A 238,473-nucleotide genomic window follows, 5' to 3' on the forward strand; every position below is an offset into this window, starting at 1 on the left:
ATAATAAAACAAAAAAGCATGCAACAGCAAGTAAGATTGGCGGAGAAGCAGCCAAAGTAAAAACACAGAGTGATCTTTTTATTGAGGTCTTAGGATACTAACAAATCTCACTGCTAGTAGATATGGCCATTAATATTTTTTGACTTCCAACTGATAAAATATTTAATAATGTGCAGTTTTTGACCATTGTGAAAGGACTATGACCAAATGTTATTGCTACTATAACGATAAAATCTAATTGCTTTGGGTTATTTTAAGTGAATTAGCTGGTTCCAGAGGTATTCTTTACCAGTGCATTTAAATGTAATGATAAGTGTCCTTAAATATAGAGACAAGGGAGTCTCTCAGATAATTAACAATACTATTAGGTTATGTCTTGGCTATCATATTATTCACATAGCTTCTGGGAAATAGTTGGGATGTTTAGCATGGTGCTCAACTCCAAAAACAACAACAAATTGGCAAATTCTTTGTCATTGCAGTTGGGACCAAAGCTTTGCACCACAGCTGCTGATTTCACCTAAAACTGACCCAGAACCTGAAAGCCAATTCATTTACAGTTGCCCTGTTAAGTTTTCTTGCAAACAAACAAAAGTTTACCTTCAAATTTTACCACCAAAACACATTGTGCATATCATTGGGATGCAACAAATGCATTGAAATATTTTCCTTCATTACAAACCATTTGCAAAGTAGATTTTAAATCCAGAAATGTTCAAATTTATCCTCTTCCTTGCTGCCCTGGTTGCTGCATTGTATTATCGCCACCTGCAAATAATCAGAATAGTGTTTATTATGTGTCACCTGCATGCATGTTAACATTCACATACACAACTCCACTGGGTGCCTTTATGTTTCAGTTCAGATCAGTTTTAGAAAAAGTGTATTCTTTATCTTCTGCTTGTTGTTAGCTTTTATTGAAGTCAAAGGTATAGGCCTGCATATTTTCTAACTCAGGTTGTCATCACTAGTTGATATAATCTAGAAGAGTTTTGAGTCCATCCAGTACTTCAACTGCCACCATACCTTGTCTAAGCAGACAACAAACATGGCATGTAGTTACTGAATTCTGGACGCCTGAAGTAACAAGTACTAACACCTTTTGTTACAGGAAGTACCAGTGATAATGCCAGTACTGACATAATTACAATTTAATTTACAATGACAGTGATGTTTACAGTGTTATGTAATGCACCTTTAAATCATTGGCCTTCATTCTGTTTTTTTTAAATTATGACTGTGGTTCAAAGCAGCAGTGATTTCATCAACAGTTACTGTCAATGCAGGATAGACAGTGATTCTCTATAAATAATTTTTGACATCTAAACTCTTTTTTTCAGTTGACTTTCTGGTAGCATCAGCATTTTCTAAGACTGCTTTTCTCTGAGAAGGGAAATATAAAAGTAACTGTTTTTCATTTTGCAAGAGGGAGTGCAGGACCTCTGTCAGGGGCCCTAGGGTACCTCTAGTCTTAAATGTAAGGGGCAGTGGATTACATGAACCAGAATTGAGTTGTAGCATTTGCTTAGTGGCTGAGAATATGCAGATAAAAGAAAAAAGGACAAACCATTCTATTGCTGAATTCCTGTTTCTTTGCCACTGACACACACATACACACACATACATATACACACATATCTACCACCCCATCCTCCACTCCACCCACCCTTCTCCTCTCTCTCTGGTGGTGCTGTATGGGTAATGTCGAGTGACACAGTTAAGCGGGAGCTGTCAACCCTGTGTATGTACCGCTGAATGGCACAGCCACTGAGCACTAGCGACAGGCACACACACACGCACACACACAATTCACATACATATCCTACCCTCCATTACTGTGTCACCCAAATACTGTAGAGGCCTCTGTTCAATTTGCACTCTGAAAGCATCACACACAAACACGCATCCATAAGAAGTAAGTACACACTGTCAAACACAGACATGGTCCTTGTTCGTGTGCTTGTATGCATTCAAGAAACATCATCCACCATCATTCCCCCATTCTTCCTTTTTCTTTCTATTAGTGCTCAGATCTTCTCTCCTCTCTCTGTCAGCCATGAAGCTGTCAGCAGTGTGTCCAGTGGGCCAAAAGTGGGGAGAAGCAGGAGAACAAATCTGGAACATGATGCTCAACGCCATCAGAAATCTCCTCTTCTTTGCTGACATTTGGATTTACACATCTCATTTTCCTGAGTGACAAAGTACATAAACACACGCTTCAAGTCGAGGAGCTTGGCAAGCTGCACTCTTCCAACACACACATACATACATACAGCCCTCGCTCTGGCTGTTTGGATGAATTTAAGGAAGGGGAGGGGGATATGACATCTAGTCTTTGATCCATGGAGCTCTCTCTTACTCTCCCTGTGCTGGTGATGAGCGATGAGTCAAGTCAGATGGGGGATTTTTTTCATTTAGAGCGTTACAGACAGCGGTAATAGGGGGAGTTAGCCGCAGGCTGCCTTTGTCCTACATAGGACTTCTCCAAGACTCCCTCTAAACTGCGAGCGCACAGGAAGTGGCTCGGGCTGAGTGACAGCCAACCAGCATCCTTCATCAGCGTCTCATCTCCTCCTGCCCGTCTGCAGCGCTGACAGCTTGAATGATGAGGTGACACACACCTGTCAGCACTGAGCCTGACACACCCTGACAGACACACAAACACAAGCATGTGGGTGAACAGTTCACACATACGTGTACAAACACAATCGGTTGCACAGACACAAACATAACTATATCTACACACACACATTATAACCAGACTTTCAACACTTAACTGTCCTGACCTGTACATGGTGTTATTCTGCAAGTGAGGGTACAATGGTGTGTGTGCATATGTGTGTTTACACTGGAAGCAATTGCAGTTGGAGTGTACCTGAGAGCACAGTTTCATCTTTATTTGCCTGATGGATTATTCAGGTTCAGTTTGACGTGCTGCCTATAAATCAGTCACAAATGTCTAGCGAGCACCCTGACAGCCACAAAATCACCTGTAAGTCTATTTACACATGCCAGAAATTTGACTCGCTGCTGAGGCTGTGTACAAAGTACATAATAAAGCTGTCAAAGTTATAAACAGGGTGGCAGAGATCTGAACAAGACTTGGCACAGTAAACTTTGTGAAGCGTCAGAAAAGTTGGACTGATATAATGGTTAGCTCAAATGTCAGGGCAATGTTGACGTTTTATGAAAACGGGACATCAGCCAGTCTGATATGATGAATGTTCCTATTCTTATTGCTCAACAGATCTGACAGTCTGTAAGACTTGCAGTGACATCTAGCTCACTCTACTTTTAAAAGCTGCTGGCCCAGTTTCATTAGTCTGGATTTAAAGGGTCAGTTCACCCAAAATACAAAGAATATGTTTTCACACTTTAGTTGTATGTTGCCATTCAAATTGTTATTTGTCCAAACATTCATTTGTAGTGCTAACAGCATTAAAACATTTTTTCCCAACCTAATCAAACTATCTGCATGGATAAACGCTAATTTGATCATTTGAGTGAACTGACCCTTTAAGTTTAGATTTTTAAAGGAAGGCTCCAGCAATTTTCATGAGAAGTACAAACTCAACCTGGGAAAACAATTGTACAGTGTCTCCGCTGTGGCTTGAAGTCTGAGAAAATAACCCAGATGATGTCATGGTGATGTCATCAGGGTAGAAAACACGTGGGAAAAGGTTCTTTAAGGATACTGGGCATATTGCCTTGGTACAGTCAAAATACATTTGATATCTGTGCAACAGCAAATGGACTACAACTATGCAATGTAAAAGCAATTACAGAATGTCATATCTAGTATACACTACATGAAAAAATACTCATATTAACCATAATGTTACCATTATGTATGTGAATATTAAATATCATACAGGCTTTCCTCAGCTCTCTGACCAATGCATCTGCCACACACACACACACATACACACACATTTTAATGCTCAACAGATGAAGATGGGCCCTTTCTATTTTTATGTAATCTCAGTTTTTAGTTTCTGATTAATGTAGCAGGAAATATTTGCCTGTTAATTCCACTTGCAAACTCATTGCGTCTGGTCAGAGATGAAGCTGATTCAGTTTTCTCTATTAAACTGGAACACATATGTTGTTTTTTTATTTTAGAATCATGTATTGGTTTATTTAAAGCTAGTAGCTCTTACTGCAGAAGTAAATCTTTAATATTTATACTGGATGTATTGTATAACACTTATAAATGTCCTTGGGGTGTGCTGAATAGATTGTGCTGCAATATTAAACAGGAACATAAATTCAGTAAAAACTAAACCAGGGCAGAGTTGCTGCATCTCATATCATCTACTGCAAAAACTTTTAACCCAGCCAATACTCGCAAAACCCATAAAATAAACAAATCAATGACAAAGCAGTTGAATTACATATTATTATCACCTCTATTTGGTCAGTATGATTACAAGCCATACATGGGTCACCTTTTAGCTTTGCTGAACACAGGACATGAATGCTGACATGAGGTAGATGTTTTCAGATGTAACTTTCAAAATTTTTATTTGTTAGTATTTATTTAAAAATGGAGTCACTGAGACATGGTCAGTGTTCACAGTTTACCATTCCCTGTGGAAGTCCAGGAAACTGTTTACTCAGCAGAGTAACTATATTACATTGCTGCACCAGCAGAGGCATAGAGGTGCTAGAATTCAGTCTGGGGACCTAAGCAGTAGAAAATGGGGCCAGAGAGACATAAGAAATTAAGTACAGGAAGAGGTTGCTTTTTTAAAACATCTGCAGTTTCCTCTCATCTGCCTCAGCTTACCCTACCCAGAAGACTTGCTGTAACTGGTTCTAAGTCTGTCCTGGATAAACTCCTTTTTCAGCCAATTCTCTTCCCTGAGCATCCAAGTGCAATTATGTTTTTTTTTATTCAAATATTCTTACAAAACAAAAAAGAAACTCCTTTTGACCACCTTTGATACAGGTAGAATCTGCAGTGAGGTGATATACTGCTCTTCAGAAAAACTGACTTCATCTATTCATCCAGTCTCATTCGTTCAACCACTATTGTCACATTTAGACAAAAACTACAATGATAGTTTTTATGTAAATAATAATTGCAGAATAATTCTAAATACTTCCTATAAAGTAAACCATTACTAAATTTTATGTGCACACCAGGAAACTTAAATTCTTAAGTTTAACTATGAACATCAGCTCCGTCTTGCTGGAGTAACCAGAACATTAGGCATACTGGATGTCATTGAGTTCAGTTATTTGCCCCTGCCTCATGACAGAAACTTCCATGGTTTTTCTCTCTGCTGTCAGTTTGTAATGCACAGGTTAGTGCCAATCAAGGCTGCAATAAAAAAGAAAGTAAATCAGAAGAAACACTGCTGTACCTTCTGCAAAGACAGTGGTTGTTTGCTGATTAAATTTCTATACTTTTAATTGCTTTGCTCAATGCCACACTAGTTACATGTAGACACGCATGTTATTACACACATGCTATTTTAGTGCCACAAGAGAAGCTTAAAAATTGTCAGTGAGCTTTTTGAAAAAAGTACTATCATGCAGTGTTACTTTTATGCTCTCATTGTAGTGCATATTGTATTGGCCTCGGCAGACATACACCAATCTCACCAACACACACACCATGTTCAGTATTGACTGAGTATGTGTGTGAGTGTGGTGTGACAGAATGCCTTAATTATGGATTAATTGTGTCATTAGCAGGTTTCTGCTGTTGGCACCACATTGGGCCTGTCAAGGTTAATTACTGGAACATGTTTATTTGCTGTCAGCCACTGCCGCAAGCTGTCACTTGCATGGAAACACAGACAAACACATACAGACGCTGTTCACTCAAACAATTCACAGGGCACCTTGTATCCCTCAAGCCCTCAACATTTTCCTCAGCTCCTTTGTTTTCTGCTTCAGCACACTTTGTATAGTACTCAATCAGCCACCTGAAATACAAATATTCGGTGATCCTGCAGTTTCCCACTATTGAAAAGAAACTGAAGTCACCAGAGATGGAAACATAGGCGGTGTTGTTGTACTGGGGCCCCTGGTCTGGCAGGGTCTGTCCTCTCTCCTGCAAAACTATGCAGCACTTATTAACTAAGGTGCTCACTGGTCCGGTTTTCTTTTATCATAGTTGGACCAAAGCAGTTTATACATCTTCAAACAGCTAATGTCTGCCATTGTTACTGTACATTTACAGTCTGTGAGTGTGCATAGGTCTACACTGAATGTGAGTAGGCTGTTTGAAGATTGCCAACTTGTTAAGTAAGGATAAGTACTATCATATAGTATAGTATAATTTACAGTGCTTTTTGATTTTTTTTTTTTTTTTTTTTTTTTTTTTTTAATCAGCAGTCCATATGGTTTTCAGGCACCTGCAACATTTTTATAATATTCCAATTGGCTAGTTTTACATTGTTGTCTGTGCCTCACAAACTGTCTGACTAATTAGAAGTTACAGCACTATTTACTTGAAGGTTGCTACCCATAGCCACCAGAGGCTACTGGTCATACCAGACCACGTTAAGCTGTGGGAGCAAATCTCTACTGAACTGAGCAATGATGTGGCTTATTGCTTGTGAATTTAACTTTTTATTTGTACAAGCAAAGAATGAGTCATTATGCTATGTTCTTTGGAAGTTACATAGTTTCACTTTGAAACACACCAAAAAGCTCATGTCTCACAGTGTAAGCCAGACCTGTTAAGTAAAGTTATGTATGCATGTGTGTGCAGAAGTCTCTGTGTGTCTCTATGTGTCATAAAAGCAAATATTACATAACTTTGTTTAAATTCTATCTCAAGTTTTTATAATCAACAAGAGTTGAAATGAATGAGCAAATTAAAAGTAACAAAGACATTATAAAGAGCATAAAGTGATAAAAAAAAAAAGTTCAATACAAACTAAATAAAGGAAAATTACAAACATGCAAAATGAATGATCAGCATACAATGATTAAAAGTTACATTTACCCAACCTACTTCTGTGAAATTGACCAAGCCATTCTGTCACAGAGGAGCATTTTGGGAATTATGCATTAATAAGGAGACATGAATGAAGGTATAACCTTTCCAAAATATCAAATTGAGTCTACATTATATTCTCTCTGGCCCACAAAGTAGCAAGGATGTGATTGAGAATAAAGACTGAACTCTTGTCATTTTCCCTTAAAGTACCACAAAAACCAGAAGTAGAAAAAGATGAGAGACAGGAAGCAGGACAGACAAAGGGCCAAAGTGAGTATGGCTGCTTTGATTGATTTCAGCTGTAATCTGCTCACTAACTCATCTCCTGACATCTCTCTCTCCCTCCCTCTCTCTCTCTCCATCTCTAACAGACTCTCCGTCCATTAAAGCCCAGTCGGGTCCTGGCTGAGCAGCTGTGAAGAGACAAACCATTTATCAGCCTGTCAGCTTTTGCTGCCTGTTATTCCAGCCAGCCAGACTGCATGGCTGCCCAAGACCCAATAAGTGACTGAGGAGAGCTGGCACACACTTACAGTACATCTATATATAGTGTTTAATATATAATCTGAAAAACTTAAGAGGGACACAGGCTTTAAAAAGTAGCAAACAAATAATATTTTACACTGATGAGGACACAAAAAGTAAAAGTTTTATGGTTATGAATTGACAACATCACACGTGCATAGTACTTCCTGCTCTCCCTCACACACACACACACACAGAATGTGACAGACAGTCATTTAACATGCTGACAGAATGACTGATGGTTTGACTGACACTGTGCTAAATAACAGCAAAGCCAGCCACCTGCGCCACAACACCAGACAGGAAACATGGACTGACAGCACCATCTAGTGACTGCATGAGACCCAGCATTTTATTATGAGGATGTTTGCATGTCAATCCAAAACTACCAGGAAATATCTCAGGTGTTGACTGAATGCACTGGACAAAGTTTATATTTAGGAAGTGGTCTGTTTGCATGATTTTACACAACATGTTCAGCATGGCAAAAATGGGTGCTTTGCATAGATCTCAATGTTGATATATAAAATAATGCACCCCAGTCCACTGTGACACTGTGGACTAAACTTCAGTTTAATTTTCAAAATGTATAAAGAAAATTAAAAAAAAAAAAAAAAAACATCATGATGACTGTGGTGATCCATTTCTCTGTGAAATGTTAGGAGTTAGGAGATGGTGGTGAACCTGCAGCTGATGTTCTACATGAGTCTGAGCCCCAAACCAAAGGTACCAGTTTCAGGTTGCCTGTCTCTAAAACCTGAGCCAGAGCTTTGTTTTTTTCCAGAATTTCAAGAGCCACGGTATGCAATGGCAATTACAACAATGACAAAGTTAAAAAATAACTGATTTTTAACTGATGTTACACTGCAAGTGTTTTATGCAATAATAATAAGCTTGTTTCTTCAGTTGTCATGCCTGATGAGTGTAATTATTAGTTATTACCTCTGTATTCCATTCAGGTGCCCCTGTTCCCTGGCCCTTTTATATCAGACATTTTGACTAGTCATATTAGGAAAGGTACAAGTGTCATTAATAACATGCATGCACAATACCAGGACCTCCCCTGAGTGGAAAGCAGCAATCTTTAATGTTGAAATGAAATACACCAGCTACAGCACGTCAAAAAAGAGCTGTCTTCCTCAGGTGGGCAGAAACAAAACAGAGTAAACAGTACAGGTGTAAGATGTAGGCAAAGGGAGGCAGTTAGGCCATGAACTGAGTGTTATCTTAACTAATTTGTCACTGTACAGTAGTGACAGTAGATGATTACTGACTTTAAAAAAAAAAAAAAGATATTTACTTCAGTGGACCATCAACCAACTAAAATTTCAGTTGTTTCCTAGACCTCACATAGAAACTTATGTTTCAGTAAACACTGGTACTGAGTTGGAAGGCTACTCCTGCAGTAAAGTGTAGTTTTATACAGTTTTATGATTACAGTTTGAGTAATAAACACAGTGGCCTCAAAACATACTCACCCTTTTTGCACAATCTGCAAAACATTTCTCACAACAAAATCTTCCAAAGCAGAAATAACACTCAGGCTAAAAAATATATTTCAGTTGGAAAAACTGTTGCTAAATTAAATCTCCATTAATGTTTCCCACAATAACAACCCATCCACAAGAAAAGAAAACTAACACATAGTGTGGTTTATGTGCATTAGCATTTTAATTGGACAAAGCAAGAAAACATTGATTACAGTAGCAGAGTCATCAGTTCTCAGGGCTAACACCTTTCTAAACAAAAGGGTCTGAAAATGTCTGTAGGCACTGCCTAATTAAAAAGAGGATCTTGTCAGCTAAAAGAAACCAGCTCTATAAGGCAACAGTTACAATGTAGGCCTCCCCATTTCTCTGGCAAAAAGAGCAAGTGTAAAGGTTGAATCCACTCAGATTTTTGATATAAAATACTGGCGTTTCAATAGATATTTAAAAAACATCAGAAGTGTCAAACATGTTCACCCTTTAACATTTGAATTGTGTTAAATTTTAAGTATGCACTGCATGGCAATGCTGTCTTATCCCTGCATGGAAGAATCACGTGTGTTGCACTGTGCCAGTGTCACATTTGATAGTGCCACTCTGCTACGTACAATGTTGGAGTTAACTGTCGAGTTATCAAAACAAAAGAGAAAGCAAGCACCCACAGTTAACAGTAGCATTTTACTTACATTGTTTCAAATGAATGGATGAATGGTTATTTACAAGTGGCGAAAAGGTTTGAGGCTGTCTGAGAGATATGAAGGAGAAATGGAATGCAAAAAGGAAATACTCTTGGTAGTCAAATTTGTCCATGTACAAGAGAGGAAAAAACTGTGCAATATTTATCTGCCCTTACAGAGAAACAGCAGTGGCAACAATCCCTGCAATTGATTTTAATCCAAGAGAAAATGAGAACAAATTAAACAGATTTCCATTCCTCAAATAATAACTAAGGTTCATAACTTAGCACGACTCAGACTTAAACGGTTATTTTTTTAAAAAATGACAAACCTCTCAGTGGCTGTCTGAGAGGAAAGATGTGAAAATGGAAGCAATTTGTAAAACCTGAAAAAAAAAAATCCAAAAGTTTCTCCTTTACAGTTTTATACTCATTTACAGTTAACTTAAAAATGGTAAGAGCCCTGGTTCATGGCCAGTCTTGCCTTCCACAAAGGGTGTAAATACCTGTGTGGGTCAAATCACTCCTCCCTGGCTCCCATTACCTCAATCCCCCCCCCCATGAAATCCCATTTACATCTCCTATAGACGTCAACCTTCCCATTAGGCTCCACATCCCAGTAAAAGTCTTAGTCCTGCCACAAATGGAGGCGGTGTTACACAGCCCCGCGGGGCACCGTACAGCCAATAAGAGGCTGATGGTTGACAAATTTCCCACCCTGCCCACTTATCAGTGTGTGGGGTATCCTGCGGCTCCCATACCAGGCTGGTTGGCTAGCATACTCCCATTCAATCCCTGTGTAGGCTCCATAACCCCACCGTTACTGATGGCGCTCATGCCAGTCCACCCAGCACTGGCCGGTAAGTGACTGCAAAAAAACGAAGTAAAGAGAGAGAGAGAGAGAGAGAGAGAGAGAGAGAGACAGAGAGAGACAGAAAGACAAAATGCCAGCAGGTTAGAAGAGACAAGGCGAAAGGGAGCCAAAGGGACTGTTTATATTAGAGCTACTAGAATCTGGACAGGCTAGAATGAGAACAAGAAGGCAAACAGAGTTATCAGAGGTTGTGAGGATGAGGCAGGCTGGGCAAAAATCAAGCTAGCAAAAAACAGGAAAAAAACAGAAAGTGGAGGGCTCTTTGGAGGGGCCAAAGGTAAGTGTCATTTGATTAAACATGGGTGGACAAGCAGACAAAGAGCAAACAGGCTAAGCGCAGCGAGCTAAATATTACTTTCTACCCCCCTCCCAACTGCTGATAACCATGAACATAAAACAGCTGTAACCAGCACACAGACAGATAAGCCACACTGTTTACAAGAATGTTATCTTCATTTTTCTTGCAACACTTCTACATTTGGCCACAAAGTAAACGTAAATTCTCACCTAATTCACATGATGCATTTTAAGGCTTTTATCATTCATGTAATATAACTAAATTCTAAGTTCAGTGTGGAGAATAGACAGCTTATACAGGATAAAGATTTATCTTCAAATTTCAAGTCAAGAGAGGCCTCGCCTCTGTCTTAGGAATTGTGCATTTACTGTACATTCGACAATCACACACACTGCTCAGTTACATCTACCTCACACCTTTGTACAGAGCCTATTTATACACCTGTTCACCAAGAATGTTAGACTGTCAACGACATATGGCCTCTCCTTTATTTATCATGGGTGCACAAAGCATGACTGCACATAGGCTATCTAAATAAAAACAAAATTTGATAACCTACAAATGATATTTAACATGTCCTACTGACATTCATATACAGATCAATTCCTCAGGTATATGTAAAAAATAAATCAATGAAATCAAAAGAGAAAAATATGTAAAAAGCTATGACATGAATGTAGACATACAAAACAAATGAAAAGCCTTAAAGAACACAGTTCTTACACACAGTGGGCAATCTTACAAAAGGGAAATGCATTCTTCATCAATTAACTCTCCCTGGTGTGGACAGTAAGTCAAATGTTTGTTCTTTTAGCATTTATCTGTTTCTGTCAATTACTTTTACATTAATGAATGAATAAATTATCCAGTTTAAGGGAGTCTTCTTACCATTGTTTTTGGGAAAGATGATAGTTTTGAACTATTAAGTGTCATAATTCAAGCAACAAGAACATTTTGTAATAAAACCCTTCAGTTATTAAGCTGTAATGACACACTGAAACATGATTAACAACAAAATTAAAGTTCAGATTGTTCTGTGTGTGTGGTGTGTGTTTATTTCTCAATCTTCTCAAGATGAGCAAGATGAGGGGCTGGTGAGGGGAGGAGGGAGGAAGGGGGTTGGGGGAGGGAGGCCATGGCTCCCTCCTGTGGCCAGAGTTGGCTCTCGCTGCCCCGGTCTTGAAGGGGAACTCTGGTGGTGCTGAAGTAGAAGGAGGCGGTGAAGGGGAGCCCTGTGCACACCGTGCTACTTACTTGAAGCCCTGCTGGTTCCAAGCCTGGCCGTAGACGCCGTAGGTGGGGACCTGCCACCCATTCGGGACGTACTGGCTAATCTGGGGCCCGTTGCCGTACCACTGGCCCCATTGGCCGTAGGGCTGGGCTGCAGCAAAGCCCATCTTGTTCTGCTGTAGAGTACAATACAAGTATGGCTTACGTATGGTTCATGGCAGCAGACCCCCAGCCCCCAAAACACTGCCAATTCATTCATTAATGTTTCAGACCCAAGTAGTTGCAGGTTTCCTACCAAAATGTTTTAGAAGCACCTTTGGTCCATGTTTTTCTCAGAAAAAAAATCCACAACTTAATGAATCAAAAATTTAAATTATAGAAACCTGTATAATAACTGAATGCCAATTGGGAATCTATCCTTACTTAACCAGGAAACGACATTTCCCTTGAACTTGAAAATCTTCTACCTGAAAAACTGACTACACAAACATTACATCACCATGTGATGCAATGAGGGGTTTTAAAACAGCACCAGAACAAAGGGGGGCATTTCTCTGAGTGTGTCAGAGGGAGGAGTAGGGCTTTAAAGCCACAGTGTAAGACTACTTCAACATGAAATATATAAAATGATGGGGGCAAAATGATTGTTTAATACATTTTCGTTGTGATGTTCAACACTTCCAGGGTTATGGTTTGAAACTGACTGACGCTGAACTTACGCAGACTCATGAGACACAGCAGCACTAACTGGCAGATGTCATCTTATGTTTATCTGCTCCAGTTAGTGGACAGTACGTTGATGCTGTTTATTTTATGCAGCATAAAGACTATGTAGCATCCTTACCTGGGGCATAGGCATCTGCTGAATCGGGTTCATCATGTCTGGGGTCTCTTTACCCCAGTAGCATTTGACTATGTGGCCCTCTATTGAAGTGCCATTCACTGACACAATGGCATGGGCTGCTGACTCATGGGAGTTAAACCTGGACAAAAACAGAGGGAGAGAGCGACTAAGGAAACACTGAAACTCGTTTCATAGATATTTACTCGGCAATGGTGACCATAAAACTGCTGGAGATCTGTTCTGCTAGCAAACTGTCAGAAAGGCACAAATACTTGAACTGGCTACCCGGTTAACAGAGACATGTACTGCAAGCATCTAACAGGCATTTTGGAGTGGAACTAACCAATGCTGGTCACATCACTAAAAACATACCAGTGGTTCAAAATCCAGAACCTCTGTGTCCACAGCAGGTAGACACATCTGGATCTGGATCATCTAAAATGAAGTCAGCGGGATCCAGAGAACCAGTGCATCATACCTTAACCTTGCTTTTAAGGGGAGGAAAAAGAAAGAAAAAAGGGAAGTTGAAACATTTACATACCTCACAAATGAATAGCCTTTGTCTGGGAAAACTCTGATTTCCATGATTTGTCCAAAGGGAGAGAAGGTCTGTCTCATCAGTTGCTCTGGAAGCCAAACAGAAACGGAACATCAGATATCAAACTACTGTATGTGGGCTGATGTGTCATGAAAAAACATTTGCTGCAGGAGAAACATGGCATACTGGCATCTTGGATATGGGCCTCTTAGTGGTTATAAGTTAAAATCATAGGCCAGGAAAATTTGCCGACAACTCCACTGGGCTTTAGAATGACCTCTCTGAGTAGAATACATTTAGCTAATTTGGCAGTGACTAATTTATAGATAATGCAGGCAATCACTTCAATGGAGCAATATGTCATCCATTACAATAATATGACTTATTATTGTTTTTAATAGTTTCTGAACAATAGCTCCTATGGTACAGAGGAATAAGCTGTAACTTCACAGATCATACTTAACAGGATAAATCTGTTGCTAGTTTTGGCTTCACTGAAAGAAACTGGCTTTCAGCAGCTTAGCTGATATTACCATGGTCCGTATCATTATCATTGTGATATATTATAATATATTTTAATAGTGCTCCTTACCTGTCAGTCCTGTGCTGACTCCACCACAATACACAGTGCAGTTACTGGGGCTGGACTGATTGACTACTTCATCAAAGGATAGGTGCTTGGAGTTATCTGGAGGACAATACAAAGACAATGCTGTTAACCATGAATTCAACATCCTAAGCAAGCAACATCTGCACATTTATGACAACGCACTTTCATAGGTGGTCTTTGGGGCGGGGGGCTTTCTTGTGGCCCAGTTAGTTCGAATCTGTCTGCCTCCTAACCACTGACCCCCCATCTGCTGAATGGCGTTCTCTGCATCCTGGAATGAAAAAAAAGAGTGGTTACTGCTTCAAGTCTTATAAAAACTAAAATGGACCTTTTTAGAAACATAAAATACAAACTAGAAACCAAAATATGTTAAACTGTGCTATTTTAAAATATAATAATGCAGGATGCTTCTGTTCTTTGAAGCACGTTTGATAGAAATAATTAGACTTTAAGAACCCTACCAACAGCAGTATTAACTCAGTGACATCTACTCACCCATTTGTTGAAGAAAGACACAAAGCCATAGCCTTTAGATTTTCCTGTAGCCATATCTTTCACAACTCGAGCATCTCTGTGGACAAACACACCAACAGGAAGACATCAGAAACATGCAGCACAACATACAGGCTCTACTATATTAAGTGTTAAAGGAGAAAGTTTCTTTTGAAAGCTTAAACTGGAATTAGGGCCACAACTACCAAGGCAAATTAATGTGTTGATCATTTTCCTCTATTCAGTGTTTGGTTGGTAGATTTTAAGAATACAATATTAAAAAAAATTCCTGCACAGTTTCCCAAAGGCCAAGTCTGCATGTTCAAATTGCCTGTTTTGCCCAAACCAAAGCCTATTGTCTATCCATTATTTAATTATTTTTGTAAGGCTATTTTTGCTATAAATTAACCTGCAGAATTTTTTTCACATTTTCCCAAAGTTATTAGTGAGGTCCTTAAAATATTGTGTTTTGACTAACAGACCAAACCGTTAAAAAGTTAAAATAAAATAAAACAGAGAGAAACTGCAAATCCCCACATTTGTGAAACTGGAACCTAAGAATGTTTGCCATTTTTTTCTTTAAACAATTACTTAAAAGATCGATTCCTTATTAAAATAGTTGCTGTCGATCAACTAACTTGACCAATAGTTGCAACTCTAAATCTCGGTCAGTAAATATTAGCTTTATACTTACGATATCCTGCCAAATGGGCCGAAGGCAGCTTTGACGTCATCTGTAGTTATTTCTGGGCTGAGGTCTCCAACGAAGACATGAAAGTGATCTAGATGAGGGGCAAGTTTAGAGATGGCATACGTTACAATGCACATTCTATTTCAGCCTCTTACATTTTTTTCCAAGACTGCGACGTCCTGCCTGGATTTGCTGATTTTTATCACTTAGTTAGTAAGGGAAGGACAAAAGGTCATTCTGGCAAAACCACATTTCAGACAAGAGAAGGAAGTAACTATCACTACATAAGAATATACTGTATGTAAGCATATATGCAGTTTAAATATTCATCTGTGATTTTCACTTATGAATCAGACTTATTTAAATGCCATAAAGTATACATTAAGTTAGCAGTTTATTATTCAATATATCTATCTGAAGAAGTCCCATAGTAAATCCCCTATAAATCCCCTTCATGTAGGTTATGATGTTCAGTTTCTGATTAAACCATTTTAGAGAGGATTTATTGCAGGACTGTTGTATTCAAGTTTTACCTAACTGTACCGAATGAACTGCCAGTCGAATGCATAACCCCACTGACCAGCATTTGTACTTACTACTTGTGTCTTTTTTCTGGCTGGTTGGCGTCGTGGCCCAGTTGACTTTGACCTCCTGCGGAGAGGGGCAGAGAAAGAACAGGCCAGGTGGGGTATGTTTACATCATTTACAATAAAACCTGGTATTTTCTACTATAATGATTTTATGATTATAATGATGATTTAAAGACTGACTTTTGAATATTTATTCTTGTATATAATGTGACTTAGTGTCTTATCTTTCACTTCTGTTCTGTGTACATCAAGCGATGTAAAAAATTAATTAAGGTAAATTTTATGATATTACATCTTAACAAGGAGCAAAAGCAAGGAGTTTTGCCATGGTATAATTCGAAGGGGAAATCAATGTTGAAACATTTTAATGGAAAAATAACAAATGCAGATATTACTGAAAGTTACAAACTCATCAGCAGTGGCTGCCAGTTTGAATGCACCTCACCTAAACAGAGTGGCTGCTCAGTCCAGCGTCACAGTTATTTGATTTTCCAGTTTATGTCCTAGCCTTGTCCAGAAGCTCAACTCATTACTCCACCATCCAGCACTGCTTTAATATTCTTTTATAAGGCCCTGTGGTCTCTTAAATGATGGAGATTCAAATGTTAATGGTTTGCTGTGATATTCTAGATAACCTGACTTGTATGTTTTGCTGTCTTTCCAGTGAAGCTTTCACTTTCATTCCACTTACTCATTGACAACATTCCTCCACACCTAATTTTACCAATTTTACCACTGGAGAGGTGACTTTCTGACAGTGTTCAACATGTTCAAAATCTGATTTGGATCCTGGGTCCAGCAGCTTCCTCTTGAAAGTTGAAAAACCCTGTCTATGTAATGTCATATGAACACTAGCAGTTCACTATGTACTTTAAAGAAGGCACATAATCTAAATTCCCACACCCAAAGCCCACCCATCCCCACTCACCCTGTAGATACGATAGCTTACCTTACCCATTATTTTCCTTCCATTCATGGCTGCCAGTGAGGCAGCAGCATGCCTGTGGTCATAGAACTCCACAAAACAGTACGGATCATTTCCAGCTGTCTGTCAACGGGAAAACAAGACTGATATTAAGTATACAGTACAGGTGATGATTTAATTACACATGATAACAGTCACCTACTGTATTCTGGTGTGTCAGGCCTGATACAACAGACTGGGAGAGGAAAATCAGTATCAAGCACATATGCAGATTGAGACTTTCATATGCAACCTTTCAGGCCACTGTTGAAGGCTATTTCCTTTTGTCAAACACTATATGCCAGACAAGGGAATAAGACTCACATCAACTATCATTTTACAGCTCTTGCAGGGTCCTATCTGTGTGAAGACCTGTAGGATGAGGGGCTCGGTGACATCCCTGGACAGATTCCCCACATACCTGCAAACAAGGAGAGAGATGAGAGAGTTGAGTCTTTGTCAAACAGGAAGTAGCATGCAAACAAAGGCTAGTTAAGAGGGCTAGCTACAACCCACAACAATTCCTTATTTTTTAACATAAAATCAACAATGATAGAGGGCTACATACTACTGGGGATAGTTCCAGTTTTACATAGGCAACTCGAGTATGGTTACCCCCTTGCTGGTGCTGTCCCGTGCCGTCTCTCCGAGCGTTGACGTGGCTTCTCTACCGGCTAGCTAAAGATAATGCTAGCCGGTTCATAAGGGCCTCATGCTAAGGGGCTGGCAGCTAACGGTACTAGGTAAAATTACAACCTTTTCGCGAGGGTCTAGTTCATGCCTGTCCATTAAGGAGAAAACACGACTTCTTTAGAGAATATAGCTATCATTCCACGAAAACGTATGCATTTTTAGAAGCAGTGGCTACTTAGCTGCGTTCGCATCTTTAGCTAATCATAGCTAGCATTAACTAGCCCTTCAGTTTCATTTTCAGGCGAGTTACGGTTCCGTCTATTTATACGGCTAAATCAAACAGCACTTATCGTTCATGTCGAAAATCCTCTTTGTCTTATTCTAACCACAAACGTCGCCGTTGTCGACATGAAACTGTAAGAGGAGTTAAATGCCCACGTGTGTCTGAATTACAAGGTTTTACAGTTTTTAATTGAAACAACAACGTGGAAACATTTCGGACGCGCTGTAGTTACACGGAGCCTTCCCATTCCAGGGCATAGACAGGGCCGCAGCTACTCACAAGGTTCTGGGTTGATCGTCCTCCATCATCAAGGTTTAGTGGTCGCGTCCTGAGAGGTCTTTAATCCAATGACATACAAATTGTTTGTGCTGAACTTGAGCGACCGTGAACGTAAAGGTTATATCAGCTATTTAATGACAGATCGGTGGCCGTTTCTTCTCTCTCACACACCGCAGACAGCCTCAGTCTGATGCAAACAATAGGAAGTTGAAGATGGCGGAGGAGCGGCGTCAGCAGCGTCAACCTGCGCGCTGAAATGAAGCCAAAATCAAGCGCTCTTTCTCCCACACACAAAGATGTGCCTCCACATCTGTAAGGCAGAAGCTACACATACAGCGTGTTACTGACAGCCTTGCATTACTGCAGAATAATATTCTATACGCCTTTTCCTCGTCATAGCTTAATAGACCAAAGCGCAAAAACGTTAGAGGAAATAACAGCTGGACACTTCTGTGAAGTGCTTGCGACAAAGCCAGTTACAATGTACAATGTTTATAATTAGAAAATCTGCTTTATTTGTTATGGTTCAACAACTGTCGGTGCTACTTTTTAACATTTTAACATCCGCTCATGGTCACTGGAGTAAAACACGTGCGCCGCCCGGGAATCGAACCCGGGTCGCAAGAATGGGAATCTTGCATGATACCACTACACCAGCGGCGCTGTCAGGAAATGAGGAGCAAGCAAGACTTATCAGGATGGTCAAATGCAATTTAGGCCTAAGGAAGATAGCAGAAATTACGAAATAAAAAGAGGGTAGAAACACAGCAGAAAACGTCTGTTACTAAAGTTTTTCAAACGGCAACGAGAATCATTATTTAACGCAGTCATTCTGTTGCAATACTCTGTAGTCTGTGATTTTGAGTTCAACCTATAATACAGGTTCACCTGAAAATTATTGGATTTGATAGTCCCAAAAATTAAACAGGGAGAATGAAGGAATGGACCTATTCATATTCTGCATATTCCCTTGCACGACGCGGCATTTTTTTTTAAACATAACCAATACAAAGTAATTTGGTCTCAAATGGAGGAGGGCAGTATTTCTGAGTCTACGCTAACAAAAATATAGAAGAAGAAGAAGGAGGAGAAGAGCGGGCAGGCTCTCAGCGTCCGCGAAGAAGAGACAACATTTGGAAGAAACATGGCTTCCCCTGCCGGTTGTGAGCATTATGTCCGCAGCTGCTTACTGAAAGTGAGTTAACTTTTTAAAATGCAACCGATTTACTTGCTGTACATGTACGGAGGAGATATACCGCTGTTGAATATGTTTTAACACTAACTCTGATATGACGAGTTTTGTTACTATACAACTCTAGTAGCAACCACTCACAGCTAGCTAACGATAGTTAGTTACTTAATCGCCACCCGGTAACAACAACTGTATCGTTATGACATATGAGTTAATGTCTATGTCATATGGTTCTTACATGTAAACTATATAATATGGGAAAATGGCGAGGGATTTAGAGTTTAGTCAGTCGTAAATTATCTATTAAATTAGCTTATTACTCCCCATCTGAGTCATACGTGCCGGTTATTTGTTACATTAATGTATTTGAAAAGTCACTGAAACTTTAATTTGACTTTTCTATAAACGTCATGTGTTGTAACAGTCAGAAATTAATTAGTAGTTGCAGCCAGCCTATGGTATCATCTTTGCTTCTGAGTGTGACTGACACAACCAACATTAACCTGCCCATGTCCCATGTAATCACATCTCTATGCTCTGCAGGCACCTTGCTGTGATAAACTGTATGTGTGTCGGCTGTGCCATGATGCAGAGGAAAACCACCAGATGGATCGATTCAAAGTCAGAGAAGTGCAGTGCTCCAAGTGTCAAACAGTGCAGCAGGTAACAAAGAAAAACAACTGATACGTTTCCACTCAGCGATGTCACTTCTGGTGTTTATGTTGTAATTTAGCTGTGCATGTGGTGGTTAGCTCACGTCGAGATAAATCAATGGTACAAATGTAACATGTCACTCTTTCAGGCACAGCAGACTTGCCAGCAGTGTCATGTGCAGTTTGGGGAGTATTACTGTGAGATTTGCCATTTGTTTGACAAGGATAAAAAGCAGTACCACTGTCAGCCCTGTGGAATATGCAGGTGAGCAACATTAGATTTCAGAGAATACTTGTTATATAGCTTTTAACAAATCTTTGTCTAATTACAGCCTCAGCAGAGGATATTAACAATGATAATGGATATTTGGGGAACAAATGTAAAAATATGTCAAGGTTGAATGCAGGATTCTTTCTACACAGCTAATTCAAAGACTGAAAATCTGATTTGCTACTCCATACATTAATATTTAAAGTTGTCAGTGAAAAATAATAATAATAATAATAAAAATATGTGGTCAGTGATGTCACTATATTCCTGTATGATTCTACCAATGCCATTTCCTGAAAACACACAGAATACAAAAAAAATACTTTGCCACTGATGGTTTTGTTATTGCTTTGATGCTTTGAAGTAACTTGAAATAACTCAGTGTTAGTGTGTCATTCTGTAGCTTCCATTCACATGTTATTCATGCATAAGTTGATTGACACCTGTGTCAGTGTCACTTTGTATTGACCCCCACAGGATTGGGCCCAAGGAGAAGTATTTCCATTGCGAGAAGTGCAACTTATGTTTAGCCCAGGATCTACGGGGAAACCACAAGGTGATTATTACCCTTCACCTTGTTCTGATGAACGCACATCATATTTTTCTGTAGTATACTTGCAGCTTTTATTTAAACTAAATCTTTTTTGTTTCAGTGTGTTGAAAATGTGTCAAGGCAGAACTGCCCAGTGTGTATGGAGGTAATAAAACACATAATACATTAGGGGATTAGGTACAGAGAGAGATGTTGGATTTCTGTTCAGTCTTTTGCATTCTCTATAATGTGACACAATTGTCCTTTTTTAGGATATTCACACATCCAGAATTGGAGCTCATGTTCTTCCATGCGGCCATCTTTTACACAAGTATGACTCACTGTCCCATAAATACAAGTAGCTCAGAGTTGTGAAATTGAATTATATTATATTATATATTTTGTTGTTACGCTGCAATAAAAATACATGGACTTTGGCTTGACAGATTTCAATACAGATTGATTATACTATATGCATTTTTTTAAAGAGTCTAACATTATAGTAACAGTATCTGTAAATAATAGAACAAATTAGATTTATTACAGAGATGAAGAGCATTGAAAAGACATTGGTTTATCCTCATTTAGTAAAAATATTTGTAGTGACATAAAGGTAACAATTACCATGTTTTTTCATTCCCTCCAGGACCTGCTTTCATGACATGGTCAGAAAGGGGTATGTCCATTAAGTCCTTTTTCCTGATAATTTTTTGGTTGAGTAAATTGCATTATTTGTCTGTTTGTTTGACATAAACATTTCTGGAACAGCTGAGTCCTGCATCACTCAGTGTGTCACAACCAGGTTACAGCTGGTTTTCTCCAGTGAGCTGATTTCTTTAACATCAAGTAAATAAGAAACCGGGCTTCTGCAACTGGTTATGAGGGAAAGCTCCACTCTGTCTGTCTTTCTGTTGTCCTCCTCTCTCACTGCTCTGTCAGTCTGCTCCAGCACACACACACACACACACACACACACATGCAGACACATGCACAAAAGTCTGGATGTCCTCCATCACCACAGTTTAAATAAGTGAGCCACGGTTCCAAAATAAGGTCTGGTGTAGGTGATGAACCTGATTACTGATGTGCTGCATGTAAATGCAGATTTACATAGCGCTGAATACTAACATGTATGTAAAGGCACTCAGTGACAGGGTCCACTAAATGTTTTTTTCCTTGTTTGTTTTAGAGCGTATCGCTGCCCTCTGTGTATGCACTCTGCCTGGAATATGGAGGACCATTGGGATCAGATAGACATAGAGATTGCTCAGTCACCAATGCCCACTGAATACCAGGGTGCCACTGTCAAAGTAAGATCTCAGTAAATACAATAAAATACCCTAGTAATATTTTCCTTTAGTTAAAAGTGGGGTTGAATTAATAATGGGTCAGATTCTCTTTTTTTGATGTGACTTTCGTTCAGTCCGCTTTGTATAATTCAATAAAAATAGTGACTGTTATGAGTAATCATCCAACTGGTTATTTTTACATGTAATCCATTACCTTTTCCTCTCTGTAGATTATATGTAATGACTGCCAAGCCCACTGCACAGTGCCTTTCCATGTGCTGGGTATGAAGTGCAGTGGCTGTGGCTCCTACAACACAGCACAAGATGGCGGACTGATCCAGCAGCCTCAAAGTCTACAGTCAGAGCAGGACACTGAGAATGAGGCAGAAACCGACACAGAGCCCGAGCAGCAAGATCAACCTGAGTCACCCACGCAACATTAGCATTATAGCCAGCCACAATGAGTGACATTTTACTGGTGCACTTAACTGTTGTAACTTGCATTGATTGTAACAGTAGACTGAGCCAGTATTCCTTGATTGTACATACTTTAAAAAATCGATCTATTTTCTGTACCATCTTATTGTCCTCAGGGTAGGAGCCTATCCCAGTATGCACCGGGTGAGATGAAGGGTACACCCTGGACAGGTTGCCAGTCTATGACAAGACTAACACATACATACACACATTCACACCTACTTACAGTTTAGAGTTATAATTCATCTGATCTGCATGTCTTAAGACTGTGAGAGGAAACCCACAAAAACATGACGAGAGCATAGAAACTCCTCACAGAAAGGTCCCAAGTGGTAGACTGATTCTAACCCAGGACGGTCTTGCTGGGGGCTGACTATGATGGCACCATGATGAAGAAATGAACAGATTAACTAACAAGTGAGGAGGTGCTGGTGCTTTAAAGGCTGTACAGCATCTGACCAGTCATGATTGTTTTCTGTTAAGTTCAGGGACTGTTGTCCTGTTTAAATGCTCTCAGTAAAACATTGTTTGAACAAAGGTGTGTTTTAATTAAAACTAGCTTCAGCAAGAAGTCAACATAATTGTAGTAAGTCTGCACACTAACTAACTTAACTGACAAGCTGATAGCACAACACAAGGCAGTGGCTATAAAAGATCAGTAAAAGTGGGATCCACACACAGGAATTAGAAATAGACTGAGTGAAAGAGAAAAGGTTACAGAGCATTTGTGCAGAAATAAACTCCAAAAGGTACACATGTTTCAGTCCATTTGTGGACTATCCTCAGTGTACCCCTTGTCCTGGTCAATTTTTGCTGTTCTGCATGTGAGCCACACGTTAAACAGATAACATTTTTCTACATTTGATTTAATTTATGGGTGTAGATTTCATTGACATCTGTGATCAGTAATTGATGCTTTAAGTGTTGAAATCTCTAAAAGTTTCAGCCAAATGGCCAGAACTTCTAGGTCTGGTCATGTACTTGTACAGGTTTATAAAAACTGAAATAAAATAGGCTAGTATTTAGAGTTATGATAAGCTGAGAAGTATTAAAAATGATACAAACATTTTTAACTGGCAAGTTAAACAATTCATTTATGTCTGTAAATGTCCTTTTAATTGAAATGGTTGAATGATTACTGATTGGGACTTTAATGCTAATTTTCTAAAGTCAGCCAAGCAGATGACATATTATCTGAAATAGCATTGGAAACATGTTCTAATAGTACTGTCATTTTTGTTACGGTGTTGTGACAAATAATCTTTGTGTTTTTTTGTCTGCTGGTATTAAGTTTGGTTACCTAATGACAGCAACTGGAGAGGAGATAACTTCTGTTGTGAATTGGCGCTATATAAATAAAATTTGACTTGACTTAAATCAAACTCCTAATAAAAAACATAACTTGAAACAATCACTGAGTAAGAGATAAGAACATTTCATTGCATGATGTTGTTAGCTAAGGTATAGATTCTACAAATCGACTACAATACATTTCCATTGTGTTTATGTGGCAGTCATTATGCTAGCACCATTAAAACAAAATTTCCACTGATAAAGGAAATGTAAAGTAACAGCCAAGTGTAGTAGGATGTTTAGACTTGGTATTACAGTGATAGAGTAACAAGACAAATACAAATATTTTCAACAAACATGGGCCAAACCAGAAATGAATCAGTTTCTAGGATCAAATGCTATCTCCTCTGGGTGGATCCGGCTCAGGAGTCTCAAACTGGAAAGTGAAACAAACAGGAACACCAGTCAGGGCGGTGCTGATGGGGATTGGCAGGGGAGGGGTTGTGGAGACTGGTGGATATGTTGGAGGAAAGGGTGGAGTAGCACCCTGGGGGAATCCTTGGTATGCAGTGGTGACTTGCAGTTGAGTTGTTCCACCAACACCTATGATTAAATCAGTTTCTGTTGTCCCTGGGTGTCGTGAGACCTCCATATCAGGTACAATATGCACAGTGTTAGCATTGATTGAGTCCTGTGCAGGATCAGGCATATCCTGAGAAATGTCTACGCCCAGGGCAGTTTGTGAAGGATCATCTGGCATGAGTTGTAAAGCGTCAGTGGAGGATTGTGGGTCCTCGGGGTCTGGAAGGGCTGAAGTATTGAGGGTGACTGATTGTGCAGAGGGAGGTAGGGCAGCAGTGTCCGGGGGGTCAGTTTCCTCTATAGCATTAGGCATGCCTGTCTCTGTCAGTGCTGGTTGCAGGGGATCCTGTGAAGGCTCAACATGACCGGCAGTCTCTTCTGATGAATTGGATTCACTGGACTCTGATGACTTGGATGAATACTCTCCCTCACGTAGACAAACCTGTTTTATAATAAGCAATGTGACAGTTCCTCTTACATCACTTTACAGTAGTAGTATAAATGTAGTAACAGATCAGTAGAGTTACTCACTGGTTTACACATGGCTGCAGTTACCATGAAGACAGCACAAAGTGTAGTCCATAGAGTTGCCATTGCTGTGTTTCCTCTATTTACTGAAACAAATAAACTATAATGGTTAGTGTCAGTTGAGTCAGTGACCAGGTGCACTTACTCAAGCACTTCACCAAGTATAGATTTGAGGTACTTGTATTTTATTTGAGTATTTTCTATTTTATGATTCTGTATATTTATCCGCCACTAGATGACAGAGGTAAATATTGTACTTTTTACCATCGTACATTTACCTGACAGCTTTTTCAGATTATTCTTCATACAGAGCATAAGATCAGCATCTAAAACATGATGCAATGTCCAATAATGCTCCTTTTCCCCCAAGTCATTTTAATATTCAACTAATTCCTTAATTTTTTCCCTATAGAAAGTGAAACATTTTTAACAAGTTGATTTACATTAAAACAGGTGAAATATTCCAATAACTTGTTTTTAGGACTGAATTATAGACAGAAATGAATGTGTAAGTTTCAGGGTTTTCCATATTAACTGCCTAATACTTTATAAAGCCCCACCTCAAGCAACTGCTCACACATCAAAGCATCTGCTTTAAATATCTGTATCTGTAACACTGTTCTGCATAATGAATACTTTAAATTCTATTACATGACATCCATTTTGCTGACAATACTTATTTTTTTATCTTAGTATCATTTTGAATTCGGGAGTCCTATGTGTAATAGAGATGTACTTTTGGGTAGGGCTTTGAATTCCACCATTCAGTTCAATAAAAATGCTTTATTCCAAAATAAAGCATGAAACATCTCTGAAATGTTGGCATGAAAATTAGCTACAAAAACATATAAATAAAACAGATCTATTAGATAGCAGCGCATGTAAGCGGTATTATTTTGAATAATACAGCTATTCTGCTTTGAGGACCTACCTTGATAGACTGAGTATCCTCTTATCCCTGCATACCATAAGGATAGAGCAGATTACTTCTAAAATGTACCAGCTCTACCAAAAGCAATACAATGAATGCTCATTTCTGCTTAGCCTCGCATTTATATAACTGTTGATATGTGTGGGTAGAATGAACCAGTAATTCATCATCTAGTGCGTGGCATTTATTCCAGCTCCAACTCACAAACAATTAAAGCTAAATCATTTAACACCCCAGATACACTGCAATTAAAGAGTGCTATAAACTCTTTGAGGATAATAACGGAAAAGAACACCAGAAGTGCCTATTCATACGCAAAGTAAACATGTGTTTTGTGGTGCTGGAGTAAACAATGGGAAGAATCTGGTTTAGACTTTAAATACACATCATCACAATTTCTTGGTAATGTCTCATCATGTGTACTTATCACAGACAAAAAAAGCAGCCTTATTTGAAAAAAAAAGTTTTTTATATATGTAATTGTTGGCTTTCACTAAAATAACACTCCTCCTCCTCCTGAATTCACACCAGTTATACATACTGTATTCATATTTATTCTCATAATTTACAGGGCAGAAACAGTAAATTAAAAAGAAATTTCCTTACTAATGTTACAGTCAGGAATGTGAATACCAAATCAGTGGTTGAGGAAGTACTGTTATTAAGTAGAGGTACCAATATTAGGATGTAGAAATTCCAGATTTCCCAAGTAGAAGTTCTGCATTAAAATTTTTACTGAAGTTAAAGTTGGTCAGGGTTAACCCTAACCTTAACCCTTAACAAAAGAACTGCCAGTAACATATACTTATTTATTGAGGCTTTAACCTGTGAGCAGAAATTTTATATTGTAGCTAGTTGAAGTGGAGTTAATTGACCAACTGACTGTTGGATTGTTAAATATAGTGCATCATATTATATACACATATTACATGTTTTACATTAATTGGCAAAGCTGTCAAAAAAAAATGTAGTGGAGATAAAAGTACAATGGAATAAAAGTATGAACTTTAATAGAAGCATATGGCCTTTTCTGCAGTTGAGGGTTCTCCTCCCTGGTCAGAGTGATTCCTATGCCACATCTTTATTGTCCTTGCTTATCCTCAACCCTGAGGATCTTGACAATTTTGGGATGATTTAAAAAAGGAGGTTACACCTGGTGGTCACTGACCCATTTCTGATGTTACCTCAGTTATGACTAAGTCAGCATCATAACTCAGGCAACACTATTATATTCCATGTCAAGAAATCATTGGCAATCTGACAGTAAACAATACTGAAATAACCTCACAGGAAACAGTGGAAAATGCACTCTGTTTATTTAAAATGTTGTTTGCCCATATATCAGCCTCAGTCCACAGATGACACCGCCTCCTACAGTGAAAGAAAGAAAAGTCAGACTCAGACCACAAGCACAGTAAGACAAATTGGGAACCTGCTAGTTTATGAACTGGGAGGTCCACCTCTGGCTTGTCTGTATCTACTGGGGCAGTTTGTGCACTGGGAGTTGTCTCAGCTTTGTTCTCCAGGTCTGTCATACTTGTTTCCTTCACAGCTGCTGGGCTAGCTCGCCTGCAGGAAGGAAATACAAAAATGTAGTCCTGTATTACCCCACAGACATCAAATGTAGAAATGCACTGAATTGTTCAGATCTGTCCCTGTAACTGGTTGTTGACAGTCCATCTTGACATTAGGTAGTTCATAAAAAAGGACATGAGATGCCATCTATTCAATCAGTTTTTAGCCATGCTAATAGCTTAGTCCCATTGATGTCAATGTCAGTCAGTCCACTTTGTTCCAGACTGAAATAACTCCACATCTGTTGGATGAGTTGCTATTAAATTTTGTAATGACATTCATGGTGCACAGAGGATGAATCTTCAGGACTCAACTTTCCATCTAGCATCATCATCGGGTCAAACTTTTACAAAAATAATCTTCATTAGTCTCAGCTGTACTTTGTGATTAGCACTAATTAGCAAAGGTTAGCGTGCCAACTAATATGTCAAACATGGAAAACACTCCTGCTAAATGTCAGCATATTAGCATTGATGAACATGTCAACATGCTGTTAGCATTTATCTTAAAATGTCATGTCTAATTCCGCATTCATGTAATTTAGAGTTACTGTCAGAGTCAAAATTATGACTGGAAAAACAATTTTTGAAAACTGATATTCATCTTGGCAATTACTGATAAGTGTCTGAAAAACAAATATGGCCACCTCTCATCAGCCAAAGATCAATGTTCAGTGTAGCAAAAAAATTAATGGATATGGTGTTGTAATGTCAGTATTCAACTAATACATCCATCTTAATGACAAAGTTGTTTAAGTGGAAATCATTCCCATCTCTACCTTCCATCCCATATGACATGAATGTCATTGTCACTGTGAGCATGCTAGCATGCTGATGTCAGTATTCAGCATGGCTGTGCCTCACAGAGCTCAGTTTCATTTTTGATTTTAAAAAATTGATGTCATATGGAAAATGTCAAACTCTGATGTGATAGGAGGTTTTCAAATTAATAAAAACAGGAAAAACCTCATGTTGGAACTCTTCTTCCTCTTGACCACCACTGCCATCACAGCAATGATGACCACTCCTGCACAGAGCCCTGCGGCGCCATAGACAATAGGACCCTGCATGGTCTTCAGGAGATGATCCTGACAGGAATCCCCACTGTAGGCCAGTGAACACACACACACAGTGTCCCCATTGATCTCCACACAGCGTCCATTGCCACTGCAACGTCTCTGGCTGCACTGCTGGGCGTCCAGGTTCATGAGCTGGCTGCTGACATTCAGGGTGGTGTTCAGGTCAGTTGTTTCAAGTAGAGGAAGAGATGAGGGTGGAGAAGATGAGCCGAGAGGCTGGGTGGGAGCAAGGACCTTAACTTCTGACCACTGCTTCAGACTGACACCTTAAAAAGATAACAGTATATCATTTCAGCCAAAATACCATGCCTTTTTCTAAGTTGTTATAGATAATTACACCTCTGTGACTGTATTATATCTTATACTTCTTATTTCCTTTTAAAAAAAAAAAATAATAATAAAAAAAAAAAAGGAGATATAAATACTCACAGTTTTCGTCCGAGTGATCGGAGCAGTCTACATGCCCATTGCAGAACTTCTCAACAGGTAGGCATGAGAGTTGATCCAGACATAGCCTACTGCCAGTTGGGCAGCCCTGCTCCGGGCTGCAGTGGGTGGTGTTCACAAGGATGTGATTATGGCCACACTTGCATGTCCGACCTCCTGGCGTGGCGAGGCACAGGTGCTGGCAATTGCCGTTGTTTTCTGTGCACTGGTTAGAACCTGTTAAAACGAGCGGACTATCAGTCCGCTGGAGTTTATGATGTTTTTTGGCATCAGATGGCACATTAATGCCAAGCTATATTAACCCCAACAAGAAATTCCCACTTTGTCTTAAGCATCCTGATATGTGGTTCTTACCAGTCTGACTGGACTTGCTAAACGCCTTCAAGCTGACCACTTGTGTGCCAACTTCAAACCACACCTTGCTCTGCTGCTGCTGCTCATCTCTGTACCAGAGCCTGGTCTTGTCTGTGGGAAAAGGCAAACACAAAGCAGTGTGAAGAATATGAAGAATATACAGAAAAGATCATGTGCTACAAATTCCAATGGCACTCGGCTTGACCTCCCTTGCAATGTACTGCATTTCAGATTCAGATGTTACGTAATTATTTTCCTATCTAGGCAACTTCTTCTTTGAACTACTGATACAATTATGAATTATACTGACTGAGTAGAGAAATAATTCAAGGTCCAGTTATGCTGTTGAACAGCATAACCTCCTAGTTGGTGCCCTTAATATGGCATTAAGTCTTATTTCATTCAGTGCATACTATAACACTTTACCATTGACAGTCATCCAGAGCAGTGTATCATCACTCAGAGCCACAGCAGCCACACCATCACCAGCCTTCAACTCTCTGTATCCAGACCTACCAAGCTGGACAGAGCCAATGGTCCCTAAAGCTGAGATAGAATCCATCATGTGTTACTGCTTTTCTTAACTAATTACAGATTTATTATTCCAAACCATTTTCAACTTTCAGTGCATGAGGATGCATCTTAAATAAAACTTCCCATTACCACACCAAAAATTAAAACTGCTTACCAGAGTCAGCCCAGTAAACTGTGTCCCCATTACTGGAGAAGACCAGAGATGTGGGCTGTACAGCATCCTTCCACACCACCCTCCGCTCAGCACCATCCATGTTGGCACACTCTACAGTAGCCACAGTACCTGTATCCTGCAGAGCCAAGTTGGTGAAACAAACTCTCCCACTGGGAGGATGGAGAGCAATGGACTCCAGTCTACCAATACCCTCCTTTATGAGAACAGCAGTGTGTGTGCCTGTGATGTAGGTGACCTGCAGGCGAGGCTGTTTGCTACTGCTCCAGTAAATGTTAAGAGTCACCCAGTCCAGGGCCATAGCAGTGATGGTGTCACCCAGGAGTTTGAGAAGCTGGCCTTGGGAGACCAAGTCTGAGTCCTTCACCTTGAAGGAGCTGAGTGAAGTTGTGCCGTCATCAGTCAAGAATAGGGTGTGGTCTCGTAGGTTGTAGTCCATGATGGCAGCTTTATTGAGACTGGGCACCTGCAGGGCCAGGTGTTCAGGCCAGCCCTTCAGCTCTGCTGCTGTGTGTCGAGACTGCAGGTAGATCTACAGACATTACTGGGATTCAATATACATGTTAAAATGAGAAGTATATATAATAATGTGTACAAAATTAGTTTACCTTCATACACAGATGTCTAATTGTAAGTTATGGCCAACAGAATTACAGCTGGTATCATATTACAATCATTTTATGCAGCAAATGGTGGGTGGTGATGACTTTTAGAAAATACACATTACATTATGAGGCAGCCTTTGGCATTTGTGATTTCAGGTCTATTGTATTTTAGATTTCCCAGAATACTTCAGCTTTCTTGGAAATAACACTTAAATATATACCTAGCAACCATCAGTTAGACACAGGGTTATGACTATTTCATGGCCAGTATCTGTATTAGCAACTGCTCCTGGCCAGGAAATAGTCTGGCATATACCCTGGGAATTTGTATATGTTTTTGTGGAGACTACACAAATTACACAACTTTGGAGCTTTAGGTTCAGGGAAGTGGATCCATTTCCTTGAACACAGCAAACTAGCCATTCAGTCCGTTTCCAGTCTTTGAGCTAAGTTAACCTACATATACACATTATATCATCTAACTAACTTTCAGCAATAATAATAATAATAATAATAAATTTCCCAAAATGTCCTTGAAAGTGTATGCTACTAAAGCAGATTAGACCTAGTGTGAATATGCATTGTAGCAAAACCTGTGTGACAGTGGAAGGAGACAGCATCAGTAGGAATGCCGATTTGACCAGGCTGGAGCAGGTCAGGCCATCCTCAGCCAGTAAAAGACCAAACGGACACTTGCACACAGCCTTGGGTCCTGGGGCCAACACACACATATGGGAACAGTCCATCTTCTCACAGGGGCTGTAGTTTCCCATCTGGAGCAATGGGTGAATAATCTGCAAACCAAGCAGGAACACATAAGTGTTTTAATTACGGTTTTTTTGCACATTATAATTTTTGCTGATAAAACTCTGAAGGAAATCATCAATCTCCTAAGTGTTAGATGTTTCAAACACCAGCTGCAATTTTTGCATGCGCAACCCCTGGATTTTAATAATAATTTCCCAAAACTGTGCCAGAATGGCTTAAAATCTTCACAAGTGGAAGGCTTCAAACATACAATGTCATAGCTGTGCGTGGGCAGTTTAGCAAGCTGCTGTGAGCACTTCACACATGTAGGTGATCCAAATTTAGTTACAGTGTCTCTATTATATAATACCTGCCCCATTTCCACTTGTGCCTAAACATCCTTAATTCTAAACATTTTACTCACCTTCACACCAAAAGGCTGTCTGGGTCTTTTCAGGAGAACTTGACACTTTTTTCCAGAGATTTTATGAGCACCCTGCACCACTCGCCTCTTGGCATCAGACCAGTAGAGCATGTCACTGAACACTGCCAGTGAGAATGGGTTGGTGGTCTCTTTCATCTGTAGGATCTGAAATGACAGTCATACATAGCACATTTATTATTCAGGCATCTGACCCAATTTGGTTTTAGTGTGAAGTTTAAAAAAAAATTTAAGTTTGGAAAGAGGTCTGTGGCAAGATTTGGAATGGATGCATCCAACAATCGCAAAGAAAAAAAAAATATTTCAAAGCTTAAAAACAAAAACAAAGACAGCATCCCCCTCTCAAAATAGTTCACCTGAATGTCATCTCCATCCAGTGTTGCGGATCCAATTGCCCTGAGTCTTTCATCTGTCCAGTAGACTCGGTCAGAGATTGTGTCCACAGCCACACCACCAGGCCAGCCCAAACTGGAGTTCACCACTGCTGTCCTCTCTGACCCGTCCATCCCGGCCCTCTCAATCTTCACTACATTACCAGTCTCTGTCCAAAACATCAGCCTGGTAGAAAAATGTAAGATTAATGGTCTTAAGGTTTATATAAACATTGTTGGGATATTTAAGAGTAAAATAAATTCATACAGACCCTTTTTGTGGCAGCAGGGCCAAAGAGCGGGGCTGATCCAAGTCTTCATCAAGGATGACGCTGTGGTTCAGTGACTTCACGGCTGTGGCCAGTCTGATGGCAACAATCTGACTGTTCACCCCATCAATCCAATACAGGTTCCTGCCGAGCCAGTCCACAGCTACAGAATCAGCCCGGACTCCTGTGGAAACAAAGAGTCTCGAGGAGGTATCCTTATGTATGACTGAATACTTATTCCTCTGATATCTACGTTAATTTTGATGCAGTCACCTAAAATACTTCAACCACATTTGTGTTACACCAACCTTTAATCAGAGTTCCTGTGGTTTTCTGATCCAGCGAGGACCACCTAATGCTCTCAGTGTCCAGACTGACCCAGAAGACCCTCTGCTCTTTCCAGTCATAGTCCAGAGACAGGATGGCCTTCTTGGCAGAGGAGGACAACACATCTAGGCTGCCACTGCGCAGTCCAAGCAAGAAGAGGTCTGTCTGGACTGATGCCAACAGGAAGGGTTCACCTGAGAGAAAAGAAAAGATCAGGTAATTTGTAGCAATATGTAGTAAGTATGAATCTAAGTAGAGCATATTCATTGAAAAACTGTGACAAAATGTTATTCAAATGACATTAGATCTATATCCAATAAATCTTAGTAAGTATTCTGTGTTGTCATGCAAATTATGGACAAAAGTCCTTACGAAACACTGAAATAAATGTCTGACATTTTTGAAAATCACTACTACTGTCTGTACACTTTCACACTTTACTCTTCTTTTTAGCACAAACATGAAAAGATAATTTTGTAGGTTTCAGAGGTGCAGGTAGGAGAGTTGTCTCCTCTTAAGACTGAGCCAGGCTAGCTGAGCTCCTGGCTACAGCTTCTATTTAACAGACAGACATGAGTAGTATCAATCTTCCTAGCTCTCAGCAAGAAAGTGAGCTGTATGAAAGTGTATTCCTTCCTAAACTATTCCTTTAAGTTGCAGTATTCTTCACTTTGTGTCTATTATACTTCCCCTCCAATTACTGTTCATTAGCCTACTGAGAGGACTTTACCAGTGATCTTGCAGTGGTGTCCATCTGCCTCCATTATGTAGCCTGGATGACAGTCACATCGATAGGAGCCAGGAGTGTTGATGCACAGCTGGCTGCACACACCTGGGCTCTGACCTTCACACTCATCAATATCAATACAGGTCAGCCCATCCTCCATGAGCCTGAACCCTGCTGTACAGTGACAACGCTACACAGCAAGAACCAAGTATTAGACAACCTTCAACATTTTTATTATGCATGTGTATAAAAAAATTATGTTTAAAAAAAAAAAAAAAAAGATGTTATCTAGAACGGTCTTTCAGAATCTTTATTTACTTCTACATTCACAGTTCTGTTTCTGCTGCATTTATGTCTTATTTTGCCATTTTCAACCACTGATTTGCAGGACAGAGAAGTTGAAAAATGAAGTTGGAGAAACAGGGTCCTCACCATTCCCTGTGGTGTGCTGTAGCAGCTCTGAGAGCAGCGGGTGTGATCTGCTTCTGCGCAGTTTATCTGACAGCTGCCTCCCTCATCTGAGCCATCTGCGCAGTTGGTAATGCCGTTACACACCAGGACTGGATCCAGGCACTCCTGACTGCCACACTGGAACTGGTGAGGGAGGCATGTCACCACCCCACCTGATACGCACACACACTCAACATTTTCATGCTTAATATAGAGATTTACAGAAATACAGGTACAACTGACAAAGGAAAATCCATTACTGAAAGTTACAATTTTTCAGCTCTAACGGCTTTAAAGTCTGGCTTCAAGTTTCAATTAAGTAAAACAACTCCACCTCTTTCTGTATTTTATAATGTATAACTACTCACATTCAGTCTCATCGCTGCCCTCATCACAGTCCTTCATGCCATCACACCTCCAGGCTGTAGGGATACACTTGGTTTTGGATTTACATGACCACTGGAACTCACCACAGCTCAGTGGAGCTGCAGGACAATCCTAAAGAGGAGCCAGTGGATTATTTTACTGATTATTTTATTTGGACCTTGCTTTAGAACTCCACGCCTTCAAGCATCTGCTTTGCTTAAGTACTGTAGAGCAGTGTCCCAAATCTATAATACTAAACAATTCTAAACAGATTTTAAGTCTACAAGTCTCAAAACAGTATGCATAACTAAAAATGAAATGCCTCATTTGACTGTATTGTGGAGCTGCTCACAGCTGTAAAATAAGTAAAACTGGATCAAAGTCAAACAGCTGCAGGAACACCTCAGAAAACTCACATAAAATACCTATGAAATTATGTATAAAAGTATGTTAATTTCTTGCATACGAACAGAAAAAACATTACACATGTTAATATAATAAAAGCATATAATACAAAATGTACATAGTTATGTACTGCAGCGTGGGATAGAGTATAAGCACTGCTCAGTACAGCTCAATGACTGCTGTTCTGACACTGACCTTTGTCCATGTGTCAGAGGGGTATGAGAAATTCTTCAACAAATATACAGGATACTACAGTTAGGTTTGCTCACTGTCCATTTTCAGTTCTGTCTTACAATTTTTCTACAGATACTTGGACACTCAGCTGTTGTTTCACTCAATTTTCCACAAACATTTAGATGAAATTAGCAAATGATCCTATAAAATCAGGTCATACCTAGAAAACTCAGACATTTTAGGATTGCATTTGAAGCATAGTCCTTCATACAAAGGTGATTTTTTTAAATGTGGTGTTGCCTTCAACATGCACCTTCTCATCAGTGCCATCTTTGCAGTCCTGATCTCCATCACAGATCCACTCCTGCACCAGACACTCCTTGCTCTGGGGGCAGCGGTGTTTGGTGGTGCAGACTGGTGACTTGGTGCAGCTCTCCTCATCAGAACGGTCCTGGCAGTCTGGGTGGCCATCACAACGCATTGTGGTGGATACACACTGGCCACTAGTGCACTTAAACTCAGTGGCACTGCAGCTTTCATCAGCTACAGGAAGGAGAAAACAAAAATACCATCACACAGGTGTCTGCTGCTGTAACAGCAAAGTTGACTAGTCCTGACTAGTTACCAATTTCCTAGTTCAGTGACAACCTACCACAGTTTGCCTCGTCACTGCCATCCCAACAATCCCTCTCTCCGTCACAGAGGAAGCTGTTAGGAATGCAGCGGCTCTTGTCATCACATTGGTGAGCGCAGCCCTCCATGCGCTTGGCACATCCCAGTTCATCTGAGCGGTCTTGACACTGAGGCACACCATCACACACCTGGCTCTGCTCAATGCACTTCTTTCCATGGGCACACTGGAACTGGTCTACAGAGGACACAAGGCATGTTTTGAAGTGCATACTGTGACACCAAATGGCTGGCTGTCTCTGCACCAACACTGAAGCAATATCCTATACATTTAATGTACTTAGAAAAAAGCAGGGGTGTCACTTGGCATAAAGCTCAACTGGGGCTCGGGCGCCCGCCCCCCCCCACTAATACATTAACGTTCTCAACATGTTCTATGGCAGAAAAACCACACACTTACATTGAAATCACACACACACACACACACACACACACCTACAGAAGTCATATGATCATGTTTCAATAACTATAAGGTCATTTGGTTTCATAAATTTTTTTATTTATTTTTAAATGGACTGTTGCTGTGTCACGTTACCAGACCTCAAACTGTGCTCAGTATCGCGCACTGACATACAGAATATGTGCGTAGGCTACAGCTTTACACTCTTGCTACATGTTTGAGTAGAAATGCATCTATTCATTTCCCGTCAGTATGTCACAATTATCTGAATTATCTAAATATTTATTGCTGTTGAAAATTAATCGTGGCATTTACACAGGGGCATTTGCCAATGGAAGAAAGGTATTTGAATCTCATGTGCTAAAGCATTATAGAATTAATGCTAACACTAGAGGGCAGTAAAGTAATTCTTAACCCATGTATGGGGGATCAAACCCACACAGACCAACTGCCAGATTACCAGTTTCACATGCTGATGAGCATTCCTCCTCATCTGAGCCATCTCTGCAGTCCACTTCTCCATCACAGACATGGTTGTAAAGGACACACTCTGCATTGTTCTTGCAGGGTTTGGAGCCCAAAGGACACTTGATGGTAGATGGTCCGTCAGATATAGGAGGCTCAGGGGTTGTACTGATGTTTTCTTCCCTCTCATACCCATCTTCCTCTTGGTCCTCTGATTCAGATGCCAATATGATGAACAAACATAATGATTGAAGGCTGCATTCTGTACAGGTACTAAATATAGATGTGATCATCATAAAGAAATTCATATTTTCAAATCATTTCAACCTACCACAGTTGGCCTCGTCTGTGCCATCTGAACAGTCCCTCTCTCCATCACAGAGGGAGTTTGCAGGCAAGCAGCGACTCTTGTTGTCACATTGGTGAACACAGCCGTCCGTTAGCTTCACACACTGCAGTTCATCAGAGCGGTCCTGACACTGAGGTACACCATCACAAACCTGGCCCTTGTCAATACACTTCTTTCCATGGGCACACAGGAACTGATCTGTTTGGACACAAGCATTTGACATTTTAGAACATGTAATGGCTTTAATTTTATTACAGGCCATTTGTGCTTGCATTTAAATCACCGGTATGCCTGATTGGATGCCAAATAGAATACTGAAACCTACAGTGACTTAAAAATGACACAGTATGATAACATACACTCAGTTGTTTGTTTATTAGGTTAACTTAGCTTATGCTTAGTCTTATGCAACAGTTCCACAATAGATCGTCCTTAATGAAGGTAAACTCTTCACAGTGATAGTGTGTGTGTGTGTGTGTGTGTGTATATATATATATATATACACACACACACACACACACACACACACTTATTTATTTTCCATCTGGATAAGTCAAAACAAAACTCAAACAGTAATGGCAACAACTAGCACTTGACTTCACTTCTTCACTCGTACCTTCATTGCATCTAGATGCACAGCCCTCTTCATCTGAACCATCCTTGCAGTCAGCCTCTCCATCACACACATGGCTGTAGAAAACACACTCTGAGCCATCCTTGCACAGTTTCGAGCCCAGGCCACACTTTGAAGGATTGCTTCCAGCTGAAACATTTGGATCAAGTTAACAGAAAAAGATAAATGTATTTACTACACTAGTTTTTAAAAATACACCCCTCATTCTGTGACTCAACTGAGAAACATCACACTGATTAAGTTATAATGTGCAAAGTCTGATCAGGCGGTTTTTGCCAAAGGTGTTGAAGCAATTTTGGTACAGCTGGCTCACCTTGCAAATACCCTGACAACTGCAATATGACTGCACAAAGAAACAAACGTCCACCCATCGCCACAGATAAAATAAAACAGACCAAACGGTGCAAATGCGACAGTGTAGCGTTTTATAATGGTACCAGGTGAGGCCAATACAACTTAATTGAACACCTGAATGAGGGAGGAGCCGTTGCTCCTTGTCATATATATATATATTAAGCTGAGCAGTTGTAGCTGTTTTTATATTATACATAAACGGGAGTAAAGACATTAAAACTCATACTGGACCTTCTAAAATAAGAAATAAAAAGTAATCGATTGACTTTTTAATCTACCAATACATTTTGAGGGAAAACTGAAATAATGATAGTTAATGTGAAGATGCAGTAGAGAGCCTGAAAATTACCTTAGCCTCCAAACCTCTCTGAATGACAGATATAAAGCCATGCTGTCAAATAAACAAAAAGGATTGTCAATTACACGGGCCAGTATTCAGAGGTCTTTTTATAATTCTCCAATCAGGTTACAGTAGGCGGGACTAAGCGGTTGAACGTAGCCATCATGTTTGTTGTGTTGTTCCGGTCTATCTAACCTAGCTAACTAGCTTCAGTAGCACTGGTAGCAACTTGAGGGGAGCCTACAAGCCTTGTCAAAATTAGTTGCTGTACAACAGAGTTCAGGCATTTTTATGTCAGCAAGGCGTTTAGAGAGCTGTGCGCATATTTTTCTCAAAAGGGGAGATTTGGACTTTGAAACTGGGGTAACTGTTTTCATGCTTTTAGCTCCTTTCTCGACTTTGAAGCATGTTGATTTGTGTGAGAGATGTACGTTAGCTCCGTTAGCCAGCGGGAGCCAGGGCTCAATTTAGAAGAGTTCGTCCAAGATGCTAACTCATTTTGGTGCCTATATTTAAGTAAAAGTCGCAAAGATACAACAGTTACGTTGAAATAAAACACTGCAGTACATAAATTCATAAGTGACATTTTGTGCGATTAGATTAATTATTGCTTGAATTTATTTGACAAGCTGGCGTTAGGTAGCAAAGTAGCGCGACTTGACTGTTGCGCACAGGAGGTTTTTTCGTGGATCACAACAAAAGGATTTTTGATAACAAGCTGGCAGCTAGCTTGTTAAGCTAACGTTAGCCGACCTAGCTAGACGAGGACTTATCCATGAATTCTCTCCAATCTACTTAGTTATGTTAACAGTATTTTATGCTTTTCGTGTTTAGCTAAGACTATTTCAGCATTTTGCTCTTTAACACCCAGAAAGCTAATGCTAGTGAACTTATTGTTGTGATTTCAGTCAAGCAGGCCCCCCCACCAGGCAGTTAGCTGCCGGCCTTCCCAAGCCAGTTGGTGTTAGCACTAGGGGAGCTGTCACAAAATACTCTCTTTGCTCACATTAATTTGATAGCGCTCACTGTGCTGTTCATTATCTTATTCAATAGCTGGTCGTGATTGCACGTATGCAGGGATGCGACAGTATGAGACACATCCCATGTTTTAACTTCACAAGTTTCCAAGCTAGTTTAGATATCGAGCAGTGTTTGTGACAGGCTAACGTCAAGTGGACATTTCTGCTTGTTCAACTTGTTCAACAAATGCTTAACTTCATACAAGAGGCATTAATATAATGTTTGCTATGCCACTGCCAAAGCAGTCTTGTTATTTCACTTGTTATTTCGAAGTTGCACTGATCAAAACTTCTATTGTTGTGATCAGCTAGATTTGGTTATTTTACTGCACCATACTTTGTTTGTAATGATGTACATTGTGTGTGACTTTCTCCAAAGGTGTCCATCTCTTTTGAGTATATCCTGCTAGCACTGGCTTCCACGCTGTGACCCACTGGTCTCTAGAGGGGCCCCATCAGATCAAGGGCCCAAACTGTAGCTCCAGGTCCCCTCTGTCTGTGTGTGCGAGAGCTTGTGTTGAGTCCTCTGGAGACTCCCAGCTTGTCCAGCTTAAGATGTCCTCCATCTTGCCATTCACCCCTCCTGTGGTGAAGAGGCTGCTGGGCTGGAAGAAGTCAACCAGTGGCCAGGGCGGAGCGGGTGGTGGAGAGCAGAATGGGCAAGAGGAGAAATGGTGCGAGAAGGCTGTGAAGAGCTTAGTGAAGAAGTTAAAGAGGACAGGCCAGTTAGATGAGCTGGAGAAAGCTATCACCACACAGAACTGCAACACCAAGTGTGTCACCATCCCCAGGTATACTGCCCAACATTTGATTATGCTTCAAATTAGGGTCAGAGAAAATGCTGCTGCTGTTATACATGTGCATTCTGCAAGTGTGCTTAGTTGAGATCTCTGCCTAATATAAAACCATGACTACATGGGCTGTTAGCAGATGATAATCATGCAAGTTTGAAAAGGCTTTTTTTTATCATTTGATTAGGGAAATATTATAGGCAAAATAGCAGAAGAGAAATAGCTCATTAAAAGGAGCTGAAAATTAATCCAATAACTGTTCATTTACAAGTGTACTTATTGTTAGACAGTTTTTTATTGCTCTCATCGGGAGAGAGACATTAGAAGGGTGAGAGAAGATGTTGTCTTTATCAGCCAGCCAGCCTTGACGGCCTAGACTCAAGTTCAGTGGGAACACTGTGTTAACAGATTCATTCCTCACTGATGTGCTGCCAAGTACCACGTCACATGTTTTATGTCTATAGATTGTGGGCCGCTTGTTATCGCCTGAGAATTGTTCCAGGCTGCACTGTTACATTTGTAGAGATACAGTGGCTCGCTCAATGTAAATGAAGTTTTTTTCTTTTATACTTGTAGAGGATATCTACATGAGAGAGGGTGGGTTACAAACTAAAACTAATGCCACATTGGAGCATTGTCACCAGCCATATTAACACTGGTACATTTTGATTGTGGTTGGGCAGCTTGTCTATCCTGCTTGCCTCTTTGGCAGGTACACATTCAACAGTTGGATACTCCAAACACCTAGTTTCCCACAGTAAAAATAGCCACTGGATTGTAGGATTTACAAGCTGCTATGGCTGGTGGACAGAAGTTGGTTTCCTGCCCTGTCATGAACCAGACAATTGTGATTTTGAATGGTAGTTGAGATCCCACTAAAATAATTAAGTCTAGTACATGTTGTTATGTATTTGTAGCATTTAACATGTAGAATGTGTTATTGTCCTGTTATTCAGAAGCAACTTCTCTCATTTGTCCACATTCCATGTTATGAACTTTTTATTTTTTGGCCATTTTCTTGTGAATGTTTCGATAATGTCTGAAATGGACACTTTTTTTCTTTTTCTTTTTTCTTTCTTTTTTTTTTGGGTCAAGGTTGGCTTCTTCTGTTTTTCCTCTTTTGTGCCATTGTGTGTCTTCAGTGTTTGTTTTAATGTCTTCAGATAAATTCTGACATAAATGACTAGTGAAAATGCCACACTGTTGAAGAATGCTCTTTGTCTCATTCATTGTGTGTGTTAGCAGATTCCATGTTCTGTTTTTTCCTTAATTCTGTCAAAAAGGCTTCTCTTATTTGAAGTTCCCATCTTCCATGTCCACAGCTGAAAATTAATTTGATGTCTTTATTTTGCCATAAGACTCCAATAAAAGAGGCCTTTTAATGTTCACATTACCCATACTGATATTCTGAATGAGCCATGTCCCATGTTTATCATTTGTTTTTTGTTTTTGTTTTGTTGTTTTCTCTGTGCACAGCAATTGCTCTGAAATATGGGGACTGAGTACACCAAATACGATAGAACAGTGGGATACATCAGGCCTATACAGCTACCCTGACCAAACCAGGTGACTATCCTCAACTATTGTGTAGTGTTGCATACAACTTTGATGTGGGAGAGTTGTCATTACAATGTTAGAGGTGACAAACATTGAGAACATCTTTGTTCTTCGTTTCCTTCTCCGCTCAATCTAACCCATCCCCATTTCCCTCTTCTACCCGGCCATATTATGTCACCCACCTCCCCTGTGTTATCTTTTACCTCTCTCACCCAATGTCTTGTTTGCTGTTCAATCAGATCCCTGGATGGCCGTTTGCAGGTCTCCCACAGGAAGGGGCTTCCTCATGTTATCTACTGCCGCTTGTGGCGATGGCCAGACCTTCACAGCCACCATGAGTTGCGCGCTATCGAGGCCTGTGAGTATGCCTTCCACCTCAAGAAGGACGAGGTCTGCATCAACCCCTACCACTATCAGAGGGTGGAAACCCCAGGTGAGAGGACTGTCTAGTGGACATTTGTTACAGAAAACATGCACATCAGTTTGTATTCAGTTTCTAATGCATAATTGTAACACTTGAAAAGTTAATCTGAATGCTAAGCAGCAACATTTAAAACCCATTTTTTCATTTCATTTTGTTTACTCACAGGGACAGGGCCTCAGAAATATGAAAATAGGCTAGTGTGTGGTGTTCAACTCTGTTTTATGAAACTTCCTCTACTTGAATGAATAGTTCAACATTTTAGGAAATACATTTGTTGACTTTCCTGTTGAGAGTTAGATGCGAAGGTCACAAACATTCTCATCTCTGCCCTCTAAGTATGAAGCTAGAACCAGCAGCTGCTTATCCTAGCTTAGCACAATGACTGGAAATGGGGATGGAGATGGAGGGGTTGTTAGGCAACTGAAAGATACAGAAAGCCACAGCTGCCTTCCAAGAAATAGTCCCACACATAACCCCCATAAAACCACATATGACCACATATTGCCATGTTTACCCTTTGGTTTTTGTACAAATTAAATTAACCAGATAGAATGTGTTAATTAGCAGCTTTAGTGGTGTGGATACTTTTTACCTTTGGACAGAACCAGGCTAGCTGTTTCCCACTGTTTCTAGCCTCTATGCTAAGCTAGCTAACTGTTTGCTATACCCTTATACAGCATTTGGCAGGGAATTATGGCACCAATCATTGCGTCTGTGTCTCAGCAAGAAAGCAAAAAAGTGCATCATTCCAAATGTACAACCTGCTTCACTCTGCCATTATTCAGTTAAAGATTTCAGTTTCACGACAAGTTTCACTTGGGACTTGCCGTGTTTCATCATTGTCTTATTGCTGTTGCAAAGCTATTCCCACAATAATGAAACTTATTTCAAAGGACTTGTTCCCTTTTTTGCATTTAAGAAAAAAACACTGACACCCATTTTGGAAAAACTCATAACTGATAGGAGTCTCTTCTGATACTTTTACCCAACATTGTAGTGCTGCCTCCTGTTCTTGTGCCAAGACACTCAGAAATCCTGCCAGAGCTGCCACCTCTGGATGACTACACTCATTCCATACCTGAGAACACAAACTTTCCTGCAGGAATTGAACCTCCAAACAACTATATACCAGGTGAGTTTACCTCTGCATGGGATGGGAGTGACTGTATTTAATGTAATTCACTAATGGGTTAAATAACGCACTAACTGAAAACTGAAAGTGAAGAAATAGTTATTCTTGGTTTCTATATGCACTATATTACATGGAAACTAGTCTGAATATGTGAAGGGTTTTTTCCCCTCATACTTGTTTTATTGAACATAGAGAAACTTGTGATTCTCTCTATTCTGTTATATACTTCAGTTGTACTTTAATTGTTTGCATCACCTCAGGAAAGAAAATGGGATGTTATTAAAAAATATGCTTCCTTAATTTTTAGAAAGTCAAACAGCCGTATAATATTTGATAACATAACGGCTAATTTTTTTTCCCCCAAATCATTTGAACAGAGACACCTCCACCAGGCTACATCAGTGAGGATGGAGAGGCCAGTGATCAACAGATGAATCAAAGTATGGACACAGGTATCCTAGACTAGCGCCTTCTTTTATTTCCCTTGTCTGTTTGACCCACCTCCCAAACCAGGTCAAAGTTAAATATATTTTTTCAGGGAATACATTTGACAATTGACATTGAGAGAATTAGCCTATCGTAAAGTAAAATCATAATAAAGCTTTATGCTTAATGTTTAATTTGCTTACTTATGATGATTTTTACCTGGAGCTTATGTATGATGTGTTTGTTTTTCAAGCAAATTACAACTGACCTGACCTACCTTTCACTAGATGCTAGTTCTGGATTAAAGGTTCATGACAATACCAGATAGTAAGAATGCTGCCTGGAGAAGTTGCAGTTCTGTGAATTACCTAGTTTTTGACTCATTCATTTTATATCCAACGCCAAACATACATTTCTGTATCATTGCTCTTTCCTTTGGAAAAATGTAGGAAAGATGGTACATCCTTCATCTACAGGGCACAGAGTACACTTTGCTATGTATATATCCTGTCTTTCCTGTAACACCCCTGACCGGTTATGTTATGGTCTCCTATGAGCACATTCAAATCAATGACTCCCTGTTTTCTTTGTCAGGTTCTCCAGCAGAGCTCTCCCCCAGCACTCTATCTCCTGTCAATCACAGCATGGGTAAGATGCAAATCCTTCCCATCTCCCATCTGAAACAGTACGAAGACTGAAACAGTGTAGAACACACATGCATACTGTACATTTAGTGGGGCACAGTTTGGCACTGAGATAGATTAATAATATATACATAGACATTTATAGTGCTTATGTCTCTTCACCAATATATGTTGTATCAAAAAGACTACTGGGATAACCTTTACTGATGCGATCTTCTGCTGTAGACCTGCAGCCGGTGACTTACTCAGAGCCAGCCTTCTGGTGTTCTATAGCCTACTACGAGCTGAACCAGCGTGTCGGAGAGACGTTCCACGCCTCTCAGCCATCGCTGACAGTGGATGGATTCACAGATCCATCAAATTCTGAGCGTTTCTGTTTGGGCCTGCTGTCTAACGTCAACAGGAATGCCACTGTGGAGATGACCCGGAGGCACATCGGTATGGCACAGAATCACTTAGCTTCATGGTAACAATGTCTTAGCCTCTCATAGTTTGTCTTGTTTTTCTAAATGTGGTTTACATTGTACCATGTGTTGGTCAACTCAGATCTGGTGTTTATTGTCCTTGGTGAGTAAATATGTTCTGTCTTATGTTTACAGGAAGGGGAGTTAGACTGTACTACATTGGAGGGGAGGTATTTGCTGAGTGCCTGAGTGATAGCGCCATCTTTGTCCAGAGTCCTAACTGCAACCAGCGGTATGGCTGGCACCCAGCCACAGTTTGTAAAATTCCACCAGGTAAGATGTTGAAGATGCCTCTTGTGTAGCAATCAGAGAAATTAGCCAAAATTGGCAATGAGGCACCCATTGAACAAAAATAATTAGAAATTTGATGACTCCTCAGGTGAACAACCAGTCAGAGCTCATGTTCTCACCTACTGGTTCTGATGCTGATTTACTATCCTCATGCAACCCAATTGCCACAAATTAAGTACAAGCGGACCCAAGGACACCAAACATAACACAAAAACTCTGGGTTATGATTGGCCACAGACACACAATGACAGATCAGAGCCAGCCAAAAGCCAGATGTCTACTTGGTGTGTCCAGGCACAGGGAAAACCTATATTAACTGCTGCTATGTTTCTCGCTATGTTCTTTCAGGTTGTAATCTAAAAATCTTCAACAACCAGGAATTTGCAGCCCTGCTGGCTCAGTCAGTCAACCAGGGCTTTGAGGCTGTCTACCAGCTCACCAGGATGTGCACTATCCGCATGAGCTTTGTCAAAGGCTGGGGAGCCGAGTACAGGTGGGCAATGCCAACACATATATATATTAATAGTTTTTATTCCAACATGGTCCATATCTGCTCAGGTTTGAATTAATCTAATTTTAAATATGAATAAAACTTGCCACTAGTTATGCTTGTTTTTACCAATGATAGACAGATAGATAGCCTTTATTTTCATTATAATTTCTCATCTGTCACAGCTTAAGACATGGAAATTGATGTGAAACTATTGGTTAAGGAATTGATTCTGATGCGTCACAAACTCAACTTAAACAGACTTGGTAAAACATTATGGTCATTATTAAAGGCAACATGAAGCATTGTCATGTGAAGCAAATAGTTAAATCTAGGAATGCTTTTTGTTTGTTAGTGGGAGTCATTATTGCAGATTTGTTTTCACAAACCTTTCCTTCGCAATAAATTTGAGTATTACAATGAAGTAGAGCCTAACAAACCATAACATCCTCTTCCTGGCCACATACTGCTTATGCTAAAGCGCAGCGTAAAGCATTTTTAGTCGTGCGTGGTTCAAAGTGAAAGCACAGTCGAGACATTAAAATGTATGTCTTTTGTTTCCCAGACGGCAGACTGTCACAAGCACTCCTTGCTGGATAGAGCTGCATTTGAACGGTCCCCTGCAGTGGCTGGACAAGGTTCTAACCCAGATGGGTTCTCCGTCTGCACGTTGCTCCAGTATGTCCTAAACAGCTAAGGAAATACCCAAAAAACGCAGCCCATTACAAAGATCATTAAATTCTAAACTTGTGAGTCCTCTCATGAAAAAAATGGAAACCCCACAGAATGAATTTTCTGTAACATACGTCATAGTATTTGTGGCCCAGTTCCACATCCCTCTCTAAACTTTACACACACACGCACACACATACACACACCAATACACTGAAGAACAAATGCAACTACACTGTCACACACTCACACACATACACATACAGAATTTTCAGTAAAAAATTTGGCACTTTGTTACCCATCTATGTCATGCACCTTGTTAAATTGCTTTTCCCCAAATCCTTAATATTAGATCTATTTGTGGTACAAATAAAATGTATATTGGTTTTTAGTCCAGGAAGTAGGGGAAATACCAAAAATCTCTGTGAATAGTTTCTCAGTATTGAAGATTGCTTGTATGAGTAACACAAGCTTGAATGCTAAAATGATTTTTTTTCCAGCCCACCCCAACCATTGTTCTGAACCTAAGTTTACTTTTCTCTGGGAAACTTGGCCCCATCTTTTGTCAAAGGGGGCAGGGGGGTGGGGGGTTTGGTTGGTGAAGAAACGATGGCCTTGGTGGCCGTTCTCCTCTGACGGAAACGCCACAATGTGTTTTGTGAAATTTGATTGAATTGACTTTGCCAGTATGGCCCTTTTTGTAACTCTTGACGTGTGTCTTTATAAGACATACCTCTTAATGGACAAATAGGAATGTTAGTTTAAGAAGAAAATCAAAAACCCAAAACAAACTGCAGACTGAGTCTGGCTGTAGTTTATTTCTTTATAATTACACAGCACTACATGTGCTTGGTTTAGTTGACTTGCATCCCCACTGAACGGCCTGGTTTGGAAGCTAAAGAGATATTGACCAGGCTTTGCAGGGTGCACTGGGCAGGGACCAGAGAATATCAGCTGTTATGTAAAAGCTTTTTTTTCTCTTTTTGACACGACACTGGGAGTCCTGGGGCTCTCCAAGGTGAAGCATTACACATCTCACCAGGAGAAATTGAAGGTATCAATAAATTCATTCTGTTTTTAGCCTATATCCCCATTGTTTTGCTACTTTTTTGTATTCTCATGTATTTTTATATATAAATATACTTAAATTTTTCTGTCGTTCACTTTTTATTGAAGTAATATTTTCAAGACCACAGTTGTTTCTAAAGTGACATGGAGGGTATGGATCATTCCTTCATTTTACCCAAAAGGTTCAGTTTAAATTCATTTCCAATAGCAGCTCTTTGTCTTGGTATTAAAAAAAACACTGCCCCACATGATGTGTAGCCTGTTTGTATCCTTAGTTTTTGCAAAAAAATCTGGTGCATTTAAAGTACACAAAACCTGAAACCCAAAATCTACTTTCCTGTATCGGTTTTAATGATTCCAGAGGTATGTAAAACTCTGTAATGGCCATTTATTCATTCATCTCTTCACTTTTTTTGAAAAACACACGTGACCTCTTACAGCCTTTTGGTGCTCAGTCAAGCGGGTTAAGGTCAACCAGATATAATTGGCTTTCAAAATGTTACAGAAACATGGGAGGAAAGCAGTTTTCTTCCATGAGAAGAGAAGAGCAAATGTGCCTGCACACTGGGACATTCTGTGTTAATGTGTGTGTTGTATTTGTTCTGTCTATAAAATACAGTATGTACAACAAGACTTATTAGCTTAAACTCTGCCATTATTGTCATTATGTGGCTGTTGCGAGTTTAACATGTTTTCCCTCCTCCCTTCTTTTTGATGTAAATGTGTTTACCTTATGGCACTAGTGATTGTACTTTAAGTGCACCTAGTGAAGTTTGGATTTGGGGAACTGAACCATGTGTTAGGGTCCAGTGTTACATTGTTTTTATCTTTGGCCTACAACATATGAATGTGAAAAAATACATTACAAAAACTGACGTGGACCAGACGTACATATACATAACAGTAGTACAGTATGTGTGTATTTAACAGTAATCTTTTTGCAAAGCAGTCAGTACAGTAGATGTCGCAGTTGTTTTACCAGTAGAGGGCGGTATTGATAGAGCAGTTCTTCTTTTCTGACCATAAGCTTCTCAGGCGTGTGGCATATTATGCAGACTTCATAAAACACTAATAAAGATTTTTATTCTCATGATTCATGAGTCTTTGTGTGTGTGTGTGTGTGTGTGTGTGTGTGTTTAGTTATATTACTGAAAATATAAAGACTGGTGGCCCATACAATATAGAACAGAATAGGCTTTTAATTGTGGGTGCTCCACGAAGACAAACAGTGAACAGGGACACAGATTAAGTCCACACAACACAACTGTTAAACTGTCATTATTTAACCGACAAATGTGGTGTTTCTGTAACACAGTTTCATCTTGGTTTAATTTGTTGCACCTGCCCTTCAGTCCTTTTGTAAACGGATGTCTTAATATTTGTGGAGTAGCACGGGTACTAATGCTGGCTGATAGTATCTAGACTTTGTTTCGGCAGTGATGGAAAGTGCAACACTGCCACAATGACAGTATCATAAGTGCTGTATTTCCCACTTAACATGACTTTTAATCAGTAATGATAAACCAGCGATAGAGCTGGACATTACTTGAAGTCCGTATGGGTTTGACAAGCGTGACGTTTGTCCTTCCTCAGCCACCGTAGGCTACGTCAGAAAAGAATACTGTCAGCTATCTCAGCTACCCACTTGCAGAGACAACATGGCATTTACTTTGTATTCCCTCATTCAGGCAGCAATTCTGTGCGTCAATGCTGTTGCTGTGTTGCACGAAGAAAGATTTCTCAGTAAAAGTAAGTGGCTGTTGTTAAAACTATTTGGGCCCTTAGGTGTCATTTAAAATTAAAAATCGCTAATAGCTAATGCTAACTACCATGTAACTTAAAAGCTAGTGCAAATATAAACATTTTAGATTTAACAGTGAAGATTGATGTTGTTTAGAGTTGCTGTACCAGCCTATAATGAACGGCTGAACCGAGAAGTTGCTGTTAACTCTAATCTAAACCTAATCAAGATTTGTTACAGTTTCCTACTTTTAAAAGCTTTTTAAACAATCAGACACAACAGGGTTAGCTGAGAGTAGGAAATTTAATTACTGGTATAAAATAGAACGAAAATACAATCAAATTATTTAGCTTCTTCTGATGATGAAGCTATTATCTGTTGATCTATTTGTGTATGTGTGTGATCCATCTTCAGTTGGCTGGGGAGTGGACCAAAGTGTCGGAGGATTTGGAGATGAACCAGGCATCAAAGTGCAGCTAATGAACCTTGTCCGCTCTGTAAGGACGGTGATGAGAGGTGGGTGTCCACTGCATGTATACACAAACTGGTTGGTTTAATAGGGAGTGATGAGTGACACTTTCTCATACCAAACTGTCTGTCTCGCCCTACAGTGCCGCTAATCGCAGTCAATTCAGTCTGCATCGTGCTGCTGCTTCTGTTTGGATGAAGTGAAGTGACAGAAGTTGTCAGGAGAACATCTCCATCATCTCAGGAACCCTTCTAAAGAACCACTTTATTTCTCTGACACACAGAATGTCTCCTGTCAGCCTGCGTACAAATGTTGTCATTTGATATTCCACATCAGTACATGGGACATTAGGGCCTGTGATTCAAAATAAGTAAATGCAGAACTGTAAACTTGCCTCTTTTTTGAATAGTATAATAACATAGTAATACAATTTCACTGTTTGGGTTTTCTGGAAAAACATTTATAAGCCAAATGTGATTTTACACTTAAATTGTATCAATGAAGATCTGGATACCAGCTGTAACTACTGAGATGCAGTGGACTGACTGTAAAATGTTTGTGAATATGTGGTATGTGGTTTTTTTTGTAGAAATATTCATGAGTAAAGAGTTTTAAAAGTTTCACCTGGAGTCTCATGTCGCAGGTGTTGTTTATCATGTTCACATTGTTAAGATAAAACAGCCTAAAATATAATGGGGGTAACACCAGCTAAAACAATCTAAAATTATATGAAATACAAGAGGGAGATGCAGGCATCAAAAATACATTTTAGAGAATTAATTTATTGATGTGTTAACATATGAACAGTATTGAGGGAGGTCTGTGAATTAGTCCAAGCAAAGTCAGAAGTCTTAATATTTATATCTATATCTTTGAGCTAATCACAACACACAGTGCTTGTCATTCAGTTGTCTGAATTCTGGACACTACCCAAACATTTTACATTTAGAGCTCTATCAGTTGTGTTGTGTTCCATTTTTTCATAACATAGAAGAAGTCCCTTCAATGCACAAATCTAACAAATTAATATATCATGTGTGTGGCCATGTCCTTATCCTATTTATTATTGTTGTCCTGGAAAGGTCAGTATTTGAGACTTGAATGTTTTTGCTTTTAGTCTTTAGTCAAGTCTCAAGTAGTTCAGGCCAAGACTGAGGTCCTCATTTCACTTCCCTTGTATCAGAGTTTTAGCTTTTTTAATTTTTGTAATTTGCAATTTGGGTGAAGTGATCCTTTAATGCTTGGTTAAACGGTAGTACAACATAATATTTTGTAAGTTTATCAACTTCTTTGTCAAAATTGATTTGACAGTTAATTCCAGCACTAAGATAAATGCAGCATAACTATAATGGAATTGAAACACTTAAGTAAACTTAAGTTTCAGATCAGACACTTGCAAAATAACCGTACACACATTCATACATGGGTCCTCCATATCTTATCATAGGAGCAGAGAGAAACTACAATTATTTTTTTGATTTTTCAGCACCAGAAAATGACTAAAGTTGTACATTTTATTGGTTCCGCCCGCACGGACGATTTACAGGTAACACCCGAGAGGGTCGACTGTTACAGCGACTTCCGACGCCGTACGTCAACTCTGTGGTGTTATGTTTTCACAGATGAACAGTGGAAATAACCATGGAGGTCCCCGAAGAAGAGTTTTGTGACTCCTCGGTGTGGAGTGATAATGCCTTTGTTAAACTCGCTGTGTTTCATAGTAAAAAATTATCTTAAGCAAAAATGGGAAACGCGCAGAGTTGCGGTGTTGCATCACTTGCCGTATGTTCACTCTATTTTGTTTATGTTCACATCTACTGTTCTCACAAGTTGCTGAAAACAAATGTACTCACCAACGACAAACTTCCAAGTTTCGGGTATCTCTACATTAAATATTTAATCAGAGCTCTAACTCGGAGATCAGGCTACCTGCACACAACAAGAGCAAAGAAGAAATGTGAAGCTGTTTACACTGTCCTCAAGTGCAGGTGAGCATCGCCCACCTCAATTTAAATATTAAGGAGAAAGCTTTTTAACCCGTGTGAAAGTTGGGTCTTGGTTGTCCACACTCTGAGTCAGTGTATGTGTCTTTGTAAGGCTGGAGACTCCCATGTTGAGGAGGTTCTGCGGTGCAGGAGGTTATGGCTGGGACTATCCAGACACTGAATACAGAGACATTCCACTGTGCTTCCCTGAGTTTCTGTGTAGCAGGCTGCTGCTGATGGTGCTCACTGATGAAAACTTCAGACTCAACCCAGCAGGTAACACTTAGCCTAAGCAATACTGTTTTAGTATTTGGTGTAACCACCCTTTAATCTTCAAAGGTACTTGGCAGGTAGGTTGTTCCATGCTGCAGAATTTTTTTGGGACTGATCAGATCCTCCCCTGATGGTACTGATTGATAGATAAGAATCTAAACCTCTAAGGTCCTAAAACCTTTTTCAACCCAGAAACATCAAGCAAAGCAAATGACATGAGAATATTACAAAAGCCAAGTTCGATTACCAGCTCCAGTCTTGGAGTGGTCCACATGGGTATGCAATTTTTTCAGGGAATTGGCTCTGGTGAACCTCAGTTTCTCTGCCTGTATGATTAAAAACCATGTCTGCCATCTGCTATTGGAAACATAGGGACTGAGGAAGATTTCCAGTCTGTAAGAATGAGTCACCTGGCTGTGATCAGTGTCAAAGATTCTTGAATGGCTGCAGTGCAACTTCAGGATTAATGTTTTTGCCATTCACCTTGGAATACAAGGCAAAAATGTCCGACAAATATATATCAGCCATTTTGGATCTGTCAAACTGGGTTGACACAAAGTGAAATATTGTACTGTATATAATCTGGACTGCTGGTGAACAGCTTTGACCTGAATCAGCTGGTGTCAGTTAAACACAGATACAAGTATAGGAACTCATCACCTGGAGTCAGGGTGTGTTATTACTTCAAAAAATGAATGTAGCCCTGGAATGGTCTCAAAGTTTCCAGCCTTGAATCTGAATATGTATTGGATGTCTCATACACCCAGAACAAACACATGATTACATTATATTTAGTTTATTCCCAGTGCCCTGATTCCCATGTTTCATTTGTGTGCTTATAATAAAAGTCTAGAAAATCATGGTGTTATATAGTAACTGTGAATAACATTTGCAGGTCTGGTTCGCGTGTGCCAGAGTTTGAAAACCCTTCAGCCAATCGATGAGCTGAAGAAAGGTCCATTCATGCTGCAGGTTCGAGTCCTGGTGTACCGGCAGACTGATGCAGGGGTGGAGGTGGACATCTGTCTGTCTGCCACTTCTCGTTCCAGGTGCCCAGTGTGGGAGAGCGTCCTGACACTGCTGTCCAAAAACAAGCTCAGAGCCAGCAGAGGCTTAACAAGGAATGAAAATGACAGTGAGCAGTGTTGATTTCTGCAAAAAATGTTTTCAGGTTTTTTACACTAAGGACATAAATGAATGTCTCTCTTACTGTGGTAGTTTAGCATTTAATGTTTACTAACACACATATATGGATGCAGACTCAGACCATTTCTGGTTGTGTGTCCTTGTTCTGACAGCCCAACTAGATGAACCTGTGCCAGAGAACATGAGGCAGGTAGAGCTCAGAGTTCCCTGGAGTACCAACCTGCAGTGTGTATGGTCTTTCTCTGACTCCTCCCTCTGTAGGCTCCTCTCTCTACCAGCCAAGCTCTTTGGCTGCAGATCACAGACCACACCAAGTCTCTGGATGCTGTCGGTCTGCTTGGCTGAAATAGAAAAACACAAAGGTACCCACATTTATGGGTTTCGCGAAGAAAAAAAAAGGATGTTATTCACTGTTGTGCTTGTCAGACCTTCTTACAGCTCTGTTTTGTCGTCAGGGGTTGAAGTCATCACAGCTCCTACCAGCGTCATCGCCCAGTTCAAGGAGCCTTTGTTGTTACCAGGCAAAGTGACAATCAGGTTTTGGGAGACAACCAAAAATCTCCTTTCGTCTTCTACCCAAGGCCTCAGCTTCCACATGCAGCAAAGTGGAAGCAACATTTCACATTTGGAGGGACTGATTTCTAAGTCTTGATTAACATGGAGTGTTGATATTTGTGGTGCAATAAAATGTTAATGTTTGACTTTTTCCATTGATGTCTGTTTCAATTTTGGCAACACAGTGCAGTTCTAATTAACTGAAGCATGGTTGACACTGTTCACCATTCAGCATTTGCTCATGTGATAATAACATAAAACACTGTAGAGTTCATTTCCTTTTTTCAAAAACTTATTTTTTATAATATGTATGAATAGATGTATCTGCCTCTGAGCCTCCTCTTTGATTTGTTAACATTTTTCAGGACTGCAATACCTGTTAATGTTAGAGCGTTATTCTACAGACAAGGCTGATTTAAAAAAAAAAACAATCAGTAGGTTTGAAAATATTAAAAGAGCCATGTTATCAAATAAAACAGACTTCACTGTAAAATATAATGCACCATGTTCAGATGTATATGAGGGCCTAATTTAAATACAATCTGAATCTGTTTACTTTTCTGCGTGTGTGTTACTAATAACATCAACAATGGCTCGTTCTATTTAAGTGTAAAAGTAAACTATGACAGTGTGACAGTGAACATGAGCATTTGTGTCATCCACCCATCCATCATCTATACCATTTATTCTCAAGGGTCGTGGGGGGGGACTGGAGTCAATTCCAGCTGACACTGGCTGAGAGGTGGAGTACACCCTGGACAGAGCATTTGTATCATTCATTCATGGTCTGCAGCACAGGGGCCCCACAGAGAACGGTCCTGGCTCCTTTCCTTTTCACCCTCTACACTGCAGACTTCCAATACAACTCACCTCACTGCCACCTGCAAAACTCTGCAGTCATCAGCCTCATCAGAAATGAGGATGACAGGGAGTACAGAGAACTGGCGCAGGACTTTGTGGACTGGTGCCTGCAGAACTGTCTCCAGATAAATGCAGGGAGGACCAAAGAACTGGTGGTGGATTTCCACAGGAGCAGACACTCTCCCCCCAACACCAGTGAACATCCAGGGAAGAGACATTGAGATGGTGACATCTTATAAGTACCTGGGTGTTCAGCTGAACAATAGACTGGACTGGACAGACAACACCACTGCACTTTACAAGAAGACTCAGAGCAGACTCTACCTGCTGAGGAGACTCGGGTCCTTTGGAGTGAAGGGGGCACTCCTCTATGACACTGTTATGGCATCAGCCATCTTCTATGGAGTGGTCTGCTGGGGCAGCAGCATCTCGACAGTGGACAGGAAGAGACTGGACAAGTTGATCAAGAAAGCCAGCTCTGTGCTGGGGTGCCCCCTTGACCCCATGGAGGTGATGGGTGAGAGGAGGATGATAGCAAAGCTATCATCCCTGATGGACAATGAGCTCCACCCCCTGCAGGACAGTGTGACAGCACTGAGCAGCTCCTTCAGCGATAGGCTGCTTCACCTAAAGTGTGTGAAGGAGAGGTATCGCAGGTCCTCCCTTCCTGCTGCTGTCAGACTCTACAACCAGCACTGCTCCTAATACACCACATACCATTTCCACCAGGTTTCTGCACTTTAATTAATCCAAAACAGCTGCTATCAGTCATTCATTGTGTGCAATTCCATTTTCAAATGTGCAATATCTGTATTTAGTTCATTTTCTGTCTCTATGTATAAAGTCCTGTGTATATTGCTCTTCTGTTAATATTTTTATTACATTGTCATGTTTATGCTGTTGTGTATATTTTTTAATAGCCTTATCTTGTTTTTATCTTTCCTTTACTCGTATTTATGTCTTTTCCTTTCATTCACTTATGCTGCAGCAACAATGTAAATTTCCCCATTGTGGGACTAATAAAGGATGATCTTATCTTATCTTATCTTATTATACAAATGCATATTATTATAGTGTAACCTCAGTTACTGTACCTATTTCTGTATAATTTGGTGTAGCTTCAGTTACATGGGTTTACAGTAGTACAGCACACCATAATTTAGTATAGGGGAATGATATGGAACAGGAAGAGAGGGGAGTTTGGGTGTGTTATACTGTCATTGATGCTGAAAACAGACATTTGTTACAGTACAAATTGTGACATGTACAGAACATCACCCACAGCATAGACTAACTGGAGCATGTTAGACTTAATAAATTTTGGGGTTAAACACATACCAGTATCTACAGTAAATGGCTGTTTTCTGGTTATATATACACCCAACATCGTTTTTCATGACAGACACATGTCGTAACAGGAAATGCACAGATTCAATAGTTCAACATTTTGGAAAACATACTTTTGCACTCTCTTGTTGAGAGGTTCAGTAGATGAGACATTCAATTACCACTTTACAGTCCGTGTAAGTACTGAGCTGCAGCCAGGAGGCACTTAGCTTAGCTTAGCATAAAGACTGGTAGCACAGGGAAACAGGCCAGCTCCATCCAAAGTTAAATAAAAATAAAATGTCCACCAACACCTGCACGTGGTCGCTGCTCTTTATGTTTACAATAAGCAAATTAGGAATTTTAGACTTCTCTGTATATTTATTTTTGAACTTTTAACAGGGCTAGGCTAGCTGTTTCCATCTACTTTGATTCCTTTGATTCCTTAAGGTAAGCTAATTTCCTTCTGCAGGCCATAATTACTGTACAGACATGAGAATGGTATTGATTTTCACATCTGACTCAGCAAGAAAGCAAACAAGTGTATTTCTCACAATGTCAAACTATTCCTCTAATGATGACTTAATTACATTCAGTTTATTCTAACACAATCATTTTAAGGACATTAATGTGTTCTTGTCAGATACTCAATTGTTTTTGGATTGAGTTTCCTGATTAGTTTTATCAACAGGACCTTGTGCTGTAGGTTTCATAGATCTACTGTACATGAGCACTTTGTCAGATGCCATGTCTACCCATTGACTATGCTAGGCTAATGTAGACATCATCCCTACAGGGCATGAAGACTTTCCAATATTTGATCCCTTTGATAATGCTATTTGCAGCTTTCATGTATGTGAAGGTCTGTCCTCCTGTATTATTTATTGGAACACATTCAGTGCATGGGACTGAGAGAAGTGGCTTTTCATGCATCCCTGCACCACCACAACATTTCAAAATGGAATCAGGGAGATGATGGTTTCTGGAACAATTTCTTGCACACAAGAGGAGAAGAAAAGACTGAAGGTTTAATCTGTGGTTTTCTGAGATGATTTAAAGAGATTAACAACATACTGAGGAAAGAATTTGACATTTTGGGAAATATACTCACTCACTTTCTTGCTGAGAGTTAGAGGAAGAGTAATAAAACTGGTATATGGAACTAAGTTTCTTAGTATGTTACTTTTTTCTTATACTGCTTTTTGATTTAATGAAAGCAGTTCTCCGAAAAGGGAATGTCTTCCTTGATTTCTGGTTTCCAGGTGTTAATATGTGCCACTGTATAAATGTGGACATCATTCTATGGTAATCACATGGTATAAAAGAAAAGCTTAAGTAACAAAAGATTTTAAAAAAATAAACAGTTTTGCCAGAGTGATTAGAAATCTGTGGAACATCCCGTGACTGCCTCGCTGCACACGCACTGTGTACAGTTATAGTAGGCCATTAGATGAGGGGAGGGTGTGTGTGAAGAATCTATGTTTGGCAGAGGAGAAATCAGTTTCAGCAGCTGCACGGGAGATCAACGGGACGCACGCAGGGTCATCCCACCTCTGCCATGTGATTCTCATTACAGAGACTTCAGGGGAGCAGGGTTCGGCTGTGGCTTGAGGTAAAAGCATTTTTCAAATATTTGAATTTAAGTGGATTTCAATGAAAAACTTCTGCATGTATGATCCTGCATCTGTTATTGTTACATCATTTCTATGATTGATATAATCACATATATAATCACTAATAGTCTGGATAGTGTACAGGACAGTGCTAAGTATGTTGTGTAACTCCTGTATGGTGTGTCTGTTAGCAGTGACACTCATCTAACAGTATTCATTGCCAAAAGAAGATTAAGAAGAAAGGATAAATTGTGCTACAGAAATTTTCTATCATTCTACAAAAGGAACTTTTGAATAAAATGCTTCAGATTGTGGTTGGCTGTGATTGTTTATACTAAGGGGAATCATGGGTGTTTAACACAGCGTTAATTTAAGACATTAGGGTTGGATGACAGATATGTTGAGGAAAATAAACACTGTTTTGAGGGTATAAATGTCAACTATAAATACTTGACATACCCTTACTGTCTAATTTCTCTTTGTCCTGCTAGTATAAGTTTCCTCTGCCAGAATAAGCTGTTGTCAGCATGCCTGTAGTCACCAGTGATACAAAAGAGGCACCAACCAAGTGCAAACTAAAGCAGTAATGGAATGAGTGTGTTTAATCTTATCTATTTTTCATCTATTGTTGTTCAGTCCCCACCACAAGCTGGAGTGGAGCACGCTGTCAGTTGCTTGAACATGTACATTGCCGTTATTATTCATTTATAGAGTCCTGATTCTGTCATGCATATGAGTCAGTCAAGTGTAAGAGGGTCAGTCTGTGGAGCTTCTATAGCAGTACATTTATCATGTAGCGCCATAAAAGAATAAAGCAGTCTTTTAATGGTGCTTACTGTAAACATCTCATTTGGCATGAGATGATATATTTATATATGTCAAATGTGCTCTTCTTTCAAAAACGTATCATGAAACTAAATGTACACATTGAGATGTGACAGAAATATAACTTTCTAGTTCCAAAGCTCTGGCTGATAGCTTAATTTTGAACCTTTAAAGCATCTGACATTCAACCTAAACTATGTTCTGAAGAGTGATGCATTTTTCACTTCATCTGAAATGCTGTCTCTGTGTGGAGATGGCAAGGGTGTGTGTGTGTGTGCGTGTTAAACACACACTCCCTCCTTGGTTAGAGCACTTTAGAGGAGTTCGTCTGTCTCCTTCTTCAAAGAGCTGATCCTCAGGGAATTTAAGTTATTTTTTGCTTCTTTTAAAAGTACCAGCTTCTTTTATTTATTCAGAGAGGCCAATACTAAATGACAGCTTGTTCCCTCATACCGGTCCACTGTTGTTCATAAAACAACTTCATTGCACGTACTATTACCTGTCCTAGTTGCTGTGCAAGTTAGAGATGTGAACAACATTAATACTGCACTTTAATTACATGTAAATTATATGGAAGGTCTACTGGCCACCTTTCCTGGAGCCTCTGTCTGAAGCATTATTTCTTGTTGGAAGGTAAACCAATCAACCACAAAGAGAGACTAATTTACCCCAATAAGATGCAAAATGACCACATATCTGTGCCCAGAGGCCCATTATCTCATAATCCGTCCCTGGTATACTATGGATGGGTCATATGGATCAAATCGTCTATCACACTGTATGTAATCTGTAATGGCACAATAATGATGGACAGGTGAAAGTTAAAGAAAAAATACAGAATAGAAAAGAAAAACAGAATAAATGAGCAGAAAAGCACAACAAATGTAGATGTGTCCATACGTAGCTCACTGACTGGTTTGATGACTATGAAAATCAAAAGATTTTAAACCAGCTGAACATCTAGGTGACATTTTGGAGCAACATGTTCATGTCATTATGTTGCTCTCCAACTCCTCAAAATGCCAGATGAGGAAATATGTCCATCCCTCCAGTAGATGTCCAGAAACTATGAGAATATGTGACAAGGAGCACTGAGGCTCATGCTGAGGCCTGTCATTAGTCACTAGTAGAACGTCGTTAGTTTTTCAGGTCTTTGGTCATAAGGCAACATTAGTAAACTTGATGATGGTTCTTCATTATAGGTTAAGGGATCATCAAAGTCATCAAAATGTCATGGCAACTTTGCAGTAGTTATCAAATCATTTTACTCAAAACCCCTAATGTCAAGGTTGTGGTGGGTCTGGAGGAAGAGTTAGGTGGTGGCTAAAGGCATTGCAATTCATCCTCTGGGCACCATGAATGTCTGTACCAAAATTTGTGCCAAACACAGACATTTTCTATTTTGGTATGTTTTAACATACAGTTTTAACATTTACTCTCATTCACAGGCTGTCAGATAATGACAATGTTTATAACAGTGTCTCTAGTTACATCAGCTAACAGGTTTCCCGCTTAGTTTGTTAGTCTCAAATTGATAGCAGCATGAATCAGCAGATGAAGCAGGTTAACTAAATAGTATCTATTGAGAATCATAATAATTTTCAATATACGGTCTATTTTCCATTCTTACATGCTTTAGACTTGAGGATTGATATCAGGTCCAAAACTTGATCCTAGTGTCCCATAGGAGAGACAATAAGGCTGCAAAAGAAGGTCCATTTACCCACTCACATAAAATTTTCTGTTTTGTTTCAATGCAGCAACAGAAAATACATGAAGAAGCAAGGAAAGGGCGACACTGCCAGCATCCCTCTCACTTCTCCAACAGGGAGCAGTAGTGTGCAGGTTTACCATGACTGCCAGAAGGTAGCCTTTAAGATGTGTCCTGGGAATGGCCATGCCACAGAGAATGGTTCCCACAATAGGAGAGACCAGGTCACCAACCATGATGACACAGGCAAGATGCCAGACATCACCTCTAAAAGTCAAGACCAGAGGTACAGCCTTAAAGACGAGAGTATGAACAGGAACTCCACATGGACAATGGATTCGAGCAGCCAGGCCTACTCGGGGCCAGAAGACAACTCTACAGACCCACATGAGACCCTGACAGAGACCTCAACTCTGACGTTTGTGGACGCCCACATCATGGAGGAATCAGCAGAGAGTCACAGTCTCCACGGGGTGGGGATGGTTTACCTGAAGGAGTTTGTGCTGATAGATGATGATGATGATGGAGACATGTCACTAAGAGAAAAAACTGTGACAGATTTGTCTGTGATGGATGGAAAAGCTGCTGACCTGGTTTGTGGAAGGCTGTTGTCAACATCCAGCGGTTCAGTGTCAGAGTGTAAGGGGGAATCTCCAGCTCCTGAAGCACCTCCTCATGAGGAAGTTAAGACTCCACATGAAAAGAGACGCTGCTGTTTCTGCACCCTTTTATGACCATGCAGGAGGTCACAGGTTTGAAATCTTCAGAGTCCAAGATCAGGACTGTGAGCCATCCAAGAGGTCTCTGTGCTCTGAGCTTTTACATATGTTCCTGTTGAGGCACAGGGCACATGTGCAGTTATGATGAGATACAGTGGGAAAAGTGTAAGAACGTTTCTTTTATTAAAAATTTCTTGCAGTGATTTTACAGAGCCATCATGGGACATCATAAACAATCAACCAGCAAAAATATTTTTAACCACAGATTCATTTGAATATGAAATTTACAGTTTGTATGTTGAGAGGTTTAGTGCTTCCTTAATGTGACTGTGTGATTTAACATAGTAATTTTAAGTTTAAAAAACATATCACTGAAAATTTTGATACTAAAATGCATGTTCCTCTAATATTTGATCTAAATGACAGACTGTGATACATAGAAGGTCTTGAAAGATCAGGTGCTAATATCAAATAAAAGAAACCTCAATAAGTAACATTGTGTGTGTAGTTAGATTATTTATGTACCCACTTGGTTCAGCCATGGGCTATAGAATAACACTGCTAATATTGCAAAATATAAGAATGTACAATAACTGCATCATGAAGCTGAAGTATTGTGCAATGAGTAAATCCAGCAATCTTGGTTCAGTTTGCACTGGGTTCTGCACTAGAAGAGTTTTTGACCTCTAGTAGCAGCATGGAGTGTTTTTATGGGTGGGTCCCCATTTTGCACATAGGAGGACACTCATGCCCTGGTACAAGCATGCAATGCAGTTTCAAAACACAGTCTCGTCAGTGGTTCCATGCTGTTCCACTGACTGATAGATGGTGGTGGTAGCAATGTGTCAACACCAGCCAACAGGAGATGGCGTGCCTCTCACCAGTCAACTTTATCCTCAGGCCAGTTCATACTTTAGGTTACATAAGGTGTAAGGTTTTTACAAAGACAAAATCCTGTGTTGCATCTTTGGTCTATGAAGTACAGCGATAATTCAGGCAGAGTACTGAAATGAGTCAGACTTACATAAGCTAATTGAAATCAGTTGTTTCATTCATGCTTCACAATCATTTCACACTATTCACAGATGTGTGGCTGCAAGGTGACTTTGCACCACTGGTACAGTTGATAATAAAAACAATTTTCATATATGATTTTACTAAGGGGTGTTCCAACAGAATTTGTGTTAATGTGCCAAAATCTAACTCAACAGTAATTTGCTATAAATAAGCCAGTTTATTGACATAAGTGTTGCTGACTATACTACTGGTTTTTCAGTTTCCTATTGAACTGGTTAATTAGCAATGGCAACATACACCAAGTGACAAAGAAAATTCAGGAGAAAAGATGGATTCTACTGCCACGTTGTTTCACTAATCAGGGATCTCTTGGACATTCAGTGCAGGATGATTAACCTTAGCTCCCTGCTGACTTTGACTCTTTACACTGTATCCTGTCCAAATCTAGTCAAATGTGAGTCTGCACAAACAGACAGATCTGCCACGCTGGTCTTGGATTCAGACAGAGAGGTTTTGGAGGCTGGCTGCTCTGAGGAACAGACCAGGGTTACTCCATCAGATCCAGCAGGCACTGATATGAAGTGGTATACTGTAGCTTACTCATTTGAGTGACAGTGAGACCCTAGTTAGGACCCTGCTGGGCAGAGAGATAGCAGCTCACCAGACTTATCTCTCACTCCCACAACACACCAACTGACGTCCCCCCAGCAACCACTACAGACCCTGTGGTAGGACGAAGAAGGACTTACTTCTTTAAGGTATATGTTTGTGGATTATAATAAAAGATTAATTGAGCCACCTTTAATTTAATAAGTATTTTAAGGTTCCGGTGCACCATGATAATCATTAATTTTTGTCTATAATAGTAGTATAGTAGTGTTATTATTTAATATTTAGTTGTTCTCAGTAGTAATTGTTTGTACATCATGTCAGTACCTTCCTGTCAGTTTTTTTACATACATAGTAAATGTGTGGTTAGTGTGTTACAAATTGACACACGTTTGTTAAAGGGGATCCAGCACTTTTGTTAGACTAAATATAGCCTTTATCAGCCCAGCAACATGAGTGTGCAGTTCACCAGAGTGAGCACTGAGTGTGTCATCAGCACATGTGTAGTGTAACTGAATGTGTCAGAGAATGACAGATGAAAGCCACAAAAACCACCAGCTAAAAGAAGACCATTGAGAAAAGAAGTTATTTCTCTTGCTGACCTCAGCTCACCCACTCACAGAGTCCTCTCAATCCTGGTTATCAAATGCATTCAGCGTCATCATGGTCCACAAGACGGAAGTAAAAATTGAAAAAAAGAAGATGGGAATGAGGATTTTAAGTGAAGTACAGAGAACAGCAGAACTACTCTCTCAGAGGACTCACAAGACGAACAGAACAATGATTGTGGTTTTTCTGCTCTGTGTTGTTGCAGGTGAGAATACTGATGATAATTTTTCTTCATCATTACCATTTGGTTATTATTTATTAACTGGAGAATGATACAAAAATCTTTGAGGATAGTGACTGATGGATGCTCTCTCTATCCTGTCAGGTATTCCAGCAGTAGGCCAAACTCTAGATGTGTGTGCCACCTGCCACGCTAACGCCACATGTGACAACAAATCAGACAGCTCTGGCAAAGTTTGTAACTGCAAGTACGGGTTTGTTGGAAATGGCAGAACCTTCTGTCAAGGTAGGAAGAAACTTTTGTTGTCCATTAATCCAGCCGTTATCTATACCGCTTATATGTTAAGGGTCGCAGAGGGGCTGGAGCCTATCTCAGATGACGTTGGGTGAGAGGCGGGGTACACCCTGGACAGATCGTCAGTCCATCGCAGAGCCAACACATATAGACAAACAACCAATCACTCTCACATTCACACCTACAGGTAATTTAGAGTCACCAGTTAACCTAAACTACATTTCTTTGGCCTGTGGGAGGAAGCCAGAGTACCGGGAGAGAACCCACACAGACACAGGGAGAACATACAAACTCCACACAGAGGGCTCGAACCCGCAACCTTCTTGCTGTGAAGTGACAGTACTAACCGCTGTAACACCATGCCACCCTAACTTTTGTTGTTTTTTCTAACATTATATTAAATTCTATTAAAACTGCTCTAACTAATATATATGAACTAACAATGGATCAAGTAACTATGTGTAATGTGGAAGGTGCCCACCATAGTGACATACCAAAGAGAGTTATCACCTGACACTGCAGTTCCTCTCTGTTCTACAGAGCTGTTTAGTGTCTCTCATCTCATTATTTTGGTTTCAATAACTACACAGCTTTCCTCTTTTGGTTCAGTCTACTCAGGGCCAGAGGACCCATTGTAGATTTGTGATATACTAGTTACTTTTGGCACCTATCAGGCATTTGACTTCTTGGGGATCATCTTCTCAAATTTGGAAATTATTCCTGACTCTTGACTTTAACTTGCTAACATGATTACATGTTAGTCTGTCACCATCCCAGTGTCAGTGCTGATAACGTGACACACAAAACTATCACTGCGATTACATGTCTTTGTCTGGAATAACTAATAGTAATTAATGTTGAAGCATGGTAAGTAATGTTGGATTACCATTTCTTATTTCACAGGCCATTTGGAAATTTTGTGGTTAGATATATATAATAATTTCAATTAACAACGGGTGAAGTTTTGATGCTTGGAATCATTGGGTCAGCCCAGCAACACAACTCCAAATACATGTAAATGTTGCACTGTGTCTGCTTGATATGTGAGTAGGCCACAGTTTTCTGATATGCTCACCATATCAACTTTTTAGGGTGATATCAATGTTTACAGCTTGTTCCCCAAGTGGTCAAAACATGTATTTTCTGTTGCTGCATTGAAACAAAACAGAAAATTTTATGTGAGTGGGTAAATGGACCTTCTTTTTGCAGCCTTATTGTCTCTCCTATGGGACATTAGGATCAAGTTTTGGACCTGATATCAATCCTCAAGTCTAAAGCATGTAAGAATGGAAAATAGACCGTATATTGAAAACTATTATGATTCTCAGTAGATACTATTTAGTTAACCTGCTTTATCTGCTGCTTCATGCTGCTATCAATTTGAGTAAGAGTCTATGAACCATGAATGTCTGTAAAAAAAAAAAAAAAAAAAAAAAGTTTCATGGCAGTCCATCTCATTGTTGTTGTTTTGTTGATTTTTGTTGTTAGATAGTTCAGTCTGGACCAAAGTAGCAGATCTACCAACTGACAGAAAAACCAACATTGCCATCCTTAGAGCCATATTAGTAGCATGGCTAAAAATCAATGAATACAGCTTAAGGAGAATAAGAAAATGTATTTCAACTCCCTCTCTTCTAGGTTTAAATACAATAAATGTTTTTATTTTTGTCTTTCAGATAAAGATGAGTGCCAGATAGGAGCCAGTAAGATCTGTGGGCAGCACACCACATGCCACAACACATATGGCAGCTACTACTGTACCTGCCTGTCTGGCTACAGTCCTTCTAACAACATGGCCATCTTTATCCCAAATGATGGAACCCATTGCCAGGGTGAGTGTTTTACACTGTCTTTTATAGGGCTGTCAAAGGCATACATCTACAGAAAAGGGAATAAGCCAAAAACTGTATCATGAAATCCAATACAGTATATACAATAGGTGAAATATAAATACATTCTCTCACAGCAGGGATTAAAAAATGTTGACTGAAAATGTGTCAACATAAATCTAGTAGTCATGTGTATTAATGTAATCATAGAATTCTACACGTAAGGTGATGCATTTTGTCACCATTTTGCCTCAGTCTTTTAAAAGATTACGAGTGAATCTAAATTATTTAAAGGCTAAAGTTAGTACACACACAGACGTTTTGTTTTAAAAGATACATTATTTATTTCAGAGAGGTAATCTTTTAAATAAATCATTGTAGAGTGGTGACTCTCTTCCTGAAATTAGTGTTTGGACCTTTACCAAATGGATGCCATGAGTGTTATTAATTCACATACACTGTTTCCCATTCTCACTGGCTCTGCAGACATTGACGAGTGCAGGATCACAAACCTGTGTGGAGAGGGAGGTCAGTGCAGGAACCTTGACGGCAGTTTTGAGTGCAGCTGTCAGCTGGGATACCAAGTCCACAATGGAGTTGAGCCTTTTCATCCTCAAAGAGACAAAGCTTTCTGCAAAGGTGAAAATGCATTGATGACATTTGTAAAATACTATACTATGTACTGTACTATAACAAGATGGACTACAACAAGATGGACTATACACTTTATACAGTGACAAAGTATGTGAACTGCCAATTAGAATCTTTCGTGTTTTTGTTGAATACCATTGAACATTCACATGGTGGAAAGAAATGAGTGAATTCTTGGATTTAATAGCTGCTTGAACCTCCTTTGGTCACAATGACCTCATTCAAGCTCTTCTGTCAGCTACAGCTCAGACCTGCCCAATGGTCCAAGAAGAACTTTGGACCATTATTCCACACAGAACTGATTCAGCTCAGACATTTTCTAAAGGTGTCTGGTGTGAACAGACTGGGCTCAGACTGGGCCACTCCAAAAAGTGGATTTTCATTGTCTGAGGTCAGTCTGTTGTAGACTTACTTCAGTCTTTAGGGCCATTGTGGCATCACATAACTACTACTGAACTCATGAACTCACTTCCCCAGGTCTCCAGGTTTGCTAAGTCCTCCAGTTAGCTTTTGTTGGTGTCATTAGTGGAGGGGTTCACATATCTACACTGTGAATGTTTGAATCATTTATTCAGTATGAACAAGACACTGTCTTTGTTTATGATTGTAACTGAGATGAAGATCTGACCATATTTTCAGACAACTTTATATATGAACGCAGGTAATTCCAAAGCACTCACTTACTGCAGAAGTATTATCTGGCTGGTGTATTAGTCCCTCCTGAATGAGGAATCAATGGAGATGACCAGATGGAGAGAAGCTGGATCTAAAATATAGTGTTTTATGTTTTTGCTCCACTCAGTGGTTGACTGTGGCCCACCTGCCTCAGTGGAGGACACAGTGCTGTTGTCAGTCACAGGGACCACATATGGCAATGTAGCCACATTTGCCTGTGATGAAGGCTTCATTTGGGCGAGAGGCGACAACACCTCTGTGTGTGGAGTTAATGGACTGTGGAGAGGACTAACGATGGTCTGTGAAGGTAACAAAATACTAATCATTCATGATCTAGAGAGGAGTGTTACTGATTGTTAGGCTTTTCTGGATTTCTAATGAGTCATTGAAATGCATTATGGGGCTTGATGATTTAATGTCAGCTACGTACTTTTATAAACTGCCAAATTTATCACATTGTAACTGTTAATAATTTGCAATACTGATTGTATCTTTCTAAGGATGACAGTTTCAGTCTGCACATCACTTTGTTCCAGACAAGCAATGGATGGACTGCCATGAAATTTGGTTTACACCTCGGGATGAACTGTAATATCTTAAAATGATCTTTTCATTTAGCATCATTATCAGGTCATGATTTTACTTTGGTTCCTGACCAAATTATATTTCCATCAGCTTTAGATGAACACTGTTTTAGGCACTAATAAGCAAATATTAGCACACTAACATGCTAAACTAAGATGGTGAACCTGGTAAGTATTATATCTGATAAACATCAGCATTGTCACTGTGAGTATGTTAGCATGCTAATGTTAGCATTTTGTGCGAGTACAGCCTCTCTGATCTGCCAGCATGGCTGTAGAGTCTTCATCCCATGATTTTCTTTAAATAAGTTTCATGCAGCATGTCATTACTGTGGTTCTCAGAGGTTGACTGTGGCTCTCCCCCTGCCATCCCTCACTCTCATATGCTGTGGAATAACAGCTCAAGGATGGGCACTGAGGTGGTTTATCAGTGTAACTCTGGCTATCATAATGTTGGAAAGGGAAATGTCTCCATTTGTATTGCTATGGGACAGTGGGAAGAGCCGTCTGTGCTCTGCCAAGGTACAGTAACTGTTTTATCAGATCATTTTAGTGGTTTTCTGCTTTTGAGGGCTAATTATAGATCCACTCATACTTCCAAAAAACCCTCATCTTTCCCATTTATCGTTCTGCTGTTCACATAGATAAATAAGTAAACTTGAAGTGAGTGAATCCAAATCCCGGTGTTCATATTTCATGGTTGTGGTGTGTTTTATTCCACATAGAGACTTTGTGTGGAAGTCCTCCTATAAGTGAATCCACTGAGCAGGTGTGGGACGGTAACACAGCTCCTGGCAGCACTGTGCTCTATTTCTGTAAACAGGGCTTTTTGAACAAAGGAGGACATAATGTATCAGTCTGTAATGAAAACGGTCAGTGGACACCTCCATCTCTGTCATGCCAAGGTAATTCAAACAATACATGAGACAGCTGAAATTGTTTTCCTTCCTATTGTTAAAAGGTTGGAAACCTTTTGTTGTGTTTTCTATTCTGTGTATCTATTATGTATAATCAGTTTTAGGAAAAAAATATGCCTTAATTAACAGTATTTTACAATACACACCCACACAGGTGTTTTCATTTATCCTGTCTGATTAGTGTGTGCATGCCCACACAGTCACACAGTCCACAGTCAGCATAGGTGAAATCAACTGTGTGAGAGTTGCATGAATGTGGAGGTCCATGTGAACATAAGCAGCACTTTTGTCAAACTGTAAAGAATTTATTGGAATGAAACTTGACCTCAAAATGTTATGTGTGTCTATATGTATTTCCTGTCCCAGAGATATTATGTGGGGATCCTCCTATACTGCCCCACACAGGGCAAGTGTGGAATGGCAGCTCCACCATTGGAAGTACAGTGACTTACTACTGTAAAACAGGATTTTATCACAGTGAAGGAAATAATGCATCACAGTGCACAATTAATGGTTACTGGACAAAGCCAAACATCACATGCCTAGGTAACAACTCACTCCAAAATATCATCAGTGCTGTAGTTGGTATTACTTTCTCCTTCTGTTGTCCAGAGTCAAATAATAACCATTTCCACTCTGTTAAATGATGTCATTTGCATCCCTGTAGAAGTTCAATGCGGTGTGCCCCCACCCATCCCTCACTCTGTCATGCTGTGGGATAAAATTTCCACTGTGGGCTCTCAAGTTGTTTATCAGTGTAAATCTGGATATCACAGTGTTGGAGGGGGAAATGTATCAGTTTGCACTGCCAGTGGAGGATGGGATGAGGCATCTATGCTCTGTCAAGGTGATAATGACATTGACTATTTATCTATGCATAAGTGTGTTGAGTATGTGTATCTATATCACAGTGCCAGTGACCTATAATGACTTGCTGTGTTTTTGTTGTAGAAATCAGTTGTCAAGAGCCTGTTTTTAAACCTCATTCTAAAATACTATGGGATGGCAGATCACACATTGGCAGCGTGGTGTCCTACCAATGTGATGAAGGATATCGCACCAGAGGCCAGAAAAACTACTCAATATGTGGAGAGAATGGCCAGTGGGAGAATATTGATCTATGGTGTGAAGGTGCAATGTCTGATGACAGATATACTCTTCTCTGTGTGTTGCATTCACCAGCTGTCAGGATTTGAAAGCCTGTTGAGACCCCACAGTCTGTGCTAATTCATGTCTGTGTGCAGAAATAAGCTGTGGTCCCCCACTAATCCTTCCCCATACTAACCTCCTGTGGGACCACACCAGCAGACCGGGAAGCGTGGTGTTGTATGAGTGTATGGATGGATTTTACCTGACGAGTGGAAATAATTTGTCAGTATGTTCAATATCAGGAGAGTGGGGGAAAATATCTGCAAAGTGCCGAGGTACAGTGATCAGTGATCTCTATACATAGACATGCATCTATTCAACTGTGGAGAAGTCTTTATTGTGATTATTAATATTTTATTGTTGCATTTCTGTTGATAATTTGTATGTTTGTTTTGTCTATCTCTGCTTGGGTTCTACATGCTCAGTGACTATCTTGAGTTTTGAGGTAAATCTTATGGAACGATGCTGCAGATTGGCTTTTACCACTCTTCCAGTGGAGATCACTGAGAACCCACACAATGATAGGCACGCAAATGTGTAAAATATATATTAACCGTGCATACAAAACCTCATAATGAAATGTGTACAGCTTAGTTTTTATCATTTTTTTATTACTTCTTGCTTGTATTTTTAATGTTTTGGGTTTCCTTTAGGTGCAGATTGCAAAGCAAATGAAACACTTTGTGGGTTATTTGCTGCTATTTTTGAGTTAATCTGTCATTTAGTGCCACTATCTTTCTTTTTTTCAGCTAAATGTGGCCCAGTTCCCTTCCTTGCCAACTCAGAGGTTGTGTGGCATAACAGAAGTGTAGTGATTCACCGCTGTGTGGACGGATATCACAGCTGGAGGGGCAGCAATGTCTCTGTGTGTGGTATGTCTGGGATGTGGCAGAAAGCTACTCTAACATGCATAGGTGAGTAAGAGAGCATAGCAGGTGAACATAACCCCACTAGGAACATCTGTGTGCTGCAATGTTCATTAGGCCTCACAAAATAAAAGGTGCTAAATAGATACTTGTGTGATGTGTGATGAACTCTCTTTCTCTTGTCTCTTACAGAAATAAAGCCACCTATCAATCACCTATATGTTCTCAATGAAAAATGTGTGCATTGGAGAGCAGAGAAGTATGAGGAGGATACAGAGGTTTACAAGGTAACAGGACATATCATCATCTGCTGTGCTTATCTTTGACTATTGTTTCTACTCAACCATCAGCTGTTTTCAGTCATTTTCTACATTACCATGCAATTACCATACTGTTTTTGTTTTATGTTGTATTTTTTTGATCTATGGAGGTTTTGTGATCCTGACTGATGCCACATTCCATGTAACCATTTCAGGTGACATACATAGGGTCAAGAGACTACCAGAGGTCTTTTCATGATAAAAGGAAGCAGTTTCTGAGCTCCAAGGCTGATCAGTTGGATCTCTGTCTCAACCTGCTTCCAGTCACAAACTACAGCATCTCCATCACTGCAGTGTCTGCCAGATTCACAGCCACCATCACCACTAACACCAGTTTACCAGGTATCACTGTACTGGCAGTCTAACATAATAATTTGCTGCATCAATACACAACCTACAGTTTTTAGCTTTGCTCTGGAAATATGTAGGAATGAAATAATTACACTTTATTTCCTCTTTATACTGAGCAGTGCACATTAAGTATAATAACATTTAACAGTGCCTCCAGCACCAGTTGTTTACTACAGAGAATTTGAGACTCCTGTACCAACTTTGAGGCTACGCAGATCAGCCAACACGCTGGACCCAATAAGGTAACAGCCAAGATGACAAAGGGGCAAGGGACAGCATCCAACTGTGACAGTCATGAACCTTCATACTTTAAATGACCAGTGTCCACAATTTATATTGCTTGAATCATTAGGAAACAACTAATAACAAATCAAGTTCGTAACACATTCGTAACCCCTGGACAAAACCTTTCTACTGCTTCAACATGCATGAAAATCCAGTCAGTCTCCATCCAGTTTTCATGGCTAAACTCAGTGTCTCACTATGTCTCTACTGACATTCACTGTCATCCAAACACCACAGAAAAGCAGGTAGGACTGCTTTTCTGTGGTGTTGACAGCTGATAAGTAATAAGAAATGTCAGTATAGAAATGCCACACTAGATTTGAGGTTCAAAGATAGTATCACCATTACATACTTGTCCACCACAGAGCACAGACAAGTTAATTTTCATACTGAAATGTCCAGTATGGTATGTATCTTGGTTACAGTTCTTTAAAAACAAATTTAAGGGATCAGTATTAGTATTGTTCATTTAGGTATTTATGTTTAAAAACAAACAAACAAACAAAAAAACCCAGTTTATTCAATTGTTTATTATTACCCACATTAATATGACCATTATATAGTCAACTTAAAATGCCGTATTGCACCTTCAAAAAAAAAAGTAGTTTTTTTTCTTTGTTCTTCATTTGACAGTTTGTACCAAGTGTATGTGCTTCCTGTAGAGGAGATTATAGTGTTTGATTGTTCCTCTCCTGGACTCTCAGACCCCTCAAGCAAAAGTAAATCCTCCTCTGAGTATATCACTGCCCAGATCCACGTCAGAGAAGTCAGAACAGAGATGAACTTTACTGTTGGGGATGGACTTCACTATGGAGGCTTCTATAATGCACCTCTGGAGAATGGCAGAAACTATTATATCATCTTACGAGCTGTCAGTCAGTGGAAAACAGTAGGTGAAACTGTACAACATAAAAATGTATTGACTGGTAAACTGCAGCAGACTTGACCTGTTAAATCACCTGAATGCTTTCTCCCCTAGGATTTAAAAAGTTCCTGTGTCCTGTGGGCTGAAATAAAAGGTAATTTAGTGTAGTAGTGAAAGTTAGAATTGACTTTTGATTGAGATTTATTTGGGGAAATGACATTTTGCCTAATTACGTTCTGAAGTTACGACAAAAGGAAAGAAAGTATTTTAAAATGCAAAAACAAGCAGATGTAGAAAGTGCTTCATCATCAACTACTCACATAAAGCATTTCCTTGTTGCAGGTACATCCTATGTTCTGAGGGTTTCACTGCTGTCTACTGCTGTATCAGTAGGACTAGTTGCCTTGGTCATTTTGGGTGGATACAGCTGCACCTGGTATGGAAGATACACAGCACAAACTCCATTATACTATCTGATACTATTTATAGCTGACATCACAAAATACAGGATTAATATGAAACAAAGATTTCAGACCCAACTATTTATATTAAAATACTGTTTTTGCAAAAATATTTGATCAATAAATGTGGGTATTAGAGTGGATTAGGTTACTGATTACAATTTAGTATATCACCAGTCTATGATGGGCAGTTGCTACAAGTTCATGTCAAACACTATACACAACCTAAACGTGGTTTAATAACCTGATTGTTTCTTTTCTTTCTCTTTTTTTAGGTATTTCAAGAAGACATGACACCCCTTAATGCTAACCTATTTTCTACTTGTAATTTTTAGCATTTTGTAAATAACTATAATAAACCTTTTCTCTACCTTTCATTACTGGACGTTGATGTGTGTTTGCAGCTAGCAGCAACACTGTGAGGCAGTGAAGTCAGAAATGACAATTACTTGTATATGTGTGTGTGTGTGTGTGTGTGTATATATATATATATATATATATATATATATATATATATATATATATATATATATATATATATATATGTTGTATTGTACACACACCAGACTGAATGACTCTACTAGGAGCACGCTGCAATAAAATCGAATCTGTTCATATTGGTGAGTAGGAGTAGAGGGGAGAGTGTGTGAGGTGCATTTGTACTGGGCCTTTAAATGGATTTTGCATCCGGAGCAGCTTCTCCTTATCCCCGGACAGACACAGGTCAGTGTCCCACCGATAACAAACCTTCTATAACGGGTTTGTTTACACGAGCTAACAGGTACACAACACTTATTACTGTGTCAACTAAAGTAAAAACATACAATAGCTAGTTAGTTAGCGACGGTACGTTAAATGTTAGGTCGTATCAGGTAACCTGAGATGTTGGCTAAAGAGTGGGGGAGTAGGCCAAACCGAAATATGGAGGCAATTTGTGGTTTACTGTTGACATACAGCTACAGCTAGCGCTAAGCATGGAGAGTCACTTTGTACAAGATTGTTTTTTCTGGTGCTGAAACCCATAGAGTAAAGCGCATGCTACACATTTTGCTTTAAAGAAAGCCAGTACGTTCCCGGCGGCGCTAGGCTAGTGTTGCTGCGTCCGTACGTCCTTTCGACTCGGACAGCGACAACCAAGTACCAAGCTCCGTCTAGAATCACGAATCATGAATGTATTATAGCTGGGATGACCTCCTCAAACATTTAATATAATTCGGCGTTCAGCTGTAAAAATTCAGTCTTTTCAGTTTACACGCTGCTCCACAGTGTCACTGTCAGGTAGACCAATTAACGTTAGCTAGATAACGTTAATTTAAAGTTGGCAATAAACATTGATTCAGTTTAATTATTTGTTATTAACTTTTGTTTGAGTAGATAAACCCCGAACTGAGAGAAACAGAAACAGTTTTACTAAAATAGCTATATTGAAACGTAACGGTATTCAACAGACACGCTTGAGTCTGGTTCCGTTCATCAGAGCAGCATGAGCTAGGTTTGATGATGAAGATGAGATTCGGACCGCAACCTCATGTATACATGAGTAGTTAGTAGGTAGTTATATACATTAGCTATTTATCTCTATTTTTTATATGGGCTTTGCCGCTCTTCACAAACAGAGTTTAATGTGAGGAGCGAGAGACTACAGTTGTGTACTCTTAAGATAAATTTATTCAGTGTGTTTATTTGTAGGTAAGTCTACCTGCTATCTGAATTACATTAGTTCAAATTCACACAATTAATAATGTGATTTTTAAGGAGATATCAACAGTGTCTGTATTTGTGTTAAACAGGTGCAGTGCTGCTGCTGGCCTTCAGTTCACTATGGCCCAGAACCAGGTGATCCTGCAGTTTCGATTCGCCACGTTTGGGGACTCCATGCTGCAGAAGATGAACCTCTTACGACACCAGAGACGCTTCTGTGATGTCACTGTGCGCATCAACCAGCTGGAGGTCCCTGGTCATAAAGTGGTTTTTGCTGCTGGCTCTTCTTTTTTGAGAGACCAGTTCATCCTTCAGCAGGACTCCAGGGAGGTCCAGATCTCCATGATCCAGGAGGCAGAGGTGGGCCGGCAGCTGCTGCTGTCCTGTTACACAGGCCAGCTGGAGTTTCCAGAGCTGGAGCTGGTGCATTACCTAACAGTGGCCAGCTTCCTTCAAATGGGCCACATTGTGGAGCAGTGCACGCAGGCCCTCAGCAAGTTCATTAAACCTCAGGCTGCACGCCAGCTGGAGGTAAATGTGGATATGAGGAAGGAGAAGAAGGAGGAGGGATTATCCTCCCAGGCCCAGAGAGAGCAGGAGCGCTCTCAGGTGCGGACTGTCCATCAGGAGGAGGAGGAGGAGGTGGAGCAGGTTGAGGACGACAACAATGGTGATGATGATGATGATGATGACGACGACGACGACGATGACGATGATGATGTCATTATACAGCCTAAGTCCCCTCTCCAGATTTTGAGCAGACGCCCAAGGCAGGGTGCAGTGGAGAATGACATCACTATAGTAAAGGTGGAGTCTGTGTCTGATGTAGCAGAAAATTCCATCACCGGTCACTTCCCCACCAGCCCTCCTGCTGCCCTCCACTCGCCAGAGCCCCAGCATTCGCTCATCAACTCCACTGTGGACAGTCGCAGCAGTGAGATGCCGGTTCCACCTGGCATGGCCGGATACCCGCTCACCCCGCCTCCACCGTCCCCTCCTGCAGAGAAACACAGCGCACACCAGAGGAACTATGACAAGCCTCTGCAGTGGTACCACCAGTGCCCAAAGTGCGCCCGGGTCTTCCGTCAGCTGGAGAACTATGCCAACCACCTCAAAATGCACAAACTCTTCATGTGCCTCCTGTGCGGAAAGACTTTCACACAAAAAGGCAATCTGCACCGACACATGCGCGTCCACGCTGGCATCAAGCCCTTCCAGTGTAAAATCTGTGGTAAGACCTTCACACAGAAGTGCTCTTTGCTGGATCACCTTAACCTGCACAGTGGGGACAAGCCCCACCGCTGCAACTACTGTGACATGGTGTTTGCTCATAAGCCGGTTCTTCGCAAGCACCTTAAACAGATCCACGGGAAGAACAGCTTTGACAACGCAAATGAAGGCAACCTGCACGAAGGGGGGCTTGACTTTGACTTTGGACGAATATGAAATCTGTGGACCATTTTTTAGAAGATATATACCATCAGTTATTTAAATGGGCATGATGCAGATTTTCTCTCAGATGGGACATTACTCAAATGAGTCATCGTAAATGTAACAGTTAAAGAAACTGACACAGTTTATGTGAAGCCAGAGCATGAAGCCAATGATTGCATTATAAAGTGAGTGAATGTGATGGCTGGTTTCAGTGTCAGCCTCATTTTGATGGCTTAAACTGGACAACATAAACATGAAAGGTGAAGCTTTCCTGCTCTTCATTTCATTGTAGCTTCATTACTGTGGACTATTTTTTTTATTTTTTATACAATACATTGTAGATGCCTTCATATCATACTTGAAAATTCAGCACTGAACCACAAAACATAATGACTGTACATCATTAGTTTTATTGATGAATTAACATGTCTTTGTGTCTGATGTGTCCAATGAAAAAAAACATTGCAGAATGAAAAATATTCATTTGTATATTGTGTATACAGTCTACTGTAGGCTCTCTGTCTTACCTGTGTGAATATGACAACATCGACGTCATAAGTCAAAGAAACTTGAAAGAGGGTGGGTATAAAAATACTTAATTGAAGGCAAGCTACACCAGTGACAAATAGGATGCCAAAGTGTTTTGTGAACTGAAATGGTTCTTTTATACAGACTTTATATCTGAGGTACTATTGGACCAAAGTGACAATGTATCTGTCCTGTGTTCATGAAAGTCAGTGTGTGTTGTGAAATTAAAACCTGACTCTTAGCCAATGTTGGTTTCATGCATTTCACGTTGTTATACACTTCTCTCCAACAAACATGCACAGAATTCAACAACTTGAAAATGAAGTGCATGCAAAATGTTAATACAGCAGCGCTGATGTTCAATTGTTTAGAAACTAAATGTTCAAAACAGAACTCCAATGGTAAGAAGACTGAGAGAGTTGCAGTTTCTTATTGTTGTGTAGTTTTTCATTTACAATGCAAAAGAGTAACAAGCACAAATGTTTCAGCCTGTACCCTGCTCAGTGTGCAGGGTTGGTTTAACAGACTTTTTAATCAGTGAGAGTTTGCAGTGTGATTATCAGAAAGTGGCATGTAAATGTGTGGTCAGTTGTTTTAACAAAGGTTTCATTACGTTTGCTGCAGGTGTATCTTCAGACCAGTTAGTAGATTACTAAAGAGGAGGACACAGCAGTGCACTTTTGCATGTTAAAGTGACAGCTTCACCCTCCTGTCATCCTCCCTTCACAACATGAAATCATAAACTTGTGTCCTTTTTGTCTTAACTGTCATGCTGTATATTTACATTGTGGGTGTGTACAGTACAGACACACAACAGCAGTTCAGTCATTGGACTGGAGTCAGTGCCAGGGACGGCACCACTAGTTCACTGTGTCACTGTGAATTAGCTGTGCTGAGATCACCTTCAGTGTTCTGTGCTTAGTGCACTGTTAGGAGGAATGCATATTCCCATCCTGATGTATCATGTCTGTCCTGATCATAAACAAACTAAAACATTCACAGTGATGTTATATGTAGACAGGTCTTACCTTAACATATGATATGAAAAGTGGAATTTATTATCTGTTTCAATAGTTTAGTGATTATGGGATGTTTAATGTACAACAAACATAAGTAAACATAAGTACAAATGTGCTGAACTAAGCCAAAATGGCCAATTTACTCTTGTAGTCCCTGACCAGATGTCATTAATGGCTATCTTGCAATACACAAGTACAATCAGCCAGTCAACATGTCACACAAAACACTGAGCAAGAGACACAAAACAACCACAAAGAGACACAAAATGACTACAAAGAAACTTCAAATCACCACAAACAGAACCCAGACAACCACAAAGGAGCGCTTAACGACCACAGAGACACAAAATTACTACAGAGGAGAAAAATGAACTCAAACACACCTCAGAGAAACACTGTGATGCTGACTATGATGCTGACCTGCTCTGTTCAAAATGACATTATTCCTCCACTGAATATCATTTATTGTTCAACTCAACAAGAAAAGGTTTCATTGTCCAACATACTGTGTTGCACATGGGGTTGGTTTGAACATACTTTATGTCCACAGTCCACCACATTTGAAATGAGGTCAAAGATGTCTTCATGCAGTTAACATGATTTGAATACAATGATTTGAATAAGGGCAGTTTTGTCCACTTATCATTATTGCACAGTCCATCGCTGGTGTGTGGTGCAGCAATGAGCAAGTCTGCAGGCTGCTGCCAGAAATGTGTGGAGTACTTGTTTTATTATGAAACACCAAAAACACTGGTTATTCCAAATATAGGGGTAGGATGTGTGTTCAGGTTCACCCAGCTGCTGGTGGTGCTGTATGTGGTGGGGTAAGTAATGAAAAAAAAATACATTGTACTGATTAAAATGTGGTTCCAAAGCTAAACTAGTCACAGACTATTGCTGTAATGGGCTGTGTGGTGACTTGTGATTTGATTACATTGTTAAAGTATAACACTGCTGTTGTAAACCTGCAGGTATGTGTGTGTGGTGCAGAAGGCATACCAGGAAACAGACACTGTCATCAGCAGTGTCACCACAAAAGTGAAAGGTTTTGCTTTCACCAACACCTCTGACATGGACCCCCGATTTTGGGATGTGGCTGACTATGTTATCCCTCCTCAGGTATTTAAAGACACACAAACTTAATAACCCCTCTCTGTCCTAACCTATCATCAGTGGTACACGCTACATGACAATGGTGCTCAACTGATCAACACAGTGTGATTTACTACAGTGTTACTTTAACTATTTCATTGCTGTGTGACATTTGTGCTGCTCTTCTGTCTAACAGGGTGACCGCTCCTTCTTTGTGTTAACGAATATGGTTGTTACCCCAAAACAAAGTCAGTCACGTTGTCCCGAGGTATGGATGTTACATGATATCTTTTAACACTGTGTTACCATAGTAGATGAACGTGGTTTGTTGATTCACATTATATGATTGGGCTAATTTGCAATGTATATTTTAGGATTGCAGCTAATGATTATTTTCAGTACTGATTAATCTGTAAATTTGTCCCAGCTAATCAATTAACATATCAAAGAATAATTTTGTTCGTCACAAGTTTCCAGAGCCCAAGGTCACAACTTTAAATTTCTTGTTTTGTCCAACCAATAGTACAAAGCCCATAGATATCCTAATGAGGATGATGTGATCTTCACATTTGGAAAGCTGGAAATGGCAAATGTTTGGCTAGTCACACAGCAGCAGAGCTCTAGGGATGGAAGTATCAGTTCGTCCAACCACTGGATGAATTACTGTGAAACATGATCCTCAAAGGATGAATCCTGACGACTGTTGTGATCTTCTGACTTTTCTTCTTCTCATTTGTGGTTTTGAATGAAATGCACTGACAGTTGAAATGATTGTCATAAAATGAGAGAGGGATGAAGTTAAGGATATTTATTGCAGATAAGTAAGTAACCAGAGTTGGGAGCTGGGGGACAGCAGGATGAGTGCAGAGGAACAAACAACAAGAATGTTCAAAGTAGCAAAAACAGGTAATAATCTGTCTTGAAGGCAGCACATTGACTGTTAGCAGAGTCTCTGACAGGGTGGGAATGGCAGGTCTGAGTATTTGAATAGGCTTGATTATGGAGATGAAATGCAACTGGTCTGCTCTGACTCTGATGCACCTGCAGGCAATCACAACACACACACACACACACACACACACACACACAGACAGAGAGAGAGAGAAGAGGGGAGAGAACAAAGGACTGTCATAAGTGTATGGAGAGGCTGAATCGGAGGTGGAGGGCTTCAGGATTTGTCCAGTGCTGTGGTATATGACCAAATACTTGCAAAACAAATAACACAGACTACTGACTTAAATGGAAAAAAAACACTGTTAATGGAACCAATTGCATCTGTGCTTTTCGAGCTATGACAAGTCAAAATGTCTACTGCCAAGATGGCCCATTTATCAATGATGTTATAAATGTTGACAAATCAATTGATCAACTAATCACTTCAGTGTGATGATTTTTTAAGTTATTGGACATTTTTTTATGTGCTAGCATTGTCCAAGTCTCCAATTCAGCATGCATAAGCCAACTTTACTAACACAGCTAAATGTTGCACACATGCACACATCCTAGCCTCATGCCAGCAGGGTTACATTAGGTTTGAATGCTGATTAATGACAGGTTAACACTGATTATTTCTCCTCTAGTTTCCAAGTCAGTCAACGACTTGCGTGGATGATTGTGACTGTATCGAGGGACACAGTGATCCTCGAGGCAGTGGTAGGCTTTTGATATATCATCTTTAAATGCTAAAATAAATGAGTCAGGTAAATTTTTGTAATACCATACATTAAACAGCAGCTGGCATTTATTTTCCACCCAGGTATACAAACAGGACTGTGTGTCAACTATTCCTCAACTGTCCAGACCTGTGAAGTGCTCTCATGGTGCCCTCTTGAAATAGACACTATGCTGCCTGAGTAAGAATATATGCCATGTTATATTATTTATAAGGAACTGCAGTATACAGTAGATATGGCTTGCTTGACATGATGTTTCCCTGTCCCACAGACATGCACTGCTGGCTACAGCAGAGAACTTCACTGTGTTGATCAAAAACAGTGTAACATACCCAAAGTTTAATTTTCACGGGTCAGTATACTGTATCTGAAGGTAAAAGACCTGGGAGAGAGCTGCAGGCTCTTATCAGTACAGTATATGCAAACATACTGTTTTATTGTGTGCCATTATATAAAATGTCTTCCTTCCTCCTGCAGAAGAAACATACTACCACATATTAACTCCTCATACCTGAAGAGGTGTGAATTTAATCGTGCAACAGACCCTGACTGCCCCATATTCCGCCTCAAACACATTGTCTCAGAGGCTGGAGAGGACTTTCAAGACATGGCTGTGAAGGTACAGCCACAATTAAATATAACAACCATATAACAACCATCTTTCAAAATGTGCCTTATTGTATTGTATAATTTTCTATTATTTTATAATTTTCTCTCAAATGTTTATCTCCTTTGACTTTCAGTGGTCAGATCTTGTCTCCACTTATACATAGATAATAAATTTAGTTTTCTAGTTTTTGTGTGTTTATAAAGGGTGGCATCCTTGGTATTATTATTGACTGGAGCTGTGACCTCGACTGGTGGGCTGGGAAGTGTTATCCCAAGTATAGCTTCCGCAGACTGGACAACAAAAACCCTGTCAATAATGTGGCCCCTGGATACAACTTCAGGTAAAACTATTTTTGACACAGCATGATTAATAAATGGATGGAGCTGACAAAACTGAGAAAATGAATATTGCTTTTAGGTTCGCCAAATATTACAAAACCGCAGATGGAGAGGAGACCAGGACTTTAATCAAAGCATATGGGATCCGGTTTGACGTCATTGTATTTGGAACAGTGAGGACTGACTAAAGCTTGTATTGTAGTGTCTTAATCAAAATGTGTGTGTTCTCTTTGCTCTGACAGTACCTTGTGGGTGGGTCTTCTATCTTACAGGCTGGAAAATTTGGAATTGTACCAACTATAGTGAACTTGGGTGCAGCATTGTCATTCCTCAGTTTGGTGAGTATACATGTTCAGTCCTGCAACATGGAAAAACACACACACACACACACACACACACACTTCTCTGGAAAAATTATGACAAGCAGAATTTGAATGTTTTAATTATTTTACCTCAGGTTCCTGTAGTTACTGACTGGTTCATGTTGACATGCATGAGGAAAAGAGATCTTTACAACAAACAGAAAGTCTCATCTCTGAGTGAGGATTCTGAATCAGTGAGTGACTAAACCTTCAGTTTTACAATAAATACATACATTCCTCACTGTTGGAAGTAATTAGTATTGAAAAAATATAGCTAATCACTATTTCAGAGTTAATCTATTTCTTTCTATTTTATTATACAGATGTCAATGGGCACCACCTACGGAACTCAGTAACATGGTTACATCAAAACGGGAGAGTGACCCGAATCTGCTCCAAAAAACAGTCTCCAACGTCATTTAAATTCTTCAATAAAACGGGTTAAATGTGTAAATGTAAAGAATTGGTGTAAGAAATGTTCTGATTTTACCTTTTAGCCCTTATCAGTAATTAAAGATTGACTCCCCCATGCCGCACGGGGGCAGCATAACTTTAGCTAACAACCGAACACAGGATTGAGGCTTCCCAGAATGCTAACAGACAACAGAGTGAGGCAGTAGAACCCTTTAGATGGAGGGACCGTCATAAAAACTTGCTAAAACTGAGTGTTTTTCTTCTTTATCCCTTACTTGTTAAGTTAACTAATTGTTGTATGTCTAGCAGTGGTACACATCGAGGAGCTAGGCTCGCTGTATAAGCAGCGAGCCAGAAAATAGGCTAGTTAATACTGTTAGCCTAACAGCTAAACTTGCTGCTGGGCAGCTTGTTTCCATTAGTTAGCATCGATGAGGAAACCCAACCCCGCTTTAAATGCTGTAAACAGGACTGAGCGGTGTGTCTGGAGTTAGTTAGTTGACCGCTTGTCTAAGAAAGAATACACCACAATGACAGGTGAGTGACTCGATCTGATGTTAACATCTCAACTAATTGATACAAATTGAGCTAACATATTATTGCTTTTTTGTGGTAGCTTCCGTTTACACTTATAGTAATGTTTAAGGAGTTTTTAAAGAGTCATAATAACCACCATGGGTTTTCTTAGAGGATGCCATCCTGTTGGATGTACCTGTCATTCGGCAGCTGTACCACTGGGACTGTGGGTTAGCCTGCTCCAGAATGGTCCTGAAGTAAGTGCACAGTAAAGTAGCTAACCTCTAAAATCATAAATGTCAACATTATGTACTCGGCTAAACCTATTCGTAATAACTATTCTTCACCACATAAATTGTATTGAAATTTTACTTACTACGTTACTAACATGTAGTTGTGAGTGTTACTAGTGTAACATGGGTGCACCATATTAAACCCATAGGGATTCACTGTCTCTGACTGTCCAATCTTGCAGGTACCTCCACCCAGTCTGCGATGAGGAGTTTCAGAGAGCATGCTGGGACCTGAAGCTGACAGAGAGTGTGTGGACTATTGACCTGGCCTACCTCATGTGCCATCTAGGAATCAAACACTGCTTTTGCACACAGACTCTGGGCGTTGATAAGGGGTTCAGGAATCAGGTATTTAACTGAGTTTACGCTATCAGCACTGTCCAAACCTAACATTGATGCATGTGTGTGTGATAGGGTTTTTGTTGTCTCTTGTTATGTTTTGCAGTCATTTTATAAGAAGCATTTTGATACAGAAGAAGACAGAGTGAATGAACTCTTCCTTACAGCAGAGAGCAAAGGTGTGGTGGTGAGGAAATGGTGAGTTTTCTGTTAATTATTGTTCGTTTGAACGAGCCCTCTGCTTTCAATTTACACAGAGTAAACCTAACGTGTAATGTATCTGTGGTTATCTCTCTGTAGTTCAGTAACCGTTCAGGAAATCCAGTCTCATCTGGAGCAGGGCCACGTTGCCATAGTGTTGGTCAATGCTGTCGTCTTGACATGTGAGCTGTGCTCCTCACCAGTCAAATACTGTTGCTTCCTGCCCGTGGGTCAGAAGTGTTTCTGCAGGAAGCCCGAGTACCAGGGTCACTTTGTGGTAGTGTGCGGTTTCAACAGGACCACAGGCTGCATTTTCTACAACAACCCTGCATATTCTGACAGTGAGTAATCTCATACGTCCAAAGCACAAGCTGAATGTGGCACTGTATTTGGAAGAAAAAAAACAATTATAGTATCATTGAGCTACAGGGAAAACTGACGGACTTGCCCTAATACCTGTAGCCCTTCTTAGTATTTAAACAGATTAGGTGATAGACAGACAATTATTTGCTAATAAATTTGATAATTGATTGGTAGGCCATATGTCAAACATTTGCAACTCCCACTTTCCCAAATGTGTACATATTTGTACATTACATAACAATTTGGCTTTTGAACCATTCAGCAGACAAAAAAATATGAAGTTGCCACTCTTGGGCTCTGAAAATAATAATTGTAGCCCTAGATTAAAGTGTAATATGGTCATTTTATGTCAGAAATTTCAAATTAATGATTTAGTCAGCAATTTAGATTTGTTAGGTGTAAACTGTAGGCTGTTGCTTAATTGGTGCTTTAAATACCACTGTTTTTGGAATAATGGAAAATTTGACTGCTCCAGAGGAAAAGATAAGCAATCACCAAAGTTATTATCTTATTATTAATCTCAGAGGGAACATATCTGTATCATGGCAATCCATTCAGTAGTTTGCCATTCACAGAGCTGCAGTAGCATGGCTGCAAATGCGAGAAAAACCATCGACTGATTCTTTAATTATTATAACCCTGTGACAGGTAGTAACAAGTAATGTCCTCAGTTTGGAATGAACAGGTGTGTGTTTGTGTGTGTGTTTTTTTTTTTATTTAGGGGTGTGCTGCACCAGCGTCAGTAACTTTGAGGAGGCTCGGCGGAGCTATGGGACAGATGAGGATATCCTGTTCATCTTTAAGGAGAGTTGATGGACAGTGGTGATGGATTTGGATTTCACTCTTCCTCAGCTCATCATTATATTGACATCATGCTGCCGCAGGTCTCCAGTCCTGAGCCCCTGTCAGCCATTGCAGATCCCCAGGGCTGTCCTCTCTGGTGCTAATAAGCCCGACTGCTCACAAGAATAACATTTGCTGCAGAATCACTGCTCTTATTCCCTCTTATACAGTCAATACTACTTGACCTGTGATAGATGAACAGCTGGAAGGTTCAAAATCTAAGTTGAAATGTATTTTTTAAATTTCCTTTTTGACATGAGCAGATAGTTCAAATGAATTTTATTGTATATTTGTTGAATTTTAATGCCTGTGGTTGCTCATAGATAGAATCTTGTGAAATTTCAGACCGTGAGCAGTGGATATCAGACTTGTGGGAATCACGACCAAGAATAGGAATTACCAGGAAATAGTGTTCATATAATTCAGGGCTGATGACGATAATGTTTCATATAGAAAATGCATTTCCTCTGTTCAGTGGTGAAGTCTGAAGAGGATCATCTGCTGCCACCATCCTCACCTCCACTTGCCTTTTTAAGAATCCTCCTCACGCACCTCTTGGTCACTTTTTATTCAGATGATTCTATCAACAGGGAATACAGGAGTTATAGTGGTTGTGTTTTGAGAGTCTCAGGTAATTAATGCTCTAATGTGTGACGTGTGCATCAAATGACAAAACTAGTTCAATGCAATATTCCATAGACTGTATATGGAACCCAATCTGCCTGCAGAAGAACATGGATAGTGTATGGACGCAATGGAACATGAACTCGCTAGTTTCATTTACTTCACTGGGGGAAAAAAACAGGTAACATGCTTGTTAGGTGGCTGCATTGTTTTTTTGATCATGTGGGGAAAAGGTGTAATTTTGACTCAATCATGGTATCTGTTGAAAACAGTGAAGACTAGGTATTGTCACTCAGTTTTTTTTTAATTTTGGTATTATGTATACATTTTTGCACTACACTTTTCATACCAGACATAATTATGTGTTATTTAAATTAAAGGTTTTATGGTGAAACTGCTTTTCTGAGTCTCTGAAAAGTAGTTTTTCCTGGTGGTTCTGTTTGGTAAGAACACCCAGCACATTTTAAACCGCAGACTTTATTTTTTATTAAACATAGAGCTGCATTTATTATATGTTATGATTAAAGAATTTGAACACATGCTCCATGTTAGTTCTTTGTTTTGTTTACCTGGCTATCTCAAACAACAGTGCTGTTATTCTTTGAGGCTTAAGTATGTACTGTATCTTTCGTTAAGCATTTTCAAATTATGAAAAGAAAACCTAAAATCTCCTGCACAAATCCTTGTCAGTTTCTCTATCAAACTGTCATAATTTAATGGTGTGTTTTCATTGGTCTGATAACCAAACTTTTTCTCGATCTCTTGCTCATAGTATCCCAAAGTAAATTTGTAATGTGAGGAATTGTGTGAGGTCACTTAACTAAAAACAACAAATGTGAGGTTTTTTTCTCCCACCCAAACGCTTGCAAGAAAGCTAACTGGACGGTCCAGTAATGTCCACACTGTCCTAAATATGGTCAATTAAATAAGTGATTGTCTAACGGTTTTCTGTTGGTGCCTCCTAAGGAAAAGAAAGGATGACTCCAATCTTTGAAATTCATTCATGTGTGGGATTCACCTTGAAAAGTCAGAGAATTCATCTTCCAAATAACTGTCACTGAGTCTGTACTTAGTATTTTAAAGACAAAACTAAAATTACCTTGCATTCTATGCCTCTGCCAATCAGTCCAGTTGCAGTTAATTAGTGTGTGAATCCTTCAATTACACCATAAATGTGTTTTGTGAGGTCACCATGACCACCATGACCAATTCAGTCTACTGAATGGTTTTGCTGCTACAGCCTGACTTGGTCTAGTATGACCAGTGGCTTTTAGTGGGTAGCAAACATGGCTGTGTAACTAACATTAGGACTACTGTAACAATAAATGTAGTATTTAGAATTATCCCATAACTGTCAGGTGTTATCTTCAATAGCCACTGTTCTGCAAAATTTACATTGTCTCCCTTTATGGACTTACAGCTCTGACAACAACTTCAGATAAAGTTTACGCTGGCTACACAAAACTGGCCCCTCGATGGACTGGTGATCTGTCCAGGGTGTACCTCACCTCATGCCCACTGTCAGCTGGGATAGGCTCCACCCCCCCACGACCCTTATGGATTAGCAGTATAGATAATGGATGAAGGAATGGATGCACAAAATTGAAAAATTCAGGTTTGACAAATTGTCAACAGTGAAATCAAGTAAACTCAGTTATCATCAAATGACGAACCAAGAATTTTAATTTTATGAGATGAAACGGTGACAAAAATGAATCAGTGTGACAGAATGATAAACACTAAATGTCAGTGAGTCAGTGTCAGTGTGTTTCATACTGAAATAGGTAATAATAAATGTGCAGGAAATTTGTGGAATGTCTTCTACTCCTTCACTATGTTGGGTTTAAAGTCTTGTTTAACAGCCTTGCTAAGTTCCTCTGCGTACTCAGCATACCTCCCAGTCATCTGCAAAGGAAGGTACAGAGAACAGGCAGATATGATTAGTTGTCTGTGTTTATCACAGCAGTATTAAGAGGGTCATATGTCCAATCTATGAATATATTGCTTTGTTAGCAGTGGTGGAAAGTGAACAGGTGCATTTACTCCAGTACTGTACATAAGCACAGTTCTGAGGTGCTTGTGCTTTGCTTGAGGATAGTTTTCTACTTCCACTTCACTACAGTTCAGAGAGGAATACTGTACATTTTATTTCTTAAACTTCACTGACTGAAATGACTGAACGATAAATGAGCTGAGGTTAGTTTTGCGTTGAAATTTGCTGTATTTACCTTAAAACTCCATTTGTCACTGATTTGTCTGTTCAGGTTGAGATCCATTTCTACCACCAGCAGTCCGTCCCGGGTTCTAGAGAGACCCGGGGTACGGCTGCCGTCAGGAGCAGCCACGTAACTGGATCCATAGAAGTGTCCAAAGTCATGGTGAGCTGCAAAAGTCAGGAGAGCAGTATTAAACTGGTACTCCTAAAAATACACCCTGATGGTCACTATATACAGAACCAAAACTGGCTGACTGGGAAAAAATGAGTAAACAAATCAGTAAATGAAATAGTATCTGTAGGCTGTCATTTTCCACTTCAATTCATCACAAATTTACATATTTATTTACTGATTTATGTCTGACTTATCAGTATTATTTCATTTATTTATTTCTTATTTTGCCAAGTAGACACATTCTGATTTAAACAACCAGTTAGCTGCACTTAACTGTTTAAATATCTCACGTGGCCATGGCATTACATGTTTCATTGTTGAGTAACATGCAGGTTATTTTAAAAAAATAAATTTATTAATGTAATTACATACCCTTTAATATATTATAGTATACCGTACCAGTTTCAATCATAGTTTAAATGAAATGAAAATATATCTCTGAATTTAAGGCAATAAATCTCATACCTTTTTTCCCATCACCAGATGTGAATTCATTTTTGAATTTTTCCTGGATGAAACAAAAGGACATAACAAGAATGAAAAACATATTTTTTTTACATGACTTCATATGCTGTAAATTAATCAGAGACATCACAGGATCTACAACATGTGTATACTTACAGTATGTGTATAGTTACAAACACAAACACATAGTTACAGTGGACTTACCGTCCCAACACGGTTGATTGCACAGGTAAAACAGTGGTTAGCTATGGCTGCATTCCTGGCCTCTATAGGCCACATGGGCTCACTGTGGAAAAGAAACAACATTATTGCTGATGTATATATAATATAATTAAATATAACAGCAACTTAAATACATAACAACTTCAATAGGTAATGATACCATTGCCCCCAGGGCTGTGGACCCATGAGTGCCAATCAAAGCCCCAGGTCCTCTGTGCGGAAATTAGGTTACGGTAATGTGATTCATCTCAAATTTGGGAATATGGGAATATGCACTGCCAAAGCATATAAGCAACTGTCATGATAGGGCCTTAAGGTAGGTAGAGCCTGCTTAATTACCCAGACCATGCTTAAGCAAGGTTCCTGAAATTGTGCGTACATGTTGGATATTCCCAAATTAATTTATGTTTAATCAAATAATCAATGAGGTTAATATTTTTGCCCCTGGACCCTTAATAAATAACACTTAATCTTACCTGAGGGCTCCAACAGTAGCTGAGGGGTTGAAGATGATCTCGGCTCCATTCATACTGTACATGAACCAGTTGAGAGGGTGATGGCGCCCGTAGCAGATATTCACAGCTATCTTCCCAAACTGTGTTTGGAACACTGTGTGGCCTGTGTCTCCCTCCATATAATAAGTAGACTGAGTGTGAAGAAAATATGGTGAACACAGCAGTTTGCCTAACTCTACACAGCTGCTGTAGATCATATAGTTTGAGGGAGATTGCCCACTAACCTCATTAAAGTCTCCAATCCTGGGAATATGGTTCTTCCTGCTCTTTCCCAGCACATTTCCAGAGTTGGAGATCACCACCGCTGTGTTCCACAGAGTGTCGTGAAGCTCTTCTCGCTCCAGAATTGGGGAAACAACTACCATGTTGTATTTTTTGGCCAGCTAATAACAGAATTACAGTGTTTTTAGACTGGCGCTCTGCAGTGAAGCATATCTGTGGCAGACCTGTGTAATCTCACCTCTTGGCAGAAGCGTGTGGTGTTTCCTTCTTCAGCAGACTCTGCAAACTGTGTCCATGGTTCTTTTTCACGGGTGCAGAACGCAAAGGGCATGGCTGTGAGGAGAAAGAATCAAGTCAGTCTGTTGAACATTTTATTTACAGTAGATGAACATATCATTTTACAGCTGTAATTGTGATTCATTACAGTACTCACTCCAGGTCTCCTGAAAGCAGACAATGTTTACACCGCACATGGCTGCTACCTCCACCATTTCACCAACCCGACTGTGCATGGCATTGATCTGTGACAGGAACATCCAGGGGATTTACAAAAGTCACTTTCACATTGACTTTCACATCAGCTCTATCTAATGTGTCACAGCATCCCGTCTGTCTCTACCCCACAGCTACCATACCACAACAGGTCTCTCTGAACATGTGTTGATCTGGTTAGTAATATGAGTCTGAGTCCTGACCTGGTCCAGGATGGGGGCATCAGTAGGCAGAACAATACGGTGCTGTATGAGTCCCACCCGGATCCTCCGGGGCGGCCTCAGTTGTTCCTGCGCAGCTTCAAACCTGTAACCTTTCAGCTCAAAGTCATGTTCGGAGGCAGCTTCCACAGCACACGCCGGGAGCTCCAACTTCCTGCAAGAGCAGGTTCCAGGTAATAACTGATCACAGTGTTAAAACATTTTCATCAGTGTCTCTCAGGCCTTGGCTTTAAGTTAGTAGTAAGAAGTAAGCAAAGCCTTTGACTCCTTGGTGGAAAGGAAATCAATCACCTTCTACAGTATATTGATAATCAATTAGTCGGTTTAATCATCAAGACAAAAATGACAGATTAGTTAAATATGAGGATTTGTCACTTTTCTTTGTCATATTAAAACTAAATATCTTTGAGTTTAGCAATTAGCATTTATTAGCCATTATATATTTCATTATTTTATCAATTACTGGAGAAAATAATCAGCAAATTAATGTCTAATGAAAATAATTGTCAGTTTGTGTTTTCCCTCTTCCTCAGTGCATTTTCTCCCTTGTGTATAACTGAACATGTGACAGATAAATATAAGTCTGGATTAATACACCTCTCTAGTTTCAGTCTGGACATAGATTCTTAATCATAAATACACAACTGTGAGGTCTACATGCACACACAAACTGTGTGCACTAACATTTTGAATTTTTCATTGAGTAATCCTTTATTTGGACAGGTGAAAGGTTGTGTGTGTTGCACTGACAAGAAAGACTAAAGTCCACTCAGAGCCACAACAGAATAATAATTTACTCAGAGCAAATGCTGCAGTAAAAGAAAAGGTACATGACAATTTATGTTTTAAATGTCTGGTTCACTACAGTTAAACAAATACTCACTTGGTTTCTTTCCCGAATAAGATGCGTTTTACCTCAGTGAGTTCAGCCTGAGGCAGGTGTGTCTCCAGACAGTCCTCCAGCGACTCAAACTCACACGCGGACATTTCTGCAGTTTCCTCAGGACTGCAGCTTCACAGCAGCGGCAGCACACTCCACTCTCTGCTGCACGCTTTATCTATTACCGTTATATAATCCTCAGTGTTTTCCTGACGTTGATTTTTGTTTGAGGACACTCCACTCTCTAGTTGCTGCTCGCGGAAGTTGGACAGTATCCTCCCTTGTCTGTCTGTCTGACTCCCTGTCTGTCTGTGTTAATATGAGACTGAAACATGTTGGAGCCGTAACCTCAGTGTCACCGCAAAACAACACGCAGCTCTGAGGTGGAAGCTGCTCACTTACTCTAGGAAATTTACCCAATAAGAATAGAATTTTCAATAAGTGTGATTTAGATTTAGTTAGTCTTCTGCATTAAATTCCATCTTTGTGCTACTTTTTACTTCTGCAGGAAAATATTGTTTTTAAATCATATTCATAGTCAGATAACTGTAAATGTAACAGATTAAAATTTTACAGAATTCATTTTTCAACATTATAAGCTAATAAATATATATTTACCACTCTTTTTCATGGAAAGGAAGAACCTTATAAATCAATGGAGAAACAAGATGACAATGCCAACATCCATAGGAAACAAGGGGTCAGTGAATGGTGTGATGAATATGAAAATGATGTGGATCATATGCTATGACCTTCACAGTCACCAGATCTCAACTCAACTAAACACCTATGGGAGGTTTTGGACCCACATGTTTGACAGATGAATGTTGTTCCATCCCTCCACAAGAGTTTCAGAGACGTGTAGAGTCAAAGCCAAGATGCACTGAAGCGTTTCTTCTGTCAGGTCCACGGTAAGATTTGGGTCTGCAGCGTTGCTGGAGTCTTATGTCTAGAGTCTACTCTGTACTCACTGGAGCAGGTTCCTCCACAGAGTCTGCATGCTAAGGCTCACATGCTAAGTCCTGAAACAAACCTGCTCATACTCAAAGGCAGTGAGTTTTCTAACTTGCTATGTAGACTGAAACAAACAGTGGTCACAGGTCACAAACTCTGCAGCTGTTGCTTCCAGCATTTTTTGTCTTCGTTCACACCAGTAGTCATATTCCAAATGTGTTTACTTGTGCTTATTTAAGTTGGATGTTATGTAAAACTATGAATTATGTAAAAGTGGATATTATAAAAATACTTTGTTTGTACAGACCTCTACAGAAGTCTGAATGTAGCTGTTTCAAGACTTAGACTTAGACTTGACTTTATTGATCCCTTTGGGATGACTCCCTCAGGGAAATTAGATAAAACCATTTTTTGCAACTGTGAGATCAGAACAATAATAAAACAAATGCCTTTGTGAGAATAAACTAAATGTCATGTCATTTTTTCATAGTATTCACACATTCATTCCATTAAAGACGGTAGAAGACTACCTCTTACAACCAAGTTGGTTGCACTGATCACTACAATAGAAAATATACATTTGCCACATTCCTGTTTCTGATGACTTAAACAGATAAATACAGGATATACACTGTGTTTATGTGTAAATACATCAGGTTTGTCTCAGGTTTTTTACAGAGATGTGTCTAAAGAAATCAGACGTAAAAGTCATGACTCTAAAAGAAACTACTTAATGTGGTGGGTTGTGTTATTTGCAGAGATGTCTTTGCTCCTGGTTTGTTTGGCAGGGCTGCTCCTCTGTGTCCGTCCTCCTCTTGTCTTTCTGTCTCGCTCCTTGTTGGGGTTTGACAGTTTCTTCAGCAGCTCTACATCAGAGGAGTTGACAAACTATCATAACTACATGTACAGTATATTTTGTGTGAAGATTTTTGGTTTGACCAACAGGAGGCCTCAGAGAGCCATTTAAATCCTGCTGGTCAGTCAGCACAGCTCAGTCAGGAGGTTTTTTCCTCTGTTGTGAGGGTTGTACCTACCTGTTAACTCAGGATGACTCTGGCTGTAGTTGTTTAGGAGAGACACATATCTCTGACCTCCAGTATCATCATCGCCTGAAGGGAAGTAAAGACATGAACTTTAATATTTAACAAAATAGAGGAGCAAGCTAACTGTTTGCTCCCACAAAACAAACTGGAATAAACTTTTTGTTACTGAAAAGTTACAATTTTTATGTTTACCAAAGTCAAAATCTACTTTAGAAAACTTTTATTATATCATATATTTATTTATATATTGAATAATTATACTTTTACATTCTCCTTTCAAAGCTGTAAAGACAGGAGGAATCAAACTATTCAGGCCACAGATGGATAATTAAATGAGGTTTTGAAAATGTTTTATTTCTCTAAGCATTCATTCATGTGTAGTCCTGCTGATGGATTGAGCAGACAGACTTACGGCAGACTCGTAGGAGGACATAGCACTGTCTCTCCTCCAGCACGCTGCTGGCCAGATCCACACTGTGCTGTTTCACCTCTAAGTTCATCACTGAGCCGCTGCTGTCCATCAGGTCCACACACTCTACAAAAAAATATGGTTTTTACTCTTTCTTACATAATCAATCAAAAGGAGTGATTATGAACATTTTCACCTGTTTGTTTGGACAATTGTAGCTGGTCAGTAAGAGAACAAGGTTCACAGAGACTTTTTAAAAGAAATTTTAAAAATGAATCCACCTTAAACTATTAAACTAGTGAGGGGGCAAAAACAGGATTTTGGAAAGTGACAGGCACATGTAACCCCCCCATTCCCAGTGGAAATGACTCAAAATTTCACCTTTAAAGTCCAGACCGCACCTCTTCTTTATATGATGAATGAAGTGTATCAGCTTACAGTTGAGATTGAACATTTCCATCCTGCTGTCTGTCAAGACATTTAAAGTATTACATACTTTTCACTTCACATTAATATTTACACTTTAATTATTTCATCGTACAAGTGTTTATTCTCCCTCTACTTGGGCATGTATACTCTAATAATAAACAAACTTCAAATGCTAGGTTTACTCCTACTTAAAATTAATGGCTACATTGATTGAATCTTTTTTTTTCTACTTGAAAAGAAGAGAGAAATACATATACCCAAGAATTTTACTAACCTCCAAACAGAATAGTCACAAACATTTTCTGGTCCTGGCTGCAGTTTAGCTCCTCTGGTTCTGCCACTACCACTCGTTTAAAGCAACTGTTTATTCCAAAGAGCCCAGGGAGTAACAGGCTTGGAGCAGGCACAAAGTGCAACAAAAGAGGCTGTTAAATCAGTGTTGTGGTCCACACCTTGTGTCAAAGGCTTGGCTTTGAGGGAGAGGCTGTATGAACTGGCCTGCATAATGTAGAGATGGTACACACACACACACACACACAGCATCCTACTCTTCTTCTTCTCCTTTTCAAAGTTAAAGTCTTTTAAATGAGAGGACAAGGGACTGCTGTTGTCTGTATCCATGGAGTCTCTACACACAGACCGACTGGCACTCTGGACTGTATAGCTACGTGTTGGACAGTGATGTCACAACTGACTAAAAAAAGAGGTTTTATTGTTTCCCGCCACGGGTTGGAACTAATAAGTTGAATGGCCTGACCCTGCTTACTGTGATACTTATGACAGAGAGTTTTATTCTTTTATTCTTTTAATCTTGATTCTGAAGCTAAGGGATGCAGTCCAAGTTTATAACTCTGTAACTATAGGAAAGAAAGCAACTTATTTCTCAAAATGTCAAAAATATTTCATTCATAAAAAAATATTTATTAGAGCAGCTCTAAACAAAATGATTTCTAACGAACAGATAAGAAGCCACTTATGGTTCTTTTGCATTGACAATTGAGTTTTCTGACTAGATCTCCTATAGAGCTGCGATAGCATAACATTTTGAATCATAGCCTTCATATTACCCAGCTGAGGGGACAAGATGTTGCCACACAGGACAGCAGCAGAGCACGGGGACTCGGGAGGTCTGTGTGGTGAATCTTTAAAAAAGCATTAGGACCCCAGGGGAAGCTTTCAAAAAGAAGTAGGCTCTGAGCCCTGTAACATGAACTCACAAGGGAACTGCAATAAAAGCTGGGAAAATAAAGAACTCCAAAGATAGTCTGACTGCTTAACTAACCATTTCCCAGAATGAACAAACCAGACCCGTGACTCAATTCTGCAGACTTCCAGATCTGATATGAAACATGACTCTACCTGGTGAGAAACCAGTGGGAAGCCTGGAGCTGTTCCTACAGCTACTGAATAATGACTGGGAACATTTTATAGCCATTGTTGAATGCAGATACAGTAAGTACACTGAAAACATGAAACCATTTATTTAAAGACAGGACAACCTCCTCGTGAGAACACAGATGGTGATAGCTGCACTGAACTGAGGATAAATTCATCAGGAAAAATAAACACAGAAAAATCTTCCATGAGTTTGACTGAAATCTAAAATGAAATCATTTACAATCCTTATCAAATTATTTCCCATCATTCTTCAAACTATGTCAACATGAATTTAACTTAAATAAGCACACAATCAAGTCACATTGTCACATTGAACAAACAAAAATACAAGGTTACACTTCAGCATTACATTACCAGCTTTGAGGTTTGTGATTTTAAAAATGTGAAACTTTACATTTCTATCAACCCAACATGAACAGATCCATCACTGGTGAAAGTCTCATCCTTGCATTTTTAGAGACAGCACAGGGCTGAAAATCAGAACCCATTCATTTCTGTTGGGAACGCTTGTAAATGCTTAAATTACAATGTAAAAGAAAGGACGAGGCTGAAGGTGAAAAATCATTAATAATGGTGGCGCTGTCTGTGCACCTCACAGGGCGTCAGGATGAAGTAAAGCTAAAAATGGCGTAAAGTGATGATGAATTAGTGCTTAAGAAACAATCCTCTAAAACACATCAGACACAGGGTGTTTATATCCACATCCCTGAAAATAATAATTAAAAAAAAGTTTCAATAATTTAATTAGTCCTTGTCTTCAGCCCTTTCAGATCAGAAGTGACTCTATGGAGTATTCTTTCAACCTGCAGCTAGACAAAGAGGGACATCCTGAAAAGGCAACAATCACTGCTTTTTCCATTCTTAATGTGTTAGGAGAGGCTTTGGTAGGTCCCACAATTCCACTGGTCAAAGTGCATTAATGAACTCTATTATTGAACTCTACTATTTCTTCTTGTACTATTTCTTGATGTGTGAAGTGCCTGCACCTTAAAGACTGAAGCACCAGTGGCTCAAGCTGATTTAAACCACTTTGGGTCATTATGAAGCAGATGTTTTGAAGCAGCACAACCTCTCTGAGCCACTAGCAGTGCTTTGAGACTCTTAGTCTGGTTTTAAAAAGTCACTGTGTTTAGATTGTAAAGAGAGTTTTATGGGGGAGGGATGATCAAGTTATCTCAATGACATTGTCTATTATTTCCACTGCAGACTGGGATGTATCCCAATCTTTTGACAGTCACTGCTGAGCTGACGTTCACTGTGAGACTCCTGATTATTAGTTAAAGATCCCTCCAGTGTCAGGACACCTTTGTCATCTCACTTAAGTAGCTCTTCCTCTCCTCCTTATTTAACAGCGATGTGACCTGGGCAGAGCCGAGGTTCTCTTTGTCCTTTTCCTCCACGACTACTGGTCTGCTACAGTCATGCTGCTGCTCCCCACACCGTGCATGATGACCCACTGGGATTTGAGTTTGTCTGAGAGCCTGCAAAGAACACTGCCCCATCTTAGGACAGTGAGAGATGACGACTGACAGAGGGGGGTGGGATACTGCCACCAGTCCTCCCCCTATAGGAGAGATGTGAGTAGGGCAGTGGTAGGAACTTTCACAGTTACTGCTGCTGCTGTGCTCAGTGGAAAATTGAAAGCTGAGGCCATTTGCCTTGAGCCTGATGGAGTCTGTGATGCTGTTGTGAGTGGAGTTGCGATTACTGCTGCCGCTCTCAAACAGCTCCTGCCGGCCCAGGACATGGCGCCGGATAATCTTACGGAAGGTTTGTCGGAACTCCCGGATTCGGTAGGCATAGATGAAGGGGTTGACCACAGAGTTGGCATGAGAGAGGATAATGGCCACATACATGATCCAGGGAGGAGGACGAGCACACTGAGGACAGAAGAGGGTGAAGCAGTTGATGATGTGCAATGGCAGCCAGCAGATTGCAAACAGTCCGACGATGATGGCCAGAGACTTGGCTGCCTGGACCTCTTTCTGCAGTGTGGAGCGCGACTTCTCCCCATGAACCGCTTTCACCTCGATCAGCTTGAGCTGGCGACGAGCTGCCATGAAGATACACAGGTAGATGGCCAGCATCAGCAGCAGAGGAATCAGTACGCAGGCAAAAAAGTTGAAGTAGACCATATACTCCATGACCACCACCTTCTCAAACAGGCACTTCATCAGGCCAGGCGGGCAGGTGCTGTTGCTGGCCTTGGGCACATTGTGCCAGCCCATCATTGGAGTCAAACCGATGATGATGGATAAAACCCAGCAGATGGCAATGATGCCTCGAGCCCTCTGGCCTGTCACCAAACTGTTGTACCTGGGGAGGGAGACGATACAAACGTCAAGCATCAGCTGCGTGTGTCAGCTCAAAACTCTCTGAGAGGTCCCAAAGGAAAACCCCCACTAAAATTATCTGTAGCTGTTATAAGAAAGCAAACAAAAATGTACACTGAATAAATTACAGTATGTATGCAGTGCAGTATGTATGCAGTGCAGGGTTCCCCTTGACTTATAATTTGCCCTTTCGATTGCTTCACTGAAGCACTGCTCATACCGGAACTAAAAGAGAAAGGATAAACAAACAAAGTCTTTCAAGACTCCTCAAAGGAGTCTATTTTGAGTAGGCCTGTAGCACAGTGTGGGAGCGCAGCTGAGCTATTTGGCTTGTTTCTATTACATTCTTAAAATGTTAAAGTGCAAAGGTTAATGCTGCAAAAACAACCCCCCCATCAGGGATGCAAAAAACAACGCACACAAACCCTCACGTATCTTCAGCAGGAGGAGGAGACTGTGAAAACAGGCCGCTTAAGTCATGAAAACAGGAAGACTGAGCTTGATGCGGCTCTGAGGTTGAATTTTTTAGTATGATGAGGTCACAGCTTGAGCCACAGCATCACTGGTGGTCAGCACATCATTAAAGGATCGGTCTAATGGCTGCACACATACCAACCATAGCAAATTTGAGAACTAAATCTAAGCTGACATTCAACATAAACAGTCTGACAAGCACAGTGTTTTTACAGTAAAGTTATAAAGTAAGATTACGTGGGTTGCACAAGAGGTTTACACAGTCTGTGTAAGCAATCAGAGCAATAATCATTTGATTGCTATGGGGGGACATGGTCTCACGGGAGACACTGTTTCTGGACATACTTATACAGCCAAAACTTTCCAGTACCAATGTCACATCTTTACTCACAGACACATATGAAATCTGAAGTTATATTGTGAGACCTTCACTGTCTGGGACTGAGAAACACATTAGACAGAAATGAGAAAAGAAAGAAGAGGAAAGTTACGGCACATTTCAAATGCTTTCTTCTTGTTTAAGAATATGAATGCACTTTATGTTCTTTTTGTTTCCTGAAACATATCTTTTTCTTCCCAGATAAAGAGCTTTTGGTGCAATTTTCTAATATGACATTGCCGTTGCTTTCAATCACAGGAGACAGCTCTTGGTGAGTAAAGAAATAAAGTTTGATGCTAAAGTATCAATGTTTCCTTTAGACTGGTAAGTAAAAAAGATGTTAATGCCAACATTGGCTACATAACATTAGCCAAAACGTACATATAGCACCTTTAATAAATGGATTACTTATTAATTAAACTATTCAGGGCAACTTTCAGGTTGCCAGGCTGTGAATAATCTCTCTCTTGATGGTTTTAAACCTTTCTCTTTGATAATAATACAGAGATAAATGCAATGATAATAATTAGATATTGGTTCAAGTGAATGAGGGACTTTTCACAACCTGGGAACCCAAAAGTAGTTCTTACTATTAACAGTTTATAACTGATCAGTAAAGCATTAATAAATGCTTTATCAAACATTAAAAACATTAGTTACCACTTATAAACCCTTTCTAAATGGTCTCTTATCAGAATGTGGAACCAAACTTTTCTCTGTTGCTCTCTAACTGACAATTAACTACTACACAGTCCCCAAAGAAGTATCCTCTGCATCACTGACCTGAGTGGTATCTTGATTGCGATGTAACGGTCTATTGCGATGGCCAGCAGGCTAAAGATGGAGCTCTGTGTGAGAACCAGCACGAAGCAGGCGATGAACAGGCAGCCATAGAAGTTGGAGCAGAAGCCCGTGCTGATGACGATGGCGAATGGAATGGCCAGGACGCCCACGGCGATGTCAGCCACAGCCAGTGACACCACGAAGAAGTTGGTGATGCTCTGCAGGTTGCTGTTGAGGCACACGGCCCAGCAGACCAGCACATTGCCCAGCACGGAGAAGACAGCAATCAGCAATTCCAAGATGATGTAGCTGACGGAGGCGATGGAGGTGACGGAGTCGTCCGGCATGGTGAGACAAACGGCAAGGTCACTGATGAGGAGGGAGGAAACCTCAATGACCATAGCTGCAGCCTAGCAGCTGCTGAGCTCAGCCTCCTCACCTCCACCAGAAACATCCACCAGATAATCCAAGCAGCTGTAGCAGCTCCTTCACACCTGCTCAGCTCAAACAGCTGATGAAGAGGTTTATTCAACTGCAGAATAATCTATCATTCCTCCTAGGTCCAGACACAGGACACAGTCGCCTCCATTCTCTCCTGGTAAAAAAAAGGCTGCGCTGCTGTCTTCTCTCTTCAGGTCCTTCCCCTCAGTGTTGTTTTCACATGAACTTCTCAAGGGGCTGAGATGATGCCAATAATGCAGATCACTGGAAAATTCTGTCACTGGAGATGGAGATGAAGAGGTGCAGAAGTGAAAAAAGGAAATGTTCTAAGAATAAAGGAAGTGAGTTTCAACAGACACACGCTTTCATAAGCAGTCTCTCAGCAGATCAAAATTAAAACATAAGCAAAACCATTAAACAAACAAGACAAGATGCAAGATACAAAATTACACACTAACGCAGAGTTAGTGGTAAGAGTTGAGTAGCATGTAGCAGACGTGTCAGTTTGCTCTAAAGCTCCTGACAGAACTGTAACTCTTGATGTCGCCTGATCTGGTGTCCCACAGACCTGTGGCTGTCACTGAGAATGCTGACTGGCCCTATGACACATGGATAAAGTATGATTGCTTAATGAAGATGACTATGTGTAATGTGAACAGAGTTGCCTATATTGACAAACAGAATCTACTAGGCATTGCCGTGTCTTTCAGCTAACTGTTTTGATTGTATGGCCTAAAACTTGGTGGTTTTGGTTCACTCTCACAGCTCTTAGTAGAAAATGAGGTTATCATTTTCCAGCAAATATAATCTAAAAACACTACACTATTTCCTCAGCACTAGACAACAAAAAGACCGCAAACTTCCCTTTGTGCACTCAGTACAGCATGTCATCAGATCAACCTGAAGGACAGTTCTCAAAATGCTTGTCAGGGCCAGAGTTACTGCCTATAACCCTGCAGAGGACCCTGCATAGTCTCTTCTCCTCAGTCTAAACTGCACTTTACAGACTCTTTCCAGGAATGACTGCACGTCAGTCCTCAAGGGACTGTGCTGTACCTCAATATCCTCCCTCAGGAAACATTGGTTATATCCCAAACCTCCCATTAGTGACTAGCTGGTGAGCATTTAGCAGCGTCAGAGTCAGAAACTTCCCTCAGGAGTTGGTGGAGAACAGAACTAAACTGAACGAAAATTAATGTTTGACTTCCAGGTGGTCAGAAACATAACCTCCAAATGAATGCTAATGTTGCTCCATATCTGCTAGATATGTAAATTAGCTACTGTTTGCAAGCAAGTTAGCCCTATCGATTTAAAGGGTGATGTCAGTGTTATGTACAGCTTGTTTTCACTGTCCTCAAGTGGCTAAAAAATTAACTATTGCAAGTTTAAGAGTAAAAGCTGTAACTCTAGCTGTATTTTTTTACTTTTTACTTATACTCTTGAATTCAAGGCTGCTCAGAATAATCTGTGATGGCTGCCTTACAGTGACAGAGGAGAGCACTCACCTTCATGATGGACAATATGTCATCTGAAGGAGTATGTTACAGTAGTTTTAGCTCACTATTGGCAGCTAGAGCTTGTTTAATGATCAGTAGGCTAAATGTCACTCGATAAATATGTCTTTTATTCAGTCATAGAGAAGAACTTTTTACTCCTCTGTTGGCCACTTTTGTAATGGCTCCTGGTCTTTTCTCAATCAGTGCATTACGTGGTATTTAGATTCCCTGATATTTGTATGCCATTGGCCATAAAAGGTTTAACAAACAGAAGTCTGCTGTTTTTTGTGGCGCTGAATTCCCTCAGAGGGAACGTTTCTCGAGGTTATACAGAGTTTTAGGAGATAACAGCTGCGCTGGAACGCAGAGGTCTTTGCTCTCCCAGTCAGGCTTTTCCCCTTTGGGTCGGATGAGACCTTTTTATTAATACCAAAGACTTGTTATTTCAAGGATGATAGTTATCAGTGATTTTTTTTTTTTGGTTCATTCTATTTGACTTACAAATAAAGTTTTCGTTGGTCTCTTTCCTCTGAGCCCCGGGTATTTATTTGTCCTGATGTCAGTGGAGTTTGGTGTTATATTGCAGTGTATTATAATGTTTTATGTAACAGTGGTGTGTCCAAAACAAAAATCCCAGGAGACAGTAGAGGAAATAATGAATCTCTGAAAACTACAGCAATGATTCTCCCATGCTTGCAACGCATCCTACAATAACAAGCTATCCTGAGATGGAATAATGAAACACATCAGAGGAACTCCAAGAATTAATAGTAACAGAAGAAAGGGAGGTCTTTCTTAAGAACAGGTTCTGGTTCACATGATCTGCTTCAGGGCATGGACTTTGGTCAGAAATGTATTTTTTCCTGTATTCAGATACATGATTGAGATGTTTTGTATGATCAGTAAGTGAATTATGGATTAAAATATTAATAATATTAATACAAATATTAAATTTTAAGTGAATTTAGAGCCAGACCACACCAAGAAAACAAATCACTTTATTGAACTCCTGCTGCCATGCAGAGGAAGCACAAGGGGAACAAACATAAAACCGTCAGCTTCCTGATAACGGACACTGTCGCTGTATAGTGCTGATGTATGCTCATGACTGACAACATGGCTGCTGGCAGAGTGATCAGGCTGATTGTCTTCATGCTGTGTCCATGAACTAAGCACTGACAGAACCAAGACACCAAGACAGAAGAACACTCCACACCAAGTAACTCTATAAGACATGATCCACTTGACTCTGTCTTTACAGTTCTACTTGGACCAGTGGTCAGATTAACACACTAGATGTGAGCTGCAGACGCTCAGTGGCTCCCTGTTGGTGGTGATTTAGTTACATTCTGACACAGGATCCACAGCATTGCTGAGCAGACAAGACAGATGACAATGCAGGACCTGCCATGAGACAATTATGCTTTGATATCATACATACTTTGGAAAAGCAGACGCAAATTTTCATTAAAATGTTGTGTCATAAAAGTTGTGCTGAATTTAATCCTATGACTGAAAATTTGACTTTTTTGTCACGTTTCCTCGTTCTGTCACTGTTTCTACTGTGCCTCTTTTTTTCCCATCAGCAGAACTTCTGGTATTTTTCTCAGTGTGCATGCATTTTTTCCTACAATGTGGGACTTTCTAAAAATGCATTTTTCAAATGTTAAGATGTGAGATGGTGTTAAATTTTGCCCTCTTGAACAACTGATCAACTGATCAACTTTGGAAGTGACTCAGACCTTACCAAGGTTTCTGTGTAGATGTAAGCTTGAACGTGAACATGCAGCTGATGATGAAGTGAGGCTTTGATACCAGATGAAAAGCCCCAGGTTTGTCATGAGTCAACAGATTTTTCAGATGTTTATTGATTGCATTTTTTTTTTTTTGAGAGAGAGAGAGATTGCCTTGATCATTATTATTATTATTATTATCATTATTATTATTATTATTGTTATTATTATTAAGTTCATTATAAAATATTTATAATTATTGCAGCATTGTTGTTGGCACTCTTTATCAAAATCCAGTATTCACAGCTTTATTATCTCATTTATTAGGGGAGTGTTCAGTGCCCAACAGTGACTTTTGCCTCACGCCTTCGTAAAGACCTGGTCTGACCATGTCATAAGATGCTGGACGCTGGGCCCATGTGCCTTAAGTCAAGACTAGCAATTCTGACACTACAGTGAAGGAATATTAGAGCCAAACATACCACAGCAGGACAGGGAGTTTATGGGCTCATAATGTGCCTGAGGAAGGCTGTGAGGACTCTGAGTGCAGTAAACCTTCTTCAGGTTAAGTCCTGTTTGGTTTTGTTATCTCAGGTGAGGAAACCTAACACCCAATGTAGGACAGCTTGTACCAGACATCACTTAGCTGCGTTCCTCTCACTTTAACCGCAAGCTTTCAGAAGCTTCACGCGCAGCTCACATTGTTCTGCTACATGCACATGCACAGGCATAATATACAAGCTCAGCTGAATAAGTTGAGATCGCATGCATTAAGCCTGACCAAACTGAAAAGGCATGAGAAATTCTGACATTAAACGGTGGTTTTATTGAGTTTATGGAGTAACAAAGTTTTTATTAAAATCACTCACCTTTTTTCTTGATGTGCGGAGAAAATGTGTATTTCCGACAAATGTGACTAATGAAATTCTAATATCCGATAGCAGTTTGCAGGATGAAGTGATAAAAGCTCGCTCGACATAAAAAAAAAAAAAAAAACTAAATATGCAAATTATCGCTATCACTTCCCGCAGAGTGACAAGTGTTAAACTCCGTCAATTAACCGGTTGAACGCTGGTGAAACGAACAGCCTCCGTTCACTTTAACGTGCTGTTTCAGTCCAGAGGATAAAACCACAATGAGCAACTCTGATCAATGTCTCCTGCTCGTTTTAGAAGAAATGACAGGGCTTCCAAAGTGATTGACTTCAGATAAAGACCTGCTCTGTTCCTGTCTCTCACACTCACACTCACACTCACACTGACACATCATACAACACATTCGGGCTGATTGCGCCTCAGTTTCCTCTTCAGGGGCGGGTCCCGCTGTGTGCACATATGAGACCGGCGACGACACTCATTTCACTTGGTGTGTCTGCTGTGACACTTGAGCCCAATGAGTCAAGCAATCCAATTTGTCTCTACATTTCTCACACTGGAGTCCAAATATCCAGTTATTACTCAGTGCCAAAGTGTTATCACAGTCTACTTCTTGTTTTAATTTTGCACCTTACTGATCATTTATTGTAAGTGGTAAACTTAGGACCCACTCTCTGAGACAGTTATGACAACAAACATGGCTGTTTCAAATGGTCTTTTATAACTATTGCCAGAGAAAATAAAGCAACATAAAACCAGACAGCATTTTGTTTTACAGTTGATTATCATCATAATGTGCACTTAATACTGTAGCTTAGTCCCTTTGCACACACACACACACACACACACACACACAAATACACATTAATTCATTCAGCTTTAACTTTGCCATGGGAACATTTCAGCACTGCATGTAGTGTGTTCAGGATTTTCTCTTAGGAACAAAAAATACTCCACACCAAAAAACAAAAGGTGTCATGGACTGTAAAAACAAGGCAACATGGAAACAAAAAGACAAACTAAAGCAGGTTCAGTGGAATTCTCAGAGCATTTTCAAGTAAACAAAGAAGAATAAATGTAGCATGATGAAGTGGACCCAATAAAGTAATAATGCACACGTTCACATTTGCTTTTGTGGTAAAAGCCGTACACTTAAAGAGCATCATAAACAATGTAACATGTCTGTCATGGCTGCATCATGTGGAGGTGGAATGTGCTTCCTAGCTTTCGCCAGCCGTCTGGTCTCTCCTCAGCAGGCTAGCCTCAGTGTTCATCAATCACTCCACATCAGCACACAGTGGACCTCGTAAAAGTCCCGGGGATCACTAAAGCGTGATCAAAACACATTCCGCTTCCAGGATCGAGAGGCTTCAAATCTCTCTGTAGCTCTCAGATGTTCCTGTCAGGAGCAATAAAACATGTGGGCCAGCGGTGGAACCAAGCAGAACACAATAAAACTGTTGGCTGATAATCCTCGGCATCAATGGCATCACAAAACCCATCAACAGAGAGCCAATGCTTTCAAATGTCATTAAATAACTCACTCGCACTCTCTCTCTCGTACACAAAAAGTAACAGTCACTGTTGCGGGCTATTGTGCTAACTTTAAATCACTGAATGTCTCCTGCGGCTGTACAAACTGTCTTGTTGTGGCTTGTCAAAAATGTTGCTATTAATACCAGCTGGCAGCTTCATTTGATCAAAATCAACAGTGTGTAGTCACCTTCACCAGACGCATGAGGGAATCCACCCAACTTCCTGAAATAGTTTACGACCATCATTCACTATTCGTGTTCCTCAAGAGGCACAAACAAGAAGGAGCTTTTTCCAGAAACAGTTTCCGCACTGTCACACATGGTCTGGTGAGGAACGGTGACCACGGTTCAAAATGTCACAGTTTCACTCGCAGAAGCTTCGGCTTAACTGTTAAGGCAGGAATTTAGTGTGGAATACAAAAAGCTTATCTCAGTGCAGCTACCTACTGTCTGTGTAATAAAGTTATATACACTTCAGACACACAAATAAAGCAATGACCTCACTACGATGACTGCAAACCATGCAAATAAATACAGTGAACTTGGTATGTTGAGGCACAATTAACTCACAGCAGTGAGCAGCATTACAGTAACGCTGCTGACTGACATCAGACAAATTAAATGACACTGTGTGCTATGAAGTCTCTCTATAGTGATAGTCGTATTAAGAATTTCAAAAACTTTAACACGCAAAGTTAGTCAATGGCACAATGAATTCTCCAGTCACTTGGAGAACTGGAGTGATTAGAGAATTTGTTCTGATTGGAGAATTCATTTTGGGAAACAGGATTATGTGCTGTCTTGCCATGAGTTAGATGAGAAAATCGATACCACTGTCACTGTCACCACTTTGTCAAACATGATACTGCAGCTGGTTAGCTTAGCTTAGCATTAAAACTAGAAACAGCTAGTCTAACTGCACCTCTGAGGCTAAAAAAAAAAAGACCAAAATCAAACTAAAATCAAAGACTCAAGGAAGTCACTACTTCAGGTCAAAAAAAAGTCCAGCACGTGACCACCTGTTAAACTGCAACGTGTCACTGTTACACGTCCATTTCTTGTTATAATGAGGTCATTAGTGAGCTTTAGAGGTGCTGGCAGGCAGATATTGTTACATTTGGAGGGAGCCAGGCTAGCAGCTGCCGGCTCTAGCTTCATATGAACTTTACCGACATTAAGGTTGTATCGGTCTCCTCATCTAACTCTCTGCAACAAAATGACTAACTTTATTTCCCAATAAACTGAGCTATAACTTTAATGAGATGCTGCATTGACCTAAAATATGAGTCTTCACCTATCAATCTGTTTGTGCTGGCTTCCAAAAACTAGAGCACATTTTCCCAACACAAACATGTCTCTTGGTAAGGCTCTGATCTAAAGAGAACTTATCTTGTCAATCAAAATACATTTTAGGAAGAAAAAAAAAAACTATATTCTACTCACACATATTTTGGTTATGATGAACTGATGCTGTGCTGTATGTGCCTAAAGAAGTCTAAGTGCAAGATGTCAAATGCAGGCCTACAAAATGCAAACACTCACATCATACAGCTGTAAGATTAGCGTTCAGAACTCCATACACATCAAATGACTATTAGCCCACCTTCATGAATCTATTAGTGAAAAACCACCAGAGTGCGTTAGGGCTGCTTAACAAAATGTGTATAGCAGTGTTGTAGAATGTAGCATATTTCTGTGCTTAAAAATCAGTCACTCATGATCGGATGCTGACGTAGTAGCTGTCTGCAGCATCACTCTGTCCTGATGACCAAAAAGCCAGAAATCAGTGACTGAAAGGCTCTGAAATTATTTGGCAACAACTCTTCTACTCTTCAGCTTCACAGACTGTAGTGAAAAGACACTTCCACGCTGCCTCTGCGGAGGTTTGGCCCACGGAAAGAGCTCATCTCCTGCTCTCCTGCATCAAAACTCACACAGGCACTTTATCCATTGAAAGAGAGGCATCTATATCGTACTGTAACATCTGGAAGACTTGGTGCAAAAAGGCTGCATCGGTCTGAATTCCTTTCATGGGAAATTTTCAGGGGTTGCGGGGGGGTTCCAACATTGCTAACTTTTGGTTTGTTATTCTGCAGGAGCACATGTTTTCCATAAAATATTCACATGCAAAGAAAAGTATAAACACTGTGATTATTTTTGAAAACTTCTCCTCTTGCAAAGTAGCAGATTTGCCTGAACTCCCCTTTAACAGACTGGAAACTGCGTTAAGTATGGAGGACAATGTGTGTGGAAGAGCCAGGTAGAAGGCACTGAGACTTGGTTTCTTTTCCATGCTGCTCCTTCAGATGTGAACCGAAGACAAAGATTATCTTCAGGATTTCATTGCTGGTCAGTTCACACTTGGTTCACTACACTGTCACTAGAGTCACCTCTAATGACTTACTAGTGTAACAGTACACATAGCAGACAAGCCCTTGGACTATTACTCTAAACAAACCACCTCCTATGACGTACTGGAAGGATGGAGTAGCTGTTGTGTCCAGTGAGGCTCTGGTCTGCCTTTAGTGTTGCAAAATACTGAGGACTGGCATGCAGCATGACTGGGTGTTGATGTGGCGTGGGGGAGGGGGTCAGTGAGGTATAACAGTTGACTGTGGCGGTGAAAGGTTGCTGAGAGCTCAGGAGGGCTGGCATGGCACCGTCTGTGCTGCAGGAGCAGGGTGGCTGAGACGGTAAAGTCAGGTCTCAAAGTACTTGTAGATGGCTGTGACATAAGTCATGACACTCTGCCAGTCCGGCCTCTCTGTGTGCACCATCTCATTTATGTCCTGGAATGGGAAAAGAGTTAAGAAGTTAAGAAGAGACTTAATTAGGGAGGAAAAATACCAAACAAAGAAAAAAAACACAACATGATTTGTTTTTCTTAACAAGATCATTCAAAATTCATTTGGTGGGTGTACATGCAAACAGTTATACCACTACAGCAGACTGCTGGTTAACTTAGCTTTGCATAGCAAAAGACAGGGAACAAGGGAAAACAGCTAGCTCTCACTCACTAACATGTTATATTTCATTTGTTTAATTTGTATTAAAACCTGGTGGGTGTCTTTGAGATCTCTAGTAGAAAAATATAAAATAAAGCTCTGAGGGTTTGTACAGTGCACGGCTTTGGTTTGTAATAACACACAGAGCTATAGCTGACTCACTGTACAACTTCAAAACATACAGTAGTTCATCTCAGGCTAATGACTACAATGAGAATGTAGTTGAAATGTATTTACATAATGAGTTGGGGGGCCTATCAAAAAGATGAGAACTAACAAAACTAACTAACTAAATAACTCTACAATTAAGGAAAAAACATAAGGGGCAAGCACAAATGTGAGTCAAACATAATGCCTCCCAACAAAGGCAAAGAGAGACTTAGAAGGTCAGAAAGGGAAAAGAGAGGAAAAAAACATATATGTAAATGTTTCTGTAGACATTCATACATACATTCAAATCTGACTCTAAGTTGTCTTTAGATACGTATGCTTTTTTGAAGAGGGAGCATAGTTAATCCATTTAGTTTTTACTCTAATTTATATTAATTAAAATGAGTCATTTCATAATGATATAAAATTTACCAAAGTGCATTTGATGCCCACGCTCTCTGCAGCCTGGAATGCTAAGGTGAAATTTCTTCTCTGAGGAAAAAAAAGACAGTTGAAGTCACACAATGAAACAGTCTAACAAACAGTGAGGATAAAAGTGTTACTAATTGAAAAATTTTGTGGTTTTCCTCTGATCTCCACTTGCCTTCTCTTGGCTGGTGAGCTCCTGGTAAGGGATGTGTGCAGGCAGGTATGTGTGGAGCACAGCGCAGAAGGCCAGGCCATCGTTCCAACTGCTGCTGAAGTTTGTGATGTCAATGTTCTGAAAAACACAGTAATGATCCAGTTACACTTTGATTTAATCTGACAGAACATTTACAGGAAAAAAAAAATCAATAGAAAACCAATTTCTGGTTCTTGTACGAACTAAGACGGTACAACATTTTAAGCCAGGTCATGGATGCCACTGCCAGCCACTGTGTTTTACAGGCTTTCAACATCGCTTCCAACACTACTACAGTCGCAATAAATTCAGTTGTCATGGAAGTATTTCAAGTGATTTAACCTCAAAGAGCAGTAGTTTGATTTCATGAGGTTCTGGGATTTTAAGTATCAGCATTACAACATTACTCACCCATATCACATTTATCATCTTTTCCACCATTAACTTTATTCTGACATTTAAAATCAATGACTTACATCCCCCCTGCAAACAATCACTGAGGTTATATGCGACTTATACGCTGCTAAGGTTTCCTTAGTGTCACAACTATAATCTATTTCTAGATAGTACACAATGATTCAGAGAAGGCCTCATGTTTTTGTCAGGCAGGTAACTCACAGGATGTGTTAAATGTTGCACACTTCCTGGAGAGGTCCTATGGTGCCATGGTAACCACAACCTAGATCAGTTATAAGGGGGAAACATCTCTTCAATATGGCAAGTGACTCTTGACAAACCTGCTGATTGTCATTTAAGTCATTTCTAGGTCAGTGCTTAGACATTTATTGTCTCTGCACATGTTTAGACAGACATTCTTCAACCTGAGTCAACTGTGTCAGGAAAGAGACCGCACTCCTCTAACACCACCATCACATGTGACTGAAACAAGAAACTCACCATAACCACTGTTTTGACACTACTCATGGTTTGTATTTTTTCTGCAAAAGCTCTTCAATGTATTTACATTATACATGACATTTGTACCTCTCTATACAGTGGTTTAAATTATTAGTGGTGGAGAAGGCCACTGCAATGTTGGATTCTTATTGCCCACCTATGCACAAGGGATTCGTAGGAAATGATGCAGCATGAATTCCAGCTTCTCTGTTTCTAATTTCATTTCATTTCTATCAACCTCATTTTTTACTGTTGATTCTCCTAATGCTAAGTCATAGATGTATTAAGTTACTGCTAATGCAAGCCCAACATTTCCTCCTGTTTCCACTTCAAATTAAAAGCATTCAAGTGGCATCCACACAAAATGCCAACTACTAAACAGGACAACATTTTCTCATCTTTTGACAGTGAATCAGTTTTAAACACTGCAGACCTCCTTGTATATATTAGTGTCCTTGTTATCTATTGTTTGATATATTGTATATTACTGCTACAGGAGAGTGTCAAACCAAATTTCATTGAAACTAATACAATAACAATAAAGTTTCCTTGTGTTTCTTATGTAATCACAGTTGCTTGATGGAAAAAGACTTGCTTGTTCAGGGACAGTTCTTGACAATATATACTGGTTGAATAACAATTAATGTCAGTTAGCTCTAATTACTATAAAATAAGTGTTAACCTCCTTTTCAAATTTTGCATGATTTGTTAATTTGAACAAAGCATCCAAACAAACATAATCAATTACAAATAGGTTGTACAAAATCAATAATTTTATCATAAAACTCATAAACCAGCGTAAGAGAAAATGGTGCTTTCTTTCTGTGCTGCTGTTTTTGTTGCTCTCCAGACACTGTTTTCTTTTCTTATCTTTGCCTTTACAGAACATCAAGTAACCTTTTCACAGAAACTGGTGCCACAAAATACAGATCTAAGCTGCCATATTTAATCCAGGCCAATCTGTCCTGTCATGAAGGAATGAATGACCTTCATGACCTTATTCATCATATCCCTCTTCTACTTACATTGTGAAGCCACTTTTATAACCTTTTGCTAACGAGAGAGAGACTCAGAAAAATATCATTGGCAGACAGTGTGTGTGTGAAGTGTGAAGTGTAAAAAAGTATTGCACTACTATACTACTGTTAGACTCATTCAGTACCTGAGATATTGTGTTTTTTATTCAATGCTTTCTACTTCCTTGTCAAAACCTAGAGTCTGCAGAACCCACAACGCAACACAACAGCCAGCGGTTTGAATAGAGGTTTGGGTTTGTTAGCCTCAAGCTGCTAGCCTCAATGAGGACTGGGCTGCATAGGTCTCAAAAGCTCACTTCCTTCTAACTCTACACAGACAGATTTTTTCATTTTCAAACTCGTAGTCTTCAGCCTTCAAAGTAAGGTATGGATTTAAAAAAAGACTTTGGTGTGTAAAATCGGTGGAAGGTCCCCTTTTACAATGTTTGTTATTTATTGTCAGTTGCTGCCCAAGCCACTGGAAAAGAGTTATAGACACTTTGGATCAGCTGGTACAAACCAGTGACAGGACTTTAACCTACCTGGTAGCCTTCAGTCTTCTTCTGGCACCACTTTAGCAAAGCATTTCTCTTGGAGCCTCCATACTCTCTGGCCAGCGCTGACAATGGGTCCTTTCTCTCCTCTCTGTAGTGGACCCACAGAAGAGACATGTAAGCAAACTCTACCACAGATTTACTAGAGAAGCCAAACACATTATATGGTAAGCATGTGTGAATAGTGAGCTAGGAAAGCTGACATCACTCGGGTTGTGTGTTTCGTCACCAGACCAGTCACAACTACAGTATGAACAAGTGATGTCACGACACAGACACTGACTTTAAACAGACAGTGTGAGCACATTGGCTGAATTACAGGAAAATAACTTCTACCAATTAGCACAACACACAGGTGAGGCAGTACTCTAAGAAGAAGTACCTTAGACGGCTGCGTGCTGTGGGGGTGATGGAGGCTGTGGGAGAGGAGGATGACAGGGAGAGTGGAGAGGAGGCTGCACTCATAGCCATCAGGGAGGATGAGGATGCCCCGTCTGGAGCCGACATGTCCCTTTTCATCTCCTCACTGCTCCTGCGGGACACTGCTCAGGACAGAAAAGACAATTCAAGACTGATTTTTTTTTTTTTTTTTACTAAAATGGAAACTGAGTTACTGGTTATAATTTAACTACCATCTCTAACCTGAGATTGCCTTGGTGGAGTCCATGTTGGAGACCCTCTGGAGGACAGATGGAGGTCGGCTAGCCGAGGTTCCCCTGAGAAGGTGCTCAGCTGTGGATACATCACAGTATTTGCAACATATACAGTTAAGAGTGTTTTCATAAGGCACTTCCTCTGAAATTAAGATGTAACAGGGTCAGTAAAGAGCCACATTCCAGCCCTTTGGAGTTCAGGGAATACTGCACAAGGGCGACTCACTCAGAAAGAAAACCATAAATCAGAGAAAAATAAACGGAACTATGTTCACATGAAACACTTGAACTCATCACTGGTGAGAATGAACTGAGGGAAACTCTACAGTGCATAGTCACTCATTATTTCCCTCTTATCATTCCCTCCCATAGTGTTTTGATGAACTGAAAAATGACGTCAGCACACAGTAAACCTGCTAACTCCCAACTCCAGGCCTCTGGGGACACACTGTTCCTTTATTTCTCATTCTCCTGTATTACTCAACGGAGTATAGCATTTCTGTCCTTTAATATATACTTACATACTTATATACTTACATTTCTGAGAGCACCAGTTCTTAAATTAAGAAGGTGACATAATGAATTCAGTACATGAAGTGTATTTAAATCATCACAGTGATGGCTGCCTCACCTGGCATGGTGATGTCTGTGTAGCTGGGCCTCTTATCACTCAGTGAGGAGAGTGGCTTGGTTGCTGACATAGACCCGGTTATAGAGTGTCTCTGAAACAGCAATACATAAATGTGTTATAAAATCCATGAATAGCCTTAGTGAAGAGAAATGTCTTGAGGATGTATGGTTTTCACAGGGCAGTGCAAGAGTAGAAATTATGTAGAGCTACAACAATTAGCCCATTAACCAATTAGCTGACTGACTGAAAATGTATGCAAAATATTCCAAAGTCTATGTTAAAAAATAATAAACAAATTAGGGGATGGATTTTCCCACAGTCTAACTCCTCTATAGCCTCGCACCACTTTATCTAACCAGAAAGGTTTGAATTGAAAAAAAAAAAAAATCAAATCCTCAGGTTTAGAGCTGAACTCATTTATTTTTTACTTGTACTAATAATCACACTTTTATTCTACATGTACTGTTTCAGCAGCTCTCACCAGAGCCACTGATAATGAGTGACCAGGGAAGGCTTGGTTTATTAGAATATCAAATACATAGCATGCCTCTTACACAAAGTCTCAGGCTGTAAAAATAACTAAAAATCACAAACACTGTTGGTGACTCGTACTCACTTTCGTTCTGTAAAATTACCCTGTTTTTCATAGTCAAGAGTTTTTGATGTAGGGCCACCTGTCAATTAGACAAGTGTGCAAGATCTTTGTAGTAGTTTACACATGCTGAATCTTGCATCTAGTGTCTTTTTCTGAATTTTATTTTTGTAATTATGTCTTTCAACTCATGTTTATTTATTGTTGATGTACTTTTCATTTGTCTTACGTTGCTTTAAATGCTGTGTAGTGAAACCAAAGAAAACTTTCCACACCGCTAAACTGTGTAGAATGGCAAGGTAACATGGGGAAAAAGGAAAATCTAGAGACAAATTCACATAAGACCTTTCCTCCCGTACCTGTATGGGTGAAACAGCAGCTGCTGGAGGTGTCTTCATGGGACTGGGGCTGAGGGGGGTGCGTGGAAGTGGGGCAGCCGACGCCGTTGGAGCCACAGAGGCACCGTTGGAAGGTGGACCTAGTTAGACACATGTGACTCAGTTTAGACCTACTCCATACATGTATAGAAAACAAAAAAAAGTGAGGAAAGCAGAGCATCTTAACATTGTGTGGTACCTTGTGAGGCACTGTCAAAGCTCTTAATGAGTGTCTTGACAGTGGGTGATGGCTCTGAGGAGGTGGAGGAACGCCGGCTGAGACCCATCCCCTGTCTGAGAGCAGCCAGGTCTCTTTCCACTGCATTCATGTAGTTATACACTCTGCCTCTCTCCTCCTCCTGCCTGGGAAACATACAGTATTCTACTCAGTATGTGAACTCAGAGCATCTATGCTGTCAATTTCCACTATGATTTGAGAATGGCCCTCATTCAGGAACTCGCATCATGTTGTAGGGATAATTATGGTGAAATAGCAGTTAATTTGTTATTTATAATTTTTTCTCTTGGTCAGTAATGGCAATTTTCCATCTGTGAGATTCAGCAAAGATGAATGAACCTTGCTAGTGAGCATCCAGCATCATAATCAAATAAACAGTTACATCTCCTCTCCTTTTGTTTAGAAATATTAAGACAGACGATGTCAGCATGACCGCTGGAGCTGTTCCAAACATCTATATCTGGCTCTTACTTGCGGCTCTTGACCTCATCCAGCTCTTTGCTCAGCTTCTCGTTCTTCTCCTGTGCTTCCTGCAGTCGGCGCCGCAAGTCTCCAATCTCCTCCTGTGCTTCCGACTTGATGTCATTAGCAATGACAACAGCTGTCTGCAGATCAGCCTGGAACTGACGCCACTCCATTGACTCTTCCTGCAGACACACACAAAATAAGAAAACAGGAGAGTTAAACATTATTTAGGCTTCATGATAAATTAGATCATTAAAATAGTAATGATGATTTTTTTTGTCTTTTGGGGCAGTTTGGCCTGAGATTGGGCTGATGAGAGCGGTGACAGGAAATTTAAACAGTAGCAGCCTGTAAAACTAAAAAAAGACACAAAAAGGCTCTGTAGAAGGGTACTACAATTTCAGATGATAATTCTCTGTGGGTTTGTTGCTACAGGCAATATCTTTCACATTACAAAGTGACATGATTAATCGCTAATATAAATTAGCAGTTTTAACATTGCTCAGGCTAAATCATAACATCACAGCATCGAGATATATATCATACTGGCTTCCTGTGAAAACACAAGGACATTTAAAAATATTTCTTATCATCAGTCCAGATACATTTACTATTTACTGAGTATTGAACTAAAATTGCTGCAGTTCACTTTCCTGTTTGACTTTCCTCCACCAAATTAGAAAATGAAAAATAATTTTATGAGTCCGCTTCAGTCCTCAAACAACACGGCACCCCAATGCAGCACCCTTACCCTCAGTCTGCGGTGAAGAATCTTGATCTCTCTCTCCATGTCATGCTTCTGGTCCTGCAGCTTCTTCACAGAGTCTGGGATGGGAGAAAGATACAGATTAGTGGTGTTGATGCCAACAGGCCACAGAGCAGACTGACTCAAAACCACAAACACCTTAGAGGAAGGAAGTTTGAGAGACACTCAAACCATGTCTTACTGGTTTTGGTTTCACACAACATGATCTCTGTATGATCGCTGGCGGCCTGAGTAAACATGAAGTTGTATAAACCTGCTATCCAGTCAAAGGTTGGACATTAGGACAAGTTTGCACTCATTTTAGTTACAGAGTGTGTTCTTCACCCACTTACTCTCCAGGTCTGTGATGATGAGGTTGTCATGGAGTTTAAGAGCTCGGTGCTGCTCCACCTCGTCCTCCAGCTCAAAGATGGTTTCCTTCATGTCTGCGATCTCTGTCTCTTTCTCCTGCAGTTCCACACGCTGCTTCTCCAGTGTGCGATCCTGCTCGGCCATCTGCTGCTGCACCTGCTCCTGGAAGTCTCTGTATTCCCTGTCCAGCTGCACACACAGGATAAAGAGTATCCTTCATTTAATTATTAACGAGCCATAAGGTAATTAGCTGACTAATGTACAACAAAGCTTCAGCTGTGTCATATTGGAACATTAAGAGATCTATCATATACAGTGTTTGCTTTAATTATAAACCTACATAGTAATCCTATGTCTAGTGTTATGCTGGTGAGGTACAAACAAAGGATGTGTACAGCTCCTTGTGAAAGGTCGACTCTGAAGAGTTAACCACTGCATTTGTTACATTCTCAAGGTAAAATCACTGGCACTAATCCATCGATAATAAAAGGGGCACTCACTCTGGTGACCCAAAAACTCTTGCCTGAACTATATTTAAGTTTCAATTAGGTCAAACACCTATTTAGAATCTTTAATCTACATGCTGTCTGTGTAATGGCCTTTGATTTTACATCTCAAGTTCTCTTTTAGGCCTAACTAACCTTGCTGAAAGTCTCCTGCAGCCTGTTGAGCTCACTGTGGGCTTGTTCCAGCTCCTCCTGCATCTTTGCAGCCTTGGCCTCAGCCTCCTCCTTCCCCAGCCGTACACCTTCCAGCAGCTGGCAGATGTCATTTTTGTCCCCCGCGGTGTGTAGAGAGTACAGCTCGGCCACCCTCTGCCTCTCCTGGTCCAGCTGGGCTCGGCAGCGGCTCAGCTCCGCTTGGTCGTTGCTCACTGCTGCCTTGTACTCCTCAAGCGCAGCTGCCATGGCGTTCCGATCCTGTCTCTCTGATTCCATGATGCGCTCCATCTGGTGGTTCCTCTCCTTCAGCGCTCCAATCATCTCCTGGGCCTCAGCGTTGTCCTGCTCGGCCATCTTTAATGTGTTGGACAGGTGTTGCTGCACCCCCAGCAGCTGCTCTCTCTCAAAGCGGGCATTATCTGCCAGGTCTGCGTAGCGCTGCTCCAGCTCCATGTAGCGGCCACTCTTGATGTCCTCCTCTAGCACGTAAGATATATGATGCTCATCCAGCAGAGAGCGCAAGTACTCGATCTGGCGACCGTAGAGCTCCAGCTTGTCGCTCTGCTGGCACAAGGAGTCCATGAGAATCACCTTCTCCTCACCGAGCCGCTCATTCTCCCCATTCAGCTCCTGGGTGATTTGCTGCAGGTCGGCCAGCTCCTGCAGTGTGGCCTGGAGCTCCTCAGCAGTGCTGTGCTGGTTCTCCTCCATCTGGTGGATGCGCTCCGTCAGACAGGCCACTGACACTTCACTGGCATTGCCACTGCTGCCCCTCCGTGAGCGCTCCCTGCTGGGCGCACATTCCGACTCAGATGATGAGGAGGCTCCAGAGGGGGCATCCAGTGCGTCATCACTGGAAGTGACAGCCTGGTAGACCTCACTGGATTCACTGTCGAGGTTGTCCGCTGAGCCTCCGTGCTGGTGTCCTGTGAGCAGATCCTCCAAGGAGCCCGGGGCAGAGCCTTCCACTGATGAGGTCAGTGTACCTGTTCCTCCACCATCACTCTGCCCACTGCCCGCTGCCAGGTCTGGGCTCAGGGAGGCATAGTTGAACAGCTTGTCAGAGGCATCCAGCCTCTGCTCCAGAGAGAAGCCCAGCGCATTAAGCCGGTCCTTCAGCATGCGGTTCTCACTCTTTAGTAGGTTGAGCTCCTCTCTGATGGCCTGGTTCTGCTCTTGTAAGAGAATCAGGGTAGACTCCACATCGGCTGCTGTGATGGCTGAAACCTGGGGCTTCTCTTCCTCCCCAGCTTCTTCCTGTGGCGGTGCTTCTTTCCCTCCCAGACCAAGCTGGGCCCTCATGTCCCTCAGCTCACTGCGCAGGTGTAGGATCTCCACATCTTTGCTTTTAGCCAAACCCAACAGGTCTTTTACTTTAGCCTCCAAGGCCACCTTATCACTGATCTGGCCATCTGATTTAGACTTGCTCATGCGGCCTTCAGACTCTGTCAGGACCTGGCTGCGAGAGCGCTTCCCTGAGGCCACATCCCCAGCTACAGTCCCTGATACAGACTGCTTCTTAGCAGCTGATGTCCTGGATGTCCGAAGACGGTCTCGTGATGAATTTGTTTCCTTGGAAATCGAAGATGTTGTACGCTTGGATGAAGTACCTGGTGAGAGAGGAAAATGTTATCTTTAAATTTCTAGTAAAAAAACATTACAAAATGTGAAATTAATACCTTGGAATGAAATTTTAGACATGCCTGATGATGTCTTTGGCTTGCTGTCTAGGTTGTTAGCATTAGTCCCGATGGAGGCAGTCCTCTTGGTCTTGGTGACAGCACTACTCAATGCAGGATTCCCTCCGGCCATAGCTGCTAAAAGATCATCATTGCTTTTCACCTGAAAGTACAAACATTTAACATGCTCACAACAAAAAAATCAATAAAATCCACGTCAAGCATGGTAAATCAGTAGCATGTGTCCATCACATGACGAGTCTTACCTTAGACAGAGGTGCTGTGCTGCTGGTCTTGGCTGCAGGCTTTCCAGTGCCAGCAGTGGCCGCGGCCTCAGCCTTCCCCCGATCTCCGCTCACCTTACTCACCGCTGGCCGGACCGACTTCTTCATACTGAGCTCTCTGACGCCAATACATTTACAGTTCAATCTGTGCACAAAGGAGGAAGGAGCAAGGTAATGTATGTCAGTGTCCAGAGCGATAGCTCCAGTTTTCCATGGCAGAGAAATTCTTTCCACACAGGCTGTTCCCTAAACACTAAGAAACACTGAGATCACATTGAATAGCCAAGCACTTCTAGAAACCTCTGTCTGTCTCTGTGATTTTAAGTTCATTTGAGATAGTTGGTGTTTGGGAGGCAGTGGATAATCCTGCCTTTACTCTTGATCTCTACAATGATTAGTTTATGTGGATATTGTAGTTTAAAATGTTGTTCATTCATATTTACATCATGACACTTGGACACTTTTGTGTTACTTGCAATCTAAATCATTTTGTCTTCACTGCAGTTACATTTGGTAGCTGTTAAGGCAGCTGTAGGACCACCCCAGATACAGGAATGTAAGATAAACAGTGAGCTGGAGGATTCCACAGGCCAATCAGGGCTGCCACTAGATGGCTCTCATGTGTCTGTGATAACCTCTCAGCTCTGGGACTACAACAATGATGACACTGATAAAGATTTAACTTTAAATTAAATCTATGTGGGTGGTTGCTGTGATATGTATATAATATATATATATTTGTGGGAAGAATGTGGTCATACAGTTTTCACCTTACAGAAAAAAATAGGCGACGATGTTTTTTCCTAGCACTGTGCAGAATGATCAGCACAACCATAAAAGGGAAAGTAGATTCCCTCACAGATCAAAGTGAGAACTCAAACCATTACAACTGCCGTCATATTTTGTGAGGGAAGAATGTGAGTCTGTTGGTCTGTTACTGGTCAGCTGCTCTGATGCACTACATTTCATCCTGCACTGCCAAGGAATCATTTAGTGCCATGTTTGTTCAAGATGTATTCATACCAGTTCACTATCAGTTTGAACAACCTGCCATCCCTGAAAAGATTCCCAATAACAACTTAATGAGGGAAAATTCTTGATTTCTTTGGCGGGGTATGATTCAAAATGTGTACTGAATTAGTAACACATGATACAAAAATATTCTCTCAAACAAATGAAGCACCTATAACTATGCTGGAGTTAATCTACTGCAATTTTGCCAATAAACTATGTTTATTTGGCAGTGATAGAGGTGCTGAAACTGGCTGTAACCAAATAACAAAACCTTGTATAAAACACAGGAGGCATTATTCAGTATTGTTCACATGTGTTCAGGTCTGAGGAGACCATGACTTGATGCCACGATAGCAAGAAAAGTGATTTGGGACACAGTTGGAGACAAAGAGTAAGTACTTTAGCACAGACTTGGATGTCTTCGAGTTCTCGTAAGAGGAAAAAGTGAGCTGAAGTGATTTATTATACACAGGAAACCCGGCTACAATCTGTCTCTGACAGTGCTCTGTTGTTTTCTTGAGCAAAAGTTTGTTGTTTGGATATGGAAATAAATATGATCAGATATCAGCAGTAAATAAGACTTAAAATAGAACACCGTGAGAAGCTGGTGAGAAGCTTGTTTAGACAAATTGCTGACTGAAACCTTCCTTTGAATCTTAGCTAAATAAACTCACAAAAAAAGAATCAACAATTCAAATCTGATACAGCCAGAGCAGGAGGAGGTCTGCACACAATACCACACATCTGAGTCACATATTGTGTACTTTCTCTCTGCTGATACACTTCCAGTGGATCCAAAATAACCTGCTGCTAAACCACAACTGCACTTTATTCAGAAACAAATATTTTACTAACTGATTTCAGCTGTGTTTTCCAGGTACAGGTGCTTCTTTAAATCTGTTATCCAGCACCAAATCTCCAAGCGCACAGTCATTTTTCTCTCTGAAGACTATATTCATTTGGCTTGTTACTTCTGTCTTTTAACCTTTGCCTCCAGTGATGACGATTCTGGGAGTAACCACACCTTCCTCATATAAGCAAACTCTAGCCCTAACCTTTAGGAAGAGTTAGGTAGGGTCTGATTACACTTGCAGATAAAGTTGTTTCTTTCCAAGTTGAAGAATTTGAAATCTTTACTCAAAATAACATGCTCATAAAATCATGGTTACAAAAACCTCCCACAGTCACAAAAAACCTGTCATGTATCACCAGATCATAGGAAGTTATGTGTAAGTTTACAAAGAGCTGCACACAAACAAACAAACAAACTCAACAAAATCAATCCCCTACCTCATATGGAGGAAAAGGCAAATAATGTGCCTCAGCTGGTTGAGCTATGTAGCTCTGTAGCTCCTGTGGTGCAGCTGTATATTATATTTACTGAAACTGACCTGTACTCTTGGCCAAAGGTTACAATACAAACTCATATTCAGCATTATACTCAGGAGATGCTAGTTTAGGCTGGTTTAGAAGTTATTTTTAAAGATATGGACTATTTTTATATGTATCTTCATCTCCACTGGCCTGACCTAATTAGGAGGTTTTAAGTCATGCCTATACTTTGAGAACATGTGTTTTCATATAACTGTACAGTTATCACTACATTTTGGCCAGACAGAGACATTACATGTTCACAGGTTGTTTATGCACTGGAGCTATAAATAACTGTCTGGAAAGCATTTGTTGTATTCCTCCACGACCAGAACTTCTGCCACTCTGCTTTGCAGGCCTCTCACAAACTGAAGCTGAGACGTATAGTCAATTAATCAACAGGTTGTCAGGCAGTAAATATATCATCAGCTATTGATAATAATGAGTTACTTGAGTAATAGTAATAGTAATAGTTATACTGGAGTAATACTTGAGTAATACCTTTTTTTGACCGACGTGATTTAAAAATGAATACCTTTAGTTTTTATTAAGCGTTAGTCAAACAAAACAAGTAATTTGGTGGCATCAGCCCTGGCTGTAGGAAATTATGATGAGCATTTTCTACCATTTTATAGAATGACTAATTAAACATGACAATAATCCACAGATTATTAAATAATGAAAATAATAATTAGTTGCAGCCCCAACACCAACCTTTTTGAGCACAAGAAAAGAAAGTTCAAAATGTGTAACAGCACCAGTGCAACTGCTAAATTCACACTGTGCATGCCATCAAGCAATGTCAAGTTAACTCTTCTCCTGCTTAAGATACAGGAAAATCAATGGGACTCAATGGGCTTGCTGTGGTATATCACAAGTGGATATTATTCTACAAACTGGGCTGAATTGCCTTATTCTTAATACCCCATGCTTGTGAAATTGTAGTTTGAGATGTAACTCATCAGAATGCTTTTTTATATATCTTATCTGTCTTCACACACCTAACTATGTGCTACTTGTGGTTAGTATTTGTTTCTCTATACACATCCATTTATCCATAACACATATGTTTCAATTGTGCTGGGCGTTTTCCCTGAGCACTGACATGTGCTCTCAACAACTAGCCAGTTTTCTGAATAGCGGAATGTGTGTCAAAGCAGATGTCTGAAACAGAGAGCTGCTAGCTAGAGTGCAACCCTTTTCATTGGATCTGAATAGACATGGGAGCACAGGCTGGGGACCAACAGAGCAGCTAAATGGGGCAGAGTCAGCAGCCTTTTCTTTCACGCTCCCACTCTGCAACAACAGTATGTACTTTACTATGTACTTCTACATGACCCACAACAGAAAGCTCTGTCTGTACCATTTTAGAGTCTCTCAAAATGATGATTCATATTTACACCAGATGTTCATACATATTGGCCTGTCACTCTCTTTTGGTTCAGTTTGAAAAATGTTGTCTAAAGAAGCTACAGTTCTGTAGTTTATGCCAACATCTGTGATGAATCACACTGTATCAAAACAATGCTGTTTGTGTGATAAAGAAAAATAACTTTTTTGGTGACTCTGTGTCTTTGGTCTGACTGTTTGTGACACTGTGATGTATTTGTGTTTAAATATAAAATCACACAGAAAATGCCACAGTCCATAAGGTTTTGTCTGATACTGGCAGACATTTTCTTAAATATTAACAATGATTCTTTGCCAACTGCATAAATCTGCTGAGGAGGAATGATGATTGTTGGACTAATACTCAGAATCTACAAGATATAAGTATCCATGAATATATGTAGTTAAAATGTAATAATTGTGCCTAAAATTAAATATTAAAAAAAGTCAATCAACACTGTGCAATATTAACATTAACATATTAAGTTAAGTTGTGTGTGTTGTATTAAGTCCCGTGCTACAGAATGTACTCCGCTTCACACTAGGCCAAAAGCCAATAACACTTGTTCAAATTAAAATTAAAGAGAGCTACAGTATTTGATTTCAGTGTTAATGAACGCAATGGATCTGATCCAAGGCTGACCAAGAGAACAAGTGTGTGTAGTGTTCTTTTGCAGACAGTTGAACAACAGCATGCCACTGAGACTGAGGATGAAGAAGAAACGGTCTAGGAAGAGAAGCGGGTGGGGGTAGTAGTGGTCTAGTAACTCATAAATACCCCTTCCCTGCCCTCTTTCCTTATTCATGCTTTAACTGTGGGGAGGCACTTCCTTGCCATAACATCAGCTTCCTGTGGTGGCGTCTCCAGAAAAGAAAAAAAAAAGTAAACCCTACATCTACAAGGGTGACTGTATGTACAAGGACAAGCAGGCACCAGTCTGCCTGAGACAGAGCAGACACTGTCAAGCCTTGAATCTCATTTGCCAAATACACAAGCCTGGAACACTATTAATCAAGCCACTCTTTAATTGTGTTGCTTTCAGTTTAAATGACATTTATAAGCTTCAGTTTTTCAGTGATACTACAGCATACTAATAAAAAATGAAGGATCACTAATGTAAATGTCCTGATACATTAACTTCTTTTCCACCTTTGACATCATAAGCACCAACCTCACATTTTAGAGGAAGACCATCTACAGCATAAATATTTGTTTTAAAAAAGACTTTAGACTGAGGTATCATTCACCTTCCATTTCATTAACTGTGTGGAAGACTCGTCATAGAAATTCATTTCTTTCTTTCCTCTAGTTAAATGTCACTTGGGGGCAAAGTTTCCAAGACTGGTGAGTTTTCACCAAAATATTTTTCTAAAAGCAATGCAATGATCAGGCACAGCAAAGTAGGACGATCTCATAAGTCATATCTCCTGGACATTGATTTAAAGACTGGCTTGTGAAATATTGCTCTTTTAGCTCTATTCCAGGAAAGCTGGGCAACATCTGTGGTCACCTCTGGTTAAAAAAAGATGTAGGTAAATGAACTGAGTGTGCGAGAGAAAGGAGGATTTAGTCATACATAAACAGAGGTAGGAGCCCTGAAAAGATAAGCCAAGCAAAAAGCACCAACCAGCTGCACCATCATTTCACTGTTGACTCTTCTCAGGGGGATGGCAAATTTACATTGTTCTTGACTACACCTACGTTAGCAGTACCACGGCTAACGCTAACAATGTGTCATTCAGTTTCACATGTGAATACTTTAACAATCAGATCCTCTGGGTAAAGACAACTACCCCACTCTACTGTAAGCAACAGCCGGTACTATCATGTTAGAGACCAAATGGCAACTTTAAACCAGGGAGATAACCCAGCTAGCTAGATAGCTTGAGGTCAGGCATGCAGGGAATTTCAATAACTTCACTTCCTGTATGGCCACAAGCTTTCAAAATAAAAGCACTAGACTAGACACGTAAGCACCACCCTTCATCATCTTTTACTGAAACTATAATTATTGTAGCAAAATTCAAATAAATCGAAAGAAATGGAATGGAAATGTACGTATAGTAAATTAGATACTAACCATACAATATGTTTTTTATTACAGATATTTAAAGTCAAATGAGAGAGATAATCTCAGCTTCCCAAGAATCTACAAGCAAACTCAGTGAAAACCTACTAAAATTATTTTCAAATTTTTCCACTCTAACAGACGTACAGAGTACAAGCCAGACAAGTCATCTTACGTACTGCAGAACTGTTTTAAAGCTATTCCCCTTCACACAGGAAAAAACTTAAATGCAGCGACAACTGTGATCAAATAGTTATATTAACGGACATTAAATGACGAAGGACACTGGGACTATATACCAGCACATTATAAAAAACTTATTTTGAAATAATTCATAACACAGGTCCAAGTGAATTTTACTAGCTTGACGACTGAACTAAATCTGGATTGAGGGTTAAAACAATAATTAGCATGCTATTTAAAACAACCTAAACCAACATTTCGAGTCTGCTTAGTTAACGTAACTTGAGCGTAGGTTTTTGTGTTTCTTTTCGGTCAGTTAATTTAACTCAGCTGTCAGTAAGTAAAAGGGCTTGAGAAGGCTAATGCTATTGTTAGGCTAGCAATGTTAGCATAGCCGGCAAAAAGACAGCGCTATGTCAGTAAACTGATAAAATATTCATACCTTGGGTTCTGCTAATTTTTCATCTTAGAGAGACTAACAAAAGTCCGACGAACGTCCATTTGTAGTCTCTAACAGTTCGTTAATCCCAAAACTTGAGACGCCAGCAGGCAGCATCGGTTTCGGATGTCAGCTTCTTTCTGTTGGCAGCAGCCGGATGATCCTCTGCCCCCTCCTCTGGTTGCATCACCTCAGCATCACCCTCTGTGCAGGAGGGACAGTTTACTGCCTCCGGGATGTTTAAATATCCACTGGACTATTCCTGGAGCTGAGCCACAAGGCTGCAGAACTTCCAGCAAACCTTCCACAGTCCAAATTTCTGGATAATCATTAGTATCTGAATTAGTGCTTATCCACTAGATTTACACAAATCTCTGATGTAATTTAAAATGTATCTCACACCTTAATTATTAACAGAATATTGAGTTCTGTTGACATATGACTATGTCAAGAGATTTAGCATGCATGCAAAAGATGAGATTGTGATTGAATTTGTTGTGTTTTTTGCATGCTTATCCCTGTCTTCAACAGTCTTACAATGAACGATTTTAGTCATGTTTGCATTACTTTACAAGGTATATGCGCAGTGACGTGGTACATCTGGTAGCAGGGCCCACAACAGATGACCTTCTTGCAGAAAAAACCCAGCATACAAAAGTTTACTACATTAACTTTATAAAAGAGGAGTGAACCACTGCAGTCACATCAACAACAAAACAATAAAAGTCTGAATGTTTATTTAAGACAGAGGAAGGACACAATGCAAGGATAATGTTATCAAGTATTTATTTACATAAATCATACATACATGACACACAGGTCATTGCTCATCCTATCAATCACTAAGACTTATTGCTTATTTTACAGGAATCACAAGCACTGAAGGTTATAGTTTGTGCTATCAGGTGTATACTCGTGGTGATCTGGAGTAAAACATAATGCAGTCAAACAGTACATTTTCACAGAGGTTTGAAAGTAACACTGGGTATGTGAATAATTAACCTTTTAATATTGCAGAAGATTTGGATATGAGTGAATCACTGTGCTTCAAGGGTCCTACTGGGGAACATTTGGTATTTAAGATAATTAAGTGCTCTTTTTCCTACAGCAGTGTGGTGTTGTCCTGTAAAGGTTGAAGATAACATACAAGAAATGCAGAAAGCAACACGTTACATTAACTCCAGCTGAATGAATCAAACTAGACAGAGTCTAAAAAAACAATGTGGACACAAAACATGAAATATGGACAAAGGACAACTGCAAAATTAAACTTATACACAGCACTGTATACATTCCACGGGTGGAAGGATTAAGCCTTGCCTTTTTCCTGGAATGATCTGCCTTTTCGTTTCTCGGTAGAACCTCCAAAAAAGCACTCATATCTACACAAAAACCGGCTCAGACACCACCAGAAGAACTTGCAAACTGAATAAGGACACTATACAAATTGTATAGTGCAGAAAACAACGAAACTTCAAATGGTTAGGTCAACATGCCTGCATGTTGTGTGATAACTACAGTTTTCAGTCTCATACTGTTAAGTTCTGTACAAAATTAAGAGAGTGTAAACATTAGGGTAACTGAAATGTTCTATTGGTCCTCAGCAGGGAAACATTGGCACAGGCGAGCGCGTTTAACCAAGTCAAACATTTCTGGGGAAAGAAAAACATGTATAGACATGAAAAATAAATGTCCATTCATTCAACCACTCATCCCTCAGCCATCCTCAGACAGAAATCTGAGAGAATCCAGCAACAGCAGAAATCCCCCAGAGCAGGGGAAAATATTAAAGTACAGCAACTAATGCTTCTTGAAATTTAAATTTAATTTAAAAAAGAATGATATATATTGTCCATACATCATACAGGGATGTCTATTACTGACACAGCAGGTAAGCTTGTAAGTAAACAGAGCACACATGCTCATTGGATCTCCAAAAGAAATGGCTTTAGTTATGGCGGCTGTTTCCAGTTTACAATGTGTTGATGGTTCCCCCTGGTGGCTAAATTAAACACCCTCTCAGTGAGGCAGCCAGTCGTGGCTGCTCAGCAGCATCCACCTCATTAAGCAGCTGATATTTTTCCTCTGAACAGGACATTTATGGACAAGTGCATGATGTTCCTGTTATACTTCAGTGGAGAATAGAAGGCTTTGACGTTTGCTGTCAGGTGTTGGAATGCTCTCCAGCTGAAGGAAGTAGAGAAGGACTTGAACCTATGGAGACAGAAGAGGTGATTAGACTCTCACAGGTAAACCAACACATCACTGTCTCACTGTCCTGACAAGAATTTTACCTGAGCCATGACCTCTAGAGACCAGCTGTCGTTCATGGAGATTGGCTGTGAGCTGTTTGAGATTTTGCTGTCTTTTTCAGATGGCCGAAGCAAAGTGGGACCAAAAACTGTGGCCAGATTGTGTAAAGACATCTTGTTGATGCTCTCATTTTCAGCCACACTGTAAAAGCAATGTGAAGAATGACATTCAGCCTATAGATTCTTGCAATCATCACACTAAAAATTGTGATTAATTACAACAAAGTTAAAAAATGACTTTGCAGTAATTAACAGCAGTAGCAGACATAAAGTACACTATACAACCCAAACAAAAAGTAAGTTAAAATAGTATATTCTAATTTAAGTTGTTTACCGTTTTAGGTGGTCAAGCAGGAAGAGGAAGGTGACCAGATTGGGCTCTGGTAGAGAGAGCAGCAGGTTGAGCATGCAGCTCTCCTTTGCCACACTGTCAGACAGAGCTGCAAGGCAAAAGCACACATGAATGTGTTGGTATCACAACTTGCAACTGCATTTGTTCCCTCCCTACAAATGAAAATTATATAAAAATAATGAATTGGCAACTGACCAATGCCTCCAGCAAAGTTGGGGTACAGCTCATCAGTGAAAAGAGGCTCTGGCAGCTCACGGAAATACAGCTTCAGTGTTCCAGCAATGGCATTTACGTCCATCTCTCTCATCATGACAGACACGTCTTTGTTGTCTGTGCAGCAGATGAGACAACAGTCACTAAATACCAAAGATTACTGAGGACAAGATGAGCATTAAAGTCACTTCTGAGCAGAGAATGAGTCAGTCCTGCAGGGCTCTGTCTTTGGTGATGTCTACATGTGAATCATCTCCTCATTCCCAACTCTGTTTCTTTTCCAACATTTGTCAAATCCCTTTAGGAAAGAAATCAAGTTCAGACTGAACTCACTTGAATCAAATGCAGCCTTCAGCGCCTGGATGTCAGTTGCAACTCCAGACACTCTGTAGATTCCCACCTCCTCCATCCCTCGTCGCTCAATCTCCTCCACACACTGTCTCACAATAAGGGGAACCTTGGAGCGCTCTCGCCTAGGGAGGACACAGTCACACAGAAACAAGTTTTAAAGGGGCTACTTACAAATAAACACATCATATAAAAGAGGCCAGGGTGACCTGGACCATGACATAAGTTAAGTCTCTAAATCAAGACCACATTTCCCATACACCCTATTGTTTACTGTCAGTGTTAGTATTCATTTGGGTAGGGGCATTTACACAAAAGATTCTTTGTAATGTCACAGTACAACATGTGTAAACAGTAACATTAAGGATCAGTTTCAGGGTCCTGGTATTGTACATGTTGGCTGCAGTGATAGATATGACTTGACTGCAACACTTGAATAGAACAAAGCCATTTTTCATTTTTACAGCAAATCAAAATGTCTGCTGTGGTTTCTAGACCAAAGTGAGCTTTCAGTGAATTAGGGCAGCCTTTCTCTTACAATTACATTTGAGTCACTAAAACCACAAAAATGTGAACCAAAAGAAGGCCTTAAAAGAAACACACATAATATATGTTGACTATTTGAGACGTAAAAAATATCAAAAATAGATATCTGGGCATGACACACACACTAGACACATATCAACCACTCACTTAGTTACTACATTGATCTTCACTCCAAAGACACCAGATTGTTTCCGTGAAGGCATCCTCTTCAAACTGAACTCTCTGCTGGCGAATTTCATTGAAAGCTTCACCTCAATCTGACACAAGGAAAGGAAAACAGTTACTTTCTACAGCTGCTGTATGTGATCATGTTAGCTTACAAACCTTAAAGCTAGCCTATGTACACAGCAGACACTGTGGCTACAAGTGACACTAATAGGATAATGATAAATGTTAAAACGTAGTGCAGCAGTAGCACATGCACAGAAGAGTCAACAAACTGGCTCAGTAATATCAGTTTCATATATCATCAGTAGCATAATAGTAGCAACCATACCTGAGCTAAACCTAAACTGAGTTAAATGGAATTGAATTTTACGAGGGTGTTTACACTTTTAGATATGTCAAACTTTCACTGGACAAACCAGGTCTAGAAAAAATAGTGAAATAGCCTTTTTCTGTGCTGAAAACTAAAATAGTTTTGCAAAGCTTTAATATGATTTGCCCCTTAATCTCCAAATCAGAAGCCATGTACCAACTACAACATTGGTGTTTGTCTTTTTACTGGGTTGGTGAAAACACTTACCCCATTCATGGCAATGACTGTCCTCTGCCAGTCTTTATTTTGCAACGTCTGCGGATCCAGCTGAAACAAAATAAAAGACAGTTTTTATTGCAAAGGTCAGTTCAGTTTTAACAAATTTATTAATTCTCTTCAGAATGAAAATCCAAGAAATATTTTAATCATATCAGCTTAAAAGTGAACACATTGTTAATTGCAGCAAAATAGAAGTTTACCCTTTGTATAGGTAAAGAAATGTGGGTAAATATGAGTATTACTTCCTCAATTACTTTACTCAGCCTCACATTAACATAAACTCTATATGGCAAGGTAGTGTAACTCATGTCACTGCTCTATTTTAGTCATCTGACTAATACCAAACTGCCACCCTTTATTTACAGTGATCAGGCAAGAGGAATGTGATAACATCATGTCCCCGCTGCTAAGCACTGTGCCTGTCCAACACGGCAGATGTTCTTTCACCCAAGAAACCATCAAATCTCATTGAGATAATCCTTTATTCAGTGAAAATCAATTTTCTTACATAATACTTTTTTTTTTGCAACAAAAAGAACAAAGAATCACAGGCAATACAATGCTGGCTTCTCAATCTTGAAAGATATAAATCCCAAGAGATAATATAGAAATATAGCATGGCGTGGAACTCTAATAGGGTTTTAAACAGCAGAAGGAAATGAGAGCAAGCAAAAACAAATTTGTCTTCAAATGTAGGTCTTTTATAACAACATCCAGTGCAGACCTGTCCACAGCTCACTGTCCATATCTTTACCTTTGGTCTGAGCAGACTGCTGCGGACTCTGTCCCACAGACGGGCTCCTGTATTCGAGGGTTTCCTCTGAGCCGTGTCTCCCTCTTCCTCGAGACCAATACTGCTGGCCTGATCCACACTCTCTGCCTCATGAGGATTACTCTCACTCATCCTCTCTGGCATGAGTCTCTCTCAACTCTAAAATGTTACTTTAACTAACTAATGATAAACAAACAAAGAAACCAGCGTTGTTCCACAGATGTCACTATTTTATAAATCACTGCACTAACAGGAGCAGCAGGTCCATCTTCCCTGATTAACGAGCCATTGATCCCTTTGCTTTGAAGAATCTGGATGATCTTCACTGATGCAGCCCAGCTGAAATATTACAAAACTTTCTGTGTCATCTTCATGTCCCAGCATTATTAGACTCCAAATCTTTTCATTCCAGTGGGAGTCAGAAAAGGAACAAAGCCATGCAGCCTGCCGACCACGCTGCCTCTGTTGTTCTACTTCCCAGATGGATTTGAGGGATTAACTCCTGAGAATCCCCTCCTACCCTCATTACCAATGTGCTCACGCCTGCCACTGTGAGAGGCGCTGGCTGGTAACTCTGCCTCTCAGGTAGCCTAAACAAGATCCTTTAGGGCCAATTACTGGCATTAATGACCTTTAACATTACAACACGTGTGTTGTCTTGTCTATATCTGACACAATATTTAGTATTCACATCCATGATATAACCCAAATGTGAACTGTTACTTTTCCTAAAGCCTCTGATTCTTATTTAGAGTCTTATTTTCTTTTCCCACAGAACAGGTCTTAAGGTCCTGCTTTCTCTAATCCGCACAAATGCACTTTATTTGCTATTATTTGTTAAAGGATCGACAAAAAGATATATCGGCTGAACGTCAGTATTGGCTGACATTCACCTTGTTGACTGCCACCTGCCTATTTGCAAATAAGATGACCTTAACTGATAGCAGTGGCTGATGTTTATCTGTTGTGTTACATCAGTTTTGCGCTGTTTAAATGTTGTATTAATTATTTGCGTTTTGACTCAGACAAAAGTCAACTGCAAACACAGAGAAGATCCAGTAGGTGGTATTATAACTACCAATAGCAGCCACTAACTGTCAAGTGAAAGACAGTTAAGGTTATTTCATAAATTTGTGTGTTTGAATTTGTGCACAGAGCACAGCTATCAGCCAAATTGTTATTTTGAACATCTATATCAAAATCCACTCAGAACTTTACAATCAGTGCATCCTTAGAAATATTTTACAATGGCCAACATTAACTTATCTTATTTTCAAATGTATTTTCTATTTTCTTCCTTTTCTTTCTTCCTTTATTCATATTTTGTATAATTTAAATTTTATTTATTATTCTTTTTAATCATTTTTTATTTAATTTCCCTTTTCTTTTCTCTTTTCTCTCAAATTTAATATTTATCGGATGTGTCACTCTGTAATATTTGTAACTCCTGAGCCCACTCAGTCAATTTGAAAATTCTCACCACCATTAATGTAGACATCAACAAAGCAAGCAGAAAGGCCAAGATGACATTACAGGTCATGAAAGTTCCTTGAATACTTGACAGGTGTCCTATCTCTAGTATCTGACTGCTAGCACTCACATGCCCCTTTCCTTTAAGACTCCACAGTGTTTTGACCCACCTGCCCAGCAAGGAAATCCCTTCACTGGCTGATCAAAGAGCGCTCTGTCTCTCCCTCTGTCCTACTCTGGAGCAGTGCCAGCGGCTACATTTGGTTGACACAAAGTCTAATCTGCCCTCTGTCACAACACTGTATCAGGGGTCAAGCTGAATTGACCCACTGGCAACATCATGGCTCACTTCTTTTTCAACAGTGAAGGGGCCCCACAGGGCAAGATTAGCCAAAAAAGGCCCTGTAGTCAGCAGAGCAGATAAGACACCTCTGTCAAGGCACTACAATCAATAGAGGAAGAGAACTCACTCCACACAGGCAAGGATCATTGCAGTGTCAGTGTCTGATTTTGGGTCATACTGAAATGGTACATATTGATTTTTAGTTTTGTTTTCTGCTTTGATGCCATATGTGATACAGTATGATCACCAGAAAATTGGCAAATATTTAGTATATCATGTCAGAATGTTTTGCTAGAAATTGCTAGAAAGTGTTTAAAATGCATGTATTTCACATTTCTGTTAATGGCATTAATGGAATGGTTTGACATTTTGGGAAATACACCTATTATTAGATGTGGAGCTACAGTGAAAATATGGAAACATAAAGACTAGAAACAAAAGTCCTACCCAAAGTAAAAGAAAAAATCCACCTTGGATACAGTATGATTGGAGTAGTTCAAAAACTCATTGTCCACCACACAGCAATTGTTAAGTGTCCCACTCAGTATATTCAGTATTTTGATCCCAATAACCAACTTTATATAATACTTACCAAGTTGTTTGTTATGTATTTATGTTCAGTGTAAACATATATAATATATAATTAATATTGTTACAGTATTTTTAAAACTCTCAAATATCAATTTTGGCTTGGTCCTCAGAAATCTAGCACTAATAGGCAAAACTGTCTTAAACCACACCCATCTGATCCTCCATCTACTGCATAACAGCATAACGAACTCTGGGTGTGACACAGGTTTTCCCTCAGGTTTGTCCATACCTTTATCTGTCCCTTGGCCATGATCTTGTCAGTGATCTCTCCATCCTCTTTGTTCTGCTTGGTTTTGTTGCAGCACTTCTCATAGCAGAGCAGCCTCAGAGTTTGAGAGCCCTCCAGTTCAATCTCGAACTCCTTTCACGGAAATAGAGCAAAGGTATGTTATTGTAAGTTTCAGCCCAGTGCACAACATGTTATGATTATTTTATCCAGTTAACAGCTTTTCCGAGCTTAAAACGGATATGCAATAATTTCATACAGTCATGTCGAGAGGAAACACAGTAGTTCTTTTTTTCCTGTCTTGTAGACTAAAGATACAGAGCAGTGGATACTGAAGGTGGACAGGACCTCACTCATTCACTGTCTCCTCCCTGGTCTGGACTCTCACCTCATTCCAGTTGGGCTCTGTAGAATCTCTGTACACACGTGTTTTGGCTTTGTTGACAAAGTAGCCAAAGGAATCCACCTCCAGAGAGCAGTAAAGATCTAGTGGATAGAAGTAAAAGTTGTTTTAAAAGCTGAAGCTGATATGAAATGAAAAATGAAAGATCCACATTAATCATCTAGTTGAGACATGCCCAGACAAGGTAGTGTATAAGGCCTCTGTCACTGCAACCTCATGTTGGGGTTTTCCTACTTGTGTCATCTCAATTCTAGGGAATAAATCAAGGAGCAATAAGGGAAATAAACTCCAAACAGGCTGAAACATGCCACTGACTTTTGCCTGACTGGCCTTTGTGATAGAGCAAACAGAGGGGTGTAAGCAGGCAGTGATTTGAGAAGCCAAAGACATATTTGAGGCGGCTTGTACACAGTGTTCCTGACTAATCCCACTTGTTCCCCTGCAGCTGCCCTCCCAGCTGACAGCCGCACAGAGAGGGAGAGAGAGAGGGAGGGTGGGTAAAGCAGATGAGATTGAACTGACACAGAGGATGATGTGACACCACGTGCAAACCTCTAGAATTATCAGTGATGTGATTCCTGGTTAAAAAAACAAACAAAAAAAAAACAAACAGGGAAACAAGCCACTTACTTAAGCTCTGCTTAAGCCCTGATGCAGAGTGGACAATGACATTGAGGAAGCCATATAAACCAGGAGATTCATCATCTGTGAAGGAGAGAGTTCAGGCTGAGATAAAATTCAAAACCGATGGGATGTTAAAATCCTAAATCCTAAAATAAAAGCAGCATAAAGCGAATCATACCTTCCTTATTCATGGTCATTGGTATAGTGTGAACAGTCTGGAGCTTCACACATGAGTTAGTGAGCATCTGCAGCTCCAGAGAGGTCAGAGAGAAGCTTTTAAAACCTGCAGGACACAGTCGAGATTATTTCAAGTCACACGAAGTTGACATGTCAACTGTTGTAATAATAATCCTGCCATCATATCTTTAACATTAGAAGGAAAGCTCACACTTCTTCTGCTGCTCACGAATAATCTCTCTCCATTCAGCACGCTCATAGTCAGATGAGATCAGAAATGTGAAACCCTGAAAGAAATAAAGGGGTAGAATATTTTTTTGTGCTCTCATGCTGTAATTTCATGATGTCAACAGCAGAGGGCAGCAGAAGCCAAAATGAAAAATTGGTCATTGAGGGTGTAAGATATTCCCAACTATACTCTGCATGAAAGGTTCACCTAAATTCTTAATCTTTATCCATGCTGATTTTTATTAGACTGAGATCCTTTGACTGACCTTTCCATTTCTGTTGGCCACCCTGAATGCCATGTTGGGTGACATGAGAAGCAGCAGAGACTCTTGTTCTGATAACTTCTTTCTCAAACGCTCAATCACCTTGGGTCCCTTGGTGGTTCTCTACAGATAAACAGTGACAGGATCTGTGTCAGGCAGGCCCTGCTGTCTACAAACTTTTCCTTGCTACTTTGGTAGAAGGTGGTTGTTGTTGTAGTGTAAATGCACTGCAGGTCTTTGTGTGTTGTGTTGGTGAGGTTTGAGTTTCTGTATTTGACCACTGTATTCTCACCTTTTCTCTTTGGATTTCATTCTTGATCTGGGAGATTTTAATCTTCATGGCGTCAATTTCCTCGTCCTGAACCAGAGGGATGGGGGTAGACTCACAGTCCTCAATAGTCTGGAATGTCAGATCAGCCAGTGGGATGTACCACTTACAGTCATACTGTTGTCCTTTCCTATTGGAGGAAGAGATGTTTGTATAAAGTTTTTTTAACTCGCCAATTTTCTTCACCCCATAATTGTCATGTTGTTCTGCTTATTCACCAGAATGGTATTTAGCAGTGTGAAACTAACTAGCACAAACTTAACAACACACTTAAGAAACTGATGAATATATAACCTTTATCTCCCACTAGTTGATCAGAGCGAAACACTTCTATTTTCAGTAAAGTAGAATTTAACAAATTAAACATCTGTTTGGGTAGAGTAATTCTCATTTGCTAACAACCCCGGGATTCGAACCAGTGGATCCTCTGGGTCACAAGTGTCCATCTCTAATCTCCGGCTGGACGCTGACCCAGACTCACCCTGCAGCCTGTTTCTTCAGCTTGGTGCAGAGCAGCAGGTCGGTGAAGAGGAAGACGTGACGGAGTTTCCTGGAACCTTCGACCAGCTCCACCATAAAACGATCCCTCAGCAGCTGACGGTTCTGCCAACAGGAAACAAAAAAATCACTTCATTACACTCACTAATGAAACTGTGAGTGTGTGCTTTCAACCACTATATTACTGCAATAAATGCAAATAGGTACAATAATAGGAACTGATAGGAGTACAGTATCCAAATGAAGTTTTACATTGATTCTTAGTTTAAAATGGTTTAACATGGAGTTCACAAACAATAGTTTGAAGCTGCTGTTTGCATTTGGAATTATTGTACAGCCTGTGGTGATGGTACTTCTTTCAGATGAATGCTATCCCACCACTTAGCAGTAGACAAGTAAACAAAATAAACAAAACAATAAATCATTTGCGATGAGACCAAAACAAGGCAGTGAGTGTACACAAAACTTTAAAACATTTCAGCCAATTTCAGCCTCTGATGATCTGTGCTTTTTTGGATTGTTAATTTCGAGCCCGTCCAGTCTGAGATTAGAGGTGGAAGTGATGACATGAGCACTTCCTGTAGCAGCGTGCGTCTAAATTCCCTCTCTGCCTTTTGACCTCAGGGCTGAGGCTGTTTACATTGACACTGCCCATGTGAGACTGCCATCCCACACCAGCCACTGTTTGACAAAAACAAGGAAATCACTGCGGCATGGTTTTCCTTTGCTTTTTTTTCTGCACACTCCAGTTCTGTTCTGGATGGTTACAGGCATGTTGACGAGGCACTCAAACATGTTCAGCACTGTCCTGGTTTCAAAGAGGAGTGGCAGGATTGTATCCGCTTATTGTTTTGTGATGACCACAAATAGTCAATAATCCAATGGAAAAACAAGCACTGTCACTGCACACTGCTCACACCCTCCTGACACTGGAATCTGCTCCTGTTTTTTCATGCACTACAATGAGACATTGAGCACTGAGGCATGTACAAGAGATAAAGCTAAGCAAACTCATGGGTTTAAATGGTCATGGTAATTACAGACAGCTACGGTGCAAAACATCAACAATGGGTGCAAATTTAGTCGAGAGCTGATCGCATACAACAACAAACCCGTATTTTAAACTGATGTCATTGGCTAACATATTATCTGTCAATCTTCCTGTGGGATTTCAGACTTCCTACACAACAAACAGAAGAATGTTCCCAAGAACTTTCTTTGATTTAATATCCCACCCTGGTGGGCCATGCCAGTTCCCAGAAAAAACGGAAGGAAGTTCTCAGTCAGGTCATCTGAATCAGAGTCCTGAGATGCATGCTGTGGGGAGACAGAGGGGTCAGGAAGCATGGGTAAGTCAGTACACACCCAGCGTAGAAGGCTAGTTAGAAACAAGTTGATAAGGCTTGCTGCAGGTCATTTCTGGGAAGCGGAGTTGTCACTGCGGCAGGGAAGGATGGGAGTGAACTCGGAGGTAATCGACGGGTTTTCCTGGTTTATGACACGGAGCCCCTCGCCCCCAGCGTCTGCAAGGCTTTGTCACGAGCTTCCTCTACGCTCCACTTCCTTCACGACTAAAGCAGACAGGCTGAGATGAGTCAGCAACAATCTGACTCACACTCCAGTTTTATTGCAGCTTCCAGACACCTTGTGCTCTGAGCTTTTTACTGTCAATACTCAAGATATGATGGAAACTACAGGGGAAGATATAATCCTGGATTCCACAGCAGCTGCAGCTGAGTGAGAGAATCAAACAATGCAAGTGTTCTAAAATACCATACACTAGTTTCATTTTTGTGACTAAATGTAAATCTCAAGTCCTTATAATCAACTGTTGTATCAATCAAGAACTTAAGTAACATATTTCCTTATAAAATGTAGCTCATGCTCCTTTACAAGTTTCAGCCAATCTAACTGCAGTCTACACTATGGATCGCAATGTACACTCATGCCCCATGTCCAACACTATAAATACATATAAAACCAATGACATTATGTCTTGTTACGTTTCCATTCCACTTGCCTCTAAAATTGGGTATTGGTCAAAACAAGTGAGAAAACAAGCTCAGGTCTGAATACTGTCCGTATTACTAAACAGTGTTGTGGCCTGTGAGTCAGAGGACCACCCAAAAATGGGTGTAAGTTAGTGGAGCATGCACTAGACAAATATAAAAGCCATATACCATATAAAAGCGGGAGCGGCCCCAGGAGTCAATATGGTGGTGCCAGGCCTCGTCGCTGCGCCACCACACCATTCAAACCACTGAATTTGTCCTTGGCAAGGGGAACAACCACTCCACAAAGGGAACAAGCTGTGCCTACTCTTAATTTGTCTTCCTCTGGGCTACGTTTAATCAAATGGAATTGGTGGGAATTATTTTGGTGAATAACCAGCAAATCCAGTCTCAGCTGACAATATGTTGATTTATCTCACAACAACATATTTTCATATTTTATTAACATTTGTTTTTCATCGGGCCTGAGCACATTTATTTGCTAAAACTGAATTTATCAATCTGGAGTCACAAAGTCATTAGTAAAACCCTGGGGTGATGAAGTGACTCAGCTTGCCACACTCACCTCTCCCTTCTTAACTGTCATGGACTGTCTGCGCGGGGTGATCTCTTCATTGATACTAGACAGGAAGTTCTGGGAGATGCGCAGGGCATCTTGTAACAGTGGATGGTCTGGGTGGCTGGGGGGCGTGTGCTTTAGGAGGTCCTAGAATAGAAAAAAAAAAATGATGAAATAAATTCCCCAAAATGATCCTGCAGACAAGATGTTGCTCCAGATTTTTGTAAGGCAGACTGACGTACATGCAGAACAAGTGTGCTGCGCGTCACTCTGTCCACAGGTTTGTAGAGAAGAGCTGTGGAGGAGGAAGAGACAGCTCAACAGGCATAGTCACAGCTTAACTACTTATAGCATATATTGATTAATGTGGAGGCTGGCCATTCATTTCACTCAGTACTTACTTTCCAGTGAATTTTTAGCCGACTGGTCTTTGCAGTCCTTTGTGCTTTTGACCTTGAGATTCTGGCAGGAAGATAATACCAGAGGGAATGGTGAGAAAAAAATGCAATCATTAAATCAGAGCAACTGCCCAACAGCGCAATTAAAACTATCAGCACCACTGTAAAGAGCTGTACAGCTCTTTGCACTGTGAGCATTGCTGAAAACTGCTCTGTCATCACTTGTCCCAGGCAGCTGTACTACATCAAACACTCGCCTGCTGCAGTCCTGCTGTGCGTGGCGTGATTACATACCTCAGATATCTCTGCAAACTGAGCGTTTGCCTGGCAGCACTTGTCCGCTGTCTCCACAGCAACCTTATAGTTATCCACAAAGGCCCGGTACACTCCAAGCTGGCTGGCCTACAGGGCACAAGTAGAGTACTGATTAGATTCATGTCATAACAGCGAAGGTCGATTTTATTAGTCCATGATCGTAACTGGATATGTTGCAGTGTCACTGTGTTCTGTGCTCAGGCGTGAGTTGGCATACTAGTAACACAGAGAGAATTAATGCAGTTCAGTGAGATGAAATGTTGGCTCACATGTCTGCATATAAATCTGTGTATGAATGAGTGTTTTTCATCTTCATCCAACAGCAAACACTGAGGTAGCTCTTATTCAGCAACCTCCTATAGAGCGTTTTGTTCTCCTTTACTGCTTGTCATGTGGTGTGGTGAGGCTTTTATCTGGCCGGGAGATGACTCCACGCAGTCTACTCACATGTGCGCTGCAAGATCCACTGAGCATTACTAACAGCCAAAGACTCCCACCTTTCCCCCCCTAAAACTCTCCCCTCTTTTAACTATCATTAATGATCAAGGCATGACATTTAAGGAGTTCTATAATTAGTTTCTGAAAGTTACTGACTTGACGAATGTTGGTTTGTTTGATCAAAAACCAACACACAATTTAATGGTGTGGGGTTTCATGTTTTTGATGTTTGGTCTTCTTATTCAAAGGAGGGTTTAAATCAGTTGAAGGGATTACCTTACTGTACTTACCAGTGTGTGATTACTAAACACTCACGATGCAGTGTAGAGGTTTTACATATTAAACAATTAGTACAACATTACACTCATATCAGCCCATCAGATACTTTGTATTCCACTGCTCCCAGACTTGCCCGTTTACTTTGTTGCCTGGCAGTTTCATGCTGTGTTCAACCTCAGTGGAAAAACAGGTTTTTGTTGCTTTAGCTATTAAAAATAGTCATGACATGTATAGTCATGAAATAATTCAATCATAAAAACATATAAGATGATATTTGTCATTTTACTCAAGCATGATTGATTATATTTGCATTAATAAAAATGTATAGAACATAAATAGAAGTCTGATGTCAGTGTATTACCAGATTACCTGGTAGGTTCGGGTTGACACACTTATTCATGACAGCAAAGAGGAGATAACGTAGACAAAACAATTCTTCACATACTCAACTTGCAGTTACAAGACAAACTTTTTTATTTTCTTGATTGTCCTGCTGACAAAAAACATAATTTCCATACCAGTTTCTGGAAGAGGTCACCCACGCACTGCTGGTGGCTCCAGTCCTGGACGCGGGGCAGCAGGGCATCGTAGAAATCCTTGTGGATCTCATGAAGTTCTGGTACTTTGAAGAAGATGGTCTCTATCTGCTGGATGGTCAGCATCGGTTGGGAAGTTGTGGCTGCTGCTCTCAGAGGCTTCATGGGCTGGACACATAATCACAGAAAACAGTTACTGAATGTGCCATATGAAAAAATAACTTTGTAGAAAGAAGATATTTGTCTGTATGTAACTAGTAAAAGGCAGTTGTAACTTTCAAAGTGCAGCAGCCACTGTGACCGCAAGTAGCAATTACAGGATAACAGTAAATGCTAAAATGTAGTGTAACAGAGGCACTAGCAGAGAGGACAGTAAACTCAGTAATGTCAGTGAGTAACAATAACTGTCTGAAGTTTGCTAACAGTAACTAATGTTAGCTGACTTATGAGGCCAATGATGTAGCCACATTAAACTACAATACAGTGTGTGAGGTTGTGTTTTATCTATTTGAATTCATCTTTTCATTTGTAAGAAGAGCATGTTACTTCTTCTTTCAAAAGTTATATATCTCACTTGACACAGTCTACTAGCATTGACAATAGTAGTAAGCACTTCTGAACTTCACTGTAAACAGCAAGCCCTGGTAAAAGCAAGCTTTAACTCTCGCTGAGCAGCAGCCACTGTGACCACAAGAAAAGTTTACAGGATAATGGCAAATGCTAAAATGTAGTGTAACAGCAGCAGTGGCAGAAAATTGACTCTATAATGTCAGTAACACAGTGAGACAGTAATATCTAGCAAAAGTTTGGAATCAAGTTTGTTTTCATTTATAAGAGGAAGAATTTGTTATTTCTTCTTTCAAAAGTGACATATATTCACAAACTGAATCAGTAAGCTACATGCCGCCAGTTACACCTAATAAGAGTTTACTAACAAAAGTAGCTACCATAAGCTACTGGTCATACTAGATCAAGTGGGGTATTTTTTATGATGATTTTTTTTCTGTGTGTGTGTGTGTGTGTGTGTGTGTGTGTGTGTTTTAAGTTACACATACTATCAGCAGGGCCTCCAGGTGGCTGAGGTAGGTCTCCTCACTGGCCAGGATTCCTGATAAAACCCACTTTCTCATCTCTAGCCCCTTCTCCTGATCCAACTCCACCTGATACAATGGCGGACAGAGGAAACAATTGGTAAACATGACGCTAAAGAATCATGTTGACATATGATATGTGAACTGTGGATGGGTTTGATCCTTAATAAACCGTCCACAGATCTCTGCAATCCCCTGGCTACAGATATTGTTGTTATGGGATTGGGTCAGACCAGATCTGATTAAACTCTGTGGGGGTTTAAGATTCCAAGAGGCCTGCACCAGCAACTCCTAGGATTTCAAGACAAGTGTGTTTCTAGTCCAGACATTGTTACTCCAAACAGGTTGAATCCATCAGTCATCCTAGTGCGGGCTGTCATGTCAGTAACAGGCTCACTGGAGCATCAAGAGGGGCTGTATCAAGTTCATCCATTGTATTAGCTATATAAAAAAATGCTGTGTGTGAGTGAGCCCCCTCCCTCTCTGCCACCACCACGATTTAGGCTTTGAAGATCACCTAGTGTATACTTCAGGGGATAAGAATACCACAGACAGAACAGGAATACAGCGGGGGCGGAGGGTCTTTTAAACATCTGTTTGCCCGCATGTTTGCTGAGCATATATGGTCTTTTTCAGCAACGCCCTGCTTCATATTCAAAAGAACTTCCATCTGGGAGCTATATGGTATTTTATTGTTGGCCTTGGAATGGCTCAGCTGGAGTGGCTGTCTGAATGCCTTGCTGAAGGGCATTTCTTACATCATTTTTTAAAGAGACACTCCACTGATTTCAGTTTACTCGTCATGAAGTGCACTACTGAGCCTGTGAAAATAGCACAATGTCTTCTGTGGCTTTAGAGGAGACTGAAAAAAATAATCCTAATGACATCATCAGAGTCATCAGGGGTTAGGTTAATAAAAGATGCTGTGAAGTTACACTATGGAAAGTGTGCTGTTTTGGACCTTGTCCTACAAGTCAGGATATTCTCCTCTGCTTTGATTTTGACCATTCTTTTTTTAACCTGTCTTGCAAATTTCCTTTGTGGAAGTGTAATACTAAAAATATTTAGGTTCCCCTTTAAAAGAAGGTGTTACTTATTTGTCCTCCAACTGCAGATTTACTTGGCCAGAGTGAGGAACTAAGAAACATGTCTTGTTAGATTATTTTTGTGAAACACTTAAATCGGACATTATAATATTAATTGTGAAAGATAAGCATGTTTAACAAGCAATCGCCTCTACACTGCATTTTTAAATAAGATTTTGCAGAAAATCTAGTAATTTGTTTAATAGAACAAAACTTGAAAGGGAAGCTGTTCTTCCCATGTAAACCAACAAAATACAAATAAGAGTTTCCAGCATGTTGTACTTTATATGCACATGCAGCAACACCACAGATGCACACAGGAGTAGAATAACAAGCAGCAATATCCCCTTTGCAGCAGGAAGCACAAGATTTATGGGAAAAGTTGGTGTAATTGAATGAAACACTTGAAGCAACAGTGGCAAACAAATCTTTTAAACTTTCTTAGATTTGACAGTAAAGTAATACCATTATGAAGTAAAAAAAAAAAAAAAAAAAAAAAAGACCTGACCTGAATAGATTAACTTGACCTGAAATCAACTTTTAAATTTAAAAATGTGTCTGCTTAAATTGGGGAATATCAGGATTGACTTGGCACTGCTACAACAACACACAAACAGTAGAAGGGCAACTGTTCAGCACAGAAGGAGAAACCACGGCCACTAAAAGTGTTGGATGGTGTGTGCAGAGAGGACAATGAAGGACAATGCAGCAGAGAGGAGAGAGAGGCAGCAGCACTACGAGCTGAGAGACACAGTTAATGTGTCAGACATGTTAGAGGGAGTTGACCCAGTAGCATTACCGACAGCGTGGATTCCAGAGAGCCGGAGGACTGGGTGTCTCTGCTGCTCCGGCTTTTTGAGCGGAGCCGTGGTGAGGAGGAGGGAGATCCAGTGTAGGACAGAGGGTCGTGGCAAGGCTGGTGCTCTTCCGAGTGCTCCAGGTCATATCCATATGATGGAGGAGTCTCGTTGTAGGGAGCCTCTGTGAGAAACAGTCAAACAAAGGACAAAAGCCACATGGTGTGTCATTAAACTGTTAAGTCATGAAGTAAACACTGAGAGACACCATGGGGAAATACAGGAAATTGAAACATCTTTTTCTATTGGTATTCTAGTGCTGGACCAATGGTGGGTAGGTATTTAGGAACTGATATCAGAAAATTATTAATATGCCACAGTCTTCTCATGGCTCACTACAGTGTCATCGAGACTGGTGTAAATAAGTACATGTGAAGCCTAAAACAAACAGCAGGAACCCTATTACAATAAAAATAATAAATAAATAATTCTAATAAATCCACTGTACACTATGTGGTCAGCACCAAAAGGCAGACAGACAACGTTCGCAACAAGCTCGTGAAAAAAGCAGAGAATTTGACAATTAAAGAGGGAAGGATCTCATCAAGAGTTGGTGAAGACAAAAACAGAATTAAAAGGAAAATGAAAAATGGGTTTTTATTTGTCAGGTGGCCAGAGACATGACTCCAAATGAATTCCAATGTTGCTCTGTGTCTGATAGATGGGTCAATAGGCGACTGTGGCCACTGCAAACACATTCAGCTTTTATGTCAAATGTTGGATTCAAAGCTTGCTTTGCTGCCAGTAAGTGGCCAAAAAACAAATAAACAACTAAATAAAAACAATAAAACATCTTAAAGATGATCCTGTGTCAACATATAGTTTTAATACCAAAGTTATTTTAGTTCATGCGAATTATGACACATTAAGTCATGTGACACATAATATTCTCACAGAGAGAGTACTGGTTGGTTTCTGATTCTCCACATTAAGTATAATGAAGCTGCTCTCTGTGGTCTGCTGTGGGTACTTTGCTTTGATAGGCTCTTGAAGGTGACCGTGTACATACACAAGTGAAGAGAGCAGAGGGGACAAGGGGCGAGTGGGGGCCCTCAGTTCATTTTTGCCTCATCAGTTCTGGGTGTCTTAATTCGGCCATGACCAGATTGCATTATACTGTAACTTGTTGCTGTTATTTTGTTCCTTCCCCTCTACATTAAGAGGACATGCATGTCTAACAGCAGCGATCATAAAAACTACAATAAACACTGAGCATGCTGTCCTTTGCTGCCATTTGTCTTAATATTAAATCCTCTTTTAACCTTCATAAACCTGCGACCTACGCAAATCTACCACGCAGCCTGTGCCAGGCACCGAGGGCTCGTGCCAGACAAGTGGATAAGTCTGAGAAACTGCAGTAGCAGCACACGTGCTCTGCTCATGCCAGCCTCGTTGAACAGTTTTTCTGAGTGTTTTTGGGATCACAGGCAATCTAACAAGCACTGCTGCAACCTGGTATAATATTCACTTTGTGTATCGACTAATCAAAGAGGTATAAAGCTCAGAGGGCGACGCAGTTCTTCCAGAAAATCAGCGAAACAGGGATGAAAAATGTTCATTCCTGGACTTGAAGCCCACAGGTTTTACACCAAGCTGACACTGTGTATGTGTAACAAGTGAGAAATACATGTTGTATTCATCATCCCTGTGATTTCAGACTTTTAGAACACAGACTCTGCATCCTGTAATTACTGTCAGCCACACCTGACTCACCAGCACTTATCATCATTATTATCATCATTATCAGCATCAAAGATGTGGCAGCTTGAGGAAGATACAGAGCAGACATCTCAAACAGCAGTAAATCAAAATGAGGCAGACAGACACGTCTAGCAATGTGGCACCAGGTATGTTAAGAAGAGGCTACAAAACTGGTTCACCTCAGCTTGAAAACAGGAAAGAGAGGATTCCGGAAACCGGGGGAGGATAAAGCCGAGTCACCCTGGAGAGGTCTGGAAGACAGGCAGACTGACAGGATGACATCCACAGAGGCCGTGACAAAGGACTCAAACAAACACACTGGGCTCAGCAGAGAGGCAGAGAGATGTATTGACTGCTTGAGGAAGCGACTACTGCAGGCCAAACAGCTTCAGAGCACAGGGGAAGTCCATGTGAAAGGCCACTCTGTGCTCCAGTGAGATTATACATCAGGCCCAGCACTGGATGAATAACACATCCTCTCTCGGGCAGCAGCCTAAGAGCCACAAACTATCTCCTTCCAGGGGAAAAAGAAACAGTCAGAGTTTGGAAAAACACTACGCACCAGAATAAGTAAAGAGGAGAATTTAAAACTTCATTCTGCAGCCTTAGATACTCAGCCATTTGTGCCCTTTACAGGAACGTTTTTAAACACACAGACCTCACTTGGCTGTGGCAGTGTGAGAAAGTGGACATCACAATAGATCCTCAGTGTGTGCCGTTGTTCTAGCCATCACAAGGACCGCTACTGAGGAAGTGTCCAGGCAGGTCTCTCCGGAAAATTCTGCAATTCATCTGCTTCAGAGCGGAAACAGGCTTTCTGCACAAGGTCATCTTTTCACAAACAGCTCCCACTCCTAACACACACGTTCATCTATGGTCATGGCTATCATATTTACATTCCAGCTAACTCTGCTGCCTTTGGCAATTACAGACTTTACAGAGCAGAGTTAACACCTAAATGGAAGGATTTTACTATTTCTACTACTAACTCATAAAACAAGTCTAGTTTATTTTTTACATCCATTTGTTTCTAAAGACCCATTTCTTCTTGACTGGCTTTCTTCATTTGCCCTGATTGTGAAAAAGGCTGAATAAATAAGCCAAAGTAAAGGCGGCTCTTTAAAACTACCTCCTTACAGTACCTTCAAAACCCAGGAATAGTTACATAGTAGAACATTTTATGAATTCTATGAAATATCATTATTGGCTGTGGCCAATATTGATATTTCATAGTTTCAAAGATATGACATCAGCCCATTTTCACGTACATGCATACAATAAACAAATATTTTTGATAAGGATGCATTAAATGTGGTTATTATCATCTATACATTTAAATTATCAGTCACTGAAAGATACTCTTTTGTTTTTGTCTTTTAGATAAAAGCTACAGAAAAGCTTTTCCCAACCATCACATCTGTTAATAGACAGGGCCCCAGCAGCCTTTTAGAAATTATTGAGGTCAGGAGTAAAAATCTCCTGAGCAGGACTTCACCAAACCAAGAACTGTTTCACTATCTAATTTTTTGTCCAAAAAAAAAAAAAAAAACACACACACACACACACACACACACACACATTTTGTGTAATTCTACTAGAAGTCTCTTTTAACTTACTTAATGTTTTTCCCAAATTTGAGGGGGTTTTTCTGAAACACATTGATGTTCATGTCATTAAATCATCATATTCAGCAACTATTACCGAGGGCATGACCTCACTCTGTGGTAGCTACAGACTTCTTAACTGACTGAATATCAATCAAAAAGTCTTTTGAAATTATATCTGTACTACAGTGCGTTAGTATGTCCTGACCAACTTATAAATTGATAGAGATATATTTGTCACAAGCTACATTCAGACAATATTTTTGGCTTAGCTGATCTATCACACTCCATCAAATAGTTATTTGTGAATAAATTCACTTTTTCAGTCAACTGAAGGCTGGAAATAATGCTCCAATAACACAGCGTTGATACTAGAAACTACACAACAGAAGTCATAGTGAAGAGACAATGTTGTTTCTTGTTTCCATTATACAGTAACTGATCATTTAGAAAATACAAAGTATCACACAGGAGGGTGGCAAAGCAAAGTTGGCAGTTCTACAATCTGTCCTTCCTCTCTCATAACCAACTAGCAGCAGCTTAAAATGGTTTCAACTGTGCAATAGAGCTGTAATAAATACATTCTAATAACATTACATAAGATTGCTGAGCCCAGCAGTTGCTGTTGTGAGCTGTGTGGAGTCATGGATCAGAGAGAAGCTGATTTTGCTTTGGACTGTCTCTGAACTCTGTAATTCTGTGTTTTTCAAGAATTTCATTTGACTGTTTATCTGACAGGCCACAGTCTTTCAGATGTCAGATTACTGCAAATCATCAACAAAAAGCTACATTTTAGCTGGAATCACCTGTTTTACTTAGAATACACAGTGTCTTTGCTTTCCCACACCACCACCCTCAACACAACACCTAAAAATAGAACTCAAGGATATATAAGGAGTTGGCCAAACAACTGGTTCCTAGTTCTCCAGTCCACTTCTGGAGAATAATCACTCATCATGAAACACTTTTCCTTCCTGCAGCATGCAAACAAGAGCTATGTTCACAAGACACACCACTGAAGTTTAATAAATGGGACACATTGGATGTCATATTGATGACAAACCAAAGACACATTCATGGCTCTAATCCTAATCCGTAGAGATGAACTACGATAAACAGGCAGAGAGAGGGTGACAGATGTGCGGCCAAGACAGTGTCATAGCATCAGATTCACTGCTTACAACATAGTAATAATCGTGTGGTTTTATTTCCCTGCACAAGGCACACACAGAATCAAAAGAACAAGATACTATGGGACACTTCTGTTCTCTTTTTGTGTTAAGACTGAAATAAGATGGCCATCATCATGTGGCATGGACACAACAGCATGGCACTTCACAGCAGGACATTTAAATATGTGGAAGGATGAGCTTGGTTCTGAAAACAACCAAAAGTGGAAGGTAGCAATCAGAGGAACAGGTTTTGGATCCATTTAAATTATCGGTTAACTGTACCACGGATAAAATATCAGTTCTATTTGACTGATGGGGAGACTTCAGATGGCAGTTCCCAAAAATACAGATCAAAGAGCAAAGAGGTCTATGGATTCATCCCAGAGAGAGCTGGAACTAGAATAGAAGCATCCATAATTCCCCATTTCACCACCGGGAAAAGGCACAGTGCTGCCTAGCCTGACACATTGACTGATCACTGATCATTGTGTTTAAATAGCTCAAGGGGGACGGACTCCGGTTTGTAATGCTCTGACAAAGAGAAAATCAGAGTCCACTTATTGTGTCCCACTGAGAGCATATTGACCATCTACACATAGATCAGCCAGCTGATGGACAGGATTTAGATCGCAAGCTCCCAAAAATAAACACCACATAGAAAATGTGTTGATCAATCCAGCACAGAAAGCGCTGGAATATCTATAATATACCCAAGAGATAAAAAGGCACAATGAAGGCCAGCCTTTCTGTCGCCTCTCTAATGGCTGTATAGATCTGGAGGGGAAAGTTGCACCTTTGGAATAAAAGCAGCAGAAGATGCCACTGTGAGATGTTGTTAAAAGCTTAGCACCACTTTATGGCTCCAGCAAATGGATTCTCCTCCAGACTGTGTGGTCACTGGGGAAACAGCAGTGGCAGGGAGAGCAAATAGAGGAGAGCCAGTTTAAGGGTGATGGCCTTTGTAGTTTTCCTCACTTTATGGCAAGGGGAATGGTTCTAGATTTATCTGTGATGCACTTCACTGTGACTCTTTAGTGACACTAGGTCTGCAGACTACAAAGAGTCTACCTGAATCCCACCACTACTGTGGAGGAGCCCTCTATCTATCATAGCGCACCATGTATGGATGAACATTTTACACATCCATAAAGCTGGATGACTTGGAGTAGATGCACCAGAGGCTGAGATATCCTGATATTTAGTCTGGATCATGCTCCTGAATCCTACATTTCGCATAATGCATCTCCATAGCATTTTTTGTCAGTCCTCCCTTGACTGATAAAAACCCTTGTTTTTCAAAATCCACGCTCCTTGTTGTGCCAGTGGCTCAGTGAGGCTATACAGCAGTGCTTTGAGCTAAATGCTAACGTCATCATGCTAACACGCTCACAGCAACAATGCTCACACTGATGTTTAAGAGGTAGGTTTACCATATTCAGAGATTAATGTGAATGTCATATATTGGACAAATGTATTGGACAAATTACATTTCTGACTTAATGATGGCACTAGAGGAAAAGCCAGCAGATTTTAAGGAGGTTTTTACAATATATGCTGTAGAGGACATGAATTATCAGTACCACATTTTAGGGTAATCAATCTGATATTTGTCAAGTCATTTGACACATGTAAATCTTATGATGGTGCCAGAGGATGAATCAGGGGATAACCAGAGGCAGCAGCATTCATCCTCTAGGGATAGTGAATGTCTTTTGGGACTAAAGTGCTGGACTAACCAGGCCAACATTATGCCACCCCACTAAAGTTGTATTCTAAAAGCACAAACTGGGATTACTCACATGATGTCACTTGAGTAATTTTCTCAGATGTTAAGAAGCTCCTCCAGAGCTACATTAGACAATAAACAACTCACAGGCTGTGTAGTACTAGCCAGGACTACTAGATTGATGATGACATGTAAAATCGGCAGAGTGCTCCTTTAACCTCATGCTGTAACTGGGACATCTGTTATGGCAATCACAGACACTGGCTGTGTGTTTTGGCAAACTGTAAAAATATTAGCCAACACATCATCATCACATCCTGGCACATCTGAAGTGTCTGCTGAACTGAGAGGCCCTTTCAACCACAGGGCCAGTGAAGGCAGGGAGGCCCACCAGCACCCGCCTCTGATCTGTTGTAGGGCAGCCTAAAATTAGTGCCAGTCATTGAGCAGTGTAGGTCAGAGCTGGCCGCCCAGCCCAGCACACCTACTAATCAGTGTGTGTTGAAATAGCTCAGGGTGGTCAGACTGCTGCTTGTAATGCGCTGCTTAACTGACAGAATCAAAGCCCAATAATTGTTCCAGTCTGTGAAAATAAACAGACAATGGAGCACAAACAAGCATTAGCTATACACAGATATGCTTTATGGACGCAAAATGAAACAGCTGCATGTCTAATATGAAACAATAGCTATTTAGTCTTATTAGGTTATTATATCAGGGATTTATTCTGGTCTCAATACTTACTTGAAAAGCCTAGAAATTATACTGGAGCCTGGCCAGTCTTTAGCCTCTGTAGTTTTAAAATGAACAAAATCATGACTGCTGACATTGCTTATTACAGGCAGATGATGAACACACTTAAGAAATTTAACCAGCCACATGAAAAGCCACAGTGACCTCCAGGTATGATCAAATATTAATTTGCATGTCTGAATAGAATTAAATATTTGTGAACAGCCCTCACCTGATGTGCTTTAATGTGATTGGCTAAACTGTAATCTGCCTAGTAACTCAGGTTTAACAGCACATGTTTTCATTTAACATGGTGTTTAAAGCTACTGGTGTGAGGGCTCAGTGTAGAGTGAACCTGATCATCACAAAGTTTGAGATAATTTGCTGTGTTTTGCTAAATTATAAAACTTGCACATCTTTGAAAAAATGCGTACTGTGGCTCTGGAGTAGCTTTGTCAAATCTGGGAAAATAATCCCTGGTGATGTCATCAGGGTAATCTGGGCGAGGACCCTACGAGTTTACAACAGAACGTGTGTATTTTAAAGTGGGGGCATGGTATTTGAGGGGAACCTGAGCTGCCTTCTTTTGCTACATTGTGTTTTCAGTAGCTGTGGTGTAGCTTTGCAGTTCTTAGGAAAGTAAAACCCTAATGATGTCACAGTGATGTCGTCAGGGTTATCTCTACATGGGCATGAAGACAACAAATTTATTAATAAGAAAAAGCTTGCATTACAAAATGTTTTTAAAGGCATGGACACTGACCATGTAGTGAGGGTCTAACGAAAAGATGCTGCTGGGATGCATTGTGGGAAATGTAGGATCTAGAGTTTTTGGAAGTTGATCCATACTACGCAATAAAACTCTGGATATTTCTGCCTCTGCTGCACCAATTTTGACCATTTGTTATTAATCTGTCCCTCTCAAGCTCACTAACTTTAAGGAAGTGTGACAATAAAATACTGCATATTTACTGCACAAATACTGCACAAATATAAGAATTAAGTGTTAAAATTCACTTGTTATCATGGGCTTCATTCACTTGTACTGACCAGACTCCGTGAGAGAACATTTTGACTAAAACAAACTCTGCTGACCAGTGACACAACAAGCTCTGTGGGTCAGGCTGTTGTGAGAGAGGTGAACTCATACAACACTTAACATTTCATTAGCTGTTTCCCCCCACACCCCACAAGCAGCTGAGACATTCCATAAACACTTGGCCTGCCAGCCAGCAGCACAGAGGGCCCTTTGAGTGGGACCAGGGAGGGGAGCTGAGATTGCAGGACCAGAGGGCTGAGGCTGAGCACGAGGGAGGATCACTTAGCCGAGGGAGGCCTGCAAGCTCATAAACATGCCAGAGATTTCTTTTCTATTGAGGTTTATCTATGGAAACGTGTATGTTAGTATGTGGATAGTGGATCTAATAAGAAAATCTAGTGTGAACAGTCTTGCTTAGTTTCTGACCAAGTGTTTTGTTCTGTTCTCTGATAGGGAAAACAGAACAAAAAGGCTATTCATGGCATTTACTGTGAGAGCAGCTGGCGATGCCTGGCCTGGTGTACTGATGGCCTGCCAGCTTTTGACCACTTACACAGTACACTGCACAGAAGAACAGGTGTCTTTCTTACTCACACACATATACATACACACAGATGCAGGCGAAATTTGGCTGCCCTCGAGAGCTGACAGCACTTCCTCTGGTAGGCCTACATTTACTCTAGGAAAGGGAGAGGCTGAATTCTTTAGCTTCCTTGACCACTAAACCTCTGATGTTGATATTCAGGTACAATGATAGGCCTGTCTGAGCTTCCTAGAGGGACCTCAAATATTCATGAGTCTGCAATTACCTGAGAGTGTGGACCAGCACCAGTGTGACTTTTGCTGAGGCAGCGAGCAGTGCCTACCTCTGGACCGAGGCCAAGACATTCAGACAGACTTCATCAGCTTCCAGACAGACACTTTCTATTAATGTCACAGCCATCCTAGACAACCTGTCTACCTACAGAAACTGTGCCAGATCCTGGGCAAGGCAAGGCACAATCAAACAAAACACAATCTCCTGATTTTTGCAGAGGGATTATGATTAAACTAATGGGAAATTTGTTATTTCCCTTTTGGGCGACCTCTTCCTCTACGTCCTCTGTACCACATGAACCACGAGACAGTCTACATGCCCAGGCCCTTCTTCAGCCACAACAGAAAGTTGTGGCCACAGGCATGTCAGTGCTGTGATGATAATTAATTATGGCAAAATAGACCCATCAGAGAGGTGGCCTCCTTAAAGGCCCACAGCTAATCAGCAGTTCTATTCACAGCAAGGCTTGACAATTGGCCTAGATAACCAGAAACCAGGAGACAACACTTATTCTTCTATTCATAGAAAAAAATTCCCTTGAGATGTGTCAATTTTAGACTGGCCGTTTCACACAGTGATGCAGCTGAGTAGCAGCAGGACAAGTATGGGTTTGTTTGCGTCAGTTAGTAGGTGTTTCTAATGGTTAAGTCGGTCATTTTTTCCCAGGCACAGACAGACTGCCACCATGCCAGACATTAAAACACACACATAACAGCAGTAAGGACAACGTCAATACTATACCTGCTGCAGAGGTCATGTATTCCATGACAGGATGCAGATCATAAACGTATACACAAAATCTTACGGTCCAGAAAACCTAATTTGGGTATAACTACTGACGTGTATTGTACTGTACACGTTTGTCTGATAGTTGCACAATGCGTAGCTAACTGGAGCACAAAGTACCTTTACAACAATGAGATTAAGTTAGCTTTACTAGGCTGATTTCATAGATTTTAGTGGATGCCGCAGTGCTTTATAATAAATACAACAAAAAAACTTTCCAACTTCTCCATAAAAGTCACTAACCACAACAAAGAGGAGTTTATTGCAAAAACTTGCCACAAACAGGCTCCTTGGCCTGGGTCTAATCCAGCTACGTGCACAGTAATGTTATTACAACATCAGAAAATAAATCCAGACTTCTTGGTAATCCACAAAGGCAGCTGTGCCATCATGTCAGCAACAAGTCTCCTGTGGACAAAAGCTGCTGGTCAGGGTCTTCAGCGTGGTGGTTTAAAAAGGACAGGGTTCATTAAACGGGGAACTCCACTGATTTTACACATAAACTGACAGTTTACTGGTCACGGGATGAACTACTCAAAGCTCATACTTGGCCAAAGAAGTAGTTGTTTAACAAAGAGATATTCATAACTCAAATTCTACTTACTAGCTTTTTAAAGAGCTTTTAGCCACATCTCATGATCTTCATCTCCAGGATAACTGAGAAATTTCTTTGTCCTCAAAGCTGTTAAGAGGAACTTTAGTTAACTTTTTGCTGTATTATGTTTTGCCTCTGGAGAAGCTTTGTCATGACTGAGAAATCACTTCCTGATGATGTCATGGTGATGTCATTATGGTAATTGGCTTGAGCTTTGAGACTGTAATTTATAAAAGAAAGCTTGCATTACAAACCAGGGGTATGGAGCTTGAAAGATGTGGACATTAACCAGGCAGAAAGGGTATTGGTTGTATTATGGGAAATGTAGAATTTAGTGTTTAAGAAAGAGAAGTAGTCAGGATATCTTGGCCCCTGCTGCATCAATTTTGACCATTCTTTTTTAATCTGTCTATCACAAGTTCCCAAACTTAAAAGAAGGGCAAAACTAAATTGGTGGAGTTTTAATAGAATTAATTAATAGCAAGCATTCTCCTAGTTTTTTTAAGCAACTTACTCACAAATGTATTAATGCTTTGTAGAGACCAGAAACTTTCTCTGCACAATGAAGTAAAGAAGCAGCTATGAGTGTGACAAAACACCCAAGAAACACCCTTACAGCATGTCTGCAGCACTGAGTGACAAATGGCACAGTGGAATGATGCAGACCCAGATCGAATGGATTTAGACATTTCAGTCATCCCAGCAGCGTGCTAGCTTACACTTCATGCTGATTATATCACGGACTATCTGCTTGTTCGTCACATGCTTTGTGTCAGAGAGCTTTGGACTGGATCACCTTATATAACAACAAACTATTCTGCTTATCTGCTTAATCTGACCCACAGTGGATAACACGTTTTTTGTTTTTTGGGTACAGGCAGACAAATTTCCAGCTCCAATCCTAATACGTGTTCTGTATCCCAATCCCTCTTTGCAGAACATGTGGCCTCAACCAGCAACAATATGTGTCCTCCTGTGTCACTCACTTTGACAAACGTTCTAGCACTCCTTCTGTCCTTGGCATTACCAAGTTGCCTAGATCACTCTCCTTATCCCACTTAACATTGTTATATTGTTAAAATGTCAATACTTGTGCTCAGTGAGTGATTCTCCTATTGTGCTCATACATAACAACAGGAAACACTGATGGAAGGCGTTTTGATTGGAAGCCGCGTGACACACTTTAAGCCCCCTCGATCCTCTTTTTTGAGTGAGTTGTTAGAGCTTTTTCTTACCCGCCTCCTGTAACAAAGAGCCTCCCTAAATTTATCACGCTAGACAAACCCCTTTAAGTTAATTACTCGGCACCGAGGACAACAACACTGATGTGTGCTGACACGAAAACACTCAGGGTGGACAGGGCCGAGCGACTGGGAAGCCCCGGGGCAGCCGCTATCTCAGTCAGAGCATCTCTGTGAGAGTGCTGCAGCACTCAGCGGGCAAAGAGCAGAAGGGGGTGAAAAAGAGAAGACAGACTTGCTTACAAAGGGGAAAACACTGCTCAAAGAACTGCAAAACCACTGGGTTATGGTCAGGGATCAGCATATGTAAAGTGGAGTTTGTCTATCCAGTCCTTGCATGGCAGATTTACTTTTTATGAGGTCATAGTTTGAAAACACAGTTTTTTTGTGCATAGCCTAATCATGCTTAAAAGGAAGGAGTTAACATCCCTGACACACTCAATATGGATGACGCCCGTAAGGGAAAAAAAGAAAATTCCCATTAATCAGACGAGAGCACATCAATTTACCAAACCTGGCCTCTTTTTTTGTGGGCCACTTCAATCATAACAGCTTGATTTCCCTAAAGTAAACCAGCTCCAATGCAAGAAAACCACAACAAATTCACAAAACATGTATAAAAAATAAAGTGCACAATAATCTGGACACCAGAAAATATTTTAGGGCAGATTTAGTGTATCAGGTCAGGACCTCATTAAAGAGATTGCAGGTGCATTTTACACATCAGTGACTTACTCTGGATCAAGGCCAGTCGGGGCATGCACTGACATCTTTCAGACAGTGATTAGAGTGGGCCCTTAATGTGCTTTTTACTACTTTATCATCTCTACCCATCAGATCACTTTTCTCTTTTTAATCCTAAAAATGAAAGGCTTGAAGAACATCTGTGTTGTGCAGTGTGTCTTGCAGACCTACCCAGATCACCTTGAACACTGTTGTCATGGGACGTCCTGCTGGACGTGGTGGAGTCCCCATCACTGGGCCAGATCTGGCCCGTTTTGCGGACCCCGATGATGGAGGCCTCAGAAACCATCACCTGCTGCTTCAGACGCTTCTGAGAGAAAGGTGTGGGCGGGCTGCTGCTGTCAAAGGACTGCTGGGAGGGCGAGCGGCTTTTCTCCCGATACATCTGATAGGTGGTGGGGCTGGGAGACACGTGGCTGGACTGGCCCGAGGAGAAGTCCTCCTCGCTGGATGTTAAGTTCTCGTTCGAGCTGCAGTCCGGTGTGTATCCACCCCCTACGTCATCAAAGCTGCCAGGGGAGTAGGAGCGCCTTGGCCAGGTGAGGTGAGCATCCTCCTCTATGCTGTGGTCCCTAATGTGGATGACTCGGGTGTCCCCGTCAGTCATCATTCCCCCAACATACACACTGGTGTAAGGCTGGCACTCAGCTAGCTGTCGCTCAGACTTTCCCCCAGTGGAACGGGTTGCACTGTCTCTCAGGAAGTGTGGGGTGACCTCAGCTTCATCATATGACCCGTTGTAGCTGCACTTCCCCTCAGTGGACCTGCCCCTCTGAACAGCCTTGCTGATGTCCCCTGTAGCAGCTGACAGGTTCCCTGGGACCGAGTGCAAGGACCTTTTACGCTCAATCTGCATGGCCTGACAGCCCAGGGTGCTGATCTTGTCCGAGACCTCCCTGTCGTTGACTTTAACCAGCCCTCGCTCGTGATGGTACTCCATATTCACATAGAAGGGTTTCTCCTGGCCGCCCATCACTGACAGCCCTCTGCCATCCCCGGCCGTGTGAGAGTTGGCTCTCCTGATGCGCTCGAAGTTGGACCTCAGAGCTGCCACTGAGCCTGTGCCCACCGGGAAATCAGGAACCTCTGACTCCTGGCGAACGGGTGACACCCCACCCTTCTGTTTGGCAGGGGATGCACCGTCCACCTCTCCTTCTGGATGCGGTTTACACCTCGCCGTCTTCACATGCCCTCTCTGCTGCTGCTGCTGCTGCTCCTCCACTGGTGCCTCATCTGTGAGGGACCTCTGGCTGTCAGAGCCACTGGGCAGGTCTCCGTCCCTGGTCTGGGGCGTCCTTTTAAATCCCCATCTCTGCCCGTCATAGGACTTCCTCTCTTTTGCGAGCAGAGTCTGTAGGTAGATCATCCGAAAGCGCTCCTTGTTCACTTCCTTCTCTAACTGCCTGATAGAGGTCTTGCATTTGTCCAGCTCTTGTTCAATGTCCCCCAGTGAGTTCAGCTCCATGCACGGGGGATCAGACTCTGGGAACTGGGCTCTCCATGCTTCCACAAACCCCACTGGTTCAACCATTGTTATTACTCTGACACAAACTATTCAATCAAATAACACGAACATAAACATTTCTAAAGAATGAACTGGACTTAACTGTTTATAACTTAAAGCCTCCATGGTGCTACAGTTAAGAAAGACAAGTGTTTTCTACAGTGAGGAAGGAAAGGAAGAAAACAGGGAAGAAAACCTGTCCAGCTCACAGTCTTTACTCACAGACACAGGAACAAAATCCCACAGAGGCAATACCGCGGGTCCGTGTGAGTTTATTCCTCTTCTTGCACTTGATCTCCTCTTGTGCTCGTCTATTCCCTGAAGATTCTGTCTTCCTCTGTGTTTGGTGTCAGACTGACTCGCAGCTCTGTGGTGTTTTGGCTCTTCGTCAGCTTTACAGTTGCAGCACAAAGAGGAGGGGCTACGTGGATGTGATTTAGGCTCACACTCCAAATACACGAAATAAACAAAGAACAATGATGGACTGTCAAAATGTTTGTGATCGAAAATCGAGTTTCCAGGTTAAGCTGACTACGGCTGATTACGGGGGAAATCGCCAGAACATGTCCCCGAAGAAAAGTTGAAAAACGCTGTGGCAGCTACGAAACACATAAAAGAAGACAAACAGACACGTTAAATGCTGTAAAGGTCCCACAGGGCGGTGACCACGAGGGTTTAGTGCAGGAAGGTGTTTGTCTTGAGGCTGTTAGAGTCCAGGTGGATGAGGAACAACGAGGTCCCGACTTTTAAAACATCTATTTTTTTGGTTGGTTGTTCAAATTCAGCTCAGATTTTTTTTTTTTTTTTTAGCTCTTTAAAGAAACCAAGCAATCCTTTCCTTCTCCCCACCTAGCTCTAGACTTGTCTCCGTATGACACACCACACTTGTCCTTTCAGTTATGCTCTGTAAACTCTGGATAATATCCTACCAAAGTTCATTGTGGTGCAACCTGAAGCCGTGCCTTGTGAAAATATCGCCATCTGATGGTTCAAAAGTTCAGATCGTGACAGGGTGATGAGTTCAAGTAAAGACTGATACGACTCCTACGGGAATTTAAACTGGTTACCTTACATTGTTTGTGTTCTGTTATATGCAGCATTTCGAGATTTAGGAACTGTCCACGTGTGTTAATGGTGTAGGTTATAGGCTATATTACCTACCATTAAAAGTGAAGAGAATATCCATATATGTCACATACAGCTGAGACTATGACTGTTTACTGCCTTTAGTCAAATTCAGCCGAGCAGTAAGTAATTTTATTTCATTTTAGGTGGTCGATATTGAACATGCTTTGATTCTGAAGAGTCAGTGGAAATTCAGTTCTAACCACGCGCAACCACAGCAAGTCAGGGGCATTTATTTATTCATTTATTTTTATTTTTTTATGTATTTTTTAAATTTATTTTTTTGACCATAAAGCACACAAGGCTAAGTTTTCATGAATTTTGTACTTATCTCTCTGTGGCACTACCATAGACTGTACGGGCACTTCGAAGCAATTTGCGCACATGTAGCGCAATAACACCCCTCTTGAACAAAGTGTTTATGACACTTCCTGTTAGCAACCAATCAGCGACACCTTTATGGTTTCCATGGGGCTGTAGACAACAACCGCTACATCCCTGTCTACCCGCTAGCTAGCTAAGGATTGATAACATTAATAAGGCGACGTAACAAACATTTTTGAATGTTTTCTCGCCATTTGTAAATGGTTGTTTGTCAGCGTCCCCATCAAGTCAAGTGAATTGACCTCCAGAGGGATTCTTTACGGGCTAGTCGACGATAGAAAGCTAACTTAGTGCTAGCTGGTTTATCCACCAAAGAGGAGGACGAAGAGCCATTGCAGCGAGAGAGTTTTAAAATTTCCAAGATGAGTGAACAGCTGAAATTCATCGTTGAACAACTCAACAAAGAACCCTTCAAGAAAAACTTTAACCTCATCACGTTTGACTCCCTCGAACCGATGCAGCTGCTGCAGATTTTAAATGATGTTCTGGCTGAAATAGACCCAAAGGTGAACAACTAACATTAGCTTCAACAACTGAAGCTACAGACTTCAGTTACTGCATTTGTATCAGTGCTGTTGTGTGATATCTGCTCATGTGTGCTGTTCATTAACAGTAATCGGTGACAAGTAACGCCACTACCTTACTACTATTCTTGTTTTTAGCAAGCTTTAGACATACGTGAAGAAATGCCTGAACAGACTGTAAAGAGAATGTGTGCCCTGCTGGGGATGCTCAAATACAGGCCTCCTGGTAACCTCTCTGATGTGTAAGTAACTCCAGACAATTTCAAATAAAAGGCCTTTTCATCTGGTGAAGCACTTTTTGTGTGTAGTCTTCAAATATATTTTCAACAAATGCTCTGCCTCCTCTCATCTCTTGCAGGAGCACCTTCAGACAGGGTCTGGTGACTGGCAGCAAACCTGTGGTCCACCCTATCCTCCACTGGCTGTTACAGAGGGTCACTGAACTGAAGAAGAGGGCTTACCTTGCTCGCTTTCTAGTCAAACTGGAGGTGCCTGCTGAGTTTCTGCAGGATGATATCATCAATGACACCTATCACCAGGTTTCTCAGTATATTACAGATTCAGTCACCATGTAATTTCCTGTTGCTTTTATTTTGGACTTGCTAATTATAATACTGCTGTATTTTTACAGTATGAGGAGCTGGTGGAAGGATTTAAGACCTATCACAAGGAATGTGAACAGCTGAGGACTTCAGGCTTCTCCACAGCAGAAATCAGAAGGGTAAACAAAAAGTCAACAACTTCTTTTTGTTTGAAGCTCTTGATATTAACAATCTCAGCATAGAAGTTGTATGCACTTAACATTGGAGGTGAAACAGTTACTCAGTTAGTCTTTTCTTGGTTTTCACTTGTCCCTTTTAATTTAATTTATATTTGGTGATGGTTGGTGTGCTGCTGCTGTAACAAAGCAATTTCCTGTCAAGGATCAATAAAGTACCATTCTATTCTATTCTAGTCACAACGTTAATTGCAACTATTCTGATAACTAACTTATAAATATATATGTTTTTAAGCAAAGATATCAGAAATTCACTGGTTCCAGCTTCTCAAATTAGCATACCTACTTGCTGATTTTCTTAATTTTACGATGCTAACCTAAATATATTTGGGATTTTTACCACTGGTCAGACAAACAAGTAATCTGAATATGGCAAGTCAGACTTTGTGACAGGCATTTTCCCCATACTTTTTACTGATATATTATGGATATACCAATTAATGCAACTGAGACATAAATCAGGACATTTTTTAATAATAAAACCAATTACTAGTTGATTGACAGGCTTTTGTTCAGCAGTTATAAGTAATGTTTCTATGATATTCAATAATTCACTTTCCTTATCTTAGTTCATACAGTGCTCTGAAATATTCCATTTTATTCTTTAATCACAGGACATTAGTGCAATGGAGGAAGAGAAAGACCAACTAATCAAACGTGTTGAGAGGCTGAAGAAGAGGGTAAGGCTGACTGCTCTGGGAGGCCCCTTCGCTCTTTCAATGCTTGGGAGGCTTTAGGATTCACTGTGGAATGAAAACATGACCTCAGACATATATCACCAGCTCCTCTAACAGACCTGACAGGCTGTAAGGCTGTCTTAACAAGGCTGTGAAGTAATGAGGTGTTGATTTAATAGGTCTTACTTACAGGCCCTACCGAAAGGTGAAACCTGACTCTTGGTTATTTCTGCTGACCATGTGATAACCTGCAATGGACATCGTCACATTAACTTGTTAATCCACTAGGTGGAGTCGGTGTCCAACCATCAACGGATGCTGGAACAGGCCAGACAGCTGCGAGTGGAGAAGGAGAGAGAGGAGTCACTGACTCACCAGAAGCAAGAACAGAGGAACCAAGTAAATGCTTGTGATTAATTCTGGTTTATCATCACATCCTCTTGGTATATTTTACACCAACATCGTAGACCTACTGAACTGTATGCTGTCTGCTGTGCTTTGGAGGTGTTGTAGTTGATTCTTTTTTTATTCTTTATAGGCTCACCATTACACCTAAGGCCTTTTCAAGCTACAAGATCTTTCAGTCACTGTTTCATGTTTGATATTAGAGCCAAAAGAATTTGACAGCAAATTGTTCAGTCAATTGAGTAAATTTCTCAGCAACTATTTTGATAATCAGTTAATTTATTAAGCACAGTTTGTGAAAAAAAGTCAAATATTTGCTACTTTCTGAGTATTTGTTGCTTTTCTCTGTACTCTCACTGTAAACTGTATATCTTTGGGTTTTGGATTGTTGATCAGACAAAATAAGACATTTGAGGATGTCACCTTGAAACACATCTGACAGGTTGTGATGGGCATTTTTTCTCCATTCATGACATTTAATAGACTAATGATTAATCATTTTACTAATTAAGTAATCCTCAGATTAAATGAGCTCTATTTGAAATAAATAAATAATTACAGAATTAATTTGTGTAAAATTGTAGCTTTTGTAGATGAAAAGTTTCAAACATTTTGAAGACAAATTTTCAGGAGATTATAAAGTTGCTTGAGAAGAACCAGTTTGTGGGAATGGTCAGCTTTCAGATACAGTACTTTTATTGAGACATGCTGAATAGAGCTCAAACAGTGAGTTGATTAATCGATTTGTCAGTTGTTCACTAGCAACATATAATCAGTTAAGCCAAAACAGAGTCAAGCATAAGAAGGTTCAAGTTATTCTATGACTTTTAAGACAATTTTCAAAAAATCACCGCTTCCAACCTCTGAAATTTGCTGGCTTTCAAAAAGATCAATCAATAATAATATCAATAATGAAAATAGTTGTTAGCTTCATTTACCTGTATTAGTAATCATTTTTGTCTGTGCAGCTGTTCCAGGCAGAGCAGAGACTGCAGAGATCACAGCAGCAGTTGAAGGATTTGCGACAGGCAGCAGCAGATGCCAATCCAGAGAGTGAGTACCTATGTCCTGCTGTTGCCTCTGCAGGACACAGCTGGATGGGAAGTTCAAGGGCACAGCGGAGCGTTAGGGGGTCTCTAAGCTAATAGGCTTTTATCTGTTGAGACCCTCTAATTATACTGATCTTTGAAGTGCTGTAGTGCAGCTTATGTGATGTTGGAATTGTCTCCTTTTGTTCTCATCTGGTATTGGGCTCTTCAGCCAGAGAAGAGATTTACACATTTGCAGTTTCTAAAATGACCTGTGCAATGCAGACTGAGGTGGAGCTGCACAATTAGTCGCTTATCACAATTACTGTATGTGTGTGTCCAAATAAGAATATAGCTGTCATTCAGTATTAGTAGTTACTATAAAATTAATAAAGGACTATTTCAGTATCAGTACATTTAACAGCAGGAAACATTAGTGGTGTGTTTTTCTGTATCTTAAGTGGCTTTGCATATATAAGTGATATTCAGCATGAATCAAGTAAAGAGCAGTTAGAAGGCTGATAGGCTTTCAAAACAATTAAAAGCTCTGTCTCTTTAAGGTTTAATGAAGAGGCTCGAAGAGGAGATCAAGATCAACTCCTACATGGTCTCTGAGAAACTCCCCAAAGAGCTGGAGGGTATGAGGCATACAGTGCAGTACCTTCAGAAGGTGGCATCAGAGCCTGCCATGGGCCAGGCTGATCTCCAGGAGCTTGAGGACAAGGTCAGGAACAGAATGTAGTGTTGTGTCTGTATACACTAATTCGTCACAAACTTGTGATGTGTTCATCTTTGAGTGATCTTTAATTCATACTTTAACAGATTAAAGAAGTTGACTATCAGATAAACCAGCTGATTGAGAAGAGGATGATGAGAAATGACCCCATGGATGACAAACTGACCCTGTACAGGCAACAGGTGTTGACTTCATTTCATTTCTTTTATCTCTGTGTGACATGGGCCCTGTGGGTGCAGACTGTGGTGTTGTGTGATGATAAAGGTGCCCTGTGCAGTTTTTGCAAACAAAAGGTATTGACACATTTTTTGGTAATTAAACATTAACAACATTGTGTGGGATCCTCGAGGCTGAAAAAAAAAAACAAGGACCCAGTCATACAAAACACAGCTCCCTATCACTACAAGTTCTAGAAAATCAGTACACTGATGTACATTGCAGTATTTATTTGTTCCCTTAGAAGGCCCAACTTTTCATGAGAGAGTGCTGATGAAGTTTTAGGTTATATTTTAAGGCACTATCCTGTAATTATAATAGTGTTTAGTTCTGAGCAAGACCTTGTGGTTAAAACATATTGTCTGTTTTTTTTTAATCAACCCCAAAACATGTTTTAATACATCAAAAATGTCTTAAAATTATGAAAAACCCAGAATCTACTGTATGTTTATGCAGATGTTTTTGATTTCAAAAGTGTAACTACTGGACACAAGATGTTTCCTACTTCACTGAAAATGTAGTTCTCATTGTCTGTGACCTGGAGGCTTCAAGCTTCCACAACACTCTTGTGTAAGTTACATATTGGACCATGATTGGCTTCCAAACTAGTTGTGACATTCAGTTGTTTCTATAGTGACAAAACGTACCTAAAATACAGCTAATTAAATGTGCTGAAGTTTAGAGACGTCATACTTACAGCACAGGTACTCTATGTGGAGTAGATGACCTGACTAAAATAGCACCCCAGTTGATGAGCTGATTTGATTTCTGGTGTGCTTTGATTTTTTGTGTCTTGTCTCTTTTAACCTCTGTTGGAATGCTTGATGATGAACTACCAGTGCTGTGAGGATGCGTGTGCCGGGACATAGAGCTATCCAAGTGCCTTTTGTTTACAAGCTTATGTTTCTTGCCCTAATAACATTCCCACTGCTCAGTGGCTTCCCATGGTTAAAAGTAAATCAACAGAAAATGTTTTGTCATGTTTGTTTTTCTAAAGTAACATGACTCTTGCAGGCCTCGATCATCATTCGAAGGAAGGAGTCAAAGGCAGAAGAGCTTCAGGAAGCGAGGGAGGAGCTGGCCGCAGCAGAGAGGGAGCTGAGACAGAGGACCAACCAGCCACAAGCTTCAGATGGGGAGGAGGTCATCCGGGGGGATGAGGTACACTGCTGGAAGTGTTTTTTTACAGTCACAAAATAAAAACAGTACATATCAGCCAGTTATGAATTAATTCAGAGCCATGTTAATGTTATCAGAAATTGTCATATACATGATGTCTAACTTTATTTCTGAAAGTAGCCTAGAAAAGAAACATTTCCTGCATGATTATCTTCTTTGTGTGAGAGGTAGCAGCTAACATCACCTACAGAAACTCCTGCTTTATCTAAGTGCACACAAGTAGATCCACAAACCGCAGAAAACACAAGAGGCTATTTCTGTTCTTATCCAAACACAGACAGGCTCACTGTCTAATGTTACTTATCCCTTTTCCCTACTCTCCCTCACATTCCCATGCAGAGCCATAAATAGAACACAACAGAGAATATCCAGAACAAGGAACTGTACTGGACAAACTGCCTGAAAGTTGGCCTTTTCTCTAATCTTTAGTGTAATGAGTCTCCTAATTCAAGTCAGCTGGACACATTAAACAGACTTGGGGCATAAAACCTTGGTCTTTATTTATATCCCATGACGAGGATGTACTCCCACTTTCAAACGCATGGCATGGTCTACTCTGAACTGTCACATTGACAAACCAGACTGAACTACTGACAAAGAGAAAGAAATGTAACAGTATTGTTACATACAGGTTAGAAGCCCTTGGGGAATGGATTCTTCTTTTGCCTGTGCATACATTAAACTTACAATCAAAGTGTCAACTACAAACAGTTCTGTTTAAGCACAGGGATGTTGATAGATGGAGGGTGTGCTGTGACTGTATGCACTCTGTGGATGAGAATTTTTATAGCCTGGTGCCTGACGCACATTGATATCCATGAGGTGAGAGCTGGTCCCACTGCTGAGGCACTAGAGTCACAGCATGTGTGAAATTACAACAGCTTTCTCCATCCCCTGCCCTGTGATCTGTGGGGCTGCTGTCAATCCCTGTGGATGGTGCACGTGTGTTGTTCCAGGAATGCTGTCCTGATGCTGACCCTGACCTCTGACCTGCATACATGCAATGCCTACAGGGTTTAGGAAAAAACGCTCTATCAGGAACATTTAAGATACTAAAAGTATTATTTTAGCATTAGTAAACTGATGCCACATTACTTTGGGACAATTGTATTATGACTTTAAAGGACTAGTTCAACGTTTTAGGGAATATGTTTATTGGCCCTCTTGTGTCTGACTGGACAACCAACTGGCCAATGTAGGCTGAGACCCCAGATCTGAGAGGTCCCAAAAGTCCACACATAGGGCATGTACTGCACTTACTGGGAACTTGGAGGCAACAGGATATGTACGCAATGCACATGAGGGTGGTAGGTGAGGTGTGGGCAGGGTCAATATGGACCTGGAAGAATATTTTGGCAGACTCTTTTAGCTTTGGACAGAGCAAGGCTAGCTTTTTCAAGCTCTAGCTTTTCCCCCTGTTTTCAGTCTTTATGCTAAGTTAAGATGACAGACTGCTGGTAAATTGAATTTCTCAAAATGCCAAACTATTCCTTTAAGTCAAGCAAGACCAGTGCGCAAAAGATGGACAAGCTCTGGCCTCTATGCTGCATTTTAAGACTTGGTTATGGGGCAGATGTAATGAGACAGTTTTTAGCATAAAAATGAAAGAGGATGGTGTTCTTGCAGCAGAAACAAAACTAAGACTTTCACAGATTCTGGCAAATGATAAAGGAAGTGAAATACCAATGGAAAAGTTATTTCCAACATGTTTATTCTTTTCAGGTAGGGAAGAGAAAGCAATCATCTTAGCATGTAGAGAAGTAACAAAATCTTTGTTACAGGAAGAAATATTATGGTTGTAATTTAGAAAAGAAAACAGTGCTGGCAATAACACTGGTATAAGACTTAAGATCATATGTATTTCAACCACTGTCTATGTTCTGCGTTAATTATACCATTGTATTACAATTAATTAGAGACTGACTGCAATGATGAGAGACAGACTGCTGTAGAGACAAAGAGGACTCTCGAGACTATACATGAATGAAGTTAATGGAGAATGTTTCGTCAAACACAGCTTATCAGACTCCTCCGTAGTTTTGGGCCATCAGCCACGGTGGAGATGATCACTTTATCAGAGGTATTTTCCATTCTGCTGGTTACGTGTCATCACATGCCACCTACCAACTGCAGGGTCTCTCTGAGAGGGATGACTACATCTGCTCGTCATTGGTTGGCCAGTAACATAAAACCACTTTGTCAACCAGCCTCATCACACTGGTTAAATTTAGCCTTCCTTCAGTCAAGACACCATCACAAATCTGAGTATCATATGTGGAGATCTTTAAGTAGCTGTTTTTTATTTCTTAAGGGATACTTTCCTACTGTACGTCCTACGTGCAGTTATTTGGAATATCTGCTGCACCATTTACATTTCTGTGACTATATATGCAGGTGTGTGCTGGTGTCAGTGTACTGTATGTCTGAGACTAGTGTGTTATGACTGAGCTGCTGTCCAGTTTGACAGCAGTTGTTTTGGGGACACAATGTCAGGAACACTATGCAGTATTATTCTACTGTGCTAATTCCTCTCTCAGCCATGTCTGCCCTTGATGTCCCAAAATACACAAAGAATAAATGTACAGACACGCTCACATTCACACACACGCACACACACACACCCACACTCACTCACACACACATGAAGCTTCATGGATCCCCAGAGGATGTGAAGCATATTCTGTGATTTCTGGGGCTGTTCTCCCGTGTCCATGTTCATTTATAGCTGCTCTTCATTGTGAAGGAGTTTCATTGTGTCCCAGCAGACAGTCAGGGCGGGGAGTGACTGAACATCCACTTAAAGCAGTTATTCTGCCAGATGAAGCTGTTTGCTGTACATAGCTGGCTGTGAACCTGAAAGGATCGAGTGACTGTTTCAGATCATGGCATGGCCGCCAGGCCCCGCTGCTGCAGTCACTGCTGTCTCCTAATCCCATCCCTCCCCTGGCTCAACCCATTGTCATCTCCTGTGGCCTTTCATAGTATTTCAGCTGTGCTGGACACCATGTTGTCAAATATAAACTGCATGTATTCCTCTATCATTGAATTTCCCATAGAAGCATTTACATTTTCTTGCTTGTTGCAGACACAGGAACATTGGGTTTCACTGTACCACTAATAATGTCAAAATATTTACTCAGTCCTGTTTTAAAGCTGCTGTAATTGATATGTTTATGTTAAAAATGTATGTGATGATCCTGCAGTTCCCCTCAGCTCTGCAAAGAATTTTAGCATCTTGCAAGTTTACTGTTTTTGGTTCAGTCTCACTGCTCTCTTTAGCAGTATATCCAGATGCAGCAAGCGGCTGTTTTCAGGCAGAAAAGTTCTAAAAAGCCACTGTACACTATCTGTCAAGCATCAAGAGTCAGATAGACCAAGTTAGCAAGTGGTAAACATGGTGAAACATTTCTTAACAATAATATCAAGTGTTTGTTTAATTGGAAGATAATGTTGAAATCTGCTTCTTTGTTCTTCAAAGCTGAAACGTTTGGTGGTGAAACTGCGGAGCAGAGGAACTGTGTTCAAGAAGAAACGCCAGGAAATTACCGAGCTGAAGGCAGAATATGGAGTCCTGCAACGAACAGAGGAGATTCTCAGGCAGAGACATGAAACCATTCAACAGAAACTGGTAACTCTTTCATGAGAACAAGAAGAAGGATGTTTTAGTGGTCTTGTTAAAGGAGGCCTCAGTAACCATCATTTTCAATGTTCCATATTGTAACTGGACCCCGTACCTGCTTTTAATACCCTATCTGCCCTATAGCATTCATACTGTATCCCCACCCCTCTCCCTGTGTTCAGACTGTTCTCCATTCCAAATGTGCTGTTTTCACTTGATCTCCCCATTCACGCAGTTTGTGTTAACAGTGAAGTGGTACAAAATTCCTGGAAATGGCTTCACACCTCTGTGTGGTCCCAGCACCTGACTTGTTGATAGGCTGTCTGACGCAGGCAGAGCTGCTATTTCTGATGGCTACATCTGCTGCTCCTCCTCTGTCTGCATCCCACGCTGTGTTAAAGCAACGAAAGTTTTCCTGCTGCTCACATGTCTAGCTGGCGATGTGTCCGCCCCTCTCTTTATGGGCTCAGCTCTGTCACTGCAGCTGAGATGTGCTGTTGTAGTGTGCCTGTATGTGCAAAACATTAAAAGCTTTGTGTTTGAATCAGTTTTCAAACAGTATTCATGTCACAGTCTCGTGAACTAACCCTAGCCTCATGGTAAGCAAAGCTGTACGTTAAAATAATTTTAAAAAAATGTACTCAAATCATAAAGTCATTGATAGCACACTGACTGATTCTTCATATTGATTCAGAGTTTTAGGCCTAAGCAACTCCTTCAGAAAATTGTTTTTGTTGTATGTGACCATTTGATTTCACTGCTGAATTTGTTCATGTTTAGATAAGATGCCATGTGTCTTTGTTGTGTTTTTAAGCAAACTGTGGAAGCTGAAAAGGGAATTTCTGGCTACAGTGACACTCAGGAGGAACTGGAGAGGGTCTCTGCCATTAAGAGCGAACTTGACGAAAAGAAGGGTCGCACACTGGATGACATGTCTGAAATGGTGACTATTCCATGGGGCCTTGGGTAAAATCCCCACATATCTGACTTTGTAGTTAATGTAATACTGGTTCTTACTAATACATTTGTGCATTTTGAAGAAAACCTTCTCTAAACAAATATGTATTAAACAAATGCTAATTTTATTTATTATTGTATTCTGTCTATTCTCCCTGTCTAACTCAGAATGTTTTAAATCCACTACACAGTAGTGTCCCACCCACACAACACGGGCGTTTTGACTTAATTTGGCTAATTAGAGCTAATTAGAATGGCTTTAATAACAGTATGAGCCTGTACAGCCTGTGTCTGAGTGCCATCTTCTTCACTCTGTAAGGGCAGGACATCTTATACTGTTGCCATTGTTCTAGGCATTCAGAGTTCAGATTTCACAGTTGTAAATAATAAAATAAATGATGTCTTGAGTTCCATTTAATTGCTTCAGTTTCAGGGTTCTGGTATATGCTGGCTCACTGCCACACTGTCCTGACTTAATGAACATGTAAATGGAACAGAGCCATCATTAATGTTATTAGTAAGACCTGTGTTTTTCCTGCTATGACACTGTCTGTTGTGAAAGGGGCCAATTGGTACAGGTTGCTGACCTCATGTAACTCCCAACAGAACCTCAATTTTAGCACAGGTTTAATCAGCCTGAGTGAAAACACCTGTGTTCATGTGCAGGGCATTTAACTAGGCTTAAAAGTTAAATGCATAGTTTTGATATCCCCTCTATCTTTACATCGACACTGTAAATGTTCAGCATTATCCCAGCGTAGCTCATAGCTTCAATTTTATTTATCACCCTCTCATCCTTTTGTGTTAAGACCCAGAGGGAAGCAGTTGCAAGTGATTAGGCCATTCTCCAAGCTGTAGTGAGTTTGTTGATCAGATTGGCAGCAAGTACATTTGGCTCAGTAAATCATTTGTCACAGTCACATTACCTGCTGTTTAAATGTCTACACAGTTAAATGCTATTTTATATATATATATATATATATATATGTGTGTGTGTGTGTGTGTGTGTGTGTGTGTATATATATATATATATATATATATATATATATATATAAAATACTGTTTCCCCTCAGTTTACATTGTGATTACTGTAAAATTTATGCTGGTTTTTACAGGTGAAGAAATTAAACTCTGTGATAGTGGAGAAGAAGTCAGCTCTGGCTCCAATTATAAAAGAACTGAGGTCACTGAGACAGCGGTGTCAGGTGAGCATTGCCCGCATTATAACACCTCTGCTTCAAAGAATCCTCACACAATGATTATTAGTGTTTGCAAAGAAAACTGGCCGTCTATTCAAATGACCACATTTAAATAAAAACCTTCAAAGGCATAACAAAACATTATTGCCCCCTAATACTCCAAAATGGCATTTTGCATATAGTATATAAAAAATACAGCTGTCACATGTCTCACCTCAAACGTCCCATAAATTCTCCCCGAAAAGCCAAAGCAAAAACATTAGAATTTTCATATGAGAAAAACATGATAAACTAAACATCAAATCAATTAAAAACACAAATAGTGGGATCTTTTTGTGTGCCTACAAGCCCATAAGAGTAAATTTGTCTTGTGTTTGTGTGTTATGTTGGACTGCGTCCATTAAGAATAATTTATACAGTCCATAAATAAAATGCACAATGGGAAAGCCCCCCACATCACTGAGCTAAAGCAGCGGATTACATTTTCCTACACGTGTTCCCAGAATCACTCTTCCATCTTACTGGGTAATGTCTGCTAATGAAGAGCTGCAACAGGAAGACATAAATAGACTTTGTAAGAATTAAACTGCTCAAAAATGCCAGCTGCTTATGTTGATATGAAACGGTGCTGTTAAGTATGACAAGAGTGTTTGAAATGTGTATTCTTTGTATTTGTCTCAATTCTCACTCAGCACACAGTATGTGAAATCATTTGTCTCTCAGTTCCTGTGTATGACTGTTTGGATTCTGATCTTAACAGGAGCTAAGCCAGGAATATGAAGAAAAGAAGGTGCAATATGAAAGTTGTGCTGCTGGTCTAGAGAGCAATAGATCTAAATTGGAGCAGGTATGGTTATTATCCTGCATTAGACTGAATATAGTCAACAAATAAATTATGTTTATTCAATGTATCTGTGTATAATATTTTATGTCTTTGCTAAAGTGGTAGACTGTATCTCTATATTCTCATGTTTTTTCAGGAGGTGAAAGCACTGAGAGAGGAGACAGCACAGGAGGAAAATCAATATCATTATATTAACACCATGTCAGAGGCATGTATTTTAAAAAGCTAGTGCATCACTCATCATTATCTCTGTTTTACAAGCCAAATATGGTCCAATTAGAATTGATACTCCCAACCTGTGAATAGTGAAATGTTGCAGGGGTGCTGCAGGAGTGGATAAAATGTCACAGCATTTTGCAAGTGACCTGCCCCCAAACACCCACTGTGACAATAAACCAGATCTCTTCGTCTTTGTCCTCCACAGATCATTGAGATGCAAATACAGCGGGCAGCTGAGGAGATGAAGGCCTATGTGTCCTCTGATCCGCAAGAGAGGAAGAAGGCCATCAGGTGAGCATGCTGAGCCTGGTCAGCCAGCTGCTTGCAAAATGAGCAGCCTTTTTTTCCTCCAAGACGCTCTTATTACAACTCAGTCAGTCAAGCTGCTGCCACTTTATTCTTGCGTACAGCAGAGAGAGCTGTCAGAAACTCATTACCACACCTTGCGATATCAAGATATGCTGCTACACCACACCTTTATTTAAAAACACTGGGTGAGATCAACATGGGATATTGTGATGGCTTGCACCTGACTTATGTTCTTCTTCTTCTTTTGTAGGGAAGTGTACATGAAGAACATTTCAGAGCAGGAGTTACTTGGCAAGGTGAGAAAAGTGTATGTAATTACTGACCTAGCAGATGCCATGGGTCAATATTTGGAAATATTCCTCTATTCTGTCAAGAACATGGTCTGAGGATAGACAGGAGAGACAAGAACACTTACAGGAAGCTTACAGAATTGCATTAATGTATTAAAGGAGTACATATTTTTCACTAACATGTTTGCAGTTTGATCTTTTAATACGTTCAGATAGGCTATAATCCATAACCGGACTCATACTCTAGAGTCATTTGCCATTTAAAAAAAAATTCTATCAACTTACTAATCACTCTTTTCCTTTGTGAACTCCAGAAGTTACGTGAGAAGCAGAAGATGGTGAGAGAGAGCCACAGCGACAACATGGAGCAGATGAAGATGTGGCAAGACCTGGAGCAGCTGATGGAGTGCAAGAAGCAGTGCTTCATACGAGCTCAGAGCCAGGCATCTATTGGTCAGGTCATCCAGGAGGGAGGAGAGGATAGGCTGGTGTTGTGAGATGTTGAGGCAGGGTCAACGACAAAGTCAACTACAGTGCATTCACTACACAGATCAACTTAACGTTCTACACCCTCCTGTAACATGTCTAAAACTTTACAATATTGTTTTGTTGAATGGAAACTGATTCTGGACACTATGGTACATTCAAATGACCGGTACAAGTTTTGTTTTGTTGTGTTTATGGGGTTCATTTTTCCCTCTATCTTGTCTGTTACACACTGCCATTGAGTTTCACTTGATAGTATATCTCATGTAACCAGTAACTTCTGGTGATGACACGGTTTAAGATGTTTTGTAAATCCACAACTTAAAAAACACATGTATCAAGAGGTGTTGCAGGACAGGGGGTTTCACTCTCTCTGGTCCACAGGAGACCCCTATTTGACACATCTTTAAGAATACACTTTAAATCAAAGTGTCCGACGATAACAGCATACAAAGTGGTGCACTTAGGATGTGGCCGTGGTCAACTATTTTTGGCAACAACAACCATGACCTTGGACAGAGTGTCTTGCCAATTTTGGAATTCACTGGGACCACTGTTGCTTTGGACAGTGCTGATGAAATAGACATATTTTTCTGCTTGTTTTCGACATTAGACCCTTCTTTCAAGACAACCTTAGTGCTATATAGTTAGATATTTGGTTGTCCATGTATATCTATTAAATGTATTTTATATTCATTTTGACTCATGTTTCATTACATTAGTCATCTAAAATACAACTCTCTGTCTTCTAAATGATAACAGACTGCTGCCCATAAATTCCCTGTTGGGAATCACCTATTTCTGTTAAACAGAATAAGACTTTTTAAACAGAATAAGACTTCCAGTGAATACTTACTGTAATGCTAGAATACAGAAAACACTGTATTTATAGCAATCAAATGTCAGATTTGATATTGATTAAGAGCAGCATGTTTGCTCTCTGTAACTGGGATAGTATGAAATATCAGTAGATATTATTTACCTGTAAATCAGTTTTAAACTACAGGATAAGTGGTACAGGATAAGTTTTGGTTGCTATACTGAAGTATGATTAGCAAATAATGTGGCACACACTTCTCTGCACATAGACTGTGGTTTGAGTGTCCCATGTTGTTCCAAACAAATGTCTTCTTGGATGTTTCTGGATCCCGGCATCGCACCCACAGAAACTTAATCTGCTGTTGACAGCAGTAGCTCTTGTGCCAAATGGATCAAGTGTGCATTGTAAAAGGCAGCTTGGTGTCCAGCTGAGCACTGCTATGTTATTATTGTTACAGCACTTTGTGCTTCTTGGGGCCTTACTAAGGCGTGTTAACAGATGATACGTGCCAGTCCTGTAAAACAGCTGACAACTATACCCCCTAAAGAACACAAAGTGGGGTGGGGAGTTGACCTAGTGCCCTCACACATTTATAGCAAATTGGCTGTCTTTACCATTGTAATGCAGATGTAGTTGATTAATCAGGTGTAGGCTGACTTTATAGAAATTTAAGGCACTGGTAAGTTTTTGTTCCTAACCGGTGTCAATCTTTTGTGTAACTGTTTGTGACATGCCTCAGACATTGATCTACGGCCCACCTTTTTGTTCTTTACTCATTCCTGCCAAAGAAAAACAGGGCCTCCTAGTCAAGTGTAAATGAGGTAGTAATACAATAAGACATGGGACTTCTCTGATGGGATGCCTTAATCTGAGGGAATTGAGTAAAGTGGTCTATACAGGCAGGTTGTATGTTCAGTGCACTATGTGCAACACCACCCTGACAAGTGTTTAATGTGTCTAACATATATGTCTAACATTGGTTCTCTAGCATCACGGACGTAGGTCTACACGAGATATCTTTGAGCGGGGCGATTTAATAAAATAGTAAGCTGTTCTTCTTCTCTCTGTCAACGTGCACACTACGTCATAGGTAATCATTTTAATAAAAACCCATCACACACACAAACTAACCCTCGTGTTAGTTTACATTGAACAGAAACCACAAGATTTCTGCGGGATATACGAGTGTGTGCTCAGGCGTTCCATTTCCTGGTTACTTCCTGAGTTTTTTTCATGTCTCCCTAGTTTGAACGTAGCTGACACCGTTCATCCAATGGCATTAGTCCACATGCAGCGCAGGGAAGAGGGGCAGCAGTGAGGCGCTTTAATAAAACCAGACTGTCAGCACCGTGTGGAGCCACAGAGAGCTGCGCCACGGTGAGGCAGAGCACGGCACGGTAGCACACAGAAGGACTCTACCGGGTGAATGCAGTCCTCATCACAGGGCACTGCTGCAGACACTTTCCTACCATTTCCGGAGATAAGAGGGCGCTCAGAGTAATCTTCATCCAGACAGGGAAGAGGAATTTGGCTCACTCCAACATTTTTTCCGTAATTCGCGTTAAGAATCTTAACAGTGGCCAGGGGGACACGTTAGATCGCGGTCAATAGCTTTCGATAGCTACCCGAAGGTGAATGCACAGCTCTCAATTGGCAAAGTCCTTATTCCTTTGAAAGTATTGACAGTTTTGAAGTGCCAGAAGGTACCATACGGCAGTATTTTGGGTAAAGCTGTGTGGGAAGGAGCCGTCCGTCCGTCCGCCATGGAGAACGCTCACACGAAGAGTGTGGAAGAAGTTTACAGTTATTTCTGCGTCAATGAAAGCACAGGACTTTCGCTGGACGAGGTGAAACGACAGAGGGAGAAATGGGGCCTAAACGGTACGACAATTTAAACCATAGACCACCACAAACGCCGCTGCTGTGAATGAGACACGGTTCAAAAATGTCTTGTCATTGTAACATGGGCAGTGTGAGAACAGTATTCAGTAAATGGGGTAAAAGTCGTCAACATCATCAGCCGGCCGGCTCCATAAAGTGATTTGGCTGACGTCATCACTGGTGACCTCGAGGGTTTCCCATCTCTTACACAGTCACAGATTAATGACTACTTAGAGGACATTGTAGCATTGTTGAACATGGGGACATTGTTAGGTATTCTGAATTCTGAACATTGTATCAGTGTGTAACATTGCATCAGAGTAACACTGTGGGCAGTGATAACATTGTTAAACATAACCTCATTGTTACATTGTTGTCGGTGGTTGTAAACGACGGTGACATTGTTGAACACAGCAACCTTGCTGGATGTTCTTCAGAGCAAAAGTGCAACACAGCAGCACATGTGCCTGGAGATCCAGGCGGCATTTGACACTGAACACTGGCCACGGGATCATTGGAGTAACTTTATCCAGCTAAGTTAATCTCTCTTGTACCAGGTCTCAACAGCTGTTTTATATTAATATCACCTGGGAGGTCATTGAGGATATTCCCCCTCTGCTAAAATCACTTTGACCTTTGAATTGATTAGAGTTTTCCTTTTGTGAAATGAATCCTAAATAAATTATTTTAAATACCATGATTACAGCTAAAAGTCTGATATCAAATAGGATTGTGCAAAAAACCCAAAATTAATTAATTTAGTAAATTGCCGTGCGATTGGTTCTTGTTTATACTGAGACTGGTCAAGCAGATCCACACGCCTCCGCTACATCATTACAAGACAGGACAAAACCTCCCCTTGTGGGCAGTAATAACACAGTTTAAATCATCACTCAGAATAATCTGAGGAGAAACTGGGCTTATTCAGGTGGTTTTATGTGGACAGCACCTTGCATAAGTCTGAAATTTGGCTCTCTCAAGTTAACACTCCCCTGTGTCACAGAACATGCTGAGCTCCTCTTCTAGGAGTCAGTTCCCCATCAAGAAATAGGAACCACGAGTCATGTATCTATTTGGCTGGATGTACTGTACATGTATTTGCACACTACTTACCTACCCTTTTCTTTTTCGTCTGTTTCCTGTGCCACTCCCGGGTTGACTTTCCCGTCTACAAACACACAGAGTTACCAGCTGAAGAAGGTAATCACTACTGTCCTTGATATTGTCATTGTCATTTGTATGTCAACAAGTTTCTGTGATAGATTGTTTTTAAGTAACTCCTTCCTCTGCAGGGAAATCTTTATGGGAGCTTGTCCTTGAACAGTTCGAAGATTTACTTGTTCGAATTCTTCTGCTGGCTGCATGTATATCTTTTGTAAGTATACCTCTAGATTTATATATGTTGAATGCACCACAGTCCTTTCCTGATGAGAATACAAGATTTATCATACTGCAGTAGTATTTTATACCATGTAGACTTGAATTTAGTTATTTCATTCTGAACTCACTGAATGGAGTTTGAATTAAAGGTTTTTGGCCACTTCCTGTGTTTGTAAGATTACAAATTTATGTCAAGTCTTGACCTGCTGATTTGTTTTATTCTCACTGTTACTCCTCTGTCTTGTCACCTCCTTCATGCTGTGTCCAGTAAATGAGAGATGATGTAAATATAATCAGAAAATTTAGCAGAATCTCAGGACAAGTTACTGCATGCTACAAATAGCTTTCTCTTCCCACCTCTGACCTCTTTATGTGAAGTCAAAATTGCAGATAGGATTATCATTGAGCCCTGGGTGGTGAATGGCAGGGGACAGTTTATGCATTGCATAGTGCTGAAGTGTGAACGTCTTCAGTTTGTGTAACCCGGCTGAGGTTACACTCACATATTAGGGAGCTAGACAGCTGAGAAGGCCAGCAACCCATCTGAGGAATGGTGACAACAGCAGTAGCAGCATTGAGTTGCTATCACCAGGTGCCAAGTAAGACATTTGAGTCGTCAAGCATGGCTGCTGTGTAATGACTTACTCTGGTCTCACGTAGGAAGCTGACTTTTGGTGTTACAGATAAATGTTTGATAGCGGACTGCAATTATGTAATAGCATCATTAGTGAGTGTCTAAGCCCATTCAAAAAGCTAAATCGAATGAGTACACATTTCTATGGAAATTTGAAGCCAAATAAGTATGTTTCATTTTGTTCTGTGATAGTTCTAAATCTGGAATTAATCTTTGGCTTTGTGCAGTGCCTGATTTAATTTTGGAGATTTTACTTTCTTCATGTTTTTGGAAACGACTGCACACTACATTAACAGATGTCTGAAGAACATGTTGATAAAAGGAGGCCCCCTGTGTGTATCTGTGTGAGTTGGTATGTAGTGTGCAATGCCCAGTCAGGTGATACAGAGGTGTCAGTAGCTGCTGTCTGACAGGGGAACAGAGCACCACTCAAGACCAAATTTGGGCCCCCACCCCTCGGTGGGAGGGCTCTTATCAGACAAACGTGCACACCCACCTCAATGTAAATATATCCACTACACTGCTTAAATATATACCCAAGGAATTTGGAAGCAAATCAAAATCAGACACACTAAACCATTGGCTAACTATTGAAGTAGTTCCTCTCAACTAAATTTTTAGTCTGAAGTTTTGTGTAGTTCTGTTTGAATGATTCCAGTTGGTGTTGAGGATTTATTAAAAGCCAGCTCCTGTCTTAAAATGTATTATTTAATGAGGTTCTAGACTATAAAGGTGTTTTAACCTTTGTGTGCTAGTCTATGTATTAGGATTGAAACAGTAATTCAACAGTAAACTGAATATCATTTGGTTTTAGACTGTTGGTTGGACAAAGCAAGATATTTAAAGATGTCACCTTGTGGTGAAACTGTGGACATTTTTCACTGTTCCAACATTTCATAGTATGAATGACTAATCTGTTTACTGAAAAAATATTTGACAGGTTCAACCATAATGAAAGAAGTTGTTAGTTGCAGACCTAGTGTAGATATGAGAGGTGTAAATTTCTTGGTCGTGGTTGGTGTGGTGTGGTTTGTTATGATGTACAGTTGGGCACTTGCTTCCATACTGACACTGCTATTAAGAGTTATGCTTGCCATTTTAGTTATGTCATAAAAAGTCTTTGGCATCCAGAACAGCCAGATACTTAGGTCTTACTGAGGTTGACAGCTTTATTACATTATGGGACATTAACTAATTGCTTGTGACACACAGGGTAATTTTAGGACAATTTTCTCAGGGACAACAAGCCATATGAGACTCCAGGTCAGAATTTTGTAATGTTATTTTTTGCTGGCACTGAGAGGTTTTAGTATAACATAGGCAACAATTTTACTCCCTGAAATGGAAAGGTTTAAGTAGTTCCACTCAAGAGAAGTCTGACTGTGTTAATCCTCTTGATGGCTGACATGTTTGCATTAGGGAATCAAATGCTTGTGAAGAATCTTCCATCCCTGCACAAATGGGCGGTGCAGTGTCGGCACTTAAAAAAATCAATAATTACAAACATCCACAGGGGAATAGCAACAGTTACCCACAGTGAATGGAATAAATGAACTGTTAGTATAAGACGACTACAGTTCTTATGTTCAAGTACAATATGTAGTATTTAGGTGTAGTTGTATGGTAGGATTTTTTTCCACAGTACATGAAGTTTTATGTAAGACGTGTGGGATGATTCTCAGCTATTAACAATCACTGACTTTGATGTCAAGCTTCTGGCAGTTGACAAACACTTAAACAACCACATTATTGGAATGAAACACTGCTGTCATAAAAAGGTCTATTTAAGAGATAAAAACCAGTCCAGTTAATTAAAATGCATAATGTATGACTGTGTACAGCATGTCCCATCTACCAGGGATGTTATTTTTCAACAGCATATCTGTTCTGCATATCTGATTTTTTTATTATTATCGTAGTTTGTGCTCTGAAAGCTCTTTAATAGATAATGGTTTGTTTCTCATATTGTTTTCAGGTCCTGGCCTGGTTTGAGGAGGGGGAAGAAACTATCACAGCCTTTGTGGAGCCTTTTGTAATCTTACTCATTCTTATAGCCAATGCCATCGTCGGTGTGTGGCAGGTGAGGTAACCTTTTACATCCTGGAAAGTCACTGTATTTAAATCCCACTCTCACATCTCCCATGTGTCTGGGGGATATACCTGGAAATCACAGAGCTTTGTTATTTTAGTTTTAATTCCCCAGTTTTGTTGAAGCAAATCTCGTTTCATTATGTAGCTGAATGATGTATTTTCTGTAAAATAGTCATACATGTTACCTGCTTTTCTAAAGGAATTGAAACCACGCTTTGTTATCACCAGTGCAAACAACACTTAAGATAATAAGCCAGCATCTAAACATGTAAAATGTATTTCAAAGCCTTTAAAATTAAATTATTACCTAAGGTTAGCATGGTATTGGAAGTTATTTCTTGTCGGTGTGAGCCTGTATCAACATGGAAAGAGAGATACTGATGCAGTGTTGGACTACACTGGATTGCAGTCTTCTGATAAATATACTACTCATCAAGTTGATTACACACTCTAATCTAGTGCAACATTATCGTTAACCGCAGCGTCCAAAATGTTGAATCAACACCTCTCTGACGCAGTTCTGATTACATAACAGAATCTGATACACTTGGCAGCAAAGTGTACATGTCAATCTGAAACGCAGTCGCCAGTGAGAACCGACATTAGTGATCAGATTTTGCGGTTGGTGTTCTAGTGTTAGGGATACAGCTGGATATGGGTGTAAGTCAGACAATACTTTTGAAAATGTATTTAATGAAACAGGTCATTAGTTGTCATCCTGTATCTGCCCTTCGTATGAGGCTGGCTTATTTACTTATTTTTAAAATGTGTGGGTAGTCTGTTTTGAGTGACGTGGTGTTCTTGCTGATGAAGATGCTGGTGAAAAAAAAATTGGAAAACAGCAAGAGACAGAAAATGATGTGATTTATATTCCCATTTTCATATACTTAACACCTTAATGTCCCAGTCGAAGCCTGAACAAATGCTACTTAGAATAGTCTTCACCTCTTCAAAGAAAAATGCTCTAGTTCTGTATTGTCTGGCAGAACCAAAAACTGTCATGTATTAGTTTATGTGATGTTATCAGTTCATCTCAGAGCAACTCAGAAATGATGGCACTAAATCTTGATTTCATCTCACCAGGAACGCAATGCTGAGGATGCCATTGAGGCACTTAAGGAGTATGAGCCTGAGATGGGGAAAGTGTATCGTCAGGACAGGAAGACTGTGCAGAGGATCAAGGCCAGAGATATTGTGCCTGGTGACATCGTAGAGGTTGCTGGTAGGTTGACTTGCTTTCCTTATTCTACTGTTATACTATTGTATGTGTTGCTTAGATTAGACCATCACTTAACTGAAATACTAAAAAGACTCCTCCCGGGCAAAGGAAACATCTGGATATCATGTGAACCAGATGGGAAAAAACCTTAAAATTCATAGAGAATTAGCAATTTAATGCTTCTGCAGCTTCTATCAAGAATAGTTTGTTGTGTTTCATGTGAAAGAGAGTGTTTGTCCATGTGCAGTTTTTGGAAATCAGAGAAGAGGTCTAGTGTTATATGATAGTTCCTTGCGTGTGTTTGACTGAGCCTCAGATAAAGCCTGCTGTTGACAGATCAAATGAGTCCAGGTATGGTCATGGAACACATTTAGCACAAGCTCGAGTTGAAACCTCCCCCATCCCCAAGTGCCACTGCAGAGGTGACACACCCTGCAAGAATAATGTATTTTCAGATGTCCTTATTAACCCAGTGTCACACACGCTATTAAGGCCCACTTTAAGGTCTGTGTGTGCGCGGGTCTATGTGTGTATATGTATTCATACAAAGCAAGTTTGAGCTAACTCAAGTAACATGCTGCTACTGCATCCTCACAGTCTGTCCCAAGTCGACCCCATGCAGTATGTGAGCGCTGGAATGATTCATGCTGCTGAGGTCCAGTCAGCGTATTTCAGCAGCTGAAATCCTGAGGATGTAAAGCTTTGATTTTTAAGAGCGCTGTTTCCCCCATGGCACAGACACGTATATAATTCTGCAGGCAGGTATGAACAGAGATGGATGTGTTGAGGAATGCTGGAGTCCTTAAAACACTAGTGTTATCTTGATACTCTGTTTAACCCTAAGCCACTGAAGTGATGCATAGATTTTATGTGCATAGTGGTAGGTTTTATTTTTAGCCATCATAGGCCATTTAGATTATGGAATGCTGTATTTATAGAGGCAGTGACAGTCGTGAAGATGACAGGTGTCTGGTCCTACCCCATGCTTGCCCCTCCCATCCCGCTCTGGGAAACATTGCTACAGTGGGTGACGTGGGACAGTGTTCAGCAGGACTCCTCAGTAACCTTGACAAGGGCAAATGGAGCAGGACTGTAAAGGGATTCTACAATTTTTTCTGTTTTAATATGTTTATATATTGTATATAATTAGGTTTTGGTTGACATGGCATATCATAACATTTTGATTCTGAGTTGCAAAAGAAGCTAAACATGGAGAGCTTAATTATTTGGCTTGAGTTTAAAGAGAAACTTGTGAGTCAGATGCTCTCTCCTCTTGCATATTAGAGACCTAGTTATTCAAAAACTCTTGATGAAGGTAGCTGGAGGCTTTGCTGTCAGCAGGCTTACTCAGAGATTCAGCCGCAAGGCAGCAAAACCGGACGCTTTATCCTGCAGTAAGGAGAAGCTCATCAGCTTGAGCTTACCCCCCAAATCCTCCAAATATCTCTTACAATGGTTCCTGTCAGGCTCCCCCTTTTTATGAATAATATTTTCCTGAAGCTCCAAAGTGACCCCTGCCATGCAGAGGAGGAGTGTGATGACGCAGATGCTGGCCAGCTGGCTGCTGAGCCGAGGCAGAGGACACAGAGACGAGTCCTCTGTGGCTACTTCAGCCGTGAGAAGAATAGCCTGCAGCCAATCTGTGCTGCTCTCTGTCAGGGTGCCGCTGTGGGTTTGAATGCAGCCTCCTACTCACACCTCATCACTTATCAGCCGCACAGTTGCATGCTCACTGAAATTTCTTTAATATGATGAAAATAATATTCTCTGTAATGCATCTCTCAGACTTAAATCTAAACTACATCATTGAATGCTTGGTTTGATCTTTGTAGTTAAGTGTTTTCAAATCTGATCTTGAAGCAGTTGAAGAACTGAAGGCTGAGGTGGGCTGTCTGTGCTGGTCTCAGTCCAGTCTGCTTTCCTGTGCAGTCCTCTGACTGCTCTTGTCTGGTTGATAAAATACTTGTTCACAACAATCTGGCTCAGCCAAATCATTCAGTGGTACATCAAAACTCACTTGGTTTGTTCCAGAAATGCAAGTGCCAATAGGCAAAATCTGATAAAGGATTACCTTGCCCCACTTAACTAATCCCTAAAAATGACATTTGCTGATAATGTATGAAGTTCACCAGCTCCTTCCAGTGGGTTTTAAGGCCTTGTTATAAGACAACTCTCACTGTATGCTGCCAGTTTACAGCCTAGTGTTGAGAGCTTGCAGGTTTGAATGTTGGCCTTTTCTCAGAGCAAGAGAGCTCAGTGGGTTTGTTCTCTGCTGCCTGTGAAGTTGTGGAGTCTGGTAGTGACGGGGGCTCCTGTGGGGTGGAGTGTGGGGGCAGTATACGGGGGAGGATCTCTCATCTGCTCTCATTGTGTTAGAGAGAGATGACCTTATAGGGAAGCGCTTTGTGGATAACCGTCCCCACCCCACCATGTTCAATGCACAGCGACCTTACCCATCAGCACCCGCACCCTTCACTAAGATTCCAGACACCATGGATAGTATGTGGCATTTAATGTGGTCTGGCAAGCATCCGTTGTCACTGAGGGACTGTCTTTTGGCAATGGTTCATGACTTGTCAGCAAGATGGAGAGAAATGGTCTCATCTTGCCAGCCAGAGAATCAGACTTCAGAAACACAAAAACCTCATATGTATTGAAAAGAAAGAGGTTTTCATTCAAACATAAACCATGCAGGTTGTAGGTGCTGATCAGTGAAATAAAAGTTAGACAAGTATGCATGTAAGGCTCAGCATAAACCACATTTGTAAACACACAGACCCACTGCACCAGCCTCAGTTAACTCAATGTCACATTGTGCACTGACTGCTGGGAATCCATGCTATGCTGTCTGGCTATAGATGGGATGGTGAGAGGTCAGACTTTAACCCAAGAAGGGGTTTAATGAGGGCCCACTACTGAAAGTGTTGACCTGAAGATATGCGAGGAACATACTCTCTGTCCTGAACTTTGCAGTTGTCCCTTTTGATTAAACCAATATAAAATCTATACTTAAACTGCTCATCAGTGTTTTCACATTAACACTTTAATGTCTTCAGTGTCTTCTATGGCCAAGTTAGATACATTATTAGATACATTACTATGTTTTGTGTGATATTCAGTGTACTGGCAGTTTTTCTATCACGCCTCCCTGCTTTCACAATGTGTTTTTCTCTGTAACTACGGCACCAGAAAGTCAGAGGTCCAAAGTTCAGATTCTTGATTTGTTTGCAACCTATATGTGTGGGCTGTGCATCAGTGTGGTGAAATTGAAATCTTGATATTGCTTTCAGTCCAGGATTGATTGTGTCACACTTACCATACATGTAATTTTTGCTTCGCTCTACTGATGCCCTGGTTAATTTTGACAGGAGTTTTACTGCTCCCAGTCCTGGGACAAGTTTTGTTACTATGGCAACAGAAACAGTTGCATGCTATGTGGAGACCCAGTCTGCTGCTGCTGCTGCTGCTGCTTAAGATTCATAACAGACAAAAGCAGAGCAGAGATCTCAGGGAGACACTGTAGAGGTGGCGTTTACATAACTGAGGTCGTGGATCAACTCTCAAAGTCAGATGACACGTGTTTGCATCTGTGACGATGTAACGGCAGGAAGTCAAGAAAGTGGTCAGCTGTTGATAAATACTGGTTTATCTCTCCCACCAGCCAACTGCTAACTAAACATTACTTACTCTGCTCTTGTTTGCTAGCAACACAGTGAAACTCTGTTGTGACTTTTGACTTTTGTCAGTATGTGCAGTGTCAACCTATACACGCACACCAAAAGTGCACTTGTAGCACAGATTAAAAGGTGTAATCTATTACCCATGTAAAAGCCTCATTTGCAAAAACAAGATACGCAGTTTTATTTCCTGATTGATTGTGTTGAGTGTGTGTTGATTGTGTTAGAGGAAAGTAATCTACACTGAGCAGAGAGGAGCAAACAGTAAAAGGTTAATATTTGACCTGTTTTTTAAGAACATATCCATTTGGACATTCAGTGTTGGCATCATTGTACACAGGTATACTCAGTTGGTGAGTTAATCAGTTGGAGCTGTGTTGGAAAGCTGCTGGATGCTTGACCCCTTGACCGTTCTGAAATGGCCCTCTCAACATGACAAAAGGTCAGCCTTTTGTTCAGCTGCCATCAGCACATGTACTCTCCTGGCTGGCCCTGAGGAAGCCTGGCCCGCCGAACCACACTCCGTCTCCTAACGCACGGCAGAGGCAGGTGCCAGTCAAAGCTGACTGCACTGGTCCAGTCGCTGTCTTGCCTGCTGCTGAAAGATATGTTTATAAGGCACCTTTGGAAGTCATACTGGGTGCAATTTATCACAAGGGCTGAGCTTTTGTCACTGTAAAATTTGTGGGCTGTATGACCTGTTGGCAAGCACAAAGGTGAAAAAGTGGTCATGCCTGAGGAGATGCTTGGACTGCTACCAAGTAGGATGTTGACACAAAGGGACAGATGATATACACACACGTCATCAGAGCAGGTCTGCAGTTTAACACAACCTTCAGGACAATTCCAGTGTTTCACACAGTTTTAACACTTAGCACTGGTTTCTTTATATGAGAACATCAGCAAGCACCACTGCTAGAAGCTCCCTCTGGCCTTGTTTCTTGGCTCAGCACTCTTTTAGAGGTTGTATTTCTTCAAAAGTAATGACTTAGCACAGGAAGTATTACACAACCATCCAGGATGTAATTGTAAAGCTTTTTGGCTTCTAAGGAAAACATTTCACTTTTTGTTCCTGTGGTGCAGCTAAGGGTTATCCTTTTAATTTATTAAAGGGATGGGATTGTTTCTCTTAAGTTAAGAGTTGCTATGAAATGGCTTCCTATCTTCAATGTGCAGTAAGATTATTGATCCATACCACCTGGAAGCCACCTGTAGTCTTAGTTTGTATCTAAATGACCCTAGGCCCACATTGCTCCGTTTGAGAGCCAGGTTACGTGGCCTTCTCAGAAGTAAAGCTTCCACTGTTCCCATTGTTCCAGGTTCAGATGGTTTAAAGATGCAGCTGAGTACAACATTAGTCCTTCTCAGAAAAGCTGTCACTGTGTGTCTTGATTGGCCAGTGCCTGCTGACAGATCAGGGTTTCTGGCACCACTGTCAGGACATCAAATGAGTTGACGATCATCCAACTTCTCCCAGGGTCGTGTATCATAGTGAGAAGTCAACACTCATGGAGCAAGAGTGTTGAAATACACATAACCGTAACAGGGCTGTACATTAATCTGGAAATGTGTGACATCTACCCGTTAATGGAATAGTAAGGTGAGACAGTATGATGATGACTTTTTTCCCAAGTGTGTAGACTGTAAGAGACTTTGAGGTGATGAGGAGGAGGAGGAGCTGGAACCCAGTCTTTGTCCCCTTGTCTCTTCCTGTGCTGTGGCAATGATGAGGAAACAGCTGCCATCATAGGGCCACATTTAAACCTGATCAGCACATTGGGGAACATATTGAGATGCTTTTTCCATTTTTGGTTGCATGTATTGTTGGTCCCATTGCTATTTTCCCCTCCCTTCCCTCAAGGGCATGGGGGGTTTTGGATTACCATATGTGTTCCCTCAAATGGGAATCTTGACATTGGGAGGTTTTATCAAATCTTTTTCTGCTCATTTGCAGTTTTTTTTTTTTCCTAGAGTTTGAGTTTTCACTTCACCTTTGTCTTGATGTTTTGTTAGATTCTTAGATATTTGGCAGGCTTGTGAGGGGACTGGGTTCTAAAAATACCATGATCTTTGTTGGCTCTTTTGTAACAATCTGACACAATTTGCATTTTTAACTAAATAGGCCTATATGTAGACTACGCCCACGGAACTGTGCCATAGCCTGAGCCATTTCCCCAGTTTCCATCGCCTTTATGTACCATTAGGAAGCTGAATTGGGTCACTGCAATTTCGATGTACCCAAATTGGCCTTTTCCTTTGAGACAGGCCTTTTATGGCTCACAAGTCCTTCATTTCCTCCTCTTTCTTTCACTCTCCTGCTCTTTCCCAACAGCAGTGGCAGCACCACTCTGCTGTTGTGTGGCACAGCAACCATCCAGTAATGAGCTGTGTTTCATCAGTTTAGTTTGCACTAATGCTGAGTTACTGTCTGCAGAAAATAGACATCATCTCATCTGTTAAATCTTCATTTCGCCTGTGCACTCACATGCAGCATTGTACTGTACATTATACAGCTGGAAAGAGACCAGTTTAATCTGCTCATGAGTTTTTAGTCACAGACTTAATTTCAAATAATTTAAATCATTTTGTTGTATTTCGACTTGGTGTTGTGTTATGTTCTTGATGTTTTGATGTGTTTTCTCTCTAATTGTGAATCTGTTTGGTGATAGTTGGAGACAAGGTACCTGCTGACATCCGTATCTGTTCAATTAAATCAACAACCTTGAGGGTAGACCAGTCCATTCTGACCGGTAAGACATTTCTGCTGATTCACATCCATCAATTATTTTCCTGTGCAATTATCTCCTGATAATATGGGTATTTTAAAATAGATTTGACTGAAAAATTGTGTTGATTTGTTAGCTCTACAACTATGACATATGTACAAAATTCTACATTGAGACTGTTTTTTTCTAATTATTATTTTTATTGCATACTAACCTTTAGCACAGCCTCAAAACTGTGCCATTGTACATTTCACTGCTCATATGCAAATCTTTGGCTTTAAATTTATGCCTGCTATTTAGTATTAAATAGAAAATAACCTAGGTTTAAAGCTTATCCAAATATTTCATTGTCAGCTATCTCACACTTGAGGCAATGGACAAATCACACTGCTCACTATTTTCAATAGATAAAATAAAAACCTAGCCCTTTTAATACTGTATACCTTAAAGTTGTTTTCAGATGTGGCCACTCCCTTCCTAAATTTAAAATCTAGCCTTTGCTGCTATGAACCCCATGGATTAAAGATGGTACGCACTGAGTTCAGTCTGTTCTGTTTGGGCCCTCAGTGTGGTTTTATTTTATAGTTATGTTTTTTGAAAAAATACATTACCCAGCTTTTAACTCTGCACTGATGCTTTCTTTCAAAATAAGAGCACATGGTTATCCAGGATAGCCTCATCCAAGATTAATGGATCAATCCAGAATGGCTAGATGAACAAGATCATTTGAAGTGGCTGCAGCATTAGCCCAGAGATGTACATTCATGAGCATGTGAAAGATCAGTGAAGCAACATGAATGATCAGCACCATAGATCTCTCTGTAGAGATAATTGGCTTTGCTTTGTTCTCAAAATCATCTGCGACTAATGCAAACTGATTTTAACCTGATACTCTGTGTTGTCTTTGTAGGTGAATCTGTCTCTGTCATCAAACATACCGACCCTGTGCCCGACCCACGTGCTGTCAATCAGGACAAGAAGAACATGCTCTTCTCTGTAAGCTTAACTGTGTTGCAATTATCATACATCCTGTTGTCCTTCAACTTGTTGTTTGTTTAGTTTCTCTCCACTTCCTGGAAAAACTTGCTCCTGTTATTCTTTGAAGATGTTAGATGTTATCAGATGTACTTGAGCCAACATGTATATTCTTGTTATTTCAGGGTACCAACATTGCAGCTGGGAAGGCCGTGGGTGTGGTCGTGGCCACTGGTGTTAACACAGAGATCGGTAAGATCCGTGACGAGATGGCAGCCACGGAGCAGGAGAAGACGCCCCTGCAGCAGAAGCTGGATGAGTTTGGTGAGCAGCTGTCCAAGGTCATCTCCCTTATCTGCATCGCCGTGTGGATCATCAATATCGGACACTTCAACGACCCCGTCCATGGAGGCTCCTGGATCCGTGGGGCAGTCTACTACTTCAAGATCGCTGTGGCTCTGGCTGTGGCTGCCATCCCTGAGGGTCTACCTGCTGTCATCACCACCTGCCTGGCCTTGGGCACTCGCCGCATGGCCAAGAAGAACGCCATTGTCCGCAGCCTGCCATCTGTAGAGACCCTGGGTTGCACCTCTGTCATCTGCTCTGACAAGACTGGAACCCTGACCACCAATCAGATGTCTGTCTGCAGAGTGAGTCTTGCACACATACACACACAGACTCTTGGTGCACTGCTGAGCAGTTTGGTAGTCAGTGCTTTGTCATCTTTATTGTCGCTGCCTGTTGTTTGGATAAGGTGACAGCAGTTAGAGAGACTGTGGCTGCGTAAGTCACTTTCAATACATTTGTCAGCTAAAATGCTAATACTGTCAGTGCAAACAGAGAGAGTGGAGCGTTCCTTATGATCAGGTATCCCAGCTATTGAAGAAGGAAGGCAGCATGCTGCCGCTCCTCTAATCTACGTTGAACTGTTGGATGACTTGCAATGCTGCTGTTGCATAACTGACCTTGCGTCACCAAGCTGCAAAGCAGCCAGCTTGTAGTTCCTCTCTCTCTTCCTCTCTCTCTCTCTCTCTCTCTCTGTGAGTGGCACCCCGGTGCTGCTTGGCCCCACATTAAGAAGACATCCTCTTTTGTTGCCTGCTCAGTGTTTTCTCAGAACTCTTGCATTGCCAGAATTAGACCTGTGGCGTTAATTTATAGTTTTTATCAAACAGTTGTTTGAGTCTCTGCTTTGTTTGGATGTTGCATGTTGTACTGGCCATGATGAAATAGCCTTATGACTCAGTGTGTCATATATTAAACTAGGGAAAAGAGAAAACATTTGCACTCAGGACATGTAGGAAGAAGAACTTTTAAAGAGGTGTGTTAACTGTATTTACACACCTGTCTTGTAATAAAAAAATACTTTTTAAATGAATTAAGTTAATTATGAAAGATTCATGCATTTATTTCACCTACATACTTACTCCTACAGAACATATTTTGACGAAAATGAATACAGAACAAGCTAATGGCTAAAAGAATGAAAGCCCATGTAGTGTACAATTATACTACAATTACCTCTTGTCTTCTGCACTGAGTTTTGCCTCCTGTCTTCCTTACCTGACCCAATCCCCAAGTTACTGACCATGATCAGTTTTGAGAGGTTTGTTTATTTTTCAATATAGTTCCTTAACTATTTCAGAGGGCCAGTTTGCTCTTATCAGAGAATTGCAGTACCAGGATTTAATGATTGGCTGCTGGTTTGACTGGCATAACCCATGTTCTGATATAACCAATGCCTGCCTAGCCCTGTGTATACTGTGTGTGTGTGTGTGTGTGTGTGTGTGTGTGTGTGTGTGTGTGTGTGTGTGTGTGTGTGTGTGTGTGTGTGTGTGTGTGTGTGTGTGTGTGTGTGTGTGTGTGTGTGTGTGTGTGTGTGTGTGTGTGTGTGTGTGTGTGTGTGTGTGTGTCAGGATGAAAGCTCCCTGTGGGAGTGGGCCTGGCACTGCAGCTTCTTTCTTACGGGCACTGCTTCTGTCTTTACTCAGGCTCCCTGGCAGTCTCCTCTGTTTACTTACAGAGAGAAACTAAACACCCTTTTTTCACGTTAGGCAGCGGGCCACCCAGCCGGGCCCTCACAGAGACACACTGTGTAACACTGCAGGCTAATTTACTGTGTGAAAAGAGTTGTCACACAGGTCCACCTGGGATTTCTGTGGCTTCTGCTGCCACCTGCTGTGTCAGTAAAGACAGTAGCAGCTGATTCAAGCACTGATACAAAATTAAATGATGTCTGCTGAAATACAAAAAACTTGTTTAAAAAAAATTGTTTTTGTCCCATGTGTTCTTTTGATCTCCAGATGTTCATTATCAACAAAGCCGAAGGTGACAGCTGCTCTCTGTCAGAGTTCACCATCACAGGTTCTACCTATGCACCTGAGGGAGACGTGTGAGTACTTTACAGCTGACTGTGTTACAGGCAAATTCAGGTGAAAGCTGAAATATCTCATTGATTGATTTTAATTGTACGCAAATTGTTTTTTAAAACAAAGATGATAATTAAACTTGCAGGCACCAGATGGAGACTGGCAGAAGGGAGAATTTGAGAGTGTTTCTGTTGTTATATTAAGTGGCACACACTTGCAGACTACTGTGTGCTTTGTCCTCAGGTACAAGGATGGTAAACCGGTGAAGAGTTCCCAGTATGATGCCCTTGTTGAACTAGCCACCATCTGTGCCCTATGTAATGACTCCTCCCTGGACTTCAATGAGGTCTGAACCCTGCCTGCTTCTAATAATATGTAACAAAAATAAATCAATAATGAAAAAATGTAATAGATTAATCACTCAGTAATTAATGTTGGCGGTACATGAAATTAGTGTAGCCAGCCAGATATATATACATAATTAAATACACTCATATGTTTATATACACAATCACATCCACGCACATACACACACATACACCTTACCCAAATAATTACATTCAAATGTACATACCTAGATACATACATAAATACTTCTAAATAAAAAAAGCTCTTTACTAATATTAATGCAGATACATCATGTGCATCAAAATGCCAGTGGATAAATCTTAGGTGTAAACAAAAATACTGCCACATGTGAATATGAGGTCAAGACTGAATTTCAATCATGATGCTAAATACCGAGTACAACATAGCCTCTAAGTGTTCTGTTCTGCAGCCTTTTCAATATAAAACAAAAAGCCAAACCAAAATCATCATTCATTATTTATTCTGTGGTTTAGTTGTAAAAAGTCTGGTGATTAAACTAAACTAACTAAAACTAAAATATATCCAGTGGTGTGTAACATTTGAAGAGGGAGAAATATGAAAAAGAGCATTTCTGATGTCTCAGGTGAAGTGTGTGTATGAGAAGGTCGGTGAGGCCACAGAGACTGCTCTGACCTGCCTGGTGGAGAAGATGAACGTCTTCGACACTGAAGTCCACAACTTGTCCAAGATTGACAGAGCTAACGCCTGCAACTCAGTGAGTGACACCAGTTCCCTCACCTGCTCACACTGCACATTTCTACTGCTCCTACTCAGCACATTCTCTCACTGGCCACTGTCCTTCTGTCTGATCAGGTGATCAAGCAGCTGATGAGGAAGGAGTTCACCCTCGAGTTCTCCAGAGACAGGAAGTCCATGTCTGTCTACTGCACCCCCAACAAGTCTCGTTCTTCCATGGGCAAGATGTTTGTTAAGGTATACTGAAAGGAACCTGTGCTGAGGACTTGTTGATAGCATTGCTTCTGATGCCTGACAAACTTTAACCATGTTATGAATATTTTATCCCTCTGTTCCACCCCACAGGGCGCCCCAGAGGGAGTCATTGAGAGATGCACTCATGTCAGGGTTGGAAACAGCAAAGTTCCCCTCAGCAAAGGTATCAAAGAAAAGATCATGTCTGTGATCCGTGAGTACGGGACAGGTCGTGACACCCTAAGGTGCCTGGCCCTGGCCACACGAGACAGTCCACCCAAAATGGAGGACATGATACTGTCTGACACTGCCAGATTCTCAGAGTATGAGGTGAATTTTCTCTAAATTTCTGTTAGAGATGTTTGGATGTCTAAATCAGATTTACTGTATTTTGGAATCTACTTAATTTCTTCAAACATTCAGTCATGTCTTTGTCTCATTGCGTCCAGTCCGACCTGACCTTTGTCGGCTGTGTCGGCATGCTGGACCCTCCCAGACAAGAGGTGGCTGCCTCTATCAAGCTGTGCCGCCAGGCCGGCATCCGCGTCATCATGATCACCGGGGACAACAAGGGCACAGCTGTTGCTATCTGCCGCCGCATTGGCATCCTGACTGAGGAGGATGACATCGAGCGCATGGCCTTCACTGGACGAGAGTTTGATGAACTCTCACCGTACACCCAGCGGGAGGCTGTGACTCACGCTCGCTGTTTCGCCCGCGTCGAGCCTTCCCACAAGTCCAAGATCGTTGAGTTCCTGCAAGGATTTGATGAGATCACGGCTATGGTATGAAATCTAAAAGCTGAGTCTGCAGGGAAGTTTTCAGGCACTTTTAGACTTGTAAACATCAGGTACATTTTGTTGATTTGCTGATGTTTCAGAACAAAAGGACTGTGCACGCATAATGTAAGTGTTGTCTACAGACAGGTGATGGAGTGAACGATGCCCCTGCTTTGAAGAAGGCAGAGATTGGCATCGCTATGGGCTCTGGCACTGCCGTGGCCAAGTCAGCCTCTGAGATGGTCCTCGCCGATGACAACTTCTCTTCTATCGTGGCCGCCGTTGAAGAAGGCAGAGCTATTTACAATAACATGAAGCAGTTCATCAGATACCTTATCTCCTCCAATGTAGGAGAGGTCGTTTGGTGAGTCCCCTCAGGAACAGATAACGATAGAATTGTATTTATTTTGGTGCTTACCGTGTAGGAGGATGGAATTTAATAGATTGATAAGGTGACTTGTTACAGTGTGTCTAATTGGAATCATCTCTCCTGAAAGCATCTTTCTTACCGCTGCACTGGGTTTCCCTGAGGCTCTGATCCCAGTTCAGCTTCTCTGGGTCAACTTGGTGACAGATGGCCTCCCTGCCACCGCCCTCGGCTTCAACCCTCCAGATCTGGACATCATGGAGAAGCCTCCCCGCAACGCTAAGGAGCCCCTCATCTCTGGCTGGCTCTTCTTCAGATACTTAGCCATTGGAGGTTAGTGGTAATAGAAGAGTCTTTGATGCAGTTTGATAAATGTAATAAAGTTGTTTGTTAAGGTGATCTGTGTTTGATATTTATTTTGTATCTGTGTATCTATCCCAGGATATGTGGGTGCAGCCACAGTGGGAGCTGCTGCCTGGTGGTTTATATTATCTGATGATGGACCTCAAGTTACTCTGTATCAGCTGGTAGGTCTGCCTGTCTGAGAAACTTCCCTTCACCTCCCCTCAGCTCTCTGCCTCCCCCTCACTCCCCCGCCTTCCTCTCCACAGAGCCACTTCCTCCAGTGCGGCCCAGACAACCCAGAGTTTGATGGCCTGGACTGCCACGTGTTCGAGTCACCCTACCCCATGACCATGGCCCTGTCTGTGCTCGTCACCATTGAGATGTGCAATGCTCTGAACAGGTAAGAGCCTTTCAGAAAGTGGAAACGCTCTCCTGAAAGGATTGCTTGCACTCAGAAGATGGAGGGCAAACTGTATAATTGAATCAGCACCTGTATTATCTTTTCTGTCCAGTCTGTCAGAGAACCAGTCCCTGCTGCGGATGCCTCCCTGGGAGAACATTTGGCTGCTGGGAGCCATCTGCCTATCCATGTCCCTCCACTTCCTCATCCTCTATGTGGAACCTCTGCCTGTGAGTTGAGATGATTGAATTATGACTGATGGGATTTAAAAACAAAACTCAGACAGGAGCTGGCTGCTTGACGACCCAGCTGGAGTTATGTTTTTTTTTTTCTGCCCCTGTGTGGTTGTAAAGCTTCACTACAGACATGAAACTACTGCTGAAAATAAAGGAAGATTACTTGAATTTTAAATTCACATACATATGGCTTTATCTAACACATTCTGAATTTTGCAGACTGAATTGTCATCACTTCATCTTCTTCCTTTTTGTCATAACATTTACCTAAAGATATTTTGCCTTCATTAGACTGGAATATATAGAGAGAGGGGAGGTTATGACCTGCAACAAATGTCCCTGGCTGGAGCTGAACTTGAGATGATTCTGATCACAGTATATGATACACGTCTTGAAGAAACAGTCTGATATTTTGAGACATCAGTTATTTGCTTTCTTGCTGGGAGTTGGATGAGAATACTAATATCACCTGTATGGTGAATATGAAGCTAGAGTTAGCAGATGGTAGGCTTAGCATAGAGACTGGAAACAGGGTGACAGCTTAGCTCTGTCTAAAAGAAAAAACACACATAACATGTTGATCAGTGAGCTTTACAGGCTGGTAGGTGGATTTTGTTACCTTAAGACAGAGTCAGGCTAGGTGTTTCCCCCTGTTTACAGTCTGTATGCTAAGCTAAGCTAACCATATCCTGGCTGTCACTTCATATGTACTGTACAGACATGAGCATGACACTATTCCTTTTACTACTAGTCCATTAGATGCTATGCATCTATATGTTCCTGCACAACTCATTGTCACGGTGTCTTCCAGGTCATCTTCCAGATAACCCCTCTGGATACGACCCAGTGGATGATGGTGCTGAAGATCTCCCTGCCAGTCATCCTGCTGGACGAGCTGCTAAAGTTTTTGGCCAGAAACTACTTGGAATTTGGTAAACAGCTGGAGAAGCCGGCCGGCAAAGGCTGCTCTCTGTCTGCATGTGCCGAGGGCATCTCCTGGCCCTTCGTGGCTATCTCCCTGCCTCTGGTGCTGTGGATCTACAGCACTGACACTAATGTGTCTGCCATGTTGTGGCCCTGACTGACTCCAGTACACCAACCCCCCTCCTGTGCACCAGTGTGAAGTGGACATTAACACACACATCTAACACAGTTACATTAACTTGGAACAACCTACAGTCAACACTTGCACCTGACAGCCTGTCTGCTGTCAGATCTTTTGTATTTAGGATATTTTCACCGATACATATTTTTGGGCGAGGAGGTTTAGTCATACTTAATGACTTTGACTGACATTATGTCCATATGTTTTATTCTTATTTTACCATCACGCTTTACTCTTTTTTGATCCCCTGTTGAACAGTTAGAGATGCCCACCATGTTGGAGCTGTGTGTTGAGCTGTACAGAGAATTTACACTATTTTATAATAATTAATATTTTGTAATTTTTGGGAGGGGTTTTTGGGACAAGATTGCTGGGTGTGAGGAGGATGTAATTGTGAGGACCGTATAGTACAATACTAATTCTGGGGCAAAGACATGAATATATTTTGCCCTAGCATGAATCTCTATAGTCATTTTTGAGCTCCGTGCATCTTGTTCGTTCATTATTTTCTGCATTAGGCAGAGCACAGCTACCTCAATGCTGTTAATACCACCATTACTACCCATCTGTCTTAACAACCATAGATCTTCAGTTGAAGTGTTGAGGTAAGCACTAATTTGTTTTGCAGTAGAGACAAAGCCCTCACACACAATTTAATGTTTAATATATTTTTCTTTTCTCTGTTGTTGGAGGGAAGAGGGGACAGAGACTTGTTACCAGTGTGATTCAGAGCATTTTTTGATACAGCCTGTTGTTAAATTTGTTTACTTGAAGAGAACACATTTGTCATTTTCTTTCTTAAGTTTCATTTTTGAGCTTCAGTCTCAACTTTCAGTCTTAATTTTGCATCGTAATGACAGTAATCTTTATAATGTATGTAAAATGTGCACATACTGTACCTGAATATATAAAATGGCACCAAGAAGCTGTTAGTCTTATCAGCTGAGCACAACATGGACAGTTTAATGGAAACTGAGACCTCTGAGAGGCTAAAGCACGACCGGTCATCTGAGAGTCTGTATATCTGTACATAGCACACAAAGTAGAATCTCTGTATAGATTTTTTTTGTTGATGTTGTTGTTGCTGTCAAAATGCTCCATATCGTCACACTAGTTTACTTAAGAGTGGTCTTAGCCTTTCTGCATGCCTGCTCCAATAATACCAGGCCTGTGAGTGCTTAGATTCTTTTTGTTTTAAAGCTAACATTTGTTTCTTCCAATGCCTTCCACCTGTTTACCTACAGAGTGAGTACACTTTGACCTGCATGCCAACTACTAGCATTATGGCATCTTCATGTGGTCGCACACACAGCTCATCAGTCTGTTGTTGCTCATATAAAAATGGCAGCAATAACAGCTTGTCATATTTTTGATAGGACTAGCAGTTTTAAACACATGGTTGAAATGGTACAAAAGAGGAGAGAATGTAGGTGTTTGTTTTGAAATGCCTTCAGTGTCACCAAGTGCCAGGTACACGCTGAGTAGAAATATGAGCTTTTTGCATTTTAAACTAGCACAGTGTCACTGGTGCTGGTTATTTTTGATTGTAGACTGGCAGCATGTTTTGGCAACTAACAGTTTTTTTAATTGCATTCGTCTTTGGTCCTAATACTCTGCTTGCCCATAGCCTGTATTGGTCTGTTTATGAAAAGAAGTATTGATGATTTTAAATTGCTTGCCTCTCACATGCTTTTACTTTGGCCTGTGATTCTTGTGTCCATTGATTTGATTCTTCCTCTCTCTCCTTTTCCTTTGCAGCAAAGGCCAAGTAAGCCCACCTGTACTCTAAATTACTTCCAGAAACTTTGGTTTTGTTTTGTGTTGTGCATGTGTGTTTTGGGCCGCACATCTTACAAGAGCTGCATGTCAGTTAAATAATACAAAGACAGGGGCTCATAAAGTTCATACATCCTTTTTATAGAATGGCCATAATAAATGTCTGATGAAAACTAGCCAATCCCACCTCATCAGTCCTTCCATTCTCCTGCATGAAGAGCCTTAGGTAATGATACAATTCTCATGCCAATCTTTTTAGACTAAGATCTTAGTACTGTGTACAGTAAATTGTACATTATTCCATGGTGCATGTCCGCTCAATCAGCCATCTGTTTTACCAGACTTGTGTAATAGACAATGTATAGTATTGGTAAATAGAATAGACATTCGTCAAATAGTACAAATGTTAAATAAGCTCAAAAACACAGTTCATTTTTCCTAAGGAAATACTTTTATGGGATATTTAAAAACCAAACAGACTCTTTTTTTTTTTTTTTTGCTTTGCACTGAGATGTGCGACATGTTTGGAGCAGATTTTGCCATATCTGGGAAGGCAGACGTGCGGTGATGCATACGTTTTACCATGAGAACGGCAGGCAGTCCCTCAATTGGCATTTTTTTGCCAAACTGCTGTACTGTATTTTCAGAGATGATTGTACAATGTATCACATGAACTTTGGTTTCAGGTAAATAAAACTGTCATACATTATGAGTTTACTGAATGTTTTTCCTGATGTTATTAAAGTCATTTGAACCGGATTTAGTGGAATGTGCAGTCCACCTGTGGATGACTACATTCATGTCTAGTGAGTGTTTAATAATTTTATTTTATTACACTTTAAAAATATGTACAAAATACTATAAACATTTGTCTTGAAATGCTTAAGTAACACTTCCCAACTTAAAAATGAGTCAATCATTAGGTTATTTTGATACAGAAAGGCAGACTCAAGATACAACGCACAAAATAATAAACATGTACATTACGTGACACAAAACCTCAAATGTGACAAAACAAAAATAAAGATGATACATTTTAAAGAGCAGCAGAAATATGGTACATTGTCACTTCTTTTTTATAGACCTGCCAGTTGGAGACACAAAGTCCTGACATATTCACAACCTTTATTGTGATACTTTGATATCTACACTTTGCTTCCTCTGTGCAAACCTGTGAATCTGCTACAACACGAATTAAAAATATTTGCCAGTCCTTCCTGTAAACCTTGTAAATGGTAACCTCAGCCATTTTTGCCCAAACAAAATTTCCCATCACACCAGTTGATTCTGATGGTTGCTTCATTGTACATTTCTCATTTCCCATCTTACCTGGATATGCTCTCTATGCAGAACACACCCCCCTCAAAAAGGATGCAAAGCTCTTTTTTTTTTTTTTTTAAATACACTGACACTCACTTTGAGCAGTGATCCATTTATTAAAATAACCACAGACTGGCAGCAAAGATGAAACAAAGAGGTGCTGAAGAAAGAGCCAAAGTAGCATCAGTGATATTACTTCACTGTAACAAGCACATCTTCCAACAGGGTGAGCAAAGTTATTGAACTATACGTCTTGATACACTCTGGGGCTGAGTGTCTCCTGGTCCTGTAAGACTGTACTGAACAGCTGTGTAGATGAGCAAAGATGATGGGAAAACAAAATCAGGGCAAAAATGGCTGAAGTTCCTCACCAAGCTGCATTTCCATAAAAGCACTGAAGTCCTGCAGTGGTGCTGCAAATCTGCACACCAGTCAGAGTTGCATTGTCAACATCAGTCACCTGGTGTTAACCTCTATGATCATGTGAGGTGTGAGCAGTACTGCCCCCGTTGTTCTGTTTGACAACCCTGATGGCTGAAGACCTCCCACAGGCTGCAGTGTGTTAGAAGGTGGTACTGACCAAGTGTCCCTCAGTGGGCCAGGGTCACTGCATACCAAACCACTGTTCCTGATCAGCCCACTGAGCTGCTTCACTGTCGCTGCCCTCCAGGTCTCCGTCCTCTCCGCTACCCTCCATGTCATCACCATCCAGCTCCACTGTGGCGTCTGTGGGGCTCTCCTCTTTCTCCATCTTCTGCATGCCTTCTAAAGACTTCTGGTCATTGGGATCCAGGCTTAGGAAATAAAAATATAAAACACTCAAGAGGCAAAACTATATGAATTATTAGAAGTAAAAGAAATAAAACTAAATGTCAATCAGTGGTTACCTTAGTGCTATACTGTACTGATCCATGGCTTCTTGGTAATCATTGACAGCAACCAGGAAATCTCCCAACATTCTGTGCAGGACACAATCACTCTGATTGGCCAGAGCATTCCGGAGGAGAGCGATCCCTTCCTCATATTTCTGTTCTCGACCTTCACAAAAAACAAAAACAAAAACAAAACAAGACACTTCATTTCCACGTCCACATTCAGCTGAACTTTCCCTCTATAACTGAATATAATGGTGATGCTGATGTTATAGTCAGATTAAAACTCAGTCAGTAATACTTACTCAGCAGTTCAGCCTTTTTGACCACAGCCTTGGTGTAGTCAGGCCTCTGGGCCAGAGCTTTGTCCAGCAGGGTTTTGGCTTTCTCCTGGGTCACAGGATCTTCCAGGCACACTGTGGCAAGGATGGTCAGAGTCTGTGCATTGGCCCCCAGAGTCTTATAGATGTTATTAGCCATCCCCATAGCCTCTCGAATCCCATTAGATGCCAAGTAACAGTCAATCAGACCTGGGAATAAGACAGTTATGTCAATGCGAGCAAAAACAGAGATGTACTATGTTTGAAAAGATAGAAACAATATACAGACACATTAAAAAAAACAAAAACAAATTGCCTTCATAGCAGTCAAGGCGGCAGGGTGCCAAACGCATAGCTTCTCTGAAGTGGATGATGGCTTCTTGAACACGACCCATGTTTCTCAGTGCTGCCCCCTTCAGGAGGAGAGCCTGCACGCTGTTGCTGTTCAGCTGGATGGCCTTGGCTCCCAGGTAGAGGGCTCTGGAGTAACGCTTGCTATAAAAGCTGTGACAACTGCACAACAGACACAAATTAAAAAGGATTATAAAAGTATTCCATGTGGCAGATTTTGTCTATTAAGGCTGTTCACTCAGAGACTCACCCAGAGATCACCCAGGGTTCAGCATGCTGGTCTGAAATATTAAATAATCGTCCTCCCAAGACCTCAACGTCCTCCAGGTGTCCCTCACGAGCCATCAGGTAGCCATAAACATCCATTCCTGCAAGTGCAAACAACAGATTTGTTACTCAGACAACAGAACATACCATGTTTCCATGTCTCATTTAGGAGTGATTCATCTAGTGTTTGATAGGTGCAAGCATCTTGAGCTCACAGCACTGATATTGACGGTCAATCAAAACATGAAGATAAGGATTTAACATCAGTTTGTGACAGATACAAGGTCCATTAATAAATAGTCTCTTGTCCTGCAACACACCTTTGATGAGGTATGGGTCCAGCATCTGGGCTTGTTCAAATTTAAGGATGGCATTTTTAGTATCCCCTGCCCTGAAGTAGACATCTGCCAGGCTCACCAGGAGGTCCACGTTGTCCCGCAGGAGAGATTTTTTCTCCAGAGAGCTGAGACAGGGGGAGGGAGGGACAGAGACAAACATCACATAACCAGACTGTTGCATCAAAAGGCACATTCAGATGCTTGATATGAAAAATGAGTGCTCTGCTCACCAAATGGTATTGATGGCTCTTTGATTGTCCCCTGCATGTATGAAGGCATAGGCTTTGATCCAAACAGAGAGCCAGTCCAGGTTGGGGATGCTCTGGATCACATCCATAGTCATGGATGCCACTTCAGCTCCTTTGACTGATAGAGAGAGAAGACCTACCGGAAAAGAGCTAAATTAACTTTAGAGTGCTTTGGACAAAAAGATCTATCAAACAGTCCTGAAATATGATGCACATTAGATATGTTTAAGAATTTAGGAAAGTCTTTCAGCAGGTTAAGTGTTGTTGGTTGGATGGAGGTACCGCTGTGACTATGCGTACCAATGATTGCGTCCAGGGCGAGGGGACATTGCCTGAGAACCTCTTTGTAGCTCGTCACAGCAGAACGCTCCTGACCAGCTTTCCTGTACAGGTTAGCTAACATCATGTTGATCTGAGACGAGAGAGAAACAGTCACATCCATTTTATCGCTAGACTCTATAAAAGCTAACGGACTAAATATTTACAGAACTAATGCAAATATAATAGATTATTGCTTTGCATATTATGATCATGACACTGCCTCTAATTATTTTCATTATTTCCAAAAACAAAATTAGAACAGTTTAGCCTAAAAGCAGTGGAACCAGCTTGAAGGTCTTACTACAGCTGTGGCCTTTATTTTTTATACTTTTAGAATAATAATTGAATACTACTCCATTACTCTGACCCCAGCATTTGTAGGTTCATCCATTTTTCTTGCTTTGAGCAAAGCAATGTACACATAATGTCTAACGTGAGATAAAGATGTGGCTACACATCATTACTCTGATTGGTCTGTGTTGCATTTAAAGCCTGAAAAAAATTATAATAACCATGAGAGTAGCAGCCTACCTTTGGAGTCCTTTGTCTGGATGGAATCCCATCCAGCACTGCAATGGCATCTTTGTCCAGTTTCAAGATGGTGTAGCATTCAGCTATCTTGTATTTTACCTCTATTTCTGATGGCAGACTCTGAAAGACAACATCCAGTGTGATTGTACATCTTCCAAGTCAGTGGGATGGATTTTTGCCAAAAATGGGAGTCAAAGACAGTCGTGATATTAACACAAGGAGAACATTTTTTAAAATATAAATCATAACACACGATGTCACAGGGACATTTTGGATCCTTCATGGGCCACAATATTGTATGTTACTATCATCAAAACAGCAAATCAAAACATACATTTCTGCAATTACTGAGTGAAATGTGGAGGGAAACACTGTTTGTCCATCAGTTTCAATCTAAAATTCAAAAATGAAATGTTTTTTTTAAAAACACACCTGCGCCTGTATGTTAGATGCTGCTCCACCAGTAGAAGTACGGACTTTGGAGGTTTTGCTGAGCACTTTCTTCTGTTGCAGAGCCATGCTGTATTTGCAGGCTGCATTACGATATTCCTTATCATGGAAAATGGCATCAGCATGGTAAACCAACAACTGGTACTTCTGGGCCGGCGAGAACAGCTCCCTTTAATCAAAAAGATACAAATAATAAAGGAGTAAAAATGAGAATAGATACAACGTAGAAAACTGACTCTCAGTTACAAACATGCTAATAGAACATAGACTTAAATGATCACTGAGCAACAGAGAAAGCGGAATAGACACAGTAGAAAATCAGCCACATAAAAACATTTACAGCCAACAAAAATAAGTAAGAATATTCTTAATAGAAAAACCCTAACAACAGCAAAGATCGTGAGAGTGTCTACTGATCAAAAGCACAGGAATGTAAAAAGCTTTCCAAGAAGTTTGTGTAAAGACTAAGGGTATCCTGCTTCAGCTGTCTGCTCCTTGTAAAAACTGATGTTGGGCTACACCAAAACAAAACTGCACTACAACTCTGTCACATATCCACTGGTTTTAATAAGTCACTCTACATTGTCAATATTGTGACGGGATAGCAAAACAAATTATTACGAATCTGTGTCATTTCTTCCTGTATAATACTCGCTGGACTGTTGAACTCATAGTAGTTCAAGCTAGCTGCTAACAGCAGACACCATTATGTTTAAGGACTTTGAATAGGACTATTACTTGAAAAAAAATTACATACTCAGTATCCACCCAATTATATATATTAAACTCTTATTAGCGTAATTACTTGGGTTTTGACGGCGTCTGTTCTGCTTTACGGTTACAATTACCAATGTATATTGTTGCTGACCAGTTAGCTTTAGGCTATCACTGTCACAGGCTGACAACATGATGAAGAAAGCACTCTTCAGGAAATAGACGGGCCCCCGTCTGACAATACTTACGGATTGTTATTACTCATCGTCAGCAACAAACTGCTCAATATCCGGACATTAGAGTGAAGGCCAGCAGCAGCCATATCCCGCACATGATCTATTACATTCATTTTCGCTGAAGTTGAGGGCTTGCTTTAGGTTTCCGTCTCAAGTTAAAAGTTTGGGCTTGTAAACAGCTAACGGTAGCTAGCTTCTGATGTATTAAAAATGGCGCCGAACAGCCTTCCTTCCGTATATTGTTGCCTTTAGGTGCACTTTGCAGGTTCGTATTTTTAGCCACGACGCTCATAAATACGACATTTTCCGGTAATATGCGACTTTGGTCCACAAATCTGGCATATTATTGGCTTTATTTTTATTTTGCATCAAAAAATGAAGATTTATATTCAACAACAGAGTAAAAACCTTTACATTTGCCTCCTCAATACACAAAGCTAGGTAGTCAGTGTTCGCTATTTCCTATAGTGTGAATGCATCTTCTATTTTTGCTGCAACAATGTTTTTAATTTAGTAAATTGATGTACAAACAGTCTATGATAATACTACAAATTTCACCAAGAATTTGGATAACACCTATTAAATCAAACACTATCAAATTTGTCAGACAGCCTTTTCATGGTACCTACTTGCATTATAAAAATACATGGCATAAATATAATTTTTTTTAAAAAAGGTAATTAGTATCTCCTTTTTCATTACGTTTGGGCATACAGTGTCCCTAATATATGGATGTGACTATTTATATATGTATACATTGGTCATATAATGCAATAAGAGACACAAAAACATCTCTGCACTTCATATTCAAGGACAAACCTGCCCTTTTTAACTTGCTTTTTATTTTTCCTCACAGATTGATTCAGATGATACGAATTTAGCCAGAAAGACAGAAGTCACCGGTGACAGACACTGTGGCCCTCCTCACAAGTGCCCCTGTCAATATCACGTCCATAGACAGTATGTAAAAAGACCATACCCCACCACAACATCAGTTTTTTTTGTCTTTCATGAAAATGACTGTTTACTACGTGAGTTAAATTCAATATTAATAATATAATTTCAATGAAAATAATAGTTAAGTTTGAAATATTATTGATCTAAAAATTTGAATATTGTGCAGAGGGATAAATAACATTTGGAACTATATATTTATAATGGCAAATTATCATTTATTATATTACTAATATTCGGTTATCTTATGCTATCTAATGATACCATCCTTTGTTTTATACCATGTCAGAAAAATATTTAGCCTTTTAACAAGTAAACTTGTCAAAACAACAATTAATGACATAATAATGATGCAATACTAAAAACAACTTTTTGACAATTGGGTAGAACTGGTTTACACACGTCTGCCTGTAAGAGATAATAAGACAGAAAGAAGCCCAAGCTGTAAAACATACAATAAGGTCGAACATCTGTAACACCAAATCACAGTAACCACAATAAAACACCATGAAGAAAACAACAACCGGTGACATCATCATAAACATCAAGTAGTCAGGGACAACAAAGCACTGATGTCAGATGATCCCTTTACTGAGACTTGACACATACAGTTCAGTACTGGATGTCTCAGATGAAATCTCTGGGAACTGTTGGTACTCAAATGTGGTGTCGTATATTATCAGTGATTAATCATGTAGGTCAGCGAGGTTGATTAGGGAGGCTGAAAGAATGTTTTCCAGGTTAGTGCCTGTTGATTTCTCAAGAAACGTTACCTTGAAGACAGACACACATACATAGATAAACACACAGGCAACTGCAGTCGCACATGCGCACAGCTAAAGCCAGCAGCTGAACCTTGTGTCAAAACACAGAAGGAAATCAACAGCGGGCAGTGCAACATCTCTTCTCGATTTCAGCTTTACCTTTAATTTACGGAAAGTACTTGTCGACACAAAGTGTTTTTCATTTACGTCCGCATACCATGACCGAACAATCAGCATTACTTCTTCGAAAACAACTGGCAGGTAATACGAAAATAAAATTGTAAGCAAATATAGTCTATATAATGGCCACCTACCTAGCAGCTAACGTTAGCTTTTTTTTTAGCTACGCAAAGCTATGTTTACGCCATAGGAGTAAGCTCAGAAAGCTAACCAGGCAACATAATGGGTTCCTTTATCACTGCAGTTCAGTATGAACTATGCTACTGTGATTAGTCCATCTCCGATAGAAATAAAGATATATATTTTGAGGCGGACGTGGCTCAAATAATATTATATCTGAACCAACAAATGAATCGCATCGCCAACCTGGCTAACAGGCTAGCAAGTTCGACATTAGTTAGCTGACGGAACAAAGGAATAATCAATCCAGGGACTCATCTGCTCTGATGACTTTGGGTTTGCTAATGATAGCTGCATACATTTTAAGCCTTATGTTATTTAATCAATATCAACTGAAGAAAAATACAAACTAAACACCACGGAGCCATATAAGATCATATCTAACGTTTCTGATGTCAAATCGGGCTCAGACTGTAACGCAGGTTAGTTTTAGCGGCTTTTAGTAAGAATGCGTATCTCAGTGTTCAAACCCTCAGTAATGAAAATCATATTTTTCTCCCGTTTGCTCATTTTGACAGTCATCACCAGTATCATTACTGGTGGCGACAGTGGTGTGTGATTTTTTTTTTTCCATTAATGCCAGACACATGGACCTCGACACTGAGATACCAGTGCTCCTGATGTACAGTTTGGTCTGCAGCAGGCTGTCAGTCCAGTTCAGCGTCTGGATGTCCAAATACATAAAGGGCCATTAGTTTAAACGGATATGTGTTTTTTGTTATATGTCATATCAGTTTTTTTGACACTACTCGTCACCAGTCATTATAGAAGATATAGTAAAACTTGTAAATCCTTACGTTTTTGGCAACTTCATGTGGATGATGTGCAGATTCTTAAGTGCCATGCAATAAGTAGTTTTAACAAGGAGTAGAAGGTCTCTGTGAAAATATTATTTCTAATTTTCAATAAAGTAAACTGCAAAAGCCAATTCAGGTTAGAGTCTTATCACGAAATTTTTATTATTTTGACATTTTTTCCATTTTTAAATAAAGTTTGACCTGGGTTTTCCTGTGGTGTTGAAATGACAGCAGCCCTCCACCACTGCATCCACTGAATAAAAACAGGAAAATATCCCACTCTATGACTGATTTGGCATATTACACAGATTGTACAATATGCTAATTTTGGTTTCTCTGTGTGTGGGGTTGTGAATCACTGGCTTTACAGTGGTTGAATCAATGCAATTCTTCAAGTTGGTGATTCACTTCTACAGTAATTATTATTTTTGGAAACCACGATTTGATTCAGTAAACATTAGCCAGATTTTATATTCAGTGAATGCACTTTACATTTTGTGGGACTACTACTTATTCTAATAGAAAGTGACAAATGAACATTCATAAATGGAGAGACATAAACAAAAAATACTGTCTCTGTTACTTGACTAAATATTATGATAAGATAATCCTTTATTCGTCCCACAATGGGGAAATTTACATTGTTGCTGCAGTATTAGAAATTGATAAGATAGAAAAAAAGGAATAAATATGAGTAAAAGACAAGGAGATAAGACAAGATAATATTATAAAAAAATATAAACATAAGAACAGTATAAACAGGACAGTGTAATAAAAATATGAACAATGGAGCAATATATACATGACTATATTCATAGAGACAGATTGAACATGATATTGCACATTTTGAAAATGGTACCAATGATACTAATCAGTGAAAACTGAATACTGTCATTATGCTGCACTGTCACACTATTCTTAAACACAGATCAATTGTCTTACTCTATATACTGGTTAAACAGAAGATATATTTGAGGAGTGCTTTAAGCACAGTAGTCAATGTTGGAAATTGTTTCGAGGTATCCATTTTACACACAAAACAATATGACACTGTTCAGAATTCCATATGAGTGGTGCAGCCCTTACCACTGATTCTGCTGTAAACCTGCTCTCTGTCATTAATCAGCTGTGAATGCAAACTCAACATTTCATGCAGCTGCTTCACAACAGAGTTTGCTTCAGCAGCAGTTAACAAGAAGGAAAAACATCAACTTTATATGTTCCTATACCTCCTATAATACCTTATTGTTATTAATGTTAATATAGATTCATATTATGAGTCCACATTCCAGTGTAGATTTATTATAGCTGTGCTGCATTTTCATCATCTCCTGCAAGTGTTTACTGTGCAGACAGCTGATTTTTTTCTGGTGTTGTGCTGTTGTGGCCTATTTTAAAATCAGATCAAATCCCAAATCTGTGTTTACGTTTATTTTTAACCTTACCTTGGTTGTCTTTGTAGCTATATGAAAAATAACACATGCTTGTCTTGCACTTTGCCAAGTAAAGGTTTTCTGTTGAGTTAAGGATGGATGTGAGGATGTATTAAACTTACTATATTCTTCTTTTCCCAGAGCTCAACAAGAATCCAGTGGAGGGCTTTTCAGCTGGTCTGATAGATGATGATGATATATACAAATGGGAAGTTGTGATCATTGGTCCACAAGATACCCTTTTGTAAGTGAGAAAATGTTTGGATTGTAAAATCTGAGGTTGAGATATTAAAATATATATTATTTCATTTCATAATTTCTTATTTCTCCTTGCTCTGTTCTTTGTCTCTATTACAGTGAAGGAGGGTTTTTCAAAGCATATCTAACCTTTCCCTATGATTATCCACTACGGCCTCCAAAGATGAAATTCATCACTGAAATCTGGCACCCAAATGGTAAACACATTCAGCATGATGTTTACTTACATCAAATATACATTAAAATGGATTTTTGATCTCTAATTTAGGCCATGTCCAAATTATGCTGGTTGTTAAATTCGTGTTCCAATTCATTACAGTTGCAAAGAACGGGGATGTTTGCATCTCAATTTTGCATGAGCCAGGAGAGGATAAGTTTGGTTATGAAAAGCCTGAGGAGCGCTGGCTTCCCATCCACACAGTAGAGACAATCATGATTAGTGTTATCTCCATGCTGGCAGACCCCAACAGTGATTCACCAGCTAATGTGGATGCTGCGGTGAGTTACATTATGTATTCCTATCCCCTGACATTAGAAAGCCACTTTCCATTCTTGTAATCTTGGCAGTTCAAGTAAACTGACGATGTGTCATTAATGTGTCTGATGTTGTTCCCACAGAAAGAATGGAGGGAGGACCCTAACGGTGAATTCAAGAGGAAGGTGGCTCGCTGTGTAAGAAAAAGTCAAGAGATGGCATTTGATTAGGAGTCAATTGTAAATTCCAGGGTGAGTAAATTGACTTGTTTCAGCTAAGACTCTGAGAAAGCTTGGTTCTTGAAGTAATAGGAATTAAGATGTTTTTTGTTTGTTTTTTCAGTTAAAGGAAATGCCTTCAGAGGGAAAATTTCAGCAAAAGGCTTTTGCACCCCTTGTTTTGCCAGTCAAAGGAGTTGGTTGACTTCAACCACATTTCTTTGAACGGTTGTCATTTTCCGCAAGATGAGCCAATTTGAGAACCCTACCAGCGAAATTAACCTGTTTCCTACCTGGAATTGTATATTTAATTTTATTTATTTTGAAAAATTAATGATGTAAGATATGTCACTACTGTAAATTAACTTGCTTTTTTATCTGCTGCTGAACAGTTTCTACTTTATACCAGGTTTCTTATGCAATTTAGTCGTCAAGATTGTGTAAATCAAAACGAAAGCCCGTTATCATTAGGTCATCACTTGTCCTCCACGCTGCACACTTACCACCAGATTAATGTCGGCCCAGCAAATCTCTGTCAATAGATGTGATTATTTTCAACACTGTCATTGAATCACTGTTGCCTTTTGTTGGCTTCCTTCCTCACAGTTTGCTTATTGTTTAGAGGGACAGGTTGAGAACTTTTTGAGAGACTTTTAAAGAATTTTCATAGTCTGTTTTTCTGAGAAACAGCCTCCTGTTAGCATTTTCTTCTTATGTTAGTATATGTCACAGAGGTATAAGACCACAACTCTCAAACCTGCATGACCCACTCAAACAGCTCTGTTATCTATTATTGCCAGCTGTGGATGTATAAATGGAATGGCTTACTCAGTGATTTGAGAGTTATTGTTTTCTAACATAATGACTTACACTAGCATAGCTAATGCTAACAGAAGGTTTGTGCTAACTTCTCAGGATCAAACTCTATTAGGGTCTTGATTAGCAATCAGAAAGATGAACTTCAGATATTCCTGACCCTGTCCTTTAACACGTGGCCCTCGTCATCAGTGAAGATGTCTATTAATTATCACTGTCTTTTCACAATGTTCTTATAAATCATGGACAACCAAAAACAGTCTGTGAAAATAACCTAAGCTGTGATTATTCCACGTGTGTACTGGTTAAGTGGCATCTGAGCTTACCTCAATTTAAAAAGATAACAAATTTGACAAGGTTTATGGTTGTCTGAGTTGTAAATCTATTAACATGGGCAATTTTAGGGGCTCCATAGTAGAATTAGGCTAGTCATTCTTACCTTCTTCTTTGTTGTGGCACATTTGGCTTTTGATCAATGTGTGGGTAAATGATGATGTATAAGTCGCATTCACTTGTGGGTTTAGACTCTGAGGACGTTGGGTAGATTGTCGAGTAACGCCCTTAAATTATATCAACATCTGATTTGATTGTGATACTTATGATATATACATCTTGAGTTCTGATTGGTGCATACTTAGATGATATTTATCACTTTAATCACTGCATTTGGTTGTGATTCTTGATAGAGAATTGAAGAAGATAACTCACCACTTAATAAAGTATAAATAAGTGTTCTGATGGGAAATGAACGCAACTCTGCATCTAGGTTTTGTTTTTAAAAAACATACACAGTTGTGTTTGGGTGGAGTCTGGAAAGCATTGGCTTGTGTTCACTTTTATTGATGGTGTTGCTGACTATTAAGCCATGATGACATCCATTTGAATTATGTTATACATGATTGATCTGTGACTGACATTGAAAACTAGCTAACCATCTTTTGGCGCATGCAATCAGGTTTGAAGGAGTTGGGTATGTTTAAATAAGATACCATTGTTAGTACATTCTGGGTGAATGTGATGTGTACAGTTAGTAGATTTCTGTAGACTTGATGATCACGTAACTGCTGTCGACATTACCTTTTTAAGTCAGAATTTCTAACCTACCATGACCTCCTCTGACCGGTGTTCACTGTATTTGCACAGATTCGGTGCGTTTGAAATGTCATTAAGCAATACGCTCTGAAAATGGTGTGTCCAGGTAATCCACCCTAACGCCATTATTTGTTTTTGGGTTGTTTTTTTTTTCCATTTTGTGTCAATGCAATGTATATTGGACATGATGCTCAATAAAGTGTGTAAACAGAGTGGCTTGTAATTTTGTTTGTGTTTTACATTTCAGATGAGAACATGCTCTGGGTTCAAGTACATTAGACCTCTGCTCTGTAATTGGAGCCCTGGGAATAGTGTCAGATTTCAAGGCTGGCTTCATGTCACACTAACAGGCTCTGTTGGATGCAACACACACTGAGCTGATAAAAGGTGATAGCAACCTGTCTGACTTATCTACAGGAAATATTGTGATTGTGCGCAGCAATGAGAAAGCGGGTTACATTTGTCGAGCACCTGAAAAAAGAAAACTTGTTAAAAAATGGAAGCAGTCACATCTTGATGAGGTGAGGCAGCAACATGGGAAATAACGAAAGGATGAAATGTAAGTGATGAATGTATTCCTTCTTTTTTCAAACAGTAGAATTCTTGATTTTTAGGTCTGCAGAGTCTAACAAGAGATGCACAGATGGTGAGTCAAATGTTCTTTTAAACGCCAACTAGAAATATGAATGAATATGTTTTTAGTCTTGAATAACAAAATGGATGATTTGAGTGTAAATGCATCTGCAAGTAGTCATTAAGCAGTCTTTAATGAAAGTCATAATACCACAGTTAGAAATTATTTGATTATTTTTAGTCATACTAGTAGTAAGTCCTGTATTAAAACTTTTAACTTACAGAACAAGTAACTAAGAAAAATAGACTTTTAAGTATCATAAGTAGAAGTACCTTGTGTGCAGAAAGGGCCTTTTTCAGTTTATATGTTAAGGACTATTATTACAGATAGATCAACATATAAGCAGCATTTAAATGTTGTAGCTAGTCGAGGTGGAACTAATTTCAAGAGCTTAATGTACAAATCATATTTTAGGAGCTGATGATAACTTCTATATGTAAAATGTCATTCTGTAAAATATTTAGCAATTACATGTATAGCTGTCAAATAAATGTGCATTAAAAAGTACAATAAAATGCTCAAGTATGGTTTAAATACCTCAAAATTATACTTAAGTACATTAATTAGTCTCATAGTATTTTTTAAATATAGTGAATTCACATCACAGAAATATGGAGCAAAAAAAACAAGACACATTTTTATTTTGTACTCCCCTGGCTGTAACAAGTTCAACAATGTGTGCTACGATGAACTGGAATTAAAAATAATTTCCAGTAAAGAGTGTTGTCTTTGGCAGGCCTTGAGTGTTTACCTGGTCAGCAAGTGAGGAAGATGTACAGAGGGACACACATTAATGCGTCTGCAGGCAGCCAGCACATGAAGACAATACACATTCCCAAATCTATGATGTCTGCACCCTTCCTACAGGTGACCACATGGAGCTGGAGCAGATTTCTAAATTAGTTTTTCTTTAAAAAAAAAAAAAAAAAAAAAAAAAAATATATATATATATATATATATATATATATCAAGTGCTTTGAGATGGTTTGAATGAGATATTCATGACATTTCTCATATGTAACTAGATTACCATCATTCTGCCAAGTACAGTCACATCAGTCCTTGTCTCTACCTCAGCATCCTGCCCTTACAGCTGGACAGAGACGCTACCTTTGCAGTATAGCAAATGTTTACAGTACGGAGCACATGAGACAACAGATGAAGCAGCACTATCTCAACGTGCTGCACACACGTGTTCAAGCAGGTGTGTATCTAAATGTCTCAGACATAAAGTTTGAATGCTACCATCCATCACATGTTGTGTTTTGTATGTCCTAGATCAGAATCCCACCTGCAGAAGGAGATATGGGGATCATCAACGTGGAGAAAATAGCTCGTTCATAAAGGATGCAGAGAAGCATGTGGAGAAGAGGCCAAAGCCACAAGGGCAGAGAAAAGGAAGCAGCAGCACAGCTAATTCTGATGTTATACTTCCTAAAATAGTCAACAGATGACGAATACTGTGGCAAATGGTTTTATTGTCTTGAAGGCTTAAATGACCCTGTAGTGAGTGTTTATGTTGATCTTTGTATTAACACATGTTATTGTGTTGCAGTGACTTTACATGTCCCTAAATAAAGAATGGTCACAGTTATACAGACGTATACATATCACAAACACTATTGGATTTACAGTTCTAGTTCTGTTTGTTGGATGTCTAGTTGTAGCAGTTGTCAAGAAATGTATTTATATACTTAATCATACTATTATCCATGGCTCAGTAATAAAAATTGGAATAACCTATATTCTGTTGTCCTGGAGCTCTATCAGTCAGATTATGTATATACACAGTATCCTTTCTAATGATACAGGTTTTATTTGGGCTTTATCAAATTTCAAACTTAACTTGTTAAAGAACTTGAGACTTGTGTATTTTTCATTTGGGGGTGGGGTTAGTTGGAGGCTATGGTCAATATGATTATTTATTTCTTTTAATTTATAACTAGTGATGTAACATAATCGTCCTGACTAGTACACCTTCCAACATTAATTTTATATGAATTGTTGCTCTGTATGCTCAGTAACTATATTTAATAACTTCATATTCTTGCATGTGACAAATGAAAAATAGTCTATGTTATATGAACAGCAAAGTTCACTGTCCCAGTTAAATAAATAAATAACTAGAGGCTGTTTCAGCAAGTTAATAAAATGATTAAATTTTACTTGTGACTGAAGAGGAGCCCTTATGTAAGCATCACTGTATTTGTATTTTTAGCTTTAAACAATTAGCATACCAGACTTGATGTTAGCACCTACTGCGCGCCGTTTGCGGCGCAATGAGCTCCTTTTACCCTCGTTATTGAAACCAAAGTCCATCCAACTTATAAGTCCCTGTTTGAATCATTAGCAAGTATGAAATGTGTTCTCGAAGGAAACGGTGTAAAAGGTAGTTGTAAAGAAGACTATCAAAATATGTGTAAATATATATTTCTATGTGTATGTCTTAAGTTGTAATGGCCCTCAACAGGTTTGTAAAAACATTCATTAATGTTAAAGACTGGTGCTAGCTTGGCTAATGTAGCTTAACTTCTAGCTTCTAACTAATTATGCTAGCTAAGTTGTTACTATTTAACTTCCTATTTTATCGTATTTTAGAGATGTTATATTTTTTTCCCCAGTAAGGCCCGCTGGCACTTGACCTACTATACTTTGGCTAGTAAGTTACAATAACATGTAAACCGTATGTTGCCTGCCTTGAACTCTGGTGGGGCCATCTCATGTTGCAGCATTTGGAAAGGCCATTCATGCTCTGTCACGGATTGGAGAAGATCTGTGGTTGGATCCCATGGTCAAAGGGGTGAGCAGCACCAACTGATACTGGAAGGGACTAACACATATTATTGACCTTAACCAGGGGAGTAACCAATAATCCTGTCCTTTTAGTCCCCTTGTTAAAATTGAATAAATGTTATTATACGTGAGGTTCCTAGTTCCTGAGTCCCTGTCAACAACAGCTAGAAGCCTCTCCCTCTCAGGCAACCTCAGGCAATAGCATCAGCCAGCTGCATCTAAAGTGAGTGTCTCTGTCTTACAGCTGGCGCTGAGGTCAGTTAACGTTGCTCATTCTGCATATAGCTGCTTCCTCTTCTCCCCACTGTTCTTCCAGCACTACAGCTTGGGATCAGCATCAGAGCAGGGCAATGAAACCATCAAATGCAAACTGGTCATGAAGGTATATGTGTGGAATCACTGCACAGGACACTACTAGTTTTTTAAGGATATAGGAGACGGAAGTGGAAGTCTGATAAAATCAGAACTGAGCTAAGGCACAATAAATTGGTCTCCTTTAAAGTGTCTGTTACAGTGTTCAAACAGTGATAACATTCTTGTCTAAAACATATCTATTTGTTTTTAAGTCTGTGCTACCACTTTTCCGGTGTTTAACTTCCATTGAGCGTAGTGTGGAGCGCTGTCAGATATCACTCAGCGCTTCCAGTGACCAAGTGATAATCCAGTTTTTCTGCAGACATGGTATGTAACATTACATTTTGTACCATGAAATAACTGTGGGTAAAGGAAAGAATTAGGAATTAGTGGAACCTATTTGTTTGTACTTCTTTCTTTTTTATGGACCTCTAGAAACATTTAACCTTTTCCTGTAAATGTTGAGTTTTCTTTAACCACAATGACCCTTTTTGACAGTATGCTGCAGACACTGTATTACATATTGTCAACACTTGGGGGCAGTGTTCTGCAAATATCCTGTCTGCTTCTCTGCTAGGCATCACCAAGACCCACAACCTTCGTTTCCAGGAAAGTGAAGCTCTGCAGGCAGTGTTTGCCTCACACCTCTGTCCCAATGTGGTGAAAGCACCTGCCAGGTTAGCACATCAGTATTCTGTTATCACGTTAGAGCCTGCAAGTCTTAACACACACTCAGCACATAAACTAATAGGCCCTGTGATTTAATAGGACCCCTTTACACTAACAAAATCTTAGTTCTCGTAAGACTTTAAAAAATATCCACCTTTAACTTTTCACGACAAGTGGATCTGCTGTGAAATTAATGGTAAGGTATAGAGTTGTTGCCAGCTGGATTCAGCAGCCCAGTCTATGGAGAGAGAATGGGTGTTAACAGTGTTTTGTACTCTAGGCGGTCAGATGAATCCCATGAAAACCATCATCCATCAGCAGCACAGCATTAAAGAAAGGCTCTCTGCTCATTCCTAGTTTGATTCTGTGAGGGTTTGCATTCATTTGGCTCTTTGCCTCTGCAGGCTTCTTGGTGATATGGTGATGCATTTCCCAGCATCCCAGGAGGAAATCACTCTATCCATGACTCCTCTTAGAGTCAGTCTGAGAAACTACTATGAGGGTGGAAATGGTGAGCTAGCATTACACTGTGATTTGGCTCAGGCCCAGGACAATACTGTGTTGCACCATGTTTGAGACTGACAGTTTACAACTTTACCTGATAATGCAAATACTGCATATTTGACTCTTCAACCACTTCAACACAACACTAAAATGTTGTGCAGATACTATTTGACTTGGATCTTCTTCAGTCATAGATCACATGAGGACGATGTACACTGAGATGTCCTTACACCCAGACGAGTTTGACTACTTTCAGGTCGGAATGGAATCGGACATAACCTTCTGTCTGAAGGAGTTAAGGGTAATGGTTATTTTTGGAGGCTCCCTTTATCCTGTCACATGAGAATATTATGTGTGTGTATGCAGAGGGTATATGTGTGTGTGACTGGCTCACCAGGAACATTCATGTCTAACAGGTCATATTTCTGGTCCTGTAGACTGGATACTCTCTGTATCATTTTCATGTGAACATTCCCCTCAGCCCTGTGACTCATCTTTATAGCAAAGATACTGTGACTTAAGTGACTCATGTAAAATGTAACTGAAGTTATGAGGTCCAGGAATGGCAGGTTACGCATTACTTGGTTCATTACAAAATGTGAAACTTTGAAGCCAAGTGGTTATGTGTTTGTATTTAAGAGCTGGTTCATCTTAAACTATTTTTATTTAGAACAACAGCAAAACATTGAATATAATGTCATTTGCAGAGTAGTATGCTCAATAATCCAAAGTGGTTTGTTACAGTGTTTAAATGATTACCCAGTTTTAATTTCTCTTCTGTCTCAGTTCAGGAAACAGAACAGAACTTGGTTGGCCATTTGGAAATTTGGATAAACAGTCTTTGTGTTAGTACGGTTAATGAGACTTGACCTGTATTAACACCCACAACTCTTGTCCCTAATGTCTTGGAATGTTTCTTAGACACCCTGCTGTGAGGCTCCTCATTAGCCAGCCTAGTAGTCTTGTTCGTGTCGGTTTTGGAAAATCGGGTTTGGATGGATTAGAAGCCAGCCTTTAAGTTTTAGTCTGCCTCAGTTTACTCAAGCATTGATATTTTTTGTGATGTTAGTCAGTGTAAACGTGCCACAACATCGCTCTCGAAATGATCAGCTATTAAAATGTTATAGTCGTGACATGGATGCATGCAAAAATGTCTTGCTCTGTTTTTCCAGGGTTTTCTGTCCTTTGCAGAGTCACACTGCCTACCAGTGTCGGTCCATTTCGGTGCTGCAGGAAAGTAAGTGTCTCTGCCATCATGATTAGCTTGAGTGGCATTCACATCTCAAGTTACAGAGACCGACGTCAGTCTGTGTACCACAGGCACTGCAAACTGAGTGTGTAATTAATACCAGACAACCCCAAAATTTACTAAACTAAACTTTGTCTGTGGCTGATCAGTCTGATAATGTTACCAGCCCTTTTACCAAGTGATCAGTTATGCTGAGATTTTCAGTTGGCTGGTAAAACTGTGAAAAGTATTAGTGATTTTAATGATGTCCTTTGTAGACCTGTGTGTTTCTCCATGGAGGACATGGTTCTGGAGGCCACCGTGGTGCTGGCTACTCTGATTGACTCTGAAAACAGCGGCCCCTCTCAGCCTACAGGGACCCCAGTCTCGTCACCCAGGTAACAAACACTGTTGCCTCTAGTCACACTGTTTTTAATCTCGTCTGCAGCACTTGGTATCTGTTATAGCCTCAGCACAGTGGAACAGATAAGAGTAAATTTTTTGTATTATTATTTTGACAAGGCAGTGTCCTTATAACGACTGAAATCTTTCTAGGCCCAGTTTCTCAGATCTAATACAGAGTATAATTGAATCTTCCCGCAGAGGTTCTACCTGAGCTTCTCTCCTGGCTTCAGTCGAGGCAGTTTGCCCTCACTGACTGTTTTTAGCCTCCTAAGCGGGCATAGTGTTACAGCAGCCAGCCTTGTGTCTGTAACAGAGATAAATAGGGCAAGCCCAGGACATGTGGGTTTAGGTCAGAAGCTTGTCAGTGTGACGTTCTGTAATCCCCTCATCTCCACTATGCTCGCCTGTTTGGCTGTTGTGCCAGTGTCACTGTCCTGCTCTGCTAACTATCTCTCTCGCACTCTGTTGTGCTGCACTTTGGGCACTGGGCGGATCTTGTCGCACCAGTCCCAGCTGTCCTGTCGAACATCTGGGTCCTTTGTAGCTCAGTTTGCTTGTGTGCACCGTTGGGAGTCTGCAGAGACATTGCTGACCTGTCGAGCAGGCAGTTTTTCACTGCTCCTGTCCCCACTGCTCAGGAATTCAATAACATCCCCCACTCCTTAACTTTTAGTTTCTGTTTTGGCATGAATGACTCAGGCTGTTTCTGAACACATTGCAGTGCATTTTTGTTATTCATGGCATGCTCGTAACAAAACTTGCCTCATGCCTCAAGGCCTTTTGAAGTATAGTTCTGAAGTCTGAGGTTGTCTTGAGACTTAAAAACCGTCTTGCTCGCTTAACTTCTTCCTGCTGTGTTCGTCTTTATACCGCTGGTCTGGTTGCCTCTGAGGTTGAAGATGTGGTGTGGTTACATGCGCAGGGTAGTTTTTGTTGTCTGCTCATACCATACTTAAGGCCACTTTCAGTATCAGTTGATACAGAGCCACACACCCTGTTCACAAATGTCTTTGTGAAAGTAAATATTCATTGTGTTCATAATATTCCCATAAAATCTGAACGTACTACACACCTCATACGCAAACAAAAGTGTTGTGAGTGCTTTTAATATTACTATCTCTGTCTCTCTGTCTTTTTATTAAGTTCTGTAAAAAAAAGATGTCCTCTCTGGTCTTTGTGTTCCTCTTCTTCTTTTCACTGCCTGACCACCATCTCCACTCCTCACCAGGTCAGTGATAATCCACATGCTCAGGAGCCAGGTTTCACTGAGACGTATCACTTCATTGTGCTTAGGAGCAGAATTTATATTTTGCTGCTATGGAGGGTGGCGTTGTCAACCACAATGTGCACACAGTGTTTCTCCGACCAGGAAGTGATCATTAGCTTTGGATAATAAAATCATCAACAGCTTGTTGCAGAGATGAGTGTGTTGTGTGTGTTCACAGGTGTGCAGATGCTGCTGCTCTAACTGTGGTTTCACATGGGGCTGACAGCACTAAGCCACAGGATACTCCTGCTGTGACGGAGCTGATCGCATCCAGCCAGGGCAGCCCTATAATCAAACCACCTGCTCTGATACAGCTTCTACCTCAGACTGATAACCCTGATGGACTCGGCGTACCTGGGGAGGCTTGTGCTGGTGCCACCACAACTCCTGCTTCCACCACGGTAACAAGTTTCCTGTTGATTTTTAATTTTCACTGGGAACTCCATACGGCCTCTATTTGTTCCCTGAGGCTTGAATGCTCCACAGTCTTGACAGGTTGGGTGGCATTGTAAAGTGCCAAAGTGCTTTAAGTGTTGTACTTGAACCTCTATTGGGAAGTATGCCCATAGTGCCATAATGCCTCGCCACATGAGGTACGACTGAAGAAGACGAGCAAGGTGACACTGGAAGTCTGTGGTCTGTCTCACCATAATGAACCAAGCTATTCTGTTGGAACCACAGCCAAACCCCAAACTATGATTTTTATTGCATTGTCTATTGTTCATGTTCTCTGGCTGAACCTGGTGTTGTTCCATTATGCTGAATATTTTGGCCTGGCAAACTTATTTCTTTTTTTTTTTGTCCCATCAAGAGATTAATAAATTCTTATCTGACCAGGAGACCACTGAGAATTTCAATTAGAGTACTTCTGAATTCAGCAAAAATCCAAACGTGATAAAGACAAATAAATTAAACTAAAATGACACCTCAGCCCTGAAATAAAAAAATATTGACATCACACTAACCTGTGATGTCTGTTTTCCCCTGTAGATCTGCTCCCTCCTGTTCAGGGCCTTGTCCTCAGAGCAGGACGATGATGGCTGTGCTGCCAGGCTGCCTGTTCTGGCTTGTTACAGTGACACGGAGGAGGATATGGAAGGAGACTATACAAGAAGCCCTTCACTCTGAGAACAGAGCGGCCACTCGTTTCTCATCTTGACTTTTTGTGCTGCTGCCAAAAGCAGGCCACAACATTCAGCGGTAGTCACAACAATTTATGAGGATCTATTTAAATATATATTTACTGAACTTTGCATTTTACGTAGGTTTTAAGCATTTTGTTTATAGCTCAAATGTTGCTTGGCTTGTTTAAACTGTTTTCAGAGTATTACATTCCTCCATGGTGTTCATTTGGAAATTGAAGAGAATGTATTTGCAATGATGATTTATCAAAGAACGTATCAATATTTTTTTTTTTTTTTTTTGGCAGTTTCAGTGTGTAAAATATATTCTGACTGTTAGGTCTTGTCTGTGAAAACATTGCTTCAGCTTGAAGATGCCACACCTGTGTTGATGATAGTATGCCTGATGTCTGTGGAATGTGGGAGTACAGAAATCGTACAAGGTGTTCTAAAGCATAATCTTTTTCTGGCCTGCACAACAGCCTAAATTCAGCGAGGTAAACACTCTGGATGCAGAGGTAAATGCCATGGTCATGATGGGAAAATACAGCCCCAGAGGTTCGTAGCCTGCACCTGTGAAAAAAATGCCTCTGCAATGTTCTTGTCAATACTCAAATATATCATAGTGCTCTAAAACCAATTGCAGCTGTCTGCTCAAATCACAGCCATCAAACACAGTAGGATAATAAATACTATACCCTTTATTTTTATATTGTACAGATTTGAAAATGTTTCTTCACAGAGCTTACATGCTGTGGTTGTAACAAAGTAGAGGAAGATGAAGTCGATGGGAGACGAGAGAAGAGTGTCAGGGCAGGTGTGAGTCAGGAAGCAGTAAACCACAAAGCTAACAGTGGTTGTACCATCTGACTGGGAGAACTACTTTGTAATATTGTTAAGGCTGCTTAGATTGTCCTCAGTGCTATAATACACAGAACTCACATTTTGACCATTCACTGCTCTCTCTGCCTAAATCTGCTCTTCCATGCCCATCAGCCCCATTTCAAAATGACACCTGACACTGCAGTCTTCCAGTGTGAATTTGTCAGATTAAGTTGGGAAACAGTCCATTAGACAGTGCAGATTGTAAACAGTGATCTTCTCTAAGCATGGGATGGCTTTATCACTATTCCTAAGCTCCTGACCGAGTGCACAGAAGCAGATTTCAGGAGAAAAAAGGTTGAACATGCTGTAGTTTAGAAGACCTAGCGTTAAGACAGCAGGGTATAATGGGAAAGCCATTTTGGCTACTTAACAGTTTCAGACTTTGTGCTCTGTACCTAGCGCATAGTCGGGCATTTAAGGAATTATGGACATTTCTGCCAGTATCAACAACACCTGATACAAGGCACATCATCGTAACATTACAATAAATATGGATTTTACAAAGACATAGTTTTAACTGTGGGTAAAAGTTGCAGTAAATGTAGATTGCAAATCTGTAGTGACGTGATGGAAATATAATCACCATTTTTCACTTGAAACCTGCAGTGACCTGACTTATGAATGTGCCATTGGAGCTCTACAGCAGAGGGGAGAGAGAAGAAAAGGAAATGCTGATTGTGAACAACAGGTTCTAAAGCTACTCTGATGTGGTGATCAGCCCAAAGAATTCAACAATCCCACTGAACAAAGAAGTTACAAAAATACTTTTGGTCACCTGACCAACTTCCACTGTGTCGAGCTTTTTCAGATATGCTTCTTAAGCTTGTGCGTTTAAGGCTGTAAGACCAATTCAGCCCAGTGGATATGGAGAAGTCTGTAGCCTTCACATCCATTTCATACACACTAACTACATGTATCAATAGACACACTGACAAGCACATGAGTGCATTCATCAACCAAACACACATTCATACACACATCACATATAATCACACTCAAGACTTTAGCAGCAGCAGCAGCTGTGAGATTAAAGGGAGGGCATCAGTTTGACACAATATATCTCTGGAGAGGCTTTTAAACTAAAAAGTACTCTTCCCATGAAGTAACAAAGAGTGTGCAAGACATGAATTGCACTAGTATGGAAAAGGCAGCTGCCATTCTCCTTCATGAAATCATATTGGATCAACCTGCCCCAAGAAACTAACCACAGGTGTTCAAATGTCACATACACTACTTTTCTGCAAACATTTAACAAAAAAGCCCAGAACAGCACACCAGTCCTATCGTACTATCTAACATATGCTCCCTGCAGCCACATAAAAGATTTCAGGCCCTTTGACAAACATCTGCTTGCACAAGGCAACCCATTTATTAAGCCCTCATGCTGCCATTTCCCGTGCACTTCCCTTCTTGACACTACTGGTGGACTGTATCTTTCCCTTCAGTGGCCCAGCACGGGGCCATTTTAACAGACTTAACACCTACTGTCTGGCTACATCTGCCCCCATCTCTTAAACTTCCTCCCCGCCCGAACCACCCATCAGAGAAAGACGACTTATCCTCGTCAGACAGGATCCTCATCTCCAACATGCCCAATGACTGCTTATCCTGGCCAATGGGATTATCCACTGAGCACTGGGACACTGCAAAGATGCCAACACTGCAGCCCGGCCAAGAGGATGTATCAGGCCTCTGGTCCTCTCTATTCAGCAACACTCTCGTACACGATCACAGAGAGGTGGGCACGTACGAGTTCTTTTCGGGGGAGAAGGGGTGATGGTCAGCTGTGGGTTGAGGCAGAGTAGAACCAGTGGATGTTGTGGGAAGCATCTGACATTAGTCCTTCATCCTGACCAGCAGGAATCAAAGAAGTCCATCACCTGCAGAGGCAGATGCCCCCGTGTCACAGCTTCACACAGACTCTAGTCTGTGTACTCTGCCACTATAGACAGCAGCACTGTAATGTCATCTGGCTTTCCTCCTGGACAAAAAGAGAAGTGTCCTGTTAGGACTGTGCTCACCAAAAATGTTTGTCAAAAATGTTGGTTTAAGTGGAACTGAGACACCCACCTCTTACGTTCAGTCCATTGTCACAGGCAAACTGTGCAAAAGGCGACATGTAGTTGGGGTCATATGCCAGTACATGGGCCTGCTCTGCAATGCTCCGGGCGGTCTGCTGGATGCTCTCATAATTTGCGTTCTGTGGAGCAAAAACAAAGCTGGCATGAAGTTTGTGTTCAAGACATTTTTGATTTCACTCTCACCAAAAACACCTGATGGGACTTGCCTTGAGCTTTTTGAGCTCCTGCAGGATCATGTAGTCAGGCATGTTGTCGAAGAGCCCATCGGTGGCGGTGAGGATGATGTCACCCAGCTGGACATCGAAGGAAGAGCTGTCTGCAGCGTCAGGGCTGAAGGCACAGACACAGAAAAATCAGGCAGAGAACACTACATGCAATGCTTTTGGTAATTTCAGTGATTCAGTTTTTCGACATGTTTTTTTACATCACTAAAAATACAAACTAAGAACCATCAACTCACTCTCTCTCTATGTTTTACACCCCCATAAAGAAAATCTGTCCCTTCTGACCAGAGAGATTAATCTGAACGTCTGACCCAGCCACTTCTTTATCTAAGAAATACTCCCTGATTACAGCAGATTACTGCTCCCAGTGGAAAAAATTTACTGACAAGTTAGACTCCTAATTTTTACTGATATTTCACCTTGGCAACAGAAACCTAATCATGTGCTGGCTGAGGATAAATTCAAGGAATCATCACATGGGGGGTTTGGAAAGGACACTCAGGTCCAATAGAAGGTGCTGCCATTATGATGATGGGTGCTACAAATACATATAGGCAGGAACCAAGTTAGTCTGCCAGTGTCAAGTTTTCTTCTTGGAAGATGCCCTTACCCTGCTGCACAGCCCCTAGCCAGTCATGAACGCTATTCATTACAAACTGTCTGGACAGCATCATGACACGCAGAGCCAAAGCCCCCAGGAACAGCCTGTCCTGTGCTAGGATTTTGATGTAGCTGAAATTGCAGCTCACATGGAAATACAGACAGGTAGAGCCACAGACAGACACCACTGCACATGTGATATGGGAACCTAGAGTGAGAAGTGCATGTGGAATTGGAAGGAACTGTTCCTACGTATATGTTTGTTGAGCAGCTCTAATTGAACTGAATGAGCTGCCATGTTTGGATTAAGAATCCAGTGTTCAACACATCCATGAGCCAAAGCCATTTCTCAAATGCCAAGGACAGACGCCTCATATTATTATACACTGATAGCTCTGAAATGGCTGATTTTCAGTTCTAACCCAGAAGATAATCCTCAAGCCATGTGATGCGAATGCAGATCACCATACTGCAGGTGTGAAGCATGGTCTGGCAACAAAACTACAACCTAACTATTCACTTGAAGCCCATAAATACCCACAATATTATTTGCAGCAGTAGTTTCCCCATAAAGAGTTAAAAATAAATATTCAGCTGCATGTTGAACCTGAAAATGTCCTCTACAGGTATTTGTTTCCACACACTCCCTCTTTTCCAAACACTTGTTATATTCTTCTGTCACAGGAAAGTTGTTAGTGCACTTCAGTGTTGACCCTTGCCCTCTTTGTTCTATTAGTTGCTAAGTTAGTGATTTAGGATTGGAGGCTTAATCTGCTGTTGCACTCAGTGTAGATCACTGTGTAAATCCTTCATCTAAATGGCTAAAGTGCACAAATTAAAAACAAAGTGTAATTTCAAGAACCACTTTAAACCCACAGCAACTACTGGAACTCAATGTGTCTGTTGAAACTGAACTGGGGTCATTTATGAGACATAAAAATAAAACACTCTCAGTCTGTTCCACTAGTGACATGCAGTTCAGATTCATCTGTGCTTCATCTCAGTCAGTTTTTGAGAAACGCTTTTAAGAGGCTCAAAATAATCAGCTTGACTCAGACTGAGCAAGTGAAAAGGTGGCTGAGCCTGCTGGTGCAGGATTGGCTGTGGACTCTTCAGTTCGCCCATCAACCCACGCAGACTTTAACCTGGGTAAGAGGGAAAACATGGCAAACATCCAACGCCTGCCCTGCACTCTACTGATGTCTCCAGTGCTGCTGCTTGGCACGCCACACCAACGAGACACAGCAGCACGTAGCCCCTGTCACACTGTTACACACAGCTCAACACAGCAGACTCACTGCATTCACTGAACACTGCTGCCTGTGAGGGACACAGACACAACAAAATGTTCTGCAGGGCAGTTTATTACAGCTAAGCACCTTTGTTATGTGTGCATGTGTATTGTTATCAGGATGTGTAGGGCTTTATCACAAGTGATAATGTCCATGTCCTCTCTATCAGCTGTTCCATTAACTACTAAGTACACTCCCCTCCCTGCTCATGCTCAACAGACCAGTTCAGATGTGTGTGCAGCAGATGCCTGTTGGGTGTCTCACCTGTCACTGAGGACGGCCCCCTCAGCCCCTGGGGGAGCGATGGACAGCTGGAAGGGCGTGTTGAAGTAATGCTGCTGCTCATCTGAGCGGTGGACCACCTCTCCTCCCCGCACCACCAGGAAGCCGGAGTCTCCCAAGTTAGCTGTGTGCAACCTGTGACTCTGCCTGTCCAAAACCACAATGCAGGCCGTGCTACTACCTGTAGACACACACACACACACACAAACATTTCTTGTCCGTGTCAATTTCAGTGCAAAGTTTTGAAATATCCTAAAAATAAAATGCACGTAGAGGGCAAATTGTGTGTCATTTTACAATTAGAATAGATTAGCGTTCTAACATTATCATGCATTCACTGCAGGCTGCAACCATGTCAAGCTGCTATAACATGGAACAGCTGGTGCAAATGAAATTTCAGGAACAGGTCACGATGGGTAAATATTGTTTGGCGGCAAATACAGTAACATCAATTCACCATTTCATAAAGGTGTGTCAGTGAAAGTCAGGTTCCACATGTGAGTCCTTTTGACTTTCAGGAAAAACACTGTGTAAGCACAGATGGTACTATAGGACATTAATGAGATTGCTCTATTGAAGTGTCCTAGTAAACCATGACAATATGATAATGAGCCATCGTGAACAACAACAAGACCCTGAAACTGAAACAGTTAAATGGAATTCGGCCATCAGACATTTCATTATTTATACCTGTGCTTTTCCTTCTGTGACTTGTCAAAATATCTTCTGTAAAATAATGCCTATAATGAAGAAATGTCTTGAAATTTGCCTTTTCATTAAAATATCTGGATGATTGGGTGGCATGGTGGTCCAGTGGTTAACACTGTTGCCTCACACAGCAAGAAGGTTCCGGGTTCGAGCCCTGGTTTGAGCCTGGGCTTTTCTGTGTGGATGTGCAGGTTCTCCCTGTGCTTGCATGGGTTCTCTCCGGGTACTAACTTCTCCGGGTCTTTACACTCCGGGTAAAGACATTCATCTAAATTAGGTCAAAATGGTTGTTTGTCTATATTTGTCCCTGCGATGGCCTGGTGATCCGTACAGGGTGTACCCCGCCAAACTTGACATACCACAATCATCACAGCAGTTTTAATAAATTTCAGAGTTCCATCTGGGCAATGGTGAAGAGGAAACATGAGCTGGTGAGGCAGGCGGACAGCGTGTGGCCACACCCTGCTGCTGATTCATCTGGCACACTAAAATATGCTCTCTGGGATCAACCTTCAAAACCCCCTCACGCACTGTGACTCACTCCCTTTCTTCTCTGTTTTCTCTCCAGCAGTACAATTACACACACTGCCTGCCTCAAGAACATTCCCTCTGCCGTGAAGTAACAGCACAATACAGTGTTGTTTCCCCTGCCGCACATGTGATAACAGGGTGGAAAAGTACTGAAACACACAGAGACAACAATCTATTTGGTAAAACAGTTGTTTGCTGATGCTACATGTTTGTGCACGCTTTGTTGTCAGGAAGTGGTGCGAGGGAGGAAAGGGATTCTGGAGGTGAACTGCATGGGGCAGGTCGGGACTCGGGACATTCCCAGGACTTCTTAATGGGATCTGGCTGTTCTCTGAGTCATGATTCAAATATCTCCATCTAGCCACTACTAAACTGAACGGACGGAAATAAACAACCTAGCCCTACATAGTGTACTCTGGGCCAAACCACATGGAAAATGCACTGCTTTTCGTGGGTAGGCACAATATGCCTTTACACAGTGCAGACTGACATACACTGTACAGCAGAGTGCATGGCTTAGGATGCTTTAAATTAGTTAAGTGAGCTTTTAAACAAGATGATGGGCATGGAGTAAGATAAGTACCCGTGTGTGTAGTAGCAAAAAAGCAGACAGTGGAAAAGCAGACAGTGGACATGGCAGATGTCCACTGTCTGCTTTTCCACTCACTGGTTAGAAACCGGAATATTTATACGCAGAAAAATAAAGTATTCTATAATGCATGATACAGTCCACTCTACTTTAATGTGCCTTTAAAATAAAATTAAGTGGGCATGGCTCTCTCTGAACACTGAAATCCTGTGTTTCCGGTGGCTTCACTCACCCAGCAGTGGCACTTTGTTCTGCAGCAGCTCATAGTAGCTGGTCGTCAGGACTCCCACAGGGTTGCTGGGAACAAAGCGTCCTTCCTTCACCAGCCTCTCACATGTCCTCATCAGCGTACCTGAAAACTGTGATGGGTCCACGCCATAGTCTCGCCAGCCGCCTACTCCATCTGCCACACCTAAAAACAGACAGGTGCTGACTGCAAATATTTTTTGTGTTTATTTTACTTTCAAAAACCCAGCTTCCATCATGTACATATTGTACACAAAGCTGCCTGTTAATCCCCAGTAAGTGAACATTTGAAGTGAAAATGAGCTCAAACATGCAGTAATCATTTTTGACATTCCTCAGACTTGTTCTCAAATGAGACAAGAAAAATGTCATGCAGCTGCACAGTAAAGAAAAAACAATGGGCACTTTCACCAAGATGCAACAAGGACATCCAGTACAGAAAAAAACAGACAGTGTTCAAGAAATGAAAGAACTGTCACAGACTGTGTGAAACAACCTGTATTTTTGAAGTTTGTCTTTGACCTATCACACTCTTATTATTATTTCTTACAATGTGTATGAGTCTATCTGGTCATCTACAAAGGTTAACAGTTATTTAAATTAATTATATATCACCAGACCTTATTTTACATTTTATGTGATACAATGCATTTTAGGTCTTGTCTCTTTCTCTCTCAAAACCTAAAACTCTGTACCCGTACTTAAATACACAGTATCCATCCTCAACTGAAGCCTTCATTCATCTTTCTACAGAAAGTTGATTTGTAGGTTAATAAATGTGCTTGTTCCCATAGGAACAGGTCCAAGATTTTCCTAGAAAGGAAACTTTAGTCCCATTACTTCAAGGACGCCAGTTTCTGCTCCACTGACCATACAAGGATGGCCCTCTGCGTCTCCCCAACCTGTGCCAGAACAGAGAAGCTGGCCTGCTAAAGCAGACGCACAACTTTGCAACTAATCAACCTTCAAAAATCTTCCAAAAATAACCTGAGATGGTGAAAGGATGGCCTGATTTATTTACATTTCCATGTTTGTCTTCATTAACTCAGGATGAAGACACTCAATAAATTCACAAGTTCCAGCAGCATCCACAAGCTTAAGATAGCTTAAGATGTAGTACGTTTCAGCTAAAGGTGGTGACCTTTGACCTGTCATTTACGTCATAGCCAGTGTTAAACAGAGTGATGTCGCATTGCTTGGTTAATGTTTCTACAGCAAACAAATAAGACACTCACCCAAAACATCGGCGGACCTGTGTCGGGCTATGAAGCACGCGTCGTCCCCATAGCACATCCCTTTCTTCAGGATGCCTTTACGGAAATCCTTGCCGAAGCCGCAGCTCGCTGTCACCAGGCTGTAGTCGCGGCTGTCTGTCTGAGAAAGTCCGCCGATGACAGCTCTGGCAACCAGTCTACCGTACGACAGCACGGACAACATCACCTGCACACCAGCTCCCACCGCACGAACCGGCCAAGCTAGCAACCCCTGCTAGCTTAGCGTCGATGTAAGCACACAATGTTGGCTTGCTAACTTGCTAACCAGGCTGAAGATGTGCGGCTGAGCTAGCCAGACACTGCTGCCGACAACAACAGCCGCCACGCACGCATAGACAATGCCTTCTGCTGATATAATAAGTACAGCCTCGAGGAGCTTTAATCCTGCGCCGTGAGAACTGAGAGAAATTCACAGACAACAGTCACCTCGTCCGCTCCAGAAGACCCCTAAGTGTTGGTTCTCCGTGGCCATGCTGCCAGTTCTGCCTCTGAGACACTACTTAACACAAAATGCGGACCAGCTGCTCTCAAGCTTCGCACACATTCTGCTCTGCTAGCCAGGTCTTGTGACTGCTCTGACGTCAGACAACATTACGCAATCTACGTTTCCTAATAAGGAAATATCACCTACAGTCAAGCTTACGTCTTTTTTAGAACTAATAAAACCACACCAGTTTTATGGCCACATAATTGTTTTTGTGGACAAACTAATTGAAAATACATATTTGCAGAATAAGAAAAAAAAGACACGTAATAATAAATTCGTGCCATAAAAAATAGAGACAGACAATTTCAGAAAAAATACACAAATAAAAAAAATATGTAATTTCTCACCTCTTCTACAATTTGCCCCTCTCTGTCTGAACTGTACTTTGCACTATATTCTGTCTCCCCCTTGTGGGTGTTGACCTTTTTGTCGAGAAGAAGTTTCATTTTGTATTACATATATTACATATTTGTGATTGTTAAAAAGCAAGCTGTTTAGAAACAAATGACATCCAGATACCAATTGCCCCCTAAAATACACTCAAAGTTTATTAGAAAGATTTAGACATTACAAGAGTGCTTTCTTATTCATTTAATTTAGCACGAGACTTGTTTAAAAATGTGATGATGCAGTGTAGAATCAATGTCCTACGACACTGACTGTAAAATAACTGTAAATAAAGTTTTACAGAAGTAAACAGGTGTTTGTGACTTTCCCCATAGGTTTTATAGCCATTAATACCCATTACTGACAGTGAGAAAAAGATAACAAATGAACAAGACATGAAACAAACTGGAAAATTGTGCACAGCTTCAAACAAGGCATTCCTGTGCATACGTAGCCGTATTGTTACATTTTTCCTGATTGAACAGTCATATGTGGCAAAGACTAGCTGCAAAATGGAGTGCAAAACACCTGAGGTTTTCATGGTGACATATCAATTTACCCCTGTGGACAAAACAACAAAATATTTTGCTTTCATCGGGAAGGAGTGGATATCTTTTCAGTATTGGCAGCATGAAGGATAACCAATCCTTCAAATGCAGAAGACGAAAGCAGAACAGAGGAGTGAGACTCCAGCCATTAACCCCCCCACCCCACCCGGGCCCTCATTTCTTGGCTTGCTTGGTGACCATGTTGCGAGGTGGAGTCACAGGACGGCTGCCGTTGGGCTTCTTCTTCTCAGCTGGTTTCAAAATCTACAAAAGGAAATATTGAAATATTGAAGGAAAGCATGATTTGTATTGTAATAAAACATTTTGGACATTTGTGATGTGTATTTTCAATATTTTTCCATTTCTAGTTAACTTACTTTTTTCCTTTTAATGAATATTATATCTGCAATAAGAGATTTACTGGCATTTTTTCCACATCTTGATATAAATTCTTGTAGAAGCTCTAACTATTGGCCTGGCATGTACAACAAAAGGATTAAGGACTTACACAATAAACACTAGGGACTAACATATTATTAATACCTTTTACACAGTACTAACCAAATTCAGTGTATTTTATCATTGTTTAATAGAGCAGTATTTTACAGTTATCCAGTGTGTCAAATAAAAGTGCATTTTATCCTAAAATACTTAATGCACAAGTAAAGGCACCTCACCTGGAAAGAGCACATGAGGGTCTCGTCCACGCTCATCATGGCACCAGCATTGTCAAACTCCCCGCAATAGTTAGGTGCTGAGAACAAAGTGACGAGCTGCCTCTTTGCAAAAAATTCATAGCCATCCTCAACAACCTGCAAGTAAGATAAGTAGATAACATAATAGAAAAGACAGGTTTACACACTTAAGAATGCACTCATTGAATGCATGTATAATGCTGAACATGAGGAAATCGGAACGTTTCTGCCACACAAAATCATGTATCTTTTCAAAGACTCCCTCCAGGTTTTTTAGAATAAGCAAAAAAAAATAAAATGAAATCTTAACTTGAACTGGTCATAATGCCTAGATATATGCAAGCAGGGGTACCAAGTAAACACTGTCTTATCAAGGGTCATGGGGCAAAAAGGTTTGGAACCAGTGTGCACAGTGTGTACTTCACATTCTTTGCACACTGTGTGATGTTCTGCTTTCCTTGTATCAATCGTATCAGCATGTCCAGTGACCCGCCAGCACACAGCGACGTAACACAGTCAAATTTCTGTTTACAGTGGCAGAGGGAATTGTAATTACCTGATGAGCACGACAGATCAGATCCAGATCATGCTTGTGCAGGAACTTGGCCACCACCTCTGAGCCAAAGGTAAATGATACACCTCTGTCATTCTCCCCCCAGCCCAACACATCCTTGTCTGGATCAGACCAGAGCAAATCGCACAGCAAACCCTGGTCAGGCACATCAGTGGGGCGCATGATGCGTCTGATCTGCTCCATGGACTGAAGGTCAGGTGACAGTCCTAAACAGAGCGGCAGTAAAAGTACAAATAAACACACTGATATTGAGGTCAATAGCTATTACATGAGTGAAGCCTACGTCAGCTGACAAACTGCAGAGACAGCACAACTCAAGGACAAACAAGAAAGTCTGACGTCAAAGGTAGACTACTTTGGACACTCTACATAAAACTTGACCACAGTGGAGTTATTAGAAATATATAACAAAAATAAATAAATAATATATACGCATACTGAGAACTTATCAAATTTTGCACTTTGAAATGTTGCTTTTATCTTTAAAAAACAAAACCCACCTCCATGGCAACAAAAGATCTTCTCATCAACAATGGCAGCAATAGGGAGGCAGTTAAAACAATCTGTGAAGGTCTTCCAGAGTTTGATGTTGTACCTTCTTTTACCTGAGACAAGTCAACAAAGCAGATTTCAATACGTCATTACTTCACAGGTGGAGACTAAACAATTAAACGTTTAGCTGGTGAGTGCATTTAAGACACATGAAAATACAAAATTGTGAAACTGGTTATGATGCAACATATTTTTTGTGAACAAATTCAGTATAAATTACTCACACTCATCATAGAAACCATATATTCTGTTGATCGAAGCACACTCATGGTTTCCCCTCAGCAGGAAGAAGTTCTCAGGGTATTTGATTTTGTAGGCCAGCAGAAGACAGATGGTTTCCAGCGACTGCTTCCCCCTGTCCACATAGTCTCCCAGAAACAGGTAGTTGCTTTCAGGAGGGAAGCCCCCATACTCAAACAGCCTCAGCAGGTCATAGTATTGCCCATGGATGTCACCTGCAGGACAACAATAAATTAATGCACCCACAGCACCAGACTGAATCACACATAGATGTCTTTTGAGTCAATCATTTCTCATCATCTTTTTGGTGTAATGTGTAAAGGACACCAGTAATCAGTCAGTTAATCATTGATCCATACATAGAAATGTTCCTTACCACAAATTTTGAGAGGGGCCTCCAGCTCCAGGAGAATGGGTTGGCTGAGAAAGATTTCCCTGGACTTGAGACATAATCCACGAATCTCATTCTCCTGCAGCTGCACATTCTTGCCAGGCTTTGCCCCTCTGACTGCAACACGAAAACACAAACAGAGCATCAGCAAAAACAATAGCTGTTATAGCCACGCTTACATTTCCTGGTACAGCATTTCTGTGTTGAGTCTGAATGGTACAATATGTAAGCATACAGAAAGCTATGCCGCGCCGGAATGCGCAATGTTGGTGTTGGTGTGTGAGTGTGAGTGTGAGTGTGAGTGTGTGTGTGTGAAATACAGTGTGCATTTGACCAAGTACATGTCGTTCGTGTCCTTCAGATACACTAGCGTCTCAAACCAGGCTAGTTAATACGACTAGCCATTTTACAAGATGTTGATAAACATACGCCAGTACAGCTTTAGCCGCCTGTCTACTGTTAGCGTCTGTCACAACAGCATGCAAATAATCGAGGCGGTGTTTTGTATTTTATATTTTCACTTTTCCTTACCTTCTAAAAGACGTTGGATGATACTATCTATGTTGAGCTTGTCAACATCAGCCATTGCAACGTTGGCGTTAATAAAACCGGCTCAGTCAAATCTAGGTCTTGGCGTTAACACACTGATGAAAGCTAGCCCGCTAGCTATCCTAGCATTAGCTACCTAATGTTAGCTTCGCTGATTTTCCGGGTGAGGGTAAAGATGTTGATGTGACCCTGCTTCTGTTTAGCTGCTCGTTGACACGTTGGACAATCTAATAAGCTACTTAAACATCACAGTTTAAAAAAAATCTACATCCAATGTTGCGTTTTGCTGAGATATGGGGACTAAAAAAAATAAACGTCAGCCGCACTAGCTGTTAGCTAGTGATGGTGTCCCGTCTCTGTTTTTCTGTGCCGCACCTTGTACAGCTAGCCAGCTGTTTTAAGGAGGCTGCTGGTAGCTGCTCCGCTGCTGCCCCCTACTGTACTGGATGGAGAAAAAGTCTTTAAGCCATTCAAATCGATATGGACGCGAATGTAAGAATGTAAAATAGATGAAAAATACCAGCTCGTCAACTTGATTATTAAACAGTTATGAGCATTAGCTCTCAGAAACCAATACACAAACCCCCTGGGCTTTGGTATCGTCCCAGGGTAATTATACAGTTGTCCAATTATTGGTAAGTCCTCAACAAAACTATAGTAGTGATGACAACAAAGCACTGAAAAAGGCCAAGTATTTACCAGGTAATTATGCAGTATTTTAGGTACAATGGTACAATTCACAATGATGCAGTAATAAGTGAAGTATTTTGATTCTATTAACTAAAAATCAGTGGATGGTAAACATGGATGTGCTCACAAGAGGCCGGTCTGAACACTAAAGTAGAGCTCTCAAGTGTTCTGGCAGTAATCATGGGCTGTATCATATATGGATATCAGCGTTACATACTTCTTGTTCATACTTGCTAAATACATATACATACATGCTAAATTTAGTTTTGAGTGCAGAGTACCGCTTTGAGACTTCAGTGTAACTAATGTAAAAAATGATTCCTAAAGCAACAAATACTTTAGTCAAATAAATGTAGAATGTGGCAAAACTTCCCTTTAACAAATGTAACACAAATGTAGACAAATGGGATGAAAGTCTCCATTCCATCAAAAATAAGCTAATGGAAAAATTTAAATCTATACATATGAATTTACTATACTATATGTATTTAAATATTCTTCAGGTTACTGTTATAGAAAAAGCAGGGCACTTTGAGGAGGGGAGGAGTACATCCCTCAATAGACACTGTGCTATCTTCAAAATCTGTAAGACATAATGAAGGAAACTACTTCCTTTAACTTTTTTGATTGGACATACAGATATATTTCATATTTTCCTTTTAACATTTCCAGTTGTTCTCCTCTCTATATTTATATAGTTAACAGTTTACACTGGGACAGAGGGACTTGTAGATGCTGAGCTCCACTGGTCTGTATTTGAGTCCACTGCTGCACAGTCAGCACTGCACTAAAACTCAAATGACTACACACAACTAATTAAATATCACTACTGAAAAGGCTTTTCTGCTGAAACTATGGGGGTAGCAAATCCACACACCAATCTATCGTTGTGGAGCCAAATAGAAAGGAATTATTGTTGTTTCTCACAATGGGATTAGCCAACTTCCGCAGACCTGCACGTTTAATCTCTTTGCCACTGGAAATCTCCCTCGTCATCAAAACTTCATAACCACAGCCATAGTGCAAATGTAGATGTGGATAGATCGTTGTAGACATCTTCTTCAGTGATATCAACTCTCCCTTTCTTTATTGATTCACAGAAAATAGCATGTAATATCAAAACATATTAAACATTTCCCTTTCTGTAGTTATATAAAGTTTTAATTTCACCTACTACATATCAAGCAGTTACATATGCCTAACGTGACAATATCCATTCTTATACATATTATAATAATTAATCAATACATAATTCATACACTAATACACAATTATGAAAAAAAAAAAATCAAAGCTGAAATGTTTAGCACTCTGCTTCTGCTCCAGTCTGTGTGCTCATGTAAGTATCTTGACACAAACATGACCCATTGCTTTAAATATCCAGAGGGAAATTTCAGGCATAACTGGTCTATTCTTGGTCTTTTTCTTCACCATGTGTGATGACATAGACCAGGTTCTTGTAGTCGAGGTTTCCTGCCACATCTGGAGGGAATGCTGCAAACATCTGTTCCATCTATCAGCAAGAAATAAAAATGAATTCTTAGATTTTTTGACTGAATTAAAAAAAACATTGTAATATTGTCAGAGGTAGAGCTTTAACCTCTTCAGGGGAGAACCTGTCTGCCTGGGTCGTCAGCATCTCTGTGACACTGTGAAGACAAGCAGTGATGATGAGCAGCCTGGGCATCCACCTCACTGAACACAGTGTACTGGGCGGTTACTCACAAGTCTTTCTTTAATGTTCCTTTTCCCTCAGGATCGAAGACTTTAAAAGCGTTGAGAATGGTCTCCTCTGGGTCAGCACCTACAGATCAACAGTGGCAGCTCTGAGTTGATGAAAAATTACATCTTTCTCCAAAAATCACCATGGTCATTGTTAATTATTCTATTGTTTACACATATAATCATGCCCTGAACTATACAGAACGGCCTGCTCACCCTTTAGTTTCTCTCCAAACATGGTGAGAAAGACTGTGAAATTAATTGGTCCTGGTGCCTCCTTCAGCATATCATCAATCTCCTCTTGTTTGACATTTAAACGGCCTAGACAAGGATGGCAGATAAGATGGAACAGACTTTAAGGTTGTAGCTAACGATTATTTCCATTATTGACTATTCTGCTGCTTATTTCTTGATTAACTGATAAATTGTTTGGTCAATAAAATGTCAAACAGTGAAAAATGTCCATGACAGTGTTCCTGAAATCCAAAGATATACCAGCTAAGACAAGGAAAAGTCTTGGTATTTGAGAAGCTAGATCTAGGGAATCTTTGACATTCTTGTTTGGAAAAATTACTTCAAACATTACATGATTATCAAACAAGTTTCTATCAATCAACCAGTTGCTTGAGCACTAATAAGTTTCACATTTGGGTAGACTTATTGTATATACAATATGACAATATGAAACCCTCACAACACAAAAGAGACATATTCATATGAACAGACACACAGGTAGTCTCACCTAAAGCTGCAAAGGTGTCCCTCAGGTCATTCTTGTCAATGAAACCATCCCTGTTTTGGTCCATGATAGTGAAAGCCTGCACAAATCATATTGTTATATGCACAGTATGCACAGTAAGCATTCACCACAGACTCAATATAAAAAAAAAAGAAAAAAAAAGTTTGGCAAAGCACTGACTTCTTTGAACTCCTGGATCTGGGCCTGTTCAAACATGGAGAAGACATTGGAGCTGGCTCCCTCTGCTCTTTTCTTTGCTTTCTTGGGTGCCTGCAGGGTTTGACAATGACACTCTAATTAGATCCAATACTAATGGCACAATCATCACCTGGCTCTCTGCTTCAGCTTCACTCATTATCGGTTTTACTGTGACACATGTGCTTATGATAACGAGCCAATGATCTGCAAACTTACAGAGTGTGGGGGGCATTAATTGCACAACAGGCAAGGTTTATAGCGTGGCACGCATTTCATTAGGGAGGATTACAAACACTGTCAGTTTGTTATGGAAATATTTACTCGAGCCCCCAATTTTGTGAGAATGCAGACTAAAGCCTGGGGAGGGTGTGGTCCGCCGCTTGCACTCCCACAGTTCCAGGATCACATGGGGGATTATTCTATAGGGCCTGGGTGATGACAGGATGGTACACTGTGCCTTGTTTGATCAAAAAATCCCTCAGAGGCAAGGATTATGTTGAGCTATTTACACGACTGCCAAGGAACTGTGAAAAACAGTGTAAGGGGATGCAGAGGAATGACATCATATTGCTTGGATTCGCGGGCCTCTCGACAGCTGCTGTCTAACCCTTGTTGTGGATTAGCTCTCGAGCAGTTGTATATCTCATGGACGGGACCTCTGGTGCTCAGCTTCATTTATTTCTTTATTTTGTTTTAAGAGGATTCATGCAATCATGGGATGTGAGGCAGAATTTGCTGTTTCTTGGTACTGCTCACTGATGATGAGGGGACAGAAACTTTAATGTTCAAAATTAGAAAATACGTCATTACTCTTGATTTGTACCTGTTGCTCCTCTCCTTGTTTCCTCTCCCTTCCTCTGCCTCCTCTCCTCCTCTCCTTTCCCCTCTCCTCCTCTTCTGTCCTTGTTTAACTCTTCTCCTTTTCTCTCCCCCTCTCCCTGTTCTATACTTTTTTCCTTCCCTCCCCAACTTTTTCTTCTCCTCTCCTTGTCTGCTCTCCTTTCCTCTGCATACCACAATCACTAACTCATTTTTAAATTTTAATCATTGTGAGTAGACAAAAATAATCAATAAATCATCATTGAATGATTTTTGTTGTGATCTGTGATCTGTATTCAGTACCCATAAGCATATAGTCATGGAGGGTATTGATTCATTATCATTGGTGTGGGCAGAGCAAGATGTACAATTCATCAAATCATGCCATGACATATGAATACAAAATATACAGTATATAATATACACAATAATCATGCAGCAGAAGCAGAATGTCTCCTTATAGTCTGGTGGTGCTGTAGACAAAATGAAATGCAATGAAATCTGCGTCCACTCACCATATTTCAGTGGTAGCTGGATGAGGACTAAGCAGTATCCTCGCTGCTTTATGATGGAGCGGCACACAAAACAAGGGCTAGATATACTGACCCCTCTCCCCTCTATAATAGTGCATGCTTATGGGCTATAAATACTCCATGCCTTCTTTAGGCAGAGACCCAGGTAAAATGGACTATTCCCTCACCGCCACCAGCCACCATTGTCAGAGTTCATGAGATTTAGGGATAATAGCCAAACACACATACCCCATTACTGAGACCCAAGAATAACAACAGGACATAGCTTTGGCTCAGAAAGGACAGTTGTGTTAGTGACTGACAGCTGCACTTGATGGGATCCATCATCCAGCTGTCCTGTTAGTACTCTGCTGGGACCTGAGCTATGCTCAGATGGGAGCTGTTTCTTGGTAGCACAATAAACGGAACTGTTAGCTAAAGCTGTCAGAGCCCCAGAAAGTCTTGATCGTAAACAGCCTGCTGTGCTGTGGAAAATGTTAGTAGGGAACATAGTTCATATGATATGTTTCATGAACAATGTCTAGTTTTTCACTTACAACAACGCTGGACAATAACTCTCCAGTTCAGACAGTGTCACAGTCAGCCACAGATCCTGGCACTGTGTTCTTAACTAGACATATTTCTTTCATTATATATAGCAGTGTATGGCATATGATGTGAAATGTTTATGATGATAATGGACAAGTTTGGTGGATTTCAAGTGAGGAGTCAAAAATCAAAGGAGGTATATGTAAAAGTCCGGTTCCATATTTATAAACTTATTTCTTAATCTGAATCCAACCTGTGCATAAAAGCAATAACTTTCAATGTCATGAAAGCTAATATAACAATCCACAGCCTAAAAAAATAACTAAATCAACTTCACGCACTCAGAGTGAACATTTTAAAATCCCCTTCCAAACAAAAATGTGTTTTGCTTATTATTAGTTCACTTGGATGCGTGAGCTTCACTGTGCAGAATAACACACTGTATGTGCAGAGTTTGACACCAGAAGACTGTTTGCACGTTCATCTGTTAGTCATTTGTTCTGTGCTCAACTCAAATCTCAGTTTAACACATGTACGTGTGAGCATGATTTTGTGACTTCACAACTAGTTTGGAAACCAATCACGGGCCGATATGCAAATTAGTGCAAATGATGTGAAATGATATGTAGAAACCTAAAACTTGCAGCACACATTTACTAAGAATGGACTTTCCAGTGAAGAAGGAGATATCTTGTGCCCAGCAATCAAACTTTGGAAATGAAAAATATCTGCAGGTTCATAGATTCTGAATTTTTCAGAGAATAAATGTCCTTTTTAACAAGCAAACCACATGAGATGTACCCCGCATTGTTTTAATGTTAAAACATGTCTGTCAGTTTCTTTCAATGTCTTTGAGTTTCACAAAGGTTTTTTTTTTTTTTTAATATTCTTTTAACATAAAACATTATGTTTTATATTTTAATTTGAGACGTAAACTAGTATAGTATAATATATATTCACCAAACACGTGTGTGTGTGTGTGTGTGTGTGTGTTTTCATTTGGGTGAATCAACCCCTTAATTCAAACCTTTTATCAAATACAGCAGACCTTTGATGACCTTTCAGACCATCCAAATTTAGGTCTGCACTTCTCAAACAACCAGGACAGCAGATGAAAAGCACACAGGTCAGTTGGTTGGAGAGGTAGTGAGATGCTTTTAAGGTGATGATTTGAATTTTGTGTCATTCAGCTTTTACGACTGTTTACTTCCCAGTTAATGACTGAAACACGCCTCTTCCACAGCAAACATTTTCACTCGTCATAGCATGAAAAGCACAGGTGTGATTAATAACCTTAATTAAAGTTGCGCTGCAATTAGATGTTCCAGTTAAAGGGCCCTGCTACTGTGAGTAATGACTCACAGGCATGACTTACTGGAACACCTACATTGTTAATGTTATTATTTCCACCTTGCTTTCCCTGATTTGACACGTCAAAATGTTTGATGGGCCAAAAGTCTTTAGGCTACCCGTCAGAGATAAAGGTGCCGAAGGCTTCAAATGCACAGATTTTCACAATCAGCAAACAGTGACTGATTTTAAGCTTGTACAGACAGAGTGCCAACAAACACGGTGGACAAAGTTAAACAGTGAGGATTAATACTGGTCTTTGACCATTCTTCATTTACCCATTTTGTCCAGTAGGTAGTGCTAGCAACCCACAGCATTCAACATCTAAACTACACTGGAAATCTGATCTTAACTCACCCGCAGCTTCCCTGGATCAACTCACTTCTGTTTCTACATTTATTGCCTCATCTGATTTTAAATAAATACTTAGTTATATAAATATTCCTAGAAATAATTCTCTTGGTGTGGGTAGATTTTGTTCCGATAAAATCACTTGGGAACTCATCTGCATCATACACCAAATGGGGTATTTAATTATGTTGATATAATTTCTATTCATAAAAATTGCAAGACATTATCCCATTTTCTAATGAATATTTTACTAAACCCTTATATGGTCCACTAATCACCAGCCCAGAGAAATATTCTCTTTTATACAGTCAAAGTGCAGATGCACATTGCATTGGTTTGGGTACATAGGACATACCTGTACTTGTGAGGGAACATAACAAAATGTATATGATGCTCTGTATAATATACAGGCTTTAGCTCTGCTGTTCACATGAGAATACCAACAAAAGTGTGGACCCTACTCTAACAGTGCAGACTGCAGGCCCTCATTGTAAGTAATACTGTTAAACTGACTTTAATAAGAGATTACTGCAATGCATGTAATTATCATCAAGACTTAACGTTGCTGCTGCTCAGGGTTACAGTGTCATACTGTTGCACATGTGAACCTGCTTAGTCAAAGAAGAGACCTTTCACATTTTGGCAGATCATCATTCTACTTTGTAAAAGTAAAAAAACAGTCTAAGAGAACAATATCCTCCAGACTTATGGTAGTCGTAGCTGTAGTTGCTATAGACAAGGTGGTGCTTTTTACCAAAGTACTATTCCCAAACAAGCTCAAAGAAACTGCTATTACTCATCAACAATATGACATTTTATTCTTTATTAGATAAAGAAATCCCTCATTCAGTGACCTCATCAAAACAATCATTTTCTTGCTCATGGATAATTTCCCCTCTGTGCGCACAGCTCTCATTTTACGTAAGCATACATTACTTTGTAGATTAAGCTTTTTCAGAATAATGTATTAATTTGAAAGAGGTGACAAGGTTACTGGAGGAGGCCCCGTGGTGCTTTGTTGATGACAGCGGTGAGTGTGAGGTCAAGCTTATATTCAGAGGTACAGAAGTGATTGAGGCCAGATTCAGCAGTTTTTCTTCAGGCTGAATGTGGGACTCAGGGGCCCAACAGACAAAGCATCAGCGTCTGGAGGTGGAGATTGTGGGTTTAAGTTCCACCTGGGTCCCCACAGAGCCCGGGTGCTCTACATTCTTGTTGAGCCAGAACACAGTGTTCCTATCTGGCATCTGAAAATGTCTGTGATTACAAACACTTTGCTTGATCTGTTGGCAAAAAGAAACTTTCTTCAGTGTGAGCAGGGTGTACCACTGGGCATGGAGACAAGGTTAAAGATCCAATTGAGAAAACAGTGTGTACTGCATGTCCTCACTTGAAGTGTCCTGGACAAGGGCTTCAGGCTGTTACAGTGTCACTCACTGCTCCGAAGTGTATGTCTCTGAGAGTTACTGTATATGAGAAAGCAATGAATTAATTACATAATGTATAATGATCAGATCCTTAATTCAGATGTTAATTATCATAAATGCTTAATATTGTGTGAAGGATGTTTCAAGAGTTTGGAGATCACAAGATTTCGACATCATCACTGTGGACACAAGTGCTATTTCTTAAATGTAAGAATTATCTTGAGCCATAAAGATTAAAAACTGTAATCTGTAGCTCAGTTGTGAATCCTGGTTTTCTGACACATCACTATCCTCCCTATCATATTTGAATTCAGCATTTTAACTTCACCCTGGAGCCACAAATAAAATGCAATAAGCAAAACTTTTAATAATCTTCCTTCACGTTCCCCTCAGGTATTTGTCTATGGCAGAGGGATATGTCATTGTCCCCCAAGGTGCTAAGAATATGACTCATGAGGATATTATTTTCTACCTGGGACTGATTTTCATAAGGAATATCAGCTAGAAGCTACTGTACACAGTGAGGCTGGTGTGTGGTTGTGAGGAGCTGGAACGTGTACTAAACCATTGGTTTTGATGGATACCGTCACTCAGTGACAATGGTATAATTAATGGAGGAAATCACACAATGCTCATTTGTGCATAACCTTGTGCCTGTGGTGTCAGCAGGGGGAGCACCTGGCACTGGTGTTGTAGCAGCACAACCTACGTGTGCCCCCTGACCAGAGGAATGAGTTATTTTGAGTACACAAAGAACACCCTCATGCTTTATTAAGTTAGACAAAGTAAAATATATTACACTATCTCCTACCTGAATCATCATTATCAT

General features: G+C 40.5%; 24 protein-coding genes, 1 long non-coding RNA gene and 1 other non-coding gene across 40 annotated transcripts; 13 read left to right on the forward strand and 13 right to left on the reverse strand.

Moving 5' to 3' along the window:
* Positions 1-9,130: 9,130 nt before the first annotated feature.
* On the reverse strand, positions 9,131-18,207 carry LOC108878468 (cytotoxic granule associated RNA binding protein TIA1). Of its 2 annotated transcripts, none has more exons than XM_018669216.2 (12): positions 17,973-18,207; positions 17,102-17,198; positions 16,763-16,861; positions 15,820-15,874; positions 15,227-15,314; positions 14,536-14,611; positions 14,203-14,311; positions 14,023-14,118; positions 13,434-13,518; positions 12,893-13,031; positions 12,073-12,221; positions 9,131-10,514 (listed from the first exon to the last, which is right to left on the reverse strand). In XM_018669216.2, the coding sequence occupies exons 1-12, from the start codon at positions 17,999-18,001 to the stop codon at positions 10,376-10,378; spliced, it is 1,161 nt and encodes a 386-aa protein (XP_018524732.1). In that variant the 5' UTR covers positions 18,002-18,207; the 3' UTR covers positions 9,131-10,375. The 2 variants fall into 2 exon arrangements, with proteins under 2 accessions (XP_018524732.1, XP_018524731.1); XM_018669215.2 differs by having other exon boundaries at positions 12,073-12,224; positions 17,973-18,202.
* Positions 18,208-18,564: 357 nt separating this feature from the next.
* On the reverse strand, positions 18,565-18,635 carry trnag-ccc (transfer RNA glycine (anticodon CCC)). Its single transcript has one exon. It is a non-coding gene; the product is annotated as a tRNA-Gly (tRNA).
* Positions 18,636-19,009: 374 nt separating this feature from the next.
* Positions 19,010-23,797, forward strand: rchy1 (ring finger and CHY zinc finger domain containing 1). Its single transcript, XM_018669217.2, has 9 exons — positions 19,010-19,167; positions 19,708-19,827; positions 19,967-20,082; positions 20,566-20,644; positions 20,742-20,786; positions 20,893-20,951; positions 21,267-21,296; positions 21,810-21,930; positions 22,140-23,797. Exons 1-9 carry the CDS (start codon positions 19,117-19,119, stop codon positions 22,350-22,352), a joined length of 834 nt encoding a protein of 277 aa, XP_018524733.1. The 5' UTR covers positions 19,010-19,116; the 3' UTR covers positions 22,353-23,797.
* Positions 23,798-23,805: 8 nt separating this feature from the next.
* Positions 23,806-25,847, reverse strand: LOC108878471 (uncharacterized). The gene is made up of 3 exons (XR_001960234.2): positions 25,721-25,847; positions 24,793-24,875; positions 23,806-24,703 (listed from the first exon to the last, which is right to left on the reverse strand). It is a non-coding gene; the product is annotated as an uncharacterized LOC108878471 (long non-coding RNA).
* A 1,173-nt stretch (positions 25,848-27,020) lies between these two features.
* Positions 27,021-37,744, reverse strand: lrp13 (low-density lipoprotein receptor related-protein 13). Of its 2 annotated transcripts, XM_018669245.2 has the most exons (21): positions 37,615-37,744; positions 37,284-37,430; positions 36,650-36,865; positions 36,314-36,529; positions 35,416-35,631; positions 35,077-35,306; positions 34,187-34,316; positions 33,801-33,991; positions 33,372-33,558; positions 32,623-32,835; positions 32,318-32,498; positions 32,031-32,232; positions 31,657-31,821; positions 31,079-31,279; positions 29,863-30,412; positions 29,601-29,720; positions 29,175-29,285; positions 28,803-29,036; positions 28,261-28,639; positions 27,181-27,289; positions 27,021-27,091 (listed from the first exon to the last, which is right to left on the reverse strand). In XM_018669245.2, exons 1-21 carry the CDS (start codon positions 37,670-37,672, stop codon positions 27,068-27,070), a joined length of 4,080 nt encoding a protein of 1,359 aa, XP_018524761.1. In that variant the 5' UTR covers positions 37,673-37,744; the 3' UTR covers positions 27,021-27,067. The 2 variants fall into 2 exon arrangements, with proteins under 2 accessions (XP_018524761.1, XP_018524762.1); XM_018669246.2 differs by lacking the exons at positions 27,021-27,091; positions 27,181-27,289; positions 28,261-28,639 and having other exon boundaries at positions 28,962-29,053.
* Positions 37,745-38,175: 431 nt separating this feature from the next.
* LOC108878489 (SMAD family member 2) lies at positions 38,176-48,066 on the forward strand. Of its 2 annotated transcripts, none has more exons than XM_018669247.2 (11): positions 38,176-38,358; positions 39,394-39,805; positions 41,282-41,371; positions 41,602-41,795; positions 42,784-42,918; positions 43,296-43,370; positions 43,939-43,992; positions 44,214-44,426; positions 44,588-44,725; positions 45,092-45,236; positions 45,799-48,066. In XM_018669247.2, the coding sequence occupies exons 2-11, from the start codon at positions 39,570-39,572 to the stop codon at positions 45,920-45,922; spliced, it is 1,404 nt and encodes a 467-aa protein (XP_018524763.1). In that variant the 5' UTR covers positions 38,176-38,358; positions 39,394-39,569; the 3' UTR covers positions 45,923-48,066. The 2 variants fall into 2 exon arrangements, with proteins under 2 accessions (XP_018524763.1, XP_018524765.1); XM_018669249.2 differs by having other exon boundaries at positions 43,296-43,358.
* Positions 48,067-48,553: 487 nt separating this feature from the next.
* Positions 48,554-49,806, forward strand: LOC108878490 (immediate early response 3-interacting protein 1). The gene is made up of 3 exons (XM_018669251.2): positions 48,554-48,722; positions 49,129-49,230; positions 49,326-49,806. Exons 1-3 carry the CDS (start codon positions 48,632-48,634, stop codon positions 49,379-49,381), a joined length of 249 nt encoding a protein of 82 aa, XP_018524767.1. The 5' UTR covers positions 48,554-48,631; the 3' UTR covers positions 49,382-49,806.
* Positions 49,807-50,739: 933 nt separating this feature from the next.
* si:ch211-12e13.1 (uncharacterized) lies at positions 50,740-53,293 on the forward strand. The gene is made up of 5 exons (XM_018668343.2): positions 50,740-51,171; positions 51,281-51,444; positions 52,337-52,576; positions 52,740-52,949; positions 53,043-53,293. The coding sequence occupies exons 1-5, from the start codon at positions 50,927-50,929 to the stop codon at positions 53,237-53,239; spliced, it is 1,056 nt and encodes a 351-aa protein (XP_018523859.1). The 5' UTR covers positions 50,740-50,926; the 3' UTR covers positions 53,240-53,293.
* Positions 53,294-56,861: 3,568 nt separating this feature from the next.
* si:ch211-12e13.12 (paralemmin-2) lies at positions 56,862-60,674 on the forward strand. Its single transcript, XM_018668379.1, has 2 exons — positions 56,862-56,941; positions 59,528-60,674. The coding sequence occupies exon 2, from the start codon at positions 59,541-59,543 to the stop codon at positions 60,210-60,212; it is 672 nt and encodes a 223-aa protein (XP_018523895.1). The 5' UTR covers positions 56,862-56,941; positions 59,528-59,540; the 3' UTR covers positions 60,213-60,674.
* Positions 60,675-61,725: 1,051 nt separating this feature from the next.
* susd1 (sushi domain containing 1) lies at positions 61,726-72,237 on the forward strand. Of its 8 annotated transcripts, none has more exons than XM_051075135.1 (20): positions 61,729-61,972; positions 62,431-62,637; positions 62,758-62,898; positions 64,584-64,739; positions 65,223-65,375; positions 66,190-66,369; positions 66,989-67,168; positions 67,372-67,551; positions 67,930-68,109; positions 68,231-68,410; positions 68,515-68,694; positions 68,808-68,987; positions 69,462-69,626; positions 69,771-69,865; positions 70,054-70,240; positions 70,398-70,491; positions 71,168-71,423; positions 71,514-71,553; positions 71,742-71,835; positions 72,136-72,237. In XM_051075135.1, exons 2-20 carry the CDS (start codon positions 62,487-62,489, stop codon positions 72,152-72,154), a joined length of 2,811 nt encoding a protein of 936 aa, XP_050931092.1. In that variant the 5' UTR covers positions 61,729-61,972; positions 62,431-62,486; the 3' UTR covers positions 72,155-72,237. The 8 variants fall into 8 exon arrangements, with proteins under 8 accessions (XP_050931096.1, XP_050931092.1, XP_050931093.1 ...); XM_051075136.1 differs by having other exon boundaries at positions 62,480-62,637; XM_018669692.2 differs by having other exon boundaries at positions 61,730-61,972; positions 62,446-62,637.
* Positions 72,238-72,446: 209 nt separating this feature from the next.
* zbtb26 (zinc finger and BTB domain containing 26) lies at positions 72,447-75,769 on the forward strand. Of its 2 annotated transcripts, none has more exons than XM_018669415.2 (2): positions 72,447-72,641; positions 73,651-75,769. In XM_018669415.2, exons 1-2 carry the CDS (start codon positions 72,535-72,537, stop codon positions 75,005-75,007), a joined length of 1,464 nt encoding a protein of 487 aa, XP_018524931.1. In that variant the 5' UTR covers positions 72,447-72,534; the 3' UTR covers positions 75,008-75,769. The 2 variants fall into 2 exon arrangements, with proteins under 2 accessions (XP_018524931.1, XP_018524932.1); XM_018669416.2 differs by having other exon boundaries at positions 72,497-72,583.
* A 146-nt stretch (positions 75,770-75,915) lies between these two features.
* On the forward strand, positions 75,916-81,118 carry p2rx4b (purinergic receptor P2X, ligand-gated ion channel, 4b). The gene is made up of 12 exons (XM_018669418.2): positions 75,916-77,366; positions 77,514-77,661; positions 77,831-77,902; positions 79,215-79,287; positions 79,391-79,487; positions 79,579-79,659; positions 79,785-79,926; positions 80,121-80,257; positions 80,335-80,428; positions 80,528-80,593; positions 80,713-80,811; positions 80,941-81,118. Exons 1-12 carry the CDS (start codon positions 77,224-77,226, stop codon positions 80,971-80,973), a joined length of 1,185 nt encoding a protein of 394 aa, XP_018524934.1. The 5' UTR covers positions 75,916-77,223; the 3' UTR covers positions 80,974-81,118.
* An 88-nt stretch (positions 81,119-81,206) lies between these two features.
* gucd1 (guanylyl cyclase domain containing 1) lies at positions 81,207-84,749 on the forward strand. The gene is made up of 6 exons (XM_018669420.2): positions 81,207-81,568; positions 81,720-81,804; positions 82,023-82,188; positions 82,286-82,377; positions 82,480-82,721; positions 83,465-84,749. Exons 1-6 carry the CDS (start codon positions 81,562-81,564, stop codon positions 83,554-83,556), a joined length of 684 nt encoding a protein of 227 aa, XP_018524936.1. The 5' UTR covers positions 81,207-81,561; the 3' UTR covers positions 83,557-84,749.
* Positions 84,750-85,875: 1,126 nt separating this feature from the next.
* upb1 (ureidopropionase, beta) lies at positions 85,876-89,947 on the reverse strand. Its single transcript, XM_018669419.2, has 10 exons — positions 89,621-89,947; positions 88,720-88,891; positions 88,458-88,545; positions 88,263-88,357; positions 88,027-88,185; positions 87,764-87,933; positions 87,270-87,351; positions 87,066-87,108; positions 86,439-86,593; positions 85,876-86,115 (listed from the first exon to the last, which is right to left on the reverse strand). Exons 1-10 carry the CDS (start codon positions 89,722-89,724, stop codon positions 86,032-86,034), a joined length of 1,152 nt encoding a protein of 383 aa, XP_018524935.1. The 5' UTR covers positions 89,725-89,947; the 3' UTR covers positions 85,876-86,031.
* A 965-nt stretch (positions 89,948-90,912) lies between these two features.
* On the reverse strand, positions 90,913-93,095 carry LOC108878065 (uncharacterized protein C22orf15). Of its 3 annotated transcripts, none has more exons than XM_018668362.2 (5): positions 92,727-93,089; positions 92,393-92,491; positions 92,027-92,149; positions 91,606-91,680; positions 90,913-91,437 (listed from the first exon to the last, which is right to left on the reverse strand). In XM_018668362.2, the coding sequence occupies exons 1-5, from the start codon at positions 92,749-92,751 to the stop codon at positions 91,298-91,300; spliced, it is 462 nt and encodes a 153-aa protein (XP_018523878.1). In that variant the 5' UTR covers positions 92,752-93,089; the 3' UTR covers positions 90,913-91,297. The 3 variants fall into 3 exon arrangements, with proteins under 3 accessions (XP_018523878.1, XP_018523879.1, XP_018523880.1); XM_018668363.2 differs by having other exon boundaries at positions 92,405-92,491; positions 92,727-93,088; XM_018668364.2 differs by lacking the exon at positions 91,606-91,680 and having other exon boundaries at positions 92,727-93,095.
* Positions 93,096-93,909: 814 nt separating this feature from the next.
* On the reverse strand, positions 93,910-102,762 carry adora2aa (adenosine A2a receptor a). Its single transcript, XM_018669386.2, has 3 exons — positions 102,359-102,762; positions 97,820-98,540; positions 93,910-96,166 (listed from the first exon to the last, which is right to left on the reverse strand). Exons 2-3 carry the CDS (start codon positions 98,218-98,220, stop codon positions 95,146-95,148), a joined length of 1,422 nt encoding a protein of 473 aa, XP_018524902.1. The 5' UTR covers positions 98,221-98,540; positions 102,359-102,762; the 3' UTR covers positions 93,910-95,145.
* A 302-nt stretch (positions 102,763-103,064) lies between these two features.
* On the reverse strand, positions 103,065-123,500 carry specc1la (sperm antigen with calponin homology and coiled-coil domains 1-like a). Its single transcript, XM_018669385.2, has 16 exons — positions 123,310-123,500; positions 116,824-116,986; positions 116,582-116,720; positions 114,858-116,488; positions 114,198-114,405; positions 113,851-113,924; positions 113,106-113,281; positions 112,596-112,759; positions 112,379-112,497; positions 111,428-111,518; positions 110,786-110,875; positions 110,526-110,685; positions 110,132-110,234; positions 107,659-107,775; positions 107,487-107,546; positions 103,065-106,688 (listed from the first exon to the last, which is right to left on the reverse strand). Exons 2-16 carry the CDS (start codon positions 116,947-116,949, stop codon positions 106,599-106,601), a joined length of 3,348 nt encoding a protein of 1,115 aa, XP_018524901.1. The 5' UTR covers positions 116,950-116,986; positions 123,310-123,500; the 3' UTR covers positions 103,065-106,598.
* A 575-nt stretch (positions 123,501-124,075) lies between these two features.
* On the reverse strand, positions 124,076-156,176 carry si:dkey-91m11.5 (BCR activator of RhoGEF and GTPase). The gene is made up of 23 exons (XM_018669473.2): positions 153,656-156,176; positions 141,270-141,451; positions 139,350-139,454; positions 138,277-138,462; positions 137,021-137,128; positions 136,730-136,790; positions 136,571-136,623; positions 136,335-136,475; positions 133,741-133,862; positions 133,224-133,389; positions 132,935-133,054; positions 132,652-132,727; positions 132,442-132,546; positions 132,270-132,344; positions 131,625-131,722; positions 131,240-131,371; positions 127,823-127,882; positions 127,225-127,334; positions 126,517-126,656; positions 126,166-126,300; positions 125,953-126,058; positions 125,601-125,760; positions 124,076-125,520 (listed from the first exon to the last, which is right to left on the reverse strand). The coding sequence occupies exons 1-23, from the start codon at positions 155,013-155,015 to the stop codon at positions 125,431-125,433; spliced, it is 3,891 nt and encodes a 1,296-aa protein (XP_018524989.1). The 5' UTR covers positions 155,016-156,176; the 3' UTR covers positions 124,076-125,430.
* A 366-nt stretch (positions 156,177-156,542) lies between these two features.
* ift81 (intraflagellar transport 81 homolog) lies at positions 156,543-170,659 on the forward strand. The gene is made up of 18 exons (XM_018668512.2): positions 156,543-157,003; positions 157,160-157,263; positions 157,380-157,560; positions 157,653-157,742; positions 158,414-158,479; positions 158,765-158,875; positions 159,850-159,934; positions 160,470-160,633; positions 160,732-160,827; positions 161,876-162,022; positions 165,519-165,668; positions 166,474-166,602; positions 167,732-167,821; positions 168,576-168,662; positions 168,796-168,867; positions 169,084-169,169; positions 169,438-169,483; positions 169,792-170,659. Exons 1-18 carry the CDS (start codon positions 156,860-156,862, stop codon positions 169,972-169,974), a joined length of 2,031 nt encoding a protein of 676 aa, XP_018524028.1. The 5' UTR covers positions 156,543-156,859; the 3' UTR covers positions 169,975-170,659.
* Positions 170,660-172,111: 1,452 nt separating this feature from the next.
* atp2a2a (ATPase sarcoplasmic/endoplasmic reticulum Ca2+ transporting 2a) lies at positions 172,112-194,751 on the forward strand. Of its 2 annotated transcripts, XM_018668504.2 has the most exons (21): positions 172,114-172,664; positions 173,847-173,864; positions 173,957-174,039; positions 176,654-176,758; positions 177,853-177,991; positions 184,335-184,415; positions 185,302-185,387; positions 185,552-186,016; positions 187,670-187,758; positions 187,979-188,081; positions 188,688-188,819; positions 188,918-189,037; positions 189,146-189,364; positions 189,484-189,819; positions 189,957-190,177; positions 190,311-190,513; positions 190,622-190,707; positions 190,792-190,925; positions 191,038-191,155; positions 191,973-192,093; positions 194,025-194,751. In XM_018668504.2, the coding sequence occupies exons 1-21, from the start codon at positions 172,547-172,549 to the stop codon at positions 194,036-194,038; spliced, it is 2,991 nt and encodes a 996-aa protein (XP_018524020.1). In that variant the 5' UTR covers positions 172,114-172,546; the 3' UTR covers positions 194,039-194,751. The 2 variants fall into 2 exon arrangements, with proteins under 2 accessions (XP_018524019.1, XP_018524020.1); XM_018668503.2 differs by having other exon boundaries at positions 172,112-172,664; positions 191,973-194,751.
* A 98-nt stretch (positions 194,752-194,849) lies between these two features.
* Positions 194,850-200,230, reverse strand: anapc7 (anaphase promoting complex subunit 7). The gene is made up of 11 exons (XM_018668505.2): positions 200,023-200,230; positions 199,043-199,229; positions 198,611-198,730; positions 198,059-198,170; positions 197,741-197,894; positions 197,493-197,635; positions 197,156-197,273; positions 196,871-197,067; positions 196,540-196,764; positions 196,250-196,400; positions 194,850-196,156 (listed from the first exon to the last, which is right to left on the reverse strand). The coding sequence occupies exons 1-11, from the start codon at positions 200,121-200,123 to the stop codon at positions 195,967-195,969; spliced, it is 1,698 nt and encodes a 565-aa protein (XP_018524021.1). The 5' UTR covers positions 200,124-200,230; the 3' UTR covers positions 194,850-195,966.
* Positions 200,231-201,805: 1,575 nt separating this feature from the next.
* Positions 201,806-206,445, forward strand: LOC108878134 (ubiquitin-conjugating enzyme E2 G1). The gene is made up of 6 exons (XM_018668511.2): positions 201,806-201,989; positions 204,460-204,562; positions 204,676-204,773; positions 204,896-205,074; positions 205,195-205,302; positions 205,394-206,445. Exons 1-5 carry the CDS (start codon positions 201,947-201,949, stop codon positions 205,279-205,281), a joined length of 510 nt encoding a protein of 169 aa, XP_018524027.1. The 5' UTR covers positions 201,806-201,946; the 3' UTR covers positions 205,282-205,302; positions 205,394-206,445.
* A 3,626-nt stretch (positions 206,446-210,071) lies between these two features.
* Positions 210,072-216,862, forward strand: rad9b (RAD9 checkpoint clamp component B). The gene is made up of 11 exons (XM_051075117.1): positions 210,072-210,200; positions 210,541-210,611; positions 210,849-210,986; positions 211,171-211,285; positions 211,536-211,635; positions 212,032-212,138; positions 212,326-212,432; positions 213,304-213,368; positions 213,638-213,757; positions 215,210-215,432; positions 216,022-216,862. Exons 1-11 carry the CDS (start codon positions 210,167-210,169, stop codon positions 216,157-216,159), a joined length of 1,218 nt encoding a protein of 405 aa, XP_050931074.1. The 5' UTR covers positions 210,072-210,166; the 3' UTR covers positions 216,160-216,862.
* On the reverse strand, positions 216,836-225,719 carry pptc7a (protein phosphatase targeting COQ7 a). Its single transcript, XM_018668510.2, has 6 exons — positions 224,826-225,719; positions 223,577-223,756; positions 221,499-221,697; positions 219,325-219,448; positions 219,108-219,237; positions 216,836-219,018 (listed from the first exon to the last, which is right to left on the reverse strand). Exons 1-6 carry the CDS (start codon positions 225,025-225,027, stop codon positions 218,960-218,962), a joined length of 894 nt encoding a protein of 297 aa, XP_018524026.1. The 5' UTR covers positions 225,028-225,719; the 3' UTR covers positions 216,836-218,959.
* A 154-nt stretch (positions 225,720-225,873) lies between these two features.
* ppp1cc (protein phosphatase 1, catalytic subunit, gamma isozyme) lies at positions 225,874-229,672 on the reverse strand. The gene is made up of 7 exons (XM_018668509.2): positions 229,270-229,672; positions 228,724-228,855; positions 228,332-228,562; positions 228,056-228,160; positions 227,538-227,761; positions 226,964-227,098; positions 225,874-226,550 (listed from the first exon to the last, which is right to left on the reverse strand). The coding sequence occupies exons 1-7, from the start codon at positions 229,322-229,324 to the stop codon at positions 226,461-226,463; spliced, it is 972 nt and encodes a 323-aa protein (XP_018524025.1). The 5' UTR covers positions 229,325-229,672; the 3' UTR covers positions 225,874-226,460.
* A 1,370-nt stretch (positions 229,673-231,042) lies between these two features.
* Positions 231,043-234,135, reverse strand: myl2b (myosin, light chain 2b, regulatory, cardiac, slow). Its single transcript, XM_018669766.2, has 7 exons — positions 233,971-234,135; positions 232,619-232,708; positions 232,442-232,517; positions 231,916-232,020; positions 231,703-231,781; positions 231,578-231,626; positions 231,043-231,490 (listed from the first exon to the last, which is right to left on the reverse strand). Exons 1-7 carry the CDS (start codon positions 233,971-233,973, stop codon positions 231,386-231,388), a joined length of 507 nt encoding a protein of 168 aa, XP_018525282.1. The 5' UTR covers positions 233,974-234,135; the 3' UTR covers positions 231,043-231,385.
* Positions 234,136-238,473: the final 4,338 nt, after the last annotated feature.

This window comes from Lates calcarifer, linkage group LG13, assembly GCF_001640805.2.
Source record: "Lates calcarifer isolate ASB-BC8 linkage group LG13, TLL_Latcal_v3, whole genome shotgun sequence".
In the NCBI taxonomy this organism is placed as follows: Eukaryota; Metazoa; Chordata; class Actinopteri; family Centropomidae; genus Lates; species Lates calcarifer.

Bases quoted from the DNA above. Each gene is read 5' to 3' on its own strand.
- LOC108878489 (XM_018669247.2), top strand. From the start codon at position 39,570: ATGTCCTCCATCTTGCCATTCACCCCTCCTGTGGTGAAGAGGCTGCTG. The intron at 39,806-41,281 runs GTATACTGCCCA...CTCTGTGCACAG, and splicing joins AAGTGTGTCACCATCCCCAG to CAATTGCTCTGAAATATGGG. The intron at 44,726-45,091 runs GTAAGATGTTGA...ATGTTCTTTCAG, and splicing joins AGTTTGTAAAATTCCACCAG to GTTGTAATCTAAAAATCTTC.
- ppp1cc (XM_018668509.2), bottom strand. From the start codon at position 229,324: ATGGCTGATGTTGACAAGCTCAACATAGATAGTATCATCCAACGTCTT. The intron at 228,856-229,269 runs GTAAGGAAAAGT...TTCGTGTTGCAG, and splicing joins CATCCAACGTCTTTTAGAAG to TCAGAGGGGCAAAGCCTGGC. The intron at 227,099-227,537 runs GTAATTACAATT...TCTTACTTGCAG, and splicing joins TGATCTGTCGTGCTCATCAG to GTTGTTGAGGATGGCTATGA.
- rchy1 (XM_018669217.2), top strand. From the start codon at position 19,117: ATGGCTTCCCCTGCCGGTTGTGAGCATTATGTCCGCAGCTGCTTACTG. The intron at 20,787-20,892 runs GTAATAAAACAC...GTCCTTTTTTAG, and splicing joins ACTGCCCAGTGTGTATGGAG to GATATTCACACATCCAGAAT. The intron at 21,297-21,809 runs GTATGTCCATTA...TGTTTGTTTTAG, and splicing joins CATGACATGGTCAGAAAGGG to AGCGTATCGCTGCCCTCTGT.
- si:dkey-91m11.5 (XM_018669473.2), bottom strand. From the start codon at position 155,015: ATGGTTGAACCAGTGGGGTTTGTGGAAGCATGGAGAGCCCAGTTCCCA. The intron at 137,129-138,276 runs GTATGGAAATTA...TGTGCCCTGTAG, and splicing joins GTGACCTCTTCCAGAAACTG to GCCAGCCAGCTTGGAGTGTA. The intron at 125,761-125,952 runs GTAAACAACTTA...TTGCTTTTACAG, and splicing joins CTGCTTGACCACCTAAAACG to TGTGGCTGAAAATGAGAGCA.
- zbtb26 (XM_018669415.2), top strand. From the start codon at position 72,535: ATGGATTTTGCATCCGGAGCAGCTTCTCCTTATCCCCGGACAGACACA. The intron at 72,642-73,650 runs GTACACAACACT...TGTGTTAAACAG, and splicing joins TTGTTTACACGAGCTAACAG to GTGCAGTGCTGCTGCTGGCC.
- anapc7 (XM_018668505.2), bottom strand. From the start codon at position 200,123: ATGAATGTAATAGATCATGTGCGGGATATGGCTGCTGCTGGCCTTCAC. The intron at 197,636-197,740 runs GTGAGCAGAGCA...CCCCTGTCTCAG, and splicing joins AGAGCCATCAATACCATTTG to CTCTCTGGAGAAAAAATCTC. The intron at 196,157-196,249 runs GTAACCACTGAT...TTATTTCCTAAG, and splicing joins CAGTACAGTATAGCACTAAG to CCTGGATCCCAATGACCAGA.
- lrp13 (XM_018669245.2), bottom strand. From the start codon at position 37,672: ATGGGTGGACGTTTGTTTCTTTGTGCAGTCATATTGCAGTTGTCAGGG. The intron at 35,632-36,313 runs GTAATCTGGCAG...TGTCCTCTGTAG, and splicing joins CTCATCAGCATGTGAAACTG to ACCAGTTCCAGTGTGCCCAT. The intron at 28,640-28,802 runs GTGAGTATTTAT...TATCTTTTTAAG, and splicing joins CGATCACTCGGACGAAAACT to GTGTCAGTCTGAAGCAGTGG.
- gucd1 (XM_018669420.2), top strand. The intron at 82,189-82,285 runs GTATTTAACTGA...TATGTTTTGCAG, and splicing joins ATAAGGGGTTCAGGAATCAG to TCATTTTATAAGAAGCATTT. The intron at 82,722-83,464 runs GTGAGTAATCTC...TTTTTTATTTAG, and splicing joins CAACCCTGCATATTCTGACA to GGGTGTGCTGCACCAGCGTC.
- LOC108878468 (XM_018669215.2), bottom strand. From the start codon at position 18,001: ATGATGGAGGACGATCAACCCAGAACCTT. The intron at 17,199-17,972 runs GTGAGTAGCTGC...CCTTGTTTGCAG, and splicing joins GACGATCAACCCAGAACCTT to GTATGTGGGGAATCTGTCCA. The intron at 13,032-13,433 runs GTATGTAAATGT...GTTTTTGTCCAG, and splicing joins AAAGGCTATTCATTTGTGAG to GTTTAACTCCCATGAGTCAG.
- adora2aa (XM_018669386.2), bottom strand. From the start codon at position 98,220: ATGGTCATTGAGGTTTCCTCCCTCCTCATCAGTGACCTTGCCGTTTGT. The intron at 96,167-97,819 runs GTCAGTGATGCA...CTCCCTCCCCAG, and splicing joins GCAATCAAGATACCACTCAG to GTACAACAGTTTGGTGACAG.
- LOC108878065 (XM_018668362.2), bottom strand. From the start codon at position 92,751: ATGTTTGTGACTATTCTGTTTGGAG. The intron at 92,492-92,726 runs GTTAGTAAAATT...ATGTCTTGACAG, and splicing joins TGTGACTATTCTGTTTGGAG to ACAGCAGGATGGAAATGTTC. The intron at 91,681-92,026 runs GTAAGTCTGTCT...ACTTCCCTTCAG, and splicing joins TGTCCTCCTACGAGTCTGCC to GCGATGATGATACTGGAGGT.
- LOC108878134 (XM_018668511.2), top strand. From the start codon at position 201,947: ATGACCGAACAATCAGCATTACTTCTTCGAAAACAACTGGCAG. The intron at 201,990-204,459 runs GTAATACGAAAA...TTCTTTTCCCAG, and splicing joins TCTTCGAAAACAACTGGCAG to AGCTCAACAAGAATCCAGTG. The intron at 205,075-205,194 runs GTGAGTTACATT...TTGTTCCCACAG, and splicing joins CAGCTAATGTGGATGCTGCG to AAAGAATGGAGGGAGGACCC.
- specc1la (XM_018669385.2), bottom strand. From the start codon at position 116,949: ATGAAGAAGTCGGTCCGGCCAGCGGTGAGTAAGGTGAGCGGAGATCGG. The intron at 112,498-112,595 runs GTACCACACAAT...GTGTCTAACTAG, and splicing joins CTTTGACAGTGCCTCACAAG to GTCCACCTTCCAACGGTGCC. The intron at 110,686-110,785 runs GTTAGAGATGGT...TGTCCTGAGCAG, and splicing joins CTCCACCAAGGCAATCTCAG to TGTCCCGCAGGAGCAGTGAG.
- si:ch211-12e13.1 (XM_018668343.2), top strand. From the start codon at position 50,927: ATGGGAAACGCGCAGAGTTGCGGTGTTGCATCACTTGCCGTATGTTCA. The intron at 52,577-52,739 runs GTGAGCAGTGTT...TTGTTCTGACAG, and splicing joins AACAAGGAATGAAAATGACA to CCCAACTAGATGAACCTGTG. The intron at 52,950-53,042 runs GTACCCACATTT...TTTTGTCGTCAG, and splicing joins TGAAATAGAAAAACACAAAG to GGGTTGAAGTCATCACAGCT.
- p2rx4b (XM_018669418.2), top strand. From the start codon at position 77,224: ATGAGCAAGTCTGCAGGCTGCTGCCAGAAATGTGTGGAGTACTTGTTT. The intron at 77,662-77,830 runs GTATTTAAAGAC...TCTGTCTAACAG, and splicing joins ACTATGTTATCCCTCCTCAG to GGTGACCGCTCCTTCTTTGT. The intron at 79,488-79,578 runs GTAAGAATATAT...CCTGTCCCACAG, and splicing joins ATAGACACTATGCTGCCTGA to ACATGCACTGCTGGCTACAG.
- pptc7a (XM_018668510.2), bottom strand. From the start codon at position 225,027: ATGTTGTCCGTGCTGTCGTACGGTAGACTGGTTGCCAGAGCTGTCATC. The intron at 223,757-224,825 runs GTGAGTGTCTTA...GTCTGTTTTTAG, and splicing joins CAGGTCCGCCGATGTTTTGG to GTGTGGCAGATGGAGTAGGC. The intron at 219,019-219,107 runs GTGGGTGTCTCA...CTTTTTGTCCAG, and splicing joins CAATGGACTGAACGTAAGAG to GAGGAAAGCCAGATGACATT.
- myl2b (XM_018669766.2), bottom strand. The intron at 232,518-232,618 runs GTCAGTGCTTTG...TGATTTGTGCAG, and splicing joins AGATCCAGGAGTTCAAAGAA to GCTTTCACTATCATGGACCA. The intron at 231,782-231,915 runs GTGAGCAGGCCG...GTTGATCTGTAG, and splicing joins GTTTGGAGAGAAACTAAAGG to GTGCTGACCCAGAGGAGACC.
- LOC108878490 (XM_018669251.2), top strand. From the start codon at position 48,632: ATGGCATTTACTTTGTATTCCCTCATTCAGGCAGCAATTCTGTGCGTC. The intron at 48,723-49,128 runs GTAAGTGGCTGT...ATCCATCTTCAG, and splicing joins AGAAAGATTTCTCAGTAAAA to TTGGCTGGGGAGTGGACCAA. The intron at 49,231-49,325 runs GTGGGTGTCCAC...CTCGCCCTACAG, and splicing joins TGTAAGGACGGTGATGAGAG to TGCCGCTAATCGCAGTCAAT.
- rad9b (XM_051075117.1), top strand. From the start codon at position 210,167: ATGAAATGTGTTCTCGAAGGAAACGGTGTAAAAG. The intron at 210,201-210,540 runs GTAGTTGTAAAG...CTCATGTTGCAG, and splicing joins CGAAGGAAACGGTGTAAAAG to CATTTGGAAAGGCCATTCAT. The intron at 210,612-210,848 runs GTGAGCAGCACC...TCTGTCTTACAG, and splicing joins TGGATCCCATGGTCAAAGGG to CTGGCGCTGAGGTCAGTTAA.
- ift81 (XM_018668512.2), top strand. From the start codon at position 156,860: ATGAGTGAACAGCTGAAATTCATCGTTGAACAACTCAACAAAGAACCC. The intron at 167,822-168,575 runs GTGAGCATTGCC...TGATCTTAACAG, and splicing joins CACTGAGACAGCGGTGTCAG to GAGCTAAGCCAGGAATATGA. The intron at 169,170-169,437 runs GTGAGCATGCTG...CTTCTTTTGTAG, and splicing joins GAGAGGAAGAAGGCCATCAG to GGAAGTGTACATGAAGAACA.
- susd1 (XM_051075135.1), top strand. From the start codon at position 62,487: ATGGTCCACAAGACGGAAGTAAAAATTGAAAAAAAGAAGATGGGAATG. The intron at 65,376-66,189 runs GTGAAAATGCAT...TGCTCCACTCAG, and splicing joins AGACAAAGCTTTCTGCAAAG to TGGTTGACTGTGGCCCACCT. The intron at 69,627-69,770 runs GTGAGTAAGAGA...TGTCTCTTACAG, and splicing joins AGCTACTCTAACATGCATAG to AAATAAAGCCACCTATCAAT.
- atp2a2a (XM_018668503.2), top strand. From the start codon at position 172,547: ATGGAGAACGCTCACACGAAGAGTGTGGAAGAAGTTTACAGTTATTTC. The intron at 188,820-188,917 runs GTGAGTGACACC...CTGTCTGATCAG, and splicing joins GAGCTAACGCCTGCAACTCA to GTGATCAAGCAGCTGATGAG. The intron at 190,178-190,310 runs GTGAGTCCCCTC...CTCTCCTGAAAG, and splicing joins AATGTAGGAGAGGTCGTTTG to CATCTTTCTTACCGCTGCAC.
- si:ch211-12e13.12 (XM_018668379.1), top strand. From the start codon at position 59,541: ATGAAGAAGCAAGGAAAGGGCGACACTGCCAGCATCCCTCTCACTTCT.
- upb1 (XM_018669419.2), bottom strand. From the start codon at position 89,724: ATGTCCGCGTGTGAGTTTGAGTCGCTGGAGGACTGTCTGGAGACACAC. The intron at 87,352-87,763 runs GTAAGATTAAGT...TCTTTTCCACAG, and splicing joins GCTACTGTTGGAGCCCTCAG to TGAGCCCATGTGGCCTATAG. The intron at 86,116-86,438 runs GTAAATACAGCA...CTTCCTTTGCAG, and splicing joins GTGACAAATGGAGTTTTAAG to ATGACTGGGAGGTATGCTGA.